Source organism: Melanerpes formicivorus, unplaced genomic scaffold, assembly GCF_026170545.1.
Source record: "Melanerpes formicivorus ecotype bairdi unplaced genomic scaffold, bMelFor1.0.p_v2 SCAF_11, whole genome shotgun sequence".
NCBI lineage: Eukaryota > Metazoa > Chordata > Aves > Piciformes > Picidae > Melanerpes > Melanerpes formicivorus.
The window spans coordinates 17,321,875-17,610,232 of NW_027142363.1; the positions used below are offsets into that span (position 1 = coordinate 17,321,875).

General features: G+C 44.2%; 2 protein-coding genes and 1 non-coding gene across 6 annotated transcripts; 2 read left to right on the forward strand and 1 right to left on the reverse strand.

Moving 5' to 3' along the window:
• The first annotated feature begins 20,860 nt into the window (after nucleotides 1-20,860).
• On the forward strand, nucleotides 20,861-31,738 carry LOC137444282 (cell surface glycoprotein CD200 receptor 1-B-like). Its single transcript, XM_068144821.1, has 7 exons — nucleotides 20,861-20,932; nucleotides 25,402-25,417; nucleotides 25,946-26,227; nucleotides 26,783-26,833; nucleotides 27,401-27,607; nucleotides 30,113-30,175; nucleotides 31,611-31,738. Exons 1-7 carry the CDS (start codon nucleotides 20,861-20,863, stop codon nucleotides 31,736-31,738), a joined length of 819 nt encoding a protein of 272 aa, XP_068000922.1.
• A 42,009-nt stretch (nucleotides 31,739-73,747) lies between these two features.
• On the reverse strand, nucleotides 73,748-214,486 carry HTR1F (5-hydroxytryptamine receptor 1F). 4 transcript variants are annotated; one of them, XM_068144844.1, is made up of 5 exons: nucleotides 214,200-214,486; nucleotides 156,368-156,482; nucleotides 89,868-89,959; nucleotides 88,897-88,927; nucleotides 73,748-75,540 (listed from the first exon to the last, which is right to left on the reverse strand). In XM_068144844.1, the coding sequence occupies exon 5, from the start codon at nucleotides 75,500-75,502 to the stop codon at nucleotides 74,402-74,404; it is 1,101 nt and encodes a 366-aa protein (XP_068000945.1). In that variant the 5' UTR covers nucleotides 75,503-75,540; nucleotides 88,897-88,927; nucleotides 89,868-89,959; nucleotides 156,368-156,482; nucleotides 214,200-214,486; the 3' UTR covers nucleotides 73,748-74,401. The 4 variants fall into 4 exon arrangements, with proteins under 4 accessions (XP_068000945.1, XP_068000947.1, XP_068000946.1 ...); XM_068144846.1 differs by lacking the exon at nucleotides 214,200-214,486 and adding an exon at nucleotides 195,685-195,733; XM_068144847.1 differs by lacking the exon at nucleotides 214,200-214,486 and adding an exon at nucleotides 195,685-195,727 and having other exon boundaries at nucleotides 75,492-75,540.
• Nucleotides 82,452-82,523, forward strand: TRNAP-AGG (transfer RNA proline (anticodon AGG)). Its single transcript has one exon. It is a non-coding gene; the product is annotated as a tRNA-Pro (tRNA).
• Nucleotides 214,487-288,358: the final 73,872 nt, after the last annotated feature.

Below are 288,358 nucleotides of genomic sequence, written 5' to 3' on the forward strand. Positions count from 1 at the left end.
TCTGAACCCACTGTATTCCTGCACTGCAGAAGTTGGCCACATTGACTTAGGCAATGACACAGGGACTAGACTTAGGGTGGTGGTCTTTCTCCAATGTGTGTCCCTTTTCACGTACAGCCTGACTGTAGGAACGTAGGGACCTTTGTTCTGATCCTTGGTGCGTTCTCCTGTGGCTTACTGTTTACAAAATAGGTTCAATCATTCCTTTGACAAAGCTTTTCTGGTGTTTGAAGAAATTCTGTAATATTTACCTGTGTGTGAGAGACTAAATCTTGTCTCTCTTGATGTGACTCAACAAAGATAAAATCACCTTTGCTGCTTGCCCAGCAGCCCAGCTGATGTGTGTTGGGCAGAGCCACTGGAACAACTCTCTGGAAGGTGCATAGATAAGGATTGCTCACCAGACTGCAGATGCCCTGAAATAATGGGCAGAGGCCACTGCTGTTGATACTCTCTGGAATATACATACCCAAAAACTGTATAAAAGATCTGAGCAGCTACTGGCTTAGTAGAAGAAAAACACAGGAGAAGGAAAACATGGAAGGAAAAGACTTGGACAATGCTGCTCTGAAGAAACACAGAGAGGATACCAGGAGAGAAAAATGACAGAGACATCACCATGGAGCCTGGAAGAAGCAGACCAAGAGGAAGCCTCTCTCTGTGTCTCTCTGTGTTCTGCCTGCTGCAACTCATGGAGCTGAAGAGGACAGCACAGCCAACAAGGATGCTGCAGTAGCCTTTCTTCACAGACCCAACATCTCCTCCCTTCCAAAGCTGCAGCAGCCTTCTTCCTCAGACTCAAACTGTCCTGGGGGGTGAGGGGTGTGGTAATATAATTCCTTTCCTCTCCTCTCTCCTTATTCTCTCTCTCCCTCTCTATTTTCTCTCTCTCCCCTTCTGGTCCATCCACTTTATTTGTGTAATAAATAGCCTGGCTGTTGATATTTTGGCCTCGTTTGCGCCTCTAATTCCATAACACAAGAATACTCAAAAGAACCAAGGCTCTTTCCCTCTCTGGACTGAGACACTGTATTAGCCAAAACTCTCAGAAATAAGCATTTTCTAGTAGCTCAAAGTGATCACATGGTTTCCTCAGCATATGGAGGGGAAGTACCTGTGTTAACTTTGGTACTTGCTAGGATTTCTGGCTGTAGTAAATTCACAGGTTTTGGGAAGCCCTAGCCTCCTTCCCCTGAAGCAAAAGCTTCCCGTTTTCTAGTACTTCTAGCAGGCCACCTGGGACAATAACACTGACTGTAGAGATGTTTTGGTATTGTCCAAAGAGTAACAAAATAGGTTGACTTGAGTCAGTAACAAAGAGTGCCTCAGCACAGAAGAGCTGTCTAACTTCAAGGAGAAGTGAGTGTGTCCTCTGCTGGCAAATGGACAATGGTGACAGTAAAGGTAACAATATTATTCCTACTCAGCATTTGAAATAAGATGAGAGCTGTGCTGTACATGTTCTAGTAGTGTGAAACTAAGGGTGCATATTTCATGTTCTAGAGTGTCACAGTGCTGGTGGAGTGCTGCAGAGTGGAGTGGGCCAAACCTGGCACTGTTGTTACTGTGCCAGGACCTAGTTTCAGTAAGTGCTATTGACCAAAGTCTTGCTCTTTGCTGGAAAGTATGTGGCCTGGGTCACTTTCTGGCCCTCTTCTGGACATAGACATGAGGAAAATGTGTGCCCTTTTGTGCCAGGGTGATAGCTCTTAGTTAACTTACTTATTCCTATCTGAAGAGTTTATACAGATTTAGGTCTGAGTTAAAAATAATAATAATAAAAAGAAAAAGAAAAAAAGAGAGAGAGGAAAAGATCACTCCTAGTATTTTTTTTTTTGTTTTTAATAAGTGAGTCTTTTGTTCATCTGGTTGTGGGTTGTTTTCTTTTTATTATGATTCATATTGTGACTCAACAGGGTTGTGTTAAGCAACAGGGGAGAGAAGCCACTCTCATGGCTGTTCAAGGAGTACAAAACAGAGCTGTTAATGGAAGATGGGTGAAGTAGAGCTTTAATGTTTATAATACAAGCGTAAAGTTACAAAGGTCAGTTGACTGAAAGCTACCTTTTACTATTAACACAGTTGCACAAGGAGTCTAGCCCCAAAGTCAGGTGAATACTGCTCAGAGGTTTGGTTCTGAAAATAAAGTTGTGCTCAAATCGTCTGGATCACTGCCAGCATTGTTCTACTGGAGTCACCATCACTGGAGGTGTTTAAGAACAGCCTGGATGAGGCACTTGGTGCCATGGTTTAGTTGATTAGATGGTATTGGGTGATGATCTCAAAGGTCTTTTCCAACCTGTTTAATTCTAATTCTAATTCTAATTCTAATTCTAATTCTAATTCTAATTCTAATTCTAATTCTACTGACAAAATGTTTACCTGGTTATTTTACTGTAAAAATATTCCCTTTCCCTTTCTTAAATCTTTATGGTGGCTGCAGTATCACAGTATCAATCTATACCAATCACAGTTGAACTTTCTTGTCTGGGAGCATATACCTCCCTTAAAAACTGATGTAATGAGGATTTAGAGACTGGATGGGGTGCTTGGTGCCATGGTTTAGTTAATGGTGTTGGGTGATGGGTTGGATTCAATGGTCTCGAAGGTATTTTCCAACCCGGTTAATTCTATTCTATTCTATTCTATTCTATTCTATTCTATTCTATTCTATTCTATTCTATTCTATTCTATTCTATTCTATTCTATTCTATTCTATTCTATTCTATTCTATTCTATTCTATTCTATTCTATTCTATTCTATTCTTCTATTCTATTCCTAAATAGTGCTTGTTTACCTATATGCTGCTTACTGCATGCTTGCTGACCACAAGCTCACTAGTCTCTTTGCAGTGCTGCCTTTTCCTTGGATTCAAAACAAACTAGTTAATGAAAATTCATTTTCAAATGCAGCATGTTGGGAAAAACACAGGCTTCTTGGTGTCCAATGCTGACTCCAGCTGGGACAATTGTATCACGCAGTATCACAGTATAACTTAGATTGGAAAGGACCTCGAGGATCATCGAGTCCAACCTATCAACACAGACCCCATGTGAAGCTGTCCCCTCCTTGCAGAAAATTACATCCCTGCCTCTGAGTGGTATGCCTGGTCTCAGCCACTGCAACCCAATGTATTAGCAAAAGGCAACATCAGTTTCAGTTTATATTACTATGCAAGGCTCTGAACTGCCATGGATGAAGGTTGTGATTCACAGCCTCTCTCAAGCAGAGATGTGCTCCCTGAAGAAGTTGCAGTTCCTGTCCAAGAGGCAGTGGCCTCCTCATCTAAGTCTTTCTTTCCACAGCTAAATTGCTCAGGGATTATGCATGAGAGCCTTGGGCTCTTTTAAGCCCTCCTTCAGTAGAATAATCTGAAGGCATATTTTATTTGTTCTTGCATTTAAGTGTTCAAAATCAGTACAGCTCTTTCCCCTTATTTTGCCAGCAACAGTGTTTTCTCTCTGGTTTGGCAAGTATTGTATAAAGCACCATGTGATTTGGTAATAGGAAGAGTTGGTTCGCTGAAGTCCTCCTTAATTACGAGGCAAAGTCCACTTGAGCTACCAAATGAATATTTATCAGTTGTCCTTCACATAGCCAAGGGGTAATTAAGTCTGTCTCAGCTGGTGACCACGTGCTCACGATATGGCAAACAAGAGGGGATGGGAATAGAGAGGAAGGGGAGCATACTCCACCTACTACTCTTTTGGTTGTATCTTCCTAAAAGATTGGGAAGAAAAAAACCCACCAAAAACCAAAAGAAAAAGCAGTTACTGATACTGTGTTTGCAGCAAAGAGACATACTCTGTTATCTCCTGGACCTGTCAGCAAGGAATTATAGAGACAATCCTCGTCCCTCAGGCATTGCTCTTTCTACTTTCAATATTGAATTGTCTTCCCTAGTGACCTTTACACTGAAAAATATAAAGCATAAACAATGCTTTCTTCTTTAGCTATTCACCAAATACTCTGTATTGATCATGAATCTGGGCTTTTAGGAGAAGTATTTTCTACTGAGTTAACAGCGAGGTGTGTCTGTGCAGTGATGCCATGTTAAGGAGAAATCAATGTTAAGAACTGGGAATTGCTTCTGTAGCAAAATTTTGAAAATGAGGCATTATGTGAGCTAAGTAAGCTTTTCAGTGGAGCTATGTGTTTATTCACAGTAAATGGCTGTACTGCCTGACCAACCTGATCTCCTCCTATGATCAGGAGACTGCCTGGTGAATGTGGGGCAGGCTGTGGATGTGGTCTACCGGGACTTCAGCAAGGCCTTTGACACCATCCCCCACAGCAAACTCGTGGCCAAGCTGACAGCCCATGGCTTGGCCAGCAGCACTCTGAGCTGGGTTAGGAACTGGCTGGAAGCTGAGCCCAGAGAGTGGTGGTGAATGGTGCCACAGCCAGCTGGCAGCCAGGCACCAGTGGTGTCCCCCAGGGATCAGTGCTGGGCCCCAGCCTGTTCAATATCTTTATTGATGATCTGAACGAGGGCATTGAGTCCATCATCAGTAAATTTGCAGATGACAGCAAGCTGGGGGCAGGAGTTGGTCTGTTAGAGGACAGAAGAGCTCTGCAGAAGGACCTTGACAGGCTGGACAGATGGGCAGAGTCCAAGGGCATGAGATTGAACACATCTAAGTGCCAGGTTCTATACATTGGCCACAACAACCCCAGGCAGTGCCACAGGCTGGGGTCAGAGTGGCTGAGAGCAGCCAGGCAGAAAGGGACCTGGGGGTAGTGGTTGAGAGTAGGCTGAACATGAGCCAGCAGTATGCCCAGGTGGCCAGGAGGGCCAAGGGCATCCTGGCCTGTATCAGGAACAGCATGGCCAGCAGGAGCAGGGAAGTCATTGTGCCCTGTGCTCAGCACTGCTGAGGCCACACCTTGAGTCCTGTGTCCAGTTCTGGGCTCCTCAGTTTAGGAAAGATGTTGAGCTGCTGGAAGGTGTCCAGAGAAGGGCAACAAAGCTGGGGAGGGGTCTGGAGCACAGCCCTGTGAGGAGAGGCTGAGGGAGCTGGGGTTGCTTAGCCTGGAGAGGAGGAGGCTCAGGAGAGACCTTCTTGCTGTCTCCAGCTCCCTGAAGGGAGGTTGTAGCCAGGTGGGGGTTGGTCTCTTCTCCCAGGCAACCAGCACCAGAACAAGAGGACACAGTCTCAAGCTGTGCCAGGGGAGATTTAGGCTGGATGTTAGGAGGAAATTCTTCCCGGAGAGAGATGGGCCATTGGAATGTGCTGCCCAGGGAGGTGGTGGAGTCACCATCCCGGAAGTGTTTACAAGGAGCCTGGATGAGGCCCTTGGTGCCATGGTTTAGTTGATTAGATGGTGCTGGATGATAGGTTGGACTTGATGATCTCAAAGGTCTTTTCCAACCTGATTAATTCTATTCTATTCACATGCATGCACAGCAATCAGGCTGTCTGCAGGACTGTTTGGATAACAGCACCTTAAATTGGTTTAATTAATGCTGCTTAAATGGCAACACCTTTGGAAAGCTCATCTTTCCTCTGTCACTCAGAACGTGTGGGAAGACTTTTCTTTCCAGCTCCTTCTGTTGGGCATTTTCTGGATTTGTATTTCTTTGGTTTTGCCTTTTCATTGCTGCATCATTTGGTAGCCTCTGGTCAGACATGCAAGATGCTGAGACATAAAAAATAGTGTTCTAAATCTACCAGTCTGGCTTTTGTCATTCAGCACACTGAGCTTTCTTTTTCCTAGGGTATGTACTCTTGCAAAACTGGTTTGTTTCCCCCATCTATTAAAGAACAGAGTAAGTTACTTAGATATCAGTTACATCTGCATTTCTAGCCCTCTGGAGATGGATTTCTGAATTTGACTGTTCCTTGTCTTTTAAGCTTTTGAAATGTATAAATAGTAATTACTGTGTCCACTATTTTCCTCAAGGAGCACAAGGAAGAGATGTTTGTACAGTCACTATGAAATCATGTACTCTTACTCCAAAAGTACAGCTCTGAGACAGGAAGTATCCAGGCCTAAGGCCTTGACAGTAGCGAGTGTGAACCTCCTTCTTTTCCCATCTTTCGTTCTCCTTCCTGATGCCTGTGTCCTGTCCTGTCCCATCCCCTGCCGAGTCTGTGATCCATCCAAGAAATGTCCCTGATTTCTTTATTAACTTCTAGAGTATTTGATTTCACTTACTCAGTAATGATACTGTTCTGAGATCTCATTACCCTAAGCTCAGGCTGAACTTGATGTCTGGAGGGATAAGGTGCATTAGCCTCAGCAAATATAAATGATGTTGCTTCATGTAATCCAGTAGAACTATTTTAACTCTTTTCTGTATGCTAAGGGTTTAACTTTGGCTTCACATTTCTATTTCTTACTGGGTGTACCCACTCTTGCAGCAAGAGGGATTCAAATTGGAACAACATTCATTTATTTATCTTTCTGAATTCCATAACCATAATGGAAAGTCTGAATGTAGCCTTGAAGGCAAAGAGAAATACAAACTTCCTGTAGAAGTTTCCATCTTCTTGGTCGCTGTATATTTGCTTTTGTGTTGGGGGAACGCTTGTGTTCTGCTCTGATGAGGTTTATGTGATGCTTATAGAACTGTAAATAGAAATGTGGGTAATGCCTGCTCTTTATTAGTTCCTGTCTCTTTGTGGCTTTGAAAAGCTTGCTATCTGTTATCACAAAAAGAAAATGGCTACTGCTGTGCTTGGCACTGCAGAAATGCAGAATGCAGCCTTTTTTCTGGGTAACTATTGGGAACCATTGTTACTGGCAGGGATATAAATCTAGACACTATTTGAACCCAAGATTAATTTTAATATGAAAAAATAGTATTTTAATGTGTATAAAATCCAGTAGAGTTGGTTATGGCTTATATTTGTTTGTTTAAAATCCCCCCTTCCCCCAAACAAGCAACAGGTCCTACCAGAAATCAATGGCTAAGACAGAATAAATCTCCTTGAAAAACATACATAGAAATAGGGTTGGCTTGGTTGTAAGAGCAAAACTGGTTTTGGTGACAGCAGATCTAGTGTCTCTGATTTCAGATGGAAGACAACACTCAAACTTTCTGGGATATACCCACCAACATCTTAGCTTATTGCCTGTCTTGAAGATTATCCTGAGTGATATGACTGTCTGTTCCCTAAAAACGTAAGTGAACCTCAAATGCTGGACTGGGTTGTGAGCTGGAGCAAGCAGGGCATGCCTTCTCAGAAAGTTAAGACCAGACAAGGAAAGAGGTGGTGGAGTCCCCGTCCTTGGAGGTGTTAAAGGGGTCGATTGGACATGGCACTTGAAGCCATGGTTTAGTTAGTCATGAGGTGTTGGGTGACAGGTTGGACTTGATCTTTGAGGTCTCTTCCAACCTTACTGATTCTGTGATTCTGTGATTTTGTGTGTGACAGTAAGCTGCACAGTAGTCGAGTCCATGAAACTAATGACAAGATCCCAAGAAGTTAATCAAAAAGTAATTCATTCTACTTTGCTGTGCTTTTAGCTTTTCAGGGGGGAGTTATTTCTGTTATCTCTTGGTTTTCATTTGTCTGTGCGCATGAGAGATTCCCAAGGGCCCTTTAATGATTTCCTAAACTTAAACCACAACATGTCACTGAGTCAGATTCTCTCTTGTTAATGGCTGTATTTTAAAAGGCTGCTATGTGATTTAACTGTCATACCTTCTTTAAAACCCACTGTGTTCTGTTGAAGAAGATGAGAGGGAATAAGAATCTTCCATAATTGTGTTTAGTGACAGTAAGATGTAAGGAAAAAAAATAGCTAATGGACACAAATTAGATAGGGAATTGAAACTGAAGATCTTGTCATTGTCTAAATTCTCCTAGGACTATCTTTGTGACTGGTAATAATCTGTTACATTAGTTTGAGAGTTTGATCATTTGACAATGTCAGCCTGTTGATTCACTCCAACATTACAGAATCACAGAATGGTAGGGGTTGGAAGGCACCTCTGGAAATCATCCTGTCCACCCCTCTGCTAAGGCAGACTCACCTAGGTAAAGTTGCCCAGTACTGCATTAGGCAGGTTTTCACAGTATCACAGTATCACCAAGGTTGGAAGAGATCTCAAAGATCATCAAGTCCAACCTGTTACCATAGACCTCATGACTAAACCATGACACCAAGTGCCTCATCCAGGCTCTTCTTAAACACCTCCAGGGATGGTGACTCCACCACCTCCCTGGGCAGCACATTCCAATGGCCAATCTCTCTTTGTGGGAAGAATTTCTTCCTAACATCCAGCCTAAAACTCCCCTGGCACAGCTTGAGACTGTGTCCTCTTGTTCTGGTTCTGGGTGACTGGGAGAAGAGACCAACTCCCACCTGGCTACAACCTCCCTTCAGGGACTTCTAGACAGCAAGAAGGTCTCCTCTGAGCCTCCTCTTCTCCAGGCTAAGCAACCCCAGCTCCCGCAACCTCTCCTCACAGGGCTGTGCTCCAGACCCCTCCCCACCTTTGTTGCCCTTCTCTGGACACCTTCCAGCAGCTCAACATCTTTCCTAAACTGAGGGGCTCAGAACTGGACACTGGACTCAAGGTGTGGCCTAACCAGTGCTGAGTCCAGGGCACAATGACTTCCCTGCTCCTGCTGGCCACACTGTTTCTGATACAGGCCAGGATGCCATTGGCCTTCTTGTCCACCTGGGCACACTGCTGCCTCATGTTCTGCCTCCTATCAACCACTACCCCCAGGTCCCTTTCTGCCTGGCTGCTCTTCAGCCACTCTGACCCCAGCCTGGAGCACTGCCTAGGGTTGTTGTGGTCAATGTGTAGACCCTGGCACTTGGATGCGTTCAATCTCCTGCCCTTGGACTCTGCCCATCTGTCCAGCCTGTCAAGGTCCTTCTGCAGACCTCTCCCACCCTCTAACAGATCAACTCCTGCCCCCAGCTTGCTGTCATCTGCAAATTTACTGCTGATGGACTCAATGCCCTCATCCAGATCATCAATAAAGAGATCCAGTATCTGGTGCACAGCTGCATCATACCTGTTCCTGGTGCACTTCTGTCCAAAGTGGTAAAAGAACACTAGAGGATACATCCTTCTTTACAGATATGATGACAATCAGGCTTTCCCACCATCCCATTTAGAGAGTTGTAAGCATGAGCTGGAACCATCAGGTTTTGGTCCTAGGAAAGCTTGGCAGGCCCTCTGGAAATGCCTTTTTGTAACCTCTGTTGCAAATACAGAATACAGTGTTATCTAGTTCTCGATCTCTTGCTATGAACTGCTTACTCTGAATTGGTTATCTTCTGTATATGTTTTCCCTCATGACTATACTGGTTTTGATTTATAACAGATGATTTAGGTGAAACTGAACTTTACTTTCTCCCTTGCTATCTTAATGTGATTTGCATACCATTAAGACAAATCCTGGACATTTTTATTTCATGATCATGGGTATATATACATGAAAGTGATAGTCCCAGGCAGCCTCAGGACAGTTTTTCTTTTAGCATATGTATTTTTCCCATGTTGCCTTTTATTCCCCCCCTGCCCTTTTATTTTTTTTCAGTTAAACAAAGTAGGATGAAAGTTATTGGGATTTAAATAGCTAAAATCTAAACACTGGTTTTCTCATTTGGTTCAACATAAGCACACACAAGAAGTGAAAGCATCTTTAGTTTTCACTAATGCTGAGACATCTGAGGAGATATCAGTTGCCTTAAAATAAGCAGGCACATATTCAGATTTACTCAGCAAGTAGAAATTTGCTGCTTTCTTTTATTGATGTTTTAAAGGTTGAAATAGGGATTTCCCCCCACACACACATACACTTTTAAGCCTGTTTGAAGTAGCAGGGTGGGTGTGCTGGGGGGTATTCCATTGCACCCGCAGTATTTTCCTGTGTTACTCAGCTCATGTGCCTGGTGAGGTGTTACTTGCAGTGCTGGTGTAAAGCCTCTCTAGGCCTGTCTCAATTAAAACAGCCGTTCACTGCCGTGTTTCTGAGGAGAAACCATCAGGGACACATTCAGTGCTTTTTTGCTTGTGAATTTATACCCACAGGCTCACCTGTGGAGGCTGAGTAACTGGGGTTAACCTCCACCAACAGACCTGAAGCTGAATGGACTTCAAAGAACACATTGCTTGCTCTGCAGGAGAAGTGATTGCTTGAGGTACAAGAGCAAGTGGAAGGAGAAGGGGAAAAGGGAAAAGCTTTGCTCTCTGAATTGTGCATGCTTTGCGAATGCCTAATGTTTGTGTCTGAGTTCTCAAGTCAGCACCTTTCACAGATGCATTTTCTTCTTAAGGAATTTTATAACCAACCCTGGAAATGAACGGCTTTGCCACAGAGAAAGCATACATTTGCAGCAAATGTGTCTGGGACACTGAACTACTTTCTGCTAATGGTAAGGATTTTGACTGCTTTAATGAGTTGCAGAGAATGTGAACTGGCAGCTCTGATTATTCCCCTTACATTAACCACTATGCTCTACACATATCAAAAGTTGTTAAAAGAGCAACTGAACTGTGCTCTGAAAATGAAACCTCGTTTGAGTCTTAAGTGTCTGATAATTACAGGGTCATCTAGGAAGAAATGTTAACTTAGCTAGCCTTAGCTGGTAAAAGCCAATAAAATCTTCTGGACCTGGGTTGCTGAGCCACAAGTGAAAACCTGACAGCAGAAAGTGTATGGGGACTCTTTTTGTAAGGCAAGAAAGAGCTCAAAGATCAGAATGAGTGAAGAATAGACATTGTAGTTAAAATAACACAGAATCCAACCAGAGAGTCAATTTCTTGCAAGCACAGTCTACACTGAAATATCTGTGCAGTATATAAGAATGCAGGCAAATGCTTTGTTGTCATGTTCACTGTTTTGCTGTCCTCCCCTACCAACAAAAAGATCAGAGCACATTGCAAATAACCACTTTGATTTACACAAGCACACAGATTACAAACACTGGGCAATGTGGGACAACCACAATCCTTCCATGATTTTCTTCTGTGCCTCTGTGATGGGTTACACCCATCCTGAAAGCACGGGGGGAGGGCTTGTGAGAGCCTTGCCCTCCCCAGAGAGGGGTTTTCCCCCTGGGAAATGGAGTTATTCTGTTCCACTCCCCCTCCTTGACCAGCAAGCCTATATAAAGCAAGACACTGCAACCATTTGCTCTTTTACTTCTGTCTCACAGGGGCTAAAAGAGTTACTACTGGCTTCCTGGTTCCATGTGGTTGGGCCTGGTCCTCCTCCTCCTCCCTGCTACATTCACGCTTCTTCAAAGGACTGGTTTTGTATTTGTATATTTTCCTCATCCATCCTTATTCCTTACCCTTGTGAACCCTTCCTGTCATTGTTTATATATCTATACCAATACCTATATCTATCTATATCTATCTATATCTATATCTATATCTATATCTATATCTATATCTATATCTATATCTATATCTATATCATCTATATCTATATCTATATCTATATCTATATCTACATCTACATCTATATCCATATCTATCTATATCTATATCTATATCTATCTATATATCTATACATATGTCTATATCTAGCTATATCTCATTTAAAGAAAATTTTTTACCTCTCTACTTCCAAACCAACTCCAAATTATTTCTTGGTCTATTTGCTCCTTCCCTTTCTTTCTTTTCTCTCGACTGGGAAAGAGGAGGGGGGAGCAGGGGAGGGATTCTCAGCCTTGCACCCATCTGAGCTCTTAAATCCCAGTTAAGGCTCAAACCACCACAGCCTTGGTCTAAGGCAGTAGGTGAAGGGGAAGAAAACAAAACACCCAAACCCCAGGGAAACAAACCCAAAACTTTTGATTTTTAGTTACTTATTTAACTAAGGAATGATTGAAGGCACTTACCCACTTAGCTAATGGGGCCAAACCAACCACTCTAGCTTTTGTTCTTCCTAGCAGTGTGCCAAGTTTGACTTACTGCTCTGGCACTTAGAGATATTTCCAAAAGGCAGCTTTGTTTTTCTAGGGAAAAGGAAAATCTGTCTTCTGAGGTACAGAAAGCAGCTCTCTTGCACCTTATCAGTAGTCTGGAACAGAATGTTGTGGTAAGCATTTTTTGTTTTTTTTTTGAATTTCAGAATCTCTGTCTTTTATCCTGAATACCCACATCACATTTCTCTTACTTAGAATACAAGCACAGTAACGTAATAACAAGATTTGTTTTTTCCTTCATTGAAAAAAAGGGTGCCAGTAGCCTCATGTTCTGTACATTTTGTAATGTTCTTAGTTTGCTGGGAGGCTGTACTAGACAAATAATTTGATGCAGGTGCCCTCTTGAGGAGGAGAAACACCTACAAAGGAATTTTGCTAGCTTTTAGGAATTTGTTGAATAGAATAGAATAGAATAGAATAGAATAGAATAGAATAGAATAGAATAGAATAGAATAGAATAGAATAGAATAGAATAGAATAGAATAGAATAGGAAAGGAATAAACCAGGTTGGAAAAGACCTTTGAGATCATCAAGTTCAACCTATCACCCAACACCATCTGATCAACTAAAACATGGCACCAAGTGCCTCATCCAGACTGTTCCTAAACACCTCCAGGGATGGAGACTCCACCACCTCCCTGGGCAGCACATTCCAATGGCCAATCTCTCTTTCTGGGAAGAATTTCTTCCTAACATCCAGCCTAAACCTCCCTTGGTGCAGCTTGAGACTGTGTCCTCTTGTTCTGGTGCTGGTTGCCTTGGAGAAGAGACCAACCCCCACCTGGATACAACCACCCCCTTACCCTCTGTACAAAAGAGACAGGAGACAGAAGCAGAGGAGTTAATACCAGTCACAACAAAAGCAGTGCAGCCAAGGTCAAGCAGAAGCAAGTTAGTATCTCCCAGCCCGAGGGAAGGAGAAGAGAGAGATTGTTTTGGTACAATTAGTTTTCGTCCCTTTTCTCTTCCAATGGGATTGTTTAGAATTATAATTATTTTCCATTTTACACCCAATAGTGATTTGTTTACATTTTTACTACTTTCTTTTCAAGAACTGTGAAAAAGATTTTAAAGGCATAGCCTAAAACTACCACAGCCTGGTAGGCCCAGGTGAAGAACTGAGCCTAATTTCTGAATGTATTGCTTTTGCCTGGATCCTTTTTGCATATATTTGTATATAGAATTTCCATTTCAACATCTGATCCAGTGTGGAGCATTTTTATTTTACTCCTTGGGAGAGGGTAAAATATCTTTTGTGTCCTTTTGCCCTGGGCAGCTCGTGGCTCAAAACTAGGACAGATGTTTTTCATCCTTCTGTTTTCTGCCTGCTAAATTTCACCCAGGGATCTAGGAAGTGTCCAGAACAAGAGGACACAATCTCAAGCTGCACCAGGGGAGGTTTAGGCTGGAGGTGAGGAAGAAATTCTTCATAGAGAGAGTGATTGGCCATTGGAATGGGCTGCCCGGGGAGGTTATGGAGTCACCACCACTGGAGGTGTTTAAGAGACTTGATGGGGTGCTTGGTGTCATGGTTTAGTTGATTAGGTGGTGTTGGATGATAGGTTGGACTTGATGATCTCGAAGGTCTCTTCCAACCTGGTCTATTCTATTCATTCTATTCTATTCTATTCTATTCTATTCTATTCTATTCTATTCTATTCTATTCTATTCTATTCTATTCTATTCTATTCTATTCTATTCTATTCTATTCTATTCTATTCTATTCCTTGGGAGAGGGTAGAATATCTTTTCTGTCCTTTTGCTCTGGGCAGCTCATGGCTCAAAACTAGGACAGATGTTTTTCATCCTTCTGTTTTCTGCCTGCTAAATTTTGCCCAGGGAGCTAGGAAGTGAAATCTGGTCCCAACAGGGTAGTGTTTTGAGCCAATCAGTATTTTTATATTATCTTTCCATGGAACAGTTCAATATTTGATGAAAGCAAAAACCTTTAAGCTGAAGAGAAAAAAAACAAAATCCAAACAATTCCCCTCCAATATGCCTGTCCCCTGACACTTTTGCTTTTTGTTGAAGAAAGGATATTCTTCTCATCTTCTGTTTGTATGAAAGCAGCAAAGCTTGTAGAGAATATGCTGTTCACATAATACATTTGCTGCAAGAGCTACAATAGGAAACAGAGGGTTTTGTTCCTCTCACATAAGGGAAAAGGTCTTGGGTTTTTTTGTGGTACCTGTTATCCTGGGTGTTCCTCGCATGTCTGGGTCATAAGATGGTCCCTGCTTTCACAGTGCATAAACAAATGGAGAAGTACTGTAAGGGAGGGGGAGCTGGCCTGGCACAAAGGTCAGTTCAGTTAATGTCTGCTCTCTTCCACCACAGATCACAACATGCTGTAAATCATTTATGCATCTACCACAAAATACCTAGAAGAAGGAGAGACCCTGAATTTGAATAGCCTCATCAGCCATCAACAGGATCAGACATCACAAACAGAGGCTTGCTGATGTGAAAACGCAAAGAAGCAAAAATGAGACTGGGTTTGGAAAGGAGATGGAAAACTTGCACTCCTCACAAAGCTCAGACCTCAGGGTGAAGGTCATGCCCTCTCTGCTTCTGAAAATTCAGAAAGTCAAGCAGTCAGTGGTCACTATGTGGTTGTGTGAAGGTTTAATCCCCCCACCACATAAAGCACAGCTAAACTCAGTCGGAGCAGTGAATGGAAAGCTGTATTTTACAAGCAGAATGAAATGCAATGAATATATATAAAATATACAGTATTTACAGTATATACAAAAATACACAGGAAAGAACATAACACAGAAACACCCTCCTGAGGAGAATCCCCCCTGGGCTACCCTCAAATCCCTCTCTCCCCCCTTTCTTGTCCAAGGCTAATTGGATGGAAACTGGATTAAAAGAGAAATGGATATTAAGGGAAAAATCATTAGTTCATAGCAGTTGTTAGAGAAGTTAGTTTTCTTCTCTCATCAGTCCAAGGTCAGCAGCATGCACTCTGGTCAAGAACAGAAAGAAAGAAGGGCTGAACTCAGACTGTAAGTTCTTGAAGTTACATTCTACTGACCTGCCAATGAAATTCGTTTAGAATTATCTTTGTTTTCCGTTTTTACACCTAAACATTTCAGCTAGAGAATTCTGTAGCTTCTCTTTTCTTAAAGGCACAGTCTAAAACTGTCACACACTATCAAGGCAGGGACAAAACAAAGAATGCTGTCCTAACTGCTGTGGGCAGTAGTGACTGTAACGGGTAAGCTCTTTGTTTCCAGCTTTCTTGCAGAGGAAGTTGAGTGATCACATGGTTGTCTCTGAAGCAAAATGTCTGCATTATAAAACCTGTGTTCATGAAGAAGTATCCTCTCCTCCTACAATGCAAAACTAAAAATGAGTGCTGCTACACCGTGGCATATGGAAGAAGTCTCTTACTCCTTTGTCTGTGTATACTAAATGTGATGTGAAAAATGTTGGAGATTTCTTTTAGATTGGCTGTGGATCCCTCTGAGCTAATGAGACCAGTTTCCCATAGGATTCCTACTCTGAGCACCGTTGACAGAAGCAAAAGGAATTGGGTGGAAAAAGCAGTGTGGAAAAATGTGTGTTGGACACAGGTCTACCCCAGTTGACCTAGCCCCTGTTCTGGGTTTATAGCTGTAGCTATATTCACAGGTGGTGAACTTATTTTCTCTAAAATGGAGGTCTATGTGTTGTTTTAGATGGAGAACTTTGTGTATACAAACCACTGAGCCTTATTGCTTCTTGAATTCATTGTGTAGCGTATGTAGACCTTGAGGAGGATTGGTGCTTAGAGGGAGTGGGACTTGAGACACAGCAGCCACCACTGCAAATGATTTTGGTCTTATTGAGGTGGAATTTCTTTTTTTCTTGCTTCATTACTTAGAAGAGGGGGGAAAAATGTGTGTAAAGCCTGGGAGGGCTGAAACATATGGTGACAGTGCCCCTGTGCTGTCATGTCTATAAAATTCTTTACAGGTTTTAACTGATTGTATGGTAAGGTGTCCTCTACTTCTGCCAAGTGACTTCATCTCCTAGACTGCAGCAGTAGGAAGCATGTTTGGCCTAACTCGCCAGAGTTCTCATCTGATGTTTGTAGTGAGCTTTGTTATATTGGTTCTGATCTGAGGCAGGCTGAGAAACCAACTCATGTTCTTTCTAAGCTGTTCTCACAGATTTGTTAAGATAAAATAGAGTAGAGTAGAGTAGAGTAGAGTAGAGTAGAGTAGAGTAGAGTAGAGTAGAGTAGAGTAGAATAGAATAGACCAGACCAGGTTGGAAGAGACCCTCAAGATCATCATGTCCAACCTATCATCCAACACCACCTAATCAACTAAACCATGGCACCAAGCACCCTATCAAGTCTCCTCCTGAACGCCTCCAGTGGTGGCGACTCCACCACCTCCTCAATGTAGTGATTATGTGAATATTTTGCCTCTTAAAGTTTTCTCCAACATATTTTGATTAGCAATAAAACAAAACTTCCACCTTCAGTCACCTTTCTGTCACTAGGAAGGAAATATGCAGTTCTGCAGACTTTCATTTGCATGTTGGTCATTGTTTTATTAGGTGTGAGCATTGTCTGTACCACAGGGAAGACAGAGGGGGACCTGGAACAGAACAAAGCTATGAGAGTGGATTCTGATCTGGAGAAGATGTGGGCTGTAGTCATGATATGTTGGTTAATTCTGTATGTCAAATGAAATAAAAAATAAATCTCTCTATAGAGGGAGCTTGTAGTTAATTTAATAAAATCACAAGTCCCACAGATGGATTTCTGACATGATCCTCACATTTAATGACTCCTCCTTTTCCACTGTAACAATTCCATAGAGATCAGTGGGTTAAAATTCTCCAGGCAGGGAGGTGAAATGACCCCAACTAGCTCACAATGGCTTTGGTTTTGAGTGATTTTGCAGAAGGTGCAGCTGAGCTGGCTTCTGGCCAATATCCACAGAAATCACCTGGTTCATTGTCCAGTTCCTGGTTGTGCCACAGCAGAGTGCACTGAATGAGCACAAGGTCGTTGTTATATGGATTTCAGATGCCTCCTCTACAGTGCTTTGGGAATACATAGTTCTATATTAATGTGGCATAAGGTGTCTTGCAAGTTAGATACTGAGCCTGAGTTCAGATGTGTGTTCAGAGTTCAGATTTACATGTGTGAAAGTCTGTTCTGGGCCAGATGATCCTTCAATATAATCTCTGAGATGTGGTCTTGCATTAGTCACTTTTAAATAGTCTTGTGTTTTGCTAATTTGGATTGGTACATTTTGTTCCTAAACAGCAGTACATAGAATAGAAGATGTTTTCCTTTCTGTGTGTGTATGTGTCTTGTCCCCTATCCAGTTACTTGTACCATGAAGACACTGAAGTCAGCTGCATTGCTTAAACAAGATAATACTCTTGAGATGATGTAAGAACGACTTCATTTTATTGCATGTGATGAATGTGTGGGATCCACTTTGTGTTTCATGGAACTCTTCATGGTTTTTGGTAGACTTATTCTGGACTTCCTGGTACTGTTCATTGGGATTGTTCACTTTACCTGTTAACCAAGTCTACCTCCTAGGCAGTGAAGAAAAACTTCTTCACAGCTTTTCTAGTCCTGGAATTGAAATTCCCTTGCACCTAAAGTCAGATCTTCCAGGTTTTGCCTATACTAAGGCCCCAGATTTCTTAGTGCTGTGCTCTTTGAAAAGAAGAGATGGTTTCTTTCCCACTGCACTTTCTGAGACCTGCTTCTCATGCAGGGAAGTTCTCCCTTTCTGCTACAGCTTTCTATGCAAAGAGGAATCTCCTAGGTTCTTCTACATCTTCTACATATTTCTAGCCTATCCTCTGCACTCTTCAGTTTGCTCTGAGAAAACCTGAAGGCATTATTTGTCTGAGCAGTATGAGCTGTAGACAGCAATAAGGTCTGCTCTGAGCCTCCTCTTCTCCAGGCTAAGCAACCCCAGCTCCCTCAGCCTGTTCTCACAGGGCTGTGCTCCAACCCCCTCCCCAGCTTTGTTGGCCTTCTCTGGACACCTTCCAGCAACTCAACATCCTTCCTAAACTGAGGGGCCCAGAACTGGACACAGTACTCGAGGTCTGGCCTAACCAGTACAGTGTACAGGGGCAGAATGTGGACTTCCATCCCAGAAGGCCAACTCTGTCCTGGGCTGCATCAAAAGAAGTGTGACCAGCAGGATGAGGGAGGAGATTCTCTCCCTCTGCTGTGTTCTCATGAGATCCTACCTGGACTTTGGCATGTGTATAATGGTTTTGAATGTCAAACCCGATGTATGTCTTCTAAATAAGCCAACTGATCATTTATCTCCTCACTTTGTCAGGTGTCTGACTGTTTATCGGCTCTGAAGCACCGTGATTGCTGCTTTGTGAGCCTTTCCATCAAAGGGGGTAGGATTTTGGATTCTTGTTGAAATAAACATGTATATCACACCTGACAAACAGCTACTTAAAGGACATCCTTGATCCTGAGAAGCAGTAACAAGCCCCGTAGATGTCTTGCTAGCTGTGGGAAGAGGCAGATGCGGAGGCTCAGGAAGAGCATTGTATGTTTTGGGCTCCACAGAGCCAATTCAGATTGCAGGTATTTTTAGCACTATTCTTCAGCAGGCAACATGCTGTACACATCCACATGATGCTATGCTTCTCTTGTAAGTTGGTGTAGCTATGTTTCCATCTCCTGGCAACTGTAAGGAATAGCTGAAAAGAGGCTAAAGAGAATTCTGGTTTTATTTTTGTGAGGCACTAGGAGGTGAAGCAGGAATTTTAAAGAGGCATTTCTGTTGAGCTTGAAGAGAATGTTAACCCTTCAAAGATCAGCATTCTGTGCTACATATAAGCATATAAGCTGTTTTCAGATAATTTGCTTTGTAATTGCTGTGAAAATGAGTGCTTGAGCTGAAGGGTCATAAATACAAGGTACTTGCAGCATTGTAAGTAGGAAAACACTAGACATTTTACTTTGAGAGACAGAGCAGAAATGTAAATGAGGACATGAAGATACCTAATGAAGCTCCAGCTTCTAAAACATCTGTATATTCCCTCTATTAAGGTCAGCAATTGTTACAGAGGTACATACTGTTATGGAGGGTATCTGTATACATTCTGTGAAGTATGTGCCCTTCAGTAATAAAAAATGATTACTTTTTCCAAATGAAAATCTCTTTCAGAAGTCAGAATGACTTCTTTCTGTCTTTGGCAGCAGTGTAGCTAGAGCTGCATAGAGTGACAGGAAATAGTTTTAAGTTGTGCCAGGGGAGATTTAGACTGGACATTAGGAAAAACCTCATTCTTGAGAGAATGGTGAGGCATTGGAACAGGATACCCAGGGGGGTGGTGGAGTCACCATCCCTGGACATGTTGAAGAAGCATGTGCATGTGGTGCTTAGTGGTCATGGTAGCTGGGTTACCGTTGGACTTGATGATCTTAAAGGTCTTTCCCAACCTTTGTAATTCTATAATGTTGTATATAATGTGGTTCTATAATGTTGTATCTCTATACATTGACTTGTATAGGTATACACAAAAGTAGCAATATGCATAGTAGATACAGATGCAGCACAGACACTTTTAACAAACTGAGATGTTTTACGTGCATTTAGAGAGTGTCTGAGCTGGCAGGTGGAGACAGGGAGCAGTATAGTACTCCTGTAATTCAGGAGAAAGCAGTTAGAGACTTTCTGAGCCACTTGGATCCCCACAAGTCTATGGGACTGGAGGGATCCATCCCAGGGTAATGAGGTGGTGTTTTTAATCTATCCCCCTATTTGGGGGCCATTGAGTGATGAATGAAGGCATGAACCCTGTTGCTGTTCAGCAACAAGATTCCAGAAATGCAAAGGGCAGAGAATCTCAGAAATGTCCTCCCCAGAGGTCCTTTATAGAATCCCCAGCATTACAGTCTCAGAGTCCCACTTACAGCAGAAGTCCCGGGTGCCCTTAACAGATGAAGCAGCTAACAGAAGTCCCAGATATCCCTAGCAGCATCCCTACACCAAAGTCCTTGCCAGATGTGACCGTTTGAGGCTGTCCCCTTAAGAAAGGGAATATTGTGGTCAGATGTTTGTAAACGAAAGACGGATCTAAACTAATTTCATTGGTATATTGGGAGGAAGCACCTTCTGAACTGGGAGTGCAGCAGAGTATCCTGGGCATTCCTGCACTTTTCTGGTCAGTCTTACTTTTTCCCCTTTGCAGCTCACAGAGTTCTGGGCTTTCGGCCAAGGCTTGACCCTGAAACTGATAAGCTGCAAGGCCTGTATTAACTGCTTTCCAATTAACACATAACTGCTTTTAATTTTTTTCTCTTTTCTCTCTTTCTAACCCTCTCTGGGGAAAGGGCGAGAGAAGGGGGAGCAAAGGTGGGGAACCCCCTCAGCAGAGGGGGGGAACTCTCATTTCTGTGCTACTTTATTGGATATTTTTGTATATATTGTGAATATTGTAAATTCTGTATATTCCCCTGCATGTCCTGTATTGCTTTGTAAATATACAGCACCCACTGCTTTGCTAATTCAGCTGTGAGGTTTTTTTTTCTTCACTCACCGGGGGGAGGAGGCCTTTCCCTTCCACCCCTCAACACCAGATAAAGTAGTGAACTAACAGCAGCAGGAGTCCCTAGCAGCCCAGACTGAAGACCCCTTACTTAAGCCCCTAACTGAAGCAGTAGTGCCCATTACTCAGAGGGGCTCCTGTTTTAACACTCTCTGTTATAACTCCCTTGACCAGTAAATTACAACCACATATATAAGCTAAAATCTTTTCCCAATAAGAGGTGCCAGCATGTCCAGGAGGTGGCTTCTGCAGCATGTTCCAGTCAAAGGGTGCCAATGTGAGGAAGTTCTTGGCATCCATGGAATGTTACTGTTTTGCTTTGTGGCTAAGGAATTGGTCAGCTAAGGAATCATGCACTCTGGACATGTCCAGCAGCTGCCCTCAGAATAATGGCTGCAACAATGAGGGAACTGGCAGATGAGCTCATCAAGCCACTGTCCATTATTTTTCAGCAGTCCTGGCTCACTGGAGAGGTACCAGATGACTGGAAGCTGACAACGTGATGCCCCTCCACAAGAATGGCCAGAAGGAGGAACAGGGAATTATAGGCCTGTCAGCCTGACCTAAGTGCCATGCAGGATTATGGAACAGGTCATTTTGAGTGCAATCATACAGCACCTACAGGATGGCCAGGGGATCAGGCCCAGTCAGCATGGATTTAGGAAGGGCAGGTCCTGCCTGCCCAAACTTATCTCCTTCTATGCCCAGGTGACTGCCTGGTGGATGTGGGGCAGGCTGTGGATGTAGTCTGCCTGGACTTCATCAAGGCCTTTGACACTGTCCCCCACAGCAAACTCCTGGCCAAGCTGTCAGCCCCTGGCTTGGCCAGCAGCACGCTGAGCTGGGTTAGGAACTGGCTGGAGGCTGAGCCCAGAGAGTGGTGGTGAATGGTGCCACATCCAGCTGGCAGCCAGGCACCAGTGGTGTCCCCCAGGGATCAGTGCTGGGCCCCACCCTGTTCAGTAGGCTGAACATGAGCCAGCAGCCTATATCAGGAACAGTGTGGCCAGCAAGAACAGGAAGGTAATTCTGCCCCGTGCTCAGCACTGGTTAGGCCACACCTTGAGTCCTGTGTCCAGTTCTGGGCTCCTCAGTTTAGGAAAGATGTTGAGCTGCTGGAAGGTGTCCAGAGAAGGGCAACAAAGCTGGGGAGGGGTCTGGAGCACAGCCCTGTGAGGAGAGGCTGAGGGAGCTGGGGTTGCTTAGCCTGGAGAAGAGGAGGCTCAGGGGAGACCTTCTTGCTGTCTCCAACTCCCTGAAGGGAGGTTGTAGCCAGGTGGGGATTGGTCTCTTCTCCCAGGCACCCAGCACCAGAACAAGAAGACACAGTCTCAAGCTGCACCGGGGAGGTTTAGGCTGGAGGTGAGGAAGAAGTTCTTCATAGAAAGAGTGATTTGCCATTGGAATGTGCTTCCCAGGGGGGTGGTGGGTTCAATGTCCGTGGAGGTGTTTAAGAAGAGCCTGGATGAGGCACTTAGTGCCATGGTCAAGTTGATTAGATGGTGTTGGGTGATAGGTTGGACTTGATGATCTTGGAAGTCTCTCCCAACCTGGTTGATTCTGTGATTCTGTGATTATTAGAAGATCAGAGCATGCTGGCATTGATGTTGTTCATCTCCCATACTCCAGTGACTGTAAGGCTCCTCTTCAGGCTGATAACTGGGTAACTTTCCTCCAGTCTCAGCATTCACTGGGATGAATCCAAGCATGAGAGATGCCCTACCCCAGCTGGAAGGCTAATGGGAGAGTGAGGCACACACTGCAGGGCCTGTGCCAGCCATTGCTATCAAGGCTGAGTAAAAAATTTAATTTATTTTAATGTAGCTATTGAAGCATTTTAATTCCATCCAAGGAAATAACATGACAATCTACAAATATTCATTTCCTGCTTCTAAATGAATTTGATTCAGCTGTGCTGATTCACTTCTCCTTTTTGAATTTTACTTTGAGACTCACTTCGAGACTTGCTTCTCACTTCAGGCACAGGGATTGAAGGATTGTGAGCCTTAAAAATTGCAATCTGTATTCTGTATTTCGTACAGGGATATTGAAACAGGGATAATATAGTCTGTTCTTTCTGTAAGGCCCCATTTTCAGTCATTACTACCGGATATTGTGAGCAAACAGAATAGTCACCAGTGGTGTCCTGCAGGGAACAGTGCTGGGCCCCATCCTCTTTAACATCTTCATTGATGATCTGGATGAGGAGATTGAGTCAGTCATCAGCAAATTTGCAGATGACACCAAGTTGGGAGCAGATGTGGGTCAGTTAGAGGGCAGAAGGACTCTGCAGAGGGACCTCGACCGACTGGACAGATGGACAGAGTCCAACAGGATGGCATTCGGCAAATCCAAGTGCTGGGTGCTGCACTTTGGCCACAACAACCCCATGCAGAGCTACAGGCTGTGGTCAGAGTGGCTGGAGAGCAGCCAGGCAGAAAGGGACCTTGGGGTGCTGATTGACAGCTGGCTGAACATGAGCCTGCAGTGTGCCCAGGTGGCCAAGAAGGCCAAGAGCATCCTGGCCTGCATCAAGAAGAGTGTGGCCAGCAGGAGCAGGGAAGTCATTGTGCCCTGTGCTCAGCACTGGTTAGGCCACACCTTGAGTCCTGTGTCCAGTTCTGGGCCCCTCAGTTTAGGAAGGACATCAAGACAAGGGCAACAAGGCTGGTGAGACGCCTTGACAATGGCCCTGTGAGGAAAGGCTGAGGGAGCTGGGGTTGTTTAGCCTGGAGAAGAGGAGGCTCAGGGGCGACCTCATTGCTCTCTACAACTCCCTGAAGGGTGATTGTAGCCAGGAGGGGGTTGGCCTCTTCTCTCTAGCAACCAGCACCAGAACAAGAGGACACAGTCTCGAGCTGCACCAGGGGAAGTTTAGGCTGGAGGTGAGGAGAAAGTTCTTCACAGAGAGAGTAGTTCGCCATTGGAACGTGCTGCCCAGGGAGGTGTTGCAGTCACCGTCCCTGGAGGTGTTCAAGAGGGGATTGGATGTGGCACTTGGTGCCATGGTCTAGTCATGAGGTCTGTGGTGACAGGTTGGACTCAGTGATCTTTGAGGTCTCTTCCAACCTTGGTGGTACTGTGATACTATGAAACCCCATATATATGAGACTTGTATGCCTTTAAAGAAAAGATAGTTCTCTGGGACAAGTTCCAACATGACAACATTCTGCCTATGAATATTTATAGATCCATCCAAATTGGTGAATACTGAATTTGCCAATAAACAATGTGGAGGGTTGATTTTTTTTGTTACTTTTCATTGGAAAAAGACTGAAAATTATTTGCAAATTGGGTCAAATTCAGTACATAAATCTGGTAAAAAAGAATTTTTTTTGCTTAAAAAAAGTTCAGACTTACTGATTGAAAGAAGCTTTTGCATGCACAATTTTATTCAAATTGCCAAAAAACCCACCAAAAATCCACCCCCCACCCCCCCAAAACGAAAGCACCTCAAAGCAGACCTTTAAACAGTATTGAATAGCATGAAGCAGCTCAAAATTTTTCATTTGTGGTTATGGTGGTTTCAGGCTGTGGCTTTAAAATTCAGTTACTGATTTGGAGCAGAAAAGTAGAAAAATGTAAATCAATCACTCTTGGGTGTAAAAAGGAAAACAAAAGATTACTCTAAACAAATTCATTGGGTAAATATCTGGAATAAGAGGAGCTGTACCATAACAACTCTGCCCTTTTCTGATCTCTAGCTGTTTTGCTTCTCTCAGGAGAGAGAACCTACTCATTGGCTGGCTTTGGCTAAGTCTAACTTCACTGCTCCTCTCTCTTGTCCCTTTTGTACAGGGGGGTAAGGGGGAGGGCAGGGAGGGAGAAGCTGGTAGCTTCTCCTGCTCCTTGGCCAGGGGGATCATTGTGCTGTTTATTAAATGCAAATATCTGTATAATATTGTAACTCCTGTCTATTTTGTACATATCCATTGCATTCCACTGTAGAGTGTAGGTTTTGCTTGTAGATACAGCTTCATTTGCTTCTAACTGAGTTGGTCTGGCAAAAGTTAAAGCTGGGGGTGGAATCTTCAACCCACCACAGTGGTGAAGGTTTTTAAGTGAGCAAAAGTCAACTTGGGATTTTTTTTAATGCAAGGCTTGCATTACTTGTTGCATGTTAGCAGCAGGATCCTGATACATAGAATAGAATAGAATAGAATAGAATAGAATAGAATAGAATAGAATAGAATAGAATAGAATAGAATAGAATAGAATAGACCAGGTTGGAAGAGACCTTCAAGATCATCGTGTCCAACATATCACCCAACACCACCTAATCAACTAAACCATGCAACCAAGCACCCCATCCAGTCTCCTCCTGAACACCTCCTCCAGTGATGGTGACAGCAATGTTTCCATGTTGCAATGAAAGCTTTTCATGGAGATGTACCAGTGATTTGTTAGAACTGTGCAGGCAGCCATTGGGCTGTTGTCTGAATGTGCATACAGATTGCATTAAGAAATTACTGTTGCTTCTTGCCCTTGGCTTATGAATGTGGAAGCGTTCAAGTGCGGCAGTGTTCTGGTGTTTCTTCTGTGCACCAGGTGGCCTCACTTGTACTTGGATTTTTCTTTGTTTGCTTGTTTTTAATTCTTTTTTTAACATTTAAAATGAAAATTGTCATGCTGTATATTTGAAGCCTGTTATTTTTTTACAGCAATTGATACCAGATGAGATTTTAGGTTTCTGTGTCCGCAGTGAACCCTAGCTGCCTTTCCTCCTCCTCTCAGCACAGACTGAGATGTAGCTTGTGTTTAAATAAGGGTGTGAACAGTGCACAATCTAAATAGTGCAGAAGGAAAGTCCTGTTCCAACACATGACATTTCTGAATCAACCACTGCACAAATACATTTGTTTGTTTGGTATGCATTGGGGTTTGACGTGGGAATGAAAACAATGTATTGGTATTTCCAACGGATGGACCTACTATTTTCCAGTTGTCTCTAGCTGCAGGTGAGTGATTTGGAAAGTAAATGATGGAAGAAAAACAGAGGCATAAAGGAGACAATGGCATAAAGGCTACCAAGAAAGCAATTTGCGGGAATGCAGAGGCAAGAGATGGAAAAGAAGACAGCTTTGGAATGGAATGGAATGGAATGGAATGGAATGGAATGGAATGGAATGGAATGGAATGGAACGGAACGGAACGGAACAGGACAGGACAGGACAGGACAGGACAGGACAGAACAGAACAGAATAGAATAGAATAGAATAGAATAGAATAGAATAGAATAGAATTAACCATGTTGGAAAAGACCACAGAGATCATCAAGTACGACCTATCATCCAACACCATCTAATCAACTAAACCATGGCACCAAGCACCTCAACCAGTTTATTCCTAAACCCCTCCAGTGATGGTGACTCCACCACCTCCTTGGGCAGCATACTCCAATGGCCAAACTCTCTTTCTGTGAAGAAATTCTTCCTAACATCCAGCTTAAACCAACTCCCACCTGGCTACAACCTCCCTTCACATAGTTCTAGAGAGCAATAAGGTCTCCCACATCCCCAAGGTGTCTTTGCTAATGGTGATATGGAAGAAGAAATGCAGCATATGCTGCTTGTTGGCCTATAGAAGTGATCACAATGAGACAAGGAAGATAAATTGCAGTGAGAGGATGACGTGGAAGTATTCACCTGACAGTGACCCTGCTCTTTGTATTTACCCTGTGAACCTTGGTGAAGAGGGAAATTACACCTGTGAAATTGCCAGCAACAGTGCAGGGAATGTTCTTTCTTTATCTTTGCTGACTGTGGTAGGTAAGACACACCTTGTGATTTTTAATTTTGTGTGTGTGTAGATAAAAATGATTTGATTTGGCAGTAAAAGGTGCATACTGAAGCTGAAAATAAAGAGGTAAGCTGATCTCCCTTATTTCCCTGCTGTTGAATTCTTGATTCTACCTACCTGATCTCCTAAATATTTTAAGTGGAACTTCAGTGAACTGCTTTCTGCACAATGTGCACTCTTGTACTTCTAGGCCTTCATGTAATCCACTCCTCTCTGTCATCCCATCTCCTTTTACTGCGGCAGTCACCTCTCAGAAAACAAGAGGAAGCTGTACTTTTAGATGCAGCAGTTTTGGGGACAGTTACCTTGGTTTTTCTGACATTTGTTTTTCCCCAAAGATCTTTGGTGGCAACATTTGAAGTGATTCTAAGATCTCTTAAATTGATCATGAAAACAAAACAAAACAGAAAACAAACAAAACAAAACAGAAAACAAACAAAACCCCACAGCAACCCCCAGAACCTCTTTTTCTGTTTCTTAGTTGGTGGTTTTATACTGAATTTGAAATAAGGGTTGTGGCTCAGTGACTCTGACCTGTGACAGGAGCAGGGTAGCTGTCTGTCAAGCTGTATTTGGTTTGGCTGAGCTGGAGTTAATTCTCCTCACAGCACCCTTGTAGTGCTGTGTTTTGCAGCAGTAGTTGGTAACACAGAAGACTTTTGGCTACTGTTGAATAAGTATCCAGGTTGTTGTCTTTTCAACATTTCCCTGCCCCAAGACTACGCTGAGGGGTGGGCAAGATTTTGGGAGGGGACACGGCCGAGCTGCCTGACCCAGACTTGCCAAAGGGGTATTCCATGGCATATGATGTCAGCTCAGATATAAGAATGCAGTGAAAGAAGGAAGTGGGGGGATTTGTCCACGTCATCTATCCTGCTAAGGAAGCACTAAGCTTAGAGAGCCCTGCTGCCCAAGCCTGACCATCGTCCTGCTGGTGGAAAGCAGAGACTAACATCTCTTTCTCTCTCTGTGCTTTTGCTTCCGTGTGGTCTATTGCCTTTGTTTATTGTTGATATTAAATTGCTTCTATCTTATTACTGGCTTTTGTTATATTTTTTCCTCTCTCCCCTGTCCACGTAAGAGTGATAGAGCAACTTTGGTGGACATCTGACCCCGAGGCCAGGTCCAAACCACCACACAAGCATCTGCCGGGAAGCCAGCTGATGAAATCTCCTGGATCCCTGAAAGTGATTACAGCATTGAGGAAGAAGTCTATCAGCCCAATGGAACAGTGACCAGAGTGAACTCAATAGGCTGGGTCAACAGGATGCTTCCCACTGCATTTCCCAACATCACCTGCGTATTTGCCCATCCAGCTACAAACCAAATTCTGTCCCTAGACCTGTCACGTAAATGTCATTGTTTTCTAATTGCTTTTCATCATGCTCTTGGGCTTCTTTGTACTGCTCTGTGCAGCTGTTCCCACTGAGTGCCAGGGCTCTGCAGCTTGTTTAGGAGGGTTATAAGCCAAAGTTCTAATGCATGCTGAAAAATTTTGAGTTAGTCAATCAAACCCAAATGTTTCATGGCGTTGTATGGTGAAACTCTCAGTAGTTTTTTCTCCCTCTCTTCTTTCTCTCCCTGTTGTGATTTACAAGAGTTCACAGAACCACAGAATCAAAAAGGTTGGAAAAGACCTCAGAGATCATCCAGTCTAACCTGTCACCCAACACCTCATGACTAACTAAACCATGGCTCCAAGTGCCACATCCAATCCCCTCTTGAACACCTCCAGGGATGGGGACTCCACCACCGCCCTGGGCAGCACATTCCAATGGACAGTTACTCTCTCTGTGAAGAACTTTCTCCTCACCTCCAGCCCAAACTTCCCCTGGTACTGCTTGAGACTGTGTCCTCTTGTTCTGGTGCTGGTTGCCTGGGAGAAGAGACCAACCCCCACCTGGCTACAACCTCCCTTCAGGGAGTTGTAGACAGCAAGAAGGTCTCCCCTGAGCCTCCTCTTCTCCAGGCTAAACAATCCCAGCTCCCTCAGCCTCTCCTCACAGGGCTGTGCTCCAGACCTCTCCCCAGCCTTCTTGGCCTTCTCTGGACACGTTCAGGAGTCTCAATGTCCTTCTTAAATTGAGGAGCCCAGAACTGGACACAGAACTCAAGGTGTGGCCTAACCAGTGCTGAGCACAGGGCACAAGGACTTCCCTGCTCCTGCTGGCCACACTATTTTGATGCCAGCCAGGATGCCATTGGACTTCTGGGCACACTGCTGGCTCATGTTCAGCCTACTATTAACCAGTACCCCCAGGTCCCTTTCTGCCTGGCTGCTCTCCAGCCACTCCGACCCCAGCTTGTGGCACTGCATGGGGTTGTTGTGGCCAATGTGTAGAACCTCGCACTTAGATGTGTTCAATCTCCTGCCCTTGGACTCTGCCCATCTGTCCAGCCTGGCAAGGCCCCTCTGCAGAGCTCTTCTGTCCTCTAACAGATCAACTCCTGCCCCCAGCTTGCTGTCATCTGCAAATTTACTGATGATGGACTCAATCCCCTCGTCCAGATCATCAATAAAGATATTGAACAGGATGGGGCCCAGCACTGATTCCTGGGGGGCACCATTAGTGCCTGGCTGCCAGCTGGATGTGACACCATTCACCACCACTCTCTGGGCTCAGCCTTCCAGCCAGTTCCTAACCCAGCACAGAGTGCTGCTGTCCAAGCCACAAGCTGCCAGCAGAGTTCCTTATTCTGCTTTTTGTGAGCTGATTCTGGCTGCAGTCCAGGTGCCCATTAACCTGCTCTATCACTCTCCCTCCTTGATAACACAGGGGGAGAAAAATACAGAAAAACTCATGGGTCAAGACAAGGACAGGGAGGTTACTCACCAATTACTGTCATGGGCAAAACAGACTCCTCTTGCAGAAATTAATGTAATTTTTGCCAATCAAATTATAGTAGGAGAGTGACAAATAAGAGCAAAACTAAAAGCAACCTTGCCACACAAACCAAATACACTGCTTCAATAATCTTTTTAATCACTGATAACAGGAAAGTCGTTTTCAGCAGCCACTGTAATAGAACTCACTGATTTTTAGTGTGAAGCATGGAACCCCTGAGAAAAATAATCCTTGGAGAATGTTTGTCTGTGACTCTTCAGCGAATTTTCACAGAATCATAGAATCATTAAAATTGGAAAAGACCTCTAAGATTATCAAGTCTAACTGCAGACCAAACGTCACTGTGTCCTCTGAGCCATGTACCAAAGTACCATGTCTACACATTTTTTAACACCTCCAGGGATGATGACTCTATCACTTCCCTTGGCAATCTGTTACAATGTCTGACCACTCTTTCAGTAAAGAAATGTTTCCTAGTATCCACTCTAAACTTCCCCTGGCACAACTGGAAGCCATTGTCATCTTGACCTGTCAATGGTAACAGGTAATTAACCTGTTAACAAGAAGTAATCCAGTGTGAAAGGTAATAAAAGGTAAAATTCAGCTTCTCAGCTGTGTTAGAAGTCTATTCCAGCAGGACTTGTAAGAACACCAAAATATCTCAGTAGAGGCATGATAGACAGAAGTCAGCATCAGTTAGTCATTAGTAACAGCATATTGCAAGGATGGTTGGTCAGTTCTGTTGTTGCAGAGCTAGTATCAGTTGAAGAAAAGGAGACTGCAAGCAAATGAAATGAAAATGTGTGTGCACACAGAAATCACTGGGTATGCAAGGCAGTTTCATATTGCTGGTTGGCATTCAGACATCTCATCAGTACCTCTCAGCTCATTTGAACTGTGGGGGTAAAGGATTATTATTCTCCTCTGCTTGAGGTATGTAGTAACATCACATAGTCAGTGGATACAGATGTCTAGCTCTATAACTAACTTTCTTTTCTCATCTCTCAGACACTTCCCCTAGAATTCCTTATCTCCTGATAGGAGGATCTGAAAGTGTTGCTGCTGTCACTAGTATGATAGAATAGAATAGAATAGAATAGAATAGAATAGAATAGAATAGAATAGAATAGAATAGAATAGAATAGAATAGAATAGAATAGAATAGAATAGAATGGAATGGAATGGAATGGAATGGAATGGAATAGACCAGGTTGGAAGAGATCTCAGAGATCATTGAGTCCAACGTATCACCCAGGACCATCTAATCAACTAAACCATGGCACCAAGTGCATCATCCAGTCTCTTCCTAAGCACCTCCAGTGATGGTGACTCCACCTCCCCCCCCAGGCAGCACATTCCAATGGCAGTCTCTCTCTCTATGAAGAATTTCTTCCTAAAATCCAGACTAAACCTCCTCTGGCACAGCTTGAGACTGTGTCCTCTTCTTCTGGTGCTGGGTGCCTGGGAGAAGAGACCAACCCCACCTGGCTACAACCTCCCTTCAGGGAGTTGGAGACAGCAAGAAGGTCTACCCTGAGCCGCCTCTTCTCCAGGCTAAACAACCCCAGCTCCCTCAGCCTCTCCTCACAGAGCTGTGCTCCAGACCCCTCCCCAGCTTTGTTGCCCTTCTCTGGACACCTTCCAGCAGCTCAACATCTTTCCTAAACTGAGGAGCCCAGAACTGGACACAGGACTCAAGGTGTGGCCTAATCAGTGCTGAGTCCAGGGCACAATGACTTCCCTGCTCCTGCTGGCCACATGTGGTGGTGAGAGAAGGCTCAGCTCTCCCTCCCCCACAAAGAAAGAAACCACAGCTAACTCAGTAGGAGAAGCAAGATGAACCAAATCTATACTTACAAGAAGGATAAAACGCAGTGAATGTATACACAACATATACAGCATTTACAATATACACAGAAATACACAGCAAAGAAAGCAATACAGAACAAAACTCCCTCCTCCGGCCAGAGGAGGGTTCCCGCCCCCGTAACCCCCTCTCTCCCCCCACCTCCCTTTTTTTCCAAAAAGGGTTAGAGAGAGAGAAAAGGTAATTATTAAGGAGGAAATTCTTGTTAGGCTCAAAATGCATGCAAGGATTAGTTTCTTATCTCAAGGTTAACAGGTCCTGCTGCTGTTGCTCAGAAGCAGACAGGCTGAAGAGACAGAAAAGACTGGAACTGAGAGAGACTCAAACTGAACTAAAACTTAAAGTTGCATTTTACCTATCTACCAATGAAATTCATTTAGAATATCTGAATGTTTTAAAAACATTCAGCCAGTGTGTTCCAGCAACTGTCCCTTTCTTAAAGGCACAGCCTCAAACTGTCACAGTCCACCCCTTTTAACAATTTCATTGGCTGTTCGTACTGTCCATCCAATCTAAAACAATATTTACAGTTTGTAAGTGAAGTTTATAGTCCATTCCAGCTATCTTCAGATGTAGATGATTCAGAAGTCCAAGAAAATCAGGAAACAAGAAAATGGAAAACAGTTTGTCTCTTCGCAGACGAACTGAAGAAAAGGGAAACAGGGAAACAGGGACACAGGGACTCTCAGTTGACTCAGGGCTCTCAGGGTTCTCAGGGTTCATACACCGTAGATTCCTCAGAGATTCTTCCTTGGGACATGATGTAGCTGTACAACAGTCTGAAATTAAACTCTTTCAGCTAAAGTTAAATTTCTTTGTGGTATACACTGAATTTCACCATTCTCTTGCATTACCCAATAAGTGTGACCCGGACCTTCAGCTGAAACCACCCCTTGGACAGGTTTAGCCTCTCCTGAGGGTGAAAATACCCAAACAGTTTTACCTAACAGATTCTTTTCTCTAACAACAGGAACTCTATCACCTTCTACTTTCTGTAGCAGATCTGAATGTGCAGGTCCAGCTCGGTTCACTGAACCTCTACTATTTACCAGCCAGGTTGCTTGTCCTAAATGCTTTTCCCAGTTTTTCAAAGATCCACCCCCCATGGCTTTAAGAGTGGTCTTCAACAAACCGTTGTAGCGTTCAATCTTCCCTGAAGCTGGTGCATAGTAGGGAATGTGGAATATCCACTCAATACCGTGCTCTTTGGCCCAGCTCTTCACAAGGTTGTTTTTGAAATGAGTTCCGTTGTCTGACTCAATCCTCTCTGGAGTTCCGTGTCTCCACAGGATCTGTCTCTCCAGACCGAGAATGGTGTTGCGTGCAGTTACATGTGGAACTGGATAAGTTTCTAACCATCCAGTGCTTGCCTCTACCATAGCAAGCATGTATTGCTTACCAGAACGAGAACGTGGTAGAGTGATGTAGTCAATCTGCCAAGCTTCACCATATTTGTACTTGGACCATCTGTCACCATACCACAGGGGCTTAATTCGCTTTGTCTGCTTAATAGCAGCACAAATGTCACAGTCATGGATGACTTGTGTGATAGTATCCATGGAAATGTCTATGGATCTGTCACGAGCCCATTGGTATGTTGCATCTCTGCCTTGATGTCCTGACGAATCATGAGCCCACTGAGCTAAGAACATCTCACCTCGGTGTTTCCAGTCGAGATCAAGATTAGAGTCCATGTCTACTTGAGAAACTCTTGCAGCTAGATCTGCCTGATGGTTGTGTTGTTGTTCCTCAGTAGCTTTGCTCTTGGCAATGTGAGCATCAATGTGTCTCACCTTCACTGGAATTCTCGTGATTCGATCAGCAATGTCCTGCCATAGGTCAGCTGACCAAATAGGCTTTCCTTTTCTCTGCCAACCATTCTTTTTCCAGTCCTTTAGCCAACCCCACAGAGCATTGAGTATTCAGTATTCAGTATTCCTAAGGTTGGAAGGGACAGCTACCATCCATGAGTCGGTGTTGAGATAAAGCTTTGGATTTATTCTCCAGGCCCTTCCCCAGCTTCCTTGCCCTCCTCTGCACTGGCTGCAGCATCTCAACATCTCTCTTGTATTGAGGTGCCCAAAACTGAAGACAATACTCGAGGTGTGACCTCAACAGAACTGAGTATAAAGAGGAAAATCACTTCCTTACTCCTGCCAGACACAGCATTTCTAATACAAGCCAGGATGCCATTGTTTTTTTGGCGACACGGGCACAATGATTGCTCATATTCATTTTTTTTTTTCTTTAAATATGTATATATATATGTGAGTGTATGTATATATATATGTATGTGTGTATATATATGTGGTTAGGAAAGCAAAAGCAGAGTTAGAATTGATTCTAGCCAGGGAAGTTAAAGGGAACACTAAGAATTTCTACAGGTATATTAATGGGAAGAAGAAGACAAGGGAAGGTGTGGGCCCCCTCAGAAAGGAAACTGGTGAAATGGTCACAAGTGATGAGGAAAAGGCTGAGGTACTCAATAATTTCTTTACCTCAGTCTTCACTGCAAGGGCCTCTAGCCACACTCCTGGTGTCATGGAAGACAATGACAGGGACAGGGAGGAAGAACTGCCTATTGTAAGTGAAGGTCAGGTTTGTGATCACCTGAAGAACCTGAAAGTGTTCAAGTCCATGGGACCCGACGGGTTACACCCACGGGTACTGAGAGAACTGGCAGATGAGGTTGTTAAACCACTCTCTATTCTATTCCAAAAGTCATGGCAGTTTGGGGAAGTCCCCACAGACTGGAAAAGGGGAAAAATTGCCCCCATCTTCAAAAAGGGAAAGAAGGAGGAACCAGGGAACTACAGGCCAGTCAGTCTCACCTCTGTGCCTGGAAAGATCATGGAGCAGATCCTTCTGGAGGCACTACTGACTCAGAAGAATAGTGAAGAGGTGATTTGGAACAGTCAGCATGGCTTCACCAAGGGCAAATCCTGCCTGACCAACCTGGTGGCCTTCTCTGAACAGGTGACAACATTAATAGATGAGGGGTGAGCAACTGATGTCGTTTACCTGGACCTGAGCAAAGCTTTTGACACTGTCCTGCACCACATCCTGGTCTCCAAACTGGTGACACATGGGTTTGATGGGTGGACCACTAGATGGATAAAGAACTGGCTTGATGGCTGCACCCAAAGAGTGGCTGTCAATGGGTCCATGTCCCAGTGGAGGCCAGGGACAAGCAGAGTCCCTCAGGGATCAGTCCTGGGACCAGGCTTGTTCAACATCTTTGTGGGGGACATGGACAGTGGCATTGAGTGCACCCTCATCAAGTTTGCTGATGACACCAAGCTGTGTGGTGCAGCAGACACGCTGGAGGGAAGGGAGGCCATCCAGAGGGACCTTGACAGGCTGGAGAGGTGGGCACAAGCCAACCTCATGAGGTTCAACAAGACCAAGTGCAGGGTCCTGCATCTGGGTCGAGGCAATCCCAGGCACAAATCCAGGCTGGGCAGTGACTGGCTGGAAAGCAGCCCTGAGGAGAGAGACTTGGGGGTGCTGGTGGACAAAAAGCTCAACATGAGCTCTCAGTGTGCACTTGCAGCCCAGAAAAGCCAATCAGATCCTGGGCTGCATCAAGAGAAGTGTGGCCAGCAGGTCAAGGGAGGTGATTCTCCGCCTCTACTCAGCTCTGGTGAGACCCCACCTGGAGTACTGCCTCCAGTTCTGGAGCCCCTATTGCAAGAGGGATCTGGAGGTGCTGGAAGGTGTCCAGAGAAGGGCCACGAGGATGATCAGAGGGCTGGAGAACCTCTCCTATGAGGACAGACTGAAGGAGTTGGGGCTGTTCAGTCTGCAGAAGAGAAGGCTCTGAGGTGACCTAATTTTGGCCTTCCAGTATCTGAAGGGGGGCCTACAGGAAGGCTGGGGAGGGGCTGCTCAGGATCTCAGGTAGTGATAGGACTAGGGGGAATGAAATGAAGCTGGAGGTGGAGAGATTCAGGCTGGATGTGAGGAGGAAGTTCTTCACCATGAGAATGGTGAAGCCCTGGAATGGGTTGTCCAGGGAGGTGGTTGAGGTCCTGTCCCTGGAGGTGTTTAAGACCAGGCTGGATGAGGTTCTGGCCAGCCTGATCTAGTGTGGGGTGTCCCTGCCCATGGCAGGGGGGTTGAAACTAGATGATCCTTGTGGTCCCTTCCAGCCCTGACTGATACTATGATACTATGACATTTTCCCCCTTTAAATATCAGTACAGTGCTGAAAACATTTGAAACTTTTAGAAGCTGAGTTGGGAAAATGCTTATCCAAATTTTATTTGAAGGTGGATTCTGAATTATGTGCTGTCTTTCCTCAAATCAATAACTGACACATTTCTGTGCTGGACCAACAGACTGCTGGTGAATATGTAGCACCTTCTCCTTCTCAGCGACAAGATTCTCTTTGCAGTTTCCACCAGGAACTGGCAGAAGGGGACCTCAAAACATAGAAAGCCAAAGAAATGCATTCAGCAGAAAGGGAAGAGGTTATTTTGTGTGTGTGTAGATAGGTACACGTGGCAGATGACAATATGTTATTTGTCACGTTTATTTTTGTCTAATGCATTCCTTTTTCAATCAAACTTTCTGTTTGCATTGATAATGGAAGGGGGGGAAAGGGGGGAAGCCAATTTGAAATTGTACTTTATATGGAAATGAGAAGTAGCAATGAGCAATTTTCTGAGATTAATTTTAAAGTAAATGTGCAAATATTTACCTAAATGGTTTCTGCAGCTACTTGAGCAAATGTTTATGGAGCAGTTTCTGAGAAGCTAAGATGGTTTTACTGAGAAGTGTTAAGTTGTGAGAAGTGCAGGTGGTGTGCTTGTTCCAAACAAACAAACAAAATCCCTAACCAAACAATTTATTTCTCTTCATCCCTGTGTCCCCAAGGCTAAGCCCCCACCCCAGACTAGTTTTTCATTTCAGTTTTAATTTGTTAGATTTATTTGTCAAACCTTCCAAACACGAATGAAGATGTAAGTATACTCAAAAATGTGTTTTGAATGGCCTTTGTCTGCTTGTGGTTGCAAGATGTCATCTCTGCTCCGCCAATGTTCTTAGGCAGGAGGATCTCCCAGTGCATTTTAATTGCTCTTGAGTTTATCACTTATAAACAGACATGGGTAAACACTTACTGATGTTGCTCAAGCCTTTTATTTTAGTCAGAATTACAGGAAAAGTGACTCTTTGCTCTGGTGGAAAGTGCCTACAGAAGTCTATTTATTGCTGGTAACCAAGTAAAGCCTTTCTTGTGGTGGGGTCAATGATGGGTCACTATCTTAGAGATGCATTCAGCTTCTTCATGTCATCCGTAGGAAGGAGAGGGACCTTTGAATGTTGTCGTGGGGTTAAGCACTGGAAGTCTTAACCATACAGACAGAAAGTCCTCCAGGGGCCAGACAGTGCAGGAGTTGGACCCAGGAAATTGCAATTGTGTTATTCAATCCCATAATTGTGCTGTCCAGAAAAGGGCAACAAGGCTGGTGAGAGGCCTTGAGCACAAGCCCTATGAGAAGAGGCTGAGGGAGCTGGGATTATTTAGCCTGGAGAAGAGGAGGTTCAGGGGAGACCTTCTTGCTCTCTATACTACCTGAAGGGTGGTTGTAGCCAGGAGGGAGTTGGTCTCTTCTCTCAAGCAGCCAGCACCAGAACAAGAGGACACAGTCTCAACTGCATCAGGGGAAGTTTAGTCTCGAGGTGAGGAGAAAGTTCTTCACAGAGAGAGTTGTTCGCCATTGGAATGTGCTGCCCAGGGAGGTGGTGGAGTCACCATCCCTGGAGGTGTTCAAGAGGGGATTGGACGTGGCACTTGGTGCCATGGTTTAGTCATGGTGTCTGTGGTGACAGGTTGGACTTGATGATCTTTGAGGTCTCTTCCAACCTTGGTGATTTTGTGATTCTGTCTCTTTATAAGCAGGCTGTACGATGTGTTCTCTCTTTTTTCTCCCTCCTTTCGGCTCTCTGGAGGGAGTCTATCTGGTAATGTGGGGGAGTAGGCCTGTTTGTGGCCTGCAGAGACCTGACTAATTTTTTCCTGCACAATTTTGGCCTGTCTAGACCTAATGGAAGAGAGACAATGGTGGGAGGAAGAAAAGGACCACAGGGAATTGTGGTTTAGCCTGGCTGGGGGAAGGTTTTTGTTTTTTTTCATGTACCCTGCATATGTATTATGTGTTAAGGATTCATATGTTCTGTATTTTCCTGTATAATTTTTGCATATAATTCTGTGTTCCTCTCCAATTCAATGAGAGCATCTTTATTTTACTTCCTTTGGGAGTGAAACAATATCTGTCCGTTCTTTAAATGAAGACACATGTGTAAAGCCTCTGGGAGATGCCAGGGGAGGTTTAGGTTGGATGTTAGGAAGAAGTTCTATACAGAGAGAGTGATTACCCATTGGAATGGGCTGCCTGGGGAGGTGGTGGAGTCACTATCATTGGAGGTGTTCAGGAGAAGACTTGATGGGGTGCTTGGTGTCATGGGTTAGTTTGGTTGATGGGTTGGACATGATGATCTTGAAGGTCTCTTCCAACCTGGTTGTTTTTTATTATGATTATTTATTATTATTATTATTATTATTATTATTATTATTATTATTATTATTATTATTATTATTATTATTATTATACATACTGGACTTAGTGAAAAAGGGTTTTCAGCAAAGCTAGCTAGGAAAAGCATTTTGTAGCTCTAGTGAAATTCATAGCAGTGCCTTAGTCTCAGAAAGCAGTTTCACAGCTCTGATAGCCCACTTCTGGCAGAGCATGGTGTGCATGATCCAGCATCCCCTCTTGTTCTCCCTGTCACCTGGGAACCCTTCATAGTCCTGATGCTGCCAAGGAGTTGGTTGTGACTGAAAGCCTCTGAAATAGGGGAAAGAAACATCTTGTTTCTTAGGGAACTGCTCAGCTGGGTCTAAACCTGGGCTCCACAGCTATTGTCCTGTAGACAACAGTGGCTTTGGTCTATATTATTCAGAAACTGGACCATTGCAGCCAGGCCAAAGGATGACATAGCTGTAAAAATGAAGAGAGTTAGACTGGGGAGCAGTGTGCTCCTGGCAGCCATGGTGCATGTATGTTGCGATTTTAAGGGTGCAAAGCAAAAATTCTTCATAATTCCTTTGCACCAAGTGAACTGTTGAAGAGTAAGATCTCATGCAGACAGGCAGATGATAGTGTGGGGGATAAATGTCTCGGGAGAAATAGTGCTGTGACAATTAGCCCTGGGTGAAAAGCATGGCTTCTGTGCTCAGGAGTTTATTTTGTCCTTTAAGTTGCAATTTTTTCTTTTTTATATAGGTACAGTCACTTGTAATGTGTCAGCATTTCCTAGAAATTCTGAGCAGACACTGTTTGATGTGCTGAAACAAGGTGCTCTGGCAGTAGGATAGGTCCCTTTGTGCTGCATGTGCTTGGCACTCTCTTGGCAGTTCCACAGCTCTTACCAACTGTGTGGTCTATGACTTGACTGATTTCTTAATTCAAGAGCAAGTTCTGTTGCAACCTCTCAGGAAATTAGCTTACATCACTGTAGCCTTGTCAGGCTTTGATCATCACCTGTTTACTGCCAACAAAAAGCTTGAGTTATCAACCCACAGATCAGCAAACCCACATGTTGGAGGCAGTAAAAGGCCTCAGCTGGCTAATTGTGTCTTTCTTCTGCGATAAAATTGGCCCTCCTGCTTTTTAAGCTTGTTAGGCCAAAGAGAATAATGTGGCTAGTGGGGGTGATTGTAAGAAAGGCTGGGACATGAGTAATACTTCCAGGCAGAACATAATAATTGAACAAGCTCAGTTAATTTTCTCCTCATCTATAACACTGGCACAAGCAGTTGCTAGGTTCAGATAAAGAGTTTGCTTCTTTTTCAGCTGTCTGCAACTCAATGGAGCTTTTGCCCACAGGAGTATGTATTATATCCAAGCTGCCAACAGGCAAGAACTATTCAAGTAGGCCAGTCAGCTCTGCAAATAATATCATCTTTGAAAGAAGCAAGATACAGGAATAGTCTGCATGGATTCACCAAGGGGAAATCATGCTTGACCAATCTGGTAGCCTTCTATGATGGTATGACCAGCTAGGTATATGAGGGAAGAGCAGTGGATGCTGTCTACCCTGACTTCTGCAAGGCTTTTGGCACTACCTACTAGAACATCCTCATAGGTAAACTTAAGAATTGTGGGTTAGATGAACACTGAGGTGGATTGAGAACTGGCTGAATGACGGAGCACAGAGGGTTGTGATCAGCAGTGCAGGGTCTAGCTGGAGGCCTGTGGCTAATGGTATTCCCCAGGGTTCAATATTGGGTCCAGTCTTGTTCGACATGTTCATCAACAACCTGGATGAAGGGACAGAGTCTACACTCAGCAAGTTTGCTGATGATACAGAACTAAGAGGAGTGGCTGACATGCCAGAAGGCTGTGCTGCCATTCAGTGAGACCTGGACAGGCTGGAGAGCTGGGCAGAGGTGCTCTGCAGAAAAGAACCTGGCAGTGCTGGTGGACAAAATTTCACCACAAGCCCGCACTGTGCTCTTATGTCTGAGAAGGACAATGGTATTCTGGGGTACACTGAGAAGAGTTTAGCCAGCAGGTTGAGGGAGGTTCTTCTCCCCCTCCACTCTACCTTAGTGAGGCCACACCTGGAGTATTGTGTCTAGTTTTGGGCTCCCCGGTTCAAAGAGGACAGGGAACTACTGGGGAGAGCCCACTGGAGTGCCACAAGGATGATTAGGGGACTGGAGCATCTCATGAGGAGAGGCTCCTCATGAAATGGAAAAGAGAAATGAAATGGAAAAGAGAAATGGAAAAGACTGAGAGGAATTCTTATCAATGCATATGAATATCTAAAGGGTGGGGTTCATGAGGATGGAGCTGGGCTCTTCTCAGTAGTGGTCAGTGATAGGACAAGGGGCAACAGGTGCAAACTAGAACACAGGAGGTTTCACTGAACTTAAGGAAGAACTTTGGGAGTGATGGAGCGCTGGGACAGGATGCCCAGAGCTTGTGGAGTCCTCTGGATACTTTCAAAACACACCTGGACATGATTCTGTGCAACTTGATCTCGACATACCTGAGTTAACAGGGAGATCTCCCTTGCAACCTCTACTATTCCATGATTCTATGGAATTAGACAAGCAGTGGGACGGTGCATATGCTGAGGGTGTATCACATGGGTGACACACAGTTGTGGGTGTCTAGTGTGGGCCACCTGATCAGGAGGAGAAAGATGATGAGGCCTTCTACAGGCAGCTGACAGCAGCCTCACAGTCACAGATCCTGGTTCTCATGGGGGATTTTCACTACCCAGATATTTGCTGGCAGGCCTACTCAGGCAGCCAGCCACAGTCCAGGAGGTTCCTCTGGTGCATTGATGGTAACTTGATGCAAATGGTGGATGAACCAGCTAGAGGAGGAGTGCTGCTGGATCTTATACTCACTAACAGGGAGAGTCTGGTTGAAGTGGTGAAGGTTGAGGGCAGCCTAGTGGAGTTCAGGATCCTGTGCAGTAGGAACAGAATACCAAGCAAGATCACAGCCTTGGACTCCATCAGGGCCAACTTTGCCTTTTCAAGCAATTGCAAGGGGAAATCCCATAGAAGGTAAAGGTGGCCAAGATGGTTGGTTAGTCTTCAAGGACCACCTCTTCCAAGTTCAGGATCAGAGCATCCCAATGGGTAGGAAGTTAGGAAAGAGAGCCAGGAGACCTGCATGGTTAAACAGGGAAGTGCTGAGCAAACTCAAGTGTAAGAAAAGAGTCTACAGATCATGGAAGGAGGGGCTGGGCACTGGCTTTCTTCAGAGGATGTAGGGAGGCAACTAGGAAAGCTAAGGCCTCCTTGGAATTAAACCTTTCATGAGAGGTCAAGGACAAGAGAAAAGGCTTCTTTAAATACATTGCAAATTAAACTAACCCCAGAGGCAGTGTAAGCCCACTGCTGAATGAGGTGGGTACCCTGGTGACAGGGGATAAAAAGAAGGCAGAGCTACTGAATGCCTTCTTTTGTCTCTGTCTACACTGCTGGAGACTGTCCTCAGGAGCCCCAGACCCCTGAGGCCCAGATCAAGTCAGGATAATGGAGGAGTTTGCCTTGGTTGATGAGGACCTGGTTAGGGATCAGTTAGGAAGTCTGGACATACATAAATCCACGAGTCCTGATGGGATGCACCTGTGGGTGCTGAGGAAGATGGTAGAAGTAATTGCTAGGGCAGTCTCCATTATCTTAAGTAAGTCATGGGGAACAGGAGAGGTGCTTGGGGACTGGAGGAAAGCAAATGTCCCTCCCATTTTCAAAAAGGGGAAGAAGGGGGACCTGGGTATCTATAGACTGGTCACTCTCAGCTCCATCCCTGGAAGGGTGATGGAGCAATTTATTCTGTGTTGTCTCTAGGCACATCATGGATAAAGGTCACTGGGAGCAGTCAACATGGTTTTACCAAGTGGAAGTTATGTTTAATCAACCGGACAGCCTTTTAGGAGGACATAAGCAGGTGGAGAGATGATGGTAGTGGGTAGTGCAGTAGATGTGGTTTATCTAGATTTCAGTAAAGCATTTGACACCATCTCCCACAGCATCCTCACAGCTAAAGTGAGGAGGTGTGGTCTGGATGATCAGATAGTGAGGTGGATTGTGAACTGGTTGAAGGGAAGAAGTTAAAGAGCTGTAGTCACTGGCACAGTTGGAGGCATGTATCTAGTAGAGTCCCTTAGGGGTTGGTACTGGTCCCAGTACCATTCAATATAATCATTAACAACATAAATGACAGAACAGAGAGCACTGTCAGCAAGTTTGCTGCTGACTCAAAACTGGGAGGAGTAGCTGACACACCTGAAGGCTGTGCTGCCAGTCACTGAGACCTGGACAGGCTGGAGAGTTGGGTGGGGAGAAATTTCATGCAATACAGGAAGGACAAGTATAGAGTCTTGCACCTGGGAAAGAACAACCCCATGTATCAGTATAGGTTGGGGACTGACCTGCTGGTGAGCAGTGAAGGGCAAAAGGACCTGGGGGTCCTAGTGGATGGAAGGCTGACCATGAGCCAGCAATGTGCTCTTGTGGCCAAGAAAGCCAATGTCATTCTGGGGTGTATTAGAAGGGGTGTCGTTAGTAGCTCAAGAGAGGATCTCCTCCCTCTCTACTCTGCCCTGGTGAGGCCACGTCTGGAGTATCATGGGCAGTTCTTAGCCTCTCGGGTCAAGAAGGACAGGCAACTGCTCGGAAGAGTCCAGCACAAAGCCATAAAGAAGATTAAGGGAATTGAACATCTGCCTTATGAGGAAAGGCTGGGGGAGCTTTAGCTTGGAGAAGAGGAGACTGAAGGGTGACCTCAATAATGTTTATAACTATGTGAAGAGCGAGTGTCAGGAGGATGGAGCCAACCGCTTCTCATCGATGTCCAACGATAGGACAAGGGGCAGTGGGTGCAAGCTGGAGCATAAGAGGTCCCACATGAACATAAGGAAAAACTTTTTCACTGTGAAGGTGACAGAGCAATGGAACAGGATGCCCAGAGATGTTGTGGAGTCCCCTGTTCTGGAGACATTCAAAACCTTCCTGGATGTGTTCCTGTGTGACCTCCTCTAGGTAGTCCTACTGTGGCAGGGGGGTTGGACTAGATGATCTTTTTGAGGTCCCTTCCAACTCCTAACATTCTGTGATTCTATGTGTGAGAAAGAAGGCATTTAGTGCTTGGGATAAGACATAGAGATGCATGAGTTAAATGATTGTGTTTGGAAGCAGAGAGAGGAAAATGGGAAAGTCTGGAGAAGGGTGATGACAGAGGACAGGAATGAGACTATGAGAATGAGCATGATGTTGAGTCACTGCAGCTCAGTACTTAATAGTGTGGTTAATTACTTTTTCCATATAGAATAGAATAGAATAGACCAGAGCAGGTTGGAAGAGACCTTCAAGATCATTGTGTCCAACCTATCATCCAACACCACCTAATCAACTAAACCATGGCACCAAGCACCCTATCAAGTCTCCTGAACACCTCCAATGATGGTGACTCCACCACCTCCCTGGGCAGCACATTGCAACAGGCAATCACTCTCTCTGTGTAGAACTTCCTCCTAACCTCCAGCCTAAATCTCCAGCCTAAACCTCCCCTGGTGCAGCTTGAGACTGTGTCCTCTTGTTCTGGTGCTGATTGCCTGGGAAAAGAAACCAACTTCTGCCTGTCTACAACCTCCCTTAAAGTAGTTGTAGAGAGCAAGAAGGTCTCCCCTGAGTCTCTTCCTCTCCAGGCTAAGCAACCCCATCTCTCTCAGCCTCTCCTCATAGGGTTTGTGTTCCAAACCCCTCCCCAGCTTTGTTGCCCTTCTCTGGACACCTTCCAGCAACTCAACATCTCTCCTAAACTGAGGGGCCCAGAACTTCTTGGCTGCCTGGGCACACTGCAGGCTCATGTTCATCCTACCATCAACCAGTACCCCCAGGTCCCTCTCTGCCTGTCACCAGGTACCATAACTGATGATCATGATTGGTAAAGGACAGGCTTTTGTCACACAGGAAGCTCTCTGCAGTCTTCTTTCAGGGTGGGAAACTTGGTGGCTTTGATGGTTTTCTCTCTACCTGCCATCATCAAACAGTGGTGTGTGTCATGCCTCTTGGTGTTACAAGCTGCACACCAAAGGGCTAAAAGCGGTAAGACACACAACTCGGGAATGAAAGGCCTGGCACTGCTTTAGTGGCTCATAAGGGATTTAACTCTTTCTCTATCACAAAATCTTGAACTGCACGTGCAACCAGATCCACCTCTGTCAGCTCCCTCCCACCCAGAAGCAGGGACCAGTGTGCAGCAGTGCCCAGCTGGGCCAGTGCAGCAGAGGGGCTGTGGGAGCTGCCCATAGGGTCTGGTAGCTGCTACTTCCCACAGCTGCCCACAGGGTCTGCTAGCTGCTGTGTTCTCCTCGGCTGGCTGCTGAGAAAGTGCCCATTTTTTGCTTGGATTTCGTTTTGCAGTTGATCTGTTGAGTATTTTGAGAACAAGAAGAAAATCACTTCAGTATTTGCTGTTGTGTTTTTCATGTAATGGGATAGGCATCTTGGTGTAATCCACAGAATCACCCAAATTGCGTATTTTGTCTCTTGTACAATTTGGTCTGGAAAGTAATCAACTTGAGGGTGTTTTTATGAGTGTATTTACCATGCTTTTTTTCCTCCTTAATTGCAGGAACACTTCTGGTGATTTCATGCTGATTTTATCTTCACCAAAAGCAAATGTAAGCAAGCCAGATATTTCAGACTGCAAACATATTCTTCTGTGGCCTTGTCAAAATGGCTGAGAAAATACTGACTGCTAATTGAATATAATTGTGAGAGAGTTACTAAGAGGATACGGGTGTTGCTGTGAGTTATTAGTTCTGCCTTTCCACTGCTGATTGAGACTGATTCTTCAATAAAATGCACAGCTGATTGAATGTCACTTGTGCTTTTTAGCACTAGATGTGACTATAGATGAAAATGTTCCTGTTTGTTGTGTGGACTTTCACTCACAATGTTTGTAGGGCACTCTTGTAGTAGTGTTGACATCTTCTGGAAATAGAATCATAGAATAAATAAGGTTGGAAAAGACCTCAGAGATCATTAATTCCAACCTGTCACCCAACACCTCATGATTACTAAACTATGCTTCAAGTGCCACATCCAATCCCCTCTTGAACACCTCCAGGGATGGTGACTCCATCACCTCCCTGGGCAGCACATTCCAATGGCAAATTACTCTTTCTGGGAAGAACTTTCTCCTCACCTCCAGCCTATACTTCCCCTGGCACAGCTTGAGACTGTGTCCCCTTGCTCTGCTGCTGGGTGCCTGGGAGAAGACACCAATCGCCTCCTGGCTACAACCTCCCTTCAGGGAGTTGGAGACAGCAAGAAGGTCTCCCCTGAGCCTCCTCTTCTCCAGGCTAAGCAACCCCAGCTCCCTCAGCCTCTCCTCACAGGGCTGTGCTCCAGACCCCTCCCCAGCTTTGTTGCCCTTCTCTGGACACCTTCCAGCAGCTCAACATCTTTCCTGACCTGAGGAGCCCAGAACTGGACACAGGACTCAAGGTGTGGCCTAACCAGTGTGGTGTCCAGGGGCACAATGACTTCCCTGCTCCTGCTGACCACACTCTTCTTGATGCAGGCCAGGATGCCATTGGCCTTCTTGGCCACCTGGGCACACTGCAGGCTCATGTTCAGCCAGCTGTCAATCAGCATCCCCAGGTCCCTTTCTGTTTGGCAGCTCTCCAGACACTCTGTCCCCAGCCTGTAGCACTGCCTGGGGTTGTTGTGGCCAAAGTGCAACACCCGGCACTTGCACTTGTTGAATGCCATCATGTTGGACTCTGCCTATCTGTCCAGTCTCTCAAGGTCCCTCTGCAGAGCCTCTCTGCCCTCTAACAGATCAACTCTTGCCCCCAGCTTGGTGTCATATGCAAATTTACTGATGATGGACTCAATCCCCTCCTCCAGATCCTCAATAAAGATATTGAACAGGGTGGGGCCCAGCACTGATCCCTGGGGGACACCACTGGTGCCTGGCTGCCAGCTGGATGTGGCACCATTCACCACCACTCTCTGGGCTCAGCCTCCAGCCAGTTCCTAACCCAGCTCAGAGTGCTGCTGGCCAAGCCATGGGCTGACAGCTTGGCCAGGAGTTTACTGTCACCCAGTACCTCATGACTAACTAAACCATGAAATAACTGATGTTGCAATATTATCAATCAGTTTTTAGTTTCTTTCTGTTCACTGAACATGAGAAAAAAGTAGTTAACAAAAAATTATGTTTAGAATCCCATAAATTGGAATATAACTTCAGGTTGTGGAGAAGAAGGGAGATTGCTCCAGATGCTAGAGCAGAGATTTTCCTGCAGACTGTGGATAAGACCATGATGAAGTCAATTAGCCCCCTGCAACCCACAGAGGACCAAGCCACTGTAGATATCCACATCGCAGCCTGTGGCGGACCCCGTACTGTAGCAGGGTCCTAGTAAGGTCTGTGGCTGTGGAGAGGAGCCCATGAAGGATCTGGCCTCCTGGCAGGGTCTGGGGTCTGCAGGGGACTCATGCTGGAGCAGTCTGTTCCTGATAGATTGTACCCTGTGGAAAGGACCCATCATGGAACTGTTCTTGAAGAACACCAGCTCAAAGGAAGGACTCATGTTAGTGCAGTTTGTGAGGGAGTGTATCCCATAAGCAGCGCAACAGTGTGAGTGAGCCGTAGCAGAGACAAAGTGTTATGAACTGACTCTGACCCCGACCCCCCATTTCCCATGCCTTGAAGGTAGGGAGGAGTAGGTTAATTTGGGAAGAAGAAGGGTGAAGGAAAGTGTTTTGAATTTTGATTTTATTTCTCACTACCCTACTCTGCTATTAACTGGCAATAAATGAAATTAATTTCCTCAAGTCAAATGTTTGTGGCCTGGGACACCAAGTGGTGAGTGGTCTGCCCGTCCTTACCTCAACATACAAGCTTTTTCTTCATGTCTTCTCTCCTTGTCGTGATGGGGAGAGGCAGTGAGAAAGCATCTGGGTGGGCAGCTGCTGGCCAGTCAGAGCCAATCCACCATGAAAGGGCTTGTTCACTAACAGAGCTATATAATACAAAATAGGATGCTGTAAACATAGGCTCTACACTATTAAGGGATCTTTAGATCTTCTGACCTTAATCTTATTACTCTGTACTGAGCTCTGAAAACTTCATTTCCACTCATTCCAGTTTCTCAGCTGATAATAAGTACTGCTGAGCAAGCAAAGGCAAGTGCTTTTTTGGCTTATTTTCTTGCCTGACTGCTGCCACAGCCTAACAATTTATATACCATAGTATAGTGTTTGTATGTAGCTGTGCTAACATTTTGGATTTCCATGGGAAAAAACTCCTTGGAATTCTTTTTATCCTATATTTATCATCTTTAGAGCAGACAATGCCCTCTTCTGTTGCAAAACAAGTGGCCATACGCAGAACAATGTGCTTAGTGCATAGATTTCTCATGCACACTTGTACAAACCTTATCTCTCATGTGAAAGAAGAGCATTGTGTGGAAAAAAAGCTATGAGTGTGCCAGCTACTGGAAAGCTCTGGCTTGGCTGCTTGCCTTTATCTTCAACTTGCTCTAAATATTCAAATCAGGAAGATCAGAACAGAATAACAGTACTTAGTGTATTGTTAGGGTTGCCTCCTAATCAGGCAAGTTAGTGTCAGCAGAGCTATGATACCTTCATGAGCACTATCTGCCTTCAGGTCTGAATCTCTATAAGCTGTAGCTACTGTCACATTCTTTATCATTCTCATTCTCATGTAATCAAGGGTGGCTGCCTATTTCGTGGTGCTATCTATAGCAAAAATAAAAATATAGACATCAGTGCAAGTTTCTTGATGAATGTGTGAGTGAAAATGTGAATATACACATAGAATTTTGCTCTTTTTCCTTGAAAAATTAATTCCTTAACAATTTCCCATCAACAGGACACCTCATTAATGTAAACATTGTGAAAGATCTTATTAGAGAGAGAGAGACACACATGAGGGATAAAATGAAAAGTTGCTGTGGAAACCACAACCTGAAAGAAGTCTTTCTTTTGTGCACTCAAAATCCCATTCTTTGTCTTCTATTAGAATACTGTTTGCATATGATTGCTTTCTTTAGGAGAGAGAATCTGAATTGCTGATACACGAGTAGAAATCCCATCTGACTGTGACTGTAAAGAGCATCTCAGAGTAATGGAATTTCACTTTTCCCCCACCCCTTTCCTGTAAGTATTTTAAGCCCTTCCCTTGTCCTGGTACAGCCTGGTGTAAGGCAGAAAAACAATAATAGTAATCCCTGGTGCCCACATATGACTGCTGCAGCAGTTTGTCAGAACTGTTGATTTCATTGCCTTTGCTGGAGATAATTGTGATGTAGGAAACAGCCTCGGGTAGGGTATAGAGGAGGGAAGATGAAAAACCTCAGCAGAGGTTGAGGCATGGAGGAATTTTTTTGCTAAACACAAAACATTCTTTAGCTCTCAGCTGCAGCTGTCAAAATCCCTCTAGAGTATGTTCTTAAAAAAAAATAAAATCATATTTCAAATAGGGCTTGTTAAATACTCTCTTCTCCCAGACAGGTTGTAGCCAGGTGGGGGTTGGTCTCTTCTCCAAGGCAACCAGCACCAGAACAAGAGGACATAGTCTCAAACTGTGCCAGGGGAGCTTTAGACTGGATGTTAGGAAGAAGTTCTTCATAGAAAGAGAGATTGGCCATTGGAATGTGCTGCCCAGGGAGGTGGTGGAGTCACCATCACTGGAGGTGTTTAGGAGGAGACTTGATGGGCTGTTTGGTGCCATGGTTTAGTTGATTAGATGGTGTTGGGTGATAGGTTGGACTCAATGATATCAAAGGTGTTTTCCAGCCTATTCTATTCTATTCTATTCTATTCTATTCTATTCTATTCTATTCTATTCTATTCTATTCTATCCTATCCTATCCTATCCTAACCAGCACCAGAACAAGAGGACACAGTCTCAAGCTGCGCCAGGAGAGGTTCAGGCTGGATGTTAGGAAGAAGTTCTTCACAGAATGAGAGATTGGCCATTGGAATGTGCTGCCCAGGGAGGTGGTGGAGTCACCATCACTGGAGGTGTTTAGGAAGAGCCTGGATGGGCCACTTGATGCCATGGTTTGGTTGATTAAATGGTGTTGGGTGATAGGTTTGGCTCGATGATCTCAAAGGTCTTTTCCAACCTGTTTAATTCTATTCTATTCTATTCTATTCTATTCTATTCTATTCTATTCTATTCTATTCTATTCTATTCTATTCTATTCTATTCTATTCTATTCTATTCTATTCTATTCTATTCTAATTTCTATTTCTATTCCTATTTCTATTCTACTCTATATGCAAAAAAACAACTTGAGCTCTGTGTGTGCCAATCCCTTTGGTACAAGGAAGCCTGATCACACTATAGCTTGCGTCCCCATTCTGCCCTTGAGATTCTTCTGTGGCTGTTGTTTACTGTAGTCATCTGCTGGCAGATATGTTCACAAAGTGTTAGCCTGGGTCAGGAATGTGCTTTTGAAAAGAAACTCCTGATGGTCTGTGCTTGCTGTCCTGGGCTCATATTGCCAAGCAGCCGTGGAGAGCAGAGAAAATGCTGTGTCTTTTCTGATGAAGTGAAATCAGAACCTGTACCTTGGAAGTACACCTAATGCTCTCCAGCTGCTATCAGACATTCAGGTCACAGGATTAGACTGTGATTAGTCCAAAATAAAATCCCCGCAACCCATGACGTGCTCTGTCAAACCACTCCTGCTGAGCGACACAGCTGATGAGATAAACATAGCTTTTGTTAAACAAGCTCTTCCTGCAGTGTGGTATTTTTAAAACTCTGGTTTATATGCAAGAAACAACTTGGAGCATGAGCTCCAAGAAGGCACTGGAAAACGCTGATTTGCAGTGCTCCTCTGCAGAAGGTCTGTCTTGATAATTGCACAAATGATGTGCACAGAAAAGATAAGGGGCAAATGCTAAGTGTGCCCCTGTTATGTGCCTTTCTGTCGAGTCTAAAACATTACAGATTGATTCTTCTGGTGACCTGCTAACCCTGGGCAAGAAAAGACAGGAGCCATGGCTGCAAGTAGGCATTCTTCCCAGATAAGCCTCATTTTTTTTTTTCTTCACAAATGCTGAAATACCACAGAGAGGGGAGGAAACGTCAGCCTGTACAAGTATTTGCAAATGCATGAGTCCCATTTGACTTACTCAGGAGTTATATCTGTGAAAAAATAAACTGGCACAGAATTGCCACTGTTATCACACAACAGCTTGCATTTTAAAAGGCATTGTGCTTAAGAGCAATTTGAGAATTACCATATGTGGTGGTTTGGGGCTGTGCCTTTAGAATTCAGTTACAGATTTGGAGCAGAAAAGTAGAAAAATGTAAATCGATCACTCTTAGGTGTAAAAAGGGAAACAAAAGATTATTCTAAACAAATTCATCGGGTAAATATCTGGAATAAGAGGAGCTGTACCATAAAAATCCTCTCCTCTCCTCTCCTCTCCTCTCCTCTCCTCTCCTCTCCTCTCCTCTCCTCTCCTCTCCTCTCCTCTCCTCTCCTCTCCTCTCCTCTCCTCTCCTCTCCTCTCCTCTCCTCTCCTCTCCTCTCCTCTCCTCTCCTCTCCGAACCTCTCCTCTCCTCTCCTCTCCGAACCTCTCCTCTCCGAACCTCTCCTCTCCGAACCTCTCCTCTCCGAACCTCTCCTCTCCTCTCCGAACCTCTCCTCTCTGAACCTCTCCTCTCCTCTCCGAACCTCTCCTCTCCTCTCCGAACCTCTCCTCTCCGAACCTCTCCTCTCCTCTCCGAACCTCTCCTCTCCGAACCTCTCCTCTCCTCTCCGAACCTCTCCTCTCCTCTCCGAACCTCTCCTCTCCTCTCCTCTCCGAACCTCTCCTCTCCGAACCTCTCCTCTCCGAACCTCTCCTCTCCTCTCCGAACCTCTCCTCTCCTCTCCTCTCCTCTCCTCTCCGAACCTCTCCTCTCCGAACCTCTCCTCTCCTCTCTGAACCTCTCCTCTCCTCTCTGAACCTCTCCTCTCCTCTCCTCTCCTCTCCTCTCCTCTCCGAACCTCTCCTCTCCTCTCCTCTCCTCTCCTCTCCTCTCTGAACCTCTCCTCTCCTCTCCTCTCCTCTCCTCTCCTCTCCTCTCCTCTCCTCTCCTCTCCTCTCCTCTCCTCTCCTCTCCTCTCCTCTCCTCTCCTCTCCTCTCCTCTCCTCTCCTCTCCTCTCCTCTCCTCTCCTCTCCTCTCCTCTCCTCTCCTCTCCTCTCCTCTCCTCTCCTCTCCTCTCCTCTCCTCTCCTCTCCTCTCCTCTCCTCTCTGAACCTCTCCTCCCCTCCCCTCCCCTCCCCTCCCCTCCCCTCCCCTCCCCTCCCCTCCCCTCCCCTCCCCTCCCCTCCCCTCCCCTCCCCTCCCCTCCTCTCCTCTCCTCTCCTCTCCTCTCCTCTCCTCTCCTCTCCGAACCTCTCCTCTCCGAACCTCTCCTCTCCGAACCTCTCCTCTCCGAACCTCTCCTCTCCTCTCCGAACCTCTCCTCTCCTCTCCTCTCCTCTCCGAACCTCTCCTCTCCTCTCCGAACCTCTCCTCTCCGAACCTCTCCGAACCTCTCCGAACCTCTCCTCTCCGAACCTCTCCTCTCCGAACCTCTCCTCTCCGAACCTCTCCTCTCTCCTCTCGCAAGAGATAACCTGCTTATTGGATGGCTTTGGCTAAGTCTGGCTTCTCTGCTCCACTCTCTTGTCCCTTTTGTACAGGGGAGTGGGGGAGGCAGTGAGGGAGAAGCAGGGAGCTTTCCCTGCTTCCCTTTCTTGACCAGGGAGGGTTTTGTCTTGCTAATTGTAAATACCTGTATAATATTGGAACTCCTGTATGTTTTGTACATATCCATTGCATTCCACTGTAGAGTGTAGGTTTTGCTTGCAAATACAGCTTTGTTTGCTTCTAATTGAGTTGGTCTGGCAAAGTTAATACTGGGTGGGGAAACTTCAACCCACCACACCATATTAAAATTAAACCCCAAAAATAAAACCCAAATGCTTAGATACCATGTGAAGACCAGTCCCAGTTCTGGAGTTCATACTTATAATACATTTTATATGCAGGCACTGTTGTGGCTGGCATTTTTTTGCCTGTTCAGTTTCAGTGCCATCGATGAAGAGCTCAGTCCTGGTGGAATATTGTGGTGGTTTCAGGCTATGCCTTTAACATTTAGTTCCAGATTTCGAGCAGAAAAGTAGAAAAATATAAATCAATCACTCTTGGGTGTAAAAAGGAAAACAAAAGATTATTCTAAACAAATTCTTTTGGTAAATGTCTGGAATAAGAGGAGCTGTACCATAACAGTTCTGCCCCTTTTCTCTTCTGATCTCGGCTATTTTGCTTTGCATGGGAGAGATAATCTGTGTGCTCTGGCTAGCCTTGGCTAAGTCTAACTTCTCTGCTCCTCTCTCTTGTCCCTTTTCTGCAGGGGGACAAGGGGGATAGGGAGCCATGATCTTTCAACAGTGATGGAGAGTGGAACAGTAACAACGTCAGGCAGCTCTGAGGGATTTAATGGATACTCCCCATCAGGGCCCATGGATTTGTGCACTTTTATTTCATCCAAGGGATCTCTAACACAATCCTCACTGACCAGTTTTGCTCTCCCTCTTCCTTCCTCTATTTTTTCTCTCTTACTTCCAGAGTCTGAGATTCCTGAGGGCTGGTCTTAGCAGCAAACACTGAGGCAAAGAACATTGCTATTCAACAATATCTGGACAGGCTGGAGAGCTGGGTGAAGGCAAACCACATGAAGCTCAATAAGGACAAGTGCAAGCTCCAGCATCTGGGAAGGAATAACAACAGTAACCAGTACAGGTTAGGGGCTGCCTTGCTGGAAAGCATCTCCATGGAGAAAAACCTTAGAATCCTGGTGGACAGCAAGTTCTCCATGGGACAGCAATCTGCCCTTGTGTCCAAGAGAACCAATGATATCCCGGGGTGCATCAAGAAAAGTATGTCTAGCAGGTCATGGGAGATTCTTCTCCTGCCTCTACTCTGCCCTAGTGAGACCACACCTGGAGTATTGTGTCCAGTTCTGGGCTCCCCAGTTCAAGAGAGACAGAGACCTGCTGGAGAGAATCCAAAAAGGAGCCACAAGGATGATTAGGGGACTTGAGCACCTCCCCTATGAAGAGAGACTGAGAGACCTGGGGCTGTTTAGTCTGGAGAAGACTGAGAGGAGATCTGATCAGTGCCTACAAATATCTGAGGGGTGGCTGTCAAGTGGAGGGGGCCACACTCTTTTTGGTGGTGTGCAGTAATAAGACAAGGAACAATGGATACAAATTTGCACATAGAAGATTTCACGTCAACATGAGGAGAAACTTCTTGACAGTGAGGGTGGTGGAGCACTGGAACAGGCTGCCCAGGGAGATTGTGAAGTCTCCTTCTCTGAAGACATTCAAAACCCACCTGGATGTATTCCTGTGCAGACTATCCTAGGTGATCCTGCTCTTGGCAGTGGGGTTGGGCTTGGTGATCTCTGGAGGTTCCTTCCAACCTCTAACGTTCTGTGATTTGGTGAAAGAGGGCATTCAGTAACTCCACCATCTCAGCATTGTTTGTCAGCACGTCTCCCACCTCATTTAACAATGGACTCTTCTTATTCTTCCTTTTGATGTATTCTTTCCTACTGATGTATTTAAAGAAGCTCTTACTGTTATCTTTCACTTCCCGAGCTAGGTTTAGTTCCAAGAGAGCTTTGGTCTTCCTTGTTGCACCTTAATATGCTTTGACAGTATTTCCATAAGCCTTCCAACTGCCCAGAGCCTTTTTTCACTTATTGTAGGCTTCCCTCTGCCATTTGAATTTTTCTAGCAGGCCCTTGCTTATCCATGCAGGAGGATGGGTAATACTGAAGACATAGCTTCCAAGGATCCCACTTAACAAGACTTATGAGAGGAGCTTTAAACTAATAAATGAGAAAAATAGTTTGGGAGAGTTGTGAAATTCTTACAGCTGTATTTATAATCAAAAGAAAAGAAGGGAAAAGGGGTAATACTGCTGCCAAGTTTGCAGTATCAATAATCAAGTTATTTACTATTGCATGGCTATAAAGTATGTAGTGAATAGGAGACAAGAAGACATGCTTGTGTATTCATAGCAGCCAAGCATACTGCAGGTGATGTGCAGATGTGATGGGTTATGCCCATCCTGGAAGCAGGGGAGAGAGGGCTTGTGAGAGCATTGCCCTCCCTGCAGGAGGTTCTCCCCCTGGGAAACTGAGTTTAGCCTGTTCCACTCCCCCTCCCTGCCCAGCAAGCCCATAAAAAGGAGGACACTGCAGCCATTAGGTCTCTTGGCCCCTGCCTTTGCCTGGACAAGGACTGCCACTGTCTCCCTGCTTCTCTGCCATGTTGTCCTCCCTGCTACATCTCTGCCTTTGCAAAGGACTGGTTTTGTATTATTTTATTCCACCCACCCTTGTTTCTTACCCTTGTGAACCCTACCTGTTATTGTTACATATAGATATAGATATAGATATAGATATAGATATAGATATAGATATAGATATAGATATAGATATAGATATAGATACGGATATGGATATAGATATGGATATAGATATAGATATAGATATAGATATAGATATAGATATAGATATAGATATAGATATAGATATAGATATAGATATAGATATAGATATAGATATAGATATAGATATAGATATAGATATACACACACACACTGTTTAAAGAAAGTTCTTTATCTCTCTACTTCCAAGCCGAATACAAATTATTTCTTGGTGGATTTGCTCCTTCCCTTTCCTTTTCCTCTCTATTGGGAAAGAGGAGGGAGGGATTCTCAGCCTTGCCCCCATCTGAGCTCTTAAATCCCAGTTAAGGCTCAAACCACCACAGCAGAGCATGAAGCCATGAGTATGATGTTGACTGCACTGAGGTGGAATTAGCAGCAGTAATTATTACATGACAAGGAGCAATCATGTTGGAAATGCACTGTATAGAAATTACAGTTTAAAGGTAGTGCAGGCATAGAATAAAATATTTTAAAGATGTGGAGAAATCAGAAAAACAGAATTATAATGTGGATAAATTAGATTAGTTATGATCCTTCTCTAGGAAAGGATGTCAAAGTAGGCCCTTCTGGGATAGTCTGAAGAGCTGAATTTAGATGTGAACAAAGAACTATTTAATGCTATTAGTGAGAGAAACACTCCTGAGATTTGTAACACAGGAAATTTTAATTTCACAGTCATTGAGACTGAAAACCATTAGCAATCATAGGGCATGGGTGTGACAAAAGATCTGTGTAACTGAGCAGCCAAAGAACAAAAAGAGGGTGATGCTACTTAAAATTTTGTTTCTGTGACTAACATTAACAACTGAAAGCAGATGGCTGTAGAAAAAGAGCCTTGAGAAAGCAATTGAGGTTGAATTAGCTGATGTGACCTGGAATGTGGATTAGTGACTCAGGATGATCAGGGGGTTGGAGCACCTCTGCTATGGCAATAGGCTGGGGGAGCTGGGGTTGTTCAGCCAGGAGAAGAGGACGCTCCAGGGAGACCTAGTGGCAGCCTTCTAGTACCTGAAAGGGGCCTATAGGAAGGATGGAGAGGACTGTTTACAAAAGGCTTGCAGTGACAGGACAAAGGGCAATGGCTTCAAACTAGAGAAGAGCAGATTTAGATAGGATATCAGGAACAAGTTCTTCACCATGAGGGTGGTGGAACACTGGAAGAGGTTGCCCAGGGAGGTGGTTGGGGCCCCTTCCCTGGAGATATTCAAGGCTCAATGAGGCCCTGGGCAGCCTGATTGAGTTGAGGATGCTGACTGTGGGGAGGTCAGACTAGTTGACCTTTTGAGGTCCCTTCCAGCCCAGACCATTCTATGATTCTTAGTTTAGAGAGGGAGAGGCATTTACAAATGGACAGAACGTAATGGTGAAGAATGGACTAAGAAGCTTATCTCTATCTTGAAGATGTAAAGCTGTTGGGGACTTCTCTTTGAAAGCAAAGGAAAAAACAACCCCAGCCAAAAAGCCAGTTTCTTTTGAAGTGGACATAAGGAACATGCAGAGACCTGTGTCTAAAAGATCAAGAAGCTCAGGGAGAAAACAGGAATGGCCAGCATCTGTGCTAAGACTGGTCTTGCAAAATACTTTCAAATGCTAACCACCAAATGTTTGGATTCTTTTCTGTAGCAAGGAGAACATTCTGGTCCGAGTTTGCTTTCAGCACATGGTGAAGTGGGCCAGACCAGACATCTCTTTAGCCTAAGATGGCTGTTCAGGGCAGAAAGGGTCAGTGAAGGCAACGAGGCAGTGAAAAGGTTAGAGAAATAGCACCAACAACATCTTTCAGTGTAAGGTGTTAGGAAATTTTAATTATAAGCCTCATGTATAATTCTAAGCTTGATGTGTAATGACTTCACATCAGAGGATTCAGCAGGTGCTTGGCCAGAGAAGAAAATTAACAAATATGTCTTGACACAATGCAAACATTCAAGATGACTCTCACTAATATTTTATGTTCATTCCTCAAGAATGGGCATAAATGCACACAAAGAGACCTATCTGCCTAAGGAGGATGTATTCCCCTTCAAATCCTGCAGTGACTGTATCTGGATCAGAAAACAACTGGCTGTGATGATTTGACAGCAGTTGACCAGCATGGAGGTAGCCTTGCCTAACCGATGCCACAATCACACTCCCCTCCCTTGGAATATCAAGTGGTAGCCCACGGAATTATCTTAGCCTGACACTGACAGAGTGGAAATTTGGTTTGGGACTTCCACAGAAACATGCTCAATGTTTTTCCTCTTGGTTTCACACAAATTTGCTACTTGTGAGTCACTTTCCCCTTTCCAGTACCTCTGACAACCCAAGCTGACTACAGCATTGCTCATTTCTGCTGGTGACTCATAAAGCTTCTGATTTTTTGAATTGTACTTTACCTTAAAATCCCACCTGCTTAAGGCCAGTTTTTGTGTTTGGCTTACTCTGTGACTATAGAAGAAACCTGATGTATCTGAGCCTTACATTGATTGAAAACTTAGTTGACCTGAACTCCACAGCTGCCAATGGCAAATTAAAAGGATCCAAACTGTACTATTTTCCAAAGCCCTAGCTATGATTTTGAACAATGGAGGTTAAAAATGATGATGCAAGGTAAAAACAATGAATGCCTATATAATATTTCAGAAAACCTCTGCTCTAGACTCTGCAAGTTTATGCTAAAAGAGCTCCTTTGCTTATTTTCTGACCAACATTTCATGGACTCTAAGGAATGCTAGAATGAAGCCTAAGAAGACAGTAAGATTATTTTGCAGTAAGTGAGGAGATTTGGGTTTAATTCTGTGCTGCTGTTCCTTTTGTGCTCTTGGGCAAGTTGGTTTTCTCTCTCTGCTTTGATGTTTCATCTCTAGGTGAGGACAACAGCACTTTCTCGTTTCTCCTGGAGATGAATTATTTTAATCACCATAAAAGACAATGAAGAACTGAGACACCACAACAAGGGGGGTTGTAGTAAAATGAACAGCTCAAATGAAGCAGGAAAAAACCCTCTGAGGCTCCTGGTGTTTAAGGCTATATCGCCTAAATATTTCATAGAATCATAGAATCAACAAGGTTAGAAGAGACCTCAAAGATCATCAAGTCCAACCTGTAACCCAACACCTCATGATTACTAAACCATGGCTTCAAGTGCCACATCCAATCCCCTCCTGAACACCTCCAGGGATGGGGACTACACCACCTCCCTGGGCAGCACATTACAATGGCTAACAACTCTCTCTGGGAAGAACTTTCTCCTCACCTCCAGCCTAAACTTCCCCTGCTGCAGCTTGAGACTGTGTCCTCTTGTTCTGGTGCTGGTTGCCTGCAAGAAGAGACCAACCCCTACCTGGCTGCAACCTCCCTTAAGGTAGTTGTAGACAGCAAGAAGATCTCCCCTGAGCCTCCTCTTCTCCAGGCTAAGCAACCCCAGCTCCCTCAGCCTCTCCTCACAGGGCTGTGCTCCAGACCCCTCCCCAGCTTTGCTGCCCTTCTCTGGACACCTTCCAGCAGCTCAACATCTTTCCTAAACTGAGGGGCCCCACAACTGGACACAGGACTCAAGGAGTGGCCTCAGCAGTGCTGAGCACAGGGCACAATGACTTCCCTGCTCCTGCTGGCCACACTCTTCCTGATTCAGGCCAGGATGCCATTGGCCTTCTTGGTCACTTGGGCACACTGCTGGCTCATGTTCAGCTGGCTGTCAACCAGTCCCCCCAGGTCCCTTTCTATTTGGCAGTTCTCCAGCCACTCTGACCCCACCCTGTCAGTTTTTCTGTTAGTTCATTGTGCCCCCTGTGACCAGGGAAGATGAGGACACCAATAACATTTACATCTCAGAGAGTTAAAGATCTAAACCCTGCTGCCAAACCAAATCTTTGCCTTACTAATACAAATGTGTTTTCAAGTGTTATTCTTTGATGTTGAAAAAAACCACCCTGCAGAAAACACACACGCCTGTGAAATGGGAGAGTGGGGTGAGCTTGTGATTTTTGTTTGTTAAAATAGGAAACAAGGTACTTAATTGCTTTTTTGTGCTGCTTGAGTTTCATGACTACGTTCTTACAGCTTAGGCCTACTAATATATTTGAACAACTTAGAAAAAGAGATGAGTAGATGAGCAAGATTTCACAGCACATTGATCCCCCATAGCTGTAAAGGCTGCCCACAAAAACCACTGGAGAATACCTTTGGATTTAATGAACTTCAGGCAGAAGCAACCTGGAAGGAAGAAATGCCCCAGCTACCTTTGGGAAAAACAGCCACCTGAGGAGAAAATTGCTGACTGATAGCACCATCTTTCAGATCACTGTCTGATTTATCCCTATTTCTTTTTCCCCATTTTCTTGGGGAGCACTCTTGAGCCTTTTGGCAACAGGGAAATAGCTCTGTTTCTGTACTTCACTGGTTTGTGCTTGTGTCATGGGTTAAGAGCCACAGAGTACCAGCCTCCAGAGGCTAGATGGACCCAGAGAATGGACAGGAAAATGTAATCTTTTGGTATTTCATTCCCATAATTCTGTTATTTTAGTCTATTTAGGCTGGCAGCAAAGCCAGCTCTTCCCTCTTTCTTCCCTCTTTTCTCACGGGGAGGTACAATGTTATGTCCTGGTATCTTTATTGTGCAATCATGGCTTAGGTAGTATGGCCTTGATGAGCCTTGGGGAAGGAGCAAGGTGGGAGGCAGTTTGGGCCTGGCCAGCCTAGAGTGGTCTAGCAGTTGTAGGAATGCTGTAGGACTCCTGTCTACAAATCCTGGATGCAAATCACCTTGTGATTGTATCATGAACTGAGATGTGCCCCAACAAAGGATAAAGATTGCTCACTGGACTGCAGCTGTCCCAACAAAGGATAAAGCTGTCTACAACTTCTTGAAGGGAGGTTGTAGCCAGGTGGGAGTTGGTCTCTCCTCCCAGGCAACCAGCACCAGAACAAGAGGACACAGTCTCAAGCTGCACCAGAGAAGGTTTGGGCTGGATGTTAGGATGAAGTTCTTCCCAGATAGAGAGATTGGCCATTGGAATGTGCTGCCCAGGGAAGTGGTGAGTCACCATCACTGGAGGTGTTTAGGAAGAGCCTGGATGAGGCACTTGGTGCCATGGTTTATTTGATTAGATGGTGTTGGGTGATAGGTTGGACTTCATGATCTCAAAGGTCTTTTCCAACCTGGTTAATTCTATTCTATTCTGTTCTGTTCTATTCTATTCTATTCTATTCTATTCTATTCTATTCTATTCTATTCTATTCTATTCTATTCTATTCTATTCTATTCTATTCTATTCTATTCTATTCTATTCTATTCTATTCTATTCTATTCTATTCTTAGATTGCTCATCAGACTACAGCTGTCCTGGAAATACTGGGCAGATGCCACTGCTATCCATACTCTCTGGAATATGTATAAGACAAGGTCATCTCCACCCATCAGGTACCCTGGAAAGGAGGATGGTGCAACGGACAATGGATTTACCACCTGGACACATATCTAAAAACCTGTATAAAAGATCTGAGCAACTACTGGCTTGAATGAAGGAAAACACCTGGACAATGCCACTTTGAAGAAAAACAAAGGAAATACCAGGAGAGAAAAGGACAGAGACATCACCATGTAGCCTGGAAGAAGCAGACCAGGAGGGACCCTCTCTCTTTGTCCTAAGTTCTGCCTGCTGCAACTCATGGAGCTGAAGAGGCTGCTCAGAGAAGGACTTGGACTTGGACTTTGGGATCTCTCCCTCACCTGCTCCAGCGAGGGACAGCCTAGCCAACAAGGCAGCAGCCTTTCTCCACAGACCCAAACCATCTTGGGGGGTGGTAATATAATTCCTTTCCTTTTCTCTCTCCCTCTTCTCCTCTCTATTTTGTCTCTCTCTCTCTCCTTCTGATCCATCCACTTTATTCTGTTAATAAATAGCCTTGCTGTTGATACTTTGGCATCATTTGTGCCATAACATGGGAATATTCAAAAGAACTGAGTCTCTTTCCCTCTCTGGACTGAGACAGCAGGGGAGGAGAAGAAAGAGCACTGGGTCTGTGGCTTTTTGTGTATTTCATATGCTTTTGCACTGTCGCACAGCAGCATTGTAGTTTATGAACACCACATCCGTTTAATCTCCCAATATATTCTCTATTTCCATCCAATCCAGCCCTGTGTGGAGTCTTCTTTAATTACTTAGAGAGTCATTTTAGAGCGTGTCTTCCTCCACAGTCTGAAAAATCTCTAGGTTCTGAACTTCGCTCTCTTGTCACACTTGCAAAGGTGGAAATGGAAACCACAAACTTGTGGTAGTGTCTCTGCAAGTTAGAACCACCCATCAGATTGGCTGTCTTGTAACATCTGAAGCCTCTGGGGGCAGCCTGTGAAGTGGGCAGTACCAATGCAATGGGAGAGAAGATCATGTGCACGAAAACCACCACGATTGTGTGGAACATTGTATGAAAGGAGGAAATAGAAATACACCTCTGAAAGAGCAGGGGAGAAATGGTGGCAGAAATTACAGTCTTTTGCTGGATTAGTAAAGGACTATTTTGTATTTATATTTCAAGTATCTTAGTAATGCTTTAAGTGTATATCCAACCAGACCAAAAAGTGCATTGCTGGAGGAAGTGCTACTCATCCTGCCTCTTCTTGGCAACAAAGACCAGAGTCATCTGGAGCATGTACGTGCTGGCCAGCTCTGCACTGCTCCTGCAGCATGATGCTAAGTAAATGGCAAGCTGTACTAATGGCAGGAGATCTTCTTGAATTAAAAGGCCCTTAAAAGGCTCAGCACTGCCCACAGCTTTACACAGCTTCATGACAGCAGCCTATATAGGAAGTAGTGCTTTCATTTAAGTGGAGGCACTATAGGGATACAGACCTGGCAGCTTTCTTGGCTGTGTGTTGGGTGGCCTTTCCCTGCCTGCAGTAACCTCAGCTCTGTCGACCTAAGGGGCAGCATGCTCCTGCATTGTCCTTCTGTAGTTGCAGGCAGAGCAGACATCAGCTCAGTTGAACAGACAGAGACCTGTTGGCAAGGTACTTACCATAGGTGCAGGATTGTGGATTTCACTCCTTTAGGTTGTGCTTCAAGCCACATTCATCAGTCTGGCTCATCATCAGTCTTAATTTCCTTTTCAAGGGCTTAGGGAAGCTGCCATCCCTACCTGTATTAGATCATTAACTCACTTCATTTTATCTTAGGGCCCTTGACAGTTACCTTCTGTAATGTAGAGAAAATAGCTTATTTTATATCTATGATCTCCTGCAATGCTGATGATATCATTTTAACTTCTTGCCTGTTTCAGCAATGAAACTCCAGGAGATGCATTTGAGCAAGAGACCTTCTGTTCTAGAATGTTTGTCTGGCTATGTCATGTGGAGACAGAAAGAAATACATTGGGATAGGAAAACAAGAGGATTGTACTTTGTATTCACTGATTGTACAGTGTAATGTTGCAGATAGAAAGAATACCTGTTGTATTATTTCTGCATCAAATGAATGTTGAATATTCATAAATATTGACAGTAAGAGTAATGCCTGGCAAAAGTCCTACTCACTCTTCCCTTTCCTGGATTGTTGAATAGGAGGATGTCGTTTGCGCCACCTCAGAACCATGCTGAATATAAAGTTATTGTTTGGGTAGCTCCCTGAACAAGCTCAAAATGTGAGTTCTCCACTGTTTATCGCTGGCTGGTCTTCAGAGTGTCTATATATTTGTAATTGCCTGGGTCTTACTTCCTTTGCAGCAAAATACCCCATAGCAGAAGCAAACAAGAGGGATGACACTGCCACTGTGTATTTCCGTGGAAACACAACATAGATAACTCTAACGGGCCTCACGCTTCTTATGAATGATTTGGAGTTATCTTTGCTTTGATTTTCTTCTCTCCCTCAGAATTCAACAGAACTTGGAAATGGAAAGAAATTTCCAGGTCTGGTGACTTTTTGTCTGTAGCACATAGGATTAAAAAAAAAAAAAGGGAAAAGAGATGTTGACAGTAGCAAAGGAGACAGAAATGGTGTCATAATTTTTCTTCCACTTTGCAAAGCAGTTGAAGTGACTCCTCTGCTGCCTACGTTAAAGAAAAAAATATTAACATTTCAAGCTGCAAGTGAATGGCATGAACAGTTTTAGATTCACTTTCCCAGTACCAGGAACAGAATAGAATAGAATAGAATAGAATAGAATAGAATAGAATAGAATAGAATAGAATAGAATAGACCAGGTTGGAAGAGACCTTCAAGATCATTGAGTCCAACCTATTATCCAACACCACCTAATCAACTAACCCATGGCACCAAGCACCCCATCAAGTCTCCTGAACACCTCCAATGACGGTGACTCCACCACGTCCCTGGGCAGCCCATTCCAATGGGCAATCACTCTCTCTGTGTAGAACTTCCTCCTAACATCCAACCTAAACCTCTCCTGACACAGCTTGAGACTGTGTCCTCTTGTTCTAGTGCTGGTTGCCTGGGAGAAGAGACCAACCTCCGCCTGTCTACAACCTCCCCTAAGGTAGTCGTAAAGAGCAATAAGGTCACCCTTGAGTCTCCTCTTCTAAAGGCTAAGCCCCAGCTCCCTCAGTCTCTCCTCATAGGGCTTGTGTTCCAAACCCCTCACCAACTTTGTTGCCCTTCTCTGGACACATTCCAGCAAGTCATCATCTTTCCTAAACTGAGGGGCCCAGAACTGGACACAGGACTCAAGGTGTGGCCTAACCAGTGCTGAGTATAGGGGGAGAATCACCTCCCTGCTCCTGCTGGCCACACTGTTCCTGATGCAGGCCAGGATGCCATTGGCCTTCTTGGCCACCTGGGCACACTGCTGCCTCATGTTCAGCCTACTATTAACCAGTACCCCCAGGTCCCTTTCTGCCTGGCTGCTCTCCAGCCACTCTGACCCCAGCCTGTAGCACTGCCTGGGGTTGTTGTGGCCAATGTGCAGAACCTGGCACTTGGATGTGTTCAATCTCCTGCCCTTGGATTCTGCCCATCTGTCCAGCCTGTCGAGGTCCCTCTGCAGAACCTCTCCTACCCTCCAGCAGATCAACTCCTGCCCCCAGCTTGGTGTCGTCCGCAAATTTACTGATGATGGACTCAATGACCTCATCCAGATCATCAATAAAGATGTTAAAGAGCATGGGGCCCAGCACTGTTCAATGGAATTGGACAGCTGACGGTGACTGACTGAAGCACTTGGGCATAAATCAATGATTACGCAATGCAAGACAGGAAATTCCTTAGCATGAAAAATGCCAAAGGAATTACAAAGAGTCCTTTCAGCTCCTGAGTTCTCCTCTTCCTCAGAAAAAATCTGCCATCAGCCATCTATTTGGTAATTTTTAACTCTGGAAAGGATAATTTGTGACACTTTAATTCCACGTTTGTGTACACATATTTGTGTGGCCTGTGGGTGTTTCTTTTTCTACTTTTTCCAGTACCAGTTGAAACTTTAAAGCTTGTTTACTCAGAACCTGCAATCTACAGCGATATTACATCCAAATCACACCTCAGATGCTTGCAAAGATTTTTCTTTTGATTGTTATACTCCTCTTTTTTTTTCAAAGCTGTCTTGAGGACACTTCACTAGGACTTCCCGCAAGTACTTGGCTTTGTCACATAGGAAACAATTCAGTCCAATTCATCTCCCTTTCCCTAGTGTGATCTTGTGACAGGAGCATAGCAAAAACATCTATCAATTTCAACACTTCCTTCTTCCTGCCTCTATATTGTTACTGTACTTTAACACATTTCTTCTCTATATTTCCATCCTCCTTCATCTGCCTCCCTCTCTGATGAGACCAGTCATAAAAAGCTGAAAACTATATCATGAATGCATTGTTGTCTGAATTTCAGGCAGCTAGACAATATTTATTGATGAAGAATAACTCCTGGCCTTTAACCATACATCTGCTGCTGCAGTCAGCTCAGAACCAAGTGTCAAGAGTCACAGAATGTTAGGGATTGGAAAGGACTTCTAAAGATGATCGATTCCAACCCCCATGTCAAAGCAGGAACACCTAGGGCAGGCTGCACAGTGACACATCCAGGCAGGCTTTTAAGGTCTTTAGAGAAGGAGATTCCACAGGAGCAGGTATAGGAGGCGAACTGCTAAAGCGAGGCCGAGGGAGAAGCTATGCTTGTGAGGGAAGACCCTTGGTCCGGGATCAAGCGGCCCTCGGCTGCCCTTGGGGAAGCGCCTGGGGCTGGGGATGCTCTGACCCTCCGAGGAACGGCGGAGCCGCTGCCTTGAGGGCCGGCGGAGGCGGCGAGCGGGCCGGTCGCGCTGCCGGGGCCGCTAGGGGGAACCGCCCGCCCGGGAGAAAGGGGACGTCGCCCGCTCGCCATGCAGCGGGGGCCGGCGGCTGCGGCTAGCCCCGGCGTGACCCGCTGCTGTAGCGGGGGCTCTGCTTCCTGACCTAGATCCTGCCACTGCGGCATATCTCCTTCGAAAGGAATGGTCCGGGACAGCCAGAACAGCTTAAAAACTGCTTTCTGGTTTTGCTGTTTCTAAAATCCTGTTTGTATGCGATGTGATTTCATGACTTCAGTGTCACCTAATAAATGTAACTGAGCCTGAACTTTGCTGTGGCTCAGACCAGTCAGAGCAAAACCACCTCTTGAACAGATGGCTACCACTCTCCTCATCCAATTTGGGCTCCGGTTTTGCCTCTCTTGCTCCAGCGTGCGGGAGGGTGGCTGCAAGGAGGACATGGCCCAGTGGAGGTGAAGCTCAGGCAGCTGGCTGCACCCTTCAAGAAATGTCTGGTGGCTGAGGCAAGGTGCTCTAGCCCACGAGAGCTTCCCTCTGAACAGAGGCCAAATTCAGCTCTCTGTGAAAGCCTGTTCTGCTGCTTTGGCTTTTCTGCTAGTCTCTGACACTTCTTTCATTGGTGCTGTTTGTCTTTGGGCTCGTTAGTGTGTTATTCATTGCTCTTCATTTTTCCTCACACAGCTAAGGATGAGCGAAGGCAGAAGAGGTTATCACTTAAATAGCTTCCCTCATTCCCCTGAAGGATCTTTAAATAAGCTTTTGTCCAGTAATACAAAATAAGTCAGACCTTCTGCTGAAACAACTCTGACATTCAAGGTATGCATTGTGTTATGAGTAAGAGCAGTCAAATCAGGGGGTGGGGTGAGTAGAAGGGGTGTTTCAAAGCATCATTAATTGTTTTCAGCTGAATCTAGAGTGCTTCCTTTTATTATTTTTCTTTTTTTCTGTCATGTCTGCAGGGTGTTTCAGTTGCTTTTTGTTATTCTTCTCCAGCCAAAGAAAAAAGAGAAGTGATGGAGAAAATTGGTTATGAAGTGCTTAACACCATGTTCAGTGAGCTGGAGACACAAAGGCCAGGCTGGCAGGGGTTGAGGTGGATTGGCATACACCAGGGCATTTAACAAGGAGAGGCGGAGAAAGTGGCAGTGTAACTTTGTGTAAGTCGTATTTGTGGAAGATAAAGCAAGATAAGCAAATATCTCTGACCATGTCTAAAGCAGGGGATAGTTTCAGTTCAACACTCCTCCTATGCTCCAGGTGGCTTTTGAGAGAGCAGTGTTGAAACATAGATTGTTGCGGCCACTGTTCTAAGGGCAGCTGCTGGACCTGTGCAGAGTGCATGATTCCTTAGATGACCAATTGCATGCTGCATAGAGCAAAACAGTAACATTCCCTGGGTGCCAAGAACAACATCCTCACATTGGCACCCTTTGGTTGGAGCATGCTGCAGGAGCCACCTCCTTGACCAGTTGGCACCTCTTACTTCGAAAAGATCTTAGCTTATGTATGTGGTTGGATTTTACGGGTCAAGGGATTTATAACAAAGAGTATAAAACCCAGCCACTCTGAGCAATAGGCCAGTCTACTTCTACTACTTTTACTTCTACTTACTTCTACCTCTGCTTCTGCTCCTACTTATTTCTGCTAGGGACTCCTGCTTCTGTTAGTTTGCTGCTTCATCTGGCAAGAGCTTCGGTGTAGGGATACTGTGAGGAATATACTTGGGACTTCTGTTAGCTGCTTCATCTGTTAAGGACTTCTGGGACTTCTGTAAGTGGGATTCTGAGACTCTGTAATACTGGGGATTCTACAACATGGCAATAGAGGACTTCTGGGAGGACTTCTGAGGTTCTTTGTCCTCTACATTTCTGGAATCTCGTTGCTATACAGCAACAGTGTTTGTGCCTTCATTCGTCACCCAGTGAGGCCTGAACCGGGAAAAAGAAAAACAACAGTAGATAAGATTTTAAAAGATATGGTTTGGTACTACTCAATTATTTTTCTCTGCTGTTTTTGGCCTTTAGAATCTCAGTACTGGCAGTTTCTCAGTCCCACTGCCTATGCATGCCTGGTGCTGACCAGTAGCGTCACACTAGTCTTCAAGAAGGGTCCTACGTATTCAGATATATAGTGCTGCATTGACCTGGTGTGGGATTGAGATCGCAAAACAACCTCCTCTCCCTCTCTCAGCTCCTGGAAGGTGCCAGACAGCTTTGATGTGAACTGGCACTTCTCTTAGTTGGATCTGAGTTGTGATGAGTTTGAACATGTTTATTTCAAAGTTGCCTGCTCCTGTGTCTGTGGAGCAACTACCTTCTAGTGACTGCCAGACTAGAAATGACCGGGGTGCAAGCTGGCTGATTCCTTGTTTCATGGTGGTGGACTACTTTATACAGCTTCATACTGTGAAATATTGGAAAGCAGGCTTAACCAAAATTGAGTTCCTTAGCAGATGCTTCCTGTCATACAAATTAGCCACAGCTTTTGCATCTTGGAGTGCTGCCAGCAGAGTGTATTAAATGCATTCAATGTCTACTACCAGTCATGATCTGAACGGAAAGTGAGAAGAGTAACTGCTCTTCTTGCATTATCTTAGCAGTTAGCACTTTTTGTGGTGTTAAACATGTTTTTCATCTTTATACCCAAACTATAAAATACTCTTCAGAGTTTCAAATCAGTGAGTATAGGGGAGGAACAGGAAAAAGTTTAATTTAGTGAGAGAAAGGATCATGCGTGTATAGCAACTATCTTGCCTTAAAGTGCTTAATGCTGCCCATTTGGTGTGTTACCAATGGACACCTTGAAATCTATAGTTTAAATAAATATACACCATAAAGAGTGGATACAGTGTGGATTAGAGGGGATACAAGAGTGGGTGAGAGCTACTAGTGAGTAAAAAGTAACAGCATTAAATAAGCATATTTTTTGACTTTGCCATAACCAAGATTTGTAATAAGTCATTATACTAACATAGTTTGACTGATGAAACACAGTACCTTTTCCTTGCCTGAAAATATTTCCCTCTGAAATTTTCCTGAGTTGCAAAGGTCTTACTTAAGAAGTAACTCACTTGAAGTAAACAACTGGAATTTAGAAACCCCATGTATTGGTAAGTTCCTGAGGATATAAGGTTGTTTTCAGTCACTGGTATCTGTTGTGACTGAAGGACTGACCACCAGAAAGGCTGTTTTGAATTCACTTGTTAACCTCAACCACTCAAGCCAATGCTGCTGACTTCCTGTTTGTTCTGTTCTCTGTAATCTTTCTTCATAGCCAAGCTCATTATCATCAAGGCTTTCATTTCTTGACTAACTAAACGATGGCTAGAAACCCTGTATCAAAGAAGTGTTTCTTTCCCTTTTAGAGATTTAGCCTTCCTGACTGAAAGGTAAGAAATCTGGTCCAGGGTCCCCACAAGACAAATGAAAAAATCCTGAAAAAAGTAACTAAATTAATTTTAGGATTTTGCAGGTGAGAAGATATAAAGGTGTTGGTGGTCATTTTTAGCATTTCTTCTGTTCATAGTACTGTTCTTGTAGTGCAGCAGGCCTTTTTGGAGGGGGAAGAATCTTCACTGCTTGCTTGCTTGCTTGGGGGTTGGAGTGCTTCTGAGTGCCTGCTGTGACCAGTAGGTGACTGCTCTCCAAGTGCTTCCTTTTGCCTTTCTTGCTGCAGGAGGAGATCAGACTGGGTTGTGGTCAGATGGTGGTGTTGCAGTTAAAAAGGCAAGCAGGTCCCTTTGTGCTCCTCTGGTAGGACCACTGGGTCTTGGGACTACTAGACTGACATGGGTCTGAGGGAGCAGAGCTAGGGTCCAGTGCAGGTTATTTAAATGCAATATTTCCAGCAGCAACTCAGTGATAACCATGTGGGGCTATCCAGGGAGACCTTATAGCTACATTTAAATATCTGAAGGGCACCTATAGGAAGGCTGGGCAAGGACTGTTTAGAAGGGCTTGTAGCAATAGGACAAGGGGCAATTGTTTTAGGCTGGATTAGGGTAGATTGAGGTTGGACATAAAGAATAAGTTCATTACAATGAGAGAGGTAAAATACTGGAACAGGATGCCCAGGGATGTGGTTGAAGCCCTGTCCCTGAAGACATTCAAGATCAGACTCAATGTGGCCCTAGGCAGCCTTATCTAGTTATAGGTATCTGTGCTCACTGTGCAGGGGTTGGACAAGATGACTTTTGAGGGTCCCTTCCAATCCAGTGCAATCTGTGAATCTGTGATTTTGTACCAGTGGTGGTGAGTGCTGCGAGCTGAGATCGGGCTGGGTGAGGGTCAGACGATAGTTTTGCAGTTAAAAAGGTGAGCAAGTCTCTGGCAGAACCAGCAGATCTGGTGAAAATGGGAGACTGACACACAAGGCACAGCTGGGACCCAGTATGGGCGATCTGAACGTGAAATTTCTGGTACCCATTCAGTCAATGTGTGGGGCTGCCTGGCGTGATCTGTGGACCAGCTGCAGTGAGTACTGTGGGCAGTGAGCATGCTAGATTGGAGTGAGTCAGTGGTGAGGTTCTGTATGTGACTGTGAGATTCTAATGCCTACAGTGGTGATTGTCTCCTGAGGTTCCATGCCTGACTGTGAGATTCTAATGGCAACATTGATGATTTTCTGTTTCCCTTCTGTGCTTGACTGAAGTTCTGCACCTGGCTCTGAGGTTCTAATGGCTACATTGGTGATTTTCTCTTTCCCTTCTGCACCTTACTATGAGGTTCTCATGGCTACAGTGTTGATTTTGTGCTTCCCTTCTGTGTCTCTCTGTGAGGTTCTGTGTCTGCCTGTGAGTTTCTATACCCACCTGTGAGGTTCTAATAGCTACAGTGGTGATTTTCTCTTTCCCTTCTGTGCCTTACTGTGAGGTCCCAATAGCTACAGTGGTGATTTTCTCTTTCCCTTCTGCACCTTACTCTAAGGTTCTCATGGCTACAGTGGTGATTCTGTGTTTCTCTTCTGCGCTTGCCTGTGAGATTCTGCACCAGGCTGTTTCCTTTCCGCACCTGACTGTGAGGTTCTAATGGCTGCAGTGGTGAGTTTCTGTTTTGCAAGGGAATCTCACATGCAGTGTCTGGACTTGCCAAAGGATAATGTAAAAAGACAAAGAAAAAGGCAACACAGTTATTTCCAGGTACTTCCCTAGAACCAGGAGCAATTAGGCACCAACTGAAGACAGTGACTACCAAAATCACATTTGGATGATGTGGATGTTTCTGGGTGGCACAGTCACACATTCCTGAGGATGATTGTGTCAGTTAAAAAAAATGTGTATTTGTCTTCCCAAGCCTTTTGTAGGGATGTGCCATCCTCGGGAGGAAAGAACAACAATAAAGCATCTGGCAGGGAGGAAAGGCACAGAAATGAGTACAGGATAATGAGGTGTATTTAACTCTTTGCTGTTAGCAAAACCTATCCACCTGAACTGGATATAGCATTCATGGCTGCTTCAGGAATCATTCTCTGTGAATGCTGTAGTGGGAGCAGTTCAGCTGCTCCAGATCCAGTTCTCTGGGTGTTAGAAGTCATCTAAACTGATGGGTGGATGGGTGGGCAGCAAACAGGAACAGAAAGCACAGCTGTTGTAGGAGTAAGGAACCAGGAAACTTTGTGCAAACCATCAAGGAGATGTAAGCCCTTTTCCCTGTAGTATCCACAGAGTCTTCTGACAGAGACAGGAAACCAGACTTGGTGGTGTTTTTGTTTGTTTGTTTTCTATGTTTGCTGAAGCTGAACTCTCACAAGGCACAGAGCTACTTGGAAACCAGCTCCAGTGCATAAAATATTGCTCCCTCTTGCTCCTTGAATCCAGTGCTAAGATTCAGTGGATGCATGTGTACTACATGGGGAGGGAAAAGCAGTATCCCTTATAAATCTTAATCTTTATGCATTTTGAAAGAGGAACTCGATGGATTTTCCTATCATATCACATGAGTGGCTAAATGCTAGACTTTAAATTATGCTGCTTGGAGCGGTGTGAAGAAATTCAACACAGTGGATTGTGTTAGAGAACAAGGGATGAGCTGTGGGCAGGCATGACAAATGATGGTCCACAAGCTCCAAGTGCTTTTAATAGGATAACTGCCCATTCCTTCTCTTAGATTTCTTGTAGTTGTGTCTTCCATCACTGGGGAGTTGAAGGTGATCAGATGCAGCTCAGTGAAAGTGATACAAATGAGATCACCCTTCATCTTCAGAAATGTTTAGCAGCTTAATGAGGTTCAGAATATATACTGTTAACAGAGCATAAATGACAGCTATTTTTGTTTATCTACATGGTCTTCCATTCTTTGAACTTTCTCCATTATTATTTAAGTATGAGCGTTTAAAATATCTTTTCTCCTCTAAAGCAACACCTTTTTTTAAAATCCTCTTATGTGTGAGAGGATAAACAATATACTACACACTGTGGCAATAATAAAGGGAGAAGCAGGGAGACAGGAAAACCTGCCCCTGGATATCCAATGTTATGACTCAGGAAACACGGGAAACAGAGGTTTTCAATCTTAAATGTTTCAGTGGGGTTTTCTTTGCTGCCTTCTGCTAATCCTTTTGGAAAGCTGAATGCTATGGTCTTTCTGGAGACAGTGCAGCACAGCTGATGCTTAAAGCAGTTTTTTCCTTCAGCATCATGCAGCCATTGTCAAGGATGTGGGGTCTGCAGAGGCTGTGCTCTGACTGCAATGGTAGTAAAATGCACTAGCTGACACTGAGCAGGAGCCAAATTCCATTCTGTCACATCCTAGTAGCTTCAAAATTTAGCTGTGCTTCTGCTGTGCTCGAGCTACATGGCATGGCAAGTCAGCATTTCATTAGATTCCTGGCTGTGTTAAAATGAACAGTAAAGCAAATGAACTGTTTCTAGTACTTCTGAATAGCACCCGTGGAGGATATTGGAGTGGTCATCAATTGTCTTCCTACCTAACCGGGGGGCCACCAGGCCCCCCGGCCTTTGTTGTCACCACCACCATCACCCAGTGCGCACCATGGGCACTCACCAGTGATGAGAGGAGGATCCTCCAGCCCAGATGGGCTCAGCTTAGGGCTTCTGCCTTTCCTGGGGGGGATTAAAAAGGGGAGTGGGCGGGGAGGGCCAAGTGGCCACACCTGGGGTGGGAGGAGACTCTAACAGAGCCCAGGTGCTCTGGGATTTGAGGGGAAAATGGGGCAGGTGAGGGACTTTGAGGGTGTCAGGTGATGGACTAGGGTAATAGGTCAGGTAATAGGACTAGGGGGAATGACAAAAAAAAAAAAAAAAGAAATGGGTAGATTCAGATTGGATGTTAGGAAGAAATTCTTCACCATGGGGGTGGTGAGACACTGGAACAGGTTGCCCAGGAAGGTGGTAGAAGCCTCATCCCTGGGAGTTTTTAAGGCCAGGCTGGATGTGGTTCTGAGCAATCTGATGTAGTGTGAGGTGTCCCTGCCCATGGCAGGGGGGTTGGAACTGGGTGATCCTTGAGGCCCCTTCCAACCCCAACAGTTTTATGATTCTAAAACAATTTTGCAGTTTAAGCTGGATGTTAGGAAGAAGTTCTTCACAGAAAGAGTGATTGGCCATTGGAATATGCTGCCCAGGGAGGTGGTGGAGTCACCATCACTGGAGGTGTTTAAAATAAGCCTGGATGAGGCAATTAGTTCCATGGTTTAGTTGATTAGATGGTGTTGGGTGATAGGTTGGGCTTGATGATCTCAAAGGTCTTTCCCACCCTGGTTAATTCTGTGATTCTGTGATTTGGACCTTGATGTGAAAAAAGAATACAGTAAGTTGCAAGTGACAGAAACAAATTAGTTCAATGTCTGACGTTTCAAAGCTTGTCATCTTGCAAGAAATAGCTCTAACAGCTGTTGTGTCTGTTGGTAGCTAGAGGACAAAATACAAAATTATTAAACTCCCGAGTTCATAATGCAAGGGGGAGGGTACAGAGGAGAGAAACAGCAGTTGATGACCTTTCTGGGTTTTCTTGTGTAATGTATACAGCTGAAAGTCTCTTGGGAGAATGAGTGCAGAGACTGGGGAGACCTTTTCCAAACTAAGAGTGTGCATAGTGGTCTCATGACTGAGATACTCCCTAAGCTGCTGGCCCATGTGCCAAATTCGAGCATCACTGCTGTTGCTGACAGTGGGGTTTGTAATTCTTGTAAGGAGCCTCAAGTCCCTGCTCCTGCTAGACAGCATTGAATGACTGGCAATGAATTCAGAGCCATGGTCTTAGTGACCCAGTCTGAATCTGTTTGTCTCTGAGTTCTGTTGTGACTCTTGGTGACTCATCTGCACTCATGGTGCAGGTGACTCATCTGCCCACTGCTCTGCTAGTACCGGGGAGGTGGTGGAGTCACCGTCATTGGAGGTCTTCAGGAGGAGACTTGATGGGTGCTTGGTGCCATGGGTTAGCTGTTTGGGTGGGTTGGATTGGTTGATGGGTTGGACGTGATGATCTTGAAGGTCTCTTCCAACCTGGTCTGGTCTATTCTATTCTATTCTATTCTATTCTATTCTATTCTATTCTATTCTATTCTATTCTATTCTATTCTACGCTTAAGCTGTCAGCAAACTTACACTGCTGGTTTTGAGGCAAGGGTTTTCATTGCACTGTGTGTTGTGTTTTGGGCATTACAGTATAGGAGAGACACTGAGGTGGTGGAGTGAGTCCAGAGAAGGGCAACAAAGCAGGTTAAGGGTCTTGAGAACAAGTCTAATGAAGAGTGGCTGAGGGAGCTGTGGTTGTTTAGTCTGAAGAAAAGGTGGCTGAGGGGGGACATTATTGCTCTCTACGGCTACCTGAAAGAAGATTACAACCTCCTTTGTTTGTTGTGGGTGTCAGTCTCTTCTCACAAGACACAAATGACAGGGCAAGAGGAAACGGCATCAAGTTATGCCAGGGAAGAATTAGGTTAGACATTAGGAAAACCTTACATACCAAAAGCATTATCAAAGCCTGGAACAGGTTGCCCAGGGAAGTGGCTGAATCTCCATCCCTGGATGCATTTAAAAGCTATCTAGATATAGTGCTTAAGAATATGGTATAGTAGTGACCCTGACAGAGATAGACAATGGTTGATTTTGATGATCTGAGAGGTCTTTTCTAACCATGGTGATTTTGTGAATCAAGGCTGGACAAGGTGCCATCTTTGGCTTAGCAACCCACAGAGGGTGTTTTTCATTGTGGTTATCTTTGACTGAACCAGCTGGCCAGTGATGGAGGGAGTGCCTACAAGGTCCTTTTAGCTCTGTTGGGACTGAGGACATGCACTAGATGCTCTGAAGGAAGAGGATTTAGAGGTTCCAGCCAGTGAGTGTCCCACATGCCTTGGCATGCACTGAGATCACTCTCCTTGCCCTTACTGGAGAAGCTGCTACACGAATGTTTCCAGAGACCCACACTGGCAACATCAAGGTCAGTGTCTGCTTTCTCATGTGCTTTGTTGGAGGCTTCACAGCCCTGTTCCTTGAGGTGGTTGAGAAAAGACTTGAAAGCTCTTTGCCTGCTGCTGCTGCACTGTGAGGGAATAATACAGGGAAGTCCTTCATCTGTGGGAGAAGGCAGGGCTGCATCTGCACTCAGCTAATCAACATAAGATGATGCTAGACATGTTTCAAGCTACTACCTGTTACTGGGAATGGTTTGGCTCTGTGCTGCAGGCCTGTGCCAAAGTAATGAAATCATATCTTAATTCCAGTGTTTATTTTCTATCTTCTTACTTGTGACAAGGGTTTTAAACCTGTGTGTTATTTTACTTAAGATTTCAATGATAACTGAAAGTGATTTTTAAAACATTGTCTTTCTTTGTCTCCTTCAAAGGTGTATTTCCTTCATATTTCAGGTAATACCTTATCCTTCAAGGTAGACAGCTGTGCAAATCCTGACTGGATTAGAGCCACAATATGCTACCTTTTTTTTCCAGAGCAAAATTGATCCCAGATGATCCATCTCTTTGAAACTTGGGCATTTTATGCTCCCACTACTACTGATAACAGAAAAAAAGTCATAATGTAAATGCAGAGTCTTGGTGCTTTTCCTTAAATACAACAAATATCATCTCAGTTATATAAATTTATACAAGTTAAAAAGCAATTAATATGTTCTCCTTATATGAAGATTAGCTCTTAAAGATATTGCCTACAGTGCACTAGCTTCTGGAAGGCTTTCTTGAAATCTTCATTAAAGATTGTGTATATTAGAGGGTTAATAAGGGAATTTATATATCCCAGCCATGCTAGGAAATTAGACATGTCTTCTGAGATGTGACATCTTTCACAGGTATTAACAACTACTTCTTTCACGAAAAAAGGGAGCCAACAGATCACAAATGCCCCCAAGATCAGACCCAGCGTAGTTGCTGCCTTTCGCTCTCTTGTGCTAGAGATTCTCTGTCTTTTCCAGGACTTCTCGTGTTTAGATTCAGACCTGGGGCTTTTTAGGCTGGTATTGATTTTATCACAGTCCACCAGGGCATCTGATGTTTTCTCTGCTGTGCTGGGCATTGAAGCTGATTTGGTGCTTCTTTCACCTGCATCCAAGAGGACTTGTCCATTTACCTCCTCCCTTACAATCCGGCTGATGCTTCTCCTGTGAAATGTCTTTGCTGCCTTGTATATCTTGTAGTAAAGGATCAGAATCAAGGCCAGAGGGATATAGAAGGCGCCAAATGTGGAGTAAATGGTGGAAACAATGTGGTCATGTTTGATGATGCATTCGTCATCCCTGCTGGTTGTCTGGTGCCGCCAAAACAAAGGCGGCATGGAGATAAAAATGGATATGATCCATACCACTGCAATCATGATGCCAGCATGCTTAGGTGTCCTTTTCCTTGCATATTCCACAGCATCTGTGATTGCCCTGTACCGATCCAGAGCAATGGCAGAGAGATGCAAGATGGAACACGTGCAGCACGTAATGTCCACACTCAGCCAAATGTCACACACGACTTGCCCCATGATCCATGTCTCCTTTACAATGTAGACAATGCTGAAGGGCATCACTAGGACTGCCACAAGAAAATCAGTCACTGCAAGGGAGCAGATTAGATAGTTGGCAGGGTGGTGGAGCTTTCTCGTCACAATTATTGCGGTCATCACTAGAGAGTTGATGGCTGTTGTCATTAGTGCAAGCACAGACAGCGTAATGGAAATGAGAATCTTGGATGTTACCCATTTGAATAGTTCTTCTGATGTACTGTTTTGTTCAGTTGAGTTTATTAAATCCATGTTCTCTTTTAAAGGTGATCTTTACCAGTAGCAATTACCTGTTGGAAAAGTAAAAAACATTCAGAAAGTGTATCCTTAATCTCCAGGAAGTCTTTATTTTTGTCATCTAAAAAAGGCTATGGGCCCCAAACTTACAAGAACCTCAGATTTGCCGTTAGAAATGATTTTGGCTTATGACAGATTTTCCTGGTTAACACTATATGAGGTCCTCTGCCTTCAGAATAGAAACCTCCTCTTTCTCCTTAGTTGTGCTGTTGAGAAGGTTATGCTTGCATGGCAAGGGAGAAGACTGTGTGGTGCTTGAGATGGCACAGTGTAGAGGACACCAGAGGTGGCTGGGCAGCCAGCTAAAAAGTGATTGATTTCTCAAACGGTGTTCGGGAGATTTCCTGGTTTGTACCAGAGCTCTTCTGATGGATGAGTTGTGGTTGAGCAACTGGCTGACAGGTCTTACAGTTTTCAGTATCTATTGAGCAAGTGTAAAGGTGCTAGGTCATTGATTTTGAGGAGGGTCTTGTGTGATGTGGCCCCTGAAATAGCCCTCCTGGCACACTGACCCCACACCAAACTGGACTGCATCTACCATCACCTGACACCATGCCCCCATCAAGTGTATGTATGAAGTTTCCTGGAACTGGGCAGAGATGTTGGGATTCAGACTGTTTACAAATCATACCACTGGCAGACAGAAAAGAATCCTCTCTCCGGAACTCTCCCACCACCAAGTCATCAGCAACTCCTTTCTCCAAGTAGCAACAGAGAAGGACCACACCCCATGGACCCATTTGGAACATCAGGGCCACAAGACACTGTTAGACAGTGACCTACATCAGAAATAGTGTGGCCAGCAGGAGCAGGGATGTCATTTTGCCCCTGTACTGAGTGCTGGTTAGGTCACACCTGGGGTACTGTGTCCAGTTTTGGGCCCCTCAATTTAAGAAGGACATTGAGACTCTTGAACGTGGACACAGTCTCAAGCTGCACCAGGGGAAGTTTAGGCTGGAGGTGAGGAGAAAGTTCTTCCTAGAAAGATTAATTGGCCATTGGGATGTGCTGCCCAGGGAGGTGGTGGAAGCCCTGTCCCTGGAGGTGTTCAAGAGGGGATTGGACGTGGCACTTGGAGCCATGGTTTAGTTAGTCATGAGGTGTTGGGTGACAGGTTGAACTTAATGATCTCTGAGGTCTTTTCCAAGCTTATTGATTCTATGATTCTATGATCCTCCATGGTGGTGAATTTCCTTGCAATCTATAAAGTCACCTTCACTTATATTTCTATACCTTTTGTACCGTTCTTCCTTTCCTATCATGCACCTATCTTTTGATAATAATAAGCTGTTGGACAACATTTGACTTGTTTGTGGCTGAAACACAACCAACCCTCCATGCAGATCAGCATGGGGGGGACAGCCCTGCAGGGTCTTGCACATCACTACATAAGAGAACCAGCCTTGTTCCTCAAGCAGGGCAGCAGCATCTGTGTGTCTCCTGGAGCGCAGAGCCAGCCCTCCTGCTAAATAGCCTTAAAACTGGTCAAATGTGAAAAATCTCATCTAGCCTTTAGGCTAGCACAGTCTACTCCATTGAGCAGTGCACTGACTGTTGAAAACTTCAATCCACAGAAAATGGGCACAATGCTGCTTCTCTTTCTATAAACTCCTTTCCCTCCATCCCTATGTGAGTCCTTCCTTGTGTGTTGATAAATATGGGCTTTCTAAACCAGGACATAGTTTGCAGTAGAAAACAGAAATGGGAACTGCTACAGCAGAAACAGGAGGAGAAACAACTGCATGATGAAGCTTTCATTTTAGAGCTCCCTGTTACACAGCTCTACAATGAAAGTGCTGCATATATTAAAAAACTTCAAACAATTGACATTGCCTGGTTGAAACATTACACATGGATTAGAGTCCTGAGAACATCATTATCTTTCCTCAAATTTTGTTATTCTGTGGTTGCTGACAAAGAAAACTGCAGAAAACTTGGATGTTACTTGTTCCGCTAATGACTTTCTCTACAGAAACAGTAGAGCTCCTCTGATGGCTTTGCAGGAAGCAAAAAGCAGGGAAATAGTGATGAAAGATTTTCCTTATGTTCTGGGAATGTGCATCCTACTTTGTTATCAAGAAGAGCTTCTGAGAGCTCTACAAACTGCAACTGAAGCAGGACTTTCCACCTCTTTAGACCAGATTTTAAACTCACAGTAAGACGATCAGATTCCACCCTTGAGTGAGTTCTGTCCTGAAGTTTTTTCTTAGAATAGAATAGAATAGAATAGAAATAGCCAGGTTGGAAGAGACCTTCAAGATCATCAGGTCCAACCTATCACCCAACACCATCTAATCAACTAAGCCATGGCACCAAGCACTCCATCCAGTCTCTTCCTACTCACCTCCAGTGAGACTGTGTCCTCTTGTTCTGGTGCTGGTTGCCTGGGAGAAGAGACCAACTCCCACCTGGCTACAACCTCCCTTCAGGTAGCTGTAGAGAGCAAGAAGGCCTGCCTTGAGCCTCCTCTTCTCCAGGCTAAGCAACCCCAGCTCCCTCAGCCTCTCCTCACAGGGCTGTGCTCCAGACCCCTCCCCAGCTTTGTTGCCCTCCTCTGGACACATTCCAGCACGTACCACACGTTCTTGTGTGTTTAAGGTCTGTCTGATGAATTCCTAAGTGGGTTTTTCTGTGAAAAACTTTAGAGTGCAGTGAGTGAGTTGCACTTGTGCTGCACATGTAGGGAAATATGTGAATAATGTTCCTGAGGAAAAATGTGCCTCCATAACTAAAACTTTCTGATATTTTGCTGGAGTGGCTGGAAAGTAGCTCATCCACTGTTTATAACCTTGGACCCAGCTCACTAATTTGTTTTGATATTCTAATGTGGGGAATGATTAATATGCTATTGACCTACTCAAAAAGGTTTGTTACCATTAATTTACCAACACTTAATTGTACGGAGGAGCAAGGAAAGGAAATGTATTTTGCATGGTGATATTTACAAAATGCTAAGCAGAATTTTGTCCTGTACCTGATATAATTACAGCATGCAGCCACTCCCTTTCTCTCGATGCCACTCTCTCTGAACTCGAGGTGTACTTCACAGACATAAAAATAGGTCTTTCTTTATGCCAGTGTCACCTTAAAACCTTCTGAATCCACAGTAATTGCTAGTTTAAGAATATTTTTGTCTGTAGCCAGCTGCCTTCCTGAGAAGCAGTAGGCACATATGGTATTATCTGGTGAACGTTCAACCTCTGCTAAAGAAATCTTCATTTCTGAACTTGTCTAAATATATAGGAAAAAAAGTTCTCTGAGAAATCTAAGCCTTCTGTTGATATCGGCAGTTGATTGTATCTGAGAACAGTTACTCATTATGGTTAATTACCTTATACATTCCTCACTCTTCAGATATTAGTCCTTAATTGCAAGCAAGCAAGAATCAATTTAGAGATAATGAAAGCTGATTAATAGCTTTTGAAAGATTATGCAGTTTCAGGCTGAGTAAGGAAAATACTATGGATAGGTTTGCAAAACTGCTATGTAGAAATAAGTAAGTTTCCTTAGCACTGCAGTGATCTGGGGACTCTGTATGAGAAGCACAGTAACAGAAAGATGCTTACTTGCCCTGTGCAGTGATTATGCTTCTCTGTGTGGTTTTGAGATTATCATCTGGTATGCTCAGATTTCATTTAGCAGCATTCAAGACTACCACACCAAAGTCACAGTGTACTACTGTTCCCTAGATAGTTGTGCTAAGGTCTCCTGTTTGTGAGACATAACCTTTTCTTTAGTAGTACCCATCTGAACATATGTCCTCCAGTTTCTACATGGAGTATTAAGACCTTCTGCTGTTGCCCTCACAACCCCAGCAGCAGGTGTCCAGGATGGTCCCCACAGGCTGCTGTGCAGACAGAAGTGTATAGCTCCATCTGAGGGAGACATCAGTATTGTGACAAGATCTTCCCACCAAGACAGTGGTTCCAGAGCCATTTGGAGGGCTGTGCCTGGGACTTCAAGTCACAAAGTTTGGTGGATTTTTTCTTTTTTTGTCCAAGTGGGATGGAGACCCTCCACTGGCTGATGTGGGAGTATGAAGGATGATCCTGTAAACAATGGATTAGGATGCAGGAGAGCTGGCGTCTGTCCCTCTGCTGTAGGCTTTGCTTATAAATTTTTAAAGCAAATTCATTAGAATGCTTCAGTTAATAGCTGCAGGAGTACTTCCTTGCTACCCTACTTTGCACATTTGTATTGCCTTCTCTTAGCAGCAGGAATGATTTTCTTCATGCATGTAGTGCAGGGAGGATCCACTCTCAGGTGATACACGCAGAGGCTGCGGGCATACTGAAGCAGTGTACTGCAGCTGTGACTGCCATGTGATTCTGATGAGCTCTTGCCTCACAAAGCAGACACACTACAGGGCAGAAGAACTTTGTCTCCTTATGACGCTGTACCTGACATAAGACTTGGAAATGAAGCATGGAAAACTTGGAGCTCTGATCTCTGAGCAATTAATTTGGTGAATCTTTCAGCTATGCAGCTGTCATAGTCTCAGGCTGTGCCAGGGGAGGTCTAGGCTGGAGGTTAGGAGGAGGTTTTACACAGAGAGAGTGATTGCCCATTGGAATGTGCTGCCCGAAGAGGTGGTGGAGTCACCATCACTGGAGGTGTTCAGGAGGAGACTTGATAGGGTGCTTGGTGCCATGGTTTAGTTGACTAGGTGGTGTTGGATGATAGGTTGGACACGATGATCTTGAAGGTCTCTTCCAACCTGTTCTGTTCTGTTCTATTCTATTCTATTCTATTCTATTCTATTCTATTCTATTCTATTCTATTCTATTCTATTCTATTCTATTCTATTCTATTCTATTCGAAAGCTTTGGGAAGACTTGAAGCTTCAATTGCGTTATACTATTTATTTAGTTATTTATTTACTTTTTAAAGAATAGAATAGAATTTACCAGGTTGGAAAAGACCTCAAAGATCACCAAGTCCAACCTGTCACCCAACACCTTATGACTACTAAACCATGTCTTCAAGTGCCAAATCCAATCCCTTTTTGAACACCTCCAGGGATGGTGACACCACCACCTCCCTGGGCAGCACATCCCAATGGCCAATTACTCTCTCTGTGAAAAATTCTTTTCTCACCTCCAGCCCAAACCTTCCCTGGTGCAGCTTGAGACTGTGTCCTCTTGTTCTGGTGCTGGTTGCCTGGGAGAAAAGACCAATCCCCACCTGGCTACAATCACCCTTCAGGCAGTTGCAGACAGCAAGAAGGTCCCCCCTGAGCCTCCTCTTCTCCAGGCTAAGCAACCCCAGCTCCCTCAGCCTCTCCTCACAGGGCTATGCTCCAGACCTCTCCCCAGCCTCCTTGCCCTTCTCTGGACATGTTCAAGAGTCTCAATGTCCTTCTTAAATTTCATTGTCTTGTCCTCAGTTTAAAGATTGGTGAAAATTATGTGTTGTACTATATCTTCAAATACAGATCTTAATATGGCAAATTAACCTATAACTGCTACTAAAAAACAAGTACAGTATTTCAGCTGACCTACTAAAATATGAGCCTTTGCTGAACAAGAGTCCTGTAAACACAAGAAACTGCTATTCACCTAAGATAGTATCTCTCATATCTCTGATACATAAACAATTATTGGTTTTGAGGGATGAGCCACTCCTACAAATGGGGGTTTTTTGCCTTCCTTCCCAGATATGTTATGTTCAGGTGTTCAGAATGTAGGATTGGTTTGGTTCAATAACATTAGTCTGTCCTTCCAGGTTTGGAAAACAGCACCTTCTATCTTTTGAGTGAACCTGGAAAATAATATGAAATACTGGTTGCAGGAGAAACAAGGTTGGGAATGCCTTTCAGGAAGGGCATTGTGAGCCTACTGAATTTAGGCTCATATCCCAGAAGCCGATTTTTGGCCCCAGATTGTTTTATATTGCTTTAAACACCGCCAAAGAGAAAACTTGCTGACTGTACTGTGAGGGTTGTGTTTGCTTGATTTTTCCATGTGGATTCCTTAGAAAAGTATGTCTTTGAGTTCAAAACAGCAACGATGCTCAGAGAGCAAAGCAAGTAACTGACAGGTGGCTCAGTTGGTAGCATATCAGGCCCTTAATGGGAAGGTCGTGAGTTCAAGCCTGCAGTGGGCAGTAGTGTCCTCCCTACTCTAGTCACGAGGTCTGTGGTGACAAGTTGGACTCGATGACCTTTGAGGCCTCTTCCAACCTTAGGAATACTAATTTAACTAAGGGTAATTACATTCCTACACATAGCACAACGAGTCTGTGGACATTAAGCCAACACAAAGTTTTGCCTGTGGCACAGATCCTGCCCATCTCTCTCACGTAGGCTTTCTCTGGCTTTGAAATGATGAAGTGTTTCATCTGCTAGCAGAATCCCTTGCTCTATTGACCAATATGATCTGTAAGCCAGTTAGAAGGGCCCAGCTTTCTTGCCTTTATCTTACTTTTCCTCATGAAAAGTAAGACTCAATTTAAGAACATGTCCAGAGAAGGGCAATGGGGCTGGTGAGACACCTTGAGCACAAGCCTTACGAGAAGACTCTGAGGGAGCTGGGGTTGCTTAGCCTGGAGAAGAGGAGGCTCAGGGGAGACCATATTGCTGTCTACAACTACCTGAAGGGTGGTTGTAGCCAGGTGGGGGTTGGTCTCTTCTCCCAGGCAACCAGCAGCAGAACAAGAGGACACAGTCTCAAGCTGTGCCGGGGAGGTTTAGGCTGGAGGCGAGGAGAAAGTTCTTCCTAGAAAGACTAATTGGCCATTGGATGTGCTGCCCAGGGAGGTGGTGGAGTCCCTGTCCCTGGAGGTGTTCAAGAGGGGATTGGACGTGGCACTGGAAGCCATGGTTTAATTACTGAGGTCTTTTCCAACTATATTGATTCTATGACTTTTATGGTTCTATGACTTTTATGGTTCTATAACTTACAGTGGCTCGTTGGTCTAGGGGTATGATTCTCGCTTAGGGTGCGAGAGGTCCCGGGTTCAAATCCCGGACGAGCCCAGTTTTTGGAGGTTATTCTGCCCCTGTACACTGCACTGGTTAGGCCGCACCTCGAGTCCTCTGTCCAGTTCTGGGCCCCTCAGTTTAGGAAGGATGTTGACTTGCTGGAACGAGTCCAGAGAAGGGCAACAAAGTTGGTGAGGTGTTTGGAATACAAGCCCTATGAGGAGAGACTGAGGGAGCTGGGGTTGCTTAGCTGGGAGAAGAGGAGACTCGGGGATGACCTTATTACTCTCTACCCGAAGGGAGATTGTAGACAGGCAGATGATGGTCTCTTCTCCCAGGCAGCCAGTACCAGAACAAGAGGACACACTCTCAGGCTGCACCAGGGGAGGTTTAGGTTGGATGCTAGGAAGAAGTTCTATACAGAAAGAGTGATTGCCCATTGGAACGTGCTGCCTGGGGAGGTGTTGGAGTTGCTGTCATTGGAGGTGTTCAGGAGGAGACTTGATGGGATGCTTGGTGCCATGGGTTAGTTGTTTAGGTGGGTTGGATTGGTTGATGGGTTGGACGCGATGATCATGAAGGTCTCTTCCAACCTGGTTTATTCTATGTAATTCTATGTAATTCTATGTTTTGAGCTATCCTGTTTCTATCACTTGTTTCTGTATAGATACTTACTGGAAGTGAAACTAAATCCCAGAATGGTAAATTAGTTATTAATGCTACCCTTGCTTGGGTGTTAAAATTAGTTCTGAAACAAGTATTTAAGAGCTTGTAAAAAGTCCTTCTTGATGTGGCTGTGTGTTTTTAGATACCAGCCATGTGATGTGCTAATGACAATTAACTTACTCATTATCCATCATATTAAATATGAGTAGAGAGAAATAGTACTCTTTGGGATTATACAATTCTGTTAATGCAGGGTGAGCTCCTGCTTGGATCTGGTAGAGGATTGTATACTTTCAGCCTGAACCTTAGTGTCCCAACAGATGAGCAGATGGGCACTTTCACTTGATTCTTATTGCCCTGTCCTTAATATTTTTTTCTCCCAATGACTCTTTCTAAGGCTCCTAAAGTAACAGTGCATCCTCTGAGACAAGGCAGTGGTGACTGACAGGTTTGTAGGATAAGCTGCTTGACAGCTGAAAGCAGCTGCTGCAAACCTGCCATTCCTGGAATACAAAGTAAATGTCTATCAGCAGTTTGAAGTGTGAAGCAGAAATTGCAAAGCTGCTAGGTTTCCAGATCCAGTCTTCATTTCTGCATAGTGAAAACTTTATTTCTTTTACATTTTTAAATTGTTTTTTTCTTTATCTGATGCTTAACTAAGAGGTAGAGTTATTTCCAGTTCTTTGTCAGCAAGTGTTTGTATAGGCTGGATGTGAGGAAGAAGTTCTTCATAGAAAGAATGATTGGCCATTGGAATGGGCTGCCTAGAGATGTGGTGGAATCACCATCACTGGAGGTGTTTAGGAAGAGACTGGGTGGGGTGCTTGGTGCCATGGTTTAGTTGATTAGATGGTGTTGGGTGATAGGTTGGACTCGATCTCAAAGGTCTTTTCTTACCTGGTTAATTCTATTCTATTCTATTCTATTCTATTCTATTCTATTCTATTCTATTCTATTCTATTCTATTCTATTCTATTCCATTCCATTCCATTCCATTCCATTCCATTCCATTCCATTCCATTCCATTCTACATGCATACTGAAGTAATACTTTGGAGTCCCTGTTTTGGGTAATACTATCTCAGTACATGGCTCTGACCACATTATGGATCTGTGTAAGAGACTAAGTAAGTCTTGTCTCTCTTGATGTGAATCAACAAAGATAAAATCACCTTTGCTCCTTGCCCAGATGATAGCTGATGTGCATTGGGCAGATGCCACTGGAAAATGACTCTCTGGAATGTGCATAGGCAAGATCATCTCTACCCATCAGCTACCCTGGAAAGGGAGGATGGTGCAAAGGACAATGGATTCACCACCTGGACATAGCTAAAAAACTGTATAAAAGACCTGAGCAACTCCTAGCTCAAAAGAAGGAACAGACCTGGGCAATGCAGCTCTGAAGAAAAACTGAAGAAAATATCAGGAGAGAAAAGGACAGACACAGGAGAAAAGACATCACCATGTAGCCTGGAGGCAGCAGATTAGGAGAAAGACTCTCCGTGTCCTAAATTTCACCTGCTGCAACTCACAGAGCTGAACAGGCTGCTCAGAGAAGGACTTGGACTTTGGGATCTCTCCCTCGCCTCCTCCAGCGGAGGACAGCACAGCCAACAAGGATGACATCTCCTCCACACCAATGCTGCAACACCCTTCCTCCACAGACCCAAACTGTCTTGGGGGGGTGAGCAGTGTGGTAATGTAATTCCCTTTTTTACCCCTCTCCTCTCCCTCTTTCTGTTCCATCCACTTTATTCTGTTAATAAATAGCCTGGCTGTTGATATTTTAGCCTTATTTGTGCCTCTAATTTCATAACACAGGAATATTCAAAAGAACTGAGTCTCTTTCCCTCTCTGGAATGAGACAACCTGAAAGGCATTAGTCAGCTGGAGGAATATCTCAGAAACTGACTATGTTTCACTGTTTGAGTCTCTATTAATTGGTGTTATTTACAATTTCCACTTGTAGAAGGTCACAACAGACTAATTTTTAGAAACACCACAAAGAACTGTACAATCACAGAAAAGTCAATTGAATGGGTATCAGCTAAAGATAATAGGGGGTACTGATTGACAGCTGGCTGAACATGAGCCAGCAGTGTGCCCAGGTGGCCAAGAAGCCAAATGGCATCCTAGCCTGCATCAGAAATTGTGTGGCCAGCAGGAGCAGGGAAGTAATTTTGCCCCTATATTCAGCAGTGGTTAGGCCACACCTTGAGTACTGTGTCCAGTTCTGGGCCCCTCAGTTTAAGAAGGACATTGAGACACTTGAATCTGTCCAGAGAAGGGCAACAAGGCTGGGGAGAGGTCTCAAGCACAGCCCTGTGAGGAGAGGCTGAGGGAGCTGGGGTTGCTTAGCCTGGAGAAGAGGAGGCTCAGGGCAGACCTTCTTGCTCTCTCCAACTCCCTGAAGGGAGGTTGTAGCCAGGTGGGGGTTGGCCTCTTCTCTGAGCCATCCAGCACCAGAACAAGAGGACACAGTCTCAAGCTGTGCCAGGGGAGGTTTAGTCTGGTGGCAAGGAGAAAGTTCTTCACAGAGAGAATTGTTAGCTGTTGGAATGTGCTGCCCAGGGAGTTGGAGGAGTCACCATCCCTGGAGGTGTTCAAGAGGGGATTGGATGTGGCACTTGAAGTCATGGTTTAGTCATGAGGTCTTGGGTGACAGGTTGGACTTGATGATCTTTGAGGTCTTTTCCAACTTTACTAATTCTATGATTCTAATACAGAATTCTGTCTCCCTAGCACCTCTCAGGAGAAGCATGAGTAAACAGCTAGGCTTTGGAGAACGCCCTGAATGTCATTGTAACATATGAAGGAAACAAATCTGAGGGTCCTGGAGAGTAGGTGCCTCCAGCGTAGTGATGCACAAAGTACATTTATTGCCTGAGGAAAGGCACTCGGATTTCTTACAGATGGCACAGAAAAGTCCATTTCTGTGCCTTGAATGCAAGGCACATAAGTTGTGTAGTAAGCCTGCATTTGGTGCTTTTATTAGTCATGTTCCGTTTTAAGCGTTCTTGCGTTGGCAGCGTTGTGTGCCGCAGTATGTTTTGTGTTGGGCACAACAAAGATGATGCTTGCTTTAATTTTCTGGATGGCTCTTTAAATTCTTCCAGCAAACAGAAAGAATCCCAAATGGCTAAAATGACAAAGCCTGACAGACTTTCCCCTGAAAGTTAGCACACTGTATTCCTGCTGTGTCATGTTATTGCTCCTGGAGCAAAACCAACAGGAGGTAGGTAGTGCTTCCACTGAAGTGGCTGAAATGCAAAGCCTAAGGGCTTGCTCAAGTTGCCAGGGAAGGTGAACTTGACCGCTTCCACTGGATCCCAGTAAGAAGGATGGAAGAAGCAACTCCATCAGGACCAGAGCAAAAAAAAAAACAAAACCAACAACAAACCAACAAACAAACCACAAACAAACAAACAAACACAATAAGGGCAGAGTGAAGCACTAAAATAGCTTCTGTCCTCATCTCCCTGGTGTAATTATCTCACTTTCATGTTTTCCACTGAGGCTGTATAAATTGCAGCATGCCCGCTGTGACTCCTGTGACATAATCTCCCTCCAAGAGGCTTTGGTCCTTGCTTTGTTGCTTCATGAGCTTTACCAGCTGCTGTTTTTTCCAGTCTGCAAAATACCAGACTCTTTGAACCCAAATATGACGATCCCACAGAGTGGGACTTCCCACACATCTATTACAGGGGGAGCAGCTCCTTGTCTAGTGCATTTCAAAGGTGTTGCTGCAATTCCTGGGGAGGTCTGCAAAACCTGAGTGGGAAGCAGGGTTGCTACAAAGGTGGGGTAAGCTTCTGATGCACTCCTTGATGCTTTTGCCACGTTCTCTACTTGCATCTGTTGAACCATAGTGTAGTCCTAATGCTGCTTGTCAAGCCTGCCTGGAGAATAGTCCCCCTGCTTATGGCCATTGTATCTGCAGCAACTGCTGCATTTGCTTGTAAGGAAGAATGATGTTCAGAAAATAATTATGCATTCTTTACAGCTTCTAGTGTTGAAGCTGATGGTTTCATTTTTGTCTCCTTTTGGAAAATTAGTCACTTGTCTTTGTTTGCACTTTATTTCATGTCCCGCTGCCATCTGTTTTAATCTAGATGAGGGGGATGGGAAGGAGGGCAATCCAGCCTCTCAGCCAGCCCTCTGGGAGGGGGGAAGGAGGAGCAGCAAGAAAGTCATGGTCCACAGGCTGACAGACTTGCTTATATAAAACAATAAGCATGCCTCCCAAATGTAGGTTTGGTTGTTGGGTGACTGGAGAGTGAGCCTGTTATGAACTTGATCACTGGCTGGAGAAAGGGAAGACTTCAGACCCATATTCATAATTCTCCAAAGGAAATGGCAATGATTTATGTCTATAATTAGATAAGAGAGTTCTGCATGTACATGTTCATGTGTAATTTTTTTTCTAGGTGGTCCTGCTCTAGCATGGGGTTTGGACTGGATCTTCAGAAGTCCCCTTTCAACCCCTACCATTCTGTCAATTGTGATTCAGTTTCTCCTGTTTGAGGCTGGTCTGAATCTCTAGTCCAGACTTCCCAGGATAGTTGCCTCTCACATTCTATATGGTGTGGAAGATTCCCAGAGCACCAGATCATAGATAATACTGCCTGTGGAAGCTGACTCCACCTTCTGCTGCTGATATTCTAAGCTGTATAAATAAATATCGGTGAGAAATGAGGCATTGCCTGGGCACCCCATTCCACTCTGAGTTCTACATTTAGCATAATGAGATCTTCATGATGGAAAGTAGTCTGTACAGACAGACAAAGTGCCATGTAACTACATAGTCAACATCTTGTCCTTAGAGGTGCATGTCCCCTTGGATGGTTGGGAGCTGAACTTGCACCTTCCATATTAATGTTTATAAATATGTAAAAGGTGAGTGCTGAGAGGATGGAGCCAGGCTCCTCTCGGTGATGCCCAGTGACAGAACAAGGGGTGGGAAGTTGAGCCATAGGAAGTTCTATGTAAACATGAGGAACATTTTTTTTCACTGTGAGGGTGATGGAACACTGGAACAGGCTGCTCAGAGCATGTTTTGGAGTCTCCCTATGCGGAGATATACAAGACCCCCCTGGATGTGCTCCTCTGTGACCTGGTATAGGTGATCCTGCTCTGGCAGGGGCGTTGGACTAGATGATCTTTTGAGGTCCCTTCCAGTTCTTAACAGTCTGTGATTCTGTGACATCATGAGTGGGCCACTCACTTCCTAATCCCCACACTTTGGCACCTATCCTTACTTTAGTTTGTACCTAACAACCTGAAATGTTCTGTTCAACTGGAAATCTCCCGGAAATCTTCTGCAGTAAGAAAAGATATTTGAAACTCTGGTTTTAGTTCTGTTTTAGAAAAGCAAGGGGGTTGCTTGTTTGTTTTTCTTTCAGGTTTTTCTTTGGATTGGCAGTGAATCAAGGTGACTATTCACCCATCTCTCTAATTTGTACAACTCGTTTCATACGTGCGGGACTGGCTTGCTTTCATGATTAGCAACTGAAGTTGTACAGCAAGGTGAAAATGCAAACCGGCTTTGCTTGTGTTTCCCCTTTCAAGTAACAGTTTGTAACCTGTTGGAATCACAAAGCGAGGAGGTTGAGAGGCAGCTTTACTTCCTTTTAAAGGTAATGAAGCACAGCCTTGTTTCTCTCACTTCCCACTCATCCTTATGCTTTGAGTCCATGTGATTTTTGCCACCCCTCTGAAAACACAGTGTGCACAGTTGTCAGCCACAAACTGATACAACCTACCTTTAAAACTCTATTCCAAGGAGGAGTTCAACTTGGGGAAAAAAAAAAAAAAGAAAAAAAAGAAAAAAGAAAAAAAAAAATTGAAAAGTATTTAGAATAGAATCACAGAATCATCAAATCAATAAGGTTGGAAGAGACCTCAAAGATCATCAATTCCAACCTGTCACCCAACACCTCATAACTACTAAACCATGGCACCAAGTGCCACGTCCAGTCCCCTCTTGAACACCTTCAGGGATGGTGACTCCACCACCTCCCTGGGCAGCACATTCCAACAAATCCAACAAATCTCTCTGGGAAAAACTTCCTCCTCACTTTGAGCCTAAACCTCCCCTGGCACAGCTTTATACTGTTCTGTTCTGGTTCTCTTGTTCTGGTGCTGGATGCCTGGGAGAAGAGACCAACCCCCTCCTGGCTACAACCTCCCTTCAGGTAGTTGTAGAGAGCAAGAAGGTCTCCCCTGAGCCTCCTCTTCTCCAGACTAAGCAACCTCCGCTCCCTCAGCCTCTCCTCACAGGGCTGTGCTCCAAAACCCTCCCCAGTTTTGTTGCCCTCCTCTGGACATGTTCAAGGGTCTCAATGTCCTTCTCAAACTGAGGGGCCCAGAACTGGACACAGTACTCAAGGTGTGGCCTAAGCAGTGCTGAGTCCAGGGGCACAATGACTTCCCTGTGGAATTACCTCACTTTCTAGTTAATAAGCAATTTTGTGGAATAACTCCTGTGGAATACTACCTGAATTCTAGGGTTGTGTGGGCACTTTATGTCTTAGTTGCTCATGAATTTTATCAAATGTGTTTTTTTATTGTATAACAACTGTAAAAGCTTTTATCCTGCTGGAAGAAGCTACCCTGTTTACTCCTGGACAGTAACAAAACAACCAATCTTTTCAAACACGTGTCTGGAAAAGACAGAAGAAAACATCATTTTCAAACTATGACAGGATCTGTGCTTTTTTTGCTGTGTACTCACCGGGACAGTTTTGAAAGATAACTGGTCTTGGAAGTGTCTGTTGGAAGAGCAAAGTCGATGCATTGATGTGTTCTTCCTCTGCAGAAGGGGTTCTGCATGACACAAAACAGTACAAGCCTGTGGTTAATCACAGTTTGGAGAGATGGCAAAATTCACACAATATGCATGCCCATCTCTGTCTCTTTTTTGGAGACTGATGCTTTTTAACAAAGGCTGCAGAATTCCCAATGTCTTTCCATTTATTTCTTTTCACAATGTCATTTGTCCTTATTGTAGTCCTCATGTGATCATCTCAAAGACTGAAAGTCTCTCCCTGTGTTTTGTTAGGCAGGTGTGATTGAATAACCCTATTTGATAGTAAACTCTGCATTGGGTTTGCACTAAGTACTATTCTCTAATAATTTCTTTATGAGGACTAACAGACAATTTGGCCTTTCAGGGAATTATAGAATCATAGAATCAATAAGGTTGGACAAGACCTCAGAGATCATCAAGTCCAACCTGTCACCATAGACCTCATGACTACTAAACCATGGGTTCAAGTGCCAAATCCAATCCCTTTTTGAACACCTCCAGGGACGGTGACTCCACCTCCTCCCTTGGCAGCACATTCCAATGGCCAGTCTCTCTGGAAAGAACTTTCTCCTCACCTCCAGCCTAAACCTCCCCTGGCACAGCTTGGGACTGTGTCCTCTTGTTCTGTTGGTGGTTGCCTGGGAGAAGAAACCAACCCGTACCTGGCTACAACCTCCCTTCAGGTTGCTGAAGACCAGAGAAGGAGACTCCGCAACCTCTCTGGGCATCCTATTTTAGTGTTTTGTCGCCCTCACAGAGAAAGCTTTTCCTTATGTTCATGTGGAACCTCCAATGCTCCAACTTGTGCATTCTTGGGGCAGGGATCTCTGTATCATGTTTTGGCAGAGAATGACTTGTTTCTCTGGTCAGCTGGCATTACAGTGTGTTGAATAATTCATGAAGATTTGTGGCCTTGAGTATAATTTTAGGTGTACAACACTTCATAGAAAACTGGTATCAGCAGGACAGTGTTAAAATGTGTCCAAACACAGAAGTAAGAATTTATCTTCCCTAGGAAGCTTTCTGGATCTGTCAGGTCTCCTGTTGCAGATGCTGTGCTTAGTAAATAAGGTCTTACGTTCTCCAGCACTCTGTACTCATTTTCATTTCTGGTAGGGAAATAACAGGCTGTCACTCACCACTTATTTCCTTTGCATAATTCTGATGTAGCTGTGCCACTTGACATGCAGCACAGATGACAGCAAATGGCTTTTTAAAATTTAAGCAGATGATTCAGAATCATTTTTGGAAAAAAAAGCCCCACCAACCTAACTTATTGTTGTCCCAGGAATTCAGTGCAGACAGCAGCTGTCTAACAAGATTATTCACCCTAAAGTGATCCTCAAAGTTTCTCATTGATAAAGCTGCTAAACAATCTTAAGTGATAAGCCTAAAAAACTCTTTCTAAACAAAATCCCAGAGGTTTTTTACTGTTGTTGAATATTCCCCCCCCCTTCAGAATCTATTTATGTTGGCTTTCTAAGGTCTTTCAAAACATACTGATTGACAGCTGGCTGAACAGGAGCCTCCAGTGTACCCAGGTGGCCAAGAAGGCCAAGGGCATACTGGTCTGCATCAGGAATAGTGTGGCCAGCAGGAGCAGGGAAGTCATTGTGCCCTGTGCTCAGCACTGGTTAGGCCACACCTTGAGTCCTGTGTCCAGTTCTGGGACCCTCAATTTAAGTAGGACATTGAGACTCTTGAATGTGTCCAGAGAAGGGCAAGGAGGTTGGGGAGAGGTCTGGAGCACAGCCCTGTGAGGAGAGGCTGAGGGAGCTGGGATTGTTTAGCCTGGAGAAGAGGAGGCTCAGGGGTGACCTTGCTCTCTACAACTACCTGAAGGGTGGTTGTAGCCAGGTGGGGGTTGGTCTCTTCTCCCAGGCAGCCAGCACCAGAACAAGAGGACACAGTATAAAGCTGTGCCAGGGGAAGTTTAGGCTGGAGGTTAGGAGGAAGTTCTACACAGAGAGAGTGATTGCCCATTGGAATGTGCTGCCCAGGGAGGTGGTGGAGTCACCATCCCTGGAGGTGTTCAAGAGGGGATTGGAAGTGGCACTTGGTCCTTATTGATTCCTTGGCACTTATTAATTCTATATTTCTATGATTCTATGATGACTTTGTGATTACCAAATCCTTTAGCACTGTAGAGAAGTTTAGATACTACTTAATCCTGGGGATGCTTGTAGATAGCACAATAACTCCTCTTTTCCTGAGTAAGGAAATAGTATGCAGTTTCAGAAGAGGGTTGAACAAAGTCATCTTTGAGACTTAGATTATAATTCTAACACAAAGAAGCAATGATTCCAGCAGCTCTTTTCTCCTTAAGTTGTATGCTGATAAAATGAAATTTGTCTTTTAATAGAAGGGTATTTCTTTGTAATCTTGCAGCATCCTTGCTATATATTTCAAAATATTGAAAGAAGTTTTTTGACAGCACTTCCACATGACACCATGTAATAGTAATGTGGTGGTGAAGAGAAAGAAGCATTAAACTATCTAATTGCCTAAATCCACAGAAGGCACATCAGCACTACCAGCTGCTTTCAGAGAGTTCAAAAACCTTCAGTGGATTCTCAGCAGCTGTAGCCTATGGCCTCTGTAGTTTCTGTGCTTTAACATAATATCGTGGTCAGAAGTGGGAATAAAGGACAGAGGCAAATGGTTCATGTACTGATCTTCAGAGACTGTAAGAGGCCTGTAAAACTCAAAGACATGCCATTGCTTCTGTATGATCTGGCTTGTTATGCATGGGAGCAGCATTGTGCCCTGTGGGAAATGCTGAATCCTTCTCCCTGGATTGCTTACAGCCCAACTCTCACACTGCAAAATTGGAGGATTTAGCTATGGATTATCACATGAGAAACTTTTTCTACCAGGAGACTGGAAAAAACCAAATTAAAACTTTGAAGCTCTTTGCTAAAATGCATTTTTATTTTTACCCTGTGAAGCTGCTGACATTTATTGAAAAGTGCTTTAAACAATTTAAAAGCAATATACTGTTGCCAAGTAATGAGAAATATAGTGTAGGGTCTCACATTGCACGCCCTCACATCGGTACACATGTATATTTCCTCGTATTTTTGCCCATAATTTCTATGTCTTCTATTTTGAGAACTCATTATAAAAAGCTATGTTTCCTTAGTGTTCAAAATGAGTCTTTGCTCTTTGTAGTTGAAGACTGTTTTCCTGTTAACTCTTCTGGAAATGAGCAAGGAACAGATTCAGGCAAGTCTCCACATCTGTATAGTCCCTGCCCCTCCCCCACACCCCCAATTTCAGTTTTTCCCATTCCCATTCAATAATGGCATTACATGCTAGCATCCTTTTATCTCTTTGTTTCTTGATTCACAATCCTTAGGATGTAGCTAGGTCATATATATCAAACATTCCCCCTCATCCTAAGATTTAGAATGGAATAGAATGGAATGGCATGGCATGGCATTGAATAGACTAGACTAGACTAGACTGGAATAGACTAGACTGGAATAGAATAGAATAGAATAGAATAGAATAGAATAGAATAGAATAGAATAGAATAGAATAGAATAGAATAGAATGGAATGGAATGGAATGGAATGGAATAGATGTGGTGGGCTATGCCCATCCTGGACAAAAAAAAAAAAAAAATAGGGGGAGAGCTCGTGAGAGTTTTTTGCCCTCCCTGGGAGGTGTTTTTCTCCCCTGGGAAACTGATTTGGTCTGTCACTTCCCCACCCCACCCTGCCTTGTCCAGCAGGGGTATAAGAGGGAGGAGAATTGCAGCCATTGCTCTCTTTCTTGCTGTTTCCACACTTTGCAAAGGACTGGTTCTGTGTCTCATACATCTTTTTCTCTCATCCATCCTTGTTCCTTACCCTTGTGAACCCTGCCTGTCATTGTTACACAAATATATATATATATATACTGTTTAAAGAAAAAATATTTGCCTCTCTATTTCCAAGCCAAACCCAAATTATTTCTTGGTGGATTTGCTCCCCTCCCTTTTGTCTCTCTAGTAGGGAAGAGGAGGAAGGAAATGAAGGAAGGATTCTCAGCCTTGCCCCCATCTGAGCTTTTAAGCCCCAGTTAAGGCTCAAACCACCACAATGGAATGGAATGGAATGGAATGGAATGGAATGGAATGGAATGGAATGGAATGGAATGGAATGGAATGGAATAGAATTAAGCAGGTTGAAAAAGATCTTTGAGATCATCGAGTCCAACCTATCACTCAACACCATCTCATCAACTAAGCCATGGCAACAAGCACCCTAGAGGCTTTCTTAAAAAGACACAGATCTAGCTAGAGGCAGTTGTGTACTCTCTCTCTAACTGGTAGACCTGAGTATCTATGGCTTCAAGTAAAACTGGCAAGGTTGAGGAGAAAAAGCCAATCACTAGCTGATGATACTAATTTTATATGACCTTGTACAGCAATATCATAGCACCTTTGTCATATAATATATAGTACAGCAAATCCTAAGAAGGCCACTGGGCTCCATACATTGCAGAATGTGAAGACTGTGGTATGGGGGTTCCCTGAATAGTATAGTATAGAATAGAATAGAATAGACCAGGTTGGAAAAGACCTTTGAGATCATCAAGTCCAATTATCACCCAACACCATCTAATCAACTAAACCATGGTGCCAAGTGCCTCATCCAGTCTCCTCTTAAACACCTCCAAGTGATGGTTACTCCACCACCTCCCTGGGCAGCACATTCCAATGGCCAGTCTCTCTTTCTGGGAAGGACTTCTTCCTAACATCCAGCCTAAACTTCCCCTGGTGCACCTTGAGACTGTGTCCTCTTGTTCTGGCTCTGGTTGTCTGGGAGAAGAGACCAACCCCCTCCTGGTTACAACCTCCCTTCAGGGAGTTGGAGAGAGCAAGAAGGTCTCCTCTGAGCCTCCTCTTCTCCAGGCTGAACACCCCCAGCTCCCTCAGCCTCTCCTCACAGGGCTGTGCTCCAAACCCCTCCCCAGCCTTGTTGCCCTTCTCTGGACACATTCCAGCAATTCAACATCTTTCCTAAACTGAAGATTAAAATAAAACAAACCACTGCAAAAAGAACAAACCAGGAGAGAGAGTCTGGCAACAGTCAGTGGTTTCTTGGGTAAGGGAGCCAGTGGCTTCTCTTCCTTGCTGATGTGGCTGGGAGCTCCTGTAAGTTTTTTCTCATTTACACAACTAGGGTGTGCATCCTGCATAAAAGCAGGCTTGATTAATCCAAAAGGCCACATTAATAAAGTCTTGCTTGCTGGGCTCTCCAGAATTGTGACACGATGGTTGAGAACAGGTGGTGGTAGTGGGCACTTTGCTGTAGCCACACTGCATGTGTACCATCACGTTAGGGAAGTCTGTAACCCACTGTGAGTGCCCTGTTCCCTCCCATGAGAAAACTGTTTCTCTGCCTTGTTTGGGTTGGTGTCTGGGAAGAGCTGGGCTGTGGCTGACCTCATTGCTGTTACTGGCTTGTTTTGCCTTGCTGGGGTGCAGGACAGAGCTGGCTGGGGAGGGAGGCACCACACCACTTTGGTGGCCCCCAGCCTGGCTGGGCCATACTGTACCCAGACGCTGTGAGGGATGGGAAGGAATCTGCCTTCTACCAGTGGCATTAGTCCCTGAAGGATGTGGGTGGATATTTGGCACTTCAGTAAGACTTGCAGTCCCTTCAGGGTGGGAGCCCTGTTGAGTCTGCTGCTGGAGCACAGCAAGGACCTGGACGTGTTGCTGTTTGTACTTGAGTGATTTTCTTTCCACCTACAAGGTACAGCTCCTGCTTAGCAGAGGGCTGACTTACCCCTCAGGGTCTGGTTAGTGACTTGCAATGTTAGGAAAAGGTGTTGGAACAGATAAAATGAATGTGGCTGCCAGCAGCTGAAAAAAAATCAAATATGTCGTCTTGGAAGCTCTGTCTGTTTGTAGGTGTGTAACTCCATGCTTTGGGACTGAAAAAGTTCCAACCCTTATTGCTTGACTGCTACTGCAAATGTATTATCCTTTCTGATAATAAAAATGAATTACTTTAGGCCCAGGCATGTATTCATAATGTTTTCCTTCTACAAGAAAGAAACCAGTGAAGGAGTATCTTCAGCAAGTAGCTTTTGGGGTGTAGAGCATTTGATTCAAGTCACCATCTGGAGGGAGACCCTAAAGCTGCTCTTTGTCTTCTGAATTGGAGATTGGGTGTTGGTGTTCGAATTAGACACAGAAGATGACTCCTGCATACTACAGGTGGTGAGGAAGAGTGAAGGGAGGGTCAGGGCAGTGAGCATGTCCTCGTCTTTGGTCTTCCTTTCCTGTTTGCTTGGTCCACTGTCAAACATCTGGATGTAAGCTTGGTCCAGCTCCACTCTGGGGCTATAGCTGGGGCTCTTTTAAGACCTTGAGACCTGAGGCCAAGCTAGTGTCAAACCATCCAGGAAGGAAGAGATGAGTCCCAGAAAACCTCTGGCTCCCTTTTCACAGGGAAAAGGCTGCACATACTCTACAGGGCCCTTGCTGATGACCTTTGAGGGTCCCTTCTAACCCAGTGCTTTCCGGATGCTTTGTTCTCTCTGTTTCTGATAATGATGTGGGGGGGTTGTATGTGGTTGGTTTGTTTGTTTGTTTGCTTGATTTTTATTTTGTTTTGATTTTTTCCCCCCATTAGAAGCTAGTTTAGGCTATGCAGCTAAATTTGTCCTGAAAGTCTTAGGATGTCTTTTGTTGGATATAGCATTTTATTAAGATTTCATCTATATGGATATTGTTGAAAAAATACTTTGATTACTTTTGTATGATGTGGTTTGACCACAGTGTGGATGGCCAACACTCTGAAATGACTAGAAATTATGCAGCACCACTTGGAAGAGAACCTCATCAACATAATTTAGTCATCAATTAATCTAAATCCAAATTTTCATTTTAAAAAGCTGTAGCAAACAGCCTAGGAGGCTTGAAAAAGAAATGCAATTTGAAATAGTGCTGTAGGAGGGGAAAAATGCTCAAATGCACTGAAATCCTTGCTTTCCTATTGTTTTCAGCTAGCAGTAGAAAAAAATGCTGCAGATCTTTAAATGCCAAATGAAGATTTCTTATGTATCTCAGTTGGAAATGTGGAAGAGAAGTGCAGAACACTGAAGAAATAAGCAAAATAAACCCAACTCTGACAAAACCCCCTGAACAATCAAATAACAAAACCCAAGCAAACAAAGCCCATACCACAACAAACCAACCCCAGAAATAAAATTTGACTGCTTCTAATAACCATCAAAGCCCTATGAGGAGAGCACAGCACAAGTCCTGTGAGGAGAGGCTGAGGGAGCTGGGGTTGCTTAGCCTGGAGAAGAGGAGGCTCAGAGGAGACCTTATGGCCTGAAGGGAGGTTGTAGCCAGGTGGGGGTTGGTCTCTTCTCCCAGGCACCCAGCACCAGAACAAGAGAACACAGTCTCAAGCTGTGCCAGGGGAGGTTTAGGCTGGATGTTAGGAAGAAGTTCTTCCCAGAAAGAGAGATTGGCCATTGGAATGTGCTGCCCAGGGAGGTGGTAGAGTCATCATCACTGGAGGTGTTTAAGAGGAGACTGGATGAGGCACTTGGTGCCATGGTTTAGTTGATTAGATAGTGTTGGGTGATGGGTTGGTCTTGATGATCTCAAAGGTCTTTTCCAACCTGGTTAATTCTATTCTATTCTAAGTATGGCATGAGATCATTAGATTAACCTTCTGCTATGATAAAAACCATTGCTGTAAGATGTGTTTCAGCTGTATTTAATAGGATCAGTAGGTTTGTGCTCCTTATTACGTTGAAATGGATAGATTTTAATGTAGATAAATGGGTACCTGACATGGCCTGCTGTTTTATTTTATTTTTCTAATACGTATTTACATCTGCTTTTATGTTTGCTTCTGACTTTTGTGATGATTAACAGATAATTAAGTTTGCTGTAGTGAGAAGTGTTGAGCTTGGATGGGAAGAAGGAAGTCTGGTCTGTGTGCAAAACCAGGCAGCAGGAACAGCCAGGTGGTGTTCACGTGGGTCATGCATGACAAAAGCAGCTTCCTCTGCCAAATAGAGTGAGCTTGGATGCTTTTTTTGCTGTTTGCCTCTGCCCAGTTTAGAGAGCTGTGGCAACGGGTGCCTCTTCAAGCTTAAGAAGCAGATGAGTCAATTTTAACATTGGAGGTAATTATTGAGTTAGAAGTTGATATATGTGACAAAACTCTTTTGGGAAGGTCCCTGTTAGATGCTGTCAAGCAAGTGTGCCACTACTTTCATGCCACCTTGAACTCATTTCTCTCTTCTGAACCAGGGCACCTCCTTGCTTTCTTGGCACGCAGCCTGCATGCCTAGCATCCCAGGTACCCTGTGATGCCCAGCAGCTGGTGCCAAGCAGCATGGTAAGGTTCCTTTGTTTGTAAAGTTACTAAGAGATCTTGGGGGAATTAATGACTGAAGTGTCTCTGTATTTGAAATAGACATTCCAGTATTTGTCCTTCTTTCTATGATAAAGTGACTATGTCAGTGGACAAAGGATGACCTATGGATGTGGCCTACCTGAATTTCTGCAAGGCCTTTGACACAGTCCCCCCCAACATCTTACTTGGAGAGAGATGGATGTGATGAGCAGACTATTCAGTGAATAAGGAATTGGCTGGATGGTCACATCCAAAGGGTAATGCTCAACAGCTTGAAGTCCAGATGGAGAGCAGTGACAAGTGGAGTCCCTGAGGCATCCATACTGGGACCTATGCTGTTTCATATTTTTATCAGTGATACAGACAGCAGGATCGAGTGCACCATCAGCAGGTTTGCAGATGACACCAGGCTGAGTGGTGCTGTCAATATGCCAGAGGGACAAGATGCCATCCAGAGGGACCTGGACAAGCTGGTGTGGTGATTCTAGGTGAACCTCATGAGGTTCAACAAGAGCAAATGCAGAGCTGTGCACCTGGGCTGGAACCATCCTCATTATCAATGCAGAGAGGGGGATGAGGTGATAGAAAGCAGCCCTGTGGAAAAGCACATGGGGGTGCTGATGGATGAGAAGCTGGACATGAGCAGGCAGTGTGCACTTGCAGCCCAGAAGGTGAAAGATGCGTTGCCAGCAGATCCGGAGAGGTGATTCTGCCACTTCGCTCTGGCAAGACCTCACCTGCAGTACTGCACCCAGGTCTGGAGCCCTCAATACAAGAAGGACATGGACCTGATGGAGCAGGTCCAGAGGAGCATCACAAAAATTATCAGGGTGTTGGAGCACCTCTGCTATGAAGACAGGCTGAGGGAGCTGGGGTGGTTCAGCCTGGAGAAAGGCTCCAAGGAAACCTAATTGCCACATTCCAGTACCTGAAAGGGGCCTACAAGAAGGATGGAGAGAGACTGTTTACAAAGGGCCAATGACTTCAAACTAGATTGGATGTTAGGAAACAGTTATTTACCATGAGGGTAGTGGAACACTGGAACAGGTTGCTCAGGAGGTAGTTGAGGCCCATCTCTGGAGATATTAAAGGTGAGGCTCGACAGGGCTCTGGGCTCTAGGCTCTCATCTAGTTGAGGATGCCCCTGCTGACTGCAGAGGGGCTCAGACTAGGTGACTTTTGGAGGTCTTTTCCAATCTAGACCACTCTATGATACTATGATTCTATAAATACACTGAAAACTGTCAGCTGTATGGATAGTCCTAGAAACGAAGGTTTGAAGTAAGAAAGAAAATGTGCTTAGGCTAAAAGGTGTCAGGTTTGAATAGTATGTTAAAGATTGTAATTGTTCTTCCTTTCGTCTGGCTGTGGGCTAGTTTAATCAGAGCAATGGCTTCAGAGGCTGACCAGATGCCATGATGTGGAGTGCCACTGATGATCCCCAGAAGGCTGTTCTGCAGAGCAACTCTGAGACAATGGCAGCCAGTATTTGCAGATCTTAACATGGTCAAATTCCTGCACATTGCTCAAGGTAACCTTGCGAAGACAAGTGTTTATTGCAAGTTTGGGCCTCTGAAACAGACCTGTGGTGAATAGGAGGAGCCCTAGAGAACTGCTATTAGCAGCACCGTATTCAGGGAAGCAGCAGGTCCTTCTTTCTTTTTTGTTCTCCAATTCCCTCCCGGTGGGATAACAAAATACAACAAAAAGGGGTTTTATTCCTCAGATATACCAGGTGTTTTGAACACAAGATGGTTATTTCTCAGTTCTTTTTCCCCAAAGAGTTCCTTCCAGATAGAAAAGTAGATGTGATCCAGCTGGGGCTCCTTGCCCTGTACTGCTGACAGTGTCATGACTGTTTTTCCCTGTCTGACTGAACACTTGCCAGACCAAGGCTTAAGATCTATTAACCTTAATACGCTTTAAGGAAAGAACTGCTTGATGGTTTCTTAATAATGCAATTTTTTCCCCCCACCCTAATATAATTAAAAATCTTTTGCTGCCACGGTGATTCTGACAAAATAACCAGAAGGAGGATCTGAGGATATTGATTTGTCTTCAAAGCTGGTGTTTTGATGGATCTTTTGCTAACATGTAAAAGTAAAGAAGAGGTGTCTTTGACCCTTAATTCAGCTGTTGGGACTGTGCTTGAGTATTGTGTGGGTAAGAAGTATGCCTTAGAAGGAAGATTGGCAGAGTCATTGAATGGCAGAGTCATTGAATGGTGTGGCCAGCAGGAGCAGGGAAGTCATTGTGCCCCTGGACTCAGCACTGCTTAGGCCACACCTTGAGTCCTGTGTCCAGTTCTGGGCCCCTCAAATTAAGAAGGACATTGAGACTCTTGAATGTGTCCAGAGAAGGGCAATGAGGCTGGGGAGAGGTCTGGAGCACAGCCCTGTGAGGAGGGGCTGAGGGAGCGGAGGTTGCTTAGCCTGGAGAAGAGGAGGCTCAGGGGAGACCTTCTTGCTCTCTACAACTCCCTGAAGGGAGGCTGTAGCCAGGTGGGGGTTGGTCTCTTCTCCCAGGCAACCAGCACCAGAACAAGAGGACACAGTCTCAAGCTGTGCCAGGGGAAGTTTAGGCTGGATGTGAGGAGAAAATTCCTCACAGAGAGAGTTGTTAGCGTTGGAATGTGCTGCCCAGGGAGGTGGTGGAGTCACTATCCCTGGAGGTGTTCAAGAGGGCATTGGACATGGCACTTGAAGCCATAGTTTAGTAGTCATGAGGTCTGTGGTGACAGGTTGGACTTGATGATCTCTGAGGTCTTTTCCAACCTTACTGATTCTATGATTCTATGATCGATGGTATTGCACTTAACAAATGTCTGCAGTGTAATTGTACAGAAGAGAGGTCCCTTTATGAAATTGGTAGAAGGGGGCTTTTTGTTGGCTTGATTCCATGTCATGACCGTGATATTTTCCAGTCTAAAACTGAAGCTGAAGTAGTTGGGGCTGAATGCAACTATACATCACAGTTTCATAGTACAATCATAATAATACTAGCAACAGTTATTTCTTCAGGCTTCTTTAGCCACATGTGTTGGCTTCATTGCACTTTGATACTGTGATACTAAATATAATATTATAAATTGCAATGACTTATGTATGAGAATTGCTCAGAATCACAGAATCACCAAGGCTGGAAGAGACCTCAAAGATCATCAAGTCCAACCTGTCACCACAGACCTCATGACTTAACCATGGCACCAAGTCCCACGTCCAATCCCCTCTTGAACACCTCCAGGGATGGTGACTCCACCACCTCCCTGGGCAGCACATTCCAATGGTCAATTACTCTTTCTGGGAAGAACTTTCTCCTCACCTGCAGCCTAAACTTCCCCTGGCACAGCTTGAGACTGTGTCCTCTTGTTCTGATGCTGATTGTCTGGGAGAAGAGACCAACCCCCACCTGGCTACAACCTCCCTTCAGGGAGTTTTAGACAGCAAGAAGGTCTCTCCTGAGTCACCTCTTCTCCAGGCAAAGCAACCCCAGGTCCCTCAGCCTCTCCTCATAGGGCTTATGCTTGAGGTCTCTCACCAGCTCCTATTAATATTTTCAGTTGATGATTACTGCACTTGCACTTTAACTGAAGCTATGTAAACCCAGTGAAAGGTGTGTCACAAGAAAGACAATTGCCTTTGAAAAGTTTTTGTAAACTGTATTATGAAGTATTTATATGTGTGGTTTCACAGCAGGCAGACTGAAAAGTAACTGCCTTTAAGAGTGCCACATGTGTTGCTTGGGAACCCTGGGAGAAGTAATATTTGGATCATTTATTCATCATAAAAGAGACTGATGAATGCAGGAACTTTCTCCCACAGAAATGTCAGTATGTGCAATTCTTGCTGTTTCAGGCCTTTGATTTTCATGTGTGGAGTCTACTGCCTTGTAAGACTGTTTTATCAGAACATAAAAGTCATTTTGGAATCCCATGTCCTGTTCACTCAGACTATTTTTATTTCCATATGTATGCTACAGGTCCCAAGAATTAATGATTCTCTACCACTGTTGGTAGAGGGTGAGGAATCTGACTGCCTTCTTGTGCTGGCTTGAGCCTTAACTGGAGTTTAAGAGATCAGATGATAGTAGGTGGAGAACTCCTCCCCTGCTCCCCTTTCCTTTCCCTAGTAAGGAAAGGGAAGGAAAAGGGAGAAAAGAACAAAACAGGGGGAGTAGGGGAAAAGGGAAGGAGGTGAATCTACAAAAGAAATAGTTTGGACTCATTTTGGAAGTAGGAGAGGTTTGTTTTTTTTTTTTTAACAAAATTATATATACAGCAACAACAGGAAGGGTTCACAAGGGTAAGGGACAAGGATGGATAGGAAAATATACAAAACCAAGCCTGGATGGCCTTGTATACGTAAGTGGATTCAGTCCCTTAGAAAGAGTAGATGCAGCTTGGAGAGAGGGCCAGGCAGGAAAACCAGCAGAAGCCAATGTTCTCTTGAGCAGGCAAGGCAGCAACAGTAAATGTCCTCCCTTTTATAGGCTTGATGGACAGGAAAGGAGAAATGGAATAGACCACCTTTGACCCAGGGGACCCCTCCACCTGGGAGGGAGAAACCAAGTCATTCTCTGCCCACCTGGATCAAGTTTCTTTTCTCCTCCTGATGGGCTGGGCTCTTTTAGTGCTTCCCCCCACCCAGGATGGGTGTAACCCAGCACATTTGTTCTGGACCCAGTGGTATGCTGTTAAAAATTATGCTTTACACCTATAAAGAAGCTTTTCGTGCTATTGCTATGGTCATGTATAGGAGAGTTGCTTGAAAAGACAAGAGAGGCTGCCTATATTTATTACTTTGGGTCAAAAGGGATAGAATCAACTGCTTGCTTTTCCTAAGGCTCTGTTTGTGACCAAAGCTCATAAAGATTTCCTACTCTCCGTAAAACAGGATAAAGAGCCTCATCTAGCAATTACCTGAGAATGCCTTTGACTTCCTGCATATCTTTAAGGATCATTTAATCTTGGTTAAATATTTAAAGCAACTGAGTATCAACCTTAGGAAATAAGTTATGCTTAAGTATCTAAAATTGTGGTAATTTAAAAGAATTAAGTATCATTTAACAGTATTTCCCTCATCTGCTCCCTCACTCTGTCAGGGACTGTGTTTGTTCAATTGTATATTCAGTACCTAGGCTTAATGGTACCTCTGTTCCTCTAGGCAGCTCTCCTACCTGTACATATAGAGTTTATGAAATAAACCTTCTCTATAAATGAGATGTAGCTCTTCTTTCAGTACATACAGTTATAATAGTAATAACAATGAATGGAAATGGAACATTCACATACATATAGCTTTAATTATCCAGATTTTCTGTGTTAAGTTAGACTGGAAGCAGGTACAGCATGGGTTCTTGAAGGGCAGGTCCTGCTTGATGAGCTGGATCTCTTTCTATGGCAAGATGACCTGCTGAGTGGATGAGGGAAAGGCTCTGGATGTTGTCTAGGTGGACTTTAGTAAAGCATTTGACACTGTCTCCCACAGCATCCTCCTGGAGAAATTGTCTGCCTGAATGGGTGGACACTTCACTGGGTAAAAAACTATCTGGATGGCCAGGCCCAAAGACTGGTGGTGAATGGAATTAAATCTAGTTGGCAGCTGGTCACAAGTGGTGTTCCCATGGCTCAGTTTTGGAGCCAATCTTGTTTAATGTCTTTATCAATGGTATGAAAGAGGAATTGAGTGTGCCCTCAGTAAGTCTGTGGGTAACACCGAATTGGGTAGGGGTGTTGATCTGCTTAAAGGTAGGAAGGCTCTGCAGAGGGATATGGACAGGCTGAGGACAATTGTATGAGGTTTAACGAAGCCGAGTGCCAGGTCCTGCACTTGGGTCACACCCCTGTGCAATGCTGCAGGCTTGGGGCAGACTGGAAGGCTGCCTGGCAGAAGAGGATCTGATGGGTGCTGGTTGACAGGTGTCTGAACATGAGTCAGCATTGCACAGAGGTGGCCAAGAAGGCCAACAACATCCTGGCTTGTATCAGAATAGTGTGGGCAGCAGCAGTAGGGAACTGGTTGTGCCCCTCTACTAAGGAATCGTGAGGCCTCACCCAGAGTATGGTGTTCAGTTTTGAGCCCTGCACTACAAAGACACTGAGTTGTTGGAATGTGTGCAGAGAAGGGCAATGAAGCTGGTGAGGGGCCTGGAGAAGTCTTATGAGACAGATGCAGCTGAGGTTACTGGGGTTGTTTAGTCTGAAACAGAGAAGGCTGATTGAAGACCTCATTGCTCTCTACAACTACCTAAAAGGGGGCTGTAGTGAGGCGAGGATCCCAAGTATCAAGTGTTAGAATGAGAAGAAATGGCCTCAAACTGCACCAGGGAAGGTTTAGATTGGATATTAGGAAAGTTTTCTTTACTGAAAGAGTTGTCAGGCATTGGAATGGGTTGCCCAGGGAGGTGGTGGGATCACCATCCTTGGAGGTGTTAAAATTGTGTAGATATAGCACTTTGGGACATGGCTTAATGCCCATGGTAGCACTGGGTCAGCAGCTGGACTCGATCCTGAAGGTCTTTTCCAGTTGAAGCAGTTCTATGATTCTACCTTTGGACCTTTGGATTGCCAACAGTACATGGCACTTTAATTGGGTGGGATTTTTTATTCACCTTCTAGATGTTTGATAATATTAGCAACAGAGTGTCTATGATCAGGGAGAGAAGTTCAGTGTTTCCCACCTATTTCCTTCCTCATGTACTAGAGACAAACTAGTAAAGTTACGTTTTTTGTTTGTTTGTTTTTACTTAAGCTGCAAAGCAATGTGAAAAAAAGAATGACTGTGCTCCAGGAGAGGTAGATTCAGTACTTTTCTCTTGCTCTAATGCCAAAAGTGTCTCGAGGACAAGTTTTGATAAGTCCTCTGTTTCATGCAGTTTGTAACTTATCTTTCAGGGCAATTTGACCAAATGTTCCCATTTGTCTGTCTTTCCCTATCCATACCAATAGGCAGCAGTGAGGTGTTTACATTTCCCCTCTCAGCCTCTGTACAGTCTGAAAGCAGACTGAACAGTGAGCACTATCAATTAGTTCTGCAGCAGAAAACCCAGCAGCAAATCATTCCTGATACATCTCCTTTGTAGGAGATTTGTTTTTTCAGGTCCAGTGCTTCTGTTCTGTAAGGTGGAAACCCAGCTTAAGTGTACTGAAAAGTTACAGATGGCCTTGTTAGCTCTTGCTTGAAATTCTTGAGGACTTCTTTTGAAGGAGAAAGTACAATGAGTGCCTTATGAGTGCAAGGGGGAATACTGAAAACACTGGGCAATATATTAAGCCTGGAGAACTGGATGGAAATATGAGAGTTCAGGATGCTCCAAAGCCCTTTGAGACAAGGAGCTAATCATTAAGAATCTCATGATATTCTCAGTGGTATTTTGCCTTTTCAAGATTTATGTTAATTTTAATTTTTAAATTTAAATTTTATCTTATTTTATATTGAAGCAATTTTGATTTCACCCAGGTGTGAAACTGCAGGTGAGCTTCTGAAGGTATAAGCCAAGGTTAGGCTGCAAGCATTTTGCTTCTCAGGCAGTTAGAAGAGGCTTGCTCTCTTAAAGCACCAGTGCTTAGGAGCCTTGATGGATGTGCATGGTGAAGAGAAATCAAATGCTGAACCTGTTGATCAATCCATTACAATCATTCTGCCGAACTGTGTCTCCTCTGGGGAAAGACTATTGAAGTTTAAGTGCCTTAAACTTCAAAGGAAATGGTTTTAGATGTGGCAAATCAATGTGTTCATCTTGCCTTGTACAGTCATTTCCTTGGTTGCTAGTGAAATGAGAGAATGGGCAGCAAATAAAGACAATTTAGCTGCTCAGCAGCTCGAAACCTCTCTCCAAGTAAAGGCAGTGGAAAAATTCCTTGAATAAGCACTCCTTGTTGTGTTTAAGAATAATAAGACAGAAGGATGTCCTTGGGTTTTCTTGTGTCCAAAGCACAGGTACAGGTTGAAGGTCTCTTATGTAAGAAGGTGTGAGTCAGATGCATCCATGAAGAACAATTTTTGCAAGGTTTCTCCCCGGGTCTTATATTCTCTAGTGAGAAAATTAATCTTGCAGAAACAAGAATGTGTCTGAAAATATGGGACACATTCTTCTCCTTGTAAAGTTAGCTTAACTGGAAAGTTCATCCTTTTTCCATTTCAGATGGCTGAAGCTAAGCTGTGACACATACTTGACTTCAGTGCTGTTGGCAAGAGGTATTGTTTGGAAGCAGTGGGAGCAGAAAAAATCTGTTTTTTGCCAAGGATGGCAGATGACCCAGCACTAGATGAGGCATCACCAGTATTGCTCTGGGGCACATTATCCATGCCACATGCTTGCATATGGGCTGCAGAGGGATCTAACATTACTCTTAGTGTACTTGGCACCTGAGGAAGCAAGCTATGCCGATGAAATTCAAGAAAATACAGTTGGAACAATCTGTGTATTTGGTAGGCTATCTCATAGCACATCTTATGTTGGCACCTTCCTCTCTAAGGCTGAGCTTTATCCCCATTTTTACACTGAGTAAACTTGTCTTTCTTGGTAGAAGGTGGATGAAGAGTTGAAAGTAGCAGAGAACATCTCTCTCTCTTTTTTTTTTCCCCTGTCAGAGAAAGCTATCCCTATGCTTGAGCTCCTGATAGTGGAGAAAAGTCCAAAATGAATATTTACTCTATGACAATGGTACCTTAATTGAGCTGTATCTGTCTTTTTAGATGGTGTTGGGTGATAGGTTGGACTTGATGATCTTGAAGGTCTTTTCCAACCTGGTTAATTCTATTCTATTCTATTCTATTCTATTCTATTCTATTCTATTCTATTCTATTCTATTCTATTCTATTCCATTCCATTCCATTCCATTCCATTCCATTCCATTCCATTTAGGATACTAAATACAATGGACTTGGGGACTGGAAAAGTCAGCTGGTTCTCAAAGCAACCACTCTGAGTTCCCTCTGCCAAATTCTTATTTAAATGCTTGGGAGAAACGATCTTTTCAGCCACCCACGTCATAAATCCCAAAGGGCCAAACTTCAGCTGGCACCTTGTCTCCTTGTCTCCACTGGTGTAAAGGATTAAACCTAATCACTCAGGAAGTGGATGGGGATGACAGCTGCCTTGTGTGCCTCTAGCATAGCTGGAGGTGGTGTATGTCCCCCTCATTGCTTCTTTATCCATGAACTGTGGCTTGAAAGTCCCATGGGGGAAGCTCGGAGAAACTCTCCTCACAGGAGAGCTTTCTGTTGTGCTCAAAATTAAAAATGTACCATGCTGGAGCATTAGAGAGCAAGCTGGAAATAAATTTACACAAATCAATTAGCTACAAGGGCTGTTCAGTGAGTGCTTTGGAGGGAAATAGACACCTAAGAGCGTGAAATGTTCTGTCAAATTATTGAACAGAAGGGTGGAAAATGGAAGAAGTCAATTTTAGTACACATGCTTAGGCACATTAATTGGAGCAGACTGATTATTTCCTTCTGTTGGGAAACACTGAGTCTGTATTCTCAAAACAAGACCAGTGTTTTAGAAGGCAAACTCTGTAGCATGCTATCGTATTTAGGTTCCCTTTATGACTGTATAAGATTTCAGTATCCATGTGTCAAGCTTTGTGTTGGAAGTGTGAGGGGGAAAATAATGCTTTAAGACACAGCTGGTGGGATTTATTTGACTTAATACAGCCATCTCATCCTGAACTGTCACCCTACACAGAGAAGCAAACATCTTTAGGGCATGGTTATTCTCACCCTGAAGAGATGTTTTGGTTGAGTTGGATGAGTTATGCCTGCAGGTGCTTATTTCTCACCATTGGTTATGAAGGGAGCCTAGGAAGACTAATGTTGATAGAGAAATCTGCAATGTGGACATCTAGAGCTAGAGGAAATGAGTCCTGCCCAAGTTACCAATAAAAGAAAACTGGCAGATGGATTTCTAAGCACAACTTAGAATGGGTTGTCCAGGGAGGTGGTCGAGGCCCCGTCCCTGGAGGTGTTTAAGAGCAGGCTGGATGAGGCTCTGGCCAGGCTGATCTAGTGTGGGGTGTCCCTGCCCATGGCAGGGGGGTTGGAACTAGATGATCCTTGTGGTCCCTTCCAACCCTGAATGATACTATGATACTATGAACTTCTATCATCTTATGCTGGGGTCCAGGAAGATTGTAGAAGGGCTTTAAAGCTGTGGGGATGTTGGGGTGGCAATGGTTCATTAGTGAAGATAACCACCAGAGAAAGAGCATGGCAGAAATATTTTTCAGCATGTTTGTAGCAGTGTTAATGTCAAGATCACTTCTCTTGGGACATCTATCCCATAGGGCTTCACCAGCTATCTTCACACCCTTGTAAAAGGAAACGGAGTGAAGAGGCAGTAGGGAACTGAGGCTTCATATTGTTTCATCCTGCCTAAATCCTTGCTTATGAGGCAGGTGCTTTCCTGTGATCCTTTTGACATTAAAATCCTCCTTTTCCTTCTCTCTTCTAATTGAAATATAGTAGATGCTGACATGTGAATTTTAGCCTATGTGTACTAATCTCATAAATGAGATTGTGAAAATCTCAGATGTGAGGTAATGGCTCAGTTTATGGAACTAAAGAACTTTTAGTGGGTCTACAACAATCTAATTAAAATCTCAAGGAATTTAAAGCATGCCATCTCAAGGGATATAAAACATGCCATAGACATTGAGATGTGTTGAGGGCCACAGCAAAGGCTGACTTTTCCCCCCTACATTAAACTGTACAAGCATTTCTAACTTCAAGGACAAAAAAATTGTAAGCTGTTAAATATATACTTTTTTTCTTTTATTTTTTTGGGTTTTTTTACCCAATTTGTGTCTCTATAAAGGCAATGAATTGTGACTGCCTTCTCATCTTGTGCAGTGAACAAGGAATTTTGGAAGGCAGAGGCTTTAAAGATTGGTAGTTTAATTAGAAGGTGCCCTACGTGAAAATTCTCAGCAATTTAATAACTTTCCTCTGAGATGAAAGAAGTTTCTCTCAGAGGACACTGCAGCAAATGTGTGAGTTTTAGGAATCACTAGGGAGATCTTGGCATTTGAAGGCAGGGAACACTAATTGTGAAGTGTTTGCTCCTCGTAGTTTTAAAGTGTGTGCCTACAAAGTATGTTTGTGTATAAAATGGAAGAACATAGAATCATAGAATCAACAAGGTTGGAAAAGACTTCAGAGATCATCAAGTCCAACCTGTCACCCAACACCTCATGACTAACTAAACCATGGCTCCAAGTGCCACATCCAATCTCCTCTTGAACACCTCCAGGGATGGGGACTCCCTGGGTGTTGGGTGGTAGGTTGTACTCAATGATCTCAAAGGTCTCTTCCAACCTGGTTAATTCTAATTCTAATTCTAATTCTAATTCTAATTCTAATTCTAATTCTAATTCTAATTCTAATTCTAATTCTAATTCTAATTCTAATTCTAATTCTAATTCTAATTCTTCTAATTAAAATTCTAATTTTAATTCTAGTCCAATTGACTAGCTAGAGTTCCTTCCCATATTCAAGATTATATTAAATATTTTACCAGCACAAGGGGGAATTATTGAAGAAAATCTCTGTTTCCCCTCATCACCAGATTAGTGCTGTGTCCTGCATTCCGTTGTACAATCTTGAAGTGCTGTCTGACAATTAACTGTAATTTTCTGCTCCTTCCTTTGACCTAGAGATTGGGATTTAAAGGTTACAACTACTAGACTAGCAGGAAGCATAATTTTAGTAGGAGAGACATAAATCCTGCATTGCAGCAGTTTTGGTAATTCTGGTAGACATTTCTTCAAGTAATAAAATGAATGCTTCAGTCTGAATAAAGAGTCCCTAAATTGCTGCTCCATACATCTTCATTCTTCTTTGCAATGATAGAATTATATATGGTAAAGAGGAATGTTGGGAATTACTCTGCAGATGTTTTTGGTTTTAGAAAGGATGGCTGGCAGGGGTTTCTAAGACTTGCACACCTAGAGGCATAGGAAGCTTCATATTTTACAATATCTTTGCCCACCTGCACTGTCCCCTGCTTGAGCTTTCCTAAAACTGGTTTGCTCCCTTGGAAATGTTCTCAGAGTTGGCTGTCCCCAGGAGCCAGCAGTTAAGTGGGTGTTCTCAAACCACACTGGGTTGCCTTAATAATTATCCTTGGTTTAACTCTCTATAGATAAAGATCCTCTCTGGAGTTTCTGGGGGTTGGTCTCTTCTACTGGGCAACCTGTGACAGAAGGAGAGGACACAGTCTCAAATTGTGCCAGGGGAGGTTTAGGCTGGATGTTAGGAAGAAGTTCTTCCCAGAAAGAGAGATTGGCCATTGGAATGTGCTGCCCAGAGAGGTGGTGGGGTCACCATCACTGGCGGTGTTTAAGAGGGATCTGGATGAGGCACTTGGTGCCATGATTTAGTTCATTAGATAGTGCTGGGTAATAGGTTGGACTTGATGATCTCAAGTGTCTTTTCCAACCTGGTTAATTCTGCATTCTATATTCTTTTCATTGGAAGACAGTCCAGAGCTCTACAATCCCATCTGGGACAGAGCAATGCAGTGTAGATGAGCAAGGATTTCTGCACTAATTGTCAGTTCTGCAATAATTATACTGGTTCATTAAGAGAATATAAATTCTTCAATTACCTTATGTTCTTTGTTTTGAACCCTATAAAACTTGTTGGTACAGAAAGCTGATTAGCACAATGCTGTGGCCTGAAGGGGTAAGAGCACAGCAGTTAATACTTTTTAATGCATTTTTGTAATAATGCATCTTTGTACTAAATATACAGCTGGTTTTAGAGCAGCAATGACATTGCATTAATTTTTGTGAAAGTATTAAAGTACAGACAATGAATATAACCTTACATACATCTAATGGTAAATGATGGGGAAAGAGAGATTGTTAAAAAGACTTTGTGTCTGTGTCTATAAAAGAAGTGATCCTTAAGGACAAATCAGGAGAGAAATTTGCTAAGCAAGCATGTTTTAATGACTCAATTAATTTTTTTCCAGTTTGCTGGACTACTGGTTTAGGTGATCCATTAGAATCATAGATCAGACAGGTTGTAAAAGACCTCAAACACCATCAAGTCCAACCTATTACCTAATACCTAATGTCTTATGACAACTAAACCATGGCTTGAAGTGCCATGTCCAATCCTTTTTTGAACACCTCCAGGGATGGGGACTCCACCACCTCCCTGGGCAGCACATCCCAATGGCCAGTCTCTCTTTCTGGGAAGAACTTTCTCTTCACCTCAAGCCTAAACTTCCCCTGGCACAGCTTGAGACCGTGTCCTCTTGTTCTGTTGGTGGCTGCCTGGGAGAAGAGACCAACTCTCACCTGGCTATAACCTTCCTTCAGGTAGTTGTAGACAGCAAGAAGTTCTCCCCTGAGCCTCCTCTTCTCCAGGCTAAGCAACCCCAGCTCCCTCAGCCTCTCCTCATACGGCTGTGTGTATATATATATATAGTTTAAAGAAATATATATATATATATATATTGTTTAAAGAAAACTCTTTACCTCTCTACTTCCAAGCTGACTCCAAATTATTCTTTGGTGGATTTGCTCCTTCCCTTTCTTTCCCCTCTCTGTTGGGAGGGAGGAGGGGGGAGCCAAGGAGAGAGTCTTAGCCTTGCCTCCATCTGAGCTCTTAACTCCCAGTTAAGGCTTATACCACCACAGTATCTAATGGAAATGTTTTAAATAACAATTTTTAAATGACAGTTTCAGTAACAAGTCAAGTAAGCAAAGTGCAAGTATGGTATGTAAAGCTGATAATGCAGTTCATGTAGTGCGCAGCAAATTGTCGGTGGGCACATTCTCTATTTCTAGAGTACATTTGTTGAAAACAGAGTTTACATCCTGACTGCAGGGAGTTGTACTTGCTAGACAAGGTACACATAGGCCTACTGGTATTAGAGAAGTGCTAATTCTGTGTCTCAAAATCCAGTCTACTTATGGTTGTTATGGAGTCATCTCAGTGATATAGATTGGTTGGGACAGGGAAGCAAGTGCAGGAAAGCAAACCCCATCCCAGTGCAGGCTTACATTTAAAGCAGGTCAGGGCAGTATTTCTAAGTTTGAACACATTGGCACTACTGAGAACTTGAACAAAAGAAAATTGAAGTAAGATAGAACTTGCTCATCTTTGAAGGAATTACAGAAGTTCCTTAACAGGAGAAATTTCATATTTTGTGTTTTGAACAAAGCATAAAGAGGTGTGGGGGTTGTGACTGACAAGTTTCAGTCTTAGAAATGGTAGAAGTTTGAACATTTTTTTCATAAAAAGACCTTGAAAGTTAAAATGGTTGAATCATATAGTTCACTTGGCTCTTTTATATGACATCCAGTTTGAGGCGCAGAATGAGGAGAGGCAGCTGTTTACAGTCCTTTTCAAAGGGGAGTGAAGTGCTAACACATAATACTTCAAGTATTTTTTCATTGTCTAGGAATATTGAAGTGGCCTCTTTGGAGGTAGGAAAAAAATATACCCCAACAGATTTCCAGATCTTTTCTGACTCCACTGACTCCCTTACTTGTTAAACATTGGTGTTACATTTCTTCCTCAGAAATGGTAAAATTTGAGTATCTTGGCCACGATAACCCCATGCGGAGCTACAGGCTGGGGTCAGAGTGGCTGGAGAGCTGCCAAACAGAAAGGCACCCCCAGGTGGGGGTACTGATTGACAGCTGGCTGAACAGGAGCCAGCAGTGTGCCCAGGTGGCCAAGAAGGCCAATGGCATCCTGGCATGCATCAAGAATAGTGTGGCCAGCAGGAGCAGGGAAGTCATTGTGCCCCTGGACTCAGCACTGGTTAGGCCAACCTGGAGTCCTGTGTCCAGTTCTGGGCCCCTCAGTTTAAGAAGGACATCGAGACACTTGAATGTGTCCAGAGAAGGGCAACAAAGCTGGGGAGAGGTCTGGAGCACAGCCCTGTGAGGAGAGGCTGAGGGAGCTGGGGTTGCTTAGCCTGGAGAAGAGGAGGCTCAGGGGAGACCTTCTTGCTGTCTACAACTCCCTGAAGGGAGGCTGTACCCAGGTGGAGGTTGGTCTCTTCTCTCTAGAAACCAGCACCAGAACAAGAGGACACAGTCTCAAGCTGCACCAGGGGAAGTTTAGGCTCACAGTGAGGAGAAAGTTCTTCACAGAGAGAGTTGTTAGCTGTTGGAATGTACTGCCCAGGGAGGTGGTGGAGTCACCATCCCTGGAGGTGTTCAAGAGGGGATTGGGTGTGGCACTTGGTGCCATGGTCTAGCCATGAGGTTTGTGGTGACAGGTTGGACTTGATAATTTTTGAGGTCTCTTCTAACCTTGGTGATTCTGTGTGTTTGGATCATTGCAGACTCAGCAAGCACAGATGCAGATAGGGAAGCCTATAGCATGAAGACCATTCTCCCTGTTGATACTATTGTTGTTTTGTTCTTCCCCAAACTTGAGATCTTCCCTGCTTCATGCTTGTCAGACTCCAGTTCTCATGTAGTAGTTTCTTCTGTTTTGTAAGGCATGCTAAAAAGAAGTGTTTAGAAGAACAGGGCAAACATGAGTGATGCCTTCCTCTAGCCCTTTGGGGTAAAGGCATGATTCAGAAATAGGCAAGCTGCTCATGGCACTACTAAGCTGGCTGATATCTCCTGTGAAGCGTGGGAAACTGTGACTAATTCTACCTCTAGGGTAAAGGGAAGGTGTAGGAGGGAGGAACTGAGCTTGGCTGGAAAGTCAGAGGTCTGATGAGCTGCTTCTTTCAGGGCAGGGGTGATGGCAGCAGCTATGCTGGGATGAGCCATGGGCTTCCTTCCTCTGTGCAGCTGCATGTAGCAGCCAGCCCAGGATAGTGGTGACTGTGTTTGATTGAAAGGCTTCTGGCAGAGATAAACTGGACATCCTTGGCAAACTGATGTCATGGTAAAATGAGAATATTTAGCTGTAGCTGGCTGTGCCTTGCTGTGAGTTTGTAGAAGCAGGAATAATAATGCAGAGCTCTTGGCAGCATAATTTCAGAGAGCATTAATCACCAAATGGCCAAGCAGACAACTTTTATGCTTAACTGAAAAGTGTTCCCTTTCCTGGTTGTAGGAAAGGGTGGATGGAAAGACATGGGTGGGTGAAAAGACAAGATACTACTGAGGAAATGGAAAACATAGAAGGTGATGTTCATCCATGTTTTTGAAATGTGATGGAACAGTTGCCATAGAAATGCTTTTCTCTACTTGATAGAATGTACACCTGTCCCAGGAAGCTCTTGATGCTTGTCACAAATTGCTTTCCATAAATTTGACTATCTGAAAGGAATGTGAGGGGAAATATGTCCTTGTATTTTCTTATAGAAGTGAGAGCCAGTCAATAGTGGTGATCCCCAGGAATCAGTGCTGGGCCCCATACTGTTTATTATATTTATTAATGTTTTGGACAAGGGGATTGAGTCCATCATCAGTAAATTTGGAGATGACAGCAAGCTGGGGGCAGAAGTTGATCTGTTAGAGGGTGGGAGAGTTCTGCAGAGGGACCTTGACAGGCTGCACAGATGGGCAGAGTCCAAGGGCATGAGATTGAACACATCTAAGTGCCAGGTTCTACACATTGGCCACAACAACCCCATGCAGTGCTCCAGGCTGGGGTCAGAGTGGCTGGAGAGCAGCCAGGCAGAAAGGGACCTGGGGGTACTGGTTGAGAGTAGGCTGAACATGAGCCAACAGTGTGCCCAGGTGGCCAAGAAGGCCGATGGCATCCTGGACTGCATCCGGAATAGTGTGGCCAGCAGGAGCAGGGAAGTCATTGTGCCCTGTGCTCAGCACTGGTTAGGTCACACCTGGAGAAGAGGAGGCTCAGGGGAGACCTTCTTGCTGTCTACAGCTACCTGAAGGGAGGTTGTAGCCAGGCGGGGGTTGGTCTCTTCTCCCAGGCAACCAGCACCAGAACAAGAGGACACAGTCTCAAGCTGTGCCAGGGGAGGTTTAGGCTGGATGTTAGGAAGAAGTTCTTGTCAGACAGAGAGATTGGCCATTGGAATGTGCTGCCCAGGGAAGTGGTGGAGTCACTATCCCTGGAGGTGTTTAAGAAGAGCCTGGATGAGGCACTTGGTGTCATGGTTTAGTTGATTAGATGGTGTCGGGTGATAGTTGGACTCGATGATCTCAAAGGTCTTTTCCAACCTGCTTAATTCTCTATTCTGTATTCTGTAAGATCTGCTTTTACTAGTAGGGGAAAATGACTGAGTTGGGCATCAGCCATTCACTTCAAAGCGAATGTAGCTGCAATTGTTTGTTTTAGTTTTAAGCTAAGGACAGCACATGTTTTTCATAAAAAAATCCACCAAGCAACAACAACAAAAGCATCAACAAACTTGCATCTTTTAAGACAGTTTTGATAGACCAGAATTTGCACATAATTTTGATTTACTACCAGACTACACAAATTAATTTGGTTCACAACACAATTTTGGCTGTTTGAAACAATGTAGTTTTGCTGGTTTTAGGAATAGAATAGAATAGAATAGAATAGAATAGAATAGAATAGAATAGAATAGAATAGAATAGACCAGGTTGGAAGAAACCTTCAAGTATGTTTTGCTTGGGAGAGATAACCTGCTTTTGGCTGGCCTTGACTTAGTCTAACTTCTGTGCTCCTTTCTCTTGGTCCTTTTGGACAGGAGGGTAAAGAGGGTGGGGAGAGAAAAGCTGGTAGCTTCCCCTGCTCCTTGGCCAGGGGGGTCTTTGTGCTGTTTATCAATTGTAAATACCTGTATGATATTGTATCTCCTGTCTATTTTGTACATATTGATTGCATTCCACAGTAGAGTGTAGATTTTGCTTGTAAATACAGCTCCATTTGCTTCTAACTGAGTTGGTCTGGCAAAGTTAATGTTGGAGCGGGAACCTCAACCCACCACAGTACTCCATAAGAATAAAGTGGTTAGTAAGAAATGGTTTCCAGCTATAAACAGTCTGGGATATTGAAACCTTCATAAATACCACTAGTATATGTATTATGAAAGGTCAGTTAGGAAGAAAGATGCTTCTTGGTTTGTTTTGTGTCTAATTGTTATTTATCCCAGTTGTGTCCTCTGCCGTGGCTGGAGGTATGAGCTTCTGGTCTGCTTTTCTGGTTAGCACCCCATTCTGCAGAGCCCAGCTGAGTCTTCCTTTGGGCAGGAGCTATTCATTAGAGCAGTGAAAGTTAAGCTACCACAGGGGAGGAAGAATGACCTGTACCAAACAATCTTTTGAAGCAACATATAAGAAAATGAAGGCTCTGAAAATATTTAGCAGTTGAAAGCGTCAGTTCATAGCTATGTTTAGTAGCTCAGGCTATCTAAAATATATTTGCATTAGACTTATATGAACCTGTTTCTTTTGTTCTCAGATTGCAAAGACAGGAAAATTAAATCTATTTTATGGGAGTAAATCCTCTTACAGACTAGACTGTTCTGCAGATGAAGATAGGGCCAGTCAATTTTCTCCCAGAGCTTTCTGGCCTAAAATGGTATCCTTAGACCTATATTCTTCAAGAACTGAGACTGACATAAAGAAAAAAAAATAAAGTTGAAAGCCTTGCTGCTTTCCTTTTCTCGCAGTTAAATTTTGATTTGCATGAAGGACATGCCAGCAATAATTCATTATGAAATTCATTTGACCAGTTGAATGTGTTGTGCAACATACAGATGGAGGGCTTACTCCAAAGCTGCAGTGAGAGGAGTGTTGGTTTACTTCTCTTGGGCTGCTCTTCTACTCTAAGAGACCCCTCTGGCCTACCTTGACTTATAAATTGAAAGTAGGTCAGCTGCAGGCTAGTATATTAATTAATGGAAAGGCTAACTGCATGTGAGAGCCTAAGTCAGAGATTTAGTATTCCCTTTTCCTTTCCATGAAGTTTGCCAGCCAGTATAAATTAGCAAAACCTCCAGTGCTACTCTGATGGGAAGGATGAGCTGCTACTCTGATGGGAAGCATGCAAGGCAGCACCCAAACCACCCTCAGGGCACAGCAATTTAGCACTTGACTTGCTTCAGGGCTTCTCTGGATCCAGCAGATGAACATCACAACTGTCCTGTCTGGCAGGGTTTCGATTCAGTCCTGCTCTGCTTGTGGTTAATTATTATTGTGTGACATGAGTGCAAGGAAAGTCAGCTGAATTTCCGTGTGGGCAAAGAGGGGAGTTGGTTCCTCTGTGTTGGAATTGACTGAGCAGGTGTCAGTGTCACTCAGTTGGCAGCAGATGCTGTACTGGGAACCCTGGGAACATGGGGGTCCCAAACTGACTGCCATCATTCACCATGTAGCATTCAAGGGTCATGGTTTTATTCATCACTGCATAGGAAAGTGCAAACCCCTATTTTCCCATCATAAATAATGATCCTGTTATTAACTTTTAAGCCATTGATTTGTCATTTATCATTAATCTTGACAGAACTCAACTGCTCAAAATTGTCCATCATGAAATGGCCTATGGCAAGGCTTTCAAATGCATCTCTCCAAGTTAAAGTATGTGATGCTGAGAGCTCCTTGAAAATACTAATTTCAGTTACATTACTGCCTCTGCCTCTAAGTTATTGGTTTTGAAAACATCTTTACATTTACAAAGTGTTGCAAGATTTCATATTCCCATCCCATTAAATATTATTTTATTCTCTGGCCACCTACACCTCCAGTAAGAGATTTCTCCCCCAGGAATACCACAGACTCTGCAGGGCAGAGTTTCTGAAGTGGATGTGTCTAGCTCTCATTTTACAAAGACTGATACCCTACTTGGAGTGGGTGGTGAGTCTTAAAAAACTCAGCTGAGAAGTAGGTGGAGTATCACTGTGATGTCTTGGTGACAGGTTTGAAAGGCTCTGTTAGCAGCCTGGTTACAGCAAGAGCATCACCAGTCTGAATTAAAATACTTGAGCCAAAACTGAAGGCATCAGATGAAGATTAGTTCAGATTCAGAACATCTGATTAATAATGGGGCTTGATTATTTTATTATTTATTTTCCACCTCTCTTCTCAGCTGATCCACAGTTTGCTTTTTATTTTGCCACAGCTCAGGATCAATTTGTCCTGATGTAGAGCCAGGAGATGGACAAAATTCAATTCTCCTCTTAAAGCCTAGCTTCAGAGCCTCATGAATTGGTGATTTGTCTGATGAACAAATCTCTTCTAACCTCTTGAGATGGGACAATAAATACACTTCTAGAAAATAATTTGGAGGAGGAAGAGACACCGTTTCTTAGTGCTTCTGTGGAATGCAAACTCTTCACATCCCTGATGCCTCCACCTTTCTGGGCTTTTTTCAAGCCAGACAGGTTCAGTGTGTTCTATCCTAAAACCCACACATGTGCCTTGATGTCAAGGTCCAGTGTCAGCCTTCCTCCTTCCACTGATTGCATCTGCAGAGAATGAGGGCATTCCCTGGCCTAGGTCTTGAAAACAGAGTGGGCTGGCTTCACCAAATTAGGCTTGGAGTATGACAGCTGGGCTGTCATGAACATGAGCAGCAGTGTGCCCAAGTGGCCAAGAAGGCCAATGGCATCCTGGCCTGCATCAGGAACAGTGTGGCCAGCAGGAGCAGGGAAGTCATTCTCCCCTTGTACACAGCACTGGTTAGGCCACACCTTGAGTCCTGTGTCCAATTCTGGGCTCCTCAGTTTAGGAAAGATGTTGAGTTGCTAGAAGGTGTCCAGAGAAGGGCAACAAAGCTGGAGAGGGGTTTGGAGCACAGCCCTGTGAGGAGAGGTTGAGGGAGTTGGGCTTGCTGAGCCTGGAGGAGAGGAGGCTCAGGGGAAACCTTGTTGCTTACAGCTACCTGAAGGGAGGTTGTAGCCAGGTGGGGGTTGGTCTCTTCTCCCAGGCAGCCAGCACCAGAACAAGAGGACACAGTCTCAAACTGCACCAGGGGAGGTTTAGGCTGGATGTTAGGAACAAATTCTACACAGAGAGAGTGATTGCCCATTGGAATGTGCTGCCCAGGGAGGTGGTGGAGTCACCATCACTGGAGGTGTTCATGAGGAGACTTGATAGGGTGCTTGGTTGCATGGTTTAGTTGATTAGGTGGTGTTGGATGATAGGTTGGACACGATGATCTTGAAGGTCTCTTCCAACCTGGTCCTATTCTATTCTATTCTATTCTATTCTATTCTATTCTATTCTATTCTATTCTATTCTATTCTATTCTATTCTATTCTATTCTGATCATGATGCTTTAGTTCAGCTTCCTTCTTTTCACTGCTCAAAGGCTTTAGTAGAATTACTGCTTCTTCTAAGACAAAAAAAAAATTCTCTTCCTTAGTGAATTACTTCATTTTAAGTACAAAACAGCCTTTTTCCTGGATCAATTTATATGACTCTGTTGTTTTCTAGATGGTTGAAATGGTCAGTGCAATCTTATATGTCTCCTTCTCCACCATGAACACTTAAAGATGAGTCAATACAACAAAAGACATTGCTGCAGGTGCCAACATGCTGTTTTGCAGCCAGCTCAAAGAAACCTCCTGCCATGAAACTCGTGAAACCCTTAGTCAAATGACACCAACCAGTGTGATTGCAGCGGGGCATTGAAGTGGCATAAATTAGCCCAGGAACAAAATAGACAACATGAAGTTTATGTTTTGGAATTGTTTTGTGCTCTTAACTTTGCTGAACGGCATGGGTGTTTGTAGGCAAGGTGGGGCAAGAGGCACCCAACCTCCTGATGTGTGAGTGGATAGCAATAGCAGATTCTCTCAGGGACAACCTGATGAGGCACTCACAGGAGTCATTTGTTCCTTTTGTGTTTGAACAGTGAGACCCCAAAGGGAGGAAAGAAGTAATTTGCAATGAGAGGAAAACCATGAAACAAATTAGCTGGAAAGAAACTCATCAGTCCCCTGGGGGGTGTTAAGAAAAAAATTTCCTAGGAATTTTGCCAGGTTTTTAATAATTAAGCCTGAAAACTCCCAGTGAGGAAGAGAACTGAAATGGTATAAAGCTGTGAACATTGCCAGCTATTGCTTTTTCTGGCAGTCTGGAGTTTTTGGGAAGTTTGAGTATCCTATGAAGTATCTGGATGCTGTCCCACGGGGACTCAAATGAGCAAATCACCACAGAGAACTCCTCTAGGATAACATTATTAGATATGGCTTGCATCTAAACTCATGCCTGTAAATCCTAAGAAGCCTTGTAAAAGATGGAAATCTTTCCTGCAGGTATTGCCTTTAGTGTTGTTACTGATAATATTTATCACTTTTCCAAGTATTGGTATATAAGTATTATGTTGGACAAGTGTTTATGGTCTGGTATATTCAAGGTTGTAGAGGCATCTCTTTGCATATGTGCCTACATTCTTCTCTATGGGGAAAACCTCCCAATACATATTGTGTAGTTATGCTATTCATAATTTCATGGCATGATTGTACTTCCTTCTAATTGAGCACATTTTATACCTAAAACATAGACATGTAGCATTGACACATAGGTAGGATGAATAGCATAGAATAGCATAGAATAGCATAGAATAGCATAGCATAGAATAGAATAGAATAGAATAGAATAGACCAGACCAGGTTGGAAAAGCCCTTTGAGATCATCGAGTCCAGCCGATCACTCAACACCATCTAATCAACAGAAACAAGGCACCAAGTGCCTCATCCAGGCTCTTCTTAAACACCTCCAGGGATGGTGACTCCACCATCTCCCTGGGCAGCACATTCCAATGGCCAATCTCTCTTGCTGGGAAGAACTTCTTCCTAACATCCAGCCTCAACCTTCCCTGGTGCAGTTTGAGACCGTGATGTGCTAGAGGCAGGATAATAAATAATGGAAGTCAGGGCCAGGATCTTTGTCACATTCAGACTTTAAAATATCTTGCTATATTAGCTACAACTGCTTAATATATAGAACATCCTTAAAATAGTCCAAAAGAGGGACTTTTCCTATACACTGTTGTCCCCCTATTTTTTTTGTTTTTTGAAAGGTAACTAAGGTCTTGGGTGATAGGTTGGAGTTGGTGATCTTTGAGGTCTTTTCCAAAATATTGATTCTATGATACCCTTAAAAGCAACTACTGTTAATCTTACCAAGATCTCAAAGTACCTTCCCACCAGACACAGCAATTACACACACTTCCACCCCAGAAAGCTGGTGTTGGCTCTGTAAGCCACCAAGCCAAACAGGCTTTGCTCCCCACTCCTGTCAACACTGGGCTGCTGGGACTGCTGAAGAGTGCTGCCTGCAGCTATTGAACTTACTTCTTACATACTGGATGCTATGATTTCCCTAAGTGCTTGTTTATACTGATTTTTGTGAAATCATAGAATCAACAAGGTTGTAAAAGACCTCAGAGATCATCAAGTCCAACCTGTCCCCCAACACCTCTTGACTAACTAAACCATGCTTCAAGTGCCACGTCCAATGCCCTCTCAAACAACTCCAGGGATAGTGACTTCATCATCTCCCTGGGCAGCACATCCCAATAGCCAATTACCCTTTCTGGGAGGAACTTTCTCCTCACCTCCAGCCTAAACTTCCCCTGGCAAGATGTAATCTTAACAGATTGTATCACTTGTGCACGTTCTTCCTTCTGCCACTCCATCCCCTTCTCCCCCTGCTCAGAGCGACAAGGGAAGTGGATGGGAAACAAGCAGGAATTTGGCCTTGAGATTTTCCTACCTTTTCATTTAAACTTCATTGCAGACAAGGCAACACAGAAATGCTTACAAAATAGAAGTGGCAGCCCCAATGCATGTACAAAGGGATGGCATAATTAAAGCTGTTTCTAATTTTGCAGATGTTGTGGGATATTTTGGTGCTGAGTTTTGGGGAGTTTTTCTGGGCTACCTTCTAAGCTGAGATCTATTTTGTTTGCAGGAAATGTTACTGCTATAAATTGGCAGGGAGTGCAACACTATTCACCTTTCAGCTTCATTAGCAGTTGAACATGGTAATGTATGTAGCAAGTACCTCTGAGTGTTGTTCACCTGTTACTGATTTTTCTGGGAAATATAGTTGGGTTTTGGCATTTCTCTCTCCCTTTCCCTCACCTGATTGTTTGGTTGTAAACATTTCAATACCCTAAGGAAGAGAAGAGAAGAGAAGAGAAGAGAAGAGAAGAGAAGAGAAGAGAAGAGAAGAGAAGAGAAGAGAAGAGAAGAGAAGAGAAGAGAAGAGAAGAGAAGAGAAGAGAAGAGAAGAGAAGAGAAGAGAAGAGAAGAGAAGAGAAGAGAAGAGAAGAGAAGAGAAGAGAAGAGAAGAGAAGAGAAGAGAAGAGAAGAGAAGAGAAGAGAAGAGAAGAGAAGAGAAGAGAAGAGAAGAGAAGAGAAGAGAAGAGAAGAGAAGAGAATTAACCAGGTTGGAAAAGACCTTTGAGATCATCAAGTCCAACCTATCACCCAACACCATCTTATCAACTAAACCATGGCACCAAGCACCCCATCCAGTCTCTTCCTAAGCACCTCCAGTGATGGTGACTCCACCACCTCCGTGGGCAGCACATTCCCATGGCTAATCACTCTTTCTGTGAAGAACTTCTTCCTAACATCCAGCCTAAACCTCCTCTGGCACAGCTTCAGATTGTGAGACTCTTGTTCTGGTGCTGGTTGCCTGGCAGAAGAGACCAACCCCCACCTGGCTACAACCTCCCTTCAGGGAGTAGACAGCAATAAAGTCTCCTCTGAGCCTGCTCTTCTCCAGGCTAAGCAACCCCAGCTCCCTCAGCAAAAGACAAGCCCCAGAGGGACTACATTTCAGTATGTGTGAAAACATGGGAAAGAATAGATAAATGTGCAACCCTTCTGTATGTTTTTGCTTTCAAGTACAGCTCCCTGGATAAAAGAGCCATGCGACCACGGCAGCTGTTGCAATGAGTCAACTGTCTCCTTCCTCTGAGTCGGTAGTGATTGCAAGTGCCTAAAGAGGAAGTATGGGACGCAGAGTTTAGCTCCAGAGTATTGCTTTAGCCTTGAAATACTCCTTTAAAATAGGGACTTTTCACTTTGTATGGCAATTCTTGCAAAATTGTAGAGTGTAACAGCAAAGTTGTGACAAAGTATGAAAGGTACTTAAACTGATAAGCAGGCATGTGGCATAAAATTGTCACCCTTCTCCTTTAGTGTCACAACAAGCCTTTCTTCCACTACTAGTAGAGAAGAGATCATGAAAGACGGGTAGATAGGAAACTTCCAGCTTCCAAAATGTATCTAGAACAAGTTACAGCTTTATCTAGCTTCATCCAGAACAAGAGGACACAGTCTCAAGCTGCGCCAGGGGAAGTTTAGGCTGGAGGTGTGGAGAAAGTTCTTCACTGAGAGAGTTGTTAGCTGTTGGAATGTGCTGCCCAGGGAGGTGGTGGAGTCCCCATCCCTGGAGGTGTTCAAGGGGGGATTGGACATGGAACTTGGTGCCATGGTTTAGTCATGAGGTCTGTGGTGACAGGTTGGACTCAATGATCTTTGAGGTCTCTTCCAATCTTGGTGATTCTGTGATTCTGTGATCTAGCTGCTGCAAAACCTAGAGGGCCAATTATCAATGGCTAATTCTCATTTCACAGAGAAGGCACAAGAAGGGAGTGCTGACCTGAGTGACATGAGGTGAAGCCTGAATTCTTCAGGTCATGACAAGAAAGAAACTGGCTTTTGCTAACTAAGATTGTCAATTTGGGCTCATGTGGGACAGCTGGACTGATAGCTCAGTGATTTATCTATCCTGCATTGGCCTGCCTCATGCTGTGTGTCCTTTGCTAACCACTTCTGCTCTTGTACAACGGTCCAGATTTCTGTGTAATTATTGTCGCACAACATCAGTCTGCTGCTCAGGGATGCTATGCAGTCAGTAAATTAGTAGCTAGATTGTAAAAGTTCTGTTAAGACTTGGTCTTTGCAGTGCCCTTGGTAGTTCACCATTGAGCAGAAATAAAGTAATGTAATTTCAAAGGCCAATTAAACCTATCAGAAATAACGTAAGTATCAGGACCTATAGGACAGGATAGAATTGACCAGGTTGGAAAAGACCTTCGAGATCAGCAAGTCCAACCTATCACTCAACACCATCTAAGCAACTGAATTAGGTGACAAAATTAATAGATGAGGGGTGAGCAACTGATATCATTTACCTGGACCTGAGCAAAGCCTTCGACACTGTCCCGCACCACATCCTGGTCTCCAAACTGGTGACACATGGGTTTGATGGGTGGACCACTAGATGGGTAAGGAACTGGCTTGATGGCCACACCCAAAGAGTGGCTGTCAATGGCTCCATGTCCCAGTGGAGGCCAGGGACAAGCAGAGTCCCTCAGGGATCAGTCCTGGGACCTGTCTTGTTCAACATCTTTGTGGGTGCCATGGACAGTGGCATTGAGTGCACCCTCAGCAAGTTTGCTGATGACACCAAGCTGTGTGGTGCAACAGACACGCTGGAGGGAAGGGAGGCCATCCAGAGGGACCTTGACAGGCTGGAGAGGTGGGCACAAGCCAACCTCAGGAGGTTCAACAAGACCAAGTGCAGGGTCCTGCATCTGGGTCAAGGCAACCCCAGGCACAAATCCAGGCTGGGCAGTGACTGCCTGGAAAGCAGCCCTGAGGAGAGAGACTTGGGGTGCTGGTGGACAAAAAGCTCAACATGAGCTCTCAGTGTGCACTTGCAGCCCAGAAAGCCAATCAGATCCTGGACTGCATCAGGAGAAGTGTGGCTAGCAGGTCGAGGGAGGTGATCCTCCCCCTCTACTCAGCTCTGGTGAGACCCCACCTGGAGTACTGTGTCCAGTTCTGGAGCCCCTATTACAAGAGGGATGTGAAGGTGCTGAAGCGTGTCCAGAGAAGGGCCACAAGGATGATCAGAGGGCTGGAGCACCTCTCCTATGAGGACAGACTGAAGGAGTTGGGACTGTTCAGTCTGCAGAAGAGAAGGCTCTGAGGTGACCTCATTGTGGCCTTCCAGTATCTGAAGGGGGCCTACAGGAAGGATGGGGAGGGACTTCTCAGGATCTCAGGTAGTGACAGGACTAGGGGGAATGGAATGAAGCTGGAGGTGGGGAGATTCAGGCTAGATGTGAGGAGGAGGTTCTTCCCCATGAGAGTGGTGAAACCCTGGAATGTGTTGTCCAGGGAGGTGGTCGAGGCCCTGTCCCTGGGGGTGTTTAAGAGCAGGCTGGATGAGGCTCTGTCCAGCCTGATCTAGTGTGGGGTGTCCCCGCCCATGTCAGGGGGGTTGGAGCTAGATGATCCTTGTGGTCCCTTCCAACCCTGAATGAAACTATGAAACTATGAAACTAAACCATGGATGCCATTGGCCTTCGTGGCCACCTGGGCACACTGCTGGCTCATGTTCAGCCTACTCTCAACCAGTACCCCCAGGTCCCTTTCTTCCTGGCTGCTCTCCAGCCACTCTGACCCCAGCCTGTAGCACTGCATGGGGTTGTTGTGGCCAATGTGTTGAACCCAGCACTTAGATGTGTTCAATCTCTTGCTGCTGGACTGTGCCCATCTGTCCAGCCTGACAAGGTGACTCTGCAAAGCCCCTCTACCCTCTAACAGATCAACACCTGCCCCCAGCTTGGTGTCATCTGCAAATTTAGTGATGATTTACTATGCCTCATTTCTGCTTAGAATGCATCATCATTCATCACGAGGTACAAAAATTGTGTGTATACATATATTCATAACATCCTGTATATACATCCTTGTGTATATATATACATAACATCCTGTTATGGGAGACTTTACCTCTATAGTGAAATGTGTTGGTCATAGCTAGAATTTTGTTATCTGTATCAGCACACGTTTCCTAAAGCAGACAAATTATTGGCATGTAATGCCTATCACCTCTATGTCAGATAGTTTATTTCTTTCCTTTTTGAAGTACTTGGTGGTCACTAGAAATTTATCTTATCAGCTTTTCCCCTACTACAGTATTTTCCCCATAAATCTTAACAAAGGTCAGGATTTTATGGCAGCTGTAGATGAGCCACACAGAATTATTTAAAGGTACATCGTGGGGTTTTATTTATGATAACATATATATATATGTACACATATATATATTGTTATTTGGCAGACATTCATTCACTATTTATAATGCTTTTCAGCATTGGTTGTATAAGAAATGTTGACGCTGGCTCAGCAGTGAGCCCTTCTGGGTTTGCATGCTGCTGCTTCCCCTGCCGTGCAATGCCTCCGGCAGTGTAGTGCTCTTGTTTCCTTCCCACATCCTTCCCCAGTAAAAATGTGTGACTTCTCTCTCTCATCTCAGAGCTCTTTCCTCTCCAAAGGGTGCACAACCACATACTTCTCAATAACATGTTGCAGACACACCTAGTCATGTAATTCCACAAGAAACAGTGCTACTAGGTACTTAACAAGAGGACACAGTCTCAAGCTGTGCCAGGGGAAGTTTAGAATCCAGGTGAGGAGAAAGTTCTTCCCAGAGAGAGTCATTTGCCATTGGAATGTGCTGCCCAGGGAGGTGGTGGAGTCACCATCCCTGGAGGTGTTCAAGGGGGGATCGGATGGGGCACTTGGTGCCATGGTCTAGTCATGAGGTCTGTGGTGACAGGTTGGACTTGATGATCTTTGAGGGCTCTTCCAACCTTGGTGATACTGTGACACTGCAATTCTACTGGAGATTAATCTTTTGTCTCTTACCCATTGAGTTGCTGCCAGCTGACTGGTTTTTTGTAAAGCAAGCTGGTTTGTAATGATGGCAATAATCTCATAAGTTGCTGTAGGAATCCTGTAGGACTCCTGTCTACAAATCCTGGATGCAAATCACCTTGTGATTGTATCACGAACTGAGATGTGCCCCAACAAAGTATAAAGATTACTCACCGGACTGCAGTTGCCCTGGAAATAATGGGCAGATGCCACTGCTATCCATACTCTCTGGAATATGCATAAGCAAGATCATCTCCACTCATCAGGTATACCAGAAAGGAAGGACAATGGATTCACCACCTACCCCCTGATGTGTATTATGTGTGTGGGCAGGTAAATGGAGATGGAGGAGGCGGAACTCCCCGCCCCCCCCCCCCCCATACAAACACAAGGAATACACAGGAAGATTTCCTGGGGGACAGTACCTGGACACATACCTTAGGACTAAAAAACTGTATAAAAGATCTGAGCAACTGCTGGCTCACAAGAAGGAAAATGCCTGGGCAATGCCACTCTGAAGAAAAACGAAGAAAGCACCATGAGAGAAAAGGACAGAGACATCACCATGTAGCCTGGAGGCAGCAGAGCAGGAGGAACCCTCTCTCTGTGTCCTAGGTTCCACCTGCTGCAACTCATGGACCTGAAGAGGCTGCTCAGAGGAGGACTTAGACTTTGGGATCTCTCCCTCCCCTCCTCCAGTGAAGGACAGTATATCCAACAAGAATGCCATCTCCTCCCCACCAAAGTGGCAGCACCCTTCCTCCACAGAGCCAAACTGTCTTGGGGGGTGGGGGATATGGTAATATAATTCCTTTCCACTTCTCTCTCCCTCTTCTCCCTCTTTCTAATTTTTCCCTCTCTCTCTCCCTTCTTCTGTTCCATCCACGTTATTCTGTTAATAAATTGCCTCAAGGGCTGTTGATGTTTTGGCCTCGTTTGTGCCTCTAATTTCATAACAAGGGAATCTTCAGAAGAACTGAGTCTCTTACCCTCTCTGGATGGAGGCAGTTGCTGCTTAGCTTTTGCACTAATTTACTGAGCCTGCTGGTGTAAATTCAGGCATGTGTGGGTATGCATTTTGAACCTGGTTAACTACAGATTAATGTTATTCATGTCTTACTGCCCATATGGGAATATCAGGCAAGAAGCTAATGTAATTTTTCTTTTGCCCCATACAACTCTACGGATGAAAAATACAGGGCACAAGTTACTCTGCTCTGGTCTTCAGCAAGGTTATACAAATATGTTGTCTACCCTGCAGTGCTTAAAAGCAGGAACGCTACTACTGCAGTCCTCACCATGAGAATGTGCTCTTGGAAGAGAAATGGGCTTTGAATTTCAGAAGTGAAGGCTGATCCTTTTGAAAGTGCTAAAGCTGAGCTTAAACAGTGTTTGCATTGAATGGCCTTTATAAATCCTTCCTTTCTTTGCTTCTGAAGGTGTTGCAGTCTTTCTGATAAAAACTTCATAACACACTGCTCTTAAGAGAGATGTGGAAGCAAGGAAAGGGATATGTATTATTTCATCTGTGACTTGCACCATGCTTCAGCTAGTCTCTAGATAAGAGATGGATGGTTAATGTTGTGTTAATCACAAAGCAGTTCTGTTCAGATAAGCCCTGACAATTTTGGATGTTTACCCAATGAATAGAGTGCAAGTCTCTTGCAAAACTTTCTGCAATAACAAGCTGGCTGTGGGTTGTCAGGTATTGCAATTCCTACTTCAGACTTAGTCATATACCTTGAAAAGAAAACCACTTTTCTTACTATTTTGCAACATTTCTACTCCTGATGTTATTCAAGAAATGCAAAAGACATGAGTGTGGGAGAGGACTGTGGTAAAAAACCCTTTGGATGTGTGTTAAAAGAAATCTCTACCAAAAAAACTTCTTTTGAATTCTGGGCACATATTCAGGTTGCTTTACTACTAAGTATGCAGTTTCCCCCTCCCATGGCAGACTTGCATTGACAGTTAAAGCCCTATCTCATTTAAATAAGACACTCTGTTATTGAAAATAAGTTTAAAAAGTAGTGCCAGGGACTTGAGGCCTACAGTTACCAATCATGTGATGAACAGATCTATTGTTATCTGTGCCCCATGCTTGATTTGTTCCCCAGCCTCCAATAACCAACTTGAAATATGCTGCTTTATTATACTTTCACCATTATCTTGATTCTTGTTGACAGTGTAGCTGATGAGTATCTGTATTCCTTGCCACATTATTTTCAAAGTCTTTCTTTTTCCTGTTGAAGATGTACAGCTGATCCTACAGATGTTTGCTTTGAAGCACTGTTTGTAATATTAATGGGTTAGGTGCAATAGGAAAGTGTGCAGTGAGTTTTTCTTCCTAATTTATACAACCTATGAAAGAGGTTAAAGAGATTTGCAGTTTTGTATTCTCCTGCAAGCTCAGAAAGAGAGGTTCACTCAAATAATTTGATTCTGTGTGTGGAGGTTTGACTTCCTAAATGCATTAATAATGAGGTTCCCGTGGGGAATCACAGAGGCCTTAGTTGGGTGGAACAGCTGAAAGTCACTTTGTTCAGCTGCTTCTTTCTAGCTGAGGGTTTGGTAACATTAAAAACCAGGTCACCCATGGCTTTGTCTTGAGGAATGTTGAAAATCTCCAATACCTGAGATACTGCAAGCTCTCTGAACGACAGCACTGCACTATCCTCACAGTGAGAAAGTATTTCCTAGTCTCCAGCCTGAACTTCTCAGGACACTCTTTGTGAATGTTGTCCTTTGTTACATTGCCTGTCATTCTCAAGAACAGTTTGGCTCCATTAAGTTCCCTTCAGGCAGTTGTACTGACTTGTCCCTTCTTTGAAGACTGAATGAACCATGCTCCTCAGCCTCTCCTCACAAGCCTTGAGCCCTGACCATCTCAGCAATTGGACTGTCTCCAAATTCTCCGCATCCATCTTGAACTCGTCCCTCATTCCAAAAGAGGATGAAGTACTGTAAGTGTGGCCATAGCAATGATGACTAGAAGGTAGGCAGTAATAAACTCTCACTTCACTGGACATGTGTCTCTTAACACAGCCTTATTTGTGATAAGAATGAAATGTTGGTTTGTATCCATCTGACAGCCACTGTAGCCTTGTGACCTTTTCAGCAGGGCTGCTAATCAGCCCATTTGGTTTCCAGTACCTCTTCAGATGCCTGGGGTTGTTCTTCCCTGAGTGAACAGCTTTGCACTTTGCTGTGTTGAACCACATGATGTTTGCTTGCCTGGTCCTCCAATTTATGGCCATGTGACTTTGGATTGAAGTCTGCCCTTTGTCATGTCAGACACTTCTCCTAATGTATTGTCCTAGAGGACAATTCAGAAAATTTACAGGCAAGTTTCTGCCCTGATGTATTCTCCTGAGGCACATTTCTCTATCTATTAACTGTAAGGGGAACCATGGAAGAGTTATTCCCTAAGCTAAGGCTGGCTTTTGGGAATCTTCCCTGTACAGAGATAGTGTATGTTGGTTTCAGGTTTTGGAAGTGAGGATAGTGGGGAGATATAGAGAGATTATTCCCCTTTTCTTTTTACCCTGCTGTGCAATATCCAAATCTGAATGGAACAAGAGCTTTGATGATCTTCTCCATTCCATCCATTTCTTTCTACCAAATATTGTGGTTTATCTTTTATGGTTATGGCCCCCATTAAGCAGAGGACAGTCTTATGACTGAACCAGCTCTACAGACTGCAACCTTAATTTAATGTTCAGACTGTTGGTACATTAATAATTGTTCAGCATAAAATGTTGGCTCATCTTCATTCCTTTTTGCCCTCTGTTAAGATTTCATCATCTGCAAATAAAGTAACTTCTGGCCAGTTAACTTACATTGTTTTTTCTTGTTAACATCACATTACAGTATCATAGAAACACAGAATCACCAAGGTTGGAAGAGACCTCGAATATCATCAAGTCCAACCTGTCACCCAACACCTCATGACTAAACCATGGCACCAGGGAACTACAGGCCAGTCAGTCTCACCTCTGTGCCTGGAAAGATCATGGAGCAGATCCTCCTGGAGTCACTACTCACTCAAAAGAATAGTGAAGAGGTGATTGGGAACAGTCAGCATGGCTTTGCCAAGGGCAAATCCTGCCTGACCAACCTGGTGGCCTTCTATGAGCAGGTGACAAAATTAATAGATGAGGGGCGAGCAACTGATGTCGTTTACCTGGACCTGAGCAAAGCCTTCGACACTGTCCCGCACCACATCCTGGTCTCCAAACTGGTGACACATGGGTTTGATGGGTGGACCACTAGATGGATAAGGAACTGGCTTGATGGCTGCACCCAAAGAGTGGCTGTCAATGGCTCCATGTCCCAGTGGAGGCCAGGGACAAGCAGAGTCCCTCAGGGATCAGTCCTGGGACCTGTCTTGTTCAACATATTTGTGGGTGCCATGGACAGTGGCATTGAGTGCACCCTCAGCAAGTTTGCTGATGACACCAAGCTGTGTGGTGCAGCAGACACGCTGGAGGGAAGGGAGGCCATCCAGAGGGACCTTGACAGGCTGGAGAGGTGGGCACAAGCCAACCTCATGAAGTTTAATAAGAGCAAGTGCAGGGTCCTGCATCTGGGTTGAGGCAATCCCAGGCACAAATCCAGGCTGGGCAGTGACTGGCTGGAAAGTAGCCCTGAGGAGAGAGACTTGGGGGTGCTGGTGGACAAAAAGCTCAACATGAGCTCTCAGTGTGCACTTGCAGCCCGCAAAGCCAATCAGATCCTGGGCTGCATCAGGAGAAGTGTGGCTAGCAGGTCGAGGGAGGTGATCCTCCCCCTCTACTCAGCTCTGGTGAGACCCCACCTGGAGTACTGTGTCCAGTTCTGGAGCCCCTATTACAAGAGGGATGTGGAGGTGCTGGAACGTGTCCAGAGAAGGGCCACAAGGATGATCAGAGGGCTGGAGCACCTCTCCTATGAGGACAGACTGAAGGAATTGGGGCTGTTCAGTCTGGAGAAGAGAAGGCTCCGAGGTGACCTAATTGTGGCCTTCCAGTATCTGAAGGGGGCCTACAGGAAGGCTGGGGAAGGACTTCTCAGGATCTCAGGTAGTGATAGGACTAGGGGGAATGGAATGAAGCTGGAGGTGGGGAGATTCAGGCTAGATGTGAGGAGGAGGTTCTTCACCATGAGAGTGGTGAAGCCCTGGAATGTGTTGTCCAGGGAGGTGGTTGAGGCCCCGTCCCTGGAGGTGTTTAAGACCAGGCTGGATGAGGCTCTGTCCAGCCTGATCTAGTGTGGGGTGTCCCTGCCCACGGCAAGGGGGTTGGAACTAGATGATCCTTGTGGTCCCTTCCAACCCTGAATGAAACTATGAAATTATGAAACCAAGTGCCACGTCCAATCCCCTCATGAACACCTCCAGGGATGGTGACTCCACCACCTCCCTGGGCAGCACATTCCAATGGCTAACGACTCTCTCTGGGAAGAACTTTCTCCTCACCTCAAGTCTAAACCTCCCCTGGCACAGCTTTAGACCATGTCCTCTTGTTCTGGTGCTGGGTGCCTAGGAGAAGAGACCAACCCTCACCTGGCTACAACCACCCTTCAGGTAGATGTAGACAGCAATAAGGTCTCCCCTGAGCCTCCTTTTCTGCAGGCTAAGCAACCCTAGCTCCTTCAGCCTCTCCTCACAGGGCTGTACTCCAGACCCCTCCCCAGCTTTGTTGCCCTTCTCTGGGCACGTTCAAGTGTCTCAATGTTCTTTTTAAACTGAATGGCCCAGAACTGGACACATTACCCACCGGTACTCCAAATTTTTCACAGATTTTCATCAGACCTTCCACTTTAATATTTTAGACCTTAAAATCCCAATGAATATATTTCTGTGTGCATTATTTCTGTTATTAACATAGCCTCTCTCGATGCATGTATATTCTGTTACTGGCCATGCAGGCATCACTCGAATGCACTGAACTTCTGCAGTGGTTCTGCACCTTTTTTTCCCCCTAATCTCCCCTTAATTAGTAGTAATTCAGGTCCTCATGTGATAACTCTGATGCCCTGCACCAGTAATGCGCTGGGTTTGTTTTTTGCCACCTTAATTATTTTGGGTGGATCTCTTAGAAGTAGTCCATATGAAGGTTTACAGAACCCAATATGAAAACAGTTAGAATAGAATAGAATAGAATAGAATAGAATAGAATAGAATAGAATAGAATAGAATAGAATAGAATAGAATAGAATAGAATAGAACCAGACCAGACCAGGTTGGAAGAGACCTTCAAGATCATCGCGTCCAACCTATCAACCAGTCCAACCCACCTAATCAATTAAACCATGGCACCATGCACCCCATCAAGTCTCCTCCTGAACACCTCCAATGATGGTGACTCAACCACCTTCTGAGTTGCTTCATTTCACATGATGGAAAAATGGAGAAGGACTATTATTAGGCTGTGCCCAGAGTATAGAAAGTAATATGTGCTAAGTGCTGGTAAGAGTATGTGATATATTCTCACCAGTGCTCCCTACATTTTTTGACTTGCTTTGTTCACTGAGCAGTAAAGATCTGTTAACCTATTTTTGAGAAACCACAAAAATCCTTTGGTTATAAGCTCCTCAACCAAAGTTTGCAACATGAAATAAACATGCCGCATTCTATCCATTCTCCTACGAAGTGAATACATCCTGTTTCAAGCTAGGTAAGGACTAGGCTAATGGGAACATATTTTAATGGGGGAAAAGGTGTACAGCTACTGAGAAGGATGGCAGCAAAAAAGGCATTAAGCTGATGAGCCACTGGCTTGCTCTCTCTTGGCAGTAGCAATTTCTCTTTCCAGCCCATAACCATCCTGGATGCAGACATATGAAAAACCCACTGCTGAGGGGGAGTGAGTGTGACATTCTCTTCAGTGGGATTCAGAGTTAAATTAGATCAGTCCTTCTCTTCCATTTTTGCCTTCATGCATTGCTGTGCTGTGGCTGTATTAATGAGGCACTGGTCTTGTACAGTATGTCTTCCTAGTGGTAAAGTTCAGCTGGTCTTTGGTAAGGCCATCTGCAGATGTTTATTTTTCTATAATTACAGGTTACAATTTAAAAGTAAAAAGATCACTTCATTCATTCTGCAGTGCATTGCCATTGTTTCTTTCCTTCCTTCATGACAAGCATTAAAAAACGAGCCATTTTTAATATGGAGATGCCTACCCTTTGCATTTTATTGTCTTCCACCCTGTCCCAGCCATGAGTTTACCCAAGTCAGAAGACATCTCTGGTGGTGTGAGTGGTAACTAGCTGTCATGGATATGATGGTTTGCTGTATTCACAGAAAGTGAATTTACAGATAATAACCTTGAAACTTTCTTGTGTTATTTTGCCCTGTGGAATGTGAGGTCTGGATGAAAGATGACCCAAAACAATAGCTCACAATGTGGCCTCTGGGATGGTGGTTGCTGGAGGGCTGGGCAGCATGTTGCTCTTTAATGAAAAGAAGTAACTGAATAGCATAGCATAGCATAGCAGAGCATAGAATAGAATAGAATAGAATAGAACAGAACAGACTAAACCACGTTGGAAGAGACCTTCAAGATCATCGAGTCCAACCTATTATTCAACCCACCTAATCAACTAAACCATACAACCAAGCACCCTAAGTCTCCTAAACACCTCCAATGATGGTGACTCCACCACCTCCCTGGGCAGCACATTCCAAACTCTCATCACTCTCTCTGTGTAGAATTTCTTCCTAACATCCAGCCTAAACCTCCCCTGGCACAGCTTGAGACTGTGTCCTCTTGTTCTGGTGCTGGCTGCCTGGGAGAAGAGACCAACCTCCACCTGTCCACAACGTCCCTTCAGGTAGTTGTAGAGAGCAAGAAGGTCTCCCCTGAGCCTTCTCTCCTCCAGGCTCAGCAAGTCCAGCTCCCTCAGTTTCTCCTCATAGGGCTTGTGTTCCAAGCCCCTCACCAACTTTGCTGCCATTCTCTGGACATGTTCCAGCAGCTCAACATCCATCCTAAACTGAGGTGCCCAGAACTGGACACAGGACTCAAGGTGTGGCCTAACCAGAATTGAGCACAGGGCAGAATGACTTCCCTGCTCCTGCTGGCCACACTCTTCCTGATACAGGCCAGGATGCCATTGGGCCTCTTGGCCACCTGGGCACACTGCAGGCTCGTGTTCAGCCTACCATCGACCAGTACCCCCAGGTCTCTCTCTGCCTGGCTGCTCTCAGCCACTCTGCTTCACACTACTTGGTTAAGGAAATTTCCTTCAGTTTTATCCTTGTTTTCTCTTTCAGCTCCAAGATCCTGATTCTGTTTGTCACTGGAGCTAGACAATAAGGAGATGAGTACAAGAAATATGTGCACAGAAGATTGTGATAAAGCATGTTTACATAAAGTGCTTGTTTCTAACTGCATAAGCTGCAGTTTGGCTGGTGGTTGAAGGATGAATAACTTTTCTCTTTTAAATGACATACTTTAGAAGTGGTGTGGAGATTCCTTTTTTTAGATGGTTGCATGTCCTGATCCAGCAATATACTTTAGTTCTTTTTAAACTTGGATGTGATTTTTGAAATAAATAAAATTAGCATGTGCTTCAACACTGTTCTCAAACTCAAGTTCTTCCCAATGTCCAGGCCCTAACTTTAAAAAAAGCAGCTACTTCTGGAACAATTTCATCATTTCAGTATTCCTCTGTCCATTCAGCTGACATGTCTCACGGTAGACACTCAAAGCACAGAGTGTGTGTGACGTGGGCCAAGCAGAAAATGATAGCTGAATTCTCAGATTTGTCACATCTGACTCCCAGGCCAGTGGCTTAGCTGAAATACTATCCCCCTGCACTGAAAGTGCAGCATGCACAAGGTAGGAAGTAGAAATTCATGCTGGTTAACCATGCTGGTGATTTAAGTGATAAAGATGATAGAAGAGCTGAAGTGTAAGGCTAGATGCTTTCTGGAGTACAGATCAAGCTGGGTGGTTTCTGGAGTGAAAATCAAGTGTTTTCTCCTCTGATAGGATTAAGCAACTGAGGCAGTTTCAGGCTATGCCTTTAAAAGTTAGCTGCAGAGTTTGAGCAGAGGAATGGAGAAGTATAAACAATTCACAGTTGGGTGTAAAAAGGAAAACAAAAGATTATTCTAAACGAATTTCGTTGGCCAGATATGACCCTTAGCACTCTCACACATCCCACTTCATTCCTTTCTTCCTTCCCTGGCTGCTGCTTTCTGCTCTGCTCGGCTGGGAGAATTTTATTGCCACTGACCTTGAGATAAGAACATGAAGGACTAATGTGTTGAGCTAACAGTACTCCTAACTTCTTTCCTCTTTTCCTACTAATTAAACAGAGAAGGGGGGAGAGAGGTTAGGGGAGAGTGGAGTAGTTCCCCCGCTCCTTTTTGGGATCCCAGAAAGGAGTTCCAGGGGGTTTCCTTGCTGTTTTCAGATCGTAAATACCTGTATACTATTGTAAATCCTGTATATTTGTACATATTCATTGCATTCCATTGTAGAGTGTCGTTATTGCTTGTAAGTTTGGAGCACAAGCCCTATGAGGAGAGGCTGAGGGAGCTGGGGTGCCTTAGCCTGGAGAAGAGGAGGCTCAGGGGAGACTTTATTACCTTCTACAACTCCCTGAAGGGAGGTTGTAGCCAGGTGGGAGTTGGTCTCTTCTCCTAGGCACCCAGCACCAGAACAAGAGGACACGGTCTCAAGCTGCACCAGGGGAAGTTTAGGCTTGAGGTGAGGAGAAAGTTCTTCACAGAGAAAGTCGTTAGCCATTGGAATGTGCTGCCCAGGGAGGTGGTGGAGTCTCCATCACTGGAGGTGTTTAGGAGTAGACTTGATGGGGTGCTTGGTGCCATGGTTTAGTTGATTAGATGGTGTTGGGTGATAGGTTGGACTTGATGATCTCAAAGGTGTCTTCCAAACTGGTTAATTCTATTCTATTCTATTCTATTCTATTCTATTCTATTCTATTCTATTCTATTCTATTCTATTCTATTCTATTCTATTCTATTCTATTCTATTCCTGACTGAGTGAACCAAGCTTTTGTTAATGTATTGGTAAAATTCCAAACCTTTACAGCAACTTTGGCCACTTGTACCATGGCTGGTTTTATAAGACACCACGCATAACAGTAATACATGAGAAGGGCTTATATTGCAGGGGGAAAAGGGTTCTAGGACAAGAATTAGCAAGGCTCATTCATAGACCTTTAAAGTAGGTTTGAAGGGGATGGGTTTGTTAGCTGGGTTTGCACCACTGGGGCAATGTTCCACTATTCATGAAGACTGTCCGGCCTGCCCCCTACCCTGGGGTGGAGTCAGTGTGGCCAGCTGCCTCCCTGAATTGCCTGTACACCAATGCGTACAGCATGGGGAGTAAACATGAGGAATCTTTGTGCTGTGAAGGGGTTATGATCTGGTGGCAGTTACAGAGACATGGTGGGACAGTGCACATGGCCAGAATGCAGTCATGGATGGTGATGTCCCTTTTAGAAAAGACAGGTCAACAAGGAGCAGTAGTGGGTTTGCTCTTTATGTGAGATCCCTTCCAATTCCTAACATTCTGTGATTCTTCGAAGTCCCTTCCAGACATGCTAGTGCTTTCCTTCCTTCCACTACCCAGAGGACTGTAATGACTAAGTTACTGCCTCCCAAGTGTGCAGTTATGTTCTTTGAAACCAAGTAACAAGTGCTTAGTCTGAAATGTCCCCTGCTTCCTGCATTAGCATTCTTCTGATGGGGAGGTATCTTGACATGCTTTGGCAAACTACAAAAGATGTTTTGCCCTCCAGAAAAATTTACTGACTCTCAAGTCTTAGGGCATCAAAAAGAAGACATGAAGTAGATTTAAAAACTGTGAACGTATGCTTGGTAAATATTTTTACAATGAAAGCTTATATAAAAGTCAGAATGTTTGTTGAGTTTGCCAAAAAAGAGCAATGATACACTTCTGGGGACCACAGGTTTGGCTATTTATTTATTTCATTTTAAATCCCTCTTTAAAAATAATTATTCTAAATTGAGGATGTTGAAAAGTAGGAATCAAAAGAGTTTCTGTGCTGTTGACAAAAAGGAAACTCAAACAATTAACAGCCCTTAAAACCCCTTGTTTAGAGTAGCCAAACACTTGGTTATGTCAGTCTGAATTTCAAGCTTCTGTAAAGGCAAAACTCCTTTTGTGAAAACTGTATGTGCAAACCAGTAATATAATCTGCCTGGAAACAAGTTGTGAGGAGGAATAGCATAGCATAGCACAGCATAGCATAGCATAGGTTATAGAATAGAATTAACCAGGTTGGAAAATACCTTCAAAATCATCAAGTCCAACCTATCACCCAACACAATCTAATCAACTAAACCGTGGCACTAAGGCCCCGTCCAGTCTTTTAAACACCTCCAGGGATGGTGACACCACCACCTCCCTGGGCAGCACATTCCAATGACCAAGCTCTCTTTCTGGGAAGAATTTCTTCCTAACATCCAGCCTAAACCTCCCCTGGTGCAGCTTGAGACTGTGTCCTCTTGTTCTGGCACTGGTTGCCTGGGAGAAGAGACCAGCCCCCACCTAGCTACAATCTTCCTTCAGGTAGTTGTAGATGGTAAGAGGGTCTCCCCTGAGCCTCCTGTTCTGCAGGTTAAGCAACGCCAGCTCCCTCAGCCTCTCCTCACAGGGCTGTGCTCCAGACCCCTCCCCAGCTTTGTTGCCCTTCTCTGGACACCTTCCAGCAACTCAACACCTATCCTAAACTGAGGAGCCCAGAACTGGACACAGGACTCAAGGTGTGGCCTAACCAGTGCTGAGTACAGGGCACAATGACTTCCCTGCTCCTGCTGGCCACACTATTTCTGATACAGGCCAGGATACCATTAGCCTTCTTGGCCACCTGGGCACACTGCTGGCTCATGTTCAGCCTGCTCTCAACCAGTAGCCCCAGGTCCCTTTCTGCCTGGCCACCTTCCAGCAGCTTGACTGTCTCACTTCACATCTGGCAAATAATTATATTTCTCTTGTTTAAGGCACTCAAACTGTAAATATATAACAATTCTTAGGCACGATCTTCCAATGCACACACAAAAATTTGAGCTAAACCGTCCTCGTAGCCTTGCACACCTTCATAATGTGCTCTGGGTGGGCACAGAGGCAATTTCATTCCTTCTCTCATTGCATCAGCCTTTAGGCTTTCAAATGCACTTTCTTCCTGCTTCCCTTCTCTAGAGTTAAAGTTAATTTCTTTGATACTTCTTTTTAGACCATTGTAAGAGACTAAATCTTGTCCCTCTTGATGTAAATCAACAAAGATAAAATCACCTTTGCTCCTTGCCCAGACAAGAGCTGATGCGTATTGGGCAGACCACTAGATAACAACTCTCTGGAACGTGCACAGACAAGATCATCTCTACTTATCAGCTACCCTGGAAAGGGAGGATGGTGCAAAGGACAACAGATTCACCACCTGGCATACCTAAAAAACTGTATAAAAGACCTGAGGAACTGCTGCCTTGAAAGAAGGAATGGACCTGGGCAATGCCACTCTGAAGAAAAATGAAGAAAATACCAGGAAAGAAAAGGTCAGAGACATCACCACGTAGCCTCGAAGAAGCAGACCAGGAGGAAGCCTCTCTCCGTGTCCTAAGTTCTGCCTGCTGCAACTCATGGAGCTGAAGAGGCTGCTCAGAGAAGGACTTGGACTTTGGGATCTCTCCCTCCTCTCCTCCAGTGAAGGACAGCACAGCCAACAAGGCAGCACCCTTCCTCCACAGACCCACAAACTGTCTTGGGGAGTGGTAATATAATTCCTTTCCTTTTCTCTCTCCCCCTTCTCTCTCTCTCTCTCTCTCTCTTTTCTCTCTCTCTCTCTCTATTTTCTCACTCTCTACTTCTGATCCATCCACTTTATTCTGTTAATAAATAGCCTCAAGGGCTGTTGATATTTTGGCCTCGCTTGTGCCTCTAATTTCGTATCATGGGAATATTCAGAAGAACTGAGTCTCTTTCCATCTCTGGAATGAGACAACCATGCTTTCTAGCTCTTTGATTTTTTCACCTTATTATTTTCCGGGTCCTTTGCAATATGTCCCTGCCTCTCTCAAAGTGCATTGCTCAGAAATGGACAGAACAGTTTGGGTGATGCCTCGTTAGAGATGCACAAATATATTTTATTCTTTCTTGATGCTTTCTTATAACCTTGTGTTACAAATTGCAGCGTAATTTATGAATTAAGAAATATATATGCAAATACATGAATATAAATTATAAATGACATATTCTGTTACATACACTTACATATTCTATGTAAGTATATAATTATTTCAACGGTATGGACTTGCTGACCCCTGTTCAGCTTGTCTTCCCTTAGGTCCCTCTCTGCCCGCTCCTTATAGCCCTGGTTTGTGCAAGCAATTGTTGCTACCTAAGCTTTGAAATTCACTAAGGTCATGTCTATCTCTTTTTAAATGAGCTGTTTCTCCAGTTTGCCACAAATGTTCTTCATTTAGGGTCTACTTGTCAGAGTTGGGGCCACAACCCAGACTACATTGACCTGTGAAAAGCAACTGCTTGTGCTTGGATCATTGTTGCAGAAGAGGTCTTGGAGCTCAGAAGATATTAACACCATAAACCTTCAGGGAAGGTTTGAAAAAAATAAAAGCAGGAATATTCTATGGAAAACAGAGAATATACAGCTTTAAAAGCTATGTTCATGCTTAATGCCTTTACATTGTAAATTTAGAATAGAATAGAATAGAATAGAATAGAATAGAATAGAATAGAATAGAATAGAATAGAATAGACCAGGTTGGAAGAGACCTTCAAGATCATCGCGTTCAACCTATCAACCAATCCAACCCACCTAATCAATTAAACCATGGCACCAAGCACTCCATCAAGTCTCCTCCTGAACACCTCCAATAATGGTGACTCCACCACCTCCCTGGGCAGCCCATTCCAATGGGCAATCACTCTCTCTGTATAGAACTTCTTCCTAACATCCAGCCTAAACCTCACTTCTACAAATTATGGCAAGTTTCAGATAAGTTGAGTGAAAGCAATGAGGCTGATTCCACACCAAGAATTAATGGCAATGACTCAAGGAAGAAAACAAAGCTAACTATGCAAAAAAAAAATGGTAATTCAGAAACAAACCTCTTTTTTTTTTTTTGAGTAGATGATTCTAGTGAGTTGTGACATAAAGTGTCAAATGCAATGGCAGAATCTGTACAATATAACCTTCACGACTTTATGTTCCAAAATAACATTCATAATCACTGCTGCTGTCTGCCAGTATCTGAGTACAGGTTGGTGATGTCTAAACTGTGAGATAACTTATAAGAGCTACCTTGGAAACATGTAGAAATTCTGCAGTTTTCAGTTCTGAGTGTGCACATCTCTCAATAGACCAGGGAGCACTACAATATTCATTTATGTCTGCAGTCTGGTTATTCTTTAGTTAATTAAAAGTATCTGGTCTAACTGGCATCCCTGTTAGTATACATACAATAGAATATAGTATCTGTATTCTGCATCCTGTTCGTTTTCATGGGGCTTTCCCTTTCCTACAAAATATTTCTCTTAGTGTTGATAATAGCTCCATTTGGCTTGAATGCCCCTGGATGGACGAAAAGAATCTGCATTTCATAGAATCAATAGGGTTGGAAAAGACCTCAAAGATAATCAAGTCCAACGTGTCACCCAACACCTCATGACTACTAAACCATGGCACCAAGTGCCAAGTCCAATCTCCTCATGAACACCTCCAGGGATGGTGACACCACCACCTCCCTGGGCAGCCCATTACCATGGCTAACAACTCTCTCTGGGAAGAACTTTCTCCTCACCTCAAGCCTAAACTTACCCTGGGACAGTTTGAGACTGTGTCCTCTTGTTCTGGTGCTGGTTGCCTGGAAGAAGAGACCAACTCCCACCTGGCTACAACCTCCCTTCAGGGAGTTGTAGAGAGCAAGAAGGGACTCCCCTGAGCCTCCTCTTCTCCAGGCTAAGCAACCCCAGCTCCCTCAGCCTCTCCTCGTAGGGCTTGTGTTTGAGGCCTCTCCCCAGCCTCATTGCCCTTCTTTATGGAACAGAAGGTAAATATTTTAAAGTGTTGTGGAATATGCATTGAAAAAACATTCCCACACCTAAAAATGACAAATGCTTATATAGAACATATCAGCACTCTCCTGTCATAATGCAGCATGGGGTATGACAGTGTTGAATCTCCAGGTTTGCTAGTGAAGAATGAAAAGGAAAAGGGAATTGATGATCCATACATTATAGATGGATTAATCATAATGAAATCCCTTCAGGTGACAATACTCAAAACCATCCATATATTTTCCACCATAAGATGTAATATTTTTTAACTTCTTGCAGTTTTGTGGAGGGGGAAAAAAAAAAGGAAAAAGTTGATTCTATGCCTCAGGGGGGAGTTGTAGTGGGGTGAACTAAAATGGCTGTGTTCTTTCAGAGAAGGAGGTTCGGGGAAAATGTGTAATTCTGTTATTATTAAAATCCTTACAGTAGTTGGACTGTGAAAGTCTTGAAAAAGTCAGGAGAAAGAAGATGGGGAAGATTCATGGTCATCCCACTATGAAGAACCTACCTGCCTGTGAGAGTTTTCTGAGCAGACCAGTATGAAGAGAGAAAATCGTGGAGAGAAGACAGGTTGGAAGGGTACGGTGGTTAATGTTCACTCTCCCCAAGTAGGGAAACAATCCCTGTGCCCACCTTCTCTGCATTTTTCTCCTGTTGGCCAACAGCTGCAACACTCGCTGGCAAAATGAGTACCCGTCTTCTGCTAGTAGTCACCCCAGAGACATTAGCAGTTTAAAGCAGTTTCTTCTGCTCTGTTAGCTGCGTGCAAAAAGCTGGTGATAACCACTCAATGGTATTAACCCCATGTGTCAAGGTAAGGATACATGATGGGTATTTTAGCTCTTTCTGTCCTAATAACACTTTTGAACTTTCTGAAGTCAGTTAAGTAAAGCTATTCTCTCTGCAGTCTTCAGTCCTGGCAATGAAAGCCTGTCTCTGATTTGAAGAAGTGATAAACTACTTTGAAAAGCTGATATCCATAAGGTGTTCTCTCTAAGTAAAAGCAAAGTACTGTGCTTTGTCAAAAGCTCTGATGACTAAGGAATGCACTTTTTAAGCAGGCATCCTGCAATTAGTAGATACTGGTGAGTGTCTTCTTTCTGTCTTCAAGGTGACAACAATGCTGCAGGCCCACAGATTGGGGAAAAGGCTTTCACTGCGCTTCAGAAGAGGTCTGCAGTGATGAGCACCACTGCAAAAGACCACAAGGGAGTGAGCAATTCTAAGACATAGTGGGGGGAAAAAGGTATTACAAAAAATAATAGGATCTATCTGTTCAGTGGGCATGTTCTTCTTGACCAATAATTATAGCAGGGTTCCATAGGGAAAATAAGAAAGCTTGGTCCAGTGAAAGACTATAGGACAAAGCCAGTGTGTGAAGGAGATGAGTGCAACTTGCATGATGGCTTTATGCTTGTTTTCTAACTTTTGATGGTTTTAAAGTGAACAATATATTAGAATAGAATAGAATAGAATAGAATAGAATAGAATAGAATAGAATAGAATAGAATAGAATAGAATAGAATAGAATAGACCAGACCAGTTTGGAAAAGACCTTTGAGATCATTGAGTCCAACCTGTCACCTGAGATCATCTAGTCCAACCTATCACCCAACACCATCTAATCAACTAAACCTTGGCACCAAGTGCCTCACCCAGTCTCCTCTTAAACACCTCCAGGGATGGGGACTCCACCACCTCCCTGGGCAGCACATTCCAATGGCCAATCTCCCTTTCTGGGAAAAACTTCTTCCTCACATCCATCCTAAACCTCCCCTGGCACAGCTTGAGACTGTGTCCTCTTGTTCTCATGCTGGTTGCCTGGGAGAAGAGACCAACTCCCACCTGGCTACAACCTCCCTTCAGGTAGTTGTAGAAAGTTGTAGGTAGTTGCAGATACAGTGTTAACAGGGTAGTTTTGGGTACATAGGGCTGGCAGGGTCTATTTTATACTCTCTCCATGGACATATACAGATACAAACCAGGAAGCTACTTGTCTTCCCAATTAAGCCTAAAAATGTTGCCTGTTTAACCAGTGCATTTTTATATTGTGATAATTCTTTTCAGGTACAGCAGCAAAACCCAGTTATGCAAAAAGCTGCTGTCCTAAAATTAGGAAGATTATGATTCACAAGAAATTTCTTCAGTTTCAATGCATTTCCTCCGGCATCTGCACTTCGGGTGTTTATAGCTGTTTATTTTACACTCCTAGGCAACAGAACTCTACTTTACTCAGTGTCAAAGAATAAATTCAGTTGTCCTCGAATGTGTCACTTTTAATCTGGAGGGCATTCTGACGATATTTTTAATGACTTTGCATTCATAAATACCAGCCTGCTAATTTGTCTAAACTCTTGAATACCATTTCTTGCAGGCACGCTTCTTTAAGAAGATGTATGGTTTAAATTTCACAGAAATCACAGAATCACCAAGGTTGGAAGAGACCTCAAAGATCATCAAGTCCAACCTGTCACCCAACACCTCATGACTAAACTATGGCACCAAGTGCCACGTCCAATCCCCTCTTGAACACCTCCAGGGATGGTGACTCCACCACCTCCCTGGGCAGCACATTCCAATGGCTAACAACTCTCTCTGTGAAGAACTTCCTCCTCACCTCCAGCCTAAACTTCCCCTGGCACAGCTTGAGACTGTGTCCTCTTGTTCTGGTGCTGGTTGCCTGGGAGAAGAGACCAAGCCCCACCTGGCTACAACCAGATCATAGATCTCATAGGTGTTGTGCTCAAGGCCTCTCCCCAGCCTCATTGCCCTTCTCTGGACACGTTCAAGTGTCTCAATGTCCTTCTTAAATTGAGGGGCCCAAAACTGGACACAGGACTCAAGGTGTGGCCTAACTAGTGCTGAGTACAGGGCACAATGACTTCCCTGCTCCTGCTGGCCACACTCTTCCTGATGCAGGCCAGGATGTCCTTGGCCTTCTTGGCCACCTGGGCACACTGCTGGCTCCTGTTCAGCCTACTCTCAACCACTACCCCCAGGTCCCTTTCTGTTTGGCAGCTCTCCAGACACTCTGGCCCCAGCCTGTAGCACTGCCTGGGGTTGTTGTGGCCAATGTGCAGCACCTGGCACTTGGACTTGTTGAAGAATATCTACACCAGCTGGTTTGGTGGCCAGAGTTGTTGTTTGTTTTTTTTGCTGGTGTGCAAAAGAGACAAATTCAGTGTAGCTTTGGGTGCCTGATTATTATTTTCTTTTTCTAGATGAAGATTAAATTCTGTGTATCTGCTCTGTAGAAAATGGTGTATACCTCTGTAGGAATATCTTAAACTGGAATTCCTGCTTTCAGTTAAGCTTCCATTTTAATTTGTGCATTGGCCTCTGCTGGCAGTTTTTAACTGAGGTGCTACGCTTCCTATCCCTTTGGCTTTTTAAATGCTCCTGAATGTTCGCTTTCCATGCCTGCTGTTACACTCTTACTGATGCCTTTGGTTTAGTAAAAGCATAGCCACAGGACAAGCAAGGTCAGAACTGTCACTGCTTCAAATGATAAACAGAATTTCAAATCAAGGGGGAGATTAACTTCATGAGGCTCCTTTGAAAAGCAACACAAACTGTTCTTCAGCAATCAAAAAAACCACCTCTGTAACTGTGAGAAGTAAGAAAATAAGAACACTTCTGAAATGTGCATGTTTTTGGATGGAGATGTTTAAAATATGTTTCAAATTTGTCTTAATGATGGCTCCAAACTTGTGAGATCCTGAAAAATAAAATGCCTTCAGTAGGAGTGGGTGGTGTTATCTGTTAACATCATATGAAGTCACACAGCAACATTTAAAGTCTATTTATAAATGAAAGACTAACAAGCCAATGAGTGAATATAGGTCAGAGAGGGGAATTAAAGATAGTGGAAATAATAACACCTCTGGCTACATGGGCTGGGAAGATACCACTGCTACAGGGTAAAAAGGATCAGAAAAAATAATGTGGTGCCTGAATAAACTGTGGATTTTTTGCAGCAGAACAAAATGCCAAACATTCTGACTGTGCTTTACAGCACTGTGGACCTCCTGGAAGAGTTGTGTTTCATCCCAGAGGCAGATGTAGGCTGCTTATTATTCAAATAGCTACCACTTATCCTTGGTAATGCTTGCAAGACATACCTGACTAAGCTGTAAAAAACCCATCTGGTCAAGTGGTGCTTTAATATGCACAGACACTGGCTTTCAAACCACATAGGTTATAGAATGGAATAGAATTCACCAGGTTGGAAAAGACCTTCAAAATCATCACGTCCAAACTATCACCCAACACCATTTAATCAACCAAACCATGGCATCAAGTGGCCCATCCAGGCTCTTCCTAAACACCTTCAGTGATGGTGACTCCACCACCTCCCTGGGCAGCACATTCCAATGGCCAGTCTCTCTTTCTGGGAAGAACTTCTTCCTAACATCCAGCCTAAACCTCCCCTAGTGCAGCTCTTGTTGTGTTGCTGGATGCCTGGGAGAAGAGACCACCCCCCACCTGGCTACAACCTTCAGGGAATTGCAGAGAGCAAGAAGGTCTCCCCTGAGCTTCCTCTTCTCCAGGCTAAGCAACCCCAGTTCCCTCAGCCTCCTCACAGGGCTGTGCTCCAGAACCCTCCCCAGCTTTGTTGCCCTTCTCTGGACACCTTCCAGCGACTCAGCATCTTTGCTATACTGAGGGGCCCAGAACTGGACACAGGTCTCAAGGTGTGGCCTAACCAGTGCTGAGTATAGGGACAGAATGACTTCCCTGCTGGCCACACTATTCCTCATGCAGGCCAGGATGCCATTGGCCTTGTTTCTGTAAACCACAGTGTAGGTGTCAATGTTTAATTAAGGAACACATCAGAGTCTTTGGAATAAAGAGGATAGTCAGGGACATTGCACAGATTTGTGCACTGATGAGAGTTGTCTTTCCACCAGTGAACAGTAGTATGATTGCGTACAAAGCCCACCTAACCCCTGAGCATTCACCTTACACGTAATGTACACAGTAGCTTTACAGTGTTCCTGTTACTGGCAGCATCACTGCGTAGCTGGCTTTTGATTTTGTCAAGCTGTATGCTGTTGTCTCAAAAATCCTGGGGAAAAAACAATAAAGGACTTCTTTTATTTCACTATAGAATCATCACTTTCCTGTGCATTTTTCTGCTATTATACAAAGATTATTACGTTCTCTAAAATGCACCAACTGGTTTAATCTGAAACAGGATGTGTGGGGTTTTTCCTCTATAATCAAGCAGCAAGCAGGATCTAAAGACTGTGTTTATTTTAAAATTGATGTGATTGAAAGTGATAGTGGTATATATATGTACATATGTATGTGTGGTGGGTTGAAGTTTCCCCCCAGCATTAACTTTGCCAGACCAACTCAGTTAGAAGCAAATGGAGCTGTAATTACAAGCAAAATCTACACTCTACCCTGGAATGCAATCAATATGTACAAAATATACAGGAGTTACAATAGTATACAGATATTTACAATTAATAAACAGCACAAGGACCCCCAGCTCCCTCAGCCTCTCCTCACAGGGCTGTGCTCCAGACCCCTCCCCAGCTTTGTTGCCCTTCTCTGGACACCTTCCAGCATCTCAACATCTTTCCTAAACTGAGGGGCTCTGAACTGGACACAGGACTCAAGGTGTGGCCTAACCAGTGCTGAGTACAGGGGCAGATCATATGTGAGGATCATATGTGAGGACTACTATAAATTTTGTCCAAAGACGATTTGCTAATGACTTGAAATAGAGCTGCCCCCTTCCTATTCATCCCCTGTACCTCTGGGTGGTCTGTTGTTGCAGCTGGAAGAATCATTTGGAACTAGTAGTATTGAAAGACAAGGGAAAGATGGAAAGACTGGAAAACAGGTATCACTCTGGGAACTGAAGTCTTGGGGGTCAGAGGTCAGAAGTGAGGTAAAAAGGAGAAGCCACTCAAACAGGGATAGGGATTTTGATTCTGCAGTTTCAATCATGCTTATCATACCGGCAAGCACTGATGGTTTTTGGCACTGCAGTTTAATGCAGATGCAGGCTGAAATTGCAGCATGCTGTCAGCAAAGATAGCTGTGCTGGCCTGTCTGCTTCTCAGACTAAAGTGAGGCTGTCCATAGTTACGCTGTTTTCAAAGGTTTTGAGGCCATGCTACTCAACCTGCTTCAAGTCATTATGAATGACCCAGGGACAGCTGGGTGCAGAATATATGCATGTTAGGTATAGAATAAAATGGTTACTTGTGGAAGTATTTCTAGGGATGGAAATTTACAACAGGAGATGTGTTTGATGGAAGGCAGATGTAAACTGTTAAATCCCTATGTATGTGGACTTGCATGTTACCTGGCATAACTTCAGTTTCTGAAGGACTTGGGCAGAACAAGAGGACACAGTCTCAGGCTGCACCAGGGGAGGTTTAGACTGAATGTTAGGAAGAAATGCTTCATAGAGAGAGTGATTGCCCATTGGAATGGGCTGCCTGGGGAGGTGGTGGAGTCACCATCATTGAAGGTGTTTAGAAGGACACTTGATGGGGTGCTTGGTTGCATGGTTTAGTTGATTAGGTGGTGTTGGATGATAGGAGGTCTCTTCCAACCTGGTCTATTCTATTCTATTCTATTCTATTCTATTCTATTCTAAACTGCTACAATTTCTCTAGCTAGGCAGGACCACAACTATTTGCCTATTTATCATGAAAAGCTCTTTAACAAATGGAAGATTTACCACTTACTGTAAGTTTGTGCAGTACACAATGGGTTTCTGTGCACTACTGCAAAAACACAATTATGGACAAATAGCCATTCCAGGATATTTCCACACAGACCTTCATATTCATGTTTTTGTACCTCAGATACTGTTCACAGCTGATGCAGTGCAGCAATTAATTAAGCTATTGGTTACAGTCATTGAGTTCCAGGGGCATGCTGCAGGTGATGCTATGCACAGCCTATGTCTGTAGCCTCTGTGTCATGCAACTCTTTTATCCTTTTGAAACATAACTTGCAAATGTCAAAGGTTGGTTGTGTGTGTGTGCCTTAAAAGCAGCAAGGGAGTAAGACAAGAAAAAGGTCCAAGAAACAGCAACATCCCTGTGCTTGTAAACAAGAGCAGAAAAACTCTCAAGTCTTGGCCTTTCCTCTTATGGGTCAGTTCAAAACCATCTTCCTCAGCAGCATCTGGTCATCAGTGTTGTTGCCAGATGGACAGTTTATGTTATAGTAAATATCTGCCTGCATTCAGCCCAGCTTTCTCAGCTGCTTCTTTGTTTTGTGTAACAGGTCAGTAGAAAAATGGCACTCTAAAAATCATTTTATGGAGAATGGCCAAGATAACCAAAGACTTGAAGTTAAAATATGAGTTTGTGGTGGGCTAACACCCATCCTGAACACAAAGGGGGGAAGGGCCTTTGAATGATTTGCCCTCCCTGCAGGGTGTTTTCCCCCTGGGAAACTGAGTCTGTTCCACTCCCCCCTCCCTGCCCAGCTAGGGTATAAAAGGGAGGGCATTGGAATCATTAGCTCTCCTTTTTGGCTCCTGCCTCTCCTGGATGAGAGCTACTGCTGCTGCATTCCTGCTCCTCTGCCACATGGTCGGGCCTGATCCTTCTCCCTGCTGCCTCAGTGCCTCTTCAGAGAGAGACTGGTTTTGTATTCTTGTTTTTTTTCCCCTCCAATCCATCTTTGTTCCTTGCCCTTGTGAACCTTACCTGTTATTGTTATATATGTTTATATATATATGTATATATATTTTTTATATATATATATATATAAAAGAAAAACTCTTTACCTCTTTACTTCCAAGTTGACTCCAAATTATTGCTGATGGATTTGCTCCTTCCCTTTCCTTTTTTTCCTCTCTATTGGGAGGGAGGAAGGGGGAGTGGGGGAGAGATTGTCAGCCTTGCCCCTATCTGAGCTCTTAACTCCCAGTTAAGGCTCAAACCACCACAGGGTTTAATGTTTCCTCCTGGTCAAACATGGCATTTTGTTAAATTATTGTTTTAGGGTTGCTTTCTTGTAAGTTAGAGTAACAAGCTGTGAATTGCTTAATGACACAATTTGTTTTATTTATATTTGAAAGGTAATTTCTGATTTTAGGTGGGTTTTTTTCCTATCCTGCTGCTAGTGTTTTGGCCAATTAAAGGGATACTAGGTGTGTTTGCCCAGCTTAGCAGTATATACATTTGGAATTTTAAAGCAAATCCTGTTGCAAAGGGAGGGAAATGCTCACAAATGACCTCAGAGAACTGGACATTTGTTTACCTGGACAAGTAAATAACAAGTCCTTTGTGACCTTCAAGAGTACAGAATTAAATATGTATTTCCAGCTTGGTGTAGGGATAGGCAGGCATCCAGTTAACACTGCATAAAAACTCCCATTCCAAAGCCCCATTTTCATGGCTTTTCTCTCTGCTGTTCTCTGCTCCTGAAGCTAACCGTAACCAGCTGGATGACATTTTCCGTCTGCCTTGGGTTATTTTATTTAAAAGTAGGAATAGAAGGAAGCAGCATTTCCAGCAAATGTATATTACCAAACTTTCAAGGAGTCTTGACAGTGTAAAATGTCTGTGAATATTTTTATTGACTGAGAAATTCTAGAAGGCTTTCATGACCTTGACATTTGGCATGGAATAGCCTTGCTGGTGAAACTCAAGGTCTTGACATCTCTGTGAGAGCTGTATTAAATATGATATACTGAAAAAAAATCCATCAAAAAACAAAAATCACAATGCATGCAGGCTTAATACAGGCTTTATAGATTCCTGACAACTAAATTTTCCAGAGAGCACCAGTGCCAAGTTCTTGTTTACTCACAGGAAAAATAGAGGGCAGTGTATTTTAATCCCATTTCTAGACCGTCAACAGTCTCTTAGGTCTTCCATCATCTCTAACATGTCAGCTGTGTGGCTCTGAAGTATCTAACTTTGTCAGGATGCTCTTTATTAGCAGATTAACCTTTGTGAGGCCCTCTAGGTTGCAACTGCATCAAGAAATTCTGTGTTTAGAATAAGTAATATTTTCACTTGGCTGCCTTACATTTTTCCTCTCTAGAGATACTGATCTGTCTTTCCAAGGATCTGAAAGATCTAGGGAAGAAATTTCTAATGACAGGCTCAATTAAAAAACAACTTACTCTTTCAGGGCAACACTTGCCTGCAAGCTTCAATTTTTATGGGTTATAGCCCTTAGCTGTCACGAGAGACCTTTCTAAGAACTCTGCAGCGCAGTGTCCAGTTCTGGGCCCTTCAATTTTATAAGGACATTGAGGCGTGTCCAGAGAAGGGCAATGAGGCTGAGAGGCCTCGAGCACAAGCCCTACAAGGAGAGGCTGAGGGAGCTAGGGTTGTTTAGCCTGGAGAAGAGGAGGCTCAGGGGACAACTTATTGCTGTCTACAACTGCCTGAAGGGGATTGGATGTGGCACTTGAAGCTATGGTTTAGTAGTCATGAGGTCTTGGGTGACAGGTTGGACTTGGTGATCTTTGAGGTCTTTTCCAACCTTGTTGGTTCTATGATTCTAAGGAATCTTAAATCATGCAACCATCACCTAGAAGAACCCAAGGAAACTGCCACTTACTAAAGCAAAGTTTACTAATTTTTCTTGAACAGTTCATGCTACCTCTTCCCCTGCACTGGGGAGACTGTAAGAGGCTGTGAAAAGCTTATGCTGATATACTCAATGATTTATTTTTCTTTTCCTTTTTCTTTGCTATGTTTCTGGTAAACTACAGTTTTCCTGGAGTTACCCATTTCTACTAATTGAGCTGGGGAGGGTTTTGGAGCACAGCTTTGTGAGGAGAGGCTGAGGGAGCTGGGGTTGCTTAGCCTGGAAAAGAGGAGGCTCAGGGGAGACCTTCTTGCTGTCTACAGCTACCTGAAAGGAAGTTGTACCCAGGTGGGGGTTGGTCTCTTCTCCCAGGCACCCAGCACCAGGACGAGAAGACACAGTCTCAAGCTGCACCAGGGGATGTTCAGGCTTGAGGTGAGGAGAAAGTTCTTCCCAGTAAGAGAGATTGGCCATTGGAATGTGCTGCCTAGGGAGGTGGTGGAGTCACCATCACTGGAGGCATTTAGGAAGAGCCTGGATGAGGCACTTGGTGCCGTAGTTTAGTAGTTGATTAGATGGTGCTGGGTGATAGGTTGGACTTAATGATCTCAAGTGTCTTTTCCAACCTGGTTAATTCTATTCTATTCTATTCTATTCTATTCTATTCTACTCTACTCTACTCTACTCTACTCTACTCTACTCTACTTGGATCTTACTGTGAAAGGAAGACTGGCATGACTGTTTTGGGTACAGGTGAGAACAATAAGGGATGTATGATAATTTTCTGCTGGGAAATTTGTGTCATTGAGATACTCAACAGGAATAGATTCTCATAGAGCATCATCCTGATGCTTTGTGTCCTAAGAATTCCATGTTTTGGAAAGGGAAAAAGGTGTTTCTTCTTTGAAGGAGCTTACAAGGATGTAACAGAAAAAGTCTTTATTACTATTGCTTGGGTGGGTCCTGAACAGAATCCCAAATATGAGTTTTTATCTGCTGAGCCTTTCAAAATGGAATCTCTTGAGCTTTTCTGTATCTTCCCCATCTGCATTAACAGCCTAGTTTAATTCAGCTAAGCATGCTTAGGTCACAACAACACCCTGCTCAAAATGAAACTTATGAAACATCTGGTGGTTGCCATAGTCTTTAGAAACACATTTTAAAATCCTGAACAATTTTTTTCCCCAGTTATTTTAAATGTATGTATTTAACTGAACTATCAGAAACTTCCCTTCCCTTAGCTCTACTGTAAGTGAGCCTATTCACTTGCAGCTAAAATTGTCCTCCTCAGAGTACTCTGACTTCAGCAGAATTATAACTTGCCTGATTTCAGCCGATAGAGTCCACTGCAGCTATAACCCAAAGAAGGAACATATTTCTTGCAATATGTGATAAAGGAAGCACTTGGCAAAGGTCAGCTTTTCAGATGTCTTCCCAAAATGTTATTAAGTACCATCTTCTGATAGGCCATGTTCTTCTGTCTCGGTGTCTGTACCAACTGTCTGGAATTTCTGTTTCAAGTGAAGCATCTCAGTGGTTTTGTTAACTTCAGGTAAGAAGGTTCCAGCATAATTAAAATAACCTCAAAGCCAAATTTAGCAGGTAGGAATTTTGATAACACTCTTTAAATTAACTCTACTGTATGCAAGTAAAACAATTCTTAAATTATCAGTCCTTCTCAGTGCAGCTAAAGTTGCTAACATTTGAGTGAATGTGAGAGAACGTCCAACATATTGAAACAAGAAGCCTTGAAGAAGATGTTCCTTTATATTGATGGGGACAAGACTATGCCAAAATGAAACTCCCTGAAGGGAGGTTGTAGCCAGGTGGGGGTTGGTCTCTTCTCCCAGGCATCCAGCATCATAACAAGAGGACACAGTCTCAAGCTGTGCCAGGAGAGGTTTAGGCTGGATGTCAGGAAGAAGTTTTTCCCAGCAAGAGAGATTGGCCATTGGAATGTGCTGCCCAGGGAGGTGGTGGAGTCCCCATCCCTGGAGGTGTTTAGGAAGAGCCTGGATGAGGCACTTGGTGCCATGGTTTAGTTGATTAGATGGTACTGGTTGATAGGTTGGACTTGATGATCTCAATGGTCTTTTCCAACCTGGTCTATCCTATCCTATCCTATCCTATCCTATCCTATCCTATCCTATCCTATCCTATCCTATCCTATCCTATCCTATCCTATCCTATCCTAGATTTTACTAGCACCAGAAACTGGGCCTGATGGTGCTATAAGGAATAATATTGTATTTTACTTATGTAAATATTAATGATTTTCCTTCTTCCAATGCAAACCCCCATACAGTTATTTAATAATAACAAACACCACTTGTTGAAGAACGCCATTTAATGTAATCTATATAGTCTGCTTTTTAATATCTCACCTGGTCTCTGCTTAGGTTGCAGGTAGTATAACTGTTACCTGTATTTATGTCAGAAATAAGTTGCCTTTATAAAGCCTTTTTTTTTTAAAGATATATTTGAAAAGGTGCTGTTTTCATCCATTAAATTTTTCTACCTTCCTCAGAACATGAGGAGCTTGCAGAGAGCTTGCTAATGAGACACATACTTGCCTTTCAACTGCATTCCCTTTTCCTCCTTTGCTTATGTTATTTCTTCTCTTCAGCAAGTCAAGCCAGTATTAAACAAAAAGTGGCAGTAATACCTGTCTGATACTCCCCTGCATCCCTATCTGTCTGTGGAGCTGTGCTGCTGCTCTTGACAAGCTGTGGGAAGTCAGGAATGCAGGAATACACGGGGAAGCTGACACTCTACAATACAACCACCCAAAGACAAGTTTTATAATTCTGAATACCTATCTCCACTGACTCCTGTGACTATGCAAAGACAAAAGGTCCTGCCTGGGACATGTGGCATCTGGGCAGCCCTTTGCAGCTGGAGTACAGATGGCAAGAAAATGCTTCATATGACACAAAGAGTTACAAAACTTCAGGTGCACTGAAGAGTGCTGTCAAGACTTGTTTTCATTAAGCTGCCAGTCTGTCACTGTCTAGCATGCAGTCAGCAAACAATTTCCATGAGGATAAAAACAAAGAACAACAAAAAAAAAGAAGCCCTGTTTACACTTCCCTTCCATTTTCTCCTGCCAGGTAAGTTCTTTCTATGTCACCTCAGGAATTATATTAGAATTAATGAATAGCCCAAATTTCTATTGTACTAGGTAAAAACCAATAAAGAATAAGCAAGAAAGTAGTTGTTTGGGTTTTTTCTAATGGTAAGAGAAAAACAAAAAGAAGCTTTCAAACCAAACAATCTCCACATTTAAATCTGCTGAGCTTCCCAGGTACAGTATAAAATTCATCTTTATGTCTATTATGGGCACAACTGTGCTGAGAGGCATTATCCCCTATGTGCAGTTGTCTCAGACACTGCCAGTTTCCACAGCTGAACCCAGTATGGACTAGAGCATGCATTTCATGCAGTCTAGCACAAAACTCACAGGCTAAAACATTGGAAACAGAGCACATCATCTACCTTGCTGGTTTTGTGAAGCCTTCACAGTTATTCTGCCTTACTACTTGAGTCTCATTACAGATACACAGTGAATTTCTCCTGAGTTACAATCCATTTCTTAATCCTTTCCTTAAAAGCTGTATCACTGATCAGAATAGCTCCCATTCAGCACATACCTCCAGGACCAGGTTCATTCATCCTCTAACAGAATAGAATAGAACAGAATTAACCAGGTTGGAAAAGACCTTTGAGATCATTAAGACCAACCCATCACCCAACACCATCTAATCAACTAAACCATGGCACCAAGTGCCTCATCCAGGCTCTTCCTAAACACCTCCAGGGATGGTGACTCCACCACCTCCCTGGGCAGCACATTCCAATGGCCAGTCTCGCTGGGAAGAACTTCTTCCTAACATCCAGCCTAAACCTCCCCTGGCACAGCTTGAGACTGTGTCCTCTTGTTCTAGTGCTGGTTGCCTGGGAGAAGAGACCAAGCCCCACCTGGCTACAACCTCCCTTCAGGAAGTTGTAGACAGCCAGAAGGTCTCCCCTGAGCCTCCTCTTCTCCAGGCTAAGCAACCCCAGCTCCCTCAGCCTCTCCTCACAGGGCTGTGCTCCAGACCCCTGCCCTTCTCTGGACACCTTCCAGCAGCTCAACATCTTTCCTAAACTGAGGGGCCCAGATCTGGACACAGGACTCAAGGTGTGGCCTAACCAGTGCTGTGTACATTGGCAGAATAACTTCCTTGCTCCTGCTGGCCACACTATTCCTGATGCAGGCCAGGATGCCCTTGGCCTTCTTGGCCACCTGGGCACTCTGCTGGCTCGTGTTCAGCCTACTATCAACCAGTCCCCCAAGGTCCCTTTCTACCTGGCCACTCCCCAGCCACTCAGACCCCAGCCTGTATCACTGCATGGGGTTGTTGTGGCCAATGTGAAAAGGTCTTGCATTGAGCTGGACACAGAGAAATTTGGTCAAGACAATTCTGCTTCCAGGATGGGTGTAACACATCAGTTTCATATATTGTCTAGACATTCTTCATTTATAGACTTGTCCTTCCATCAGCCACTGTCCTCCTTTTCTCAGACTGATTGTCCTTTTTGACATCTCTTCCCTGGCAGGTCTGTAACTTCCCACTGCACTATGTGTGCTCAGATTGCTTCGATATACCTGCAATAATGCTGTAGGTCACCCTTCAACTGGCTATGTAAGTTTACCTCCTCTGTTACTGTAGGCTTCTCACATGGAAGAATTTTCTCTCATCCTGTACCACTTGAAGGAAAGGTCAGTGTTGCAGAGCTCAGCAAAACTCTCTACTCAGTGTCCTTTGCAGACCATATTAAAAGAATTTGACCATCTTTAATTAGGTATATCCCTCACAAACACACATGTGAAGTCTCTGCGTATGAAGGTAGAAAGCAACTCACCATCTGCCACATTTGGAATAGTCTTGGAAAATCTGACTCTGTGCCAGGAATCCTGGGGATTGGACTGGAAGTATGAATTGAATCACCCCTGGCAACACAGGATACTGCCAAAAACCTATGAGCAAGCAAAAAAATCATCAATATGAACTCTGAAAGCGACTGTGGAAACATCTCTACTTCAGGGTAAGTAAAAGTTCTTTCAGAAGGCCTAAACTGTAAATTGCAGGATCTTCAGCTAACAGGAGATGATTCTTTAAAAGCTTAGAGGCTGGCCAGTGTTAGGAAAACCCCACAGAGTTCACATAAGAGCATAGCTGTTAATGTCTAAAATTCCTCATAAAGGGCTAACGACCAGCAAAAGCCTTTCAGGATTTGACACTGCAGGCATCTGCTCTACTTGAGGAACTCAGGAAATTGAGAAAACTAACCTGGACATTTCTGAAGATAAATGGCCAGTGGAAGTAAAAGTAGGAGGAAGTTTGTTCTGTTTAGTGAACCCAGTAGTCTTCATGTAGCTCATGCTGTTAGCACTCAAGTCCATCTGCGAGTCAATTCCTACTGACTGCAGTGGGAGCCCAAGGCACTTGGCGCTTTGCAGAACTACCTCAAAAGGACATGAGCTAAGGACATAAATGCCCTTGACTATGCTCTCTTTCAATTGCAAGGCTGTGTTTCTTGTTTTATCGAAATAGCAAAAAATCCCCCCCCCCCCCCAGTTAGCACTGTCTCACAGAATGATAGGGGTTGGAAGGGACCTCAGGAAATGCAGAATAGAATAGAATAGAATAGAATAGAATAGAATAGAATAGAATAGAATAGAATAGAATAGAATAGAATAGAATAGAATAGAATAGAATAGAATAGAATAGAATAGGATAGGATAGGATAGAATAGAACAGAATAGAATAGAATAGAATAGAATAGGATAGAATAGAATAGGATAGAATAGAATAGAATAGAATAGAATAGAATAGAATAGAATAGAATAGAATAGAATAGAATAGAATAAGCCAGGTTGGAAAAGACCCTTGAGATCATCGAGCCCAACCTATCACCCAACACCATCTAATCAACTAAACCAAGGCACCAAGTGCCTCATCCAGGCTTTTCCTAAATACCTCCAGTGATGGTGGGCAGCATATACCAATGGCCAATCACACTTTCTGGGAAGAACTTCTTCCTAACGTCCAGCCTAAACCTCCTCTGGCACAGCTTGAGACTGTGTCCTCTTGTTCTGGTGCTGGGTGCCTGGGAGAAGAGACCAACTCCCACCTGGCTACAACCTCCCTTCAGGAAGTTGTAGACAGCCAGAAGGTCTCCCCTGAGCTTCCTCTTCTCCAGGCTAAGCAATCCCAGCTCCCTCAGCCTCTCCTCACAGGGCTGTGCTCCAGACGCCTCCCCAGCTTTGTTGCCCTTCTCTGGACACCTTCCAGCAGCTCAACATCTTTCCTAACCTGAGGAGCCCAGAACTGGACACAGGACTCAAGGTGTGGCCTAACCAGTGCAGAGTACAGGGGCACAATGACTTCCCTGCTCCTGCTGGCCACACTCTTCCTGATGCAGGCCAGGATGCCCTTGGCCTTCTTGGCCACCTGGGCTCACTGCAGTCTCATGGTCAGCCTACTCTCAACCAGTCTCCCCAGGTCCCCTTCTGCCTGGCTGCTCTCCAGCCACTCTGTCCCCAGCCTGTGGCACTGCACGGGGTTGTTGTGGCCAATGTGTAGAACCTGGCACTTGGATGTGTTCAATCTCCTGCCCTTGGCCTCTGCCCATCTGTCCAGCCTGTCAAGGTCCCTCTGCAGACCTCTCCCACCCTCTAACAGATCAACTCCTGCCCCCAGCTTGCTGTCGTCTGCAAATTTACTGATGATCGACTCAATGCCCTCATCCAGATCATCAATAAAGATGTTAAAGAGGATGGGGCCCAGCACTGATCCCTGGGGGACTCCACTAGTGACTGGCTGCCAGCTGGCTGTGGCACCATTCATCACCACTCTCTGGGCTTAGCCTCCAGCCAGTTCCTAACCCAGCTCAGAGTGCTGCTGTCCAGGCCAGGGGCTGACAGCTTGGCCAGGAGTTTGCTGTGGGGGATGGTGTCAAAGGCCTTGCTGAAGTCCAGGCAGACTACATCCACAGCCTGCCCCACATCCACCAGGCAGTCACCTGGCCATAGAAGGAGATCAGTTTGGGCAGGCAGGACCTGCCCTTCCTAAATCCATGCTGGCTGGGCCTGATCCCTTGGCCATGCTGTAAGTGCTGTGTGATTGCACTCCAGATGTCTTGTTCCATGATGTTGCCTGGCACTGAGGTCAGGCTGACAGGCCTATAATTCCCTGGCTCATCCAACTGGCCCTTCTTGTGGATGGGCACCACGTTGGCCAGCTTCCAGTCTTCTGGGAGTCCAGCCATCTATTCCAGCTCGCCTGCCGCAGTGAGTTCACCTACAGCAGGCTGCACAGGTTTTGAATAACTCCACCCCCTCTCTGGGCATCCTGTTTCAGTGTTCTAGCACCTCAAACCAAAGAAGTTCCTCCTCATGTTTAGATGGAGCTTCCTATGCTCAAGTTTGTGCCTTGTCTCACTGTAAACAACTACCTAAAAATACTCCCGAAGCAAACACTTTAAAAAAGACTCAGCACTGTGAAAAGTAGAACTATAGCATTCTACCAAGAACAGGATGGCTTAGTTTTAAATACATATGATTTTAAATAGCTGACATAAATAAAATGTAGAAAATCAGGTACCAAAGGCAATTCTTGTTTTGAAGCAGAAGAGCACTCAGTAGGAAAAATTATCAAAACCAAGACAGAACAAAAGAAATTAGGAAAGGTCATTGATTTCCTGGATAAAAGGATAAAAACTAATACTGTTTTTACACATTATCAAATAACACCATGGCTTATCCAGAATATAAGTCTACTAACATCTGACTGTAACATGATACCAAATGAGTATACAGGTCAAGGCTGTCTGGGGCAGGTTTTGAGGGTGGTTACAGACGTATGTGTTGTACCATCTATTGGATGATAGGTTGGACTCAATGATGTTGAAGGTCTTTTCCAACCTGGTTAATTCTATTCTATTCTATTCTATTCTATTCTATTCTATTCTATTCTATTCTATTCTATTCTATTCTATTCTATTCTATTCTATTCTATTCTATTCTATTCCATTCCATTCCATTCCATTCCATTCCATTCTATCCTATCCTATCCTATCCTATCCTATCCTATCCTATCCTATCCTATCCTATCCTATCCTATCCTATCCTATCCTATTCCTACTTGACATTGTGGCCTATGTCCTAGGCTAGTCAGTCAGTGATGCACAATGCATGTCCATACTTCCCCTTTCCTGCCTTCCTTTGCAAATCAGATTTCTCTTAACCCTAAGTAAGGTCAGGAAGGACGAAAGTGACAAGAGTGACCTGCATGACCCACTATGGAAATACACAGCAATCAAGACATGACTAATGATATACTTTGCTGTATCTCCTTAAGCATCCAACAGTAACAATTGAGCAAGGTGGAGGAAGAGTAGACCTCTTGACTGATTTTGTTTGGAAGTTAACATAACCATTGTCTGTATTCTCTCCCCTCAACACACTCCATTAGATGTGACAAGACTGCATGAGAGCTGGGATAATTTTAGGGTGATCTTACAATACTCATTTTCCGTCTTAAGGAGTGGAGGGAGGGGAATCTGACTTTGGTTCCCATTTGAGTTCTTGTATGCTATGTTTCATTCCAGGGTTAGAAATTGCAAGTATCAGAATGTCTAGGTAGCACCTACATACCTTACAGCTTTTGTCTGGCTTTTCTAGAAAGATAAAAATGTTCTGATTCTTGTCAGATTCAATTCCCTTTTTTGTACATGCCTTTCCCCTACAGCCTATGCTTTTCCTGTTCTCCTTTTGTTCCATCTTTTCCATCTTTCATCCTCCTTATCTCACCTGTTGTTTGCAGGCAGATGACTCTTTGTGCTTGGGGCCTTCCTTGTTGCACTCTCTTTTCTTTCCTGGACTATTTCTAAAATGTATGCTCTTCTGTAGTCAAGAATTTTCCAGCTGATATGCCATTTAATGACTTCATTCATGTTCAAATAGGGAGAGAGTGTCTTCTGAAGGACACTAAGATGCTGCTATTTGCATCTTGTTATGTAGCTTGGGGTGTTGCCAGCCATTCATGCACAGGGAGATTTTCAAAGCTGCCTTCAAGCTCTTGTGAAGACCTTGAGGACACAGAGGACAAGAGGACACAGTCTCAAGCTGTGCCAGGAGAGGTTTAGGCTGGATGTGAGGAAAAAGTTCTTCACAGAAAGAGAGATTTTCCATTAGAATGGGCTACCCAGGGAGGTGGTGGGAGTCTGTCATTGGAGGTGTTTAAGAGGAGATTGGATGAGGCACTTGGTGCCGTGGTTTAGTTGATAAGATGGTGTTGGGTGAAATGTTGGACTTGATGATCTCGAAGGTGCTTTCCAACCTGGTTCATTCTATTCTATTCTATTCTATTCTATTCTATTCTATTCTATTCTAGTCTAGTCTAGTCTAGTCTAGTCTAGTCTAGTCTAGATAGGGAGGGAGGGAGGACTGATGTGGGAGTCCTCACTGATGGTACAGCAGTAAGGATGTAGCTGTTTAGCCTCCCATCGTTGTCAGTTAAAATAAAACCTAGACCTAGAGATTCAGCACAGAAACTGAACAGACATCTCCAAGAAGAATCCTGCATAGCCTGCAGTTCATAGGGAATTGTGCTTTCTTTTAGCTTTCTGAGAGCATCTGGGGAAAATTGTAATGCTAATAATTAGCCAAGGCCGTTTCTAGAATAGTGTTTCCTTTAAACGAGAACAGAATGGAAGACCTTACAGAGCCACAAAAATAAGGACTTTTCTAATCATAGATGAATAATTTACAACCAAGGTAGTTTTTGTTTTGGCAGAACATCCCCAGGTTAAGGAGATGCCCAAAATGCTATGAACTCACTGTTTTGTTTAATAAACAGAAGCCAAGCTTTTAACAGATGAACAAGATTGTCTTGTACATGTCAGGACTTAGGAGAGGCTGAGGGAGCTGGGATAGTTTAGCCTGGAGAAGAGGAAGCTCAGGGGAGACCTTCTTGCTCTCTACAACTCCCTGAATGGAGGTTGTAGCCAGGAGGGGATTGGTCTCTTCTCCCAGGCACCCAGCACCAGAACAAGAGGACATAGTCTCAAGCTGTGCCAGGGAAGTTTAGCTGGAGATGAGGAGAAAGTTCTTCCCAGAGAGAGTTATTAGCCATTGGAATGTGCTGCCCAGGGAGGTGGTGGAGTCACCATCCCTGGAGGTGTTCAAGAGGGGACTGGACGTGGCACTTGAAACCATGGTTTAGTTAGTCATGAGGTGTTGGGTGACAGGTTGGACTTGATGATCTTTGAGTCTTTTCCAACCTTATTGATTCTATGATTTCTAAACATAAGCTAATCTTTTTTATTCAATATCAGATAATTTAATATCTGTTCAAAATTCCAGTAATCTCAGTTTATGCATCATAGCAACTACCTTTAGGAAGGTAGCCCAGCAGAACTAATTCTCGACCTGCTTCCATCCCTGAAGCATATTCATTGCTTCCTTTGCTTCTCAAGCCTCAGAGTTGTCCTGCTTCAAGTCTGAATATTTATTGTGTCAGGGAAAATTCTGCCAGTAACCAAACAGCAGAAATAGCACTTCCAGCCCTCCTTTCCTAGGAAGGGCATTGACATTATGAGGGCTTCAGTCTTGTGAAAAAACAATGGGAAAAAATCTTGTGAAATATGTGGAATAAGAAGCCAAGGGGTTTTGGTGGCTTAAAATAGTATATGAAATAACTCTGTTACAAGACTAAAAGTGACTTTCTTACTGTGAGGAGGATGCTAAATAAGACTTTTTAAGTGGTATCTTGTACTAAGATAATTATGGGAACAAAACAGCTCTCCATGAATCTGACAGCTGTTTTAAAAGCTCAACAGGCAGCACCATTTGCTATAATGCAGAAGACCTAGGTTCATAATCACAGACAAATTTTTGTCTTCTCAAAAGCCAGCAGGAACTGGAGGTGGCATAAAGAATATGACAGCTTCACTGTGAAGGCAAATAGAAATCAATCGGTGCTCTTGATCTGAGTTTGTGTTTCCTGTATAAAAGCAGCAAGGACATAGAAGCAGATAAAACTTCCTGGAATGGCTTGATGTCCATAGCTGGACCAGAATCCTCTTTTTGGTTCAAATGACAGTGGCTGCATCAAATGTACTAGAAAATGATGAATCAGTACAGCCCTATGAATCTTGAACAGATCTATAGTATAGCTTTTCAAAAACAGCTTTCAAAACAGCCTTCCAGGAGAAGAAAAATTCCACAGTAATGACAGTACACTGACAGTGCAATAAGGAGTTTGTTTGTCTGACTGCAGGGGCTGACAATGACCAGAGGACAAATACATAACATGAAAAGGAAGAGCCCATGCTCAAATGTCAGAAACTTCCTGCTGCAAAGGAAAGAAAAAGGAACATGTTCAAAATGTGTTTACTCTGAGTGGGCATAGTAGAAAAAAACAATAATTCATCTGACCATCATAAATAGTTCTGGGATTTAAACTGAAGATGTGGAATTACATTACATGTGTCCAGTTATAGGCCCCTCGGTTTAGGAAGGATGTTGACTTGTTGGAGCATGTCCAGAGAAGGGCAACAAAGCTGGGGAGGGGTCTGGAGAACAGCCCTGTGAGGAGAGGCTGAGGGAGCTGGGGTTGCTTAGCCTGGAGAAGAGGAGGCTCAGGGGAGACCTTCTTGCTGTCTCCAACTCCCTGAAGGGAGGTTGCAGCCAGGTGGGGGCTGGTCTCTTCTCCCAGGCACCCAGCACCAGAACAAGAGGACACAGTCTCAAGCTGCACCAGGGGAGGTATAGACTGGATGTTAGGAATAAGTTCTTCACAGAAAGAGAGATTGACCCTTGGAATGTGCTGCCCAAGGAGGTGGTGGAGTTGCCATCATTGGGAGTGTTTAGGAGGAGACTTGATGGGGTGCTTGGTGCCATGGTTTAGTTGATTAGATGGTGTTCGATGATAGGTTGGACTTGATGATCTTGAAGGTCTCTTCCAACCTGGTCTATTCTATTCTATTCTATTCTATTCTATTCTATTCTATTCTATTCTATTCTATTCTATTCTATTCTATTCTATTCTATTCTATAATCTGTGTATAAGTAAAAGAATTCTTTAAAATGTTCTTTGCCATGAAATTAGAAGAAATATTTTCTATGCAACTGTGAAGAAGGTGGCAGCAAAAATAAAAATGAAAAGTAAGTGAAGGGTTAAATACGTGTGAGGGTCTTCTTTGTGAGTAGTTTTTATTTACAATTTTAAAGCTCCTGTTCAATTCTGGAAAGCAATCTGGTTATTATTATTATTTAAAGAGGATAATATCTACTCACAAGTGCAACTACTCTGTGAAACAAATATTGCAGGCATCAATTACACCAGCAAACAAGATCTCGACCCCACAAAGGAACAGCAATAAATTGAAAGCCCAGTTGCTTTCCTGAGGTTATTAAGTTCTAAACAAACCTTCCTATGCAATCTGCATGCTTTTTATTTTTAGTTCTTTCTTCTTTGCTGTTGAATGCTTTTGTAAGAAAGAAGGTTTTTTGTTCTGAGTTTTATTTCCACTGATATTTCCCATCAAAGTTGTAATCCTCTGATAGCTTATATGAAGAGGATTAGAACATGTTATTACTAATTGCAGATGAGGATTCAAAGAAGGGATGTGCAGGAGGAGCAGAAATATGAGGTTCACTGACCTGTGTTGATTCAAACTACGCATTGTTCTGGCAGGTTAGGCTGGCTTCCACATCTGTTCTCACCTTGTGGCAAGGGAAATTGTCACAGAATCACAGAATCACCAAGGTTGGAAGAGACCTCAAACATCACCAAGTCCAACATGTCACCACAGACCTCATGACTAAACCAAGGTACCAAATGCCAAATCCAATCCCCTCTTGAACACCTCCAGGGATGGTGACTCCACCACCTCCCTGGGCAGTACATTCCACTGGCTAATGACTCTCTCTGGGAAGAACTTTTTCCTCACCTCGAGCCTAAACTTTCCCTGGTGCAGCTTGAGACTATGTCCTCTCATTCTGGTGCTGGGTGACTGGGAGAAGAGACCAACCCCCACCTGGCTACAACCTCCCTTCAGGGAGTTGTAGAGAGCCAGAAGGTCTCCTCTGAGCCTCCTCCAGGCTAAACAGCCCCAGCTCCCTCAGTCTCCCCTCACAGGGCTGTGCTCATGGCCTCTCACCAGCCTCTTTGCCCTTCTCTAGACATGTCCAAGTGTCTCAATGTCCTTCTTAAACTGAGGGACCCAGAACTGGACACAGTACTCCAGGTGTAGCCTCAGCAGTGCTGAGCACAGGGCACAATGACTTCCCTGCTCCTGCTGGCCACACTATTCCTGATGCAGGCCAGGATGCCCTTGGCCTTCTCGGCCAGTTGAGTACACTGCTGGGTCATGTTCAACTGGCCTTCAATCAGCACCCCCAGGTCCCTTTCTGTTTGGCAGCTCTCCAGCCACTCCAACCTCAGCCTTATAATGGAATAGGATGAAAGACTAACCCTTCGCCTGAAACACTGATTTCTTTGTTGTACATTCCTGAAGATTCATAGAAGAACAACAGAAAGGGAAGCTGCAAACAGAAATCACTTCTAAACTAAAAAAAACCTTGCAGATTTCCTTTGTGGGATCATATCTTCCTCCTCCATGGTTTTTTTTTCCCTCTTTCTGTTTGTCTCTAAACTTCTGTGTACTGTTGCTATTGTATCTTCATGCATACCATAAATATTCTTCGTGCAGCTTTGGAAGTTGTGATGGTAACATATGGAAGCCCGAACCATCTGCAAACATTACTCTAGCTTAATGTCAACAATGGGTTGCAATTTGACTAATAAGATTAAGGAATTACATAATTTAAGTAGCAATTGAACAAAATTATGTCAGCATGCATTTCCCCCTCTTTTGGCTCAGGATGACTCAGTTATGAAGCAGAAATCACAGTCATGGATGCATATTTATAACAATTTAAGGTCCAGGCATTGATTAACCACAGCAGAGAGAACTCTTTGTCATGAAAATAAATGTTACACATTTTACCCATGTGAGGCCATGGGAAGGACACTTCATATTTGCTCTAACATTGTTTGAGACCTTATTGCTCTCTACAACTACTTGAAGGGAGGTTGTAGCCAGGAGGGGGTTGGTCTCTTCTCCCAGGCAACCAGCACCAGAGCAAGAGTGCACAGTCTCAAGTTGTGCCAGGGGAGGTTTAGGCTCGTGGTAAGGAGAAGGTTCTTCAGTGAGAGAGTCATTAGCCATTGGAATGTACTGCCCAGGGAGGTGGTGGAGTCACCATCCCAGGGAGGAGGTGTTCAAGAGGGGATTGGACATGGCACTTGGTGCCATGGGTCATTCATGAGGTCTGTGGTGCCAGGTTGGACTTTATGATCCTTGAGGTCTTTTCCAACCTTGGTGATTCTATGATTCTGTGATGGGTTGAAGTCTAAAGAGATAAGACAAAATAATCAAGACTACATTGCCCTGCGCTGCTCCATAAGGATCAGTCCTCAGTAAATTATGTAAGTAAAAGAAATAAGTTAATACCAATGCCCCTCCATCTGCTTTAAAAAAGATTCTTTTCTTTCAAAGTCAACCTTCTTCAGGCCTTGTAACAAGTCAAAGAAAGGGGCTTACCAGTTCCAAATCATGATAAAACTGAGAGAGGGAATTTAATTATCTTCAGACATCTAAGGAAAACCACACACTTTTGTCTCAATGTTCAGGACTTATCTGTCAAACCATGACAGATCAGGAAAGTGAAAAGGACAGTTTCTTGATTAAACCCAAAAACCAGCTTGAACTTCATTTTCAAGGAGAAAAGATATTGTTTAATCAATTCAGAAATATGCAGTACAATTACCTTGTTTATCCCATCAACAAAGTTGTAACCAGAGTTCCACATTCTGTCTCTCCTATGTAAAATTTGGGGGGATGAAAAAATGTTTTTCTGTCATTTGGAAAACAACCTGTGATTCAGTTAAGGAAACAATTAAATGTCTCAGTTTCTTCAGAATTAAAAGAAAATGATGAGGGGATTGAGATCATTGGTAAGTTTGCAGATGACAACAAGCTGGGAGCAGTTGTTGATCTGTTAGAGGATAGCAGAGCTCTGCAGAGGGACCTTGAGAGGCTGGATAGATGGGCAGAGTCTAATGGAATTAGATTTAACACACCTAAGAGCCAGGTTGTACACATTGGCCACAACAACCCCAGGCAGTGATACAGGCTGGGGTCAGAGTGGCTGGAGAGCAGCCAGGCAGAAAGGGACCTGGGGGGACTGATTCACAGCTGGCTGACAATGAGCCAGCAGTGTGCTCAGGTGGCAAAGAAGGCCAAGGGCATCATGTCCTGGATCAGGAAGAGTGTGGCCAGCAAGAGCAGGGAAGTCATTCTGCCCCTATATTCAGCACTGGTTAGGCCACACCTGGAGTCCTGTGTCCAGATCTGGGCCCCTCAGTTTAGGAAAGATGTTGAGCTGCTGGAAGGTGTCCAGAGAAGGGCAACAAAGTTGGTGAGGGGCTTGGAACACAAGCCCTATGAGGAGAAACTGAGGGAGCTGGACTTGCTGAGCCTGGAGGAGAGAAGGCTCAGGGGAGACCTTCTTGCTCTCTACAGCTACCTGAAGGGAGGTTGTGGACAGGTGGAGGTTGGTCTCTTCTCCCAGTCACCCAGCACCAGAACAAGAGGACACAGTCTCAAGCTGTGCAGGAGGAAGTTTAGGCTGGATGTTAGGAAGAAATTCTTCCCAGAAAGAGTAATTGGCCATTGGAATGGGCTAGGGAGGTGTTGGGGTCGATGTTCCTGGTGGTGTTTAAGAGAAGCCTGGATGAGGCACTTAGTGCCATGGTTTAGTTGATTAGGTAGAGTTGGATGATCAGTTGGACTTGATGATCTCAAAGGTCTCTTCCAACCTGGTTGATTCCATGATTCTGTGACAGTTGTGTTAAAGGGGCTTGTTGTTGGAACATACTGATTGTTGATCATCTGAACTCACAATGTATACAAGTATTTCTCTGTGAATGCTGGGTTTTTGGTAGTCCAATCATTCAATCGGAGTGTTTCTAGTGAGGAAAAGCAGGGATTAAAAGGGGTCTAGGAGAGGAAGGGTCTAGGAGAGGAAGGGTCTAGGATTTTAAAGTTTATATCCTGTTTCTTGACTGTTAGACTAAGTATGTTGAATCTGTCACAGAGAAGTATCCTATATCTCAAAAGGGCATCCTCTTTAAATCTGGCAGCATTTTAGTCCTGTATCATACTCTTCTACCAAAGCAACCACCTATCTCAAACTTCCCCAAAATTAGGACTCTGTTTGAATTTATAGCCCTGGCTGATGCAAGGCTTAATAGAGACAAAGTTCTGGGAAAAGGGAACCAAATCTTGCTGCAGACTTAATCAGTGGCATGGCAAATGGGTGACAAACTACTTTTCTTTTGGTTCATCATTACTGTCAGAGTTTGGGATACTGGAAACCACTGCAGTTTACAGACTCTTACTCAGATTATTGAACTCCTTCCTTGCTGATGGAGATACTGCTGTCCAAATGGCTTCTGGGGGGGAAAAAAATCTTTGTGGGGCATAGAATTGGTATTGATATAGCTGGGGCCTGTCAAGGGTACTGATTATGTCTGTTTTCCAGAGAAAGCAAATAAACAGCATATAGACCTAACATAAGATGTTCTGTAGAAGCATTTCTGTTCTCTCACTGGATTGGATTGCTTTAAAATATTGTTTGAAGACAAATGGCTTCAGCCAGCCTGGGAGTGGAATTGTTTTTTGATCTGTTTTTTCAGAAATGGCTGGGTTGGTATTAGAGCAAATGTCAATAGCTGCTGTCAGGGAGGCACAGGGAGGAGTACATGAGCAGGATGTCACCAGGATGAAAGTTCCTCCTTATTGAACGCAATTTCTCACCTGAGTTTCCTCAAAGTTACATGGATGTACCTCTGCACTCATACATCTTAACATAAAGTGAGTAAGTGCAAGTACCATTGTAAAATGAATATATGATTTGGGCAACCTAAGAAGCTCAACATATACCCAGTATATTACAAACTGACTGGTGTTGGTGGGGTCCTGATGAATGCAGCTCCAAAGATGCCACTTTCAGAGCTACCTTTTGAAACAGATTTCTCTGAGGGTGATCTCCTCTCTGCTAATCTATATTACATTCCAGGTCTCCAGCCTGAAGCCATACCCCAAACCTGCATCAGTTTGAGTATTAGACAGCAGCCTGGCAGAGCTTACCTCTCAAGAACATGGTTCTTATATGCAGTGATAAACTACAGTTAAAATGTCTATACAAAGGGTGTTCCCTTGTTGACATATTTGAGAACATTGTATCAAAGAATCATAGAATCAATGAGTTTGGAAAAGACCTCAGAGATTATCAAGTCCAAACTATCACCCAACACCTCATGACTAACTAAACCATGGCTCAAAGTACCACGTCCAATCCCCTCTTGAACACCTCCAGGGAGGATGGTTCCACCACTTCCCTGGGCAGCACATTCCAATGGCCAATCTCTCTTTCTGTGAAGAACTTTCTCCTCACATCCAGCCTAAACCTCCTCTGGCACATCTTGAGACTGTGTCCTCTTGTTCTGGTGCTGATTGCCTGGGAGAAGAGACCAACCCCCTCTTGGCTACAACCTCCCTTCAGGGAGTTGTAGAGAGCCAGAAGGTCGCCCCTGAGCCTCCTCTTCTCCAGGCTAAACAACCCCAGCTCCCTCAGCCTCTCCTCATAGGGCTGTGCTTCAGACCCCTCCCCAGCCTCTTTGCCCTTCTCTAGACATGTTCAAGTGTCTCGATGTCCTTCCTAAACTGAGGGGCCCAGAACTGGACACAGGACTCAAGGTGTGGCCTAACCAGTGCTGAGCACAGGGCACAATGACTTCCCTGCTCCTGCTGACCACACTATTCCTGATGCAGGCCAGGATGCCATTGGCCTTCTTGGCCACCTGGGTACACTGCTGGGTCATGTTCAGCTGGCTGTCAGGCAGTACCCCCAGGTCCCTTTCTGCCTGTAAAGAGTTTTCTTATTAAATAAGGAAAAAAGTCGAATTTCTTTTATGAGGAAATTAGGTTTCAATGCTATTGAAATCAGGGAATATTGAAAATGCTGCACACTGGTTACTTTTCCTTTGTTCCTGAAAGCTGCCCAAAAGTAATTGTATTACTCTCTAGAAGATGGTGAAGTGAGAAATAGTCAGCTTTCTTTTACAGTGAGGACAGAAAGTTTATCAAATAGACTACAGATTTAGGTAAAGATATCTGGATTTTGCCTGAATTAGAATATTAAAGGTCGAGCTTTCCAAGGTCTTTCATGTAATCACGTACTAAACACATCTTACTGTCCATTAAAAGCCTCTATGCTTCACAGTATGGTTTAGTTTAAAATATGACATACCATGCAGTTCAGTGTCCAGTGCCAAATATATAAAATGACCTCCTCTTCCTTATCATTCTCCAACCCGGCATGGCTAACTTAGCATTCTGCCTCCTTTTGATGAGTCATGAGGGACAAATCAGATCCAGCATGGCAACCATTGTATTACAGTGTAAATCACAAAGCACCGCTGCTATTATTTATTCTCAGACAAATCATTCATCCCACCAACCACCACCTATAGCCTGCAAATTTGTAATGGCTAGGCTTTTCATACAAGTGAAAACCAGCATTATTTCTCATTCTCTCTAGTTGCTGTGGACCAGCTCACCTGTGACAGCAGAGATCTCTCTACTATCTCTGTGGAAAGATTTGCAATTTTCCAATGTTCTCTTTCACTATGGAAGAGAAGCCAGGTAACTTTTCAATATTAAGGGTGGTCACTTGCTCCTCATCCAGCTTCTCTCTGCTTAAATAAGTGCACTTACTCATACACTGTTCAGGACAGAGAAATCTTTTTTGCTTGTCAGAATAGCTGCAGGTGTCTGTACACACTTGAGCCTCTCTTGGCAAATTCCAAGAGAAAATGGATGGTAGACCAATGAGTTTATTAAGTGTCTTTTCTGAAGGTTTTCCCCACTGTGAAGGAAGCTAGGTCTGCTTCATTCTATACAAACCCAGAAGCTAATGTGGAATGGAAGCCCATACATAAGCATGCAACAAAAACAGCCCCTAGCCCTCCAACTTTTTCTCCCAGCACTGTTTAATATAGGAAGAAGCTGACTGTACAAAGCTACTCCATCGTGAGCCAGTGAGTCACTGCCTCCAATCTGTAGTTCTTCATTTCAGGCTGACACATTTGCAGCTGAACATTTTAGGCTTGCCAGTTCTCTGGACCAGATGTGTATTACAGAAAAGTTGGGATTTTGAGGACATACCTCACTAATTTGCCATGTATAACATCCCTTGAGAAATGAAGCACCTAATAATAAGGAAAGGAGAGGGAGGGAGATACTGATTGGACTACAAGACCTGCAGAAGTGATTTCACCTTGTTAGAAACTTTAGGGCACAAAACTTATTAATATTTAAATATCTGCCTGGAATAAGCTACATGCCCTAAGTGGTAACAATGGGTTAAAGTATTTTTTCAAGGAGTAAATCTATTGATTTGTTAATGGAAGAATCCACATAATCTATCACAAAGTGGTAGGTGTTTTTCAGAGTAGACTAATACAACATTAATGGTATGACTTTTCCTGCCATATCTTACTAATGAATAAAACATGAGGAAAGCAAGGACAGGTCAAAGAAGGGCAAGAGGCTTGGATGAGGGATACATTTTCTGTGGAGGGGATAGAAGTAGCAAAGCTACCATAATTACCCATAACTGAAACAGGATTTTTTCCCCCACTCCTTTCCAGTACATAGAAAACAAGTTTTTCATTCCCATCAACATCCCTTGCTATTACATATGGCAGGAATTTGAAGGCAGCAGGGTAATAAATCTTCAAAATCTGAGCATTTCAAAATGGGAAAGATGCAATTGATTTTAAGTACACAGCATTCATGCAGAAGATTGGCTAAAGCAGTATTTATACTGAGAAGATGTATGTGCCCACAGAGCATTTTGCTTGGGAGTGAGAGAATTGTCTAATGAGAATTATATTAGGCTCACTCCACCATAAGTTTTCTACTATTTTTTACAGGCAGCTCAAAAATCTGAAGCCAAGACTTGATACAGCAAAATTTTGGATGAAACTTATGAGGCATGAAGGCAATATGCAGAATATTGTGAGCCTGTGACTGTGTCCCGTTCTGGAGCCTCTGTTACAGGAAGGATCTGGACATGCTGGAGTGTGTCCAGAGATGGGCCACAAGGATGAGCAGAGGGCTGGAGCACCTCTCCTATGAGGACAGACTGAGGGAGCTGGAGCTGTTCAGTCTGGAGAGAAGGCGGCTCTGAGGAGACCCAATTGTGACCTTCCAGTATCTTAAAGGGGCCTACAGGAAAGCTGGGGAGGGACATTTTAGGGTGTCAGGGAGTGATAGGACTAGGGGGAATGGAATAAAATTAGAAATGGGTAGATTTGGATTGGATGTTAGGAAGAAGTTCTTCCCCATGAGGGTGGTGAGACACTGGAACAGGTTGCCCAGGGAGGTGGTGGGAGCCTCATCCCTGGAGGTTTTTAATGTCTGGCTGGATGTGGCTGTGAGCAAGCTGATCTAGTGTGAGGGGTCCCTGCCCATGGCAGGGGGATTGGAACTGGATGATCCTTGAGGTGCCTTCCAACCCTAACAATTCTGTGATTCTATGATTTCAGATTTTCATACTCAGATTTCCACAGAGAAAAAACATCTTCAAGAAAACTGGCTGTATAATGAAAAGTCAAAAATATGTTCCATCTCATCATCTGCCTCTCTTAGATCTCAGGCTCATACCAATCCCTTTGTCTTCTGAAGACACAAATGCTTACTTGTCAAGCATGAGCAATACTTCCCTTTCTCAAACACCTTTCCCCCACCTCGTAAAACAGTTTCCAGTGTTGGAGCATGGGACTGCTTAAGCCAGAACAGTAAGACTTAACCAAGTATTGTGCTATCCTAACTGGAAAGTTGAGGAAGAAATGTATGCCTGGTTAGTCAGAAGGAAAATGGAAGTCTTACAATAGCACATTCCCTAAGCAAGGAAATTTAAACAGGAATGATCCTAGGGTTTTAAGACAGGCCCTATTGTTTGAAGCCTCTTTTAGCCAGCATGGCATCTGTCAAGACTTGGACACCTGGCTGTGTGCTTTCAGCAATGTGCAACCTGATAGTTGCTGTCACTGTATCTCACCTCATGCAATGCAAAGGAGATCTGACACTGGCCTCAGGGTGGTTCCCATGAAGATTGTGACTGCTCTGGGACTGCTCCTAGCAAATGCTTCCATCTTCATCTCTGACAGCAGAGTGCCAGGATTGTAACACAAAGCAGACTAGTCAAAATGTGCTTGTAGCAGGCTTTATTTGTCTAGAAAAGATTGAGGTGAGCCAGTATCCTCCACTTGCCTTACTTGGCTTGCCATTCTTGAGCTATTTCACCAGAGCAAGAGCTACAGGGAAGAGAGCAGAGCAATGAAGCAGTGGAAGAGTACTGGACAGAAGGATCCTGCTAGCCCTCAGCTTAACCATAATCTTGAAGCTACTGATGATTCTTCAGGACAAAGAGTTTGGATGAGGAACAGTAAAGATGAGAGAGATGGCCATAGATTGTTACATGCCTTTCTGAGGACATGATTAAAGCTGGTATTGGGTTTATGATCTGTGCCTACAGAGATCATGGAAGTAGGTTAATTCCAAAATACCAAAGAACCCACATGGATAGATGAAAGTTAGTGCCAGGAAGGCCTCTACAGTGGTTAGTGCTTTGGTTAGTACTGGAAAAGACAACACCTAAGAGAGAATATGCTGAAGATTTGCCAGTGGTGGAGACAAAGTTGAAATATTTGACAAAGTTGAAAACTTTCACCCAGGAATGAGGGTCAGGTCTAGCTGAGATATGGGAGAGGGAGGCAGAGGGCAAGACTGTGGTAGGGAGAGTCACATTTATTGCTCTGGCTGTTGCTGTGTGAAATAGGAGGGAGGATGGTAATTCCCTGCACACTGTGACTCTGCACTGCACAGGGTTTATGGGGCCCCAGCACTGGCAAACTTGGAAGCTGAGCATATAACTTACAATGGCAACTGATTGAATGCCTATAGTTGGCTCTGGTCTGAAGATTTAGGTTTATTACGAGTTGCTGCAGGACCTTTATTGACAAACCCCATTGGCATATGGATTCTTTTGCAGAAGGAAGATATCTCAGCATTCTGATTTAGGCTGTGCTACAGGCAAAGATTGTGGTTGGCAAAAGGGTTCAATAGCTGTGTTTATTTTTGCCTCAAAACAGGCTTCCATGGCAAGTTAAGGAAAGAACTGAAGAGAGAGCAACTGGCTCCAGCAATGCAGGAGGGATTAGAAAGAGGATAGGTGCAAGGAGGGGTGAATGCTGGATGCTGCGTGTAAGGAGTGGGGAGAGAAAAAATGAACAGAAGCAGGAAGAGTGCAGGAGTAAAGCACAAGGGAAGAGACAAAAGCCAGATGCAGTTTCCTAGGGCTACTCTATTCAGCTCTGTCCTTCCTCTCTTCAGAGAATATGCTGAATTAGAATAGAATAGAATAGAATAGAATAGAATAGAATAGAATAGAATAGAATAGAATAGAATAGAAGTAACCAGGTTGGAAAAGACCTCAAAGATCATCATGTCCAGCCCAACACCCAACACCATCTAATCAACTAAACCATGGCACCAAGTGCCTCACCCAGGCTCTTCCTAAACACCTCCAGTGATGGTGACTCCACCACCTCCCTGGGCAGCACATTCCAACGGCAAATCACTCTTTCTGTGAAGAGCCTCTTCCAGCCTAAACCTCCCCTGGTGCAGCTTGAGACTGTGTCCTCTTGTTCTGGTGCTGGCTGCCTGGGAGAACAGACCAACCCCCACCTGGCTATAATCTGCCTTCAGGGAGTTGTAGAGAGCAATAAGATCTCCCCTGAGCCTCCTCTTCTCCAGGCTAAGCAACCTCAGCTCCCTCATTAAATTAAAGCACATCCTCTCAAAAACTGAGCACACCAAAAGCTATGTCTTTCCATTATGTTTACAGTACATCTGATACCTGCTTAAGTGAGTGCAGCCTTTGGCTCCTATATTTTTTTAGCAGAAGACAAGGCACATGGGGTTTTTTGAGGGAGCTTCCATTCACAGTATCACAGTATCACAGTATAACTAAGGTTGGAAGAGACCTCAGAGATCATCGAGTCCAACCTATCAACACAGACCCCTTGACTAGACCGTTTTAAGTAAATGCTCCTATATTGTGAGTCCTCAAATCTCTGGAAATAGGTCCTAATTGTTCACAAGAACAGGAATAATGTGTTACAGCTACTACAGATCACGAATAAAAAGCATGAAGGGCTCTTATGTATCTGTATCTTTATACCTCTATCTATGCATATGCTTATGTGCAAGTGAGGAATAGAAGCACCAAGGGTAGCCAGCTCTCAATAAAAGCAGAGTTACTTTTGGCTTGAACAAAAGAAGAAAGCATGTTACTGACTGTGTAGTGACATGATACAGCAACTTGAAAACTAATTAAGGAAAGAACAGAATGCAAATAACTTTTGGATAGAACAGCAGGAAACACAGGGATCAGACATTTAACAAGATTTCTTTTCACTGTTTAACCTCTTCATTAATGCCCAAACCCAAACTCTGTCAGACTTTGGCTTTATCTTGCTTCTTTAGATGTGCTTTCGGCTGTTCCACGCCTCAGAGGATTTCTTCTGCTGCTCATTTTTCTCTAGGGATTGCTGCCTCTGCCTGTAGGAATCTTTGATTTCCAATGCATATGTCTCTCTCTCTTCAGAAGTCAATAGGATTATAGGGCTGGGAATAAGGCCCAACATTTGTTACTTGGCTCTGCAGGTTCACTACTGCATCTGAAGGAGAGATCCCCTTACACAACTGAATGAAATTTGTTGTCTAAGACCTATAAACCAGGGAAAGCTTTTCTTTGTGACTGCTGTAAAATATAAGTAATAAATCAGAGTTTTCCAATGTTTCAGCTATTGGCATAGTCTGGAAGGATATCTGTTAAATGCCCTTTTAGCAATGAGCTCTTTCTAGCATTTTATATTCTGGTTCAATTCTGGAATTTAGCAAGTGGAAAGACACTAAAGGGGCATCCATTTTACAGTCACCTTTTAACAATTCAAGTGTTTACTTCAATGATGATTTAAAAAAGCTTCTTTCTGAATTTCACTGAAGGGTTCAGGGTTTGAAGAGGAGGAATTATTATAAAACCACATAAGAACATGCTTTGTTTACTATGGGGTTTTAGGAACTCTGGACAATAGACAGAATCAGTATTTACAACAACCCCATGCAGTACTACAGGCTGGGGTCAGAGTGGTTGGAGAGCGGCCAGACAGAAAGGGACCTGGGGGTACTACATAGAATAGAATAGAATAGAATAGAATAGAATAGAATAGAATAGAATAGAATAGAATAGAATAGAATAGAATAGAATAGACCAGACCAGACCAGACCAGACCAGACCAGACCAGACCAGGTTGGAAGAGACCTTCAAGATCATCGTGCACAACCTATCATCCAGCACCACCTAATCAACTAAAACGTACAACCAAGCAGCCTATCAAGTCTCCTCCTAAACACCTCCAATGCTGGTGACTCCACCACCTCCCCGGGCAGCACATTCCAATGGGTAATACTGGTTGATAGTGGGCTGAACATGAGCCAGCAGTGTGCCCAGGTGGCCAAGAAGGCCAAGGGCATCCTGGCCTGCATCAGGAATAGTGCGGCCAGCAGGAGCAGGGAAGTCATTGTGCTCTGTACTCAGCACTGGTTAGGCCACACCTTGAGTCCTGTGTCCAGTTCTGGGCTCCTCAGTTTAGGAAAGATGTTGAGTTGCTGGAAGGTGTCCAGAGAAGGGCAACAAAGCTGGGGAGGGGTCTGGAGCAGAACCCTGTGAGGATAGGCTGAGGGAGCTGGGGTTGCTTAGCCTGGAGAAGAGAAGTCTCAGGGGAAACCTTCTTGCTGTCTCCAACTCCCTGAAGGGAGACTGTAGCCAGGTGGGGGTTGGTCTCTTCTCCCAGTCACCCAGCACCAGAACAAGAGGACACAGTCTCAAGCTGTGCCAGGGGAGGTTCAGGCTGGATGTTAGGAAGAACTTCTTCCCAGAAAGAGAGATTGGCCATTGGAATGTGCTGCCCAGGGAGGTGGTAGAGTCACCATCACTGGAAGTGTTTAAAAAGAGCCTGGATGAGGCCTTTGGTGCCATGGTTTAGTTGATTAGATGGTGTTGGGTGATAGGTTGGACTCTATGATTTCGATGGTCTTTTCCAACCTGGTTAATTCTGTAGTCTGTATACTGTATATTGCATGTAGCATCGTGGTCTTTCATTAAAGCAGAATTTATGGATGTTTCCTCACTACTAGGCCAATTGTGTGCAATATGATTCCATTAATTATTATGAACAACAGCTATCACCACAATAAAAAGAAATAGTGGTTGACGGTATCATTGGATGTCACTCTGTCTGAACAAAGCAAAGTGAGGAGATCAGTTCACTCCTGTTGATGACTACTCAAACATTGACATAAGACAGGCAAGGGTTTCCCAACCTGTGTTCCACATGAAAATCAACTTTTAATTGGCTCACAAGTTTGGATGACAGGCAAATGTCATATGGTAGAGTGTGTTTTATAAAATAAAGTTTTCTTGATTTGAGTAGCAGTTATCAGTATGTTGCATTCTTTTTTAAATAATGCCTTATTGTATCACAGAGAGAATGCTCTACCTTTGCACAGTGCATGTAAAGCTTTCCAGCTTTCTAAGGCCAAAAGAAGGTTAACATAAAATGTGCACTATTTCTCAAAGAAAAAGTCCTAAAATAATGGTCTAGTTATCTTTTTCCAAGCCCTAAAATCTTATTTGTGCTGGATTATTTCTTTTTTTCTATGGGATTTGATGAAGTGAAGTTTCCACAGATTTATGACACAGGGCAGAATGAAATTATCCCCAAAAAAATCAGCACTCATAGAATCATAGAATCAATAAGGTTGGAAAAGACCTTTGAGATCATCAAGTCCGACCTGTCACCCAACACCTCATGACTACTAAACCATGGCACCATCTGCCACATCCAGTCCTCTCTTGAACACCTCCAGGGACGGTGACTCCACCACCTCCCTGGGCAGCACATTCCAATGGCTAATAACTCTCGCTGTGGAGAACTTTCTCCTCACCTGCAGCCTAAACTTCCCCTGGCACAGCTTGAGACTGTGTCCTCTTGTTCTGGTGCTGGTTGCCTGGGAGAAGAGACCAAGATACTCAGTCCCAGATACTTTAAAAGCTGCACTGAGAAGAGACTTTATCTAACATCTCCTACTCCAATCTAAAATTACTGCCTACTCGGTATGTTATTTATGTGTATTCAAAGTCATAGCTGCTAGCATGTCTTTAAAGCTTTAAAGTTTTAAATGTTGGGTTTGGGTTTTTTGGTGTTTTGTTCTTGTTTTGGAGTGCAAGCCCAGCAGAGACGTGTTGACTGGTTAGGCCACACCCTGAGTCCTGTGTCCAGTTCTTGGCCTCTCAATTTAAGAAGGACATTGAGACACTTGAACGTGTCCAGAGAAGGGCAACAAGTCTGGGGAGAGCCCTCAAGCACATGGAGAGGCTGAGGGAGCTGGGATTGCTTAGCCTGGAGAAGAGAAGGCTCAGAGGAGACCTCATTGCCGTCTACCTGAAGGGAGGTTGTAGCCAGAAGGGGGTTGGTCTCTTCTCCCAGGCAACCAGCAGCAGAACAAGAGGACACAGTCTCATGCTGAACCAGGGGAAGTTTAGGCTGGAGGTGAGGAGAAAGTTCTTCCCAGAGAGAGTTGTTAGCCATTGGAATGTGCTGCCCAGGGAGGTGGGCATCTCCCATGGAGGTGTTCAAGAGGGGATTGGATGTGGCATTTGGTGCCATGATTTAGGCAGGAGGTCTGTGGTGACAGGTTGCACTTGATGATCCTTGAGGTAATTTCCAACCTTATTGATTCTATTATTCTATGATTTTATGACACTAAACTAGGCTCAACATGTTCTTGTATATCAGTGTTCTTTGTTAAGTTCTGGTTTGCACTGGCTGTGTACAAACTGTTGGCAGGAAACAAAATACTCAAGTGTCAGCAAATAAATTTGGCCAGAAAATTCTTCTTTGGAGGTAATTTTATATGAGAACTTCACTTGATTGGTAGCTTGAGTTTGTAGAACTAGCATTGGGGAAAACAAAACAAATTTAACTTGCAAATAATGTGTACTTTACATGGAAATAACCAACAGACAACTCACAAAGTTCCTGCCTGCTTCATTTGTGGTCACTTTGCAGGCAGAACTATAACTTATGTGGAGGTAGAAAGCACTGCCACCCTTACCTGAAGATTTCATTGTGATCAAGCTAAAATTCTTTAGAATAGGATAGTTGAGTACAGAATTCCTTTAAAGGCAACATGTAGAAACCTGTTGATAAATAGCCTGACCCTTATGTGAAACAAACATTCAGAAAAAAACATCTTTAATAGAAGTGTCTGTGAAATTTAGTGATTGTGAAGTAGCCAGATTGAAGATAGACCATGTCTGGGTTTTTTTGTTTATTTGATTGTTTTGTATTGTTTTGGTGTGATTTTTTATTTGGATGTTTGATGGTTTGGTTGGTTAAAGTAGACACATAGAATAGAATAGAATAGAATAGAATAGAATAGAATAGAATAGAATAGAATAGACCAGACCAGGTTGGAAAAGACCTCCAAGATCATCAAGTCCAACTCATAACCCAACACCATGTAATCAACTAAACCATGGCACCAAGTGCTTCATCCAGTCTCCTCTTAAACACCTCCAGTGATGGTGACTCCACCACCTCCCTGGGCAGCACATTCCAATGGCCAATCTCTCTTGCTGGGAAGAACTTCTTCCTAATATCCATCCTAAACCTTCCCTGGCACAGCTAAGCAACCCCAGCTCCCTCAGTCTCTCCTCACAGGGCTGTGCTCCAGACCCCTCCCCAGCTTTGTTGCCCTTCTCTGGACACCTTCCAGCAGCTCAACATCTTTCCTAAACTGAGGAGCCCAGAACTGGGCACAGGACTCAAGGTGTGGCCTAACCAGTGCTGTGTACAGGGCACAATGACTTCCCTGCTCCTGCTGGCCACACTCTTCCTGATACAGGCCAGGATGCCCTTGGCCTTCTTTGCCACCTGGGCACACTGCTGGCTCATGTTCAGCCTACTCTCAACCACTACCCCCAGCTCCCTCTCTGCCTGGCTGCTCTCAGCCACTCTGACCCCAGCCTGGAGCACTGCCTGGGGTTGTTATGGCCAATGTGTAGAACCTGGCACTTGGATGTGTTCAATCTCCTGCCCTTGGACTCTGCCCATCTGTCCAGCCTGTCCCTCTGCAGAGCTCTCCTACAGTTTTCTTTGTAAAGTTGCACCTTTTTTCTCTCTTAAAAAAAAAAAAAAAAAAAGCCTTGCATATCCAGGAGGAACTTCACTTAGAGATTGCAAAAGCAAACACACAAAAATCTCTCTTACTTAAAACCCAGTCCCCAAACCTTCCTGAATGTGGGTTCTAAGGTTAATGATGTTCTAGCATCTCTCCAGGCTCCTTCTGTGCTTCAGCTGGGGGAAAAGGGGAGTGAATTCTCTGAGCCTTCACACAATCCCCAGTTCTTGCTTTACTCTGATTTGTTCAAGTGCTCCAAATACATCAAACTGATGTTTTGAAGATGAGCAATAAGTTGCTAGCAAATTTCCTTTTCAGCTTTGGAAAAAAGTCTGTAATCAAATTGAAAAGTACAACTGGATGTCAATTGTTATAAAGGCAAAATACATTAAGAAGATTCAACAGAACAAAACATTGGGTTTAGGAATAAATAAATAAATACAGGTTAGATATGGGAGTTCTTTGTTCAGTGTCTAGGACACGGAGTGCAACTGAAATGCATATTTGCTGTAGATTTTTTGTGCTCTCAAAAATAACAATTTAGAGTTGACAGGAGGGAGAAATTGTAGAATTTAAATTTATTTTATAGATGTATATATATATATATTTGCAATTGCTACTTAATAAGATACATTCAGAAGTAGAGAAGATATAATAGGCACTGAATATAGTGGACATGGAAGAAAACTGCATCCAAAAAAATTAATGAAATTGGATTTCAAGCCATTCATTACCCAGTAGAAATGAACTCAGAAGAAGATATGGCTTGTCATGCAAAGTAATTAGTTTAAATGGGTGTATGCATTAAAAGGTTGTGTCAGCGTGCATGGACAGCTTCAGTGACCTTGTCTGAAGGAGATGGGGAAACTTGCCTTCAGCTTGCTGGAGGCTAATTGCCTCTGCACTCCTGTTTTCCATAAATAGAATAGTGAATATTGTTCTTGTTTTGCAGACCCCTTTTCTCATAGACAATTACATGGATGTTTAATTTGAAGCCTTAGAGTATAAGTATAATAAGAAGCCTTAGAGTATATAAGCTGGAGGTGGGGAGATTCAGGCTGGATGTGAGGAGGAGGTTCTTCACCATGAGAGTGGTGAAGCCCTGGAATGGGTTGTCCAGGGAGGTGGTTGAGGCCCTGTCCCTGGAGGTGTTTAAGACAAGGCTGGATGAGGCTCTGGCCAGCCTCATCTAGTGTGGGGTGACCCTGCCCATGGCAGGGGGGTTGGAATTAGCTGATCCTTGTGGTCCCTTCCAACTCTGACTGATACTATGATACTGTGATATTTGTGAAATAAGTCAGATATTTTAACTGAGTATTTTGAAGCAAAGATGAAAAAAGTATTTACCAAGGTGATGGGTCACTGGCAAAAAGCTGCATGTAGAATTCACAAACAAAGCACATACTTAAGTTGGTCAAAATCCATGGAGGGAATATCCCATGCACTCCAAACCTGAAAAGCATGAAGGGTTAGAATAGAATAGAATAGAATAGAATAGAATAGAATAGAATAGACCAGACCAGGTTGGAAAAGACCTTTGAGATCATCAAGTCCAACCTATCATCCGACACTATCTAATCAACTAAACTATGGCACCAAGCACCTCATCCAGTCTCTTCTTAAACACCTCCAGTGATGGTGACTCCACCACCTCCCAGGTCAGCACATTCCAAAGGCCAATCTCTCTTTCTGGGAAGAACTTCTTCCTAACATCCAGCCTAAACTTCCCCTGGCACAGCTTGGTACTGTTTCCTCTTGTTCTGGTGCTGGTTGCCTTTGCCTTCTGGCTACAACCTCCCTTCAGGTAGTTGTAGACAGCAAGGGGAAGTTTAGGCTGGATGTTAGGAAGAAGTTCTATCCCAGAAAGAGAGATTGGCCAATGGAATGCGCTACCCAGGGAGGTGGTGGAGTCACCATCACTGGAGGTGTTTAGGAAGAGACTGGATGGGGTGCTTGGTGCCATGGTTTAGTTGATTAGATGGTGTTGGGTGATAGTTTGGAATCGGTGATCTCAAAGGTCTTTTCCAACCTGGCTTATTCTATTCTATTCTATTCTATTCTATTCTATTCTATTCTATTCTATTCTATTCTATTCTATTCTACCCTGTTTGTTGCTGGAGTGAGAGGTATGCAAGGTGAATGATACTTAAGCTGGTTGTAAGAGGTAGCAAGGTAAATGATTATTACCAAATGCTGGAATATCCTCGAGTCAAATTCTGGGGAACCACGGAGGATTTACAGAGATTTGAAAATAAAGAAGCTTATGGAAAAAAACAACTAGGCCTAGAAATGGTCTCCTACTTGCCTCAGATGAATAGATCACTAAATCCATTTCCCAGACAGATCAATATCCATTTCTACCTAGTTTAGTGCCAGTTATGCTCACCGGAAGATTGTTCCTAAACTTCAGTGCACTGGAGGGTAGATATGTTTTTCTGCTTTTATGATGTGTTTGTTCTCATGTTGACATCACCCTTTAGCTGAAATGTTATATTCCCCTTCTTGGATTTTACTTCAGTGATATTTTTGTGGACAAAGCCCCTATCCTCAAGTCAGCTGTTATTTTGTCAAGCTCAACCTTTTTCAATCATATAGTCGTTTAAGAATTAATTGACCTGGCAGAATTAGTGGAAATACTACTTTAACAGCTATGTTGCACCTTGCTCTTTCAGGATTCTGTTGTAATGGTTATTTGTTCTCAAAAGACCGAATAAGCTCCTTAGCAATTTCCCCTAACCTGAATTCCCTTTAGCCATTCTGCATTTTTTTCCCCCCGTGCTGAACATTGTCTCCCCTGACTGAAATGAGGCAGAGTATTTACTTTGATTTTGGACTCTACCTGGATTATCTTTAATCTCTGTTCCATTCCTGCACAGCAACTCCATCTTTCCCCCATTTGTTTTAATAGCCTTTCTAAAGTCTGATTTTCAAATGGATGTTGCAATTTCTTTATCTCTAATGCTCAGCTTGCTTTGCTGCTCAGTATTTCCTTGTTGCTCAGTATGTTATGCGTAACCAGCATCTGTGTTTGTTGCCAATGTACATCCTACTGGGCAAGCCTATTTGCACATTTAAAATAGCAATTAAGGATTGAAATGAGAAAAGCACATTTCCTAAATGTGATACTGCATTATGCTTCACAAATTCCATGTCAAGTTACTTACTTTAGCAGCTTGGGCGAGGGTTTTTTTGGTGGTTGTTGTTTGTTTGGGGTTTGTTTTTTTGTGTGTGTGTGCTAAAGGAAACTTTCATTAGACAGATGCAGCCTTCCCTTTGCTCACTTAACATAGTGTGATGGGTTAATGCCCATCCTGAAAACAGGGGTTGGAGGGCTTGCAAGTGCTTTGCCCTCCCTGCAGGGCATTTTCCCCCTGGGACACTGAGTCTGTTCCACTCCCCCCTCCCAACCCAGCTAGGGTGTAAGAGGGAGGACATTGCAGCCATTATCTCTCCTTTGGCTCCTGCCTTCCTGGACAAGAGCTACTGCAGCTGCCTTCTTGCTCCTCTGCCTCGTGGTTGGGCCTGATCCTTCTCCCTGCTGCCTCCGTGCCTCTTCAGAGAGATTGGTTCTGTATTCTTGTGGTTTTCTTTTTTAACCTTCCATCCATCCTTGTTCCTTGCCCTTATGAACCTTATCTGTTATTGTTATATATATATGTGTCTGTGTGTGTATATATATACATATATATATTTATTTATTTTAAAGAAAACTCTTTACCTCTCTACTTGCAAGCCAGCTCCAAATTATTGCTTGGTAGATTTGCTCCTTCCCTTTCTTTTTCCTCTCTGTTGGGTGGGAGGAAGGGGGAGCGGGGGAGTGATTCTCAGCCTTGCCCCCACCTTAGCTCTTAAGTCCCAGTTAAGGCTCAAACCACAACACATTGCTAGTATGTACCATTTTGCATTTACATGTTGGCTTTGAAGTCTGGTTGAAATACTGTTTTGTGGAGCTTTATGTAGATCCTTCATTCTTTGATCAAATGAAACTCTTCTATTTACTCCATGCATTACATTTATGGACAGAGCAGGAACGGTGTAATGTACTCTCCTTTGCAATTCATAAGGAAAACATGATGGGTATATTGATTTCCTTGTGGTAGACATAATTTTTGATATGGTGCTGTAAAATGAATACTAAACACCATTTTACAACAAACTTTTCTAAGAATGACAGTAAAGCAAAGTTTACATCCATATCTCTGATATCACACAAGTTTTCAACTCTGCCTTGCACCTGTGTTTTGCTAATTTCATTCTTCACATTCTCTACCTGCTTCCACACTTTTAATAACAACTCCTTATTTAGTGTGGCCTTTGTTGCCTCCCATCGCTTTTCTCTTTCATTTGCTTGATTTGCTTCATTTGCTTGAGTTTCATATTGCTCCTTTCAAAGTCATGTCCTGTTTCATCTGACTGCCTTCGTAAGACTAAGCTTGTTTTGTCCTGAATATTTTGTAATGGACAACTTTTAGCAGTCTAAGGTCTTTTGCCTTCTCAGTGCTAGGGGAGGGGAAGCTGTTCTTTGCAGCATCTGTTGCCTAGCAATCTGTTTCTCAGATGTCTTTAGCACCAGAGCATTGTGATGGCAACTTAAAAGGCAAGCACAAAGGAAAGTGAAAATGGACTTGAAAAACATTGCAATCAAAGCAGAGCCCTTGCTGCACATTTATGATTTTTACATGGTGGTGACAAGTGCCCAGCAGCACTCTGTGCTCTATGTGTCATTATGTACACGAGGCAGAAGTCCTTTTGCTCAGTATACTCTACTTCTTTAAAGAAAGAAAGTGGTTGTCACCTTCTAGCAGCTCTCCACTGCTCAAGATTCAAACTACTATTGATCAGACAATTTCTTTTTTTACATCACCTTGTACATATTCTCTCACCATCAGGTAGGATTCATACTGGAAGTCAAGGAATTCAGGAATTGTTCAAAACCCTAGGCATGCCTTTGCAAGTACACAAATCATCACTGTGGTAGGTTTGAGCTGTTTCATGAATAGACGACTAGACTAGACTAGACTAGAATAGAATAGAATTAACCAGGTTGAAAGAGACCTTTCATAGTATCATAGTATCAGTCAGGGTTGGAAGGGACCACAAGGATCATCTAGTTCCAACCCCCCTGCCATGGGCAGGGACACCCCACACTAGATCAGGCTGGCCAGAGCCTCATCCAGCCTGGTCTGAAACACCCCCAGGGACGGGGCCCCAACCACCTCCCTGGACAACCCATTCCAGGGCTTCACCACTCTCATGGGGAAGAACTTCCTTCTCACCTCCAGCCTGAATCTCTCCACCTCCAGCTTCATTCCATTCCCCCTAGTCCTATCACTACCTGATATCCTGAGAAGTCCCTCCCCAGCCTTCTTGTAGGCCCCCTTCAGATACTTGAAGGCCACAATTAGGTCACCTCAGAGCCTTCTCTTCTCCAGACTGAACAGCCCCAACTCCTTCAGTCTGTCCTCATAGGAGAGGTGCTCCAGCCCTCTGATCATCCTCATGGCCCTTCTCTGGACACCTTCCAGCACCTCCAGATCCATTTTGTAATAGGGGCTCCAGAACTGGAGGCAGTACTCCAGGTGGGGTCTCACCAGAGCTGAGTAGAGGGGGAGAATCACCTCCCTTGACCTGCTGCCCACACTTCTCTTGATGCAGTCCAGGATCTGATTGGCTTTGTGGGCTGCAAGTGCACACTGAGAGCTCATGTTGAGCTTCTCCTCCACCAGCACCCCCAAGTCTCTCTCCTCAGGGCTGCTTTCCAGCCAGTCACTGCCCAGCCTGTATTTGTGCCTGGGATTGCCTCGACCCAGATGCAGGACCTGGCACTTTTGAGATCATTGAGTCCAACCTGTCATCCAACACCATTTAATCAACTAAACCATTGCAGCCATCACCAATAAAGTCACTTCCTAAACACCTCCAGTGATGGTGACTCCACCACCTCCCTGGGCAGCACAGCCCAATGGCCAATCACTCTTTCTATGAAGAACTTTCTCCTCACCTCCAGCCTAAACCTCCCCTGGCACAGCTTGAGACTGTGTCCTCTTGTTCTGGTGCTGGTCGCCTGGGAGAAGAGACCAACCCCCACCTGGCTACAACCTCCCTTCAGGGAGCTGGAGAGAGCAAGAAGGTCTCCCCTGAGCCTCCTCTTCTCCAGGCTAAGCAACCCCAGCTCCCTCAGCCTCTCCTCACAGGGCTGTGCTCCAGACCCCTACCCAGCTTTGTTGCCCTTCTCTGGACACCTTCCAGCAACTCAACATCTTTCCTAAACTGAGGAGCCCAGGGGCAATGAGCAGGTGTTTGTGTTAAATGAAGACCCTTGAAGCTGGCCTCCCAACAGCCGAAGGACAGAGTCTTATAAAGACAAGAGCCCTGCTTTGGCTAAAACTAATGAAACAGAACTCAAATGGCATAAAGACCCAATTTCAAAATTGACTTTCAAGACCAAGTACCTGAAAAAAGATATTTGCCAAATTAAGTGCAATTTTAATCTTAAAGTTAGCACCTCTCAGTATGCTGAAGAACCCATCTGGATAAATGCTAAGCATATTTGGCTATGTTACTCAACTTGAATTTCAAGGGATGCTGAGAAGTTTATGGGATGGGGGAGACAGGGAAGGATGGAAGGAGAGATTATATTCTCTCCTTGGTGAGATGCACAAAAGAGAAGTGTCCCGTTTTACACCAAAAGCTACAGAGTTGATGAACACTTCAGAAAAGGTTTGTTGTTGCATCTGACTTACAACAGCAAAGCAGAGCTTGCCAAGAAAAGAAGAGGCTCAAACAGAATCTGAATGTAGAGAAATGTGAATTCTAATCACAACCTTGTGCATCTTCAGAAGCTTTAGGCCCTCTACTTTCCTCAGTATTGCTGTAGTCAAAGGCACACTCCAGAATCTTACCCAAGCAGTTTCTAAAGACAGCGCTTGCAAAGCGTTCTGATGATTAAACCAACTAAAGAACCACATTGCTGCTACTGGGACACGTACATGCAGATGCACTGATAACAGGAGGAGGTGGGCAGGTAAGCACAGTAGGAAAACAGAGCCTTGTGCAGAGAAGTTTGTCTGAAAATGTAAGAGTTTTGCCAGGGTGTTACAAATTCAAATTCACAGAAAGGCAGAGAATAAATTGCTGCATACAAAATGAATCTCTAAAGTGCTGAAATGAAATCCTTGCACTGAAAAGAAATGCTGCACAGGGATTGTTAGGTGTCTCAAGACTTTCTTGTAGGATTTTTGAAGGGGTAATGCAAGCTAAGGACCATATGCTCAATAACAAGGAAGGAGAGCAATTGAGAGATTAAGTTACTGTAATCTACCCTTTTAAAAGAAGAGATGCAGTTGATATCAAATTCATCACTGTGGTCTAGACTGAGAGACTCATGTAAGCTGCAAAAAGACTGTTAAGATCATCAAGTCCACCTCTTAAGCTAGCACTGCCAAGTCCACCACTGAGGCATGTCCCTCAGCACCACATCTACACATCTTTTAAATACCCATTGGGATGGTGACACAACCATCTTCCTGGGCAGAATGTGCCAGTACTTTACAACCCTTTCAGTGAAGAACTTCTTCCTGATGCTCAGTTGAAACCTCTCCTGGTGCAACTTCAGGCCACACCTCGAGTACTGTGTCCAGTTCTGGGCCTCTCAGTTTAGGAAGGATGTTGACTTGCTGGAACGAGTCCAGAGAAGGGCAACGAAGTTAGTGAGGGGCTTGGAACACAAGCCCTATGAGGAGAGACTGAGGGAGCTGGGGCTGCTTAGCCTGGAGAGAAGGAGACTCAGGGGTGACCTTATTGCTCTCTACAACTACCTGAAGGGGGGTTGTAAACAGGCAGAGGTTGGTCTCTTCTCCCAGGCAGCCAGCACCAGAACAAGAGGACACAGTCTCAGGCTGCGCCAGGGGAAGTTCAGGCTGGAGGTCAGGAGGAAGTTTTACACAGAGAGAGTGATTGCCCATTGGAATGGACTGCCCGGGGAGGTGGTGGAGTCGCCGTCACTGGAGGTGTTCAGGAGGAGACTTGACAGGGTGCTTGGTTGCATGGGTTAGTTGATTAGGTGGTGTTGGGTGATAGGTTGGACGCGATGATCTTGAAGGTCTCTTCCAACCTGGTCTATTCTATTCTATTCTATTCTATTCTATTCTATTCTATTCTATTCTATTCTATTCTATTCTATTCTATTCTATTCTATTCTATTCTATTTCCTCTTATCCTGTCACTTCTTTCTTGGGAGAAGAGACCAACACCCACCTCACTACAACCTCCTTTCATGTAGTTGTAAAGAGCAATGAGGCCTGCCCTTGGCCTCCTTTTCTCCAGACTAAACAAATCCAGTTCCCTCATCTACTCCTCAGAAGACTTGTACTGTAGACCCTTGAACAACTTCATTGTTCTATTCAGTAGCCCTTATAGGTGCAGTGCTATACATCTGAAATGAAACCATCTAAGACAGATGAGAGAACTTGCATTCATTTTCTTTGTTGGCTACAAAAATATTATAGAATGGTGTGCTCAGACACAGGTTTCTAAGCTACACATGGAAATCCCATCTCAAGCAGTGGCATTAATTGATAGAGCATCATAAATTAAATAGATTTATAGAAAATATATGGTTGATGAATTAGTAGTTTTTGTATGAATATCTGGCTGGCAGAGAATTGGCTATAATATATTCAGTGTGCTTTGAAGTGGATCAGCAGTACCACTCAGCATATCTCACCCACTGAGCAAGGGTTTGGGTTTTTTTTTTTCTACTGAGAATGTGGAGCTTCCTTTACAGGAAAGGCAATTCCTTTAGAATGCACTTCAGCATATAGTCCAGAACCCAGCTGGCATTGGAGGGGCTAGCTAATTCATATTACAATCATAGAATAGAATCATAGAATCAAAAAGGTCGGAAAAGACCTCAAGATCATCAAGTCCAACCTGTCACCCAACACCTCGTGACTACTAAACCACGGCACCAAGTGCCACATCCAATCCCCTCTTGAACACCTCCAGGGATGGTGACTCCACCACCTCCCCGGGCAGCACATTCCAACAGCTAACTACTCTCTCTGTGAAGAATTTTCTTCTCACCTCCAGCCTAAACTTCCCCTGGTGCAACTTGAGACTGTGTCCTCTTGTTCTGGTGTTAATAGTCTGGGAGAGGAGACCGAGCCCCTCCTGGCTACAGCCTCCCTTCAGGCAGTTGCAGACAGCAAAGACATCGAAACACTTGAGCGTGTCCAGAGAAGGGCAACAAGGCTGGTGAGAGGCCTTGAACACAAGCCCTATGAGGAGAGGCTGAGGGAGCTGGGATTGTTTAGCCTGGAGAAGAGGAGGCTCAGGGGTGACCTGATTGCCCTCTACAACTACCTGAAAGGTGGTTGTAGCCAGGAAGGGGTTGGTCTCTTCTCCCAGGCAACCAGCACCAGAACAAGGGCACACAGTCTCAAGCTGCGCCAGGGGAGGTTTAGACTCGAGGTGAGGAGGAAGTTCTTCACCGAGCGAGTCATTCGGCATTGGAACGGGTTGCCCATTGACTCTGGAGGCGTTCAAGGGGAGATTGGACGTGGCACTTGGTGCCATGGTCTAGTCATGGGGTCTGTGTTGATAGGTTGGACTCGATGATCCTCGAGGTCCTTTCCAACCTAAGCGATACTGTGATACTGTGATAAGGTCTCCTCTGAGTCTCCTCTTCTCTATGCTAAGCAACCCCAGCTCCCTCAGCCTCTCCTCATTATTTGCACTTCACTGGGATACCTGCCTAGTTTACCAGGGGAAAGGAAGGCAAATGGATCTAGTAGTTTCAGGACCCAAGTCATTTGCAATAAGCAGGTGTTTGTTACATGAAGATCTGTGAAGCTGGCCTGCCAACAGCCAAAGGGCAGAGTCTTGTAAAGATAAGACAGCCCTTCTTTGGCTAATATTGATGAAGCAGGGCTGAAATGACATAAAGACCCAACTTCAAAAGACATTTGCCTAATCAGCACAAATGTTAATATTAAAATTAAGACACCCTGGTGTGCTAAAAGCTGAACTGAGTACATGCCAAATACATATAAATAAGTTACTCAACTCTCCTTCCAAATCATACTACATACCACCTAGAAGGCAGGGACAGACAGGGCTAGGGTGTAAAAGCCACAAGAGGAACATCTCTTGGTGTGCAGAAGCACCAGTACCAGCACCAGTGAGGGTGCAGCATGGGACAACAGCAACAGCAGCAGCAGCATTTGGGAGGGAAAGGCAGAGACAAAGATGTTTGATAGGCTGTGCTCCTTTTCCTCCAGCCCACACAGGAACATATTTCAGGGTAAGAATTTCACCTTCAATATGTGGCTTCACTTTTGCCACATTTCAATTATATCAGACCTAGTGCAAAGATTTACATCTCTGGATATTACCCAGGCTTTATTAACCTGAGATCATCTTGGAGTTAGTGCATTTATCACTGGCAGTCCTAAATCTCTACCTGTCACTTAAATGAATTAAACCATTTGATTGTTTTAACTTTCTGAACTTGTGTCAGGGCAAGCCCTCATTGCAGCACTGAGAAAAGAGAGGCAAACATTAATGTTGTCAAATAGTACCAGGACTCAGCCTGGTTAGGCCACACTTTGAGTCCTGTGTCCAGTTCTGGGCTCCTCAGTTTAGGAAAGATGTTGAGTTGCTGGAAGGTGTCCAGAGAAGGGCAACAAAGCTGGGGAGGGGTTTGGAGCACAGCCCTGTGAGGGGAGGCTGAGGCAGCTGGGGTTGCTTAGCCTGGAGAAGAGGAGGTTCAGGGGAGACCTTATTGTTCTCTACAACTACCCAAAGGGAGGTTGTAGCCAGGTAGGGCTTGGTCTCCTCTCCCAGGCAACCAGCACCAGAACAAGAGGACACAGTCTCAAGCTGTGCCAGGGGAAGTTTAGGCTGGATGTTAGGAAGAAGTTCTTCACAGAAAGAGAGATTGGCCATTGGAATGTGCTGCCCAGGGAGGTGGTGGAGTCACCGTTATTGGAGGTGTTCAAGAGGGGATCGGATGTGGCACTTGGTGCCATGGTTTAGTTTATTAGATGGTGTTGGGTGATGGGTTGGACTCAATCTCGAAGGTCTTTTCCAACCTGGTCTATCCTATCCTATCCTATCCTATCCTATCCTATCCTATCCTATCCTATCCTATCCTATCCTATCCTATCCAGTAAGAGTCCTGGGCCTCTGATGCAGGCAGACATTGGGCTCTCACCCGTAATGTAACAGTTTCATATCTGGTTATAACTTTTGTCAAAAAGGTGTTTCCTTACCTGATGGAATTAATCTTCCAATTTAACAAACATAGGACTTTTAAAGGACTAAAAGTGTTTTCCTTTGCAAAGATGGAAGGAGAGAAGTGGAATGAAGATGAGGTGAGATTGGACTGAGTGCTCCAATTAACCTTCTTCCTCTTTTAGAGTTTCTTGAGCTGCTAAGGATTATGCTTCATAGATCAACAAATGAGTTGAAGACTCTTCCTCATTTTTCAATGCTTGAAGGGAACACATTTATTTTTCTACTTTTGAAGGCTTGACTACAAGTTATGAGAAATTAGTTTTATTTTGAAAACTTTGCACAGGAATTAACAGCCAAAATTGGTCACTTCTGACCACTCTTTCAAATCTGTATAGCAGTGCATCTTTGACACACACCATAGCACCATTCCAAATGTTTGCCTTGTGATGCTCTCTCCAAAGCTTGGTTAGAAATCAGATAACTTCTGTGCTAGGTCTGGAGGTGTAGAAATCATCCCCTGAATGTAAATCACCTTGTGATGGTGGTGGTTACATTAAGAACTGAGAAGTGTCTCAACAAAGATGTGTCATCTCTGCCCACTGAGACAGCAGCTGCTCAGGGGGTGTGGTAGAAAGACTCCCTGGAAAGAGTAGCAAAGATAAGTACATCCTGGCCTGATAGACCCAGGGTGTATGGTGAACAGGTGGGGGGCAAAGGGGATGGAGGCCATGCAAACACGCAGAAAGACCCCCTGGAATTGACACCTGGAGAGCACATATGCATTGTAATGTGACTAGGGTGTGGGGCCAGGTGGAGCTGCATAAATGAACTGTATAAAAGTCCCTAGATATGCCTGCTCTGAGAAAGAAGAACTTCCCTGAAAACACTACACACTGGAGCTGGCTCAGAAGAGGAAAAACATCATGGACCACACTGAACTCACCAGGACTCTTGGACCTCTCCTCTGGCTGAAGACATTGCAGGATGAAGGTCCTCAGATGAAGACAGAAAAGTGCCTTGGGGGGGTAATATATCTCCTGCTCTCTCTCTTTTTCTCCATTTTCCCCTGCCCCTCTCTCTCCCTTTCCTTCCTTTCTGTGTTTCATTTAATAGAGAGCTTGGCTTTGATATTTGCCCTCATTTGTGCCTTAATTTCACACATGGAAATGTTTTAAAAGAACTGTGTCTCTTTCCTAACTTCTGGACCTAACTTCTGGACTGAGACAGGAGGCCAACATAGACTCAAGAGTAAGCTGTCTCTTTCACATACCTTTTGCACACTAGATCCATTTTCATCAACCAGCAAGGAAGGAAAGAAGGTGGTTCAGGCAAGTTCCCCAAGGCAGCCCAGGAGGGCTGCTGTTGCCTGCATATGCCATTGCACAGTCAGGTTGCTATGTCATTTTGGACAAAGGAGAATACAATCTAAGGGGTAGTTTTGGTGACCTCTGCCTGCACCAAATGAACTTTCAGTTGCTCAGTTCCTGGGCTCAGAAAATCAATATTCATTTTTAGGAAAGAGTGTGATGTAGGATGAGGATATATAACAATGGCATAAGTGAGGATGCCCCTGACCACATTTTAGGAGATTCTTGCAGCCCACTTTCCCTGCAGCTGGAGGCCAACATTCTGATGGGGAGCAGCCAGGCAGAGTCAGACATTCCTCTGCTTTCTGCTTTTTTTTAGCAGGAACAATTTATGCTCTGCTTATAGAATTGAAATGAATCGATTGAATAGACTAGACTAGACTAGACTAGAATAAGACAAAACAAGACTAGACTAGACTAGACGAGACTAGAATAGAATAGAATAGAATAGAATAGAATAGAATAGAATAGAATAGAATAGAATAGAATAGAATAGAATAGAATCAACCAGGGTGAAAAAGAACTTTGAGATCACTGAGTCCAACCTATCACCCAACACCATCAACTAAACCATGGCACCAAGTGCCTCATCCAGTCTCTTTTTAAACATCCCAGCTCCCTCAGTCTCCCCTCACAGGGCTGTGCTCCAAACCCCTCCCCAGCTTTGTTGCCTTTCTCTGGACACCTTCCAGCAGCTCAACATCTTTCCTAAACTGAGGGTGTCTTTACCTAGCTAGGCAAATCGTTTCAGTGACTGCAGAGGGATAGGGTTTTTGAAGATTGAAAGAACAGAGGTGGTGCTTGTTGCAGGTTCAGAGACAGCAGAGGAAGGATCATTCACTGAGTTTTCACAATGACCGGGGCAGCAAAAAATGTTATCAGCATGTGAAAGATGTGTTTGGAGGCACTCTACACGGCTGTTGATGCTGCCTCTAACACCTGCAGTTAATTGTGAAGCCTAGCAGATAGGAAAAGCTTGGTCCTCCTAGTTTTCATCTACAAGCTCACCTGAATCTCTGTTACAACTTTTTAATGCTGTTGCAGTGTCTCTGCCGAAGGGCAGAACATGGTGTTTGCAGTATGGATGATTTTATGGAAAGATATCAAACCCATGTCGACAACAACTTGTGTACAAGCAGGGGAAGCATTAGGGCACTGAAGCATAAATCCCATCAGAAATGACACAACTATCTAATTGAATGTAACAATGTGGATGTGGAAAAAATGTTTAAAACTAGAGAATTCTTCCCAACTTTTTGCTCTCAGGTGATGTTGTATTTTCTTCCTAGAAACTTTGTTTTCCCTCTTGGTGCTGAAGAAAAAGAGGAGGCTGTTGCATACAGGATAGTCTCAAGTATTCACTGCTGACTGTGCATTGCTCTCCATGAGGGGCAGAGCTTCATGAAGGAAGAGTAGAAAGTAACCATATGGTACCAAAATACTTTCCATTTCTGCCTGTTTCTGAACCATCTCCAAAAGCTGTTTTACCATGTCCTTGCCTCTTACAACCCTCTTCCCGCCCCCCCTGTTTTTTCTTTTCTCTCTTTTCCTTCCACAAGACTTTCCCTCAGGTTTTTTGTTTTCTCTCCCTTTTCCAGTCCCTAACTCAATGTTCTTATATGCTCTACCATCCTTTTTTCACTTCATTACCCAGGAATCTCTCAGGTGTGCTGAGATGTTGCTGAGACAGAACTGAAGCGGTGGTGGAGTCAGGGAAGGAGTTAAAGCTGAAGGCTGGGAAGCTTTGAAACAGAACACAATAGTTATTGTGCTAATTTTCATTTCCATAGCAACACTAATTCAATGTTTTTCCCTCACTCCTGGGATTCCTATGATCTCCTCCTGGGCTGAGCTGAGCCTTGGGCTGAGCCTGGAGACCAGCATTAGTACAGGGAGTTTAGAGGGCAACTGTATGCATTTGTACAGATAGAAGGGCTGCTAGGGATCTCGTGAGAGGCAGAGGAAAAGGTCATAACCTCCTTATGCAATGCTTATGGCTATCCTTATGGCAGGGGCAGATGAGATCAGGTTTGCCACGGAGGAACAAGAAAGGTCTTGTTGAAATGGCAATGTCAAGTGGTGCAATAGGCAGCAGTGTTTCTCTTGGAAGGATTCTCACAGCAATTCTGTGAGGACAAGAGGCCAATACTGTTTGTATAGGTGACCCCTCAGAAAGACATGACACTTTGAATGTATTGTCATTACTTTCAGTTTAGTTTTAAATGCCTGAAGACCTGGACCAAATTGTTTAGCAAACCCAGACTTTTCCCAATAACTTTTCTGAAACCAACTCTTTATCAGTGCTGAGAGTGTGATAAGTGCAAACTGAGTATCTTAAAATCTGTATGCATCTTTAAATATCTTACCCTGCATAATATATCTTGTAAAAGGTGAAGGTAGCTGAAAGCTCAGAGCATCAATCATACTGTAAAGCAAAGTACTCTCTCAACTGCATTTTCTCCTATAGCTGCTAATTTGGTAACCCTGCTTGCCTTATAATAACCTTATATGTTTTTTTAACCCTTATGATGCCATCATACTGAGAAAGAAAAGGTGGTTAGCAGGAATGAAGGACACCTTTTGATATTCCATAAATGCAGGTATCCCAAGTGTCACTGCTTAACACTGCTGTGCCATTTGAAGAATGCCAGGGGGCAAAATTTGAAAAAAGCATAAGAAGCATCAAGAAGGAGAAGAAAATGTTAGAAAATGCTGTTGTGACAGATGGTGAGATGGTAGGCTGTTCTCAGATGGAGACATGTTGAAGAGCTTTACTTATCCTGTCTGGACAGCTTCTTGAGAACAGGCTGTGGGCAAAAACTACATGAAAGACTGGGAAGGCTTTCATCTGCAAACTTCAACTACTGGCAGGAAAAATGTAGCTAGCAGCTCTCTAGGCAGCTCTGTTAGAGGTGAACAGCTTCCGCCAGCAGTTTTGGCTGTCCACAAAGATCTATTGGGAGCTGTGGCTGGAAATTGTCATTTCTTGGCTGAGAAACATTAGCGCTGGCCACAAAACTTGGGAGCATAACATTGGTCTTCCTAACAAACCACCAGTGAGATTTGAAGCCAAACCAGCATCTGCTGGAGAATTGGTTTTTTTTTTTTTTGTCAACAGACCTTGTCTTAGCTTGCAATAGTAGAGTACCCAGATGCTCCATTCTCAGCTAGTGACTCTTCTGGATTTATCCCATCCAGTCTGGCACTGTTTAGAAACCTAGAACTGAGCACAGAAATAGAATCATAGACTAGAAACATAGAATCAATAAGGTTGGAAAAGACCTCAAAGATCATCAAGTCCAACCTATCACCCAACACCTAACTAACTAAACCATGGCACCAAGTGCCACATCCAATCCCCTCTTGACCACCTCCAGGGATGGTGACTCCACCACCTCCCTGGGCAGCACATTCCAATGGGCAATTCCTCTTCCTGTGAAGAACTTTCTCCTCACCTCCAGCCTAAACTTCTCCTGGTGCAGCTTGAGACTGTGTCCTCTTGTTCTGGTGCTGGGTGACTGGGAGAAGAGACCAACCCCTTCCTGGCTACAACCTCCTTTCAGGTAGCTGTACAGAGCAATAAGGTCTCCCCTGAGCCTCCTCTTCTCCAGGCTAAGCAACCCCAGCTCCCTCAGCCTCTCCTCACAGGGCTGTGCTCATGGCCTCTCCCCAGCTTCATTGCCCTTCTCTGGACAAGTTTAAGTGTCTCAATGTCCTTCTTAAACTGAGGGGCCCAGAACTGGACACAGGACTCAAGGTGTGGCCTAACCAGTGCTGAGTACAGGGGCACAATGACTTCCCTGCTCCTGCTGGCCATACAATTTCTGATGCAGACCAGGATGCCATTGGCCTTCTTGGCCACCTGGGCACACTGCTGGCTCAAGTTCAGCTGGCTGTCAATCAGTACCCCCAGGTCCCTCTGCCTGGCTGCTCTCCAGCCACTCTGACCCCAGCCTGTGGCACTGCATGGAGTTGTTGTGGCCAAAATGTAGCACCTGGAACTCACTAAATGTTTCTTTTGAGTAAATCTCTATTGAGTGCTTGCTCAGGTTTTAACGAAGATGACTTGCAGTCTTGAGAAAGGTATGTAGTTCTGCAGCTGGAACACACTCAGCTATGTAGCAGCATTAAAAATGGAAATGGCACCTAGGCACCAAGAGCTTCCAGGCAAACTGAGAGTACAATGAGGAAAGCTGCAGGAAAGTCAAACCATAGGACTGCTTGCCTTATCACCTGATTCTGATGATAAATTGATTTCAAACAACTGTTCCATTCCATGAAAAGTGTATAGTAATTGTATAGAAGTTCTCCTGCAGACATGAGGTACTTCAATTAAGAGAAAAAAAAGAAAAGGACTAAACCTAAGCATCTTTTACTTCCTGCACTCACTTCTGTCCATCCCTTCTCCTATCTTTCAGTTACATACCCTTATTACCCAAATTAGAGACACTCCTTTCCCCACATAGTCAAAGCCTATTGCGTACATGTAGATTCCAGAGTGCTGAGTGGGCTTGACATACCATCAGGCTGGAACGTGTTAGGAGCTAATTCTGGGATGTGTGAGTACAGGAATTGTCATGGGAACACAGCTGATAATCAAGAAGGATAAAAATTTCAGAAGGAAAATAGGCTATGGGAGGCTTCCTTCGTGTTGCTCAAAACAACTTTAAAGAGATAATGATTTTGCAATTATTCCAAAGGAGACACCATGCAGTGAAAATCCCCAACAAATCCCCAGTAATTAATAAAAAGGGGCATTTAGAAAAATAACGTACAGGATATAGAACTGTCCTTCTTCTAGACCCTATTAATGAGAAAGAAATAATTGAGGAGTTAATTTCCTTCTTCCTGAAACTCTACCAATAAACATTGTTTAAAAAAATATAAATAATAATTCTCACATTGGGGGTTTTTACTGACATAAATGAAAGATTTGAATTAGCCTACTACACAGCCAGATGCTAGTCTCTTAATCCAGTTTCCTTGGGAAGTGATGCTTACAAAATTGTGCTGCCTGTTAGTCCCTGTCAGTTACTTTTGAACTCGTTGCCCACTTTTCATTAAACTTGAAAAACAATTAAGAGTCATAGAATCAAAGAATCAATAAGGTTGGAAAAGACCTCAAAGATCACCAAGTCCAACCTGTCACCCAACACTCCATGACTACTAAACCATGGCTTCAAGTGCCACTTCCAATACCTTTTTGAACACCTCCAGGGACGGGGACTCCACCACCTCCCTGGGCAGCACAGTCCAATGGCCAATCTCTTTCTGGGAAGAGCTTTCTCCTCACCTCCAGCCTAAACCTCCCCTGGCACAGCTTGAGACTGTGTCCTCTTGTTCTGGTGCTGGTTGCCTGAGAGAAGAGACCAACCCCCACCTGGCTGCAACCTCCATTCAGGGAGTTGGAGACAGCAAGAAGGTCTCCCCTGAGCCTCCTCTTCTCCAGGCTAAGCAACCCCAGCTCCCTCAGCCTCTCCTCACAGGGCTGTGCTCCAAACCCCTCCCCAGCTTTGTTGCCCTTCTCTGGACAACTTCCAGCAGCTCAACATCTTTCCTAAACTGAAGGGCCCAGAACAGCATGGGGCCCAGCACTGATCCTTGGGGCACACCACTAGTGACTGGCCACCAGCTGGATGTGGCACCATTCACCACCACTCTCTGGGCTCAGCCTCCAGCCAGTTCCTAACCCAGCTCAGAGTGCTGCTGGCCAAGCCAGGGGCTGACAGCTTGGCCAGGAGTTTGCTGTGGGGGATGGTGTCAAAGGCCTTGCTGAAGTCCAGGCAGACTACATCCACAGCCTGCCCCACATCCACCAGGCAGTCACCTGGCCATAGAAGGAGATCAGTTTGGTCAGGCAGGACCTGCCCTTCCTGAATCCATGCTGGCTGGGCCTGATCCCTTGGCCATCCTGTAGGTGCTGTGTTAATGCACTCAGGATGACCTGTTCCATAATCTTGCCTGGCACTGAGGTCAGGCTGACAGGCCTATAATTCCCTGGCTCATCCAACTGGCCCTTCTTGTGGATGGGCACCACGTTGGCAGCTTCCAGTCCTCTGGGACCTCTCCAGTGAGCCAGGACTGCTGAAAAATGATGGAGAGAGGCTTGGCAGCTCATCTGCCAGTTCTCTCAGCACCCTAGGATGGATCCCATCAGGTCCCATGGACTTGTGGGGATCCAAGCAGCTAAGGGTTCAGCCCAGCCCCTGCCTTCTTGCTATGGAAGAACTCAGCAGCTCACTCACAAACGCTGGCACAGACTGTTTCCTCCTGGGCAAGGAGGCTGCCCATCTTTTACAGGAACCAGTGTGGTGGTTCCTGCCACAATCAGGAGGGGGACAAAACTCCAGAACCAACAGAAACCACAGAGCCCACAGTAAGGCTGGAAGTAGCAGCAGCTTTTGCATTTCTGCTAGCCTGATTTCCAGGTCAGCTGTGGTACTAGGGAGGGCACCAGTTTCTCAGACACCGTAGTTCAAACCTTGTTCTCCAAGACAAGCCTCCTGCCTTCAAAACTCCCTCACAAGCAGTGCTGTAGTCATTGCTGAGCATAATGTAGTAGTGGTGGCTTGTGTGTCTACCTGAGAGGTGGCAAGTTAACAGCAGGGCATCCTATCCAAATAAGGTTTTGCTTCCATAGTCACTCATGTAGCTCGGTGACACAAGCTGTGGTACAGCCTCTTTCTTACCACAGTGGAGCATCTGAAAAGCAGGGACTACACTAGCAATGTTTTTTAACTTTTAAATGTAATTATTAATGTAGTTCCTTAGTTCTGATCAATTCCCTTTTTCTACATCTCATTGGACTTGCAAACAGAAAAACCTGGGTCTGGGCACTGAGTACTTAGAAGTAAATGGGAATCTAAACTGCAAAGAAACAAAACCCATAAAGTAGCTAGCTGGATAACCTTTCAGAAACATATCCTGAATTACCTCTTTAGTTCTTCCCTTTAACACATTATCATCACTTTGATCTAAATTGAATTGACTCTAAGCCAGTTGATTGCAATGTATGAGCTGCTCCCCTGTAGATTCTGGAGATGGGGCTCTTGCCTGAAAGCTAGGTGTGACACTGCTGAGTCTCAAAGGCACCAAATGAGAGAGGCAAGAACAAATTCTTGTAGTTCCCTGCACTACAGAGACAGAATAAAAATTATTCAGAATTTTTAGGATAGGTTTTAGAAGGAGGTGAAGATAAAAAGAAAGGAAGAAATGTGCTTTTTACCCAGACTTTGCCCTCAGTCAGATCCACCCTCTCTTCCCTGGCTGGGAGGTGGCTAGACATCGATATCAGTTCTGCTCATAGGGTCTCTCCACACTTCCAGGATATTCTTTGCTGCAGCTTAGCTGTCTTGGAGCTGGCAGCTGTTGTAGGGAGCAAGAGCAGAGTCTGAAGAATAGAGATAGGGTGCCAAAGTCTTTCTTAGTGAAAACAAGAGCAATAATTCTTGATCCCTGTTCTTACTGATTCCCATAACTGTTTAAAGGGCAATATGTCCAGCAACAGCACTTGTTTGGCAGGTGTTGGTCTAGATGATTTGCAACAGGGAATATGAGACCATTCCCTTTTTAAACAAAGAACTAGGGAGAAAATAATATTGAAGAGCAAGAGGTACTTGCTGTGGGTCTGCAGCAGAACACACCTGCCAAAGAGAATTAGGATTCCTCCTCCTCTTTCTCCATGCTTGCCTCAGGATATATCCAAATACAGCCTACACAGACTATGGTTTAGTAGTCATGAGGTGTTGGGTGACAGGTTGGACTTGATGATCTTTGAGGTCTCTTCCAACCTTATTGATTCTATGATTCTATGATTTTTTTTTGCAAGTGATTTACATGGATGCAGCGCAGACAACAGCACTTTTAGTAGATTGTTGTTCCCCTACTTTTCATGTGTTGCATCAATTAGCCTTCACAAATAGGTCTTGAGAAAGAATAATTTAATGGAATTTTCTCTAAACAGGTATTGAAAAGAAAAGAGGAATGTGTCAAAATGAAGTTCTTCTTCACTTGGTTCCTTGATTTTCTTTTTATATGCTTTCATTCCAGCAGAGGTCAGCTCTACCTGTTCTGGGGAAGGGTGAAGCAGTTAAAAGTGTGGGCACCTGTGCAACTAGCAACACAAAGTGCCTGTTTCTTCCTACTCTCCCCTTACAATTACTAACCAAAGCCTGTTTCAGAACCTTATCTTAACTAGACAAAAAGGGGGCTTTGGACCAGGTCGCCTATGCTCTCAAGAGTGCTGTAAAAAGCTGCTTAGAGAGCTATTCTTGCTTCTGTTGTGTGGCTCCAAGCCTGGTTGTCCACAGCTTGTAAAATGCAGGAGGAGCAGGAGAGCCAGAGAACATGGTCCTTCATGAGGTTGAAGCTGCTGCAAGATGTGAAACTCCCAAAGAGCAAGAATTCATGTCTAGAACGTGCTTTCTAATTGCTGAAGTACTAGGGCAACAGAAATACTGCTGTCTGTGGCAACTATCTTCTTTGCCTGCTTTATCAGAACTGTTAAAGAAATGAAGGTCTCTATGCTCAATATTTCTCAAAGTTCGTTCAGGCAAAAACCTGTTTGAATGTATCCACAAACAAATGTACTAGTTAAAATGGCATCCTTTCCTTGAATATATGGTTACAGATGATCTTCAACATCAGCTATTCGGAGCACAAGACAAGAAACATTTTTATGCTGAAGGCAGAACACCTTTCAAAACTGTGCAGTAGTAAACTCTTTGTTTTAGTGTCCCTCAGTTGGCCTTTTTTATTTTTCATTTTTTCAGTGTCAACATGCATTTCACATTTTGCACCTAAAAAACATTCTCATACTTAGTCACTGTTGTTTGAGGGCTGCTCCTGTGAGTGACAGCTCCTCCCACTCTCCTTTCTTCCCCTCCTCTTTGGTTTCACAACTTCGTCTTTTCCTTGGGCCTTCTCCTCTTTTTCCCACTAGCACCCAAGAAGGAAATGGTTTAAATACTTAGAAGTACTGTTCATGGCAGAATTCTGGATTATGTAGCCCTGAAAATGTGCAAGACACATTTATCCTCTTTTCTTTTTAAAGATTAAGTTATTGCTGAATTCAGAGTTTTTGCTTATTGTCACTGATGATAGACAAGCTTTACAGACTCATGAAGTCAAAAATAAATGGCTGCTTTTAGAGAGACTTAGTAGTTTGAAATGACTGAAATGACTAAGAATTATATGCTTATTTCATGCATGTAGCTATATATGACAAGAAATGAGTAGTCTAACAAACTACCCAAACTACCCAAACTACCCAAAGAGACAGTATGTATCACTAGCATCACAGAATCATAGAATCCATAAGGTTGGAATAGACCTCAGAGATCATCAAGTCCAACCTGTCACCCAACACCTCATGACTAACTAAACCATGGCTTCAAGTGCCACGTCCAATCCCCTCTTGAACACCTCCAGGGGTGGGGACTCCACCACCTCCCTGGGCAGCACATTCCAATGGCCAGTCTCTGGTAAGAACTTTCTCCTCACCTCAAGCCTAAACTTCTCCTGGTGCAGCTTGAGACTATGTCCTCTTGTCCTGGTACTGGTTGCCTGGGAGAAGAGACCAACCCCCACCTGGCTACAGCCTCCCTTCAGGGAGTTGGAGAGAGCACTAAGGTCTCCCCTGAGCCTCGTCTTCTCCAGGCTAAGCAACCCCAGCTCCCTCAGCCTCGCCTCATAGGGCTTGTGCTCGAATTTGAGTACAAGATCAGTGATGGGGATAATGAACAGCAGACTTGACTTATTACTTGAGAAATGATAGAAGAAACATAAATGTATTATGAAGAGGTAATTAAGGCATGCCATCATGGGTGAACTTGCACTCTATGTGTGGCTGTGTTGGCCCAGCTACAGCACAGTGCTTTGGAGTGCCAGATGAATGCTAATGAAAGCAAAGAAAGCTATTTTCCATTTTAGAGCTTGTTTCTCCTCATGGCGTTATCTGTTATAGGTCAAGCAGCTACAGATCACAGCCCAGTAGGTCATGTTAAAAACAAGATAAACACTCTGAGCTGTTGCCACTGATTAAAGATCACCTGCCTAAGTGCAGGTGACACACTTGGCTGACATACGTGACCACAGTGGATTGAGAATTCCAGAGTGAATATCAAATCGTGTTATGGTATCATATGTACATGGCTCAATCTGTTGCCCACTAGAAACCTATCAACTGCTTCACTAAAGGGCAGGTCATTTTCTAGAAAACGGACAGCACCTGGAAAGCTTTCATTCTTTATTGTTACTTGGGGTTTTGGATAGCTCACCTCTTAGAGGTACTTGCTACCAGCGCAGTCATATGCAGGCTTCACGCTTAAGCCCTCTTTACTCATCCTTTACTCTTGACACTTTACTCTTTATTCATCCTTCCTTAGTAGCTGTACCCAAATAAAGATCTTTTTCTTTAGGTCAAATTTGTCTTTACAGAGAGCTCAAAGCACCACTGACTTTTGTGCCAAAACCTGATGGAGTCATTCTAGGCTGCTCATCTTGCCGTTTCATTTTGTCATCTGTCTGGTGGTAAATGGATTGCCCTGGACTGGAGAGAACCTTTTCTGCTTTCATGGAACCACAGAATGGACCTCTGGAAATCATCTAGTCAAATCACTCTGCTAAAGTAGGCTTGCCTAGAGTATGTTGCACAGGACTGCATCCAGTCAGGCTCTGAATTATCTCCAGAGAAGGAAACTCCATAGCCTCTCTAGGCAACCTGTTTCATTGTTCAGTCACCCTCAAGTAAAGAAGTTTTTCCTCATGTTCAGATGGAACCTCTTCTGTTCCGGTTTGTGCCCATTGCCCTTTGTCCTGTTGCAGGGCACAACTGGAGAGAGTCTGGCTCCATCCTCTTAACACCTTCCTTTTAGAAAAGCATTGATAAGATCCCCTCACAGTTTTTTCTTCTCCAGGCTAAATAGCCCCAAGCATCTCCTTGTAAGAAAGATGCTTCAGTCACCTATTCATCTTTGTACCCTTCTGCTAGATTGTCTCTTGTAGTTCCCAGGCTCTCTTGAGCTGGGGAGCCCAGAACTTGATACAATACTCCAGATGTGGCCTCACTAGGGCAGAATAGAGGGAAAAGAGAACCTCCTTTGACCTGCTAGCCATACTCTTTTTAATGTGCCACAGAACACCATGTGCCTTCTTGGCCATGAGGGCACACAGCTCATGGTTAACTTGTTATCTGCCTCATCTCCCACAGAGTTGTTTTGCAGCAGGTCAACTGCAACCTGTACTGATGCATGGGGTTATTCCTCCCCAGGTGCAGGATGCCCTCTGGGCACACTGTTGGCTCATGTTCAGCCTACTCTCAACCACTACCCCCAGGTCCCTTTCTGCTTGGCTGCTCTCAGCCACTCTGTCCCCAGCCTGTAGCACTGCCTGGGGTTCTTGTGACCAATGTCTAGAACCTGGCACTTGGATGTGTTCAATCTCCTGCCCTTGGACTCTGCCCATCTGTCCAGCCTGGCAAGAACCCTCTGACACATTTTTTTTTTCTGCCTGTAGCCCCTGGTCCTGGTTCATCTCCTCACTGTGCTGGGGACTGTTAATGTGTCCCATTACCAGCACTTTGCTCTTCCTGCCTGCACTCGTCTGTGTCCCCATTGAGGTTACCTTGGCTCCCGCCATGTCACCCATTGCAGAGTGGCCCTGCTATGTTCCCCACATGCCCAGACACAAGATGTGGATGGCTTGTAGCAGTTTTTCAAAAAGGATCTGCTGGTTATATCATCTGAAGCATATAGAAGTCCAGGAAGGCTGGGCATACTTCAAAAGGGAAGTCTAGTCTTAAAGGCACAGGAGCAGGCTGTCCCTGTGTGCCAGAAAACAAATCTGAGGGGAAGGAGTCCGGCCTGGCTGGACCTCAAGAACAAAAGAAGGATCTATGGGCTTTGAAAGAAAAGACAGGGTCTCTCATGAGTACTGTAAAGATGTAGTGAAGTTATGCAGGGAGAAAATTAGAAGAGCCAAAGCACATCTAGAGCTCAAACTAGCTGGAGCTGTTAAGGATAATAAAAAAAGTTTCTATAAATTTATGGACAAGAAAAGGAGGACTAGGGAAAATCTCCGTCTTTTATTGGACGCAGAGATTAACAGTGACTAAGGATGAAGAAAAGGCAGAGGTGATCAATGCCTACTTTGCCTCAGTCTTTAGGACTGGAACTAGGTGTTCCCTGGGTAGCCAGAATCATGAGCTATGGGACAGGGAGGGGATGCTGAATGAGGTCATCACAATAAAGGAGGAAGTGGTCAGTGACCTGCAATGTAACATAGCTGCACACGGTTCTATGGGGCCAGATGGGATACACCCATCAACAAGCGGCTGAATATGAGACAGCAGTGTGCCCAGGTGGCCAAGAGAACCAGTGGCATCCTGGCTTGTATTAGAAATGCTGTGTCCAGCAGAAGTGAGGAGGTGATTGTCCCCCGGTACTTGGCACCAGTGAGGCCACACCTCAAGTGTTGTGTCCAGTTTTGGGCACCTCAATACAACAGAGATATATCAAGGTGCTGGAATGAGTGCAGGGGAGGGCAAAGAAGCTGGTGAAGGGCCTAGAGAATGAAATCTTATGAAGAATTACTGAAGGAGCTGTTTAGTTTGAAGAAGAGGTTAAGGGGAGACCTCATCCTTCTCTACAACTACCTGAAAGGATGTTGTAGAGGGGTTTGTGCTGGTCTCTTCAAACAGGTAATTAGCAATAGAACAAGAGAGAATGGCCTCAAGCTGCAGTAGGATAGGTTTAGAGTAGACATTAGGAAACATTTTTTTCACAGAAATAGTGGTCAGACGTTGAAATAAGCTGCCCAGGAAGGTGGTTGAGTCACCATCCCTGGATGTAGCTTGGACAGGAGCACTCTATGCTGGGTTAGGAACTGGCTGGAGGGCCAAGCCCAGACAGTGGTGGTGAATGGTGCCACATCCAGCTGGCGGACAGTCACCAGTGGTGTCCCCCAAAGATCAGTACTGGGCCCCATCCTCTTTAACATCTTCACTGATGATCTGGATGAGGGGATTTAGTGAGTTCATCAGCAAATTAGCAGATGACACCAAGTTGGGAGCAGATGTTGGTCAGTTAGATGGTAGAAGGGCTCTGCAAAGGGACCTTGACTGACTGGACAGATGGACAGAGTCCAACTGGATGTCATTTAACAAGTCCAAGTGCCAGGTGCTGCACTTTGGCCACAACAGAGCTAGAGGCTTGGGTCAGAGTGGCTGGAGAGCTCCCAAACAGAGGGACCTGGAGGTGTTGATTGACAGCTGCCTGAACATGAGCCAGCAGTGTGCCCAGTTGGCCAAGAGGGCCAATGGCATCCTGGCCTGCATTAGGAATAGTGTGGCCAGCAGGAGCAGGGAGGTCATTGTGCCCCTGTACTCTGCTTTGGTTAGGCCACACCTTGAGTCCTGTGTCCAGTTCTGGGCCCCTCATTTTAAGAAGGACATCGAGACACTTGAACGTATCCAGAGAAGGGCAATGAGGCTGGGGAGAGGCCATGAGCACAGCCCTGTGAGGAGAGGCTGAGGGAGCTGGGGTTGCTTAGCCTGGAGAAGAGGAGGCTCAGGGGAGACCTTCTTGCTCTCTACAACTCCCTGAAGGGAGGTTGTAGCCAGGTGGGGGTTGGTCTCCTCTCCTAGGCAACCAGCACCACAACAAGAGGACACAGTCTCAAGATGAGCCAGGCGAGGTTTAGGCTCAAGTTGAGGAGAAAGTTCTTCCCAGAAAGAGTAATTGGCCATTGGAATGTGCTGCCCAGGGAGGTGGTGGAGTCACTGTCCCTGGGGGTGTTCAAGAGGGGATTGGATGTGGCACTTGGTGCCATGGTCTAGTCATGAGGTCTGTGGTGACAGGTTGGACTTGGTGATGTTTGAGGTCTCTTCCAACCTTGGTGATACTGTGATACTGTATGATACTGTGATACTGTATGATACTGTGATGTGTGTAACGGTTGCTTAGATGTGGTGCTTGGGGATATGGTTTAAGGGTGAACTTTGTAGAATAAGGTCAATGGTTGGACTTGAGAATCCCAGGAGTCTTTTCCACCTGAATTATTCTATCTAAACATGAATCAGCTCTGTGATATTGCTGACATATATTGGGATATATATCTCTGCTCTTATATTTGCACTCTTGGCTCTTCCTGTCCAAGAGTATCCTTCCTATTTGTCCTATTGAACTACTTTTCTAAAAACAACTTAAATTGTAACTCAACTATTCAACTCTTTTGAACTCTCCCTCAACCTTGCATCACTTGGGAAGTGTACAAGTTACTCACTCACCTAAACTGTTAATGAATAATTAAATACTAGACTATGCATCAAAACATTACATGATACCCAGGAGAGTCTCCTGGACAACCACAAGTGGTGTAAGCCTCACAACCTGACAGGAGTTGTTACAGTGATTTATTAAGACCTATTTCTGAGTATAATTTCCCTCCTAGTATTTTCACCCAAGCTACATTTATTGCTTTGTATCTGTGGCAATGTTAGGATCTTGTTCTAGGATTTATTATAACAGGAGTTGGAGGGGAATTCTATGATAACTGACTGGGCTGCACCTGCAAACAACACAGATGTGATCCAAATTTGTCTACAGCCTCTGGCAGCTGAGAAACCAGTAAACCACAGCCCCAAAATTGTGCTTTGATAATAGACCTCTGCATTCCAGTTGTCTCTTGGTTTCAGAGCACCTCCCTCTCATCAGTGACTCAGTGAACTACAGTCATTACAGTGAGTTAGGAAACTTGTTCTCTGTGGGCTCCCTCATCGCCTACTAAAATGGTTTGTCCAAGCCATGTTGATCTTTCATAATCCAGCACAAATCTAAGGCTAAGAGAACAGGTACTGACAGCTACTTCTTTTTTTTTCCATATTGAATTTCATAGACAATCTTGTACTTAGTACAAATAAACTTGAATAGCTTTAATGTCATCAAATCAGAAGCATTTTTCCTAGGTGGAAAGACAGGGATATGTTCCTTTTCTCCCAGGGACTGCTCTTCTTCAGCAAAAGATCCAGTTATGGCCCAGCACTATGTACTGAGAAACTAACACATTTGGTTATGATACAAAGAAACCACCTACACTTGCAACTAGAAAATGCTTGGTTTTCATGTATTTCAGCAGTCCTTCAGTTAGTATTATGCACACTGGCTTCTGGACTCAGGGGAAAATAACAGCCTGCTGCCCACACAGGAAATTTCTCAGACAGGGCACTGTCAGTACATGCATATGAGTGCAATCAGGAACAATCCAGGAAGTCAAAAGACCAGGAAACTCAGACAGATGAGGATGAGAGAGCGTGATTTGCCTGAAGCCTAGCTGTTGTGAGGTGAGATAGATGGTGAGACTGGGAGAAAGAGGGAGGAGAGAGATGCAATGTGATGCTGAAGTCACTGTGCTGCTGACCTTAAGAATGATTCACTAAGCATTGTGTCCTCTGTCAGAAGAAGGAAGCAATAAGCTGAGAACATTTTGCATTCCCATCCATGAAAGGACCCAAGCCAACTGTTCTGCTCTCATCATTCAGCTGCTGTAAGGGACCAACTACAGACAGATTTAGGAAGAAAGTGTTACTATGGGAAAAAGAATGAAACTTGATTGAAATGAACTTTTATTCTCACTACTGTAGAAGAGAAGGAAAAGGAATCTGACTGTTGTCTATTTGTTCTCAACTGGTGTTGCACTCTTGACTATTCAGTAACACACATAGTCATTAAATGCTCATAAATTCTATTTTGAAGGTCAAAAGTTCCTAAAATTGTCATATTTTGGACTGTGACTCATAGTAGCAGAGTTCAGAAGTTCTCCTCAAGTCAGGAGAAGCTGCCAAATGCAACCATACCTCAACAGGTACAGAGTGCCCTTTGGAGGACTTCCTGGGTTTACGTTATCATAAACCATCCATCAGATTCTAATCATCTCTCAGTACTGCACAAAGTTGTAGCTTTTCTGGGTTGGGTAAGCCAGTTACAGTCCTTCTTGCCTAGTCTGTCCATAACTTACATAATGGATCAGACTCTACTCTGACTCTCACTTTTCATTTCTGTTGTCATTTCCTCTCTTTACAGCAGGTCATCTTCCCAAAGATCTGTCATAACTCATTGTAATTTTTTGTGCATTTGTATTTGGGTTATATTGGGACTGCACTGAATTCTGTGCATTTGCATGTAAACTCATTTAAGCATACACGTGTATTTATGTCACAAGAAGGCATCTAGATCACAGAATTACAGAATAACAGAATATACTTGGTTGGAAGATCATCCAGTCCAATTCTCAACCCAGCATTGCAAGGTCAACACTAACCATATCCCTAAGCACCAGGTCCACACATCACTGAAACACCGCCAGGAATGGTAACAAGGTTGGGGAGAGGTCTTGAGCACAGACCCTATGAGGAGAGGCTGAGGGAGCTGGGGTTGCTTAGCCTGGAGAAGAGGAGGCTCAGGGGAGACCTTCTTGCTCTCTACAACTCCCTGAAGGGAGGTTGTAGCTAGGTGGGGGTTGGTCTCTTCTCCTAGGCAACCAGCACCACAACAAGAGGACACAGTCTCAAGATGAGCCAGGCGAGGTTTAGGCTCAAGTTGAGGAGAAAGTTCTTCCCAGAAAGAGTAATTGGCCATTGGGATGTGCTGCCCAGGGAGGTGGTGGAGTCACTGTCCCTGGAGGTGTTCAAGAGGGGATTGGACGTGGCACTTGAAGCCATGGTTTAGTTTGTCATGAGGTGTTGGGTGACAGGTTGGACTTGATGATCTCTGAGGTCTTTTACAACCTTTTTCATTCTATGATTCTATGACTCCACCACCATTCTGGGCAGACTGTTCCAATGCTTGCTAACCCTTTCAGGGAAAAACTATTTCCTACTATCCAGCCTAAAACTCCCCTGGGGCAGGTTGTAATCATTTCCTCTAGTCATGTCCTGTGCTAGCAGGGAGAAAATCATCCTTGCTCCCCTTTGTACCTCCTTGTGACAGTCCTGCTAATAACTTATCTATGGAATCCTGTATTTTCCCTGTGGCAGAGAATGACTTTTTAATCATTTGGTACCTAAGGCATAACTTCCTGTGTTTGCATGTATGCCACCTGACTTGCTGATTTTGAGTTATTTCTTTATTTAAGATGCTTTTGCCATCAAATCTTTTTTTGGTTTTCACTATCAACAAAACCCCATTTCCAGTTAAAGCCTGAAATGCTAACACCATCATCTAACATAGCGGAGTCATGGTTTAGTACAAAACGTAATGGACTAGACCCAAGATGTTTTCAGGGGGGGGCAAAAAAAATCATTGAAATGGCCAATTTTTTTTCTCATTTGGATAAGCTTTATTTTCAATTTGGGGCTGCTTTCCACTCAAACCAAAAATGTCAAAATTCAGCTTGCATGTTGAGAAGGAAGCACAATGTTCAGGCATATTTAACAAGCCTACTTGCATGCACACTGATGTAGTTTTCCAACTAGCGCTTTATAGAGATTCACTGTAGTGAAGCCAGTGAGGTGGAAGTCCTTAGATCAGGCTTTTTGTGATGCTGAGCTGCTGATGCTACATGACAGAGCAAGCCATGTTTGCTATTTAAAACTATTTATCCAGCCTTTAGTCTTGGGCTCTCTGCCTCTCATCTGCAGAAAATCTGCACATGCATACGCAGAGATGTACAGCTCTATGATTCAAATCCAGTTTCATAACTCTTCCATTTCCAAGTAAGCCTCCCAAATTGCAATGTGATATGCTTCTACTGTAGGCAAGGGAAACATCTAAGTGTTTAGTCAGTTCTTAGGATGGTTAGGGCTGCACAGTTTACTGCACTTGCATGCTCTCTTCTTCCTCCAGGAACTTCCTCTGTGATTCTGTGAACTGCAGGAAAACTGAGAACAGGAGGAAATGATCATCAACTACCTTCTGTATTCAGTATCACTAAGGTTGGAAGAGAGCTCAAAGACCATCGAGTCCAACCTGTCACCACAGACCTCATGACTAGAGTAGGAAGGACACTACTGCCGACTGCAGGCTTGAACTCACGACCTTCCCATTAAGGGTCTTACGCGCTGCCAACTGAGCCACATCTTGATTCTCTTAGTTTGCACTAATTTGCAAGATGAAACCCCATGAAATTAACACTTGGTGTTCAATATATATAATACAGATTCCCAACATTCTCTGAGACGTGTCCTGTTTTTAATTCAAATGTGAAGTGTATACACTGAAGAACCTGCTTCTCTGCCAGGAGCAACTGCCTGGTGCAACTTTCTCACCACGGGCATCAAATGTCAACTGAAAAAAATACTTTGTTTATTCTTGCATTGAGACTCCTCCAACTTTATTACATTTGCAAACATAATGTAGTAGTAGAGGGCCACATTGTTTCTGACATACATAATTAGCTTGGGAAAATAACGTAACCAGGGGACATGTTTTTGATAGAGTCACTTCTTCACAGAGTAGTTGAGGAATAATGGATTGCATTGACTGAGCCTTCTTGCCAAATGCTTTGACAAAGTAAATCAGCATTTGTATTAAAATGTCATAACAGTTGAAGCTTGGATTACAGAGTCTGTAACCTTTGTTTGTGATCATAAATTACAGAGAAACCCTGCAGGCAAGAACGAATTAAAGAAAGCCAAGAGATACAACTCATCGTATATATAAATGCATCATATTGGGTACTTAATGCTAATTACTTAAGATCCTATAGTACAAATTGCCTCCAGCAGTTTCTAAAGTTATCTCACAGGTTATACGGACACCCACAGGTGGAGATTAGTCATTTAAAAAGACAAAGGTATAAAGACTGATTTTGAGTACTAAAGCTCTCTTCAAGTCAGTTTCTCTTTTATTTTGAAGCTGTGAATTTTTCTCCCACTTCTGGGTGAGGATCTAATACTAGAGGCAAGCCACTGAATCTGGCAGTATGCAAGGCTTTTTCAAATGGCAGAATGTAAGGCTTTTACCCAGTGAAATTGGGGTTAAATGGTATTGCTCTCTCACAACCCATAGCTTCAGTTGTAACTTCTAACAGCTGTGCATCAGTAAGTTTTTTAAAAGGTCTGGATTTTAATCACTTGTGCCCTGGTAAACATTAAAATAGTGGTTTGTCATCCTCAGATGTGGAATTAGCACAAAATGCCAGGAGCACCTGAGAGATGTCATGTGCAGCATGAGCCCTTTTTGCCTGTAACCCCAGCTCAAGAGGAATCTTAGTATTGAAAAGCATATTCTACAAGTGCTGAGTGCTTCTTGCCTGTAATGACACTATATTCTGTTAGCCCTTTCATTTGCTGCCTGGATGAAAAAACCCAGGTAATTTGGAGCTCACAGCAGGGAAGGATGGAAGGAGAAGGAATTCTTCAAGGAAATACACAAGGGAAGTTTTTATTTTCAAGTTTCACTGCAGACCTGAAGAGTCCAAAATGTCTGGGAAAATATAATAATAATAATAATAACAATAATAATAATAACAACAATAATAATAATAATAATAATAATAATAATAATAATAATAATAATAATACACCAAAACGACAACAACAAAAACCTCCACACCAAAACAAACAAAGAGACAACAACAAAAACCCAACCCTAACAAGGCTTTATTACTCTCTCCTGCAGAAAGCAGGATTGCTGACTTAACTAGGAATCAGTTTTAGTTATGATATTAACATTTCACAATGGTTTGGAGTTGATTACTTTGGCAATCTCAAGCGCTGCAGTCTCCACGATCAAAATGAAGACATTTTCAGATACTTATGCCAAGCTTTGCAGAAATCTGGACTTGGCAGGAGTCACACCAAAGAAAGACAGCACCGTCATGCTTTCTGATGATGAAGGGCAATTTTAAAGAGGCAGCAGCACCAAGATTAGTCTTCTTTTACAGTACCTTAACAGCCTGATGCAAAGGTCACTGCTGTACCACTTGCAGTGTTCAGACAGTACTATTCCCCAGACTTGCTAATGGTTTGAGCAATGCTGCTGACCAGCCATCTAACACTCATGTCCTAGGTGCAGAAGAAAGACTGCCCCCTATTTCCACATTCTCGTTCAGTGCAACACTGAAGAAAGTTTGTGTGCAGTGTCAGCACACATTAGTTTTTATTTTCCTGAACAAAGATGATTTGCAGCCCCTAAGCAAAATACTTGCCTCTTGGGCCAACAGATCTCAATACTTAGCAGACTAGCAATAACCAACAAATGCACTTTCTATCCCATTTGCAACATTAGCAAGATAAATAGTGGATGAACATAGGTTTTTGGAAGATGAATTCAAACAGGTAATCACAACAAGGAGCAGTTTAGAGCAGAAGCAGTTGCTAGGTGCTATGAAAGGCATGTGGGGTCCCATCTCTCTTCTCCAGCTACAAGACCAGTTTCCAAACTAAGGTCTTTAATATATGTGCCCAAAAGTAAATGGAAATCTCTCATTTTTCCTTCCCCCACCATTGTTTGCTATCCTCTGTGGCTCACAAGCCAGAATCACAAGTCCTGTGCTTGAGCACTATCAAGTTGCTCTATGTGCCTGTGCTGGTGCATATGCACACAAATGTATAGGTAGGTAAGCCCAATACATGTACAATTTCTTAGAAAGGAAAGACACAAAGTCAATGAAGAACAACAAAAGAACAACAGAGTCTTTACTAAGCCAAGTTTTTCCTGGAAAAATTGGAAGTTCAGCTTATATTTACAGCAAAGTTCAGGTCAGTAATTTTTTGCCAACTATGCAACTGAGACTTTCATTTCCTCTTGTTTTAAAAGGATAAACTTTATTCTTTTTTTAACTGACTTCTCATTTTTCTTCTCAGGTTAATGTCTGCTGGGTTAACACAGCCAAGAGGAATGGCTAAGAGTAGGAAGCATAAATGTCCATGAAATGATAATATCTAATAAAGCAAAGACATAGCATCTCCTGAAGTTGTTTTTCACACTGTGCAGAAAGCCAGAGCTTCCCCAGCCTTATAAAGCATCCAACTAATACAGTGACTACATAAAATTTATGACCTCTCAAACAAAAGCCTACTGGATTAAGAAGGTACACAAATTGTGTAAACTGTAACATGTTTCCATCAGACAAATGGAAACTGAATAATTACAGGGCTGAGAAATACTGCTTCATTGGGTTTGAGTGACTTTTTCTGGGCAGGATCCTCAAGTTGAATTAGGTTGAAAACAGAAGGCAAGTTCACTTGTTAACATCATAAACTAAAGAGATTCAAAACCTGCTTGGATTCTCAGATGTGAATGCCAGCATACAAAACCAGTCAGTGTACAAGACTGTAGGTGTGCAGCATAAACACATCTATGCTACATTGCATAGCACTGGCAAAAATTAAACTAAGGAAAAGCAAACTCCAGGGGATGCTGCCACCTGAAATCTCAGCCACATTCAGATTAATAAAATGAGTAAACATATCTGCATGCTGGTACGAACTAGGAATGTTTTAATTCCTCAGACCAACTTTAGGATGAAGCAGAGAGTCCTGCTAGGTTCAAACCCCAAATATTTCAACTTCTCCAGCAGCACAAGAGAAGCTAATGAATCAAAACCCAAAAGATGAAGGAACGAAGCCAGATAAGCCATAAATATCTACATATATAAGCACACAGCAAGCAAGAGAATGAAAAGTTAGCTAGATTTACCGTTTTAATTATCCAAGTGGGTGGGTTGTTTGGGTTTGGGGTTTTTTGGGGGAAACGTCGGGAGCTGTTTTCGCGAGGACTCTTCCACACACATCCGCACCGCGGCAGGCGCCGGTCCCGGGGCGCGGAGAGCAAAGCGCTTCCCTCCGCAGCCACCGCTCCCTCCACCAAGAATGAAAAATAAGAAGAAAACGCGATGAGGGCAAGGAAGGAAGGAAGGAAGGAAGGAACGAAGGATGGAAGAAAGGAGGGAGACACCAGCCGGCCGGGAAAACTCCGGCGCCGCCCCGACCGGTCCTCCGCCCTCAGGGCTGCGGTCGAGGCGGCCCGCGTCTCCGCGCTTCTCCGCCGCCTCGCAATTTGCGCGCGTCGCGGGAGCCGCCGGGGCGGAGCTGTAGAGGGCGGCGGGATGTGGCGCGGCGGTGGCTGGCGCGGAGATGCTCCTCCCGCGCTGCCCACGGTTCCCGGGCTGCCGCGGGGATGCGCCGACCGGGCTGATGTGCCTCCCAGCCCCGGCGCGATGTGCCATGGAGGGGGATGCCCGCCCCGCCCGGCCGCGCAGGGAGCAGCAGGGGTCCCTTGCCGGGGTGACCTGCGGTGGTACCACCTTCCCGACTCCCCCAGCCGGACGCGGACTGGGAGGAGCCGTGCGAGTCCTCGGTGGAGGGGAGGGACGACATAGGGTGTATCCTAAATTGTGCGGAAAGCTTTCCACCGAGGAGTCCTACTGACAGTCTCTGCCCTGGTGGGGGAAGAAGGGGAAAGCGTGTTTCCAGCACCCGACTTCTGTGGGATTTTGGATCCTCAGAAGTGCCAGTTTCAGGGATGAGATTGTTACCCTCCTCCAAAACGTTATGATTGGGCTGTGAAGAAGTGCCAGGCTGCACATAGCATGGTGCAAATGTAGACAATATGTACTCGGTTCTTCTGCAAAGGTAAAAAAGCAGCTGATGTGTCAGATATTTGGACCAGGAGATTTTGAAGTGATACCTGAATGATATGCTTAGACATGCCTGGGCCGGCCATCTCTGGGTTGAGCCCCAGGCTCTTCAGCCCTTACCAACAGTAGCCTTCTCTCTCCCTCTTCTTGCACTCAGCACCGGGCTTCAACACATCTTGGTGGCTGCTTCTAGCCCATCGACCAAGAAGGCTGAATACCATACAGAGGACCCATTTGCAAGCAGTGTTTTGAGCTCCTTTTTACATGTTGTGTGCAATTCACTTACCTGCTGCATATTCTGCCTTGGTACTAGGTAATCCTGAGTGTTAGTTCATAAATCATACATACCCTTTCCTTCAGCTCATGACATCTGCTGTTTGTTTGGACCTCTCTTTACACAAGTCTTTGTTTTTGAGGCAACCCAAAATATGTTTCAGTGAAACCAGCCCCTACATACTGTTGTAAACTCTTATTCCACAAAAGCTTTTTTAGAATGAAAGTGCTTAGTTCTTACCTCTGGTTGTTCAAAAAGGCAGGGAAAACCTTTACAGAGAGCAGCTGGAGCAGCTGCTTACATAAGAAAGCCACATTGGAGTTTCATCAGTATAGTTACAGGCAGTGTCTCTGGAACATCTGGCGTCCGTCAAGTTTCATAGTTTCGTAGTTTCATAGTTTCATTCAGGGTTGGAAGGGACCACAAGGATCATCTAGTTCCAACCCCCCTGCCATGGGCAGGGACACCCCACACTAGATCAGGCTGGACAGAGCCTCATCCAGCCTGCTCTTAAACACCTCCAGGGACGGGGCCTCGACCACCTCCCTGGACAACCCATTCCAGGGCTTCACCACTCTCATGGGGAAGAACTTCCTCCTCACATCTAGCCTGAATCTCCCCACCTCCAGCTTCATTCCATTCCCCCTAGTCCTATCACTACCTGAGATCCTGAGAAGTCCCTCCCCAGCCTTCCTGTATGCCCCCTTCAGATACTGGAAGGCCACAATGAGGTCACCTGGGAGCCTTCTCTTCTGCAGACTGAACAGCCCCAATTCCTTCAGTCTGTCCTCATAGGAGAGGTGCTCCAGCCCTCTGATCATCCTTGTGGCCCTTCTCTGGACACGTTCCAGCACCTCCAGATCCCTCTTGTAATAGGGGCTCCAGAACTGGACACAGTACTCCAGGTGGGGTTTCACCAGGGCTGAGTAGAGGGGGAGGATCACCTCCCTCGACCTGCTAGCCACACTTCTCCTGATGCAGCCCAGGATTTTCAGGTGGTTGCTTCAGACTCGTCTTCTGCAGGCTTCTTGTATGAGCTGAACACAGGTTTTCTTTTGCAGGTTTTGGCACTAGGTGAACACAGTCTTCTCCCCCAGCTAACAGTCATGTGTACTGCCTGCTGTTGTTCAAATGAATGAACGAAGTTTTAATTATACCACAAGTGACCTTAGAAATAGCAGAGGTTAAGTAAAACAGTCCTGGTCTGACCACTGTTCCTGATGAGTAAGAGCTGACTGTTTATGACTAACCTATGCTCACTTTATGATCTGCATCTGGCTTTGGATTGATGCTGCTGCACTCAGCCTAATAGGAGTGTGAAAGTGCCTCTGTAGAGCTGACAGTTTAGTATATATTTTCCTCTAGTGCCAATAAAACTTTTGAAAAGATTTTTCTCCTAGGGAATACTGCTCTTGTGACATTGGTGGTGTCAGAAACTTCCTAGTAATTCTCCAAAGAGCATGTAAGGGCATTGCCTGTCACATCCTCTACTAGATCAGGTAGCCCAGAGCCCTGTTGAGCCTCGTCTTTCATATTCCCAGTGATGGGGCTTCAATCACCATTCTGGGCAATCTGCTCTAGTGCCACCCTCATTGTAAAGAACTTTTTCCTAATATCCAATCTAAATCTCCTCTTCTCTAATTTAAAGCCATTGCCCCTTGTCCTAGCACTGCAGTCCTTCATAAACAGTCCCTCTCCAGCCTTCTTGCAGGTCCCCTTTAGATACTGGAAGGTAGTGATTACGTCTCCTTGGAGCCTTCTCTTCTCCAGGCTGAACACCTCCAGCTCCCTCAGCCTGTACACATAGCAGAGGTGCTCCAGTCTCCTGATCACTTTTGTGACCCTCACCAACTCCATCAGGTCCATGTCATTCCTGTACTGAGGGCTCCAGAGCTGGACACAGTACTCCAGGTGCAGTCTTACCAGAGCAGAGTAAAATGGCAGAATCACCCTCTCTTGATCTGGTGGCCACGCTTCCTTTGATGCAGCCCAGGATGTGATTGGCCTTCAGGGGTGCAAGTGCACTCTGCCTGCTCATGTCCAGCTTCTTGTCCACCAGAACCTCCAAGACCATTTCCTCAGCCTGTAGTGAGAGTGAGGGCTGTTCCAACCCAGGTCCATTATCTTCTCTCTGAAGAGAGCTGGCAGTGTGTACTTAAGAAAACAGTATACAACCTTGTCAAATACAAAGAAAACCTTGTCCTGTCACACTCTTTCATCTTGCTGAAACTTACACAAGTCTGAAATGCTAGCTATGCAGTGCTACTGGCTGGGCTCAGAGTGGCTGGAGAGCAGCCAGGCAGAAAGAGACCTAGGAGTACTGGTTGATAGTAGGCTGAACATGAGCCAGCAGTGTGAGTGGTTTGGAGCACAGCCCTGTGAGGAGAGGCTGAGGGAGCTGGGGTTGCTTAGCTTGGAGATGAAGAAGCTCAGGGGAGACCTTCTTGCTCTCTACAACTCCCTGAAGGGAGGTTGTAGACAGGTGGGGGTTGGTCTCTTCTGCCAGGCACCCAGCACCAGAACAAGAGGACACAGTCTCAAGCTGTGCCAGGTGAGGTCTAGGCTGGATGTTAGGAAGAAGTTATTCCCAGCAAGAGAGATTGGCCATTAGAATGTGCTGCCCAGGGAGGTGGTGGAGTCACCATCACTGGAGGTGTTTAAAAAGAGACTGGATGAGGCACTTGGGGCCATGGTCTAGTCATGAGGTCTGTGGTGACAGGTTGGACTCAATGATCTTTGAGGTCTCTTCCAGCCTTGGTGATACTGTGATACTTTGTGCCATGGTTTAGTTGATCAGGTGGTGTTGGGTGATAGGTTGGACTCGATGATCTCAAAGGTCTTTTCCAACCTGGTTAATTCTATTCTATTCTATTCTATTCTATTCTATTCTATTCTATTCTATTCTATTCTATTCTATTCTATTCTATTCTATTCTATTCTATTCTATTCTATGCCATTCTATAAATTTCATGGAGGAAGAAGGCCCACACTTCATATGCACTTAAATCTCAAGTGTTTTGAGACAGGCTTTTTGCTCAGAGTTTCCACCCCACCTGCTGCATTACAGCCTTGATCCTGAACTCAGTCAAGACACTCCGACAGTACAAATAATAATAATGGATTTTTTTTACATGATAAATAAAAAGCAAATGAAGAATTGGTGCAGGGGTTGGGCTGTGACCAGGAGAACTCCAGGAGGGATTTCTGTCCATTTTACCATAAACTCTCCACAAATTAAATGAGGAAAAGTCTATATCTGAAGACATTAGCAAGGTTATGGAAGGTTGGCATGAATCACAGTCATTCTCCACTTCAAAAGACAGACTTTCTCAGCTCTTTGCATTTATCACCTTAGGTGGATTGGGGGCAATATAAAAAGAAGCACTGTTCTACAGTGTGTTCAGAGCCTCAGAAAGAGATTTGAGTTATGGAGTTACTTATTCCTTGTGTTTTACCAACTAATGGGTGGTGTCTAAGCTCTCCCTCTCCAGGGCTGGTGTGATAGTTGATAATGAGCTGGTGTGTAAAGCTGGTGTTGGAGAAGAGTCGGGCAGGGAATCATCAGTTTACCAAGATGTTTGAAATTCAGTATCCAGCTATGAAGTACAGGATGCTTTCCTCTTTGCCTGCAAACTCTGCCTCACATCAGTATGGACAAAGGAGGAATTGGAGCTGGTTTATTAGCCACCATCCTTTGAAAATTCTCCTCCCTTCTCAAGACTACAGATTTGAAAGTCTGGAGGCTTTTTTATTACATATAAATGCCACTTGTACAATAAATCAGGTGGATAATTTCTATTTCCTATATGGTATTCCTTTGTTTGCAGGCTTTGTTGCTTTCTGGCTTGTTTCTTTCCAGGGATATTAAGAAGCTTTAATTGTTCCCTGATGCTCCATCTTTTCCCATTCACTAATGTAAATCTGGTGGCTGATGGCCACCTTTCCTCTCTACCTGGATTGTATGGACAGGCTTGGAGGTTAATTAGCTGAGTTTTTCACTTCATATATTTCTTCTTTAACAGGAGAGGACTTGAGAGAAAAAAAAGGCTTTTGTTCTGTAAGAGCATAATAGCATGCTGTTCAAGACTCTGGTAAAGCTGCCACTTTTGTGCTGCAGGTAGATCAGAAGGTTAATGGGTAGCTACTATTCCCTTCTTCTCTGTCAGCTCAGGGTATGTTTATGCAGACTTACAGAGCCACATCTTTCCTGTAAACAAAGCAGGATCAGAACAAATACTTGAGTGCGAGCATGCCATTGCCTATGCTGTTTAGTTTGAATCACACTCACAGGTGTGCATGGAAGCCTGCGCTGATTAGCACTCTGAGATGATGCCCAAGCATAGTCCAGAAGAGAGCATAGGGCAAGGGATGTTTCTCTTAGAATCACAGAATCATAGAATCAATAAGGTTGGAAAAGACCTCAAAGATCATCAAGTCCAACCTGTCACCCAAGACCACATCACCAAACCATGGCTTTAAGTACAACATCCAATCCCCTCTTGAACACCTCCAGGGATGGTGACTCCACCACCTCCCTGGGCAGAACATTCCAAAGGATATCAACTCTCTCAGTGAAGAACTTTCTCCTCATCTCAAGCCTAAACTTCCCCTGGTGCAGCTTGAGACTGTGTCCTCTTGTTCTGGTGCTGGTTGCCTGGGAGAAGAGACCAACTCCCACCTGGCTACAATCTCCCTTCAGGGAGTTGTAGAGAGCAAGAAGGTCTCCTTTGAGCCTTCTCTTCTCCAGGCTAAGCAACCCCAGCTCCCTCAGCCTCTCCTCACAGGGCTGTGCTCCAGACCTCTCCCCAGCCTCCTGCCCTTCTCTGGACACATTCAAGAGTCTCAGTGCCCTTCTTAAATTGAGGGGCCCAGAACTGGACACAGTACTCAAGGCACTGTAGTTATGGGAAACTGTAGTGGGATGGGTTCAAGTTCGCTATGTATAGGCACAGTCAGTTGCTTCTTAATTGTATTTTTGCTGTGGGGATCTCAGCAGAGTATTTTGTAGCAGGGAGTAGTAGTATGTGTCAATAATACTCTGAGACCATGTGAAGAGTATTGTACCAGGTAAGAATAATATGGGTTATAATGTTAAGAAGACAAGAGTGTTTAGTTTTGCAGCAGAAAACAACACCACACAAAAAAAGGCATTCATTTGTAAAGGACTTCTGTAGCTTTCTCCTACATCTTGTCTCCATCTGCTTTTCTGAGGAAGGGATGGTTCTTTTATGGATCCCTGGAATGAAACCAAGAAGGAAATGAGTAGTTGATTTTGAATTCATTTTGCTTACATATGCAGGAGAAAAAGTTAGAAATATAGAAAAGGAGGAAGAAAAAAGCAAGGGGTAGCAAAGAAAAAGACCTAGCTAATGTTTTGCTGATCCCTGAAGGTCTTGATCCATGGTAGGGAAGCTTACAGCAGCAAAGGCTGAGATGTTGGAGCCAGGTGAGGCCTTGCTGCTTGATCAGGGTGGAAGCTTCAAACTTTCCCTGTTGCCTCTTGGGTTTTATACCTTTTCCAGTCCCACATGTAGTCACACTGTCCCATTCAGTTGAACACATGTGACTGGTGTCAGCACCGGCCCCATGGGTGGGTTACCCGTGCCAGCTCTGATCTCACAGCAACATTCCTGAGAGAGGAACTTGTGGCCTTGTCCTGGTTATCAGTTGCTATTGTCTCAGAACTTGTGTAATGGTGTGAAAACACCTTGTGAAACCACTGTGTCAGTCACCTTTTGAGAGTCCTGTCCATGAGGAGGTCCATGAAGACTTGTCTCAGCATCTGCTGGCTATCAGCACAGAGTTTATAGTCTTGCAGATAAGAAAATAGTCTTCTTGAGAAAATAGTGTGAAGGCAAATGTGAGGATGTGAGTCCTGTTTACAGTGGGATCCAGTGTCAGCACAATGCTTGTGGTCCTCTGGAACAATGATGTGAAACATTTTGGGAAGGTAAACAATGCTAAGGTAATTAAAGGGAGACTTAACTCCCTTTGGTGCGTCCAGCAGGAGCAGGGAAGTCATTGAGCCCTATACACTGCACTGGTCAGGCCACACCTTGGGTCCTGTGTCCAGTTCTGGGCTCCTCAGTTTAGGAAAGATGTTGAGCTGCTGGAAGGTGTCCAGAGAAGGGCAACAAACCTGGGGAGGGTTTGGAGCACAGCCCTGTGAGGAGAGGCTGAGGGAGCTGGGGTGTTTAAGAAGAGATTGGATGAGGCACTTGGTTGCATGGTTTAGTTGATTAGATGGTGTTGGGTGATAGGTTAGACTCAATAATCTTAAAGGGCTTTTCCAACCTGGTTAATTCTATTCTATTCTATTCTATTCTATTCTATTCTATTCTATTCTATTCTATTCTATTCTATTCTATTCTATTCTATTCTCCTTACACATGCACTTTGTAGTACTCAGCCTGAGTTGCCACATTGCCATTCTCTGTGACCTAAGAGGCAGCCAGTGAAATCTCCAGTAAGGGCTAAGGAAGGTGCTGGTCCCTGAAAGTATGAAAGCTCTGTGAACTGTTTTGCACTGCTGACCATCCTTGCCCCTCTTCAAGCAAACCCTCCTATGGAAATTGGTGACATGTGGTAGCAGCCTACTAATGTGCTGTAACTTGGTATTGGTTGCTTCTTTTGTTACCTCCATTGTGTTGTCCCACCGCTGCATGCCAGCACTAATACAGAAGGAAAATCTTTAGTGAGATTATTATAGTTGTGATGGGGGATGAGCTTCAGTATGCCCTCAGTCAAAGCCACCCCTGGACACAACATATTGCTTCCTGAGGGTTGGGTAAGAGGCTCTGACTGTGTTTGTGCCCACATAATCAAAGACAGCAAGCACAAGACAAAACAGCTTAAACTGATACAAGAAATTAATGTGGCAGATTGTGCTGCCAAAAGAGATTTCTTCCCACTGGGTGTATGCAAGGTGACTATAGTAGCTGCTCTGTAGTCTCTTGAGATACACTGACATGAAGAAGGTCTTCCTTGGTGGAGGTATTTATCAGGGCAACAATTCATCATCAGAGAAGATATGCATGCCTTTTTGATTTTTGCTCCCCTGCTCTTCTTAGAAGAGGTCTAGTTGATCATCTTCCTCCCTTTTAAAATCCCTCTACTCGTTTGCTCTTCTTTCTCAGCTTACTTGTCAGTTGCATGTACCCTGACTAGCTTATATCATGTCACACAGAGATTTGGAGCAGGCTTAGCTCAAGGACAAAACTCCAGAGCAGCTTGAAAGGACGCAGTGAGTGACTTTGTGGACAGGAGAGGTAAGAAGTAGCTCACTGAACCTGCAGTGCAGCTGGCAGTGCTTGGCATCTGCGCTATCTTAGGAGCTGTTGCTGAGTTCCAAAATGACATAGGGACTGATGCCTCACAGATTTGCCTTCTCTACTTTACTATAAATACTTACACTTTTGGGATAAAATGTGATATGCAGATGCCAAGCTAAGTTCAGTTAGATGACAAGGGTTATGATGTTACTATTTACATTCTGGTGCCTAGAGAGTAGGGAGTGTAACCTCACTGACTCTGCCTTGCATAGCCGTCATACCAATGTGCCTGACGTGACCTAAATGAGGGTCAAGGGAGCAGTTCAGCAGGGGCAGTGACAGATCATCTGTGGTTGCAACACCAGGTGCTCAGCATCTCTCAAAATCAGACTTATTTGTTTGCACTCTTTAATTAAAGCAGTCTCAGTTGTCTTAAAGCCTGACTATTAAGTGAGAGTGTAGATTGATGCTTAGGAAAACAGATGATCCTCCTCGCCTAATGAAATGTGTGTGTCGCAGCCCTACATATCTAGACAGGGGGAAATGTGAAAATATTTGTTCTGTAAAGAATGTTTAAGGTCCACATATTCAGAGCTGCTCTCATCACTGAGGTCATTGCTTTAAACTGAGACAGGCTTCACAGCAGATTTAGCTTGGTATATATGGGGCAGGTCATGATGTGTTACTCTTCTCCAAAATAAAATGGAGGTTTCCTCCTGAAAAGAGGAAATGGCACAATTTCATAGAATCAGTAAAGGTTGGAAAAGACCTCAAAGATCATCAAGTCCAACCTGTCACCCAAGACCTCATGACTACTAAACCATGGCTTCAACTGCCATATCCAGTACCCTGTTGAACACCTCCAGGGGCGGTGACTCCACCACCTCCCTGGGCAGAACATTCCAATGGCTAACAACTTTCTCTGGGAAGAACTTTCTCCTCATCTCAAGCCTAAACTTCCCCTGGTGCAGCTTGAGACTGTGTCTTCTTGTCCTGGTGCTGCTTGCCTGGGAGAAGAGACCAACTCCCACATGGCTACAACCTCCCTTCAGGTAGTTGTAGAGAGCAAGAAGGTCTCCTCTGAGCCTCCTCTTCTCCAGGCAAAGCAACCCCATCTCCCTCAGCCTCTCCTCATAGAGCTTGTGCTCAAGGCCTCTCACTGGCCTCTATTTCTATGGACAGAAGGTGGGAAAGAAAAGGTACAGCATTGGGTGACCCAAGAATAAGAAAGAGAATGGAACTTTAAAAAGCATGGATGTTGCCTCATCATGGACAGAAAAATAAGAATGCCACGCAAGCACTCTCAGAACAAAACCACAAAACTTGATATTACCAGAAAAACTCATTACAGGGTTTCCAGAATGTGAAAACTGAGTATGACACAAAGATGAGAAAGAGGACAAGAATGTTTATATCCTGATTTTCAACTAAATTATTTCACCAAGAACTTTAATATCACTTTCTTAGATTGAATAACTTCCATTTCACTTCTTCACTGGGGTTTTAGTGACTTTCTTCAAGCCAACATATATCAGTGTGTATATCCATGGAATGAAAAGGACTATGGATGCCAGCAAGATCTCTATGTTTCCCTCCTTCCTTCAGAAGAGAAGATGCCCTTCACATTTTATATTTTCCTAAAGTTTAGAGACTGTGCAATAGAATTGTTCATTCAAAGCGATAACTTCTTAAGAGATGAGGTAGATATGTCAGCCCTTATTACGTATCAAATCAAATACACAACTTACACATCCAAGTGCCAGGTGCTGCACTTTGGCCACAACAACCCCGTGCAGTGCTACAGGCTGGGGTCAGAGTGGCTGGAGAGCAGCCAGGCAGAAAAGGACCTGGGGGGACTTGTTGAGAGCAGGCTGAACTTGAGCCAGCAGTGTGCCCAAGTGGTCAAGAAGGCCAATGGCATCCTGGCCTGTATCAGGAACAATGTGGCCAGCAGAAGCAGGGAAGTCATTGTGCCCTGTGCTCAGCACTGGTTAGGCCACACCTTGAGTCTTGCATCCAGTTCTGGGCCCCTCAGTTTGGGAAAGATGTTGAGCTGCTGGAAGGTGTCCAGAGAAGGGCAACAAAGCTGGGGAGGGGTCTGGAACACAAGCCCTGTGAGGAGAGGCTGAGGGAGCTGGGGTTGCTTAGCCTGGAGAAGAGGAGGCTCAGGGGAGACCTTATTGCTGTCTACAGCTACCTGAAGGGAGGTTGTAGCCAGGAGGGGATTGGTCTCTTCTCCCAGGCAAGCAGCACCAGAACAAGAGGACACAGTCTCAAGATGCACCAGGAGAGGTTAAGGCTAGAGGTGAGGAGAAAGTTCTTCACTGAGAGAGTTTTTCACCATTGGAATGTGCTGCCCAGGGAGGTGGTGGAGTCACCATCACTGGAGGTATTTAGGAAGAGCCTGGATGAGGCACTTGGTGCCATGGTTCAGTTGATTAGATGGTATTGGGTGATAGGTTGGACTTGATGATCTGGATGCTCTTTTCCAACCTGGTTACTTCTATTCTATTCTATTCTATTCTATTCTATTCTATTCTATTCTATTCTATTCTATTCTATTCTATTCTATTCTACCACAGTGGCATGGGTCTATCTTCTGAAAATGGCAAAAGAACCCACATAGTGTCTACTTAAATGCACCTTTAAGTTCTAGTGAACGAGTTCAGCTCTGAAGAAGGAAAGGCAGCATGCAGTTGAGAAGAAATGTATTTCGTTTCACTTCAATATAATCTGAAGCAATTGTAGCTGAAGAAAAATGGATGGAGTAGTCTCTGCTGTTTTCCACTTTATTGTGCTTTCTTTCTGGTTTCTGCAGGAATTGCCTTTTCTCTGATGTGCTGCTCTTCCCTTTGTTTACTGGGTGGGCTTTTTCCTTCCATGTTGTGGATTTTCTGTATTTGTTTGCGCCTGTCCCTTTTGTACATGCTTCCTCCCTCCTCGCCCCCTCACCCCCTCTTCCTCTTTCTATTTGCTTCTGGTTTTCCTGTCTTTTTTTTTTAAATTATTTTAATCTTTTTGGGTTTTGGGTTTTGTTTTTTGTCTTTGCTAGAATGATTTCTGTTCAAGTTGCATTTGGAAGTCTTCAGCCGGGGTGGATTGTCCACTGGGTAAGAACTGCAGGTACTACTGGTAGGGAACAGTCTCTTCTCCCCATCTAATTAGAGAAAATAGCAAAAGGGCATAAAAGAGAACAAGCACATGAGGTAACTTCTTGGCTTTCTTATGTCTTGAAGCTCTCTTATATTTACCTAAGCAATTATGGTACCTTTTTTACAGAGGGAAGGCTTCAAGTAATAAAGATATTTACAGACAGATGAGATTGAATGAAGCACTTGGTGCCATGGTTTATTTGATTGGATGGTGTTGGGTGATGGGTTGTGCTTGATGATCTCAAAGGTCTTTTCCAACCTGGTAAATTCTATTGTATTCTATTCTAGATCCCCTCTCAGTCTTCTCTTCTCCAGACTAAACAGCCCCAGGTGTCTCAGTCTATCTTCATAGGGGAGGTATCCAAGTCCTCTAATCATCCTTGTGGCTTTCCGTTGGACTCTCACTGTCAGGTCTCTGTCTCTCTTTAATTGGGGAGCCCGAAACTGGACATGATATACCAGGTGTGGTCTCACCAGGGCAGAATAGAGGGGAAGAAGAACTTCTCTAAACCTGCTGGAAGCACTTTTCTTGATGCAAGCCAGGATACCATTGGCCCTTTTGGCGACAAGGGCACATTGCTATCTCATGGAGAACTTGCTCTCCCCCAGGGCTCTAAGGTCTTTCTCCATGGAGCTGTTTTCCAGCAGTGCAACCCCTAACCTGTATTAGTGACTGCTGTTATCCCTCCCTGGGTGCTGGACCCTGAAATTGTCCTTATTGTACTTCAGGAGGTTTGCTTTCAACCAACTCTCCAACTCTCCAACCTGTCCAGATCTTGTTGAATAGCAGCAGAGCCTAACAAGGTGTTGGTCACCTCCCCATCCCCCAGTTTTGTATCATCATCGAACTTGCTGAGGGTGAACTCAAGGCACTCTTAAAAGCATTTTGTCCAGTAAGACTCCTGCCTAGAAAACCCAGAGCTTCATTCCCTTCTAACAGGCTACCCAAATAACAAGTGACTTTTCTCCCTGCCCTAGGGTGTTGTCTCAGTAAGAAGGCTGATTTTTTCTGATTCATATTTGTTTCAGAGAGGCTGAGGGAGCTGGGGTTGCTTAGTCTGGAGGAGAGGAGGCTCAGGGGAGACCTTCTTGCTGTCTACAACTCCCTGAAGGGAGGTTGTAGCCAGGTGGGGGTTGGTCTCTTCTCCCAGGCAACCAGCACCAGAACAAGAGGACACAGTCTCAAGCTGTGCCAGGGGAGGTTTAAGCTAGATGTTAGGAAGAGATTCTTCCCAGACAGAGAGATTGGCCATTGGAATGTACTGCCCAGGGAGGTGGTGGAAGTGTTTAGGAAGAGACTGGATGAGGCACTTAGTGCCATGGTTTAGTTGATTAGATGGTGTTGGGTGACAGGTTGGACTTGATGACCTCAAAGTTCTTTTCCAACCTGGTTTATTCTAGTCTAGTCTAGTCTAGTCTAGTCTCTTCTCTGTGGCACTCAATTGTTTTAATTCAGAAAGATAGTCTTTGCCATCTTCAAGCTATTTTCAAAACTAATGACAGCTTTCTTAAGTGAGTAGCTACCTCTCCCCTGATGAGAAAAAAAAACAAAACACCAAAACCACCAGGTCTAACAATCTAAATCTTATGAGTAGTTAGACTTATTTTCTACAGGAAAGAAAAAGTCATAGAATCATAGAATCAATAAGGTTGGAAAAGACCTCAAAGGTCATCAAGTCCAATCTGTCACCCAAGTCATGACATTAGACCAGTAAAGACAGAGGACATATCCACATAATCTTATTCAAAATGCACTTAGGATTCATGTTGTAGAAGCAACAGAAAAAGGGAGCCAAACAGTAGAGGAGCAATAGCTAAAGGAGCTAGCCACCAGCCAAGGTGTTCAAATGTTGTGTATGCATTTGTCTCACTACTATTTTGCTCTAATATTTTTCATGGACATTTGTGCTGATTTTGACTGAATGAGACCAAGATGAATTTTCCCAGTTAGATATGTATTTATGACTCCTTACTTTTACCAAGTTCTGACTTCCACTAAGACTGTAGGACTTTGAAAAAAGAATAAATTCTCCTCTCCTTCCCTTATCCTTCTTAGCTCATAAAGATATTAATAACTTTCCAAGCCATCATGGCAATAAATTGCTGCTGTTAGTTCTCTTACAGAAATGTTTGTGTGTGGTTCTGATTGACTAAAAAGTAACTAGACAACTCAAGACTGATAGTGTTTCATTTAAGTTGAATTTCTTAGGATTTACTCAGATACCTCTGAGCCTTTTTTGTTTTCTGCTGCTTAGATTAATATTTAGAAAATTCCGCTGGAAACTTAAAAGCTCAGGGACATATTTATTGCAGAGGTTTTGAATCTTCCATTATTAAACAGCTTGACTGATTGCATTGTTCTCAAGCAGGCTCAGCTCAGGTGAGGCTGTGGAAGAATAGATGAGGTAAGTATTCTAAATAAATACATCTTTCCATGACAGCTCTGGCTTTTAAGGATTCCACACTCGGAAATAACTGCTTACATAAAGTCTCTCACAGAAAACTCCTGGACAAGCTGTCAGCCCCTGGCTTGTACAGGAGCACACTGAGTTGGGTTAGGAAATGACTGGAGGGCCGAGCCCAGACAGTGATAGTGAATGGTGCCACATCCAGCTGGCAGCCAGGCACTAGCGGTGTGCTACAAGGATCAGTGCTGGCCCCCATGTTCTTTAATACCTTCATCGATGATCTGGATGAAGGGATTGAGTCCATCATCAGTAAATTTGGAGATGACACCAACATGGGGGCAGGTGCTGATCTGCTAGAGGGTAGAGGGGATTTGCAGAGTGACCTTGCCAGGCTGGACAGATGGGCAGAGTCCAAGGGCATGAGCCTGAACACATCCAAGTGCCAGGTTCCACACATTGGCCACAACAACCCCAGGCAGTGCAACAGGCTGGGGTCAGAGTGGCTGAGAGCAGCCAGGCAGAAAGGGACCTGGGGGTACTGGTTGAGTGTAGGCTGAACATGAGCTTGCAGTGTGCCCAGGTTGCCAAGAATGCCAATGGCATCCTGGCCTGGATCAGGAGCAGTGTGACCAGCAGGAGCAGGGAAGTCATTCTGCCCCTGTACACTGCACTGGTTAGGCCATACCTTGAGTCCTGTGTCCAGTTCTGAGCCCCTCAGTTTAAGAAAGATGTTGAGTTGTTGGAATGTGTCCAGAGAAGGGCAACTAAGTTGATGAGGGGTTTAGGACACAAGCCCTGTGAGGAGAGGCTGAGGGAGCTGGGGTTGCTTAGCCTGGAGAAGAGGAGGCTCAGGGGAGACCTTCTTGCCGTCTACAGCTCCCTGAAGGGAGGTTGTAGCCAGGTGGGAGTTGGTCTCTTCTCCCAGGCAGCCAGCACCAGAACAAGAGGACACAGTCTCAAGCTGTGCCAGGGGAGGTTTAAGATGGATGTCAGGAAGAAGTTCTTCCCAGCAAGAGAGACTGGCCATTGGAGTGTGCTGCCCAGGGAGGTGGTGGAGTCACCATCACTGGAGGTGCTTAGGAAGAGCCTGGATGAGGCACTTGGTGCCATGGTTGAGTTGATCAGATGGTGCTGGGTGATAGGTTCGACTTGATGCTCTCAAAGGTCTTTTCCAACCTGGTTAATTCTCTTCTATTCTAACACAGGGGTGCTCTGTTTAAACTAGATTAAAATGAGTCACTAGTTAATGCCTTTAATGCAATAGTATAACTGCCTGAGAACTGTTGGCAATTATTTTTTTTCTTTTTTAACTCATTAAGGGCAAAAAAGAAGATGGCTTAAATACTAATGTTCAGGAGTATCTTAATTTCAAAATAGCTACACGTAAATGGAATGCTGCACACAATTAATATACTTATATTTCAATATCTATTTCTGATACACTAGAGAACATTTTTTCCCCCAAAGCATTCTCTGAAGTCTGGAAATAGAGAAGTGACTTCATTTTTTTTCCCCAGCACAATGTAAGGCTGAACATACTAACTCTACCTCTGTAAAACTTTGGCAATCACTTGTTTTTATAACCCAATAAAACAGAATGCATTTTCCCAATTGGTTCTGCTTGCACTGTTGCAAATGGTTTCCCATTTTTTCTCACTCAAGACTGAAAACCAATTCTTTGTCTATGTTTCTCAGTGAATGAATGGTTAGATATCTTACAATGCTTGCTTTATGCACTTGTCCAAGAATATGCACTGCTAATAGCCTTTACCTAACAAAATCTGAATCAATAAACATTGACTGGGGAATTGGAGAGCGAAAGTTATTTGTTTTATTGTGTATCACTAAACAATACTTTCGAGTTTGAACCTTCTAAATTTCAAATTGTGTGTACCTGGATCTATTTTTTTCCCCTTCCTCAAAATCGCTGGTGTAAACATCATTGCTAGAGGCTGAGCCCAGAGAGTGGTGGTGAATGGTGCCACATCCAGCTGGCAGCCAGGCACCAGTGGTGTCCCCCACGGATCAGCATTGGGCCCCAGCCTGTTCAATATCTTTATTGATGATCTGGAGGAGGGGATTGAATCCATCATCAGTAAATTTGCAGATGACAGCAAGCTGGGGCCTGAAGTTGATCTGTTAGAGTGTAGGAGAGCACTGCAGAGGGACCTTGCCAGGCTGGACAGATGGGCAGAGTCCAACAGGATGGCATTCAACAAGTCCAAGTGCTGCACTTTAGTTACAACAACCCCATGCAGTGCTACAGGCTGGAGTCACAGAGTAGCTGGAGAGCAGCCAGACAGAAAGGGACCTGGGGGTAGTGGTTGACAGTAGGCTGAACACGAGATTGCAGTGTGCCCAGGTGGCCAAGAAGGCCAAGGGCATCCTGGCAAGCATCAGGAACAGTGTGGCCAGCAGGAGCAGGGAAGTCATTGTGCCCTCTGCTCAGCACTGGTTAGGCCACACCTTGAGTCTTGCATCCAGTTCTGGGCCCCTCAGTTTAGGAAAGATGTTGAGCTGCTGGAAGGTGTCCAGAGAAGGGCAACAAAGCTGAGGAGGGGTCTGGAGCACAGCCCTGTGAGGAGAGGCTGAGGGAGCTGGGGTTGCTTAGCCTGGAGAAGAGGAGGCTCAGGGGAGACCTTCTTGCTCTCTCCAGCTCCCTGAAGGGAGGTTGCAGCCAAGTGGGGGTTGGTCTCTTCTCCCAGACACCCAGCACCAGAACAGGAGGACACAGTCTCAAGTTGTGCCAGGTGAGGTTTAGGTTGGATATTAGGAAGAAGTTCTTCCCAGCAAGAGAGATTGGCCATTGGAATGTGCTGCCCAGGGATGTGGTAGAGTCCCCATCCCTGGAGGTGTTTAGGAAGTGCCTGGATGAGGCACTTGCTGCCATGGTTTAGTTGATTAGATGGTCTTGGGTGACAGGGTGGACTTGATGTTCTTGAAGTTCTTTTCCAACCTGGTTAATTCTGTATTAACTGCAGGATGTGATTTTGTTTCCCTTTTGAACATCTGAGATAATATTTTGGAAACTAATCTTTGCTTTCTGATTTGGAGATTTGAAAGAGTTTTGAAGAAACAGTGAAAAAACCCTTTAGACCATGTCAACAGCTGCTATGTATTTCCATTTTCTAATACAATACTCTAACTGGACGTCATTGATTGGTTTTCCTTTTCCAGTAAGAGCAAGACATTAACAAACAGGGAATGTTCTGGTTTTGCAGACAACATATGTATCTATAAACCAGCAGAATAGGGGGGAACCATTATCCTAGCTCACAGGTTATCTTTTCCATGACATTGTAATATGGGAAAAAAAATCCTCTCTGTCATTTAGAATAAACTTTTTATTTAGAATAAACCAAACCAGGTTGGAAGAGACCTTCAAGATCATCGTGTCCAACCCATCAACCAATCCAACCCACCCAAACGGCTAACCCATGGCACCAAGTACCCCATCAAGTCTCCTCCTGAACACCTCCAATGACAGCGACTCCACCACCTCCTTGGGCAGCCCATTCCAATGGGCAATCACTCTTTCTGTATAGAACTTCTTCCTAACATCCAACCTGAACCTCCCCTGGCGCAGCCTGAGACTGTGTCCTCTTGTTCTGGTACTGGCTGCCTGGGAGAAGATAACAAGCTAAAGACAAATTTCCTGCAGGAAAAACTAGGTAAAACTTTTGGTTAATTTGGAAGTAATCAGAACTTTAAGATACCTGTTAATAATTCAAACCTTAATTGCTTTGCTGAGTGAAGGTGCAGCGTTGTGTCAGGAAAATACTTCTGCTGGAACTGCAGTGCCAAGACTTGTCTAAGGGTCTGGACAGAAGCAGGGAAATGGTATATCAACCTGACACTGCATTTTTCTGCTTAGGTAAATTAATACTCAGACCATGAGGGATTTTTTCACTTGTTTTTTCCTTCTCCTGTTTGTTTTTTTTTTTCCATTAGATTGGAAAACTTGGCTTACATGGAAATATTCTTTGCATGTTATGCCTGTTGTATGAAGGAGAAGAGGGAAATGAAGTGCATAATGTGGTTGTATGGAAGCAGGTGAAATGCCAGGGTTTGGTGCTGTGATGCAAGAGCAGTTAAAACAGTTAATTTTTAAGAGGTAAGATTACTTTTGTTTTGGTTGCTATGTGGTTTCAGATCTTGCAGATGAAACAAAAGGCAGTTAGCAGATAGCATGCTATTTTTGTTTCAATGATTACTGAGCTGTGTTTTCTAGGACAAAAACCTCAGTGAATCTCAAGCTGTTGTCTGGCACTTTGTCTGCTGCTGTAGCACAGTCCTGAGGAGAGGCATCAAAGGATGCCAGCATCCTGGCCTGTATCAGGAATAGTGTAGCCAGCAGGAGTAGGGAAGTGATCATAGAATCATAGCATCAATAAGGTTGGAAAAGACCTCAAAGATCATCAAGTCCAACCTGTCACCCAACACCTCATGACTACTAAACCATGGCTTCAAGTGCCACGTCCAATCCCCTCTTGAACACCTCCAGGGACAGTGACTCCACCACCTCCCTGGGCAGCACATTCGACCCTGTACTTGGCAGTGGTGAGGCCACACAAGCACAGTGTTCAGTTTTGGGCCACTCATTACAGAACAAACACTGAGGTGCAGGAGCATGTGCAGAGAAGGGCAACAAAGCTGGTGAAGGGTTGTGACCGTTTGAGGCTGTGCCTTTAGGAAAGGGACACTGTGACTGAGCCACAGCCATCCGGCTGTGGTTAGCTGTGGTTTCTTTCTTTTTTTTTTTTCCCCTTCACTTTGTGGGGGGGAGAAGGCTGGGCCTTCCCCTCAACCCACGACAAGGGCCTAGACCACAAGCCTTATGAGGAGCATCTGAGGGAGCTGGGATTCTTTAGTCTGCAGAAGACGAGGCTGAGGGGTGACCTTATTGCTCTCTACAGCTACCTGAAAGGAGGTTGTAGTGAGGTGGGGTCCAGCCTCTTCTCCCAGTTTAGAAATGATAGGATGAGATGAAATGGATTCAAGTTTCACCAGGGGAGGTTTAGATTGGATATTAGGATATTCTTCAACAAAAGGGTCACTGGGCACTGTAACAGGATGCCTAGGAAAGTGGTGGTGTCACCATCCTTGAAGGTGTTTAAAAAACATTTGGATGAGGAACTTAGGGACATAGTCTAACAGTTGTGTACAGGGAGATGTTAGTTTATGGTTGGACTCAATGATCTTAAGGTCTTTTCACAGAATCACAGAATCACCAAGGTTGGAAGAGACCTCAGAGATCATCAAGTCCAATCTGTCACCCAACACCTCATGACTAAACCATGGCACCAAGTGCCACATCCAATCCCCTCTTGAACACCTCCAGGGATGGTGACTCCACCACCTCCCCGTTCCAGTGGCTAACAACTCTCTCAGTGAAGAACATTTCCAAGCAGGCAATTCTGTGATTCTGTAATTAATTTCCACTGTCCTGCTTCAGACAGGGTGGGGCAAGGGCAATGTCTTGGGGAAGTGGATTGGCAAGAAACATTCAAAAAGAAGGTGTCCTTTTTTAATAGTCTTGTAACTTTCACTGGAGAGGTTTGCATGTGACAGCTCTTAGCACTTGAGCAATAAAATTCTGGTTTGATCTTTGCTCATTCACTGTGTGTTATCCTTCTAGAACCATACAGAATCCTGTAATATCAAGAGTGGTGTTGACAGAACTAGCAGAATGCTAAAATTCAGTCAACATCTACTGTGAGCAGAATTTTCACTTACAAATGCATGCTGTCCCTTTAACTTGTGAACTATCCTGCTTGCTGAATAAGCACTTCTACTTTGTCTACTTTTCAGTCTCTCTGTGAATTACAGCTGGCTGCAATTTGATCATCTGGGGGAAACCTTAGGGAAAGAAATACATACTGGGATGTTTTTTCCTCTCATATAATAATCACAAAATATGGCTTGAAGCACATTACATATCTGACTGCTGCAGAAGGAGGGAAAACTTCTTTCCTCAGGGGGATGGATGTCACTTGGTGTAAATATGTTTGTGATTAAGCAAAGAAGTATTGCACTCTGGGGGAATTTGACCTTTTTTTTTCTCTCCCCCTCCCCCCTCTATTTTAGAATAAGGATATTTCTAGCAAAACCAGCCTTGCCTACTATATGGGAAGGGAAAGGACAGCAAGAATTTAACTGCTTCCTCCTTTTGACTTTCAGAAGCTTCCTGAGACAAAACAGGCAAGAAAGGTGAAATAAATGCTTGTAGAATGGAGACTTAGATCCTTAAAAGGAAAGAATTTGAACTATAAGCAGTGTTTTTGTAAGAATAGAATAGAATAGAATAGAATAGAATAGAATAGAATAGAATAGAATAGAATAGAATAGAATAGAATAGAATTAACCAGGTTGAAAATGACCTTTGAGATCATCAAGTCCAACCTATCACCCAACACCATCTAATCAACTAAACCATGGCACCAAGTGCTTCATCCAGTCTCTTCCTAAACACTTCCAGTGATGGTGACTCCACCATCTCCCTGGGCAGCACATTCCAATGGCCACTACCACAGAAGTTGGGGTCAAGAAAGCAGGTTTTCTACCATGGATGGGAACAGTTTGTAGCTGTCTATATACCCATATTTAATTAGTTGCAACAAAACGTGTTTTGGCTTCAGCTGATGCCTAGAGCTTCTATTTACAACAAATTATTGTCACTTCTATTCTTTGTCCAGCATCATTCATTTTTCAGGGAAACAGTATCGGTTCTCATTGTCCCAGTAGCACAGGTGAGGATACCACAGAGGTATCTCAGCATCTTCACTTCCAATCTAACTGTTTTATTATTAAAACTATATCTTGTTTGGATTAGCAGTGGAATGAGAACAACAATTGAAAATGTATGAAAGAGTGTGAGAAGACAGGGGAAGCTCATAGTGGCTGAAAACAGATTTATCACTGTAATGATATTTTATGGTGTGCTCCTGAATACGAATCAACAGGTTGTAAATAATCCAAAGAGGATTTGCACAAGCTCTGAAATGCTTTCTGTGTCCCAGCCCAATTTCAAGCTGTGACAAACAAGCATAAATACTGCAAGCAGCATTTTGCTCTTCTCTTTAGCACTGAACCACTTGTAAAACAGACTTGAAAACAGCAATGATGTCAAATCTGGCTTAACAGAATAGAATTAACCAGCTTGGAAAAGACCTTGGAAATCATTGAGTCCAACCTATCACCCAAAACCATCTAATCAATTAAACCATGGCACCAAGTGTCTCATCCAGGCTCTTTTTAAACACCTCCAGTGATGGTGACTCCACCACCTCCCTGGGCAGCACATTCCAATGGCCATTCTCTCTTTCTGGGAAGACCTTCTTTCTAACATCCAGCCTAGACCTCCCCTGGCACAGCTTGAGACTGTGTCCTCTTGTTCTGGTGTTGGTTGCCTGGGAGAAGAGACCAACCCCCACCTGGCTACAAACTCCCTTCAGGGAGTTGTAGACAGCAAGAAGGTCTCCTCTGAGCCTCCTCTTCTCCAGGCTCCTCCATGCATCAAATAGCATGGGGATTTGACACTGCTTTCTTTGTAACATCTGAAGAGCCCAGGCCACTGCTCACTCTGGGCAGGTATTTGTGTTAATGAACTTATGCTAGAGGGGCTGGTCTTAGTATGGGTGTCCTGGTTTTGATGAGACAAAATTATAGGCCAGCCATCATCTGAAGACTGTTAGCAGTTTCCAGTCAGCCAGGGCAGCTGACCTGAGTTGGCTCACAGGTGTACCCCATACCATAAGCATCATGCTCAGTGTAAAGGGAGAAGTTTGTTAAGAAAAAGGGAGCCTCCTGCTTAGGCTTCCTAGTTGGGTTTCTGCTTTTGCCTGGGCTCTTCCTGCCCCTGCTCAAGGTCATGAGAAAATCCCTTCTCTTTCTCTCTGACTTGAAATCTTGAAGTGTCAGCTTTCTCAAAGTTCAGATTGTGATTCAAGCTGTTGAACAGCATGGCCTATATTAATAACATTTATTTCTTATGCTGATATATAATCAAGCTATTTGTCACTTTTTTGGGAGAAAGATTGAACAGCCATTGTACAAATGTTAGTTAATGCTACCTTACATCAGTGTTTTGAGTGCCATTTAGAGCAGGAGGCTGCTTTAAAATCACAGGGTAGCCTCAGACTGGTTATGTTTGTAGTAATTCCAGTTGAGTTGAAGTGTATAGTTAGCAGGAAAAGTACATTGCTTTATATCACCCTGTCATAGAATCATAGAATCAATAAGGTTGGAAAAGACCTCAGAGATCATCAAGTCCAACCTGCCACCCAATACCTCATGACTACTAAATCATGGCACCAAGTGCCACATCCAATCCCTTTTGAACATCCCCAGGGATGGTGACTCCACCACCTCCCTGGGCAGCACATTCCAAAGGCGAACAACTCTCTCTGGGAAGAGCTTCCTCCTCACCTCAAGCCCAAACCTCCCCTGGTGCAGCTTGAGACTGTGTCCTCTTGTTCTGGTGCTGTGTGCATGGGAGAAGAGACCAACCCCCACCTGCCTACAACCCCCCTTCAGGTAGTTGTAGACAGCAATAAGGTCTCCCCTGAGCCTCCTCTACTCCAGGTGTGATGGGTTAATGCCCATCCTGAAAACAAGGGGGGAAGGGCTTGTGAGTGCTTTGCCCTCCCTGCAAAGCATTTTCCCCCTGGGAAACTGAGTCTGTTCCACCCCCCCTCCCTGCCCAGCTAGGGTATAAAAGGGAGGACATTGCAGCCATTAGCTCTCCTTTGGCTCCTGCCTCTCCTGGATGAGAGCTACTGCTGCTGCCTTCCTGCTCCTCTGCCACGTGCTCGGGCCTGATCCTTCTCCCTGCTGCCTTGGCACCTCTTCAGAGAGACTGGTTTTGTATTCTTGGTTTTTTTTTTCCCTCCCATCCCCCCTTGTTCCTTGTCCTTGTGAACCTTTCCTGTTACTGTCATATATATATATATGTATCTATATATATGTATCTGTATTGTCTAAAGAAAATTTCTTTACTTCTCTACTTCCAAGCCGACTCCAAATTATTTCTTGGTGAATTTGCTCCTTCCCTTTCTTTTTCCTCTCTGTTGGGAGGGAGGAGGGGAGTGCAGGGGAGGGATTCTCAGCCTTACCCTACCTGAGCTTTTAAGTCCCAGTTAAGGCTCAAACCAATACACCAGGCTAAGCAACCCCAGCTCCCTCAGCCTCTCCTCACAGGGCTGTGTTCCAGACCCCTCCCCAGCCTCATTGCCCTTCTCTGGACACCTTCCAGCAACTCAACATCTTTCCTAAACTGAGGGGCCCAGAACTGGACACAGGACTCAAGGTGTGGCCTCAGCAGTGCTGAGCACAGGGCACAATGACTTCCCTGCTCCTGATGGCCATACTATTCCTGATCCAGGCTAGGATGCCATTGGCCCTTCTGGCCACCTGGGCACACTGCAATCTCACGTTCAGCCTTGTGGCAACCAGTACCCCCAGGTCCCTTTCTGCCTGGATGCTCTCAGCCACTCTGACCCCAGCCTGCAGCACTGCCTGGGGTTGTTGTGGCCAATGTGTAGAACCTGGCACTTGGATGTGTTCAATCTCCTGCCCTTGGACTCTGCCCATCTGTGCAGCCTGGCAAGGTCCCTCTGCAGAGCTCTCCCACCCTCTAGAAGATCAACTCCTGCTCCCAGCTTGGTGTCATCTGCAAATGTCCTGATGATGGATTTATATCCCCCCCAAATTTACTGGTTTTAAGTGTATAGATGGTTAGGTTCACTCAACATTTTTGCTGATTTTTACATGATACAGTGATTTTAGTGGATTTTTAGGGTGAATTGCAATGGCTTATTCATTTTATATCTGGAAATGTAAAGAGATTCTTGTAGAACACTAATGCTATTCTGTGGATATAGTGAATGCTGAAATGTCACATATATGATTAAATTAAACCAGACCTTTAAAACAATATGGTTCTTTTCTTGATACTGCCACATTCCACTCATGGAAAATTTAGTGCCTCAGGTCTTTTTTGAGATCGATTACTGACTTCTGTTATGATGTAACCCCAGCAATTAAGCACCACATAATTGCTTGCTCACCCACAACCCCCCCCCAGTGGTCTGGAGGAGACAATTGGATTAAAAACGACCCCACAAAACAAACCCAGAAAAAGGGAAAAAAACCAAACAAAATCACAGCAGCCCGAATCCTACAACAATAATTTTAAAAACCAAAGCCAACAAAGCAAATAAGCCAAGATCAACAAAAACAAACCCACAACACTCCAAAACCATCACAAATGAAAACTGAAACAAAAACTCGTGGGTTGAGACAGAGAGTGTTTAACAGGTTAGAAAAGGAAAATGAAATAAGAATAGGAATTCCAGCCCCGCTGCCAGAGCAGGAGCAGAGAATCCAGCACAGGTCACACAGGAACACATCTAGACAGGGCTGGAAAGGCTCCAGAGAAGGAGACTCCACAACCTCTCTGTGGAGACTGTTTCAGTGCTCAGTGACCCTCACAGTGAAGAAATTCCTCCTCATGTTGAGCTGGAACCTCCTGTGTTTGAGTTTATATCCATTGCCCCTTGGCCTATCACAGAGTGCAACTGTGCAAAGCCTGTCCCCTCGGTCTTGAACCCCAGCCCTCAGATATTTGTAGACATTTATTAAATCCCCTCTCAGTCTTCTCTTCTCCAGAATAAAAAGCCCCAGATGTCTCAGCCTCTCCTCACAGGGCCAATTCTCCAGTCCCTTAATCAACCTACCAGCTCTCCATTGGACTCTCTCAAATACATCCCTGTCCCTCTTTAACTGGGGAGCCAAAAACTGAATGCAATATTCCAGGTGAGATTTCACTAGGGCAGTCACACTAGGGCCAGGAGAACCTCACTTGATCTGCTGGACCCACTACTCCCTAGTGAGAACATAGTAATTACTGTTTGATGTTGGTAGAGTTTTGTACCTACTGCCTAATTTGGATAAACAATTTTATTTCAGCTACACATACAAGTGCAGTGAGCTGCAGTCTTGGCCATTTAGCCTGGAGAAGAGGAGGCTTGGGGGAGACCTTCATGCTCTCTCCAACTCCCCGAAGGGAGGTTGTAGCCAGGTGGGGGTTGGTCTCTTCTCCCAGGCACCCAGCCCCAGAACAAGAGAACACAGTCTCAAGCTGTGCCAGGGGAGGTTCAGGCTGGATGTTAGGAAGAAGTCTTCCCAGAAAGAGAGATTGGCCATTGGAATGTGCTGCCCAGGGAGGTGGTGGAGTCACCATCACTGGAAGTGTTTAAGAAAAGCCTGGATGAGGCACTTGGTGCCATGGTTTTTTTGATTAGATGGTGTTGGGTGATAGGTTGGACATGATGATCTCTGAGGTCTTTTCCAACCTGATTAATTCTATTCTATTCTATCACCACTGATATTCTTCCAAGTGAAACTTCCATTCAGCTGTTATCAAGGACATTACTAAGTCATATCTTATCCTGTTATTATTAGCTCTTGTTTTAAACTGCTGCCTCTTCATGAGAAGGACCAAATGTTAAAGCTGTGGCTATCCATTTCCACTTGGCATTTGTTATAAAATGGTATAGTTCCAGAGCTGGCTTAGATAGAAACCAACAGGAACAAAGTTATGTGGTGATGGAGTGTTAGCAATGCTATAAAACAAGGGAAAGTAATGCCAGAGTTTGGATCTTGATAAATTTAAACCTTCATCAAGGGTTCTGGAAGCACTGCATTCACACCTTTCCAATTTTTCATATTTGGCACAGAATGCACTGAGCAAGGCTGCAATAGGATTGGTATAAAACACTTCTGCCTCTCTAAGAAGCACAAGATGTGCTTCTACTCCAGTCTACTACTACAGCACTCCAGTTATAAATTATCTGAATTCTGCACTTTAGGGGGAATTTGACTCCTTTTGTGCAGAGATGAATAATTTTTCTTTCAATGAGATCTTGCCAAGAACCTGTGCTCTTTCGATTATTTCCAAGTGTTTTAAGTCTCACAGCCTGTAAGCAACTAGTGAGCCATTATTACCTTCCTGATTTTCAGCTGTTGCTTGAGCTCCAGGCATTCCTTTCTCCTTTTTGAGCTTTCACAGCATCCACTGACCCTGGTAAGTTTAGTTTCCTTTGTGAATTACTTATAACAAGAAACATCTTGCTCACTGCACAGGGAGTAGCCTTTGCTGTGAACTGTGGTGCTCATCTGCTGCATGTGGTATTAAGCTTAGCCATGGATAGTCCTAGAAGTCTGTGCAGAACAAAAAAACCAGACAACCAAAACCAAACCAGACAACCAAAACCAAACCAGACAACCAAAACCAAACCAAACCAACAAAACAACATAAACCATAAAGAAACCACAAAAACCCACAACTCAAACCCCACCAAACCACCACCAAAAATAAACCCAACCCAACAACAAACCAAACCAACAAAAACCCCTCAAACAAAACTAAACCAACAAAACCTGGGGAATAGAATATACCTGAATAATGAAATAGAATTGAAGTGTTCAGAAGTTCAGCAATATGACAAGTTATTTTGTTTTCTCTTACTCAGTCATTAAGTTTCACATCTAAAAGTCCCTGGCCCTCGCCTGGCATCTATTGTCTGTGAGACATCAATAAATTACAAAGGAGCTTCCTGTTGATTATGGATGCAATGAAGAAACTTAAGGAGCATTGTCAGGAGAATAGAATAGAATAGAATAGAATAGAATAGAATAGAATAGAATAGAATAGAATAGAATAGAATAGAATAGAATAGAATAGAATAGAATAGAAGTAACCAGGTTGGAAAAGAGCATCCAGATCATCAAGTCCAACCTATCACCCAATACCATCTAATCAACTAAACCATGGCACCAAGTGCCTCATCCAGGCTCTTCCTAAACACCTCCAGTGACGGTGACTCCACCACCTCCCCAGGCAGCACATTCCAATGGCCAATCTCTCTTTCTATGAAGAACTTCCTCCTAATATCCAGCCTAAACCTCCCCTGGTGCAGCTTGAGACTGTGTCCTCTTGTTCTGGTGCTGGGTGCCTGGGAGAAGAGACCAACCCCCACCTGGCTACAACCTCCCTTCAGGGAGTTGTAGAGAGCAAGAAGGTCTCCCCTGAGCCTCCTCTTCTCCAGGCTAAGCAACCCCAGCTCCCTCAGCCTCTCCTCATAGGGCCTGTGCTCCAAACCCCTCACCAATGTCACATATCACAGTGCATTTATTGCAAAAGTGTCTGCTTCCTCGTTAAAAATCTTCATGTTGCTTCTTAATTCTGCACAATTAGCTCTGTTATTGATCTTATCCTGCTTCCTTAGAGATCTATCAATTAGGGTTTCATCTATGAGGTGTTGGAGATATAGAACATTATTTTTATTACCTGAATTTGGGATTGAAACCTAACACAAGTGCATTAGTGCTAATCTTTAGTTACCCCCTTCACTGCAGTTTGTTTTCATGCAGGGAGCCATCCCATTTGCCTGGGATTCAAAATCAGTGAAGTAATTTGAGTGCTGAGGTGCTTAAGATATGGCCTATCACAGCTAGGCTGAAGAAAACAGCAACAACAAAAACCAGGGGCTGAATAGGGGTGTTCTAGGAATGATCTAAACATTCCCTTTAAATTTGTGCTTCAGACACCTTTTATGGGCTTTTTCAAACAATGCAAGGTATGTTTTTTCTGTCTCCAGTACAGGTGAGAGCTCCAGTGTTCCTGCCCCCAGCTGTAGCCATGCTACAACACCCAACAGTTTTGAATTTTTTTAAGTGTGTGAAAATGCCACTTTTGGAGCTGCTAATGTGAATGGAGAGATAATAAAAGCTGAAATCTGGTTGATATTTGAATTAAAATTCCCTCTCTGGAACAGTGACACCAGGTGGGGGTTGGTCTCTTCTCCCAGTCACCCAGCACCAGAACAAGAGGGTACAGTCTGAGACTGTGCCAGGGGAGGTTTAGAGTGGAAGTTAGGAAGAAGTTCTTCACAGAATGAGAGATTGGCCATTGGAATGTGCTGCCCAGGGAGGTGGTGGAGTCACCATCACTGGAGGTGCTTAGGAAGAGACTGGATGAGGCACTTGGTGCCATGGTTTAGTTGATTAGATGGTATTGGGTGACAGTTTGGACTTGATGATCTTGAAGGTCTTTTCCAGCCTGGTCTATTCTATTCTATTCTATTCTATTCTATTCTATTCTATTCTATTCTATTCTATTCTATTCTATTCTATTCTAACTACTGCTATAGATCTCAGCCTGAAGGCTTTTGGATGGAAAATATTTATCTTTTCAAGGTGTTTTTATTGTGTGTTGCCTTACTTCAGCATCACTCTCTGGTTATGCATCTTTATCATCTCCTCACTGCAACTAACGGTCAACAAAACTTCATCTGACTTGAGTGTGGGTCGAAAGGACTTAAATCCTCACTAATGAATTCACTGATTGTCTTTTCCACATAACTGTGTATATTTTTTCTTGTAAAAAGATGTGCAGATGGCTGTTCAACGTTTTCAGTGTAATGAGATAAATGCTGATAAGGCTTTCCTGGGAAATAAAATAAACTCAGGGCTGCTTTGCTATTTTTTAAGTGGTAAGGAGAAAATAACAGTAAATAACATTCTGAGGATAGAAAGCGTATCTAAATAACATTCTGAGGATAGAAAGCATATCTAAATAACATTCTAAGGAGAAAAAGGGTTCCTTGAAGGGTTTCTTGAAATGTGCTTATGCAGATTGAATAACAACATGAATTGTAAGTCTGAAAATCAATCTATATCTCTACATTATATTATTTGATTTATAATGGGGTTACTGGAAGATCTTAAGGACTTAAGGAATAACATGGAGGAAGGATGGAGCTGAGGAGTAAGGTAAATGTGTATGAAATGGTCCAAGATGGAGAGCCAGAACCTTCTCTCCATTTGAAGTGGAAGGTTTGAAGTCGTTCCCTTTTAATGAGGTCGGCTGTATCACTGAATTGAAGTAGATGTATTTGCAATGTTTGGATACAAGCTGCAAAGACAGTTTGGACTTGGTCATTTCTCCATGCATCAACCCCCCAAATGTCTTTTTTGGGGGAGGGTTATTATTTTATTTTATTTTATTTTATTTTATTTTATTTTATTTTATACTATGCTATGTTATGTTACATTACGTTACGTTATGTTACGTTACATTACGCTGTGTTACATTACTTTACGTTACATTACGTTATCACAGAATCACCAAGGTTGGAAGAGACCTCAAAGATCATCAAGTCCAACCTGTCACCACAGACCTCCTGCCTAAACCATGGCACCAAGTGCCACATCCAATTCCCTCTTGAACACCTCCAGGGACGGTGACTCCACCACCTCCCTGGGCAGCCCATTCCAAAGGCGAACAACTCTCTCAGTGAAGAACTTTCTCCTCACCTTGAACCTAAGCTGTGCCCTGGCACAGCTTGAGACTGTGTCTTCTTGTTCTGGTGCTGGTTGCTTGAGAGAAGAGACCAACTCCCTCCTGGCTACAACCTCCCTTCAGGTAGTTGTAGACAGCAAGAAGGTCTCCCTTGGAGCCTTCTCTTCTCCAGGCTAAACAGCCCCAGCTCCCTCAGCCTCTCCTCACAGGGCTGTGCTCAAGGCCTCTTCCCAGCCTCGTTGCCCTTCTCTGGACACGTTCAAGTGTCTCAATGTCCTTCTTAAACTGAGGGGCCCAGAACTGGACACAGTACTCAAGGTTATGTTATGTTATGTTATGTTATGTTATGTTATGTTATGTTATGTTATGTTATGTTATGTTATGTTATGTTATGTTATGTTATGTTATGTTGTGTTATGTTGTGTTGTGTTGTGTTGTGTTGTGTTGTGTTGTGTTGTGTTGTGTTGTGTGTTGTGTTGTGTTATGTGTTGTGTTGTGTTGTGTTGTGTTATGTGTTGTGTTGTGTTGTGTTGTGTTATGTGTTGTGTTGTGTTATGTGTTGTGTTGTGTTATGTGTTGTGTTATGTGTTGTGTTGTGTTATGTGTTGTGTTGTGTTATGGTATGTTATTTTATTATCTTTTGTTTTATGTTATTTTATTCTTTGCTATTTTATTGTATTTTATTTTTTATGGGTTGCATTTTCCTTTGACAAGTAGCTGATGCTTGCAAATTTGCTCAGGGAGCTAATCCAGTTGGCATTTCTACCCGTCAAGCTTTTAAGAAAATCGATAGTGCTGCATGACAAGTACACATGCTCCTCCTGTGGTATACATGCTCAAAAGACTCTGGAAGATGATATTTGGATCTAAAATCGCTTTCCAATTTTCATTTAGTTAGTAATAAATGACGAAGCAAAATGTTCATCTCAGTGAATTTTTACGCTAAGCCAACCGAGCTGCCTGATTTGGAGGACATTGGAGAGGTTTGGGGATGTTCCAAAGTGAGTTACATCATGTCTGGAACAACAAATGCTTTACTTACTATCAGTGTATTTTTTCTCCTCATGTTGTGGTGAAACCTTCAATCTTCAAGTTTGTCTCTGTTGTTCCTTGTCTTATCACTGCACACCCCCCAAAAGAGTTTGCCCCCCTCCACTTGACACCCAGCCCTTAGATATTTATACACATTGATCAGATTGCCACAAGGACACATCAGTGTAGGAGGAAATGTGTTTGTATTTTATATTGTGGAAGAATATTTTACCTGCTGAATTTACAATAATGACTGAAACTTTTGAACTTGTTTTTTCCTGGCTTGTAAAGTTTTGAAGTACAGTGCTTGCTGGTTTGCCCATATGCAGATGAATTTAGTTCCATCTCAGTGAAAGAAACGAGTGGAAAAAATTCGTTCTCTCCAAATAACCATTGGGAAATTTCCATTCATTGCTTTTCAAAATAACCAAAAATTATGGTATATCTAATTAAACTGCCCTCTCTGCTGTTGCATTCTACATGCAATATTTTCCTTGAAACTGTCATATTTTCATAGAATCATATAATCAATAAGGTCAGAAAAGACCTCAAAGACCATCAAGTCCAACTTATCACCCAACACCTCATGACTACTAAACCATGGCTCCAAGTGCCTCATCCAATCCCTTTTGAACACCCCCAGGGATGGTGATGCCACCACCTCCCTGGGCAGCACACTCCAATGGCTAACAACACTCTCATGGAAGAACTTTCTTCTCACCTCCAGCCTAAACCTCCCCTGGTGCAGCTTGAGACTGTGTCCTCCTGTTCTGGTGCTGGGTGACTGGGAGAAGAGACCAACCCCCACCTGGCTACAACCTCCCTTCAGGGAGTTGGAGACAGCAAGAAGGTCTCCCCTGAGCCTCCTCTTCTCCAGGCTAAGCAACCCCAAATCCCTCAGCCTCTCCTCACAGGGCTGTGCTCCAGACCCCTCCCCAGCTTTGTTGCCCTTCTCTGGACACCTTCCAGCAGCTCAACATTTTTCCTAAACTGAGAGGCCCAGAACTGGACACAGGACTCAAGGTGTGGCCTAACCAGTGCTGAGCACAGGGCAGAATGACTTTCCTGCTCCTACTGGCCACACTGTTCCTGATCCAGGCCAGGATGCAGGTAGCAACCCTGGGTGGAGTACCTGTTTTCTAGCATCACATTGAAACCTGTAGTTTTGCAGAGGAATTAGTGTCCAAGAAGAGCAGATTCTGCTTTAATTCTTTGACTGGGCAGACTTCTCCCAAATGGAGAGGTCTCCAAATGGGAGAAGAGGTTTGCTCTCCTAATCCCATCTCTTCCTTTGAGATTTCTGCAAAGTACTCATTTCACCTGTGTGGATCTTCTGAGATGTTCCATCATGCCTTGCAGTTTGACTGGAAAGAGGAAAAGAAGAAGAGCTCTTAAGCAAATGAAAACCACAAGGTTATGTAGTGAAATGAAAACCATACTGAAACAAAGTGTTAGAAGACAGGTCTTAAATGGCTTTATTTGTCACAGTAACTTTCTAAGCCTGACTAACCAGTAATGCACTTCAATCTGTGTTCCAGGTCTGTGCAGGTGTCCTTTTCATTAAAGTAGTACAATTGTACTGAAGTCACTGAGCGAGATCCTCATGGAGAATTTCTTGCTGACTGGCTTCTTGGACGTCTGTATGGAATACTGCTGTTTTATCACTGCTGATGTCACAGCCTGGGAGACCACAACTGTGTCCCAAGGCATCTAACAGAGCTGTTTGCTTAGTACTTGGTGCTGATGGCAATGTTTATTAGTACAAGTAGTTGTTACTTGTTCAGTTTCATTAGCACCAGAACAAGAGGACACAGTCCCAAGCTGTGTAAGGGAAAGTGTAGGCTTGAGGTGAGGAGAAAGTTCTTCACAGAAAGAGAGATTGGTCATTGGAATGTGCTGCCCAGGGAGGTGGTGGAGTCACCATCCCTGGAGATGTTTAGGAAGAGACTGGATGGGGTGCTTGGTGCCATGGTTTAGTTGATTAGATGGTGTTGGGTGATAGGTTGGACTTGATGATCTCAAAGGTCTTTTCCACCCTGGTCTATTCTATTCTATTCTATTCTATTCTATTCTATTCTATTCTATTCTATTCTATTCCATTCCATTCCATTCTAGATGATGGTCACTTTGCACAGACATACCATGCTTTCAGGAAAGGAGAAAATAAACCCAGAAGACTGGGTGGAAATTCCGTGTGATCACAGAAATGTGGTGTGAGTTGTTGCAAGCTGTTGCTCTGATGCAAGTGCTAGAAGAGATGGTATCATCTTCCCTCTTACTTAAGCAACCACAGGTACTGTTTCACAGAAGAGAAGCCTAAATTAAGAGAAGGGGGGGGAAAAAAGTAATCACTTTAAACCACCCACCAAAGCTCTTCAAAGCATGGACAATTAGAATTGATATTTATTTTCTTGCCTTTTACTTGCTCTCTAGGAAATTATCTGGTCACTTAGTGGCCTGTATTTGATGACTAAAGTGGTGATATAACCTGATAGTAACTTAGCTTTAACTGGAGAGATACTCTGCTTTTTCTAGTTTTGCTATGCCAAATGCAGCTGTCTCGTTTAGGGGGAAGAATTGAGGAGCTGATGTATTGATTTCTGCTTACAAACCTGGGATACTGCTGTGTTAGAAGACCAAGTAAAGTGAGAAGCAATGCATGTGAATGTTTTAGAGCACTGTGGAAATTCCACCAGAATTATTGGTCTCTTTCTCATGCAGGTCTGCATTTCTTTTCCACATAAAAAACCATGACTGAAGCTGGGATTTCACCAATACTATAAATGTACCTTGTGCCTATCTGATACTGAACGCAGGAATAGTGTGGTGGCTCATTCACCTTAACAGTTGAAGTTTTGAAAGCTCTTGTGGTGGAGGGGTAAAATACTGCAATTTTACAACAGTACATGGGGCAGGCTTCACCCCATGTACAACTCTCTGATGTGTGATGGTATATTTCTGGGCATAATATATATCATAACATGACCTGCTGCTCCTCCTAGGTAAGTCTAGCGGCATGGGCAGTATAGTCTAGTACTGCTAATTCTCCTAGTGTGGACAGTATGATCTGACAGTGGTTTGTTGTCTTGGTCCAGAGAGGGAAAGAACCACAGAATCACCAAGGTTGGAAGAGACCTCAAAGAGACCTCATCAAGAGCCTCAGTTCTGTTGAATATTCCTGTGTCATTAAATTAGAGGCACAAATGAGGCAAAAATATCATCAGCAAGGCTGTCTATTACACAAATAAAGTGGATCGATCAGAAGGAGAGAGAGAGAGAGAGAAGAGGGAGAGATAAGAGGAAAGGAATTATATTACCATACCACTCATCCCCCCCAAGACAGTTTGTGTATGTGAAGAAAGGCTGCTGCAGCTTTGGAAGGGTGCTGCAACTTTGTCGTGGAGGAGATGTTGTGTCTGTAGAGGAAGGGTGCTGCAGCTTTGGTGTGGAGGAGAGGTCATCCTTGTTGGCTGTGCTGTCCTCTGAGCAGCCTCTTCAGCTCCATGAGTTGCAACAGGTGGAACTTAGGACACGGAGGGAGGGTTCCTCTTGGTCTGCTTCTTCCAGGCTCCATAGTGATGTCTCTGTCATTTTTCTTTCCTGGTATCCTCTCTGTGTTTCTTCAGAGCAGCATTGCCCCGGGCTGTTCCTTCTCTCGAGTTTGCCTTCTCAGAGGCATTGTCCAGGTCTTTTCATTCTCCTGAGCCAGTAGTTGCTCAGATCTTTTATACAGTTTTTAGGTATGAGTCCAGGTGGTGAATATGCATGTTCCAGAGAGTATCAATAGCAGTGGCCTCTGCCCATTATTTCAGGGCAGCTGCAGTCTGGTGAGCAATCCTTATCTATGCACCTTCCAGAGAGTCCTTCCAGTGGCATCTGCCCAATACCCATCAGCTATTGTCTGGGCAAGAGCAAAGGTGATTTTATCTTTGTTGAGTCACATCAAGACAGACAAGATTTAGTCTCTCACATTTGTGCTCTGATCATTCACCAGCTTCTACAAGGGTTAGCTGGAGACCTCTGTGTGAAGCATCACTGAGAGCAGTGCAGAGCCAGCAGCTGTTTCTCTTTTCTGCTCTCTTGTCACTACCAGGACTCTGTCTTCATCAGTTTCATCCTGAGACTGTGGAGCAGACTCTTGATGAAGATAAATGGATCTCACTTCCTAGTGCAGCCATTCTGCTGCACAGAATTCTGTTCTCTTCTCAGAGAAGCTGATTTTGAGATCTGTGTACTCTGTCAGCATGCATGCATTCTGACACAGCACCCAGAGCTGGCTAGCTCTAGGCTCTTTGTCCCAGAATTTATTACTGATACCAAACCTCTTGAAAACATTGGTTTGCCTCAATTAGTCTGAACTTTTCTTAGTGCATCTTAAAGAGCACGCGACTGGTCATCTTCTAAATGATCATTTGTGCTGCCCTGAGAGAAGCAACATAGGAAATTCCTGAGGGAAAAAGACCTGCCTTCCCCTAGTGAAGGGTAGGGAACCCTCTAGCCAGGTCCCATTTTATGAAACTAGCTTAGAGATTCTGTTGGGACTCTGCCTGGGTACTGCCTTGCCTTACCAGGTGGTTAATTTCTGTGTGACTTCTACGTTAATGCAATGATACTTAGTTTGTGTCTGCATCTGTTGAGTGAGAGGGTTATGTGACACAGCTCAGGTTCATCTCCTCTTTAGCACAGGACATACAGTATATTGTGTGTGTAACATCCAGTATGTGGGAGGGGGTTTACTATTGAATTGGAAGGCTTTGAAACATTACAAAATACATCTTGCTTCCTAGAAAAGTGACGTAAGAGCATTTGAGTTGAGCAAGAAGGAGACAATTCTCAAGTCTTAACGCCATCCTCCTCGTTCCCTTTAACCCAAACCTACAACTTGGGGATTTACTGATCCTGTCAATAAAGCTATGATTAATATATTTAAGCTATAAAACAAGCTGTCCTCCTTGCCCAGAACTCCCTTTTATTGCAGGAACTACTTTGCAGGAAGCTGTTGTGCTCTGGAAAATAACTCACTGAGAAGAGGCAAAACCTCAGCACTATTTGTGAAGAATTTACATTCAGAGAACAAGAGCAGAAACAGAGATCATTGATCCAGATCATAATGACAGAGCACAGGTGAAGTATGCTGCCTTGGAAAGAAAGGGCTAAAACTCCCAACTGTAGTCCATGTTGTCCTATACAAAGCTTACCAGAGTATCTGTATGACTGTTGGAAGGACTGCTATTTTTCTCCCCATGTGCAGTGAATCTACCTTCCTAAATCTTGTTTACCTCCAAAAGTGAGAATTCCTCACTCTCTTCAGAACTGTGGGGATATGATTTTTTGACAGAATGTTTTGATACCATCAGCTTTTAACTGGAAAATCAAGTTCCAAACTTAGTGGTCTCACCAAAAGCTAACACCATGATATCCCAGGGGAGCTGTATATGCTCTGTATTCTCATTTTTTAAAGACTGGATTGCAGTGTAATCACACCTGTAATGCACAGTTAGTGAGAGAAATGGGGCTCTAGTAACTCAAAGCTACAAGGTGATAAACAAGATGGGTTGCATGAGGAACCTGAGTAAGGACAAGAAGGAAAGAGCCTGACTTCAACTATAGTTCTTTGGACACTATGGTCAGTCATCTGTATGGAAGGAAATACTCTCAACTCAGGCTAGAAATGCTTTTCACAGAATCATAGAATCAATAAGGTTGGAAAAGACCTCAGAGATTGTCAAGTCCAACCTGTCACCCAACACCACATGACTAACTAAACCATGGCTTCAAGTGCCACATCCAGTCCTCTCTTGAACACCTCCAGGGACAGTGACTCCACCACTTCCTCTTGCCTAAACCTCCCCTGGCACAGCTTGAGACTATGTCCTCTTGTTCTGGTTCTGGTTGCCTGGGAGAAGAGACCAACCCCCACCTGGCTACAACCTCCCTTCAGGGAGTTGGAGAGAGCAAGAAGGTCTCCCCTGAGCCTCCTCTTCTCCAGGCTAAGCAACCCCAGCTCCCTCAGCCTCTCCTCACAGGGCTGTGCTCCAAACCTCTCCCCAGCCTCATTGCCCTTCTCTGGACATATTCAAGTGTCTCAATGTCCTTCTTAAACTGAGGGACTCAGAACTGGACACAGGACTCAAGGTGTGGCCTAACCAGTGCTGAGCACAGGGCACAATGACTTCCCTGCTCCTGCTGACCACACTATTCTTGATGCATGCCAGGATGCCATTGGCCTTCTTGGCCCCCTGGGCACACTGCTGGCTCATGTTCAGCCAGCTGTCAATCAGTACCCCCCAGGTCCCTTTGTGTCTGGCTGCTCTCTTTTTTCCCCCTTTAATTATTGTTCCTGTTGCTGGCCTATGATTTTTTTTTTTCTAGACATTTTTTAATTTCTATTTGCTCCTCCTGAAATCCCAGAAGTTTTGCCATTAGAGAGTTCTGGAAATAGCACAGTTGGAAAGATTTGATCATGCAGGCTAAGTGCTGAAACAGAGTGATTTTGATTTCTAACAGCTTTATGAACATCAACTACTGCACTCTTAAAGAAAATATTAAACTTTTCTCTTTGAAGTTGAAATATGACCTCCACATTTTAGTCTATCTGCATAAGGAAAAATCTTATCTGTGACTTAGTCTTCTACTTTTAGCATCAACAGTTTTAGTAACTGCCCTTGTCTGTGTTGCCATGGACAGATAATGTGCTGTCACTTGTGTGATCTTATTTTGGGTTCCTTGGTGTAGCAGTGTATTGCTAGGTCTGTGTGTAATCTCATGCTATAACTGTCATTATAGAAAGGCACAAATACAAACAAGGCTTTCTGAATTTTTTCCACCCCCACCTATACTACAATGCTGGGGAGAGGTCTGGAGCACAGCCCTGTGAGGAGAGGCTGAGGGAGCTGGGGTTGCTTAACCTGGAGAAGAGGAGGCTCAGGGGAGACCTTCTTGCTGTCTACAACTCCCTGAAGGGAGGTTGTAGCCAGGTGGGAGTTGGTCTCTTCTCCCAGGCACCCAGCACCAGAACAAGAGGACACAGTCTCAAGCTGCACCAGGGGAGGTTTAGGCTGGATCTTAGGAAGAAGTTCTTGCCAGCAAGAGAGATTGGCCATTGGAGTGTGCTGCCCAGGGAGGTGGTGGATTCACCATCCCTGGAGGTGTTTAAGAGGGGACTGGATGAGGCACTTGGTGCTATGGCTTAGTTGATTAGATGGTGTTGTGTGATAGGTTGGACTTGATGATCTTGAAGGTCTTTTCCAACCTGGTTAATTCTCCTCTCCTCTCCTCTCCTCTCCTCTCCTCTCCTCTCCTCTCCTCTCCTCTCCTCTCCTCTCCTCTCCTCTCCTCTCCTCTCCTCTCCTCTCCTCTCCTCTCCTCTCCTCTCCTCTCCTCTCCTCTCCTCTCCTCTCCTCTCCTCTCCTCTCCTCTCCTCTCCTCTCCTCTCCTCTCCTCTCCTCTCCTCTCCTCTCCTCTCCTCTCCTCTCCTCTCCTCTCCTCTCCTCTCCTCTCCTCTCCTCTCCTCTCCTCTCCTCTCCTCTCCTCTCCTGTCTGAACCTCCCCCCTTCCCTTCCCTTCCCTTCCCTTCCCTTCCCTTCCCTTCCCTTCCCTTCCCTTCCCTTCCCTTCCCTTCCCTTCCCTTCCCTTCCCTTCCCTTCCCTTCCCTTCCCTTCCCTTCCCTTCCCTTCCCTTCCCTTCCCTTCCCTTCCCTTCCCACACTATTCCTGATGCAGGCCAGGATGCCCTTGGCCTTCTTGGTCACCTGGGCACACTGCTGGCTCATGTTCTCTGAAACGTTACTATTACTTGCATTTGCTAAAGACCTACCTTTGTGAAATTTACATAAATTTTGTCTCTTTATATAGGTAAGTGTTATTATAAAAGTACTTAATCCTAGCAACACTCTCTGTACTGTGATATCATTGAGTCAAGTTCATTTTTAGCCTCTTTGTATCCGCCAGTTATTCTGCTCAGAAGGTTGGTCATATTGTCTTCTCCCAAAGGAAGGGGTAAGATAGCTTCCTTTGTCTTCTCTTCTCCCTTCTCCCCCACTGCTAATAATAAATAAAGTTTTTAATAAAAGAGAGAAAAAGAAGCTTGGCTGTAATAGCTAATGAAGAAGAAAGAAAATATACACAAAGCATAAATTCCTGACTATCACCCTGTTGGGATCAAAATAGGACAGCTAAGAGAGAAACATTTTTTACATGATATGGGCATAAATTAAATGTAGGAGAGGAAAGGAGAGAAAACCTCCTTCTATGAACTGGTTCCTGTCTAATTAAAATTATTAATAAATACTTATATTTCCAGGATTATGTATTTTAATTCAATATGAGTTAACAGGAAAATAGCAAGGCATTGTTTAACCATGTCCTGGGTTAACACAGCCTGCTCTCACAAGCTCCCTCCTCCCTTGGCTTGGGAGCTGGGAAGGCCCCTGGAGGCAGAGATGTTAGTTGAGATAAGGACAATTCACTACTCTATTGCAGGGGTATGAGGTTACACGAAAGAAAACAGGAAAGAAACACTGGAGTATGCAGCAGCAGGGGAAACCAGCAGCACTCAAACCATGGAAACCATGGAAAAAAAACCAGGAACAAAACAGCTGCACTGCCTTCCAGAAGCTGTGGGAAAAACCCACATCAAACCACACCAAACCACACCAAACCACACCAAACCACACCAAAACAAACCAAAGCAAACCAAAACAAACCAAAACAGTACAATACAATGCAACAAACATAAAACCCTGGCACAGGAAACTCTACAAGCTATAGAAATTATATGCAGTGAATGGTGCCACATCCAGCTGGCAGCCAGGCACCAGTGGTGTCCCCCAGGGATCAGTGCTGGGCCCCAGCCGGTTCAATATCTTTATTGATGATCTGGAGGAGGGGATTGAGTCCATCATGAGTAAGTCTGCAGATGACAGCAAGCTGGGGGCAGGAGTTGATCTGTTAGAGGATAGGAGAGCTCTGCAGAGGGACCTTGCCAGGCTGGACAGATGGGCAGAGTCCAAGGGCAGGAGACTGAACACATCCAAGTGCCAGGTTCTAGACAATGGCCACACCAACCCCAGGCAGTGCTCCAGGCTGGGGTCAGAGTGGCTGGAGAGCAGCCAGGCAGAAAGGGAGCTGAGGGTAGTGGTTGAGAGTAGGCTGAACATGAGCCAGCAGTGTGCCCAGGTGGCCAAGAAGGTCAAGGGCATCCTGGCCTGCATCAGGAAGAGTGTGGCCAGCAGGAGCAGGGAAGTCATTGTGCCCTGTGCTCAGCACTGCTGAGGCCACACCTTGAGTCCTGTGTCCAGTTCTGGGCCCCTCAGTTTAGGAAAGATGTTGAGCTGCTGGAAGGTGTCCAGAGAAGGGCAACAAAGCTGGGGAGGGATCTGGAGCACAGCCCTGTGAGGAGAGGCTGAGGGAGCTGGGGTTGCTTAGCCTGGAGAAGAGGAGGCTCAGGGGAGACCTTCTTGCTCTCTCCACCTCCCTGAAGGGAGGTTGTAGCCAGGAGGGGATTGGTCTCTTCTGCCAGGCACCCAACACCAGAACAAGAGGACACAGTCTCAAGCTGTGCCAGGGGAGGTTAAGGCTAGAGGTGAGGAGAAAGTTCTTCATAGAGAGAGATGTTAGCCATTGGGATGTGCTGCCCAGGGAGGTGGTGGAGTCCCCATCCCTGAAAGTGTTCAAGAGGGGATTGGATGTGGCACTTGAAGCCATGGTTTAGTTAGTCATGAGGTGTTGGGTGGTAGGTTGGACTTGATTATCTTTGAGGTGTCTTCCAACTTTATTGATTCTGTGATTCTATGATTCAAGTCATGCCTGTTTATCAAATATTATGTGAAGCAATGCAAAACAGGGAAGACATGAGTTGTCCCATCGGAGGAGGACTACGAAAGATTAAAGATATTATTTATCTTTTTCTTTCTGTGTTTTTCTTGTGCTATAAAGACAGAGCTCTGACCAAAGTGATGTTGGTCAGAGAAACAATCTATGAAGATAAAAATTAATATATTAAATCCTTCTTGAAGTGTTAAGACTGAGTCATGCAATAATTAGCTAAATTGTTCAGTTCTCGAGTGTAGAGGGATAGTTAAGATTTCTGTGCTTTTGAACTGAAAATAGAGAAGTGGTGATATGGCACTGCAATGATAAGAAGAGTCTAAAAGAAAAAAAAAAGGAGAAGATGAGCATGGAAGGGAGGGTGAGCATAAGGCAATGAAAATTCTAGTTGCTCCTTAAGGTGAAAAGCTGTTACTGCCAAGCAGTAATTCTTCAGCCACCTTAGCATGCATTTTTACTCTGCTACAATGGATACTACAGTCATGGAAGCAAAATATCTGAAACATCATGCCACTGGAGAGGCAGAATAGAATAGAATAGAATAGAATAGAATAGAATAGAATAGAATAGAATAGAATAGAATAGAATAGAATTAACCAGGTTGGAAAAGACCTCAGAGATCATCAAGCCCAACCTATCACCCAACACCATCTAATCAACTAAGCAATGGCACCAAGTGCCTCATCCAGGATCTTCCTAAACACCTCCAGGGATGGGGACTCCACCACCTCCCTGGGCAGCACATTCCAATGGCCATTCTCTCTTGCTGGGAAGAACTTCTTTCCAACATCCAGCCTGAACCTCTCCTGGCACAGCTTGAGGCTGTGTCCTCTTGTTCTGGTGCTGGTTGCGTGGGAGAAGAGTCCAACCCCCACCTGGCTACAACCTCCAGGGAGTCCTCTTCAGGGAGTCATAGGGCCCAGAACTGGACAAAGGACTCAAGGACTCAAGGTGTGGCCTAACCAGTGCTGAGCACAGGGCACAATGACTTCCCTGCTCCTGCTAGCCACAATATTCCTGATACAGGCCAGGATGCCCTTGGCCTTCTTGGCCACCTGGGCACACTGCTGGCTCATGTTCAGCCTACTCTCACCAGTCCCCCCAGGTCCCTTTCTGCTTGGCTGCTCTCCAGCTACTCTGGCCTTAGCCTGTAGCACTGCATGGGGTCGTTGCAAGGAGTACTCACACAATGTTTTTGGTTTGTGCTTCATAAACAAGTTTGCATCACGTAGCTCTTCAGGAAGGTTTGGCAACCTCCTGCCTTCTTCCTTAATGTTAGAAGTTTTTGCTGTTTGCAGAAGAGCAGCTGCCACACAGCTACTTTTCTCCAGTCAACTGACTGATACATTGTGTATTGTGGCTGTGACTTTTCTACCAGCTCCAGAGAAAACATGCCTGTTTACCCAGGTATTTCCCAAGCTGTTCTTGCATACTCCCAAACGGGGCATGAAAAAAATTGCCACAAAACTGGGATTTCTCAAGATGAAGCAGTGTCATAATTGTAGAGATAAGCAAGTAGTAACCACTTGGGCTTTAAAACACCACCACATTTTCTCTATTGTTTCAGAAAGTCTTATTTGTAACAGATATGGAATCTAATACAGTCTCAGATAAAGGCTCAGTGGAGACCTGTGCTTCTCTAGGCAGATACTAGCAGCCCTAGAAAATCATTTGAGAATCAACTTCCTAGTATTTTACCAGCTAATACATGCTGGATGCTCCCAGGCAGTTTGTTTGCTTCCCAGAAGCCTGGTTTGCTGTTCCTCCTTCACTTTCTGTTGGAGGGTTCATTTTTAATGTGTGGCCAAGGTGCTCACAATGGAACTTGCTCCAGACCTTGGACCTGTGTGTGCTGGTGAGGATGCTTCTTTTACTCCAGCAATTTTGAGTGGTGCTTATGTCTCTGTATACCGCACTTCTCATGACAGCATTCTGATGTTTCCTCACAGCTGTGTAATATTTCAGCTAATTGTGTGGCTTTATGGTTTGTTTTGCTTTGTACTTTCTGAATTACCTTCCAAACTGAAGCTTTTTTGGAGAGAGTGGCTAGTGCTTTAGGTGTCCCTGGGGTATTGCCAGTAATGCTTTAGGAAGGCTTCTGTCATGCTGAAAGAAGAATGAATGGGTTTGCAGTGAACCAGTTACCCTGTAAAAGGGCAAGCCTCAGATATGCCTCTTCCTGAGGGAGTTAGTAAGCTACTTGTTGCCTTTGGGGAAAAAAAGACTCAGAAATAATAGCATGAGCAAACACTTAGAATTAATAGCCAGTATGTCTTTGTGCACCTTGCTACTAGGGGTTGTGCAGCAGGCATCTCTCAGTCCCTGTTATTTTATATATTCACCAGTACAAGAGGACACAGTCTCAAGCTGCACCAGGGGAGGTTTATGCTCGAGGTTAGGAAGAAGTTCTACACAGAGGGAGTGATTGCCCATTGGAATGGTCTGCCCAAGGAGGTGGTGGAGTCACCATCATTGGAGGTGTTCAGGAGGAGACTTGATAGAGTGCACGGTTGCATGGTTTAATTGAGTAGGTGGTGTTGGATGATAGGTTGGACGTGATGATCTTGAAGGTCTCTTCCAACCTGATTTTTTCTATTCTATTCTATTCTAGTCTAGTCTAGTCTAGTCTAGTCTAGTCTAGTCTAGTCTAGTCTATTCCATTCCATTCCATTCCATTCCATTCCATTCCATTCCATTCCATTCCATTTCTTTGCTACTTCATACAAATAAAAATTCCTTGGGCCAACTCCCTGACAGATTTGTCTGTATATGCTGGCAAAAGTGTCCAAGGCTCCAGTTTAGCATGGCATCCACATACACACACAATCTGGTTTTCAGCTTCTCCTCTAGAGTAAGAGACCTGCAGGAGAAACAACTGGATTCATCCTGTTTCCTTCCTTTTACCAAGCAACTGAATTTCACAGAAGCCGCAAGGAGATGCTTCACAGCTGTAGAACAGATGCTCTGTGGGTTTATACTCTGGAATTTTTCTTGCTTAGAAATTTGATCTGACTGCTTATCCTAAAGTGTTTGCTCATTGCTTCTGCTTTAGGGGAAAAGAGAACTTCATTCTTCCTTGAACTGAAACAAAACCTCTTTCAGCGCTGGTCACAAACAGAAATTTGAGATATTGTGAATGCAGAAAACTAGGAGGAAGTGTCAGTGCAAATGCTAAACTGGATTAAGTGATGTCTGAAGATACACAAAATTCTGCTCTTCAGATGAGTGATAGTTGCTGCCAAGGGAAATTATTGCAACAAACACTTCTCTTCATGTAGTTCAATGAAATGAAGTAACAAAGAACTGTGTTTCCAGAGTTTTTTTTCTTTTGTTCCAATATCTTCTAGCCAGGAGGGGGTTGGTCTCTTGTCACAGGCAACCAGCACCAGAACAAGAGGACACAGTCTCAAGTTGCACCAGGGGAGGTTTAGGCTGGAGGTGAGGAGAAAATTCTTCCCAGAGAGACTTGTTAGCCATTGGAGTGAACTGCCCAGGGAGGTGGTGGAGTCCACATCCCTGGAGGTGTTGAAGAGGGGATTCGATGTGATACTTGGAGCCATGGTCTAGTAGTCATGAGGTTTTGGGTGACAGGTTGGACTTGATGATATTTGAGGTCTTTTCCAACCTTGTTGATTCTGTGATTCTATGATCATAAAGGGATGGGAGGTAAAAAAGGAGGCAACTCTTTCCTAGCAGAATATAACTCTCTGCAGCACAGATGAACCCTCGCTTGCATTCTCTTTCTGAAACACAATTGTCATTGTGACTTTTATTCAAAGACTGTAAAACTGTTGGAAAAGAGAATCAATGCTGTATCTGATTGTCCTTACCATAAATCTTTATGCTAGTAGTCATCTGATGCTGCTGCAATGCTGTGGGGTGAAAAATAGAACACGTTGCTGTTTGTTTGTCTCTCTGTCCCTTTCTGTCTCTACCTCTCTCTGTCTCTCTCTAGCCTTTCTCACAGACCTAAGGGTTTGTTGAATGAATTTACAATAGATTGATGGCAATCTTCTTGCAAGGTAACTCAAACCTTACACCCACAGTACTTTTAATAGTCCAGCTGCAGAAGCCAACCCTCTCTGCTGTACCTGTGGTGTTCAAGAAAGCTTTCGCTTTGGTGTAAGATCTTCCAATTGCAGTAAAGCTTTCCTCTTCTTCCTGCAACACCTAGTTCTAAATTACCTGCACAAGTCTGAATCCTAGACCTCCATCTCATGATAGCCATGTCCAAAGGGTGTTTTGTCTTTTCTGATGCTCAGCTGTTGAAAAAAAAATAAAAGAAAAAAGTCAAAAGTTCTATGGTCATTTCTTTTTCTGGGGCACTTTAAACCTCAGCTGCTTTAAGGAATGGTCCCAGACTTCTTCATTGTCCTTGGGGATTGATTGTTTTTTAAATTTTACTCCCTGCCTCCCTCCTGTTTTCAAATGACCTTCAGTAGAGCTGGAAATATGCTTGGCTTCTGCAATCTGCTAGTTGTGCAACTGAGGCATACACAAAATTCCTCTGAGTTAAAATTCATTTCTCCCTCTGCCTGTTTCCTGCTGGCTGTTGCTTCTGCTTGTTTCTCTTTTAGTAATTACAGTATTTTGCAGCTCTCCCACCTTTGCCTTTTTGTAGTCCTTTTCAAGCATTTTCATGCATAGTTTTACATTCCTGAGTCATCTTATGGATGTTTTGCCTTAGTTCTTGTTTTCTTTCTTGCAACACCCTCACTGTGCTGCTCTTTTACCTGAATTTGGCACTATGTGTTCTCACACTATTATTGTTAGATAGATGGAACATGCTAGTCTGAGAAATTAGTTTTCTTGGAGAGATCTATCTTGGGGCTGGCCAGGCAGATTTTTTATGGCTATTTCTTATCATACTTCCAAGTGATAAAACCTGGGGATTACTACGAAGAGCAGCCAACATCCAACTGTGGGACACCTTGACTCACGTCAATGGTAACCTATTTTACAGAGAGTTTCATTGCTTTCAGCAGTGTAGTCGTCTACTGGCTACCTATGCTTGCAGTTGGATGCCATTTGGAGATGAGCTAGTGAATATGATGAAAACTGTTGATCAAGGACTGATGGAATGGAATGGAATGGAATGGAATGGAATGGAATGGAATGGAATGGAATGGAATAGAATAGAATAGAATAGAATAGAATAGAATAGAATAGAATAGAATAGAATAGGCCAGGTTGGAAAAGACCTTTGAGATCATCAAGTCCAACCTATCATTCAACACCATCTAATCAACTAAACCATGGCACCAAGTGCCTCATCCAGTCTCTTCTTAAACACCTCCAGAGATGGTGAATCCACCACCTCCCTGGGCAGCACATTCCAATGGCCAATCTCTCTTGCTGGGAAGAACTTTCTCCTCACCTCGAGCCTAAACCTCCCTTGGAACAGCTTGAGACTGTGTCCTCTTGTTCTGGTACTGGTTGTCTGGGAGAAGAGACCAATCCCCACCTTTCTACAACCTCCCTTCAGGTAGTTGTAGAGACCAAGAAGGTCTCCTCTGAGCCTCCTCTTCTCCAGGCTAAGCAACCCCAACTCCCTCCAAAGGAACTATATTCAGAGTATGAGTTTGTAGGAGTAAGTATCAGGAGAGGGACCTTGTGAAAGAGGTAGATATCCTTGGAGCTGAATTCTTTCTGCATTCAAACTTAGCTCAGAAACTTTACAATGCTTTAGGCTGAAAGATGTCTCCTAGTTTTCCTGGGAGGGAGGCTGTGCACACCAATGTGGTGAATTAGCAGACTTGAGTCCTACTGTTCAATTTTACTTTGTGTCTGCCTTCTGGTCACCATCCTCTGAAAAGTGCCAAAGAAATATGCCAATGAAACAGGGGGGGCAGGTCCTGAAGGACTGTAGCAAGCTATGAGAGCAAGAGGACCCCATCATAGGCACAGCAAAGAAAATACTATGTCCAGTTTCAGATAGTGCATTTTTAAGTTAGATTCTTGAGCTATGAGGCATCTTATTTGCTTATTAACAATACAAACACATGCTAAATAAGGAGCCTTGCAGGGATCTGACAAAATAAGGCAAGTGTGTAACACATGGTAGGTCAAATTGAGTGTTGTATGGAAGTTAATGTATAACAGTAGGAATACTGCATGCTGTTTACGTTCTGCTTTGCTAGCTTCAGAATTTACTGCAGCTCGGCAAAGAAAGAAATGGTTTGGTGTCCTTAAGAAATGAAATTACAAGCAGGCTGTGGATAGAACAGGGGAAATAATACTTTATGTCAGTCACCCTGACTGTGGTGTGCAGCCATCTGGAAAGCTGTGTATGCTCTTGGCCTGCTTTTGACAAAACAGCAGAGATGGAGGTGGAAGAAGCAAAAGTAATTAGAGGTATGGAAAAAATCTTGCTAAGAGGAGGCGTGCAAAGACTAGGAGACAAAATGAATAGTAAGAACCACCGAAGAAAGCTTCAAAATGGATTAAGTTGTATGTGAGTGGAATTGCTGGGCAACAGAAGTATTAGTATTTTTCTCTGCTTTCTCATGACTAGAGAATAGCCATCACAGTTACGTGGTCAGTTGCCATACGTTTATTCAGGAAGTGCTACAGGCAGACATGAGAATCATGAGCAACAGATGAAGACAGTTGGAGGGGGAGCATACTCATGGCATGCAGCGTGGAGTTTGAGGCAGCAGTGTAAAAATACATCTACTTACGTTAAGGCAATCCAAAAACACAGCAGTGTTGTCTGTTGGAGCATTGGAGGTTGGAACAATTCTAGTGACTCTATGAAGCATCTGAGAAGTTTTCCTAGTGTCTGCAGTTTTGCTGTTTAAAGCCTGTAATCTTATTTTTGCAACCTCCAGGTACCAACTGGCTGAATGCCACCCCTCTGACACTCCACTCTCCTGAGCGGGTGGGGACTCTGGGAGCTGCTTAAACCAGGTTGAAAGCTGCAGGTGATTTCTACCTTTCTTTTTAATTTATTTTTTTTTAACATGTAAACTAAGTGTGACAGTTGAGGCTGTGCCTTTAAGCTAGGAGCTACAGTTGGTGTAAAAAGGAAAACAAGAAAGATAATTCTAAATTAATTTCATCGGTCAGATGAGCAGGATGTAGTTTTATGATCTTACATTATTCTCTCACTCCATCCTTTTCTGCTGGCACATGTGCTGCTCCTGGACAGAGAGACCTCTTATCATCTAACAACCTTGAGATAAACAATACTAACTTCTTAACAACACTTTGAGTTAACTAAAAATCCCTCTAATATTTCTCCTGTTATCTTTTCTTCCAATTAACTAGAGAGAAAAGGGAGGGAGAGGTTGGGGGAGGAAAGGAGATGGAATCCTCCTGCCCAAGGAGGATTTCTGTGCTGTTTGCTTTTTGTAAATACCTGTATAATATTCTAAATACTGTGTATTTTTGTACATATTCATTGTATTCCATTATTGCTTGTAAAATATAGCACCTTCATTTGCTTCTCCGACTGACTTCAGCCCAGCTTTTGTTTGATGAGGGTGTGTTAAACCATCGCACCAAACAAAGTTCCCTTATCTGGCTAACAGTGTTCTCTACAGCTGAGGCTTTTTCCACAGAAAAATATGAAATGCTACATTTTTTTTTAATAAAGCAGTTGCAAATTTAGTTGTGACAGTGAGAGGCATCAAAAGTGGTGTCTATTGGAGTTCCTCATCAGCATTTTCAGTCATTACGAGATGATGAAAGATATTCCTACAGGATTGTAAGTAGTTGTAGGAAAGGTTAGCCTAGAAGTACTTAAGGAATTGACGACTTTCAACTCGGTTTTAAATCAGAGAAGACATACATCTTATTTTTTTAATGATTTTTAATATTTTTTTTAATGATAGGAGTGATTTTAGGCACATTTAAATGAAAGATTCAGTGTTTTATTCCAAAGAACATAAGACCTCATGAAAACCTCTGAATGTTGAAACTGCAATTACAGGGTCTCTTGTTCTGCATTTGTTTCCTAGGTATGCAAGAAGGATGTCCATTTACACAACTCTGTTGCATAACAAAAATAGGGTCCTTGGTTTCAGATGCTTATGAACAATATTCTAGCAGCCTTGTTTTTTGGAGTCAATCAGCCTTGTTTTCAGTGTACCAAAGAGTTAATTAATCTAATTATTTAACAGCATATTAACATTTCTGTCTCATGGTGGTGAATGGTGCCACATCCAGCTGGCAGCCTCTCACTAGTGGTGTCCCCCAGGGACCATTCCTGGGCCCCATCCTGCTCAATATTTTTAATGATGATTGGGATGAGGGGGTTGAGTCCATCATCAGTAAATTTGCAGATGACACCAAGTTGGGAGGAGGTGTTAATCTGTTAGAGGGTCAAAGGGCTCCACAGAGTGACCTTGATAGGCTGGACAGATGGGCAGAGTCCAACATGATGGCAATCAACAAATCCAAGTGCCAGATGCTGCACTTCAGTCATAACACCCCTATGCAGCCCTACAGGCTGGGGTCAGAGTGGCTGGAGAGCAGCCAGGCAGAGAGGGACCTGGGGGGAATGGTTGAGAGTAGGCTGAACATGAGCCAGTAGGGTGCCCAGGGGGCCAAGAAGGCCAGTGGCATCCTGGCCTGGATCAGGAATAGTGTGGCCAGCAGGAGCAGGAAAGTCATTGTGCCCTGTGCTCAGCACTGCTTACGCCACACCTTGAGTCTTGTGTCCAGTTATAGGCTCCTCAGTTTAGGAAAGATGTTGAGCTGCTGGAAGGTGTCCAGAAAAGGGCAACAAAGCTGGGGAGATGTCTGGAGCACAGCCCTGTGAGGAGAGGCTGAGGGAGCTGGGGTTGCTTAGCCTGGAGAAGAGGAGGCTCAGGGGAGACCTTCTTGCTCTCTCCAACTCCCTGAAGGGAGGTTGTAGCCAGGTGGGGGTTGGTCTCTTCTCCCAGGCACCCAGTACCAGAACAATAGGACACATTCTCAAGCTGTGCCAGGGGAGGTTTAGGCTGGATGCTAGGAAGAAGTTCTTGCCAGAAAGAGAGATTGGCCATCGGGATGTGCTGCCCAGGGAGGTGGTGGAGTCACCATCCCTGGAGGTGTTTAGGAAGAGCCTGGATGAGGCACTTGGTGCCCTGGTTTAGTTGATTAGGTGGTGCTGGGTGATAGGTTGGATTTGATGATCTCAAAGGTCTTTTCCAACCTTGTTTATTCTATTCTATTCTATTCTATTCTATTCTATTCTATTCTATTCTATTCTATTCTATTCTATTCTATTCTTTCTGCCAAGACTCCTCAGAGAAACAGAAACACCGTTAAACATTTGTTTATTTTACTAACCTGTCACCTCTTCCTCAGTAACCACAAAAGAAAACCTTTTTCATTAGTTTAAGCCTGAAGTAGGAGAGATGTCACTAGTGAGTACTTAATGTGTCAGGAGGAAAACAGCAACACCTCAACCCCAAGGAAATTAAATAATATATTATGTGGTGTTTCCTCTGCATCCAGGGCAGAGAGATCTTTTACACTGGCATTTAATGGTGAGCGTTGCTCTAGTGTACATTGTGGCTCTTTCATGGTGGTATTTGCAGTGCTGCATACTGATGATATTTGAGATGAGGATGCTGGGGAGGTGAATTCCAGATAATCAAGGCTGGAATTCTGTGCTTTGAACATTTTGGGGAGGCCCAGAGTAGCTGAACCAGCAGAATGCATGTGCCTTTAAGAACTGTGAAACAGATACTCTTACTGCAAAAATTCAGATTGGTAATATAGAGAGCAAGTTTAGTTGATTAGATGGTGTTGGGTGTTGGGTGATAGGTTGGACTTGATGATCTGGAAGGTCTTTTCCAACCTGGTCTATTCTATTCTATTCTATTCTATTCTATTCTATTCTATTCTATTCTATTCTATTCTATTCTGTTCTGTTCTGTTCTGTTCTGTTCTGTTCTACTCAACAGCTGAGAGAAACGGGATGGTTTGCTCTGGAGAAAAGGAAGCTGAGAGGGGAGACTTTGCTGCTTTCTACAACTTTCTGAAAGGAGTTTGTAATGAGGAGGGTGTTGGTCATTTCTCCCAAAGTACAAGCAATAGGACAAGAGGAAATGGCCTCAAGTTGTGTCAGGGAAAGTTTAGATTAGATATTAGTAGAAAATTCTTTACTGGAAGAGTGGTTAGACAATAGAATGAGCTGTCCAAGGAGGTGGTGAAGTCACCATCCCTGGTATTGTACAAAAAATGTGTAGGCATGGCATGGAACTTTTGGACATGGTTTATTTGGCATGGTGTTAGGTTGACAGTTGGACTTGATGATCTTAGACATCTTTTCCAACCTTAATGATTCTATCAATATCTGATAAAGGGAACTATAGAAAGAACTTTTCATCTGAAGGGATAATCTGATTTCTGAGAAGCACTGAAAACCCTCATCTTTCCCACATTAATGCAGGCAGAGGAGGTACTTGAGTGGTACTGTGGATGGCTGCCCACTAAGCCGTGTGATTCCTTGCCGTGGAAACCTACAGAAACTAAAAGCTGAAGGCATTAATGATAGTGAGGGAGAGAGACTGTCGAGGATTATATGATGAAAAACATGCCATCACTTGTTCAGAAGATCTTTGCAGCCAACATCAGAGGTGGGCACAGGCGCAGCATTCTTTCCGAAGCAATTGCTCATGGCTAGTAATGTTGACAGGCTATGTGTTCAGGCTCTCAGAATCACAGAATCACCAAGGTTGGAAGAGACCTCAAAGATCATCAAGTCCAACTTGTCACCACAGACCTCATGACTAAACCATGGCACCAAGTGTCACATCCAATCCCCTCTTGAACACCTCCAGGGACAGGGACTCCACCACCTCCCTGGGCAGCACATTCCAATGGCTAACAACTCTCTCTGGGAAGAACTTCTTCCTCACCTCCAGACTAAACTTCCCCTGGCACAGCAAGACTGTGCCCTCTTGTTCTGGGGCTGGTTGCCTGGGAGAAGAGACCAACACCCTCCTGGCTACAACCTCCTTTCAGGGAGTTGTAGAGAGCAAAAAGGTCTCCCCTGAGCCTCCTCTTCTCCAGCCAAAACAATCCCAGCTCCCTCAGCTTCTTCTCGTAGGGCTTGTGCTTGAGGTCTCTCACCAGCCTCGTTGCCTTCTCTGGACATGTTCAAGTGTCTCAATGTCCTTCTTAAACTGAGGGGCCCAGAACTGGACACAGTACTCATGTGTCTCCTTACACCTGATCTGATTTGGTGTGTATATCTTCCCCATGTAAGCAAAAACAAGGCAAAAAAGCCATATTTCACAATATGTTGTTTAGCTGACCACTTGATAGCAGTTAGTTCTACAGGTCTTTGAGTGACTCTGTCATGATAAAAAAGGTGATACTGAGATCCCATCGTTGCAGTGGTCTATTGAGAGATGAAGTGTGTTATTTAAGCTCTACTCACTGACTAGACTGACTCTTTTGACCTTGCATTACAAGGACTGAGTTTCATAAGCTGAGGGTATGAAGTATGCAAATAGTTCTTGTTACTTCTTCAGTTCCTTGGCATGCATTGGCAGAATTGATTATTCACAAGGCCCTGTTTCAGGTTTTTTCTGACTCTGGTGGCTGTGGTGTTGCTTTTTCTCACACGGCAGCAATAAATGATTCTTTTAATTTAACAAACCCAAAATGTTTAACATATCATTGTACCAAAAATATCTGCTTTGTGCTCCATTTGAATAGTTGCAGTCCTGACTGACAAATGAATTAGGGCAGCTGTCTGAAGATTATGATATACTGTGTAATGTGTCAATACATATGATCAGGATTGCCTGCAGCAGCTGTGCTGGATATTGAAATGAGCACTAGGTCTGGGAGAGCTTGGGAAATCTCTTGGTACAAAGGGGACAATGTAGGGTGTTACTTTTTTCTCTGTTTTTGGTTTTTTTCTTTTCTCATCTCCCAGCTTTCAAGACAGACAGTGCTAAACAGATGTATTTCCACACTGCTGTATTTCCACTCTTCAAACATTAGGGATGTCTGTCATGTTTATTGTGACAACTAAAACAAGGGTCAATTAAGGGAGCTGTCAAGGGTTAGGCTGGGCTGGTCACTAAATGAGTGATAGATGTTCTCTATTAAGCCCTCTCCCTTCTTGAAGAGAAAAAGAAAGGGATTAAGGGAGAGAGAATTATGAATTGGAAAATAAAACTAAAACTACTTGAGTGGAAATAATAATTTGATACTGTCATGGGTTGAACTCAAAATCTGCTGCTGTTATTCAAAACCATCTTGCCATCATGGCAGCTTCAAAATGAAAGTGCTGGCTGGACCAAAGTATTATGGGGCTTGAAGTTCAGATTGTAATGTGTGAGATTTCTGGCTCCAGTTGCTGCTTTTGGCTTCTGGGTTTAGGGGGTGTTGGTCTCTTCCACTGCTATGGCAGGGAAGAAAATTGGAGTCTCGTGATCCCTCAGCATGATACTGAAAATGATGTATGTGAAACAGAATACCTCTCTGGTCAGTTTAGGTTCACCTGAACTGTCCACTCCTCCCAGCAGGTGTCATCTTTTACTGCAGCCAAGGTCAGCAACAGACAAGCGAAAGCACCAGCTAGTATCTGCTAGAGCAAAGAAGCCAAAAAGAGAAAGAGTTCATTTATACAACTAATTTTGTATTTGTTATCTTACCAATGGGATTATTTAGACCTTATTATCATTTTCCCTTTTCCATTCCATGGTAATTCATTTACATTCTACCATTTTCCTACTCAATCTGTGGAAAATTTTCCTAGGCATCAGCCTAAAACTACCACAACTCCCAAGGCAGTACACAAGATCTAGCAGCCACAGTGGCCTGCACACTGCTCCTTGGCACTACCTATAAACATCGAGCCTTAGCACTACTAGAATTGGATGCTGTCTGCAATAATATGCATTTAACTCAGGAAGTGCAGTTTCTTAGAGGAGCCTGATATGAAAAGTAAAATCTCTGCACATAATTAGTGCATCCTGCAGAACCTTCTGGCTCAGCTTCAACTGCGGGTAGGTCCCTGTGTCTCTTAGATACTGTTTCACCTGGGAATACAAGACGGCATCAAAGGAGGAAACTTTAGCCTTGAGAATTGTGATCACACTATCTTGCTTCAGCTGGTTTCACAGGGTTTTACTCCAAGTGGAAGTGAAAGAATAAAAAAAGTAAGGACTGAAAGGACCCCTCCCCAGCTTTGTTGCCCTTCTCTGGACATCTTCCAGCAACTCAACATCTTTCCTAAACTGAGGGGCCCAGAACTGGAGAGGATGGGGAGTTAAAAAACCAAAACCAAACAACCCCCAAATTGGAAAAGTACAGTGAGTACATTCTAAATGTTTTTATGTATTATGAATTGTCTCATGCATGCACACAGATCCAGTGCTTCATCAAGTGAAATAGGAAAGACTTCTGAGTTTGATGAGTTTGATTCTGAAGAATGATTCCATCTATCAACTGGTCTCTAGGGTCTGGATTTATGCTTGACAATTCCCTAGTAACAAATTTATTCTTTATTACTTTAGAATGGCAATATCATAATCAGGGTAAACATTTCTATGGATTTATCTAATCTCTATAACTAAAATTTTGTTTGAACTTGACATCCTGAACTTCGTAACTACGAAAACTGGTCTTGGAGTGCTGAGTCAAAGGACTGACTTGGATAACCAACTTGTATTCTGTGCTATCAAAAATCAGCTCAGCTGTTATGACACCGTCTCAAGCTGTGTCAGGGGAGGTTTAGGCTGGATGTTAGGAAGAAGTTCTTCACAGAAAGAGAGATTGGCCATTGCAATATGCTGCCCAGGGAAGTGGTGGAGTCATCATCACTGGAGGTGTTTGAGACTGGAGAAGGGACCTGGGGGTACTGGTTGATTGTAGGCTGAACATGAGCCAGCAGTATGCCCAGGTGGCCAAGAAGGCCAATATCATCCTGGCCTGTATCAGGAATGGTGTGGCCAGCAAGATCAGGGAAGTCATTGCCCTGTGCTCAGCACTGGTTAGGCCACACCTTGAGTCCTGTGTGTCCAGTTCTGGGCCCCTCAGTTTAGGAAAGATGTTGAGCTGCTGGAAGGTGTGCAGAGAAGGGCAACAAAGTTGATGAGGGGTTTGGAACACAGCCCTGTGAGGAGAGGCTGAGGGATCTGGGGTTGCTTAGCCTGGAGAAGAGGAGGCTCAGGGGAGACCATTAATATTTTGGGGAACACCAGTTCATAGACTGGGGAGAGAAGGAAGTATCACTGATTTGGTACAAGCACCTTTTCTCATCAGGTATCATTTCTCACCTCTAATGCCAGAGAAATGCTCTTTTGATCCATAGAAAAAAGAAATATCAGAAGTCAGGTGTCACGATGTCAGTGGATGGTACAAAGCAATGTTTTTCAGGACCATTTTTGCTCCTTTAGGAGGAGGTCTCTGGATTTTATTTTTTAAAGTTTTATTTCTAACCCAGGCCCTTTATTAAGATTCTTCCAGCTCTATCAAAAAGATGTTTGAGGCACTTTGACTTTAGGAGCTTCAGTGGTGATCTGATGGCTGATACAGGAGGACTGGAGGGAAATGTTTTATTTCTGTGAAACCACTGTTTCCTTTCTCACGGAGGCTTTTTTGCATTTCACCTTTAATTTTGCAGGTGCTTTCATGCAGCAATTTGTTCATTTTCCATTCTTCCTGACCTATGTCTCTTGCTGTGTGCATGGTGTTATTGCATCGCACAGAAGCAGCATACACCTGCTGAGAATGTCACTCCTCAGGGATTTTTTTGTGACTGTTTGGTACAGAATATTTAGTAGGGCAATTATTATCTTCCTCCTGGATTAAAATTGACAACTGACTGCTGCTGTGAAAGTGGCTTTGAAATATTTTAGCTTAAGAATCATATAGGACTGATCTAAGGATGAGGCTGTCCCAGTGGGTGTCCATGAAAGTCTCATTGTAAATAAAATTTCCTGCAAGAGATACATGGAACATCTTTGAACAAGGCACTTGAGGAATTTCTCTCTTAAAATCTCCTAACTATTTAGAGGAGAGGGCAGGGGTAGGGGGAAGGGTGGTGTGACAGTTTAGGCTGTGCCTTTAAGAAAAGGATAGCTGCAGAATTCTCTAGCTGAATGTTTGGGTGTAAAAAGGGCAACAAAGATTAATTCTAAACGAATTTCATTGGTCAGATGTGAGATGTACCATAGCAAATATCTCTCACATTCCTTTCTCTCAGGCACTCTGGCTTCTGTCTTTCTTTTGGTATGCATGTTGCCCTTGGACAAAGAGGGAGGCCTCTCATCTAGTGAAACTTGAGATAAGCAAAATTAAGTTCTTAACAAAGCTTTGAACTAACTGAAATTCTCCTAACATCCTTTCTCTACTCTTTTCTTTTCTTCTAATTAACTAGAGGGAAAGTGGAGGGGGAGAGAGGCTGGGGGCAACCTGAGGTGGAATCCTCCTCCCAAGGAGGATTTCTGTGTTGTTTCCTTTATGTAAATTCTTGTATGATGTTGTAAATACTGCATATTTTGTATATATTCATTGCATTTCATTATTGCTTGTAAAATACAGCTTTTCATTCACTTCTCCAGCTGAGTTCAGCTGTGCTTTATGTTGGTGGGTGGATTAAACCATCTAAACCACTACAGGTGGGAAGCAAGGGGAAACTATTACAGAGGGATTTTCCTTTCATCTTCACAAGAAAATGTTTGAAGACACTACTCATTGTTAAGAAAACAAGCTTATGGATAGTTATCTTCACCCAAATAAAAACTGTCAAGGATGTGATTGGGAGAGTCATACTGTGTTTATGTTCCTTGATTCACTGTCACTTAACAGACACACTGGTTGCCTCTGGTGTGAAATTTCCGTAAGTCCATATGTCACCAAAAAGGTGAACACTGAATCTAGAAGTCTCAGTTGGACTCAGTGGGAGGCTTTAACCATTGGTATGTTTAAGGAAAAACATTCTGAATACTCATTTCCCCACTTCCTCTTCTCTTACTTATAATTCTCATTAATTCAAATTGTCTTGAAGTGCAACATCAAGGCTGTTTCACTGCCAGGGTATCCTGGGACTGTGAACCAGGAGCAGGGGAAGATTTTATGACACTAAAATAAAGATATTGCAGGATGTCATCTTGTATGGACTTAAAAGCCTGAATTAAACTCACTTTTGAGGCTGGTGAGAGGTCTGGAGCACAAGCCCTGTGATGAGAGGCTAAAGGACCTGGGGTTGCTTAGCCTGGAGAAGAGGAGGCTCAGGGCAGACCTTCTTGCTCTCTACAACTACCTGGAGGGAGGTTGTAGCCAGGTGGGGGTTGGTCTCTTCTCCAAGGCACCCAGCACCAGGACAAGAGGATACAGTTTCATACTGCACCAGGGGATGTTCAGGCTTGAGGTGAGGAGAAAGTTCTTCCCAGAGAGATTGGCCATTAGAATGTACTGCCCAGGAGGGTGGAGGAGTCACCATCTCTGGAGGTCAAAAAAGGATTGGACATAGCACTTGAAGCCATGGTTTAGTCATGAGGTGTTGGGTGACAGGTTGGACTTGATGATCTCTGAGGTCTTTTCCAACCTTATTGATTCTGATTCTATGATTGCTCTGAATCATGCTCAACAGCAGTGGAAGTCTGCCTTGTTACATTGCTTGGCTGTGTCCCTTTACTTTAGTTGAGAGATGGTGTTTGGTTTGGACATCTCTGAACTTGCAAGATTTGCTGCTGGGCTCTGCACTAGAGTCTGTGGGAGGCAAAAACCTTTGCTCATCTTCCTTAAGTATTTCAGATGTTCACATTTTATTTATCTTATAGTACAGCATGGTGAAGGTGGGAATTTTCCCCTCAGTAACTAAACTGAATGATTACAATCTCTGATATCATATCCGAGACGAAAATTGAACTCAAAGATGTTTGCAGTCTCCAAATAGCTGCTGAAGTATAGATAAAAATTCATTTAAAATCAATCTCAATTTTTGTATCTTTGTGGCTGCAACACTAAATCAGGAGATTAATAAATCCCTGTGTCCACGTGGCACTGCTTTCTCCTTCCCACCACACTCAGGTATTCCTGTGAAGGAGTATAACTACAACTGCTTCAGAATACATGCTGTAGAAACCTGAATTTCTAGCTAGAAAGCATTACTGCACAAGAAGGAAAATGATACTATTCTTGACATCTGGGTAGAATGCTAGTTTTGTCAGGAGAAATAACCTTATGGCTCTGTAATTTTCTGCAATATCTCCAGTGGGTGTTTTGTCATCACTTGGAAATAAAAATGAATGCTCAGGTCTGTAACTGACTCTGGAGAGCCTGAACAAATAGATATGAATGATAGATATGGATCAAACAGTTTGTGCTTTTGAAACTACATTGGCCACAACAACCCCCTGCAGTGCTACAGGCTGGAGTCAGAGTGGCTGGAGAGCAGCCAAAAAGAAAGGGACCTGGGGGTAGTGGTTGAGAGTAGGCTGAACAGGAGCCAGCAGTGTGCCCAGGGGGCCAAGAAGGCCAAGGGCATCCTGGCCTGCATCAGGAACAGTGTGGCCAGCAGGAGCAGGGAAGTCATTGTGCCCTGTACTCAGCACTGGTTAGGACACACCTTGAGTCCTATGTCCAGTTCTGGGCCCCTCAGTTTAGGAAAGATGTTGAGCTGCTGGAAGGTGTCCAGAGAAGGGCAAGAAAGCTGGGGAGGGGTCTGGAGCACAGCCCTGTAAGGAGAGGCTGAGGGAGCTGGGGTTGCTTGTCTTGGAAAAGAGGAGGCTCAGGGGAGACCTTCTTGCTGTCTACAACTATCTGAGGGGAGGCTGTAGCCAAGTGGAAGTTGGTCTCTTCTCCCAGGCACCCAGCACCAGAACAAGAGGACACAGTCTCAGGCTGTGCCAGGGGAGGTTTAGGCTGGATGTTAGGTTGGTCTCAGAGAGAGAGACTGGCCGTTGGAATGTGCTGCCCAGGGAGGTGGTGGAGTCACCATCACTGGAAGTGTTTAAGAGGAGACTGAATGAGGCACTTGGTGCCGTGGTTTAATTGATTAGATGGTGTTGGATGATAGGTTGGACTCGATGATCTCCAAGGTCTTTTCCAACCTGCTTAATTCTATTCTATTCTATTCTATCCTACTCTACTCTACTCTACTCTATTCTATTCTATTCTATTTGTAGGCTTGTTAAGGAAACTTGGTAGTGAGATATACTTTCAGTGCCATTGCATTGAGGGAAGACCACAGGTAAGTAAAACAAGGTACAGATATGTGCATTTCTCTGGTAAGGTGCTTCAGAGTGTGACATGCAAACTCTTACATCAACAAATGAAGCATCCCTTGAACTTGGAACTTACAAGAATGCTTAATGGTGTGTGACTTACTCTAGGTGATCTTTACTCTGGCAGGAAGGTTAGACAAGAGGACCTTCTGAGGTCCCTTCCAAACCCTAACATTCTGTGCCCTTCTGTGATTCTGGGTGTTTTAATCACTTTGGTGGTATGGGGTGTATGCTTAATTCACTGTAGCTACCTTATTTAACAAAACTAGGTTAATCCTACTGGTACAGCTCAGCAGCTTGTGGTGCCTGCAGTCAAGTGTATACTCTGTGGAATGATAGCTGTGCTTTGTTCTTTGGCAGGGTTCTGCAGTAACTGCGTGTGTGGCTGTGTCATGTTTTAGCTTTGTAGCTTAAAGAATTGCTGATCATGTACGTCCCTAAAATTATATCTGGCTTTGAAGTCTGAGGGTTGTTTACAATCCCTGGTATTTGGATGCCTGGTTTCCCGTCTGCTCTGCCAAGGCGGGGAGGAAGGGGGAGAGTGGTAGGGAGGGTTGTTTTGATTTTCCCTTGATGTATTAATGCAGATTGCTGCCGAATCGACTTCTTGAACCTTTTAGGGAAAATGCAATGGATTTGCTTCGTATTCAGCTCAATTTAGAAACAACTTCTGCAAGAGGGAGATTATTCCATAATGCTGGGTGGCTGTGTTTTTCCTGCAAGTCTTGGGGAATACTTGTGCTTGAGGCAGATGCTAAATCAAGCCACACTTGCTCAACATCATGTACTTATGGACTTTAAATCTGCCAGGTGTCTGTCCTCCAGAGACTGCATGCTTTTGTGAGCTGGGCAGAGAGCCAGCAGCTCTGAAGCTGTATTCCCACCTGCATTTGGTTTAATATTGTTTTGCCCTTTTATAAGACTTTATTTTTGCTGTCATCTTCCACTTTTCTTTCTCTTTCCCCTCCCTCACAACTAGGATAGAAAATAGAAATAGAAATAAAATAGAAATAGAATAAACCAGGTTGGAAGAGACCTTCAAGATCATCATGTCCAACCTATCATCCAACACCACCTAATCAACTAAACCATGCAACCAAGCACCCTATCAAGTCTCCTTCTGAACACCTCCAGTGATGGTGACTCCACCACTTCCTCAGGCAGCCCATTCCAATGGGCAATCACTCTCTCTGTGTAGAACTTCTTCCTAACCTCCAGCCTAAACCTCCCCTGGTGCAGCTTGAGACTGTGTCCTCTTGTTCTTGTGATGGTTGCCTGGGAGAAGAGACCAACCTCTGCCTGTCTACAACCTCCCTTCAGGCAGTTGTAGAGAGCAATAAGGTCACCCCTGAGTGTCCTCTTCTCCAGGCTAAGCAACCCCAGCTCCCTTAGTCTGTCCTCATAGGGCTGTGCTCCAAACCCCTCACCAACTTTGTTGCCCTTCTCTGGACATATTCCAACAACTCCACATCCTTCCTAAACTGAGGAATATTACCTAATTTTGCCAGTAGGGAGATGGTGGAGTCACCATCCCCGGAGGTGTTCAAAAAAGGATTGGATGTGGCACTTGAAATCATGGTTTAGTTGTCATGAGGTGTTGGGTCTTATGTAATAGGTTGGACTTGATGATCTCTGAGGTCTTTTCCAACCTGGTTGATTCTGTGTGTGATTCTAATGCAAGCATATTATTACTCTGTTGATATTTTGTGGTTGGTTCAGATCCACAACATTGTCAGTGCTACCATGCTGCTAAGTACAGCCACCTTCCTCTAGTGCTTTCATTCTCTTCCTAGAGTAGGACATTATGTATCTTGTGGTCTGTTGCTAATGCTTGGACTTCATATAGAAATTGCTGGGCAAATCAGGTGGTTCCTCCTTAATCAGCTTCTTTTTATAAAATACAAGTTGATTTTAGCAGTGAGCTTGTAGTCAAATAGAAAGGAAAAACAACCCACAGATACTCATTAACTAATTTGAAAAGAGCTACTAGGAAGGGAAAGAAACAATCTATTGGGAGAATGCCACAGCTCACAAAACCAAAACTGGCAAATGCATCTGACAGTCTTATTATGGAAGTCCCTTAGACATGGGTATGGATGCTCTGAATGGCACTGACTATTTGGATAGCGATTTCTATTGGCACACAAAAATTTTTGGTGCTGAGTCATCTGAGATTTGTGACAATTACAGGATGTCCTTATGGAGTAGAGCGTACATGTTCATTTAGCAGGCTATGGGGTAATTTGGGATAGCCTTGACCTTGATGAAAGAGAGCTATGCTTCCAGTAAGACCTCAGAGGTGAGGATCCAGGCATTACTTGCAAAGCTGTTGTGCTCTAAAATCCTAGATTTTTTTTTTCCATGATAAGCTGGCGGTGGTGTGTTTAAACAACAAACATGAGAAAAAGGAGCTGTAGTCTTGTCCCAGTTTGGAGGCCAGGCAGATCCTCTCCTGCCTCCCACCAGGGCAGAAAAAATGAGACTCATCACACAAATGGATTGCAGAAGTGGTGGAAAGTTTAAATGGAAAAGCAGAGAGTGTTTTACAAAAGCTACAAGCACAGTGACAAAAGAGATCCCAAAGCATACAGAGTCCCTTATAACATACTCAGAAGCCTCCCAACACTCCCTTTCTCCCTATCTGAGGGTATATCCAAAACCCCCAGGGCTCTTTCTTCCCCCTCCTCCACTGTTTGGCTAATCTCAGCTGGCCAGATTTGAGATTGCCCTTCCTCCTTCTCCTCCTGGCATTAGGCCTAGTGTGACAGGTTAGGTCTGCCTTTAAGAAAAGGAGAGCTGCAAAATTCTCTAGCTGAATGTTTGGGTGTAAAAACGAAAACAAAGATTAATTGTAAACTAATTTCATTGCTCAGATGTGAGATGTACCATAACAAATATCACTAACATTCTTTCTCTCACTCACTTCAGTCTGTTCTGACTTTCATTCTTGGCCAGACTGCCTGCATGTCGACCCTGAACTGCAAACTGATGAGATAAAAATAACTAACTTTCTTAACAACTGCTTTGAGCTAACAAATTTCCCTTAATATCCTTTTCTCTCTCTTTCTCTTTTCACCTAATTAACTACTAGGGGAAAGGGGAGGAGGGGGAGAGAGGTTTGGGGGGAATAGTTTCATAGTTTCATAGTTTCATTCAGGGTTGGAAGGGACCACAAGGATCATCTAGTTCCAACCCCGCTGCCATGGGCAGGGACACCCCACACTAGATCAGGCTGGCCAGAGCCTCATCCAGCCTGCTCTTAAACACCTCCAGAGACAGGGCCTCAACCACCTCCCTGGACAACCCATTCCAGGGTCTCACCACTCTCATGGTGAAGAGCTTCCTCCTCACATCCAGCCTGAATCTCCCCACCTCCAGCTTTATTCCATTCCCCCTAGTCCTATCACTACCTGACATCCTGAGAAGTCCTTCCCCAGCCTTCCTGTAGGCCCCCTTCAGATACTGGAAGGCCACAATTAGGTCACCTCGGGGCCTTCTCTTCTGCAGACTGAACAGCCCCAACTCCTTCAGTCTGCCCTCATAGGAGAGGTGCTCCAGCCCTCTGATCATCCTTGTGGCCCTTCTCTGGACACGTTCCAGCACCTCCAGATCCCTCTTGTAATAGGGGCTCCAGAACTGGACACAGTACTCCAGGTGGAGTCTCACCAGAGCTGAGTAGAAGGGGAGGATCACCTCCCTCGACCTGCTAGCCACACTTCTCCTGATGCAGCCCAGGATCTGATTGGCTTTGCGGGCTGCAAGTGCACACTGAGAGCTCATGTTGAGCTTTTTGTCCACCCACACCCCCAAGTCTCTCTCCTCAGGGCTATCCTCCAGCCAGTCACTGCCCAGCCTGTATTTGTGCCTGGGATTGCCTCGACCCAGATGCAGGACCCTGCACTTGCTCTTATTGAACTTCATGAGGTTGGCTTGTGCCCACCTCTCCAGCCTGTCAAGGTCCCTCTGGATGGCCTCCCTTCCCTCCAGCGTGTCTGCTGCACCACACGGCTTAGTGTCATCAGCAAACTTGCTGAGGGTGCACTCAATGCCACTGTCCATGGCACCCACAAAGATGTTGAATAAGACAGGTCCCAGGACTGATCCCTGAGGGACTCTGCTTGTCACTGGCCTCCACTGGGACATGGAGCCATTGACAGCCACTCTTTGGGTGCGGCCATCAAGCCAGTTCCTTATCCATCTAGTGGTCCACCCATCAAACCCATGTGTCACCAGTTTGGAGACCAGGATGTGGTGCGGGACAGTGTTGAAGGCTTTGCTCAGGTCCAGGTAAACGACATCAGTTGCTTGCCCCTCATCTATTAATTTTGTCACCTGCTCATAGAAGGCCACCAGGCTGGTCAGGCAGGATTTGCCCTTGGCAAAGCCATGCTGACTGTTCCCAATCACCTCTTCACTATTCTTTTGAGCCAGTCGTGACTCCAGGAGGATCTGCGCCATGATCTTTCCAGGCACAGAGGTGAGACTGACTGGCCTGTAGTTCCCTGGTTCCTCCTTCTTACCCTTTTTGAAGATGGGGGCAATGTTTCCCCTTTTCCAGTCTGTAATCCAAGGTGGAATTCTCCTCAGGAGGATCTGTGTTTGTGTTCTGTCCTGCAAGTTCTTGTATATTATTGTAAATGCTGTGTATTTTGTACATACTCTTTGTATTTCATTATTGCTTGTAAAATACAGCTTGCCATTCACTTCTCCAGCTGAGTTTAGCTGCGCTTTATTTGTTAGTGTGTGTGGGCTAAAGCATCACACCACTACACCTAGCCAAGTCTAAGAGGCCTTGAGATAACTCCCCTTCAATTACAAGATAGGGAGCATCTCCCACGGGACCAGAGAGGGAAGAAAGAGGAAGAGAAAGACTTTGCAGCTGGATTTATAGGGCACAGGATATTATGGGTATGAAATACACAGCTTCCTGTGTCCACCTACTGAGCTGGACCCTTGGGACACCGGAGGTGTATCTCATGTGGCAGCAGCAGGAGGCACCCTAAATTAATCCAGCCCACTGACTATTACCCTCTGCTGGTAATACAGGCTGGGAGTGATGAGATTGACAAGAAGGGCACCAGGGCAATTAAGAAGGAGTTCAGGGCCCTTGGACAATTGATTGATGGGGCAGGAGCTCAAGCGGTGTTCTGCTCAGTTCCCTCAGTGGCAGGGGTGTACACTGAGAGGAACCAGCACCAGGACAAGGGGACACAGTCTCAAGCTGCACCAGGGGAGGTTTAGACTCGAGGTGAGGAGGAAGTTCTTCACGAGCGAGTCATTTGTCATTGGAACGGGCTGCCCAGGGAGGTGGTTGAGTCATCGACCCTGGAGGTGTTCAAGAGGGGATTGGACGTGGCACTTGGTGCCATGGTCTAGTCATGGGGTCTGTGTTGATAGGTTGGACTCGGTGATCCTTGAGGTCATTTCCAACCTTAGTTACACTGTGATACTGTGATACTGTAAACTTCCACAAGCCTTTAACAGGGATGTTTTGAGGGAAGCTTCAGCAGTGTCCACTTTGGGTGCTACAACTTCAGAGAGTAGTCTTTAAGTGTTTGAAAAAAAATAATGAAGTGAATCTCATCTTTGAACAACAGAAAGAATATTGCTTTGTTGAGCAGTCCCAAGAACAGCTGATAAAGTCATATGGAGGAGAAAACTCTTTGCTTAATTTTAGTTAAAGGGGAACATTGAAGATAGAAACACCGGGGTTGTTTTCATGATAAAGTCTTCACAGGTTTCTTCATAGGCTTTTTGGTTTTGGGTGGTTTTGGTGGTTGTTGTTTTGTTTGATTTTGTTTTCTTTATTTATTTGGAAGGGGGTTGGTGGTTTTATTTGTTTTATTTTGTGTTTTTTTTTTTTCCATTTAATGCAGATACTTAAACAATATGGTTGGTTTTCTGCCTTCAATAAGCTGTAGACACTTCTCAGGCAATTCCTGCAATAGGCTCTCCTTCTACAGGATGTCTAATGTTGGCTTACAATTGTTACAGAGTGAAAACTCTGGCTCTAAACCAGATGTCTTGTTAATTGCCTTCACTTTTTAAGGGAAGCACCTTCAGTGTAATATTAACTGGTTGGCCTTGGTTTCTAGCCTTTGGAAAGTAGATTAGTGAATCCTTTTTTGACAGAATTCTTTCCCTTAGATAGACAGGCCAAGCAATAAAACCTACTGCTCTCATCCATCTTTTGGTTAAACTGCATAGATTGGTCTTTAGTCTGTACCTATTATTTTGCTAATGACTCACCTCCTCTCTATTTTGAATCCCAAGGTATAGGCAAAACAATTCGGTTTTCTTCTTAATTATAGAGGGTTCTGTCCAGTTTCTTTTCCATTTGCTTGCTCATACACACTTCAACGAGGGTAAAACACCGGATGAAAATATATAACTGCTGCGAGAATTCAAAAAAGTGCAATAGTGAAATATAATCCAAATTATCTCAAATTATCATCCTCCCCCTCCCAGTTCCTTGATATTGAGATGCACCTTGAAGCCAGGAAGAGTTAACGTTAGTGTCATGAAAGCTGATAGGCGAGGTATAGTTCCAAGGCCTCAGGTAGAAGTTGCTGTTCCTGCTGATTATGTCAACAAAGTCACGCAAATCTGGCATTCCCAGAGTACAGCTTGTGAAAAAACTTCCCCAAGCATAAAGATGAAAGTCATGATAGTTGTAAACTTTCAACAGTCCCCTTCCCACAAGCCTGGAAAAAGCAAAGGAGGTGTACAGCTTGAGAATATGGAGTGTGGCAAAAGCATTTAACTAGAAGACAAGAGGGCTTTCTGAGCTTGACAGTATGATGTTCTCATGCTCATGGAATGGAAGGCAGCTCTGTGGTAAGCTAATGAATGTCTTACTGACCACAATTAACATCCATTCTGTTTGTACCAGGCCTGAATTTAGTTCTTCAAGCCTGCTAGCTTAATACTAGATGCATACTATGTGAATAGCAGGCAAATGTAAATGACCTCATTTTGTCACTTGGAATGGCATGAATACCTGTGGTGGTTTCAGGCTATGCCTTCAAAATTTAGTTACAGATTTCAAGCAGAAAAGTAGGAAAGTACAAATAAATCACTATTGGGTGTAAAAAGGAAGCCAAAAGATTTTTCTAAACAAATGCATTGGGCAAACATCTGGAATAAGAGGAGCTGTACCATAACAATTCTGCCCTTTTCTCTTCTGATCTCTTCTTGGTTTTGCTTCATGAGGGACAGATAACCTGCGTGCTTTTGACTGACCTTGGCTAAGTCTAACTTCTCTGCTCCTTTCTCTTGTCCCTTTTGTACAAGTGCATAAGGGGAGAGGCAGGGAGAAGCTAGAAGCTTCCCCTGGTCCTTGGCCAGGGGGAGTTCTTGTGTTGTTTGTTAATTGTAAATACCTGTATAATATTGTAACTCCTGTATAGTTTGTACACGTCCATTGCATTCCACTGTAGAGTGTAGATTTTGCTTGTAAACACAGCTCCATTTGCTTCTAACTGAGTTGGTCTGTAAATGTCATTTTGGATTGGATGGACAGTATGAATGGGCAATGAAATTGTTTAGAAGGGGTGGACTGTGACCGGTTGACGCTGTCCCCTTAAGAAAGGGAATATGGTGGACGGAAGTTGGTAAATGAAAAGAACAGTCTAAACTAATTTCATTGGTAAAGTGGGAGGAAGCACCTTCTGAACTGGGAGTGCAGGAGGATATCCTGGGCACTCCGGCACTTTATCTTCAGTCTTGCTTCCGCTCCTCCACAGGGCAGCAGCTTTCTGTGCTGGGCTTTCTGCCAAGGCTTCGGCCTTGAAACTGATAAAGGCCTGTATTAACTGCTTTCCAATTAACACAAACTGCTTCTAACTTTCTTTTTCTCTTTCTCTCTCTTTCTAACCCACTCTGGGGAAAAGGGGGAGAAAGGGGGAGAGCGGAGGTGGGGAACCCCCTCAGCGGGGGGGGAACTCTCATTTCTGTGTTACTTTATTGTATATCTCTGTATATATTGTAGATATTGTAAATTTGCATATATTCCCCTGCATATCCTACATTGCTTTGTAAATATGCAGCTCCACTGCTTTGCTAATTCAGCTGTGAGGTTTTTTTTCCTTTCCCTTCAATTTTCTTTCCCTTTACTTTACAAGGGGGAAGGGAGGAGGCTTCTTGGCCTTACCCTTTCCAACCCCACGACACAAAGTTAATGTGGGGGGTGGGGGGTGGAACTCCAACCCACCACTTTACAATACCTCAGAGTCCATTGTAGACTAAATGACAATCCTGGAAGGAAGAGTTATAGTTTACTGAGTGATCCATGGAGAGAGATATGTTCCTGGGGTGAATTGCCCTTTGTGTGCTCCACTGATCACATAAGAATATAGTTGTAGCTCAGCCCAATATTAATGTGAATACATTTTTTATCATGGGATCATAGAATCAGTCTAAAGCTGTGCCAGGGGAGGTTTAGGCTGGATGTCAGGAAGAAGTTCTTCCCAGAAAGAGAGATTGGCCATTGGAATTTGCTGCCCAGGGAGGTGGTAGAGTCACCATCACTGGAAGTGTTTAGGAAGAGCCTGGATGAGGCACTTGGTGCCATGGTTTAGTTGATGAGATGGTGTTGGGTGATAGGTTGGACTTGATGATTGCAAAGGTCTTTTCCAACCTGGTTAATTCTATTCTATTCTATTCTATTCTATTCTATTCTATTCTATTCTATTCTATTCTATTCTATTCTATTCTATTCTAGTCACTCAGGTTGGAAAAGACCTCTGTGATCAAGTCCAACCATTGACCCTACTCTACAAAATTCACTCCTAAACTGTATGCCCAAACACCACATCTAGGGGGAGTGACTTAACCACTTCCCTGTGCAGCCTGTTCCAATGTCTGACTATTCTTTCTGTGAACATTTTTTCTTCATAATGTCCACATGCACCTAATCTTAGTATGCCAAGCACCAAATTTGCCTCTTCCTTTTGTTTGTTTCTTTAAAAAAAAAAAATTAAATTGGATTTCTGCCCTTGTTTCACAGAAGAAAGATTCCTCTTACTGTGAGACAGCACATGGAATTACAGAAATCACAAGCTGGGTAATTCATGCAGAGATGTAACTATAAATCACAAAGATCCAACAGCTGCCACTGCAGCCAGATAAACTACTGCCACAAGAGCAGCTGAGAAACAATGACAGACAGATGAGGCTGACTTTATTTTTTTGTCAACTGACCTCACTCTCCTGGAGAATATTTGGAGCCAAGCTGTCAGTTTACTTGACTCCAGAACAAACAAACAGAAAGTTGATAAAACAGCCTGAGTCCTGCCACCTTTTTTCTTAGGAAAGTTTAGAGAGACTTAATTCATGAGATGTTCTGCTTTTTTGCACCTTGCCTGATAAGTTTGGGTTTTTTTCCCCTGACTTGTGTCAGCTTGTGACCTTAAACTATCATCTGTGGTGGTCCACATTTCTGGTTAAATATAGAATCATAGAATCAACAAGGTTGGAAAAGACCTGCCACCCAACACCTCATGCCTACTAGACCATGGCACCAAGTGCCATGTCCAGTCCCCTCTTGAACACCTCCAGGTACGGCGACCCCACCGCCCCCCTGGGCAGCACATTCCAATGGCTAACAGCTTTCTCTGGGAAGAACTTTCTCCTCACCTCCAGCCTAAACCTCCCCTGGCACAGCTTGAGACTGTATCTTCTTGTTCTGGTGCTGGTTGTCTGGGAGAAGAGACCAACCCCCACCTGGCTACAACCTCCCTTCAGGGAGGTGTAGACAGCAAGAAGGTCTCCCCTGAGTCTCCTCTTCTCCAGGCTAAGCAACCCCAGCTCCCTCAGCCTCTCCACATAGAGCTTGTGCCTATACACTATGATATGAAAAGACCACCTATGACAATAAAAAAGAGTTAATGTAAATGCAGAGAAGGTCTTGAATCAACCCTTAATCTGCTTCTGTCTGGGTAAAACCTGTAGCTGAAATACCAACTGTTTCAAAGTATTGCTGAAGAGTGCTCACAGACCCCTTAGCCTAAGGTCTGCTGTAGATCTCCTTCATATGTGGAGGGCCACAGCTCTAGGCTGGTTCTATGTCCTGCTCACACACCACCTGGAAGAATGCCTTAGGTACCCAGTGTGTTGTGATTTTTGTGTTGTGTGTCTTGATTTTTGCACAGCACCAGTGTCTCTCTGCAAAGGACTGGTGTCTGTTTATCTCTGCAGGGATTTTCAGAGATGGAAATGTTTAACGTGGAAACTAGTTCAGTTTTGATTTTTGGAAAAAGTTGGAAAAAAAGTGACCATAAACCAAACCTCAGTAATATTTATGGTATCAATGGTAGTACAAAGTGTGTGAAGAGTTCTAAAACTCCTGGCCAAGCTGTCAGCCCATGGCTTGGACAGCAGCACTCTGAGCTGGGTTAGGAACTGGCTGGAGGCTGAGCCCAGAGAGTGGTGGTGAATGGTGCCACAGCCAGCTGGCAGCCAGGCACCAGTGGTGTGCCCCAGGGATCAGTGCTGGGCCCCAGCCTGTTCAATATCTTTTTTAATCTGGATGAGGGGATTGAGTCAATCATCAGTAAATTTGCAGTTGACACCAAGCTGGGGGCGGGAATTGATCTGTTAGAGGGTAGGAGAGCTCTGCTTGGTGCCATGGTTTATTTGATTAGATGGTGTTGGGTGATAGGTTGGACTCAATGATCTTGAAGGTCTTTTCCAACCTGGTTAATTCTGTTCTATTCTATTCTATTCTATTCTATTCTATTCTATTCTATTCTATTCTATTCTATTCGGTCATACAAAAGCACAATCCATTTGAAGGGTATTTTCCAGCATGCAAGCTAATAGAGAATAACAGTTGTTTTTGTTCTTGGGGTTTTTCAAGCACATATATATACATAGGCAATGGACAAGCAGTAAACAAAGACAGAAGATTGTTTATCTCCCTCTGTGGAAAACTGCATTCAGAATACCTTTAAAGACCTTGGCATTCTGCTTAATGAATAAAAGGAGTATTCAACCATATCTGATCATGAAAATGAGGCATGCTTAATTGACTTAGTACCCAACTAATCAGCAGTTAATGCAGTCCTGAAAATTGCTAAGTTAATTCAGCTTAGGTTACTACACACGTGTAGGGAAGGAACAATCAGGGTTTACATCTTAAGCATGAAGCTATTATAAGTGGCAACCAGTAAATTATGTGACCCAGAAGTTTCGGTCAAAACCATGGCATTGATCCGAGCACCCCTCAGATATCAGCACAATGTTTATAATTCTAGTATGAAACTTTGATAGAATAGAATGAACCAGGTTGGAAAAGACCTTGGAGATCAGCAAGTCCAACCTATCACCCAACACCATCTAATCAACTAAACCATGGCACCAAGTGCCTCGTCCAGGCTCTTCCTAAACACCTCCAGGGATGGGGACTCCACCATCTCCCTGGGCAGCACATTCCAATGGCCAATCTCTCTTGCTGGGAAGAACTTCTTCCTGACATCCAGCCTAAACTTCCCCTGGAACAGCTTGAGACTGTGTCCTCTTGTTCTGGTGCTGGGTGCCTGGCAGAAGAGACCAACCCCCACCTGGCTACGACCTCCCTTCAGGGAGTTGCAGACAGCAAGAAGGTCTCCCCTGAGCCTCCTCTTCTCCAGGCTAAGCAACCCCAGCTCCCTCAGCCTCTCCTCACAGGGCTGTGCTCCAGACCCCTCCCCAGCTTTGTTGCCCTTCTCTGGACACCTTCCAGCAACTCAACATCTTTCCTAAACTGAGGAGCCCAGAACTGGACACAGGACTCAAAGTGTGTCCTAACCAGTGCTGAGTACTGGGCACAATGACTTCCTTGCTCCTGCTGGCCACACTGTTCCTGATGCAGGCCAGGATGCCATTGACCTTCTTGGAATGTGCTGCCCAGGGATGTGGTGGAGTTCCTGTCCCTGGAAGTGTTCAAACAAGGATTGGACGTGGCACTTGGAGCCATGGTTTAGTTGTCAGGAGGTGTTAGGTATTAAGTAACAGGTTGGACTTGATGATCTCTGAGGTCTTTTCCAACCTGGTTGGTTCTATGATAATCTAAAAGGAAAAAAAGGAGTTTTACACTCTACCTGTATCTACCTTACTCCAGCTTGTTGAGACTTCTTGGCCAGCTGGGCACACTGCTGGCTCATGTTCAGCCTACTCTTAACCAACCCCAGGACCCTTTCTGCCTGGCTGCTCTCCAGCCACTCTGACCCCAGCCTGGAGCACTGCCTGGGGTTGTTGTGGACAATGTGTAGAACCTGGCACTTGGATGTGTTCAATCTCCTGCCCTTGGACTCTACCCATCTGTCCAGCCTGGCAGGGTCCCTCTGCAGAGCTCTCCTGCCCTCTAACAGATCAACTCCTGCCCCCAGCTTGCTGTCATCTGCAAACTTGACCGGTTGGACTTGATGATCCTTGAGGTCTTTTCCAACCTTGTTGATTCTCTGATTCTATGTTTAAACTCTGCAATGACCAAGGGCTGCTTGGAAGTACAGTAAATCCTGCAGCCTCTAAAGCCACCTCAATATAAAATCAGGGATAAAAAGCACCACAAAGAGTGTGGAATCAACATCCAGATGCTTCTGGCACTTCTGTTATCTCAGGGCATGTACCTTTTCCATTTATCACCATTAAACCTCTGCTCTTCTGAGTAAATGAAGAAAAAACAAATTCCTCATAGTCACTTCTTCCTGATTAAGATGTTTTATGAAAACCATTTAATATCTTTTGAATTAAGAATAGGCCAGTTCAAAGAAAATGAAAAGAAACCCCACAAAAAAAAGAGCAAGAGCATTCCTGCTGTGTGAAGTCTTTGGTTTACCTGGGAATTTGGAACACAAACAATGAAAACAATGGTGAATCACAACAGCGATTATGCCTTGTGCAGGGAACAAAATTGATGTCCTCTTCCTCAAGTATCACTCTTTTGGGTCTGAATACTAAGTCATTCCTGTGAGCAATAGCAAATTCCCTGCTGACAGGGAAATTATCTCATGTAGTTTTGAATCAATGTCTGTAGCCAAGTAAAATTGGGGCAGAGATATTTGCAGGTGTCAAGTCAGGCACTGTAACTCAATATGTACTTTGAGTAAAATCCCAGTAGGTTATTCTGGGACATTCTTCACACAGTGGTGACTAAAATACCAAGCTTACTTTTTTGTCTTTCTTTTTTTGTCTTTCCTCTTTTTTTTCTTTTCTTAAAAAAATATGAAACTTTCCCCAGTCTAACTTGCTAGTTCAACTATGGCAGTGCTGCTTTGCTCACAATCCTCTAATACAGATCTCTAATAAGAGATCCTCTAATACAATTGTCTGTGGGATATCAACTAACAGTAAATTTGCAGAAGACACCAAGCTGGGGGCAGGTGTTGATCTGTTAGAGGAGAGCTCTGCAGAGGGACCTTGTCAGGCTGGACAGATGGGCAGAGTCCAAGGGCAGGAGATTGAAAGTTTAGACTCGAGGTGAGGGCAAAGTTCTTCCCAGAGAGAGTCGTTAGCCATTGGAATGTGCTGCCCAGGAAGGTGGTGGAGTCACCATCCCTGGAGGTGTTCAAGAGGGGATTGAACGTGGCACGTGGTGCCATGGTTTAGTTAGTCATGAGGTGTTGGGTGACAGGTTGGACTTGATGATCTTTGAGGTCCTTTCCAACCTTATTGATTCTATGATTCTATTATTCCATTTTTTTTCAATGGATGTTTGAGAATACTCCCTCTGGCTTTTAACTTATTTCAGTGTCAGTTTTCAGACACTTAATAATTTGTGAGTTGGGCCTTAGCAGACCTACCCTGAATATATTCTGAACATATTGTTCAAAATCCAAATCCTCACACTGGTGTCAGCAGACTTCATTCAAACTGATTTTTAAACCTGATCTTTGTGTTTAATCCCATGCATCAGCTGCTAGGTGTCAGCATGTCAGTTGTGGTGAATCTTTGCAAACTTCAGGAGTTTTGGAACTTGTTTGTGGAACAAAGGGAAAGCCTTGCCAAACTCCCACTGCAAAGTATTTCATAGCCTGTGAAATAACACATTTTACTTGGCAGTGTCAGATTCCAGTGCAATCAAGGACGTATCCCAAAGGTATTGACAAAATGTCTTGTCCTCTAAGACATATGGTTTTTATAATGGTGCCAAAGGATATTTCAGCTCTTTCTTGGTCAGACCAATAGTGCAAAGTGTACACAGACACTAAATGAACTGTTAGCAGGGTTTGCAAAGAATGCTAATAGGGATACTATAACGGTGGTGATCTAAGAAGAAAAGTGAGGTGAAGTTCACATGCAGGCCAGTTCTGGGCCCCTCAGTTTAGGAAAGATGTTGAGTTGCTGGGAGGTGTCCAGAGAAGGGCAACAAAGCTGGGGAGGGGCCTAGAGCACAGCCCTGTGAGGAGAGGCTGAGAGAGCTGGGCTTGCTTAGCCTGGAGAAGAGGAGGCTCAGGGGAGACCTTATTGATGTCTACAACTACCTGAAGGGAGGTAGAATAGAATCAAGATCACCATGTCCAACCTATCATCCAACACCACCTAATCAACTAAATCATGCAACCAAGCACCCTATCAAGTCTCCTCCTGAACACCTCCAATGATGGCAACTCCACCACCTCCCCAGGCAGCACATTCCAATGGGCAATCTCTCTCTCTATGAAGAATTTCTCCCTAACATCCAGTCTGAACCTCCCCGGCACAGCTTGAGACTGTGTCCTATTGTTCTGGTGCTGGGTGCCTGGGAAAAGAAACCAGCCCCCACCTGGCTACAACCTCCCTTCAGGGAGTTGTAGAGAGCAATAAGGTCTCCCCTGAGCCTCCTCTTCTTCAGGAAGAAGTTCTTCAAAGAAAGAGAGATTGGCCATTGGAATGTGCTGCCCAGGGAGGTGGTGGAATCATCATCCCTGGAAGTGTTTAGGAAGAGCCTGGATGAGGCACTTGGTGCCATGGTTTAGTTGATCAGATGGTGTTGGGTGATAGGTTGGACTTGATGATCTCAAAGTCCTTTTCCAACCTGATTACTTCTAGTCTAGTCTAGTCTAGTCTGTTCTTTCTAGTCCTTGTTGTCCTCATTGATGTCATTAAGTGTTCTGACACTCTCTCATGACCCACTCTCAGTGGGCAGTAATTTTGGTCCTTATGATTGAAACAGATGATAAAAGAGGCATACTTCACCTGCATGTTACTTATTGGTTATTTATCGCTGCACACAGACTGGAAATTATGTTAATTTGATACAATATTTCATGGTCAGAATGTAGGGTTAATGAAAACAGAAGGGCTGTTGCTGGAAACAATCAAGAACAAGGATGGTTTCCCTCAGCTGCATTCTTCTGGAACTATCATGAGGCAGAGTGCGCTGGGCTGGGATGGAGTTGGGTGTGAAACTGCCATTGGGTACTGTGATGGGTTATGCCCATCCTGAAATCAGGGGAGGGAGGGCTTGTGAGAGCCTTGCCCTCCCCCAGTGGGGTTTTCCCTCTGTTCCACTCCCCCTCCCTGTCCAGCAAGCCTGTAAAAAAAAAGGCACTGCAGCCGTTTGCTCTCTCTTTTACTTCTGCCTTGCAGGGACTAAGAGAGTTGCTGCTGGGTTCCTGGTTCCAAGTTGTCAGGCCTGGTTCTCCTCCTCCCTGCTACATCTACGCCTCTTCAAAGGACTTCAGAGGACTGGTTTTGTATATATATTTTCCCCATCCATCCTTGTTCCTTACCCTTGTGAACCCTT

Bases quoted from the DNA above. Each gene is read 5' to 3' on its own strand.
- LOC137444282 (XM_068144821.1), top strand. From the start codon at position 20,861: ATGAGGGAACTGGCAGATGAGCTCATCAAGCCACTGTCCATTATTTTT. The intron at 26,228-26,782 runs GTAAGACACACC...GTTGTGGCTCAG, and splicing joins ATCTTTGCTGACTGTGGTAG to TGACTCTGACCTGTGACAGG. The intron at 26,834-27,400 runs GTTTGGCTGAGC...CCACCACACAAG, and splicing joins TGTCTGTCAAGCTGTATTTG to CATCTGCCGGGAAGCCAGCT.
- HTR1F (XM_068144845.1), bottom strand. From the start codon at position 75,502: ATGGATTTAATAAACTCAACTGAACAAAACAGTACATCAGAAGAACTA.